Source organism: Homo sapiens, chromosome 2, assembly GCF_000001405.40.
Source record: "Homo sapiens chromosome 2, GRCh38.p14 Primary Assembly".
NCBI classification, from domain to species: Eukaryota; Metazoa; Chordata; class Mammalia; order Primates; family Hominidae; genus Homo; species Homo sapiens.
The window spans coordinates 106030632-106318989 of NC_000002.12; the positions used below are offsets into that span (position 1 = coordinate 106030632).

At 43.8% G+C, this 288358-nt stretch overlaps 2 protein-coding genes and 4 pseudogenes across 20 annotated transcripts, besides 15 other annotated features; 3 read left to right on the forward strand and 3 right to left on the reverse strand.

Moving 5' to 3' along the window:
• Window positions 22223-23422: an enhancer, noted in NCBI's record as "CDK7 strongly-dependent group 2 enhancer chr2:106669310-106670509 (GRCh37/hg19 assembly coordinates)". NCBI's record gives its function as "activates an origin of replication core promoter dependent on BRD2, BRD4, P300/CBP, MED14 and CDK7 cofactors, with strong dependence on CDK7, by STARR-seq in HCT116 cells {active_cell/tissue: HCT116}" and the evidence as "EXISTENCE:reporter gene assay evidence [ECO:0000049][PMID:35650434]".
• Window positions 32610-47524, forward strand: ECRG4 (ECRG4 augurin precursor). Of its 5 annotated transcripts, XM_047446022.1 has the most exons (6): window positions 32610-32782; window positions 33650-33731; window positions 40159-40374; window positions 41213-41260; window positions 43255-43412; window positions 47134-47524. In XM_047446022.1, the coding sequence occupies exons 3-6, from the start codon at window positions 40290-40292 to the stop codon at window positions 47293-47295; spliced, it is 453 nt and encodes a 150-aa protein (XP_047301978.1). In that variant the 5' UTR covers window positions 32610-32782; window positions 33650-33731; window positions 40159-40289; the 3' UTR covers window positions 47296-47524. The 5 variants fall into 5 exon arrangements, with proteins under 5 accessions (XP_047301978.1, XP_006712862.1, XP_047301979.1 ...); XM_006712799.4 differs by lacking the exon at window positions 40159-40374; XM_047446023.1 differs by lacking the exon at window positions 33650-33731.
• Window positions 47525-62679: 15155 nt separating this feature from the next.
• On the reverse strand, window positions 62680-163670 carry UXS1 (UDP-glucuronate decarboxylase 1). 15 transcript variants are annotated; one of them, NR_165308.1, is made up of 15 exons: window positions 163517-163670; window positions 135425-135452; window positions 134105-134168; window positions 133036-133079; window positions 127427-127487; window positions 114559-114844; window positions 99043-99147; window positions 94989-95048; window positions 92339-92460; window positions 82015-82134; window positions 74163-74206; window positions 70427-70487; window positions 68085-68142; window positions 66087-66190; window positions 62680-63526 (listed from the first exon to the last, which is right to left on the reverse strand). NR_165308.1 is itself a non-coding variant. In NM_025076.5 (15 exons), exons 1-15 carry the CDS (start codon window positions 163608-163610, stop codon window positions 63395-63397), a joined length of 1263 nt encoding a protein of 420 aa, NP_079352.2. In that variant the 5' UTR covers window positions 163611-163670; the 3' UTR covers window positions 62680-63394. The 15 variants fall into 15 exon arrangements, 13 of the variants coding, with proteins under 13 accessions (NP_079352.2, NP_001240804.1, XP_011510205.2 ...); NM_025076.5 differs by having other exon boundaries at window positions 114559-114739; window positions 134105-134153; NM_001253875.2 differs by having other exon boundaries at window positions 114559-114739.
• Window positions 66061-66733: an enhancer, noted in NCBI's record as "H3K27ac-H3K4me1 hESC enhancer chr2:106713148-106713820 (GRCh37/hg19 assembly coordinates)". NCBI's record gives its function as "activates a minimal SCP1, AML or CMV promoter by ChIP-STARR-seq in primed H9 embryonic stem cells {active_cell/tissue: H9 hESC(primed)}" and the evidence as "EXISTENCE:reporter gene assay evidence [ECO:0000049][PMID:30033119]".
• Window positions 66734-67405: an enhancer, noted in NCBI's record as "H3K27ac-H3K4me1 hESC enhancer chr2:106713821-106714492 (GRCh37/hg19 assembly coordinates)". NCBI's record gives its function as "activates a minimal SCP1, AML or CMV promoter by ChIP-STARR-seq in naive and primed H9 embryonic stem cells {active_cell/tissue: H9 hESC(naive and primed)}" and the evidence as "EXISTENCE:reporter gene assay evidence [ECO:0000049][PMID:30033119]".
• Window positions 99833-100347: an enhancer, noted in NCBI's record as "H3K27ac-H3K4me1 hESC enhancer chr2:106746920-106747434 (GRCh37/hg19 assembly coordinates)". NCBI's record gives its function as "activates a minimal SCP1, AML or CMV promoter by ChIP-STARR-seq in primed H9 embryonic stem cells {active_cell/tissue: H9 hESC(primed)}" and the evidence as "EXISTENCE:reporter gene assay evidence [ECO:0000049][PMID:30033119]".
• Window positions 112942-113236: a silencer, noted in NCBI's record as "tiled region #936; K562 Repressive non-DNase unmatched - State 15:Elon". NCBI's record gives its function as "represses a minimal TATA promoter and a strong SV40 promoter by Sharpr-MPRA in K562 cells {active_cell/tissue: K562}" and the evidence as "EXISTENCE:reporter gene assay evidence [ECO:0000049][PMID:27701403]".
• Window positions 130547-130606: an enhancer, noted in NCBI's record as "active region_16337". NCBI's record gives its function as "activates an Ori minimal core promoter by ATAC-STARR-seq in GM12878 lymphoblastoid cells {active_cell/tissue: GM12878}" and the evidence as "EXISTENCE:reporter gene assay evidence [ECO:0000049][PMID:35858748]".
• Window positions 130617-130706: an enhancer, noted in NCBI's record as "active region_16338". NCBI's record gives its function as "activates an Ori minimal core promoter by ATAC-STARR-seq in GM12878 lymphoblastoid cells {active_cell/tissue: GM12878}" and the evidence as "EXISTENCE:reporter gene assay evidence [ECO:0000049][PMID:35858748]".
• Window positions 134440-134959: an enhancer, noted in NCBI's record as "NANOG-H3K27ac hESC enhancer chr2:106781527-106782046 (GRCh37/hg19 assembly coordinates)". NCBI's record gives its function as "activates a minimal SCP1, AML or CMV promoter by ChIP-STARR-seq in primed H9 embryonic stem cells {active_cell/tissue: H9 hESC(primed)}" and the evidence as "EXISTENCE:reporter gene assay evidence [ECO:0000049][PMID:30033119]".
• Window positions 144971-145080: a silencer, noted in NCBI's record as "silent region_11845". NCBI's record gives its function as "represses an Ori minimal core promoter by ATAC-STARR-seq in GM12878 lymphoblastoid cells {active_cell/tissue: GM12878}" and the evidence as "EXISTENCE:reporter gene assay evidence [ECO:0000049][PMID:35858748]".
• Window positions 162763-162812: an enhancer, noted in NCBI's record as "active region_16339". NCBI's record gives its function as "activates an Ori minimal core promoter by ATAC-STARR-seq in GM12878 lymphoblastoid cells {active_cell/tissue: GM12878}" and the evidence as "EXISTENCE:reporter gene assay evidence [ECO:0000049][PMID:35858748]".
• Window positions 163143-163752: a silencer, noted in NCBI's record as "silent region_11846". NCBI's record gives its function as "represses an Ori minimal core promoter by ATAC-STARR-seq in GM12878 lymphoblastoid cells {active_cell/tissue: GM12878}" and the evidence as "EXISTENCE:reporter gene assay evidence [ECO:0000049][PMID:35858748]".
• RPL22P10 (ribosomal protein L22 pseudogene 10) lies at window positions 216719-217311 on the forward strand (annotated as a pseudogene).
• A 5276-nt stretch (window positions 217312-222587) lies between these two features.
• Window positions 222588-223205, reverse strand: SRSF3P4 (SRSF3 pseudogene 4; annotated as a pseudogene).
• Window positions 223208-224820: a mobile genetic element, noted in NCBI's record as "direction; reverse".
• Window positions 223405-223801: a non allelic homologous recombination region, noted in NCBI's record as "2q12.2 recombination sub-region, recombines with the 2q12.3 proximal recombination sub-region". NCBI's record gives the evidence for it as "EXISTENCE:nucleotide sequencing assay evidence [ECO:0000219][PMID:23657883]".
• Window positions 241806-241865: a silencer, noted in NCBI's record as "silent region_11847". NCBI's record gives its function as "represses an Ori minimal core promoter by ATAC-STARR-seq in GM12878 lymphoblastoid cells {active_cell/tissue: GM12878}" and the evidence as "EXISTENCE:reporter gene assay evidence [ECO:0000049][PMID:35858748]".
• Window positions 252802-253096: an enhancer, noted in NCBI's record as "tiled region #2466; HepG2 Activating DNase matched - State 5:Enh". NCBI's record gives its function as "activates a minimal TATA promoter and a strong SV40 promoter by Sharpr-MPRA in HepG2 cells {active_cell/tissue: HepG2}" and the evidence as "EXISTENCE:reporter gene assay evidence [ECO:0000049][PMID:27701403]".
• RPS21P2 (ribosomal protein S21 pseudogene 2) lies at window positions 258118-258469 on the reverse strand (annotated as a pseudogene).
• On the forward strand, window positions 274124-274573 carry RPL27AP4 (ribosomal protein L27a pseudogene 4; annotated as a pseudogene).

A 288358-nucleotide genomic window follows, 5' to 3' on the forward strand; every position in this document is an offset into this window, starting at 1 on the left:
TTGCGCTTCCTTTTCTGGCATCTACTGTTCTCTCAGATCAAGTACAGTTGTGTAAACAGATCTGTGCCTGGAATGTAAGGAAGGAGGGAGGGGAGCCAAGTAAGTCAGAGACTGCTGGAAAACAGGAAGAACTTGCCTGAAATAGACTAGCTCGTGCCTTCAGGATGGGACTCCTGGAGAAGCCATCAGGCCTGTGAATCAGGCACAGCACAGTAGAAGCACTACCTGGCATTGTGCTGTCCAGGCCTGGGGTGGCACTGTCCCTGTCCGGGCCCCTGTACTAAGTAGTCGAGTATTAATGGGCTGGCAGAGCAACTAGCCAAGCAGAGGCCCCCGTGGCTTAGGGGCTCATCTTTACTCAGCGAGATGAGTGTGGGACTGGCGGGGACTGTCCCTTCCAGTCCCCACTCGTCTTCCCCTCCCACTCCACCCCCAGCCAGCTGCTCTCAGCATCAGGGTGTTGAAAACTTGCATCACACTACATGGAACGTTGTAATTGTGAAATAGTTCATGAGAGATGGAAGGTGGACTTTTACCTTTGAATCTTTGTTCATAAACAAATGGTGCTGTACCCAGTGGGAATTCCACACCATCTCCCAATGCATCCCATCAGTAACAGGTTTTTGCCTCTTTACCTGCGTTTCTCTTAACTGTGATTATTATTTTTTTGAGATAGGGTCTCACTCTGTCACCCAGGCTACAGTGCAATGGCATGATCTCAGCTCACTGTAACCTCTGCCTCCTGGGCTCAAGCAATACTCCTGCCTGAGCCTCCTAAGTAGCTAGGATGACAGGTATGTGCCAGCACGCCCCACTAATTTTTGTATTTTTTTTTGTAGAGACAGGGTTTCACCATGTTGTCCAGGGTGGTCTGAAACTCCTGGGCTCAAGCAATCCACCCGCCTCAGTCTCCCAAAGTGCTGGGATTACAGGCGTGAGTCACCATGCTTGGCCTAATTATTTTAATGAAGTATTAAAAAATTATTTTTTGCTCTGACGAAAGCTGATCTTGTATTCTCCCCCATTCTCTGTTCACTTTATTATTTCCTTACAGGCCTTAAGCAACTGGACACTTCTGTTTACATACTAACAAAGTCCATGGATTCAGGTACACTGAGGAATCAGTTGCTGCTGTTTCCATTAAGACTTTTGGCCTTGAAAAAATATCTTTTAAAAAAATAATTTAGACTTTTTTTTTTTTTTTTGAGACAGAGTCTCGCTCTGTCACCCTGGCTGGAGTGCAGTGGCCCAATCTCGGCTGGCTCACCACAACCTCTGCCTCTAGGTTCAAGCGATTCTCCTGCCCCAGCCTCCAGAGTAGCTGGGATTTCAGGCATCAGCCACCACGCCCACCTAATTTTTTGTGTGTATTTTAGTAGAGACGGGGTTTCACCATGTTGTCCAGGCTGGTCTCAAATTCCTGACCTCAAGTGATCTGCCCATCTCAGCCTCCCAAAGTGCTGGGATTACAGGCGTGAGTCACCACACTCGGCCGTAATTTAGACTTTTATTTTAGATTCAGGGGGCATATATGCAGGTTTGTTATATGAGTATACATGTGTGATGCTTAGACTTGGGGTACAATTGATCCCACCATCCAGGTACTGAGCATAGTACCCAATAGTTTTTCAACACTTGCTGCCTCAGTTTCTTCCCCAGTTTCTATTGTTGCCATTGTTTTGTCCATGAGTACCCAAAGTTTAGCTCCCACTTATGAGTGAGAACATGTGGTGTTTGGTTTTCTGTTCCTGTGTTAATTCACTGAGGATAATGGCTTCCAGCTGCATCCATGTCGCTGCAAAGGACACGTAAAATCTTATCTTTAAAAAAAAATGTCAGCTGGGCACGGTGGCTCATGCCTGTAATCCCAGCACTTTGGGAGGCAGAGGGGGGGTGGATCACCTGAGGTCAGGAGTTCGAGACCAGCCTGGCCAACATGCTGAAACCCCATCTCTACTAAAAATACAAAAAAATTAGCCAGGCATTGTGGCGGGCGCCTATAATCCCAGCTACTAAGGAGGCTGAGGCAGGAGAATTGCTTGAGCCCCGGAGGTGGAGGTTACAGTAAGCTGAGAACATGGGCCACTACACTCCAGCCTGGGCGTCAAGAGTGAAACTCCATCTCAAAGAAAAAAAAAAAGCAACATCAAATCCAGGGCCAGTGAAAAATTGTTTCCAAATTGGCCATGCTCCAATGTGGATTTTTAAAAGTGGAATGAACAACAATGGGACACAAGTATACATCTATTAGAATGGCGAAAATCCCAGAAGCTGACAATGGCAATTTCTGGTGAGGATATGGAGCAACAGGAAGTCTCATTCACTGCTGGTGGGAAAGAGAAATGGTACAGCCACTTTGGAAGACAGTCTGACAGTTTCTACAAAGCTAAGCATACTCTCACTATATAATGCAGCAATTGCACTCCAAAGTATTTACCCGACTGATGTGAAAACTTATATCTGCACAACAACTTGCACTCAAATGTTTATAGCAGCTTTATCGATGATTGCCAAAACATGGAAGTAACTGAGATGTCCTTTAACAGGTGAATGAATAAGCAATCTATGGTATATCCATACAATGGAATACTATTTAACAATTAAAAAGGAATGGACCCTCAGTCCAAACAACAATGTGGATGAATCTTGAATGCATATTGCTAAGTGAAAGGAGGCAGCATGAATAGACTGCATACTGTATGATTTCATTTTATGATATTCTAGTAAGGGAAGAGTTACAGAGATAGAAAACAGATTTATGTTCATCAGGGGATTGGGGAAGAAGAGGGGAGGAATAGGGAAAGCACCCAGAATTGTTTTACAGCCGTGAAATTATTTCATAAGGCACTGTAGTTGTGGAGACATGACACTATGAATTTATCAGTTGGGAGATTGGTAATCCCAGGATGGAATCCAGCCTGTGGCAAAACAATCTAACTGTATTACAATGTGGCATAACCTCACTGAAGGAGGCAGGAGAAAAGGTGATGATCTGAGTAACTTGGAAATGAGTGGAGCCTGCAGGACTAAAGACAAAAGAAACAATACAGAAGTACTATACTCCAGCTGATAAAGTTGTTTCTTATGTGCTTTGGGTTAACAATTTTGATACTTCTCTACATGTATACTTGGATTAAGACTATTAGTAAAAGATGATGGATGGTGGGAGGCAGGTTTCTCTCTATTGGAGTAAATGGTTACAGAAAGCCAAGGGAATGCCTAGAATGAACCATGTGGTTCTCTGTGTGAGACATTAGTCTAGACTCATGTTTAGCTTAACGTAGATACAGATCAATAATTATGGAAATAATTCTGGATATGTGTGCACACACAGGTAGACCCACCCTCATATATTTCCAAACTCTGTCTGCTGAAAGGGCCTAGAATCAATGAACCCTGGTAATGACAAGCTAACTCATCACCCTGATTTTGGTTTCTAATGCCATTAAAGGAACCAGAGCTCCTTGGAGAAATGGCTGAGTTTAAGACTGTGGTGGGAAATGCACCTGGAGATGAACTTGGAACCTCTTATAATCACAGAAGATAAGAAGGACCTCAGAAAACAAAAGCATGTGGCCGGGCGTGGTGGCTCAGGCCTGTAATCGCAGCACTTGGGAGGCCATGGCAGGTGGATCTCTTGAGGTCAGGAGTTCAAGACCAGCCTGACCAACATGGTGAAACTCTGTCTCTACTAAAAATACAAAAACATTAGCCGGGTATGGTGGGGGATGCCTGTAATCACAACTACTTGGGAGGCTGAGGTGGGAGAATCACCTGAACCCGGGAGGCAGAGGTTGCAGTGAGCTGAGGTTGCAGTGAGCTGAGATTGCGCCATTGCACTCCAGCCTGGAGTGGGTGACAGAGCAAGACTCCATCTCAAAACAAACAAACAAAACAAATAGAAAAACCCACAAAAGCCTGGGATTACATCAAAAGAACACAGGAGCCAACAGAAAGGGCTCCCAATGGCCAAACCCAGAACAATTTGAGCAACAAAGTAAATAATGTAATTTGGATTATAACCCAAAGTATAAAATAACAACAACAGTGTGTTTGTAGTTAGATAAATAAGGGATTGAATAGCTAAATACACAGGGTAGAATAGACAAAACTCCTATTCAGAATTTCAAATAATTTATGTAGATACTTGCTTCTCAAAGAGGTGGGACATAACTTCCCACAAGTAACTGTACGCTGAGCCTAGTGACTTCCTTCCAATGAGTACGGTGTGGAAAATGTCAGGGTTGAGACGGAGACTGCCTCAGCCAGGTCATGAAGACTAGCATCAACAGCGACAAGTCATGCTGATGTATGGACTCTTGATGTGATGCAGTGAGAATGGCATTTTACTTCTGAGATCTTCCTCCCAAAATCCTAACCCCAGTCTAATCATAAGAAACATGTCAGACAAAAGTAAATTGAAGGACCTTCTGCAAAATACCTGACCAGCACTCCTTAAAACTGGAGAGGTCACCAAAGACAAGCAAAGTCTAAGAAACTGTCAGAGCCAAGAGGAGCCAAAGGAGACACGACAACTTAATATAATATATCCTGGATGGGATCCTGGGACAGAAGACAGACATTATATAAAAACGAAGGGGGGGCTGGGCAAGTGGCTCATGCCTATAATCCCAGCACTTTGGGAGGCTGAGGCGGGCAGATCACTTGAGGTCAGGAGTTCGAGACTAGCCTGGCCAACATGGTGAAACCCCATCTCTACTAAAAATACAAAAATTAGCTGGGCATGGTGGCAGGCACCTGTAATCCCAGCTACTCAGGAGGCCGAGGCAGGAAAACTGCTTGAACCCAGGAGGCGAAGGTTGTAGTGAGCCAAGATCACACCATTGCACTCTAGGCTGGGCAACAGAGCGAGACTCCGTCTAAAAAACAAAACAAAACAAAAACGAAGGGAATCTGAGTAAAGCCTGGACTTAATTAATAATAACTACGCGTCAGTGTTAGTTCATTAATTGTGACAAATGTGCTATAGGAATGTAAGATATTAACAATAGGAGAAACTGGGTGTGGGGCTGTAAAAACTCTCTGTGTTTGCTTTGCAACTTCCTGTACATCTAAAACAATTTTAAAATATAAAGTTGATTTAAAGTGGAATGGATAAATATAGCTAACATTTATGCCAAGGTAAAGAAAAATTTTTTTCACCAGAAATTCTCTGAATTGTGTCAAAAATCTAACAATGAATTTGGAAGATGTGTTTGATGAGTGCTTCTGGAATCCAGGCTGAGCCTCCATGCTCCCTACTGCAAAAGGCGAAACCTCATCCCCTAGATATGAGATAAAAAGAAGGATATGTTTTGTACAGGATAAGTTTTGCTCATGAAAGGAATGCAAATAAGAATTGGGAGAGGGAAGGCCCAGGAAGTCAAGCGGAGAGTGGTAGGAAAATTGTGATGAGATGTGAGAAACCTTCCTTCTTCAGCAAAGCCTCCTTAATCAATCAAACTCTTGGTGGGTGTGAATTTTTAAAATTTTAATAGAAAACTGATGAAGAGGCTGAGTTTTGCATTGGGGTAAAGAAAGAGGAATTTAAGAAGTCAAAACTTTTAAGCCATTTTATTTAATAAAGACCTACAAGGATTGAAGTTTTTTGGGAATTAACAGAAATACTCAGTAGGGCAACTCAACCCTGGTCCTGGGATGGAGGATTTCAAGGCAATGGGACCTACCTGTCAAGGCGCAGAGAGGAACACCAGGTGACGTCTGGAGAGATGCTGATTTAAATTGTTGACTCAAACTGAAAATTATCTTAATAACAAAAAGTTGAGTGCTATCTCAGAACATTGGAGGGTTAGTTACTAAATCAAGAGCATCATGCTGAATCACTGCTACTGCTTCTCTCCCTCTTCCCCTACCCTCTGAAACCATGGTCAGACACTGGCAAAGTTGTGAAGCAGTCTAGGGTCATTTCTGGTTTTCTTTCCCCAGCCCACCTATTTTCAATGACCTTCTCCCTTCACTATCCTTTCAAACTCCATCTCTACAAGGTTTCTTGCATCTGTAAGTCATGAACACCATAATACCAACAGCTAAGTTCCAATGGCATTTGCCCTAAAAAACAAACTCAGGGGAAAGAAGCAAATCAAGTAATTTCTAAGGCTTTTAGGCTCTGTGGTTTTAACTTGCTCTGGGAAAGGTATTCTGAGTACGCTGTTGGTATTAAAATCATACATGATTTTCTCACTCATAAGTGGGAGCTGAACAGTGAGAACACATAGACACAGGGAGGGGAACATCACACACCAGGGCCTGTTGGGGGGTGGGGGCTAAGGGAGAGATAACATTAGGAGAAATACCTAATGTAGATAATGGGTTGATGGATGCAGCAAACCACCATGGCACGTGTGTATACCTATGTAACAAACCTGCACGTTCTGCATAATGTATCCCAGAACTTAAAGTATAATAATAATTTAAAAACTCATGCATGAATGCAACATTCCTCCAAGCGTGGCTCCTGGACCGAAAGCATCAACGTCACCCTGAAATGTGTTAGAAATGCCAAGTCTCAGGCCCTACCCCAGACTACATGAGTGACTTGAGGGCGGGCCTCGGAATCTGTGTCTTAGACTCTCCAGGTGATTCTGATGCTGTCCTAAGTTTCAGAAACACTGATTTTGTGAGTCCCAATTCTTCCCCACAAGGCCAAAGAGTGGGGTGGCTGTTGTGCACTGTGAGCAGCTCTGAAAGCTAATTGCAGGTAAGAATCACCTGGGAACTTAAAAAAAAAAAGCTTTCCTTGCTTGGGCCCCATCCCCAGAGGCTCTGATTTATGCACTACTTTTCAAAGGCCCCCCAGTGGTTAGAATCTGCAGCCAGCGCTGAGAACCCCTGCTCCAGGATCCAATCCCAGGCCTTATCTTTTCCTCCAAGGTCCCTTGCTCAAACTTGAGCTATGAAGGGCCAGCATCAGAATCCCCTGGAGGCCTTTTAAAACTACCTCAGGTCTCTGATCCAGGAGGTCTGGGGTAGAATCCAAAATTTGGCATTTCTAACAAGTTCCCAGGTGATGCAGAGGCTGTGGGTCCAGTGACTCCACTTTGAGAAGCATTGATGTAAGGTTCAGATCTGAGTGAACACTCAGATGTCTGCCTGTCAGCCCCACTGCCATCCGGCCTGCCCCCATGTATACATAGAGGGACTTTGAATGAGCAGCAGTTGGATTTGCTTGGAAATATGAAAAAGCTGGAAGGGCCTCCATGCACTTCCTCATGAACACGGGAGCCTGTCCCCTTCCAATCTCCACGTCGGCTCCTCCCCTCACCTCCTGCATAGCGGGGTCAGCTAAATAATGGTTCCCAGAGGTGCATGTTCTAATCCCTGGATCCTGTGAATGTGCCATTATATGGCAAAAGAGACTGCAGACGTGATTCAGGATCTTGAGATGGGGAGAGGAGCTTGGATTGTTTGACGGTCCCTAAATGCAATCACAAGGGTCCTTATAACAGGGAGGCAGAGGGAGGTCTGACACAGAAGGCGATGATGTCACCACTGATGCAGGATGCTCCACTGCTGGGTTAGCGGAGGGATGCTGAGCCATGGACCAAGAGGCCACGGAGCAGGCTCTCCCAGACAGCCTCCTGGGGGAGCACAGCTGTGCCCACACTTTGATTTGTGCTCAGGAAACTGACTTCGGACTCCTGACCTCCAGAACTGTGTAAAGAGATGTTTTATGCTACCAAGTCTGTGGTAATTTGTTAGCAGCCACAGGAAACTCTCTCTCCTCTCTCTCTGTCTCTCTCTCTCTCACACACACACATACGCATACACACACACACATATTCTCTCACACACACAGCAAAAGGAGCAAGAGGCCATGGGAGAAATCGGAAATCATATATGAGTTTGTCCAACATGTTTTCCTATAACTCACTTTCTCTCCACAATCCTGTTAAATAAGCGAGGAAGTAGTAGTAGCAATAGTGTACCCATTTTACAGGTGAGGAAGCAGTTTTGGCCACTGTCCATTGCTAGCAGATAGGCGATTTGGGACTCAAACGGAGAATCTGAGGCCCTGTGTCCTGTTTTGTCAAGCTCCGCCCCTCTGCTGTTTCAGCACATCCCCAGAGTCCATTTCCTTTGCTGAGAATAACGACTCACTCTCTGCTGGACACCTGCAAGGAATTACTCCAGTGCCTCCCTCGCTAACCTGTTGTTCATCACTCCCTCAGTTGGCAGGAATTAAATCACTGCTGCTCAGAAATTGCCAGGACATCTGCTTACCATCACTGTCCCCAGGGAACCAGGCTCTCTGACATTGCAGCCACCACTCTCCTTAGCCAGGGCCCTTGAATGCTTTTGGAGACATTTAGAAAAGGAGTTGGCACAGAAGCATAATGCTGGATGAAAACTGCCATTCAGAAGACTTCGCCATTCAAGACTGCTGAGCCTAAGGGTTTCAAACACGTCTCCCCACCCGCCAGTCATTGCTTGTCCTGATTCAAAGAGACTTGAATCCATCCAAGGAGCTGGATAGAGAGCAGCTTGTCGTTGGTCAGACGTGGTCTTTTTTGCAGTCCAGGCACTGGGACAGAAGCCAGCAAGCAAACTGATCTCAAAGGTAAAGTGGTAACATATGGGCTTCCTAGGGGGACGTGTGTCTCAAACACTGACAGAGTTGGCCACATTCTGCAAAGCAGAGGACAAAATCCATTTGCCACAACAGACTGTTAGAGGTGTTGGTTGAGTCACCTGGACTCACCCACCTTCCAGATCGGGGGCTTTTTACCTGATTGTGGGAACTTGGCCAGTTAAGAGTGTAACAAGATCTAGGTGATCAGAGAGCTATCTTAAGAGCAAGAAAGGGCCAGGCGCAGTGGCTCACGCCTGTAATCCCAGCACTTTGGGAGGCTGAGGCGGGTGGATCACAAGGTCGGGAGTGTGAGACCAGCCTGGCCAATATGGTAAAACCCTGTTTCCACTAAAAATACAAAAATTAGCTGTGTGTGGTGGCACACACCTGTAGTTCCAGCTGCTCGGGAGGCTGAGGCAGGAGAATTGCTTGAACCCGGGAGGCAGAGGTTGCAGTGAACCGAGATCACGCCACTGCACTCCAGCCTGGGCAACAGAACAACACTCCATCTCAAAAAAAAAAAAAAGAGAGCAAGAAAGGCAAAAACAGCTTCTTGAGGTGGGAGCAAGGGCAAGATTGCTTCATGGCACATCTTGGAGAATGTTTGCTTGTGGATGGCCCTGTGCCCAGCTCTGGTTTCTTTCTGAGGAGTACCAAGGGGAACAGCATTCGAAATTGTCTATTAAAAGCAAAACAGAAAAGTTCTTGCAGTTAAAGTTCATATTTAGGCAGCATTTCTGTTTAATAGCATGTGGTATTTTATAGGCTCTATGCTCTTCAATTGACATTTGAAACAGGTCTTAGAACATCAAGGCTCTTGTACCTGGGGAAGAAAAGTGTGACAGAGAAGGATGTGTGTCATATTCCAGTGCACTTTGAGACTGGATGAGCACAGCTGTGGTGTGTGCACCAGCCTTGCTTTGATCATAGAAAGCTCTGATCACAGGTCACCCTCACTAGCAGCAGACATAGTTGTGAAATTGATGTCACATCTGTCACTTCATGTGATCTCCCAGCAACTCCATGAGGAAGGCCAATTTCCCTCATTTTGTGGATGAGGAAACAGTTGTTTTTTTGGTTTTTTGTTTTTTGTGTTTTTTTGAGATAGAGTCTCACTCTGTCGCCCAGGCTGGAGTGCAGTGGCGTGATCTCGGCTCACTGCAACCTCCACCTCCTGGTTCAAGCAATTCTCCTGCCTCAGCCTCCCAAGTAGCTAGGACTACAGGTGCACGCTGCCATGCCCGGCTAATTTTTTGTATTTTTTTCGTAGAGACGGGGTTTCACCATGTTGCCCAGGCTGGTCATGACCTCCTAAGCTCGGGCAATCCGCCCGCCTCGGCCTCCCAAAGTGTTGGGATCACAGGCGTGAGCCACAGTACCCGGCCAACAGTTTTTAAGAAACTTGCCCAAGGTCAGCTGCTAGAAAATGGCAGGGCTGGGATTTGAACCCAAGAGCCTTGGCCAGAGCTCTGATCCACTCTAACGTACCATGTCCATAACAAGCACAGGCTTCCCTCTCGCTCTCCTCTGATCATTACTGTCTGCATTTGAGAGTTAGGTAAGAAATCTAGACTGTCTGCCCTCAGCCCCACCACTCACACTCCACTTTCTTTTCATCAGAGGCTATTTGACTCTGAGAAAAAGAGTGAAAGAAATGAGCCAATGAAAAGTTGAAGAACTCACCCAAAGCCATCCAACTACACAGACTCCAATGGTTTGGCTCCAAAGCCCAGACTCTTAACTGCTATGCTAAATTAGGGATAAAAATAGAGCCTACGATTTGGGTTATTTTTCACTTTTAATGAGGAAAATGTGTTCCAAGTTTAATGCCTGCCACAAAATAGGCTCTCAATAAACACCATCTATTATTATTGCTACCACTAAATATTAATTAACACAAGATTGCCGTGCTGAACACTACTGGGTTTTTCCTCTCTTCTATTTCTGCTATAACATGTCACTTTTTATTGCTTTCTCTGTCTTCCTACATTTTAAGATTTTACTTTATTTTACGCACAATTCAAAGGCCTCATAGAAGGGACACATCTTGACTTGTCTGTTGGGGGCCATGTTTGTACCTGGTAACCCAGTGTACTGGGACTAGGGGTTGACCCATGACTCATCATAAATCAGGTTGAGCTAATCAGATTCTCTCTCTCAGGAGTTTGGAATCAAGAATATGAGATACTGAGAGAAGATGGTTGCTTGACCTGAGGTCTCCTAGAATTGGATAAATCAAAGCCACCTTTACACCAGAGCTACGGTGGAACAGAGAAGCCACCACTTTGCCAGGAGAGATGCAGAAGAATGAAGCAGATGTGGGCAGAGAAGAGAGGTCATTCAAGGTGAGGGAGTAGCTTCAATCTTCAGAGTTCAGTTCCATGAAAAATAGGTGAATTCTAAGAGCTTGCCTGGAGTAAACTTCAGCTAACTTCCATTTCACTTGAGCTAGTTTGAGTTTGAGTGCGTCTCTCTTTCTTGCAATAAACCTAACATTAGCTCTGCCTCTCCTGCAGAGTAAACTCCTGGAGCCCCATGAGGGCTCTTTGACAGTGGCCCTCAAATAAAGATCTACAGCCCCCCACAGAGATGCACAGACACTTGGGGATCTGCAAAACTGAGCTATTCTTATAATAATAAGATGTTACTTATAATAATAAGATGTTATATTATTCTTATAATAATAAGATGTTACCATTCATGATGTTACCAAATCATAAATGGTAAAAGATCTATTCAAAGTGTGAGGTGGATTTATGGATTTAATGTGACATATGAAAAGTTATTGATACAATTTGAAATTTCTCATTCCAACCAACATTTAAGAAATTACCACTTTTAAGCTTTGGTGTAGTATCAAAGAATATCCACAATTATCTGGAAAGGAGCATCTAAAATACTCTTCCCTATACCAACTACATAGCTAGTACGGATGGATTTTTTCATGCACTTCAGCAAAAACAACAGATGGAATGCAGAAGGAGAGATGAGAATCCACTTGGCTTCTGTTGAACCAGATATTCAAGATATTTTATTGCTTTAAATGAATTCACAAATACTTTAATAGTATCTCAGTTTTGGGCCAGGCGCAGTGGCTCACACCTGTAATCCCAGCACTTTGGGAGGCCAAGGCGGGCGGATCACATAAGGCCAGGAGTTTAAGACCAGCCTGGCCAACATGGTGAAACTCTGTCTCTACTAAAAATACAAAAATTAGCCGGGCATGGTGGTGCAATCCCAGCTACTCAGGAGACTGAGGCATGAGAATCGCTTGAACCCAGGAGGCAGAGGTTGCAATGAGCCGAGATCACGCCCCTGCACTCCAGCCTGGGTGACAGAGTAAGTCTCTGTCTCAAAAAAAAAAAAATCAGTTTTAATTTTGAATATTATAAGTATAGATAGATAAAAGGCTCTTTGGGCTTCTCGATAATTAAGAGTGTAAAGAGGTCCCAAAACCAAAAAGTTTAAGAATGACTACTCTAGTCCAACCACTCTCATGACTCAGTAGAACCTTCTGCAGCATTCCTAACAGTGGTCACTTAGTCTCAGTGCAATCTTTTTCTGGAATAGGAAGTTTATTCTTTTTCCAGTGATCCCATTCTATACATTGACTTGAAGTCTGTGTCCTTGTAACCATCCCCTAGTAGTCCCACTTCTAGCCACAGAAATTGGGCACAGTGATGTCTTCCAGGCATCTTCACCTATTGGAAGGCAGCCATCTGGCCTTCCCGTTCTTAGAGAAAGCTGCCCAGCTCCTTCGGCCTCTCTCCTCTAACTTGGTTAGTGAACCCTTCATCATCCACTTGCCCATGTTTGTACTCATTTCAGGTTTCACTGTGCCAAGCGCCTTTCTTTTTTATTTCTTCCAAGGTTAAGTGTATTTTTCAGATAGCTGATGTTTTTACAAACCTGGCCTGAGAAGAGTTGAGAGCCCCTGCAGTAATGTTATGCATAGCAGATTCAGCTATGCAGTTCTGTGTTTTGTTACTTCTTGGTATATTTCCATGTGCATTTGTGAGCACCCTCTCCGTTTCCTGCAATGATACACTTGTGACCTCCTCCTTTGCCCTCCCTGATCTCTTGTCTTTACCCTCGCCTCTCCTGGGAAAGGGAAGACTTCTCCAGACCCACATGAGGCAGGCCTGTACTTGCCAATGAAGCCCATGACAGATAGGTGAACCCCACCCAGGGTTTCAGGATTAGCAGCCCACTGGTTGCCCCCAACCCCTCTTCTCCAACTTTGCATTTATTTGTAATGAGGATGATATTTTGATCATATGTCTGTCTCCTGTGTCTGTCTCCCGTGTCGTCTCATACACAGACAAGGAAAGGGATGTTACTTATTGGTTTCTCTGAAATTCTGATTTTTTTTCCTTAAATTATAGGCTTAAAAAGCTAATCTAATCTGGCTGGGCATGGTGGCTCATGCCTGTAATCCCGGCATTTTGGGAGGCTGAGGCGGGCGGATCACGAGGTCAGGAGTTCGAGACCAGCCTGGCCAACATAGTAAAACCCCATCTCTACTAAAAATACCAAAATTAGCAGGGTGCGGTGGTGCATGCCATAGTCCCAGTTACTTGGGAGGCTGAGGCAGGAGAATCGCTTGAACCCAGGAGGTAGAGGTTGCAGCGAGCGGAGATCGGGCCACTGCACTCCGGCCTGGGCAACAGTGTGAGACTTTGTCTCAAACAAACAAACAAACAAACAAAAAACCAAACTAATCTAATCTTTGAATTAGCAAACTTTAAATGATCATAAACTCACAAAGACACAGGCTCTGGTGTCAGCCTTGACCATTGATAGACTCCTTGGGACGGATGTTTAGGGAGTTAGTTCTCGTATGGAAATGAGAGCACTTTAAAAAGAAGATACATTTGGTAAGAGGAGAAACATAAACTGTCCTAGGAGTGGGGGAGACAGAGCTGGGGAGGCAGAGGACAAGGGCTCTCCCTGCCCGTTGAGAACAAGACCTGTGACACATGTCCACACAGAGACAGCCATCTGGAGGCAGCTGAAATAGAAGTGCTCTATTATTTGACATTCAGTCCTGCCTTCTTTACACTGAGAGACTGCCTTTTGACCTTCGAAAACTTCCATCCCTGATGTGCTGCAAGGGTGACTTTATGCATTCTTTTTTTTGTTGTTTTTTTAACTTTTATGATTCCTGAGATTGTAGCAGCCACTGAATTTCCTATGCTGAGGCCAAGCCATCAAAGCTTGATCCAAGATACTGACCTGAAAACAGCCTGGCCCTTGGATACAGAGATAGAGGGCAGATTTGTGAATATCGGGCACTTTAAAAAGCATGAATATGTAAAATCACAGGTTGTCATGTGAGAGTGAAAAGGAAGACTGAGAAGAGATGGCAGTCAGGACAAACCCTACTGTATAAAAATCAAGTGAGGTGGAAACGAGAAGATGAAAGTCGATTGTGGCAACAATAATCACAAATAAATAGGAAGGTAGAATATAAAGAGAATCTAGCCTATACCATGAAATCTCTTATTCCCATTTATCATCTGAGGAGATTACAGAGGCACCCATTTAATGACTTTTTGCAATTTGTGCTCTATCTTGATTTTAACTGATTTCCTAGAAACCCTTGGTAGACTCACATATCACTTGCTGTCAAATGAGTCTTCAAGAACAAATGCCGCTCTGGCCAATGTTCTGTACAATGTACTAAAGATAGTTGTGTGACTATTTGAGAGGCACACATTGGCTCTCTGGCAGTCTTGGGCATTCTCCGTGCAAAAACTGCAAAAATGATTTAGCGCAGTGTTAGCAGCAGCCTGACATTTTCCTCACCAGTGATTGTAATGTGACCTTTTGGGAGGCTGCATTTGCCTGAGGGAGGGAAGTCTCCTGGGACTTCACAGAGATTGCAATAGATTGATTATTGTTGGGGACAGTGATGCTCGCCTCATAATAACTTATTAGTCTCCCGCCATCTCCACTGTACTTCCCTGGTACAATTTCCTTCCAGGCTTCAGGAAGGTATTAAAAAGGTTTAACGTAATTCAGAGTAGGTTCAAAAGTATTTTAAAGTTCAAACGGAACTATCTGAAAGCAAAATTCCTTATGCAACAGTGGAAAAATGCAGGCTTGGTGTTGGAAGGCCTGGCGGCCATTTTTATATGTCCCCTACTGTGGGGCTCTGGGTCTCAGGCCCTTCTTGGGTCAAACAGAAATAATGGAGCCTGCTTCACATAATGACTGTAGACAGTAAACTAGAGAATACGGTTTTGCATGCCTGGGACAGGGTGGGCACTTAGAAGACCCTCCGTTCTTTTCGTTCCCCGTCTCTCATGCCTTCTCCCTCCCTCTGTCTCACTGATGATCCAATCAATTATGCAGCCAGATTAAGCTGACCCTTCATTTAATCAAACAAATGGTTGGTATCTCTGCTTTACATAAAGTATCATAATAGCAATAACTAATGTTTATATCCTGCCATGTGCTTTAGGTTATGCCTTCAAACACATGATCTACGATTGGGTATTTTGCCTACACCAAACAAGCTAAAGCTTAGTGCCATCGCATGCCACACCCCCTCTTAGGAACTCAGATATGCATAATGAAGCCATCCCTAATCTTGCCAGCTCATCTTGTCAATGTGATTTAGTGGGTGTGAATGCCAAAAGTGCCAATAAGTGAGGAGTGTGGCTTACCAGGGAGTCAGCCCTTTTGACAATGCGGTGTCTTCTTGGCACAGTGTTGAATTACAATTGCTGGTTCTGGCCAGACGATAGTGTGGTTGGAATCTGTCTCTGGGGTCCTCCTCACTCTACTCCTTCATGGATCTCTCCATTTTAGTAATTAAGGTGTTCATGCTTTTTCCTCTCAGGAAAAGAAAGAGGGATAAACACTTTCATACTGAAGAGTTAGTAAGTTAATGACTCATCCTTACCAGGACTAGAACCAAGCCCTCTTCATCTTCATCCTATTTCCAGGTTTCTGTAAATGTCAGTGTTTTTCTAAGTTCTCTTCTAGACACAAGACTTGCCACCGTCTCCCAGGGTGAACATCCTCATACCATCTCCCGGGGTGAACATCTCCACATCTGGAGTCGAAGATCTCCTAAGATCACCTCTGGCCAACTCTTTCTCCTGAGCTCCAGGCCTACCAGTAGATATCCAACTGCCCATTGGCGGCTCCTCTTGGGTGTCACTAGCCCTGCAAATTCAATGAGCTATCACATGTAGCTCCACTCCCGTCATCTTCTGCTGTATGAATGTGGCATCATCCACCCAGATGCTAAACCAGAAACCTAGAGACCATCTCACTCTGCCCTCTGTCTTATTTTCTACAACCAGTCACCAAGTCTTGTCCATTCTTCCTCCTAAGTGTCTTTTGAGCTCTGTTCACATCTCTCCATCCCTGCCAACACTGCCCTAGTCAAACTTTCGTCATCTCTCACCTGGAATATTACAGTGACTCCCAGTTAATCTCATTGCTTCCTGTCCAGGCAATTCAAAACATAATAGGAACCGGGCATGGTGGCTCACTCCTATAATGTCAGCATTTTGGCAGGCTGACACTGGGGGATCGCTTGAGCTCAGGAGTTGGAGACCAGCCTGAGCGAAATGGTAAAACCCAGTCTCTACAAAAAGTACAAAAATTAGCCAGGTGTAGTTATGCACACCTGTAGTCCCAGCTACTAGGGGCTGAAGTGGGAGGATTGCTTCAGCCCAGGATGTCACGGCTGCAGTGAGCCATGATTGCACCACTGCACTCCAGCCTCAGGGACAGAGCGAGACCCTGTCTCAAATAATAATAATAATAATAGTAATAATGATAATAACCACAGTGATTCCCCTCCCCCCATACCTCCTTAGCCTGACCCTCTAGCACGTGAATTTGCTACTTAGCAGTTTATTTCCAATATATCTAATTAGTTCTTGTTTGAAACCTTCCTTTATTACTCTGAGGATATAAATTGTATTTATTTTAAAGCACTGTTCTATGTGTTCTATTAACTCAGTTTCCCTAGGTGTAAGATTTTCTGTTAAGTTTGTTGTCTCTCATGGTGACGGTCACTTTCAAATTGTTTATGATTCTTGGCTGTAGGCTCAACTTTACCCTTGGAAGTCCCTGCTAGGTTGGTCACCCCCTCTGTGCCCAGCATGGAGGGAAGGCAGAGGAATCTGCTGGGGTTTATGGCACACGCTGTCTTCAGGAACAGCAGAAGACAGCCAGGCCAGGTCACTGGGCTAGGGTGACCCATTCCTTGCAGTCTATGTCAGACACCAGGTGCGGCCCCGTCTCTCTGACCCAGGCACTGCTGGATGTGGTAACAAACACTCTTTGCCGAAGCCTAGCTCATGTCAGGGTGTGTGATGCTGGAGTGGACCCACCTTGGCAGTTCTGGCTGTGGAACCCCAGAGACTTTCCCAGGGCCTCCTCCTGGCTTCTACCCATCTAGACCATTGGTGTGGCTTCCACCTTCTGTGTTTGTACTTTTCTGTGGCAGCCAGTGCTGCCATTAATCCAATATCCTTTGCTCCTAATCTTGGAGCCTTTTCGATATCTTAATATCTTCTGAGGAAGAGACATTTTTATTTTAATGGAATTCAGTATGTCATTATTTTTTCTCTTATGGTTAATGCTTTTTGTTGCCTAAGCAGTATTTTCCCTGCCCAAAAGTCCTGAAGATTTTCTCCTACTTTTTTTTCTAAAAAATTTAATTTTTTTCTTTTTAATTTAAGACTCTTATCCAATTCAAGATAACTTTTGTGCTGATTGTTTTCCCATCTGAATAACCAGTTTTTGTAAAGCCGTTTGTTGAAAAAATGATTCATTCCCCCACTAAATTATCTTGGCACCTTTGTTGAAAATCTACATCTCTATGTTGGTTTATTTCTGGACACTCATTCTGTTCCACTGATCTACATGTGTATTCTTACAGCAGTACCACGCTGTCTTGCTTACATAGCTTTGTAATGCATCCTGAACTCAGCTAAGAGTTCCAACTTCCTTCTTCATTTTTTTTTTTTTTTTTGAGACAGAGTCTCACTCTGTTGCCCAGGCTAGAGTGCAGTGATGCTATCTCACCTCTCTGCATACCAGGTTCAAGTGATTCTCGGGCCTCACCCTCCTGAGTAGCTGGGACCACAGGCACGTACCACCACACCCAGCTAATTTTTGTATTTTTAGTAGAGACGGGGTTTCACCATGTTGGCCAGGTGGGTGTCGAACTCCTGACTTCAGGTGGTCCACCCCACTCAGCCTCGCAAAGTGCTGGAATTACAGGCATGAGCCACCACACCCGGCCCACCTTCTTTTTAAATTTTTTTTGGTTATTCTGGATTAGTTGCATTATGTTATCAGGTTTAGAATTATGCTGTCAATCTGTATATAAAAGCCTTATAGCGTTTTGATTGGGATGGTGTTGACTCTATTCACCACTTCACAAGGAGTGTGAGAATCTTTCCACAATACACTTTCATTTCCCCTCCCACTGTTTGCACTATGGTTGTCAAACATTTTATTTCTACATATAAGCCCCATGATATTGTTATTTTCATGTTAAACTGAACATTTTCTTGTGAGAAAGTTCTTTAAAGAGAGAAAATAAAGTCTTTACCCACATATCTACCATATCTGATGCTTTCCATTCCTTTTTCATGATCTGAGTTTCCCTCTACAATCAATTTTCTAAGAAGCCGGAAGAACTTCTTTTAATATTTCTTATAGTATTCTTACCTGCTGGGAAAGAATTATCTCCCTTTTTGTTTGTGTGTGTTGTGAGTGTCTGGGTTTTGTCATCTTCCTTTGAGGAGCATTGAGTTCTGCTTTGGCAATCAGCTAATTTACTTGCAGATCAGTTCGATAAAAGAATCCTCAAAACAAAGTCTTGTTTTTTAAGGATTGTTACTGTGGGTCCAGAGTGGCCTTTATGCCAGTTTAGTTTAGTTCTACCAACTGCCCTGATCAATCTGGGTCACTGTTGCCTGCTCCAAATACTCAGTGATCTCTCTCTATTTTGGCTGATCAGAGCAGATGTCTCTAAGCCTTGTGCAAAGTTGGGGTGTTTTTCAGCTTATAGCTCCCTGGTAGCTCTTCCCACAGCCCCAAGGAGGCTCACCTTCCATGTACGTTCTTAGTATTCAGCAACAGACTCAAGTGGACCCCTATGCAACATTCTTGAGCTCTTTCATTCTGTAGCTCCCTCTTCTCCAGTCCTTTGTTCTGGAAATCCTAACTACTTCATCCTCACCGAACTCTAAGCTCTGTCTCCTCGTGTCAGTGAGATTGCTGCCCTCTTTTTGGGTTCCCCTCCCTGGCCCACAGTCTCACAAATGGCTCCAAGCAGGAAATGAGAAGGTTGTGGGGCTCCCTCATTTATTTCCTTTCTGTCAGGGAGCAGTCCCATGCAGGTTGTTGTCCAGTGTCCAGGAACAATTATCTCCCATGTTAAGTCCAGTTTTCTAGTTCTTTATGACAGAAGAGCTTGTCTGGTAGCAGTTACTTATCATGCCTGGAAGCAGAGGTACCTGTAATATCTCAAATAAGCCTGTAATCCCAGCACTTTGGGAGGCTGAAGGAGGGGGGGGTGGATCATGATGTCAGGAGTTCAAGACCAGCCTGACCAACATGGTGAAACCCCATCTCTACTAAAAACAAAAAATACAAAAATTAGCCAGGCGTGGTGGTGCATACCTGTAATCTCAGCTACTCAGGAGGCCGAGGCAGGAGAATCGCTTGAATCCGGGAGGCGGAGGTTTCGGTGAGCTGAGACTGTGCCACTGCAGTCCAGCCTGGGCGACAAAGCAGGATTCCATCTCAAAAAAAATATATATATATATATATATCTCAATCTCACATAAGTGCCATATATATATATATATATTATATATATATATTTATATATATATAATATATATATATATAAAATATATATATATATAAAATATATATATATATATATATATCACATAGGTGCCATAGCTTGAGCAGTGTCTGCAGCTCCATGGTCTGATCCCTAAGGACAGACAAATGGTTGACATCCTACCCCATGCAAAGCACAATGCCAGGCTCCATGGGGCATTAAATATTGTGAATTAGTTGTGATGTATAAACACATAAATGTGCAAAGTAATTTCTTTGACTATTAGAATTTTGTTAAAATCTTTAACATACTATGGGTTGAGCATCTCTACATTATAGTTAGAGCTACTTCCCAACACTATAGTTTTAATTACCATCACATAAGGTTTTCTCATTAAGGTTTTGTTGCTGTTGTTCTGTGTGTTTGTGTGTGTGTGTGTGTGTGTGTGTGTGCTTATAATGGAATTTTGATTGTGTACCAGTGCAGTACATTTTCTACACAAAATCTGCACAATAATGGGTTGGGTGCGGTGGCTCACGCCTGTAATACCAGCACTTTGGGAGGCAGAGGCAGGCAGATCATTTGAGGTCAAGAGTTTGAGACCAGCCTGGCCAACATGGCTCAACCCTGTCTCTACTAAAAATACAATAATTAGCCAGGCATGGTGGCACACGCCTGTAGTCTCAGCTACTTGGGAGGCTGAGGCAGGAAAATTGCTTGAACCCAGGAAGTGGAGGTTGCAGCACACCATTGCACTCCAGCCTGGGTGACAGAGCAAGACTCTGTCAAAAAAAGAAAGAAAGGGAAGGGAAGGGAGGGAAGGAAGGAAGGAAGGAAGGAAGGAAGGAAGGAAGGAAGGAAGGAAGGAAGGAAGGAAGGAAGGAAGGAAAGAAAGAAAAGAAATCCGCACAATAACAAGATTCTGGCTAAAGCTGGCCACCCCGCCCTCACCACGCTGGGACCCGTGCCCATGGAGGGGATGTCAGCATGTTTGCCATCCAATTCTGGTTCATTTCATAACTGAGGCTTGGATGACCTGTCTCTTGCCACCTCGTGCTTATTTACTGTTTAAATTTCTGTCCCACATTTTCCTTCCATTGGGTTTCTGCTTTGGGTTTTTGTTTTGGGTTTTTTTCCTTGTTTGGCTGGTTGGATTTTTTGGTTTTGCCTTTTGGCTCCCAATACAACTTTGTTCCATTCCAATTTCTCTAGTTTAAAGCTGATGAGCGTTGGGGTTGGCTGTATTTACTTACTTGTTTTTCAAAATTAATTAATTTATTTATTTTAGAGGGAGGGTCTCACTCTGTCGTTCAGACTGGAGGGCAGTGGTGTAATCATAGCTCACTGCAGCCTCAGCCTCTTGAGTAGATGGGGCTACAGGAACGCACCACCATGCCCAGCTAATTAAAAAAAATTTGTAGAGACTGAGTCTTGCTATGTTGCTTAGGCTGGTCGCCATGTCCTGGCCTCAAGTGATCCTCCTGCCTCGGCCTCCTAAGGTGCTGGGATTGTAGGTGTGACGCACTGCACCTGTCCTGGTGTTTATTTATTCATTGATCTTCATCCGTGTCTTCTTGTGCTTCAGCTACATCTCACCAGGGCTGGTCCCAGAGAGAAGAGAAAGCAGGTGGCACCCTCCCCCACACTCATCTCAGCTTTCTTCCTCTGACAATCTTCTTTTTTCTCCATTCCCCTGTTATCAGAATCCAGCTCCCCAGTTGCACACAGAAGGTCAGACCTCCCAACACAGCTTGTAACTGAGCCTGGCAATGTCCTTTCTTTCCAACCTTTCTCATCTCCTCCTCAGCAAAGCTGAGCCATTCTCTATGCCAGTTATTCCCAGCTGCAGCCTCACCCTCAGAAAACTGGACTGATCTTAAGGATAATGACTGATAGTGGCCCCCAGCACACCTAGCTCCTCAGTGGAGGAGAAACCCAATGAAAGGGCTTCCTGTTGGCATTTCAGGCACAGGAATGAAGAAGCTAAAGGAGTCATTCTGGGGACTGCCCTTCATGGGAGCTTCTCTGTTCCCATCTCCATCTCTGCCCCTTTCAGCATAGTACCCAATTCAGATAACCTCTGAACCCACTGAGTTTACCAAAAAACACCCTCTATGAATGAAAGTGGCAACTCTAATAGTACATCTAAAGGCTCAATATCATAGTCCTGGAAACTCTATAGATTTTGCCATTCTTGTTTGATATGGAAGTTGATTATATCAATGAACTAGCTTTAAATTCACCCTTTTCTAGAGACACGGAGCTGGAGTGAGGTCCTTGTCTGCACAGCATAGCCTGGATAACTTTAATAATTGATGTTTAAATAATCTCCCAACTATTTGCATGTCTGATGTCTGTGGGGAAATTGAAAGGCCTTGTTTTGTTGGCAGTGATAATCATTGGATATGCAGCAACATGGTATGAATGACTAAAGTCTACTCTGGGCTCTGCATTTTTGCCATCATCAGGAATTTTGATGAAAAAAGCTGATCTGGAAAAACAATTTGTGCCAAAGCTTTATATAAATGATTGATTTCACTCAAATTCATAGTCAGTGGTATTTAATCAGTCCTTTTCATCGAGATGTTTGACAATTAGTCTTGGGCCAACTAAACATTCAATTGATTTAGATGTTAGACTTTCATGAAACTGAAGCTGATTGTTTTAAACTGAGCAAATTCTAGCCAATGTCTTCCTCTCTAAAATTCTCCCAAAGATATTTATTTTAAGTTTCTCAATACAGAGGGAGGAGTGACTAATTGAGGTACTTGGGCTTGTAAAGAAGCATTTATCCTGTGGAAATTTATTCTATTCTCACGGAGTATCTAAATGCTTATGGCTGTTTTTCATGCTGTGTAAAATATGACTTGCTCCATATAAAAAGCAACAAATATAAGGAACCAAAGGCTTGGTATAATCAACAGGAGCTGCTTTGATGTAAACTCTTAAAGGAGACAGGACTTCTCTTTGCATCCAAGTCTGATCTTGAGTTTGACAATGCAGGTCTAGGCGTGGAAGGGGTGGGAGGACAGTTGGTAGAAGGAGAGCTGCTTGATGTGGACAAAATGCCTTAATGTTAAGATTATCCAGAGGCCCTGGCCATTTAATAAGGAGGCTTGTTGCTTCTTATTAATGGAAATGAATGCTCTTCCTTCCCCCAGTCAGGTTCCAGCATTGCTGTCCATATGCTATTTGAAGTATCTGAACCCTCCCAGATGCCAGTCTCTGTGGGTGTAAGACAGGAAATGCAAAGTGGGTTTGGCCCAAGTACAAAAATGTGAACTGTAACAGAGAAAGCTCTGTGGGATGGCCCCTATTATTTTTATACTGTTTCGAGCTAGGTGTTGAATGATGAGTAGCCCGGCTCTGTGGAAATTTTGGAGCATCAGGCCACTTTGTGTCTTAAGTGACAAAGTGCTAATTTAAGGACTAAGATTGAACTTGAGCAACTGATTTAAGCAAGCAACTAATTTCATTCATTGGGAAGATTATGGGATATCTCACACAGGATCAAGAAAGTCACAAGCAGAGCCCAACCAGGTCCCTAGGATGCCCATTCTCATCTCTCTGCTTCCTCTGTGACTTCATCCTTTCCCTTCCTGCAGACTGCGTTCTCCACAAGATTCCACCAACAGGCCCTGGACTTTCCTTGCACAGCTTCAGCTACATTGAGCAATGCTGTCACTGGCATGGGTCTGAGTGTCTCCGGGAAGGGACTTGGATCAGCTGTGCATTCCTGGGTGGCTCCACGGAGGCTGAAGAGAAGGTCACCCAGGAGGGGGAAGCACAGGTTGGAAGAGAAGGGAGTCCCTGGTGGAAGCAGATAGGAAGAGGAGCACCAGCGGGCATGGGCAAGGCAGAAAAAACAGCCCTGCAATGCACGGGGCAAGATAGGCACTTAACTCACTCTGGGCCATTAATCCAATCGTGGTTGGCCACAGGATTTCTATGGTCTTTTAACCAATATAATTCTGACATGGTTGTCATTTAATGGTTTAAAACCAAAAAACAGCAAGCAGTGTCCTAACCTACCTATAACTTTCCATTATACAACCATGGAAAGAGAGACAGAATTTGGTGGGTTTGTTTATGTGGTTGTGAGTCACAGTCTGAAGCAAAGACATAGCAAAATGCATAATTAAAATAGACTATGCATTTGTTGAGAGCAGGGGGCATGTCTTGTTCATCTTGGATTCCCTAACAGTGCTTCGAACACATAAACACACTATAAATGCATACTAAATTAAATTTGGGGGGAAAATACTCCAGCAATATTGAGGCAGGAAATCAAAAGCAACGGCTACAGATGCAGTGTTCTTAGTAGAAATAGAAAGAAGCAGTTCAATGCTGGAATAAAGCCGGACTTAACAAAGCACCACCATAACGTCACAGCATGGAGTTCACCATGCAGAGGGACCAGCGTACCTCAGGCAGGCAGGGGCCTGATGACATCTCTTTTAGCGGCTGAGCATTGTGACTTTGCCAGGAGTCTGCAGCCACCGGCATGCCCAGAGGACCGGGCATCCTGTAGGAGGCTGGAATGTGTTTGAGGTTTGACTTGCTGTGCGGCTCCTGGAGTTTTATTGAGTTCCTTTGGTTTGAAGTCCTCATGACATTACATTAAACTACACATTATCACAAAAAAGTTTTAAAATACGCTAAGATTACTGTAAAGGTAAGATGATAAACTTATGGCAAAATTTTCCCTATCCGGGAAGCTAAAGGTGCCTGTTAACCTGTGTTGTCCAGTTTCACGTATTTTTAAAATACTGCCATCAGTACCAAAGCATAGATTTCTGCACTCAGCTGCAAGTCACAACTGAGGCTTCCCTCAGTGTGGCCACCCTGTTCTTGGTGCATTCCCGTCCATATGGCCCACACAAGCCCGAGGCCTTAATTCATTCAGCAAACACTTTTCCCTCCTGCTGTTTTCTTTCCCTGCTGCTTAGTACCCTCCTTTCTCACCAGGGTCTTCTCAGACTCACCCCTGCCTCTCCTCCCTGCTGGTCGTCTGTATGTCTGTTTCTCAGGACTCTGCCTCACAGATCCCCTGAGGGGGCCCCGAGCCCAGGCACTGCCTAGCCTTGTGGTGGCACTCAGATTAGAAAAGACTGCTGTTGGGCTACTTACAGCTGCATAACGAACCACCCAAACCAGTGGCTTGACAACAGCAACTCATTATTTCTCACAATTTCTGTGAGATGGGCAGCTCAGCTGGAGGACTGTGCAGCTGGTCTCTCCTGGACTCAGTCAAAACTAAGAAGGGGCTCTGAGGGTCACAGGCTGGGTGGAAAGGGTTAGGCTTACTCCAGACAGCACTGTCAGCTGAGAGTGACATCGGCCCCCCCAGGGAAGAGCTTCCTTACAGTCACAGAGCAGTGCCACAGTGGGGATGGCTTCCTGTGGCGTGGTGAGTCCCTGACGTCAGGATCGCACACGCAGGGGAGGGTTGGCTGTTGCTCCGAGAAGCCTGAATGACATGGGTTCTAAGAACCCATTCCATTCACTCTCTGTCTCCTCAGGAGCTGGCACTCTTTTCTGTGAAATGGCCTCCCCGCCAACTGTCAGCCCCTTGAATTGGCTTTGAGTTCCTCATGCCTTGCCTGGCACAAGTCGCTCAATGCGCACTTGGGCAATGAATTGGTGGCCTTGCACATCCTCATTATCTCGATGGAGGTTAAATAATGTAGATAAACACAAACTACCACATTGCTCAGCCATCGTCCTCCCATGGACCTACCAAAGAGACAAGAAAATGTGCCCACACAAAGACACAGATACAAATGTTTATTGCAGCTTTATTTGTAATGGCCCCCTAAAATGGACACAGCACACATATTCACAAATTGGTGAGTAGATACATCAATAAATGGCCTATGACGGGACGGGATAGTTCCCTTGACTCCCTTCACGGAGGAAATTGGAATGTCTCATTTCACTCGGCCCGCTGAGTGCAGGAACCGGAGCAAATGAACTCTGCAACGGGCCGGGCCGGTCTCTCCTCTCCAGGGGGAGCAGGCTCTGTGCAGGCTCCGCAACAGCATCCAGGCGTGTGACAACCAATGCTCTTTCAGCTCTGCCGTCCGGGGACAACCAAGTGCCAACCAGCTCAGTGGACGGTCAGTGTGGCAGCCCCTGCCCTCTTGGCATCCAGGTTCTTGTCTGGCATCCAGGAAGAATTGAGTCGCACGATCTCTTTGAAAGATGATAAATGCGGAAGACTTTATTGACCCATGGGTGGCTGTCAGCGGAAAGGGAGGCTGGAAAGGGGATGGGAAGGTCTTTCTCTGATGCCTAATCGGGCTCCTCTTGGAAGCCGCATCGTCTGAAGTTAGCCGCGTCTATCCTTAGTGTCGACTGTTAAGTTGCTTCCCTAGCTTGCGGCTCAGCCGCTCGATCCTCGACACTCAGCCGCTTGTGTTGCTCTGCCAGCTGAAGTCTTTCATGGGCAAAGGTTAGGGGTGGGGCAAGCCAAAAAGGCAACATTTGGGTACTGTTTTCACTTAGGGCCGCGGTTCCAGGCTTAAGGGTGGAGTTTAGCCAGGAGCCCAGCCCTTCTGTATCAATACAATGGAATCATCAATAAAACTCCTCAATAAAGGAAACCCTCCTGATACAGCAACGCGAATTTGAAAACACTGTTCTAAGTGAAAGAAGCCAGATATGAAAGACTTCATTCTTACGATTCCATCCATATGAAATTCTGGAAAAGGCAAAACTATAGTTGGTAGAGAAAGTAAGACAGCGGTTGCCAGAGCCTGAGGGGGTGGAGAAGGGAATCACTACAAAGGGAAGGGAGGAACATTTTGGGGTGATGGGAGAGCCATGCTTATGTGGTAGTTATGCAACTGCAGACATTTGTCAAAACTTGTTGAATGAAAGAATTTAAATATGAGTGATTTATTGTACTTAATTATACCTCAATAAAGTCACTAGAAAATGTGGATGTGATTAGACTCAGTTTTCAAGCTTGAGAAAGTTGGGAAAAGTCATACTTAAGTATGACTGCAGATGGGACTGCATAATGGGAAGTGGGGCCCCGATCAATTCTTTCTTTAGGGCTGGGGTCCCTGGACTGTGTTTCTGGCGACTGGTGCCCAGGGTCCATCAGATGGAAGGAAGAAGGATGACAGCACCCACCCACAATGGCTGCAGGGGGGACGACCTGTGGCTGTGCCTTGGCACCTGTCATTCCTGCCTCGAGGCAGGAGCTTCCCCATTCCTCGGATCCTTAAAGTGAGACAAGACTAATGGAAGGGCTCTGTGAGAGACACCTCTGTGACAAACCCCTCAACCAGTGCATGTGGCGCCTCTCCAGCAACCAAGGCTACTCCACCCCTTCCTGCACCACCAGGCAACTCTCAGAGGATGAAGCACACCAGTCAGGTGGTAAACAATGACTCAGGACTGTATACCCAAAGCCAGAGGCTCTAACTAATGCAGTATGAAAAATGACTTAAAAATACCTGCCCTGCAACACACTCAGGGGAAAACAGAGCAAAGACTAAATCTCACAAAGGAAATACCTCAATTATTTCAAACTAATATGCTAATATGATACAAATGGCTTTATGAGCACCAAAGGGGAAAGAAATCCTGGAGCAGAATCTCAAGCCAAAGAGGCACATTTTGGTAGAGGAATGACCTCACCCCAGAACCATGAGTTTGAGATAATGAACTCTCCATGTAAGGTATTTTGTAACCTGTCAATCACTTTTATGAATCTTTGTCATCTTGTTTCCAATAATACGAACCTTGATTGATTTTGGTCCTTAAAATACCAGTTCTGCATTGAGAACACACGGACACAGGGAAGGGAACATCACACACTGGGGCCTGTCGGCGGGTTGGGGGCTAGGGGAGGGATAGCATTAGGAGAGATACCTAATGTAGATGATGGGTTGATGGGTGCAGCAAACCACCGTGGCACGTGTATAGCTATGTAACAAACCTGCATGTTCTGCACATGTATCCCAGAGCTTAAAGTATAATAATAATAATAATAAATACCAGTTCTGAGACAGCTTTCAAACAGCTTGCAAATCGAACTACAGTCACCGCTGCTTGTCACATTAGAGTTTGTGTGCTGTTGCCCAACTAGACAGACAGCCTCCTGAGGGCTGGGATTCGTCCTCACACTCTCCCAAGCACAGCACCCAGCACAGCTTGTCCTCTGGAAGCCCTAAAGATGCAGACTGGGTGGCTGGAGCAGAGGGTAAGAGCCCGGGACTGAAAGTAAGAAAACCTAGATGCTGGTGCAAACTGCTGACTGGCAATAGCATCCCCCAGCCCTCGGGTTCCTTATCTGTAAATGGAGGCTCTATTCCTGCCCACTCTGCAGGACCCAGGGAGGTCAATCTGGAAATCATAAAGTACCATTTATACCAGAGGCTTTACATGAGCGGGGGCAGCCATCGTACCTCATGGGTGCCTAGACAAGTTTTGGATAAAATGCTTAATATAGATACGGTTACCTTTGCTGCTTTCTCCTTTCTGCAATGACTGGTGGCTGTTTTACTGTTACTATCTTATCAAACTTTCATTTAAACAAAGTGTCTTGGTGATATAATGCCTTAACAGAAGGACTGGATCTCTAATGCTGACGTGCGCTTGAGGGGAGCTGGTTTCAACTGCATGTTCACCAAAACCACAGGATCACTACATGGTCACACTTGCATATAAAGTTGCATTTACATTGGCAGCCTTAAAATCCTGTGCACAATAGACATAAATTTGTAAATAAACAACATAAACAAAACTAAATATGTAACAAAACAACACACAAAAAGAGAACATTTTTTAAAAGAATGAAAAACGAAAACTATCTGAGGGTGGCTCTGTGGCTTGTGGTGGGTGTAGTCTGCACTTAGTTGGAGAACTGGCTCTAATGACTTGGCCCTGCACAGAGCTGAGAAGGGCCCCAGCAATGATTCTCCAAGACTGTCAGGAGCAGTGTGTCTACAAGAACCCTTTCCCACTACTTGGGGGATTGAAGATACCTGTCAAAGCTGAAGGGACTGGTTTGGTCATTCAATAGGCAAGAAATCACTTAGGTGACCCCTATGGGGTCTTTTTTTCTCTGCCTGCTCCCCTGGTGCCAGGTTGCAGGCTGATCTTGCCCAGTTCCTGACTAACTAGACTGCAGGCTGGTGAATCATGGGACCCACCTTTGACAGCAGCCATCTGGCTATTGGCCTTGGGTGCCCGAAGGCTGATGCTCACCATCCATGGAGCTACAAGCTCCTGCTGTGAACCTATATGATTTGTGTCCAGTTGGTTGAGTGCTGCTCTGAGTTTTAGACGAAGGAGTCCACCGTGGGCCTCTACCCCATGAGGAAAAGGAAATCAGGAAATGTATGTGGGGAGTGTCTTAATGAGGGAATCCGTGCTTCAACCATGGCAGGCTGGATAAAGTCTTCCTATTCTCCTCAGATTTTCAGTACCTTTTTAGTTAAAATGCTGAAAATTAAAGTTTGAAAGAGACTAGAAACTGGCCTCATTCCATGTGTTAATCTGTTTGAATAATGTCATCTCATTTGACCAGAGAACCCTTACAGCTGCGATGGCCATTTATCTCACAACTTCTTTGGCTGTGTCCAGGTCCCCTGGCTGGCAATTTATGTTCATACTCACTCATGGGCCACCCCTCCCCATGAGGTCCTGGGCCCTGTGACTCAGGGGCCACATCTACCCGTGGGGTCCTGGGCACCTCTTTGCCAATCCCACTCACAGAACCCTTCTGTGAACTAGAGCCTTACATAATAAGAACTTTGTGCTTCTCAATATTTTTTTTAGACTGAAAGGAAATGTTCCCCCTTTCCCTGACTTTGGCTTCAGTTAGTTATTTCAAATGGCAAATGGCACAAGTTATTAAAATTCCAACATGGAAATTTGCTTAATAAACAGGAAAGGAGTTTTGAGGGCCCACCACTGAGCATGAATGTTAACCCTGTGGTTGCCGGCCCGTTGTTTAGGCAGTTTTCGGGCTGGCCTTGGGCAGGGTTCTCCCTCTGTAGTGGGCCTTCTTTGTCACTGTTCCTGGCTGCTGCTGTGAGCTGTTGTTGTATGTACCACATACTTTTCTAATATCAAACTTAAGAACACAAAATCAGGGTCATATGAAATGATCTCATTTATACATGATTTGTGTAATCATAGATCCACTTTTAGATGACATTTATTCCCTCATCAACTAAATACAGGGCGTTTGGTTCTATGAGGTAATTCAAAAAGAGAACAAAGAAATTAAGGAGCAAAAACATTAAAATCCAAGGGAGAAAAGAGAAATAAGGCACCAAATACATGTAAGATAGGAAAACACTCAGGGGAGCAGAAGATTTTTGGGCCAGGACCACACTTTCTTTTGAAAAAAAGAAAGAAAGAAAATGTGGTCCTGGCCCAAATGGAGAAGCAGGGAAAGCCCCTGGAGGAGGTAGCATCAGAGCTTGGTCTTGAAAGGTGGGTAAATGTGGCAGATGAAAGATGTGCACAAATCCTTTGACATCTTCCTCTTGAGAAATAGAATCTATACCCCTCCTCCTGAATGCCTGTAGGTTTTGTGAACTGCTTTGATCAATATAATACAATGGCATTGATTTGTGTCAGTTACCAGGCCAAGACCTAAAAATACTGGCAGCTTCCTCTTCTTGTCTTTTGGAGTATCTGATCTTGGAATACTCTCTCTGGGATCCTAAGCCATCATGCTGGAGAGGCCACATGTAGGCACTTCAGTTGACAATCTCAGCTGAGTCAAGCCTTCCAGCTATCCGTCCCAAGGTGCCACACAGGTGAGTGGAGCTGTCTGGGACTCTCAAGTCCAGCCCATCTGCCAGCTGAGTATCATTGATGATCTCTGTCAATACCACATGGAGCAGAAGAACCGCTCACTTGAGCCCTTCTTAAATTCCTGATCTCCAGGATTGTGATCATAATAAAATGGTGGTTGTTCTCTAAGCCTTTAAATCTGGGATCAGTTTTGAAGCAGTGATTGGTAACTGGAACGGTAGGGTTTTGAGTAGCAGAGATAAGGGCCCAAAGGCATCCCAGAGACTAGGAATGTTGTAGGTAAAGCCATGAACCTGTGAAGATGCAGAGAATTGATGCGTGAATTTTGAGTTTTGGGGAGATGAGGAAAACCATAGGAAGCATAAGAAAAAAATCACTGTTGTACATGTTTAAGGGCTAAATAGAGAGTCTGAAGGTCTCTGTGTATGTTATGTATTCTTACATATGTATAGCTAATGAAGTGCCACTAAGAGTCTATATTTTAAATTTTTATTATGAAAATGTATAAACATGTACAGAGAATAGCATAATAATCCCCTGTTGTCTCAGTCTGTTTGGGCTGCTATAACAAAATACCATGACCAGGTGACTTATAAACAACAGAAATGGATTTCCCACAATTATGGAGACTGGAAGTCCAAGATGGAGGCACCAGCAGATTTGGTGTCTGGTGGGGGCTCACTTCCTGGCTCATAGATTCACAGATGGCACCTTCTCACTGTGCTCTCACATGTCGGAAGGAAAGAGGGAGTTCACTAGAGGACGCTTTTTAAAGGATACTAATCCCATTCATGCAGGCTCTGCCCTCATGACCCTATCACCTCCTAAAGACCCCACCTCTAATACCATTACTTTGGGGGTTAGGATTTAAACAGATGAAATTTGGGAGGACAGAAACATTCAGACCATAGCTCCCAAACATATAATAACTGGGAGTCAAGGACAGCGTAAGTGGTTTCCTGGCAAAAAAATGATCTCTGTTTGCCAATCTTTTTCCTGAACTATTTTAAGTGAAATCCCATACATTGAATCACTTTACCCATAAAAATTCAGTATATAGTTCTAATAGACAGGGCTTTAAAATTGCAAATACAATACCATTTTCACACCTAAAATATTTAGCAATGTTAATTAAAATGAAGCCCTCTCGGCTGTCGAATCTCTCTTACTGCTGGCTCCTTGGAGGCAGAGTCAAGATGGACCTGGCCTTGCTGTGGTTGTTCTCTCTGAGGCCTCTCATAATCAAAGGCAGCTCCGTCTTAGACCCTGCCCCCTTTCCCCTGTGTGCATTCAGCTCACGGCACGCTCGCAGAGTGATGGCACTTCCTACAGTCCTCTATCTGCTATTGCCAGGTATCTGTGAATTGGAAGCCACAGAGGGAGGACCACTGAGGCCCCTGAGTCACGTGGAGGAAGGGAACACCATGTCTGGACTGTGTTTGAGAAGGTCAGTCTGACAATGTGTGACAATGGTATGTGGAGTGGATTGGAATCGTCTACAATGAGAGCTCCTGGCCAAAGGAAGGGAGGATCAGAGAGGTGTAAGAGCACTGGGTGGGGAGCTCAGAGGCCAGAGGGAGTTTGGTCTGAAAATAATTTCTAACATTTGTTGAGTGCTTACTGTACACCAGGCTCTGTGCATGTGATCTCTTACCCCAGTGTGATAGATAATATTGCCCCCATATTACCTCTGGCCTAGAGAGGACAGGTGATCTAATTACACAGTTTGTGCATAATGCAGAAGGAACTGGAACCCAAAGCCCACGTCCTTAGCTACTGTCACATGGCAGAAACGAAGGTCCTGGGGTTCATTTGGTATGGTATATCAAGGGAGAGAAACTGCATTATTAAACTGAGTGAGGCCAGGTAGAGACTTTAGGAAGCAGGTGCGTTTTGGTGGAGAGCTGAATGAGCTGAGTTACTCAAAGTGCAGTCTGAGGACTACAGCATCCTCTAGGAGCCAATAAAAACAAAATGGAGACAGCTGGGCCCCACCCAAGACCTACGTCATTCCAGGGGATTTGACTCAGAAATCTGCACTAACAAGCTCCTTGGGATTTTCAGACTAAGTTTGAGAAACACTGGAATGAAAAATCAGACCAGACTTAGCAGCGGGAGAAAGGAGGGTCTTGTACATTAAAGGGGTGAAAAATTTAAGCGACTAGTAAGAAAAGGACCTTTAATAGTGTCTCACATGTAGCTAGCATTTTATAAGTGCTACAGACTGAATTTTTGTGTCTCCCCTAAATTCATACATTAAATCCTAATTCCTGAAGTGAGGTGTTAGGAGGTGGGGCCTTTGGGAGATGATCAGGTACTGAGGATGGATCCCTCATGAGTGGGATTTGTGACCTCATAAAAGAGCCCCAGAGAGCTCCCTCACCCCTTCTACCGTATGAGGACACAGCAAGAAGGTGCCATCTAGGAAGCAGGAAGCAGGGCCTGACCAGACACCAAATCTGCTGGGGCCTTAGTCTTGAATTTCCAGCCTCCATAACTGTGCAAAATCCATTTCTGTTGCTTATAAGCTACCCAGCTTATGGGATTTTGTTTAGCAGCCCAAATGGACTAAGACAGTAAGTAAATACCGTTGAACAAATAGACAGATGAAAAGGAACTTAGATATCAGCATAAGAACTGACATAGTGTCTCCAGGCTGAACACATGAGTTTAGCGGCCCCTCTGAAGGCAGAGTGAGACGCTCCCTGCTACAGAACACTCTCTGGTCATATCCCGATTAAGTGAAGATAATTTATTTTTTTTTAGATAGTGTCTCGCTTTGTCACCCAGGCTGGAGTGCAGTGGCGCAATCTCGGCTCACTGCAACCTCCGCCTCCTGGATTCAAGTGATTCTCCTGCCTCAGCCTCCCAAGTAGCTGGAACTACAGGCACGCACCACCACGCCTGGCTAATTTTTGCATTTTTGTAGAGAGGGAGTTTCACCATGTTGGTCAGGCTGGTCTCAAACTCCTGACCTCAAGTGATCTGCCCTCCTCAGCCTCCCAAAGTGCTGGGATTACAGGCGTGAGCCACCATGATCCCCCTTAAGTGAAGAGAATTTGAATGTCATATTAGAAGTAGATATTGGTAGCAATTTGGGGTAAGGGGGATGATCTCCACAGGATAAATAAGATTACAGCCATTATGTTTAATGTATGTTCTAAACCAATCCAAACAGAATATTGGCTTTTTATGTGCTTTGATTTTTCTTTCTAATGATAAATTTCTTGTCCTCAGGCAAAAGTAAATATATGCCTGGTTACTTTTAAAACTCCTATCCCCTATTCTACAGTTTCCTCAAGGGTTTAGAAGCACTTCCCCAAGATAGCTAGATGTGTAACATTATCCTTCTGATTCTCTCTGACACCCTGGGCAGTATCATGATCTAACTCAGACCCACTTTGCACTTTTTTCTTTGGTTGGCCACCATCTGTCTTTACTAGCTCAATGTTAGAAGACTTCTTTCTCCTTCCTGCTGGAGAAATTCAACTGCATTGCATGGAGAGCTAATTATATGGAGAGACAGTAAGTGCTTACCACTGGAGGGTATAAAAATACTGGCCGGTGTGGTGGCTCACACCTGTAATCCTAACACTTTGGGAGGCCGATGCGGGTGAATCATTTGAGTTCAGGAGTTCAAGACCAGCCTGGCCAACATGGTAAAATCCCTTCTCTACTAAAAATACAAAATTAGCTGGGCCTCGTGGCACATGCCTTGTAATCCCAGCTACTCAGGAGGCTGAGGCAGGAGAATCGCTTGAACCCCGGAGTTGGAGGTTGCAGTGACTGAGATCCCATCACTGCACTCCAGCCTGGGCAACAAGAGTGAAACTCCGTCTCAGGGAGGGGAAAATAAGTGAGAACCTTGGTGAAGGAAAGAGGTAATCAGCTCAGTTCAGGGCAGATCTGAGATGGGAAGACAGGAAAGGTAATCTCACATCTCCATCCTTTTGTAGCCCAGGCCTGGAGAGAATAATTAGGTGACCCGCTCAGAGTCCGTTGGGATAAAGTTGTTCTAGTTTTTGTTCACTACGCCTCCTTTCACGTGTCCTCTACAGTTGAACAGGCCAGTTACTGGGATGCAGTTCTGCGTTTCCCTTGGGTCTCACCTTAACATCGCTCGCTGAAGTGTGCCCAGATTACAGAGCGGGCAAAGGGAAGCAGTGGTTTTGCTCACAGCTGCAGGGCACCAGGTTCCTGGTTTCTCAAAGGCTTTTCTATTGGAGAAGTTTGGGTGAGACGATTTCCCGGACTGCAGCTCTGAACCCAGACTGTGGAATCTTTCAAACTATCTCAAAAACAGCCCCGCCTAAGGCATCCTTAAGAGCAGCTCTGAACTAAGGAAATTCCAAAGCCCACTTTACAAACCAGGCAGAAGCAAGGCCCCCAAGCAGGGAGGGAGGGAGATAGGGAAGAAAGGGGTGAGGAGTAAGGGGAACAGTGGCGCGGCTGGGGCGGGCGGAGGAAGTGGGGGAGCCAAGGAGACACCCCAGCGCTGGGATCCGGCAAGTCCTCCCTCTGAGTGGCCAGGGGGCCTCGTCCCTTCTCCCGATGCCTTCTGCCCTTCCTTGGGTCTCCGGAACCCAGCTTGTCCTAACCGCTTTCGCTGCGGGCAGCGCTGGCCACGCGGCCCCCGCCGCCGGCGGTTCTCCGTGGCCAAGCATCCTTGGCCTTGGAGCCCAGGGGCTGCGTTCCCCTTGGGGCCGGGGCGGGAGAGAGGACCTCGGTGGTACTCGCCCGTGCGCTGGGCGCAGCCGCTTGGCCCTCAGCCCTCTGGCGCGGCGCCCACCCGCTGGGTCCCGCCCCGGCAGCGACGCAGGGATAACCCGCGGCCGCGCCTGCCCGCTCGCACCCCTCTCCCGCGCCCGGTTCTCCCTCGCAGCACCTCGAAGTGCGCCCCTCGCCCTCCTGCTCGCGCCCCGCCGCCATGGCTGCCTCCCCCGCGCGGCCTGCTGTCCTGGCCCTGACCGGGCTGGCGCTGCTCCTGCTCCTGTGCTGGGGCCCAGGTGAGCGGGGCGATGCCAGGCTGATTGATAGCGGCACCAGGGGTTGGCCCCATGTGGCGCTTCCATGGTGCCCGGGGAGAGCGATCGGTGATGGGGTGGCGGCGTAGGGACCCATCCTTAGCCTAGGCAGGGCCAAGGGGTGGTAGAGGACCGGGTCTGGGGTTTTGCACTCGCACAAGTGCGAAGTGGTGCCCTTGTGAGGGTGGAGAGAGTACCGGGGTCAAGGGGAGGGTCTCAGATCTCCCGGGCAACCTTGGGCAAGGAGGGCCAGGCGTCCGAAGGGTGGGCAAGTAGTGTTTCGTGGCTTAACGTAAGGGGCAAAAGGGTTGTGGGGGCTTTACGCAGCTGGTAACCCAGAGGAGGCAAATGGCACCATCACCGCCATTCCCTTCCAGGCAGTCGCTTAGCAACCAAGTTGACTTGCGCTTCCCAGCTGGGTCAAGTTGCAATTTGCAAAGCTGGGCACAGGCCTCACACCCCAGAGAGGGGAAAGGCTCTTAAAGGAGTAATGCTTAATCTTTCCTGCTTCGTGGAGCTCCCAGCGAATCGGTTGAAAACTCTGAAATTCTCTGCTCGCTCTCTGTAAAACGTGCATTCACACGCACACCCAGAATGATGGGTGCTCCGATATCTGATCGCTGGGCTCCACAGGCCCCACTTTAGGAACCATAATCTGAAGCCGTGGTTTGTCCTGAGTTACCACCTTCACTGGGTAGGAGGAACATTTATGGTTCACAAGTGGCCTCAAGGACACATGACTGCCTTTGAAGCTTACAACTAGGGGAGGCAGGGATTGTTACCTCAGAGTTACTGGTGTATGAAGTGACTTGCCCAAGAGCCTGAGACTGGCGCTGTCCCACTGCAAAGCAGCTGGGCACTGCCTAATGTAAAAGGGAGGCTCACTCGGTTGCTCAGTTTCTGTATTTTGCTCATTCGAAACAGGTATGGAAACTGAACTCGAGGTGAGAAGAGGCAGGGGACATTCAGTAGGAGCCCTGGGATGGAGCCCCGGGGTTGCTAAAACAGCAGGAGGCGTGGTGAGGTCTGTTCAGGTGGGGAGGATTATTGTTCCACCTTAGAATCACAGGCGAAGCTAATCAGTCATTTCCCGTTGTATGGTTTACCTGCCTCCCACTCTTTGTTCTTGCCACTTTAAGAAGCACATCTGGGCCGGCCTTGGTGGTTCATACCTGTAATCCCAGCACTTTGGGAGGCCGGGGGGGGGGGGGGGGCAGATCACCTGAGGTCGGGGGTTCGAGACCAGCCTGACCAACATGGAGAAACCCCGTCTCTACTAAAAATGCCAGACGTGATGGCACGTTCCTGTAATCCCAGCTACTCGGGAGGCTGAGGCAGGAGAATTGCTTGAATCTGGGAGGAGGAGATTGCGGCGAGCTGAGATCGTGCCATTGCACTCCAGCCTGGGTAACAAGAGTGAAACTCCGTCGCAAAATAAAAAAAGAAATAAATAAAAGAAGAAGAAGAAAAAAGCACATCTGAATAAGTCAAGTGAGCACTGGCTACAAGCCATTTATTTTCAGGACTTGTATTTTATTTAGTTTATACCAATAACTCAGTTAAAATATCATCACCGAGCTGGGATGTGAAAGTTCTTATACAGTGAAAATATTTTTTTTTTTTTTGAGATGGAGTTTTGCTCTTGTTGCCCAGGCTGGAGTGTAATGGCGTGACCTTGGCTCACTGCAACCTCCGCCTCCCAGGTTCAAGCGATTCTCCTACCTCAGCCTCCCGAGTAGCTGGAATTACAGGCATGTGTCACCACGCCCAGCTAAGGTTTTTGTTTTTGTTTTGTATTTTTAGTAGAGATGGGGTTTCTCCATGTTGGTCAGGCTGGTCTCAAACTGCCGACCTCAGGTGATCCACCAATCTTGGCCTCCCAAAGTGCTGGGATTACAAACATGAACCACCATGCCCAGCCTACAGTGAAAATCTTTATGTAATCCCAAAGGTGACTCTTTATGCCACCTCCAAACTTTTTTTTTTTTTTTGAGACAGGGTCTCACTTTGTTGCCTAGGCAGGAGTGCAGTGGTGTGATCATAGCTCACTGCAGCCTTGATCTCCCGGACTCAAGCAATCCTCCCACCTCAGCCTCCCGAGTAGCTGGGACTACAGGTGTGTTGACTCCACGCCTGGCAATTTTTTTTTTTTCTTTTAATTTTTAGTAGAGATGAGTCTCACTATGTAGCCCAGGCTGGTCTCGAACTCCTGGGCTCAAGTGATGCTTCTGCCTCGGCTTCCCAAAGTGCTAGGATTATAGGCTTGAACCACCACGCCCTTCCTCACTCACAAACATTTAATAAAGAAAATGACCGTGACCCCTTCTTGATCAATTTATTAATATTAAGCACCTTCAAAGGAGCATTTTGCAGCTCTGAATTTGCTGGGAGAGCTAATGCTAGGCAACTGGATTGGATAAATTAAGGAGTGCTTATTATTGCAGCCTTGAATGAACAACTGATGATATTGGGTGAAAAGTCCTTAATACAGAAAAAAATCACAGCTATTCTATTGTTCCTTATCCTTTTCCTCAAACAAATTTAGTGTAGTGTCCAGTTATATGTACTGATATGGAGTTCAGTGTATAGTACCTGGCACAGCAGCAACATTCATAATTCATAATTTGGGACTTATTTGTGCTTTTCCATCTATAGCTAAGGTTTGGCGAGGCTCTCATTTCTGGAGTAATAGTGACATACATTTGCTGCAAGAAATTGCAGCCTCATCGCAAATGCCTACACGCAGTGTCTATTTCAACATCAGACCACATTTCATTCATTAATTGTTAAGCACTTTCACAGAAGGCAAACAGATGGAGGGGCCATACTTAATTCTGTATGTACTACCCTGTGAGCTGTTAGAGACTGACAGATGTTAAGACATTAATGAATGCTATTATTAGTGCCAAGGAACATATCTGTCTCCCTTGGCAAATATTTTCATAGATTTCTTCATTGAATTTAAGTTTGGAAGGGAAGTAGAGCGTTAAACAGTAGTCCCACCCCCATCTAATTAGAAAATCCCCTCTACAGTAGCCTGGTCAAGTGCTCATCTATGTTTATTTATGCTCAGACGCCTCCAGCAACTCTTAATCTCAAACCCCCCAAGGCCATTTGTCCCATCTTGGGTGGCTGTCTATCTGGGCGTTAGAAACCTTACTTCATGCCCTAACCTATGGCCCAGTGGCCCCTCAAAGCATTGGCTCTCCTCCCACAAGTTTCCTTCCTCCCTTCCTTCCTTCCTTCCTTCTTTTTCTTTCTTCCTTTCTCTTTCTTTCTTTCTTTCTTTTCTTTCTTTCTTTCTTTCTTTTTTCTTTCTTTCTTTCTCTTTCTTCTTTCTTTTTTATTTTCTTTTCTTTCTTCTTTCCTTCTTTCTTTTCTTTCTTTCTTCTTTCTCTTTCCTTTTTCTTTCTTTCTTTTTCTCTTTCTTTCTTTCCTTCCTTCCTTCCTTCTTTCTTTCTCTCTCTCTTTCTTTCTTTTTTTTTTTTCTGAGATAGAGTCTCACTCTGTCACGCAGAATGGAGTGCAGTGACGCTACCTTGGTTCACTGCAACTTCTGTCTCCCAGGTTCAAGCGATTCTCCTGCCTCAGCCTCCTGAGTAGCTGGGACTACAGGCATGCACCACCACACTAGGCTAATTTTTTGTATTTTTAGTAGGGACGGGGTTTCACCAAGTTGACCAGGCTGGTCTCAAACTCCTGATCTCAGGCTATGCGCCTGCCTTGGCCTCCCAAAGTGCTGGGGTTACAGGTGTGAGCCACCACACCCAGCTCCACAAGTTTTATTTCTCTAGGTTAAACACCTAAATTCCTTTAATTTCTTCTCATATAACACATGTTTGGGCGCTAGTCCTCTCTGGACACTCTCCTTTGACCACAACTCCGGTTTTTCTATGACCTTCTTCAAGTGAGATGATGTGAACTGAACTAAATAGTAGAGGGGAGGTCTGTTCAGAGCTGTGATGGAACAGCGACAGGACAGTTACTTTCTTTTTTTAAGTATCCTTTATTAAACAGCCTAAGATTGCAATTGCTTTTTAAACAACTACATCACTATAGACCGACTTGAGCACAGACAACAAAAACCACTGCAGCTCTCCCACAGGCTGCTATGCACTACGCCGATATCTTAGCTGGCCACCCAGCAGACTCCCAGCTCTCATAGGGAAGGTGTGAGGGAAACCACCACCTCTCCTCCCTGGCCCTTCAGTGTGGTCCCTAGAGATCTTATGAAGCCATTTCCATGCCATTAAACCTCAAAAAATTGGGAGGCCATGTAATTTATCATCCAAGCTGAAACACTTTTGAGAGCAAAAGGAGGCACTATCATTAATTTACAAGGACAAGAGGTATATACCAGGGCTGTTCCTGGACAACCAGAAAGTGTGGCCACCCTACCCGTGAATTAGAAGGGAGGCACTTAGCAGGAAATAGACTTAATAAGTTCTAGCAGGTTCCCCGTCCCATCCCAGAGGGCAGGCCAGCAGGCTCCCTGGATGGCCCAATGACTCTGAAGGCAGCCAGGTAGCACTTTAATCCAAATGCTACAGGAGGCTAGTAGGTTAGGTGGCTGCTTACGGACCATGAGTGTGCCAAGTGACTTGGGCTGAGAGGCATTCAAATTCAAAATTTGTAGACACTGGGTATGCTAATAAAATGCAGCCTCAGGTGAGGCAGCCAGCTTGTGACTCTTGTTTATGGATATATTCTTCGCCCCAACTCCACAGTAAATTCTTTGTGCAGAGGTTCTCTTTTAAAACATTTATTTTTTCCCCCAGCTTTATTGATGTATAATTCACAAACAAAGCAGGCATTCTTAATTTTATTTGGGTCACAGACACTTTTAAGAGTCTGGCAAAAGCTATGGTTCCTATTCCCAGAAAACTGTGCCTTGGCAGATGCAAACGCAATTTTACATGCCTTTCTAGACCCCCTGGAGCCTGTCCATGGAAGGAGAGGCTAAGAACCCTGCTGAGAAAGTGGTCACCATTACCTCCATCCTGGGGCCTGACTCCAGTTCCTTACACCCGAAGTTGCTCTACTCACTACTTACGATGTCATGCAACAGTTAAGGGTCAGAGGCTCCTATAGGTCTGCAAGCCAGTTCGCTGGGTGGAGGCGTGTGTTCTATCAGGCCAGACAAGGTATTTTCTATTAAAAATGATTGAGCTGATCAGAAACACTTTTAAAAGTGAATACAAATAACAGCAAGTGGTACAAATCATACTTGATTTTAGGGTGATCTGGGCAAGCTACAAAACTGGGCTGCACTTTTAGAGAGCAAAGGCAAGTTCCCCAGTGTGTGGGAGCCTGACTCCCATTTCTGCCTGCCTCTGTCTTCACATGGGTGACCTCCGTGGATCCTCTCTTCTTCTTATAAAAACACCAGTCACTGGATTTCTGTCCATCTAAATCCCGTATGATAACATCTTGAGACCCTCTCAGTGATGGGTAAGGCTGTAAAAAAAAAAAAAAAAAAAAAAAAAAAAAAGAAAGAAAGAAAAGAAAAGAAAATAAAAAAAAAATAAAAATCTTGAGATCCTTAATGGATTATATCTGAAAAGACCCCATTTCCAAATAAGCTCACATTCAGGGGTTTCTGGTGGATAGGGGTTTCAGGAGGACACTATTCACTATTCAACGTATTACACCATGAAGTGAAAATTTGCAGGAAGATGCGCTTGACAGATGGCTGCGCCTCGTAGTAAGACACAGGGCTAAAAGAACAGCATCACTCTGACTAGCTCAAATAGTAATACCCTTGGTCGGCTGTGGTCATTATCACCAGTATTAGCCATGGGCAGCCTGAATTGTTTGTCCTGCAGGACAGGGAATACAGCAAGTGTTAAATACTGTGATGTTACCAAGTTGCCAAATCAAGGCAGGGGCCCGCAGTTCTTTTCTCCCACTCTGATTTTTGCCTTTGATAAATTGAAGGGAGCAGTATAACTCTGATATGGATTTCAATTTTCATTCCTTTAGGTGGCATAAGTGGAAATAAACTCAAGCTGATGCTTCAAAAACGAGAAGGTAAATATACCCCAAATGGATAAGGGATGCATTCTTAACTGGATGGAAATGAAATGGCAATATGGATTGTGCTCACTGGAGTCTTGTATTTGGAAAATCAAAAGTGTTTACTCCTTAAAAGGTTAGCAGATATGAAGGGCTTATTCTGTTGGTATGTGGTGTGGTATCTTATTAGATAAATATTATTGCCAGTAAATGTCTGAAGGTTATTTTTCTGAAACCTGTCAGTGTGGACTCAAAAATAAAAGAAACAGTAGTACAGTGTTAATTGCATGCTATTTATTTTAGGACCATGGAGCACTTTAGAGACTATCTTTGGAACACATAATCCTCAGTTGGTGGGGCAGGCGTGGAACAGCAGTGTTGCGGTAGTCCGTGTATCCAAAGAGCTCTTGGGGAAGGGTTTCAAACAGGAAAGCCTTTCTTGTTATTAGCCTCTGTTTTGAATAATGCATCTAAGATAAATGTGACAGCAACAAAATGTCATAGAAATTGAACAGTCTGGGGGTCACAACACACAGGTTCTGGACCTGCTGTAATCAGATCAGGTGGATCAATTGTGGGGTCTCGTGAATGTCATTTTCCCTCTCCCAACTTTCATCTCTATCTGTAAAATTAAGAATCCCTTAGAAATGAAAAAGTGTGACCACACTTCTGATGTGACCATTTAGTCAGTTATTCTTTCCCTCCTAGTTTGTGGGGGATTCTAGCAGGCTGAACTTCCTCCCTGAAGTGGGGTCCTCAGTCATTCTTCCCACACTCCCCAGTTGCTGCTCAGGGGCCCTCCCACAGGTGGCTGGAGAACAGGCTTGGGGCGGTCCCAGCATCTTTTCCTGGGGTTCCAGCCACCCAAGAAGCCCTGGCCCACCCCCAATCTCTGAGGCGGCTCAGAGGGCCCCCTCCCTGTGCTGTGTGGTGGCCAGAGCCTTACCTCACGGATGCCCAGGGATCAACAACGCCCTCACAGAGCCAGTTTGTCATAGGTGAGCAAGCTGCTGAGGCAGTCACAACTCCTTGGTGTGCATCCCGCAGCCTTGACTCAGTTCAAATCAAGAAACACATATTGAGCAACTACTGTGTACAAAACAGTGTTACAATCCCTCAAGGGATTGTAAACAAACAAACAAAAACCCCTGCTGGTATTTGTCCATACGACCAACGAATGCACCAGGCCTGCATTTCCATGATCCTGTGCATTTTTCCTAACGTCATCGAGAGGGACTGTCCACCCACTTTTATAGATACGGGGACAGAGGCTGAAAACGTGACAGCAGGAGAAAAACGCCTAATGGCACAGTGGCTTCCTCGAGCACATCCTGCGGAAGTGGTTCCATTTCAACAATTGAGACTGTGATGGAAAGACGTTAGCAGCAGCAGTGTGAGGGTGCGGGTCAGTATCCTGCATCAATGGTCAGACTGTGAGGCGCAGAGAGGCACTGGCTTAAGGGGATTCTGTGTCCCAGCAGCCTGGTGTGAGAATCAGCTGTACTGTTGGGCAGGGTCTGGTCCCTGCTCACCCGGGGCTCATCATTCCAGTTCCTTTTTCTTACATAATCTCCTGAGCCAAGCACAACCCTCTTGTGTTGGCATATGCAATGGACATGCCCGTATACCTGTGTGGCACTAGATATCCAGTCTGTTTCCTGAATGCGGAGCCTGAGGGGTGGGCCATTTGCCCCGGGAAAGGCCTGGGCCCTGGGTGCGAGTGGGCTGCAGGAGATGAGCTGAATTTCATTTCTACCCTGAGGACCTAGAGGTTGAAGTTTAGTCCATGCCCCTTTATAGGGTTGTACCAAATAACACTTACTAACAGGAAGCATGGTGACAGAATCTACGAGGCTGTGTCACATTGTCACATGCAAGTAAGAATGAAGTTGAGAGTCAAAACCCTCCTACACATGGTGGTGGGGGATGGGATGTATAACAGGGATTCACCGCAAGTGAGGAAGGAAGTCATTCTTTGTGCTTTGGGGATGGGGAATTGATGATTTCAGCACCTGTTCCAACTAAGACTAAAGTGGCCGTTGATGAGAATAAAGCCAAAGAATTCCTTGGCAGCCTGAAGCGCCAGAAGCGGCAGCTGTGGGACCGGACTCGGCCCGAGGTGCAGCAGTGGTACCAGCAGTTTCTCTACATGGGCTTTGACGAAGCGGTAGGTGTTGCCTCCGGCTGCAGGCCTGGCTTCCACAGGGAAGGGTGGCAGGGAGGAGGCCTGGCTCGGGGAAATAGGAAGCAGAAAATTCAGCTTTGCTGTTCATTCCTAGAGTAAGAGCCCCATCATATGCCAAGTGCTATCAGGCACTGGATCATGTTACCTATGGTGTAAGGGCGATGGCTGGAAGTTTCCACCAGGGTACATTCAGGAGGCAGAACCCACGGCAGTCATGAACCAAAACAGCGGGGACCTAGATTCATCGAGAATCTGACTTTCTCGGGAACCCTTTTAACTTGGCTGAACAGTTTTGCCAGGGTATTCTTAAAATAACTCACAATCCCCCAAAACCTATTAACTTTTAACTTGAAGACTGTCAGAAACAACAGGGATGCCGGGATCTATGATGATAATGAAAAGAGATGAAAAGGGACCTGTAAAGAGAGGATGGGTCTTTGTAGAGGTTTTGGGGAAAATTTGTCAATGCACTTATAGGAAAAGATGGTTTACAGTTCATGCGCCTAGATGGCATTGGTGGACGTATTCATTGAATGAAAGACAAAGAGTTTATGATCGTAGGCTCCCAGCTGGGGTGCACGTGGAGGTGAGACGGCAGCCCATGGAAGTCATAGATGCTGCCGCATGGGCATCCATCCATGGTGACTGAGGAGGCTGAGCTCCCTGTGTGAGACGTAAAGGGAGGACCTGTGGCCTGTGCTGCCCCACCAGGGAGCAGATGGGCTTTTCATAGGCAGGACCTCCAAATGGGCAGTTGGATGTGTTTTTCAAAATGGGCACATGATTCATTTAGACGGTGTATACACAATACTGCAGTAGGTGAAGAAAAAAACTAAACCCCTTAGACATATCATTTGTAATGGCTACATAAAGTGAAATCATGTGGCTATACCAAAATTTCCTTCACATTTCCAACCATTGGACATATTACTTGTTCCCTAAGTGTCTTTTTGCTTTTTTTTTTCTTTTTCTGTGCAAATAGGTAAACATGTATAGCCAAACTCTGAGCCAAGCATGATTCTAAGTACTTAGAGGTACGAACTTACTTCACATTCACAACAACCCAAAAGGCAGGTGCTGTTATTTGCATCTCTGTACAGTTTGCCTTTTACTTAGACCACATTCTTCCCAGTGAGGTTCCTGGGGCAAGGGTGGAATCACATTTAAGTATCTCTGAGTATTGTCAAACTGCACATTCCTGTGAGTCACATGTAAGAGCAACAGTTTTCTGGCGTCTTCAGCAGCATCTGGTGTTCTCATTGAAAATTAAAAGTATATGTTTGCTTACTTGATAGATGAAAATGCTATATCCTCCTTCAGTAATTTGCATTTCTTTGATGACCATCATTAAAATGGGCATTAGGAGTTTAACATGCAGGGACGGGCATGGTGGCTCATGCCTGTAATCCCAGCACTTTGGGAGGCCAAGGCAGGTGGATCACCTGAGGTCAGGAGTTCAAGACCAGCCTGGCCAACAGGGCAAAACCCCGTCTCTACTAAAAATACAAAAAATTAGCCAGGTGTGTGGCTCACGCCTGTAGTCTCAGCTACTCAGGGGACTGAGACAGGAGAATCCTTCGAACCCGGGAGGCGGAGTTTGCTGTGAGCTGAGATCGCACCACTGCACTCCAGCCTGGGCAACAGAATGAGACTCCGTCTCAAAAAAGAAAAAAAAAAGAGAGTTTAACATGCAGAAACTACTCAAATAATGTCAGGTGACAAAACCAGAATAAAGATGAGGATCAAATAAGATTACAGTAACTTAATATGCATTAAAAAGAGTACAATGACTACATCCAAGTGTCACTAGTGGTCTCTGGCAAAGGAATATGATCTTCTTTTTCTATGCTCTTCTCTCACATACAGATTTTAAAATCTTAATCTATATTATTTCTGTATTCATCAAAGATTTTAAAAAATTTTTGAAAATACATATTTAAGCTAAAACTGCAAGCAAACTTGTAAAATGAGAGGCTGGGCACAGTGGCTCACGCCTGTAATCCTAGCACTTTGGGAGGCCGAGATGGGTGGATCACCTGAGGTCAGGAGTTGGAGACCAGCCTGACCAACATGGCAAAACCCTGTCTCTACTAAAAATACAAAAAAATTAGCCAGGCGTGGTGGCAGATGGCTATAATCCCAGCTACTCGGGAGGCTGAGGCAGGAGAACCGCTTGAACCTGGTGGGGGGTGGAGCTTGCAGTGAGCTGAGATCATGCCACTTCACTCCAGCCTGGGTGAAAGAGTGAAACTCCCTCTTAAAAAATAAATAAATGAATAAAATAAAATGAGAAAACCCAAGAGGCAAGATTGTTTCACCATGGCCAAAAATGTTGTATTATGGGAAAGCAAAACTAGAGATGGAGCCAAAGAAGTCGGTGTCCTCCTTCCCAAGGCAGAGGCTGAGGTGGGCTCAGATGATTCAGACCCCAGGTATAGAGAATGGCAGTGAGAAATTGGAATCATGCTCTTTAGCCCAGCACTAGCTGGCCCAGTACCCACCAAGAGTGGATGACCACTGAGCCCCAGAGACCACAGACACGGGCTAGGCTGGGGATTCCAGCCTCACAAAGTTCTCAATATTAATTAATGTTCATTGGCAGTCTTGTTAAAATAACAACAGGTTGCTGAGTCCCAAACATCAGAAAGTTCCATGCAGGAGGCATGGAGTGGCTGGTGCCTGAGAACCTGCATTTGTGATTTGGATGTTGGGGTGCATGGGCCACGCTTGGAGAAAAACTGGCCCTGCACCCCAATGGCATGACCCGTTCACCCAGCCCATCTGTCATCTCCCTGCCTTTTTGCTCTCACACTAAATCTCTTGCGATGTCCTGAGCATCAGCACACGAGTCCTAGTCTAAATTAATCTTGCACCTTCACCACCACCAAAGAAAAATTAGTCTCTCCTTTAAAAAAAATGTATTAATAGCCAAGATCAGTTGCCCAAACCAAAACCTGACCATCATTCTACACTACTTACTCAGCTTTAGCTTCTCTATCCCTTTTATTATCTGCAACTGTCTCTTCTCATATCTGTCACTCAGGAACAGTAGGCTTCTTGAAGGCACAGACGACTGTTTTTGGCAGCCCTCCAGTGCCCAGCACAGGGCATGACACACAGTGCCCATCTCAAAGCATTTGCAGAATAAATAAATGCATCTGTGTACACTCTAACCAACAACACAGGTATAAGAGTCACCATCAAATGTACCCCCAGTTCTCTGCCCTGGCACTATAATAGGCCAATGCAGTGGTTGATCTAACTCAGGCAACATTTATTAAGCATCTACTACATGCAGTATAAAGGGCCAGGCACAGGAATGGGGTAGGAAGATAAGACAGTGTTTGCCACAGTGAGATGTGGTCTGAGGGTCAGGCCAAGTTGTTATGGTATTTGGGCACCTGTCCATTTGATTTACCAAGAGAGAGAAAAACATTTAAGTCTGGAATACACTTAGCAAATATTTTACAAAAGTTTGCAAAGGTATGGGCCTGCACTCCTTTGGGAAAAGATAGCTTTTATCAGAGTGAATACTGCTGACTGTTTTGGCCTCTGAGCACAAGAATACGGTAACAGGGAGTTACTAAGGGTTGTTAATCGTTGAAGAAAAACCACCATGAAGAAAAGCCATAGGTAAGATTAGGTCTTAGGGGACTGCATGACCTTAAATCCATTCTCTATCATTCTCTCTCTTTTCCTCCAGAAATTTGAAGATGACATCACCTATTGGCTTAACAGAGATCGAAATGGACATGAATACTATGGCGATTACTACCAACGTCACTATGATGAAGACTCTGCAATTGGTCCCCGGAGCCCCTACGGCTTTAGGCATGGAGCCAGCGTCAACTACGATGACTACTAACCATGACTTGCCACACGCTGTACAAGAAGCAAATAGCGATTCTCTTCATGTATCTCCTAATGCCTTACACTACTTGGTTTCTGATTTGCTCTATTTCAGCAGATCTTTTCTACCTACTTTGTGTGATCAAAAAAGAAGAGTTAAAACAACACATGTAAATGCCTTTTGATATTTCATGGGAATGCCTCTCATTTAAAAATAGAAATAAAGCATTTTGTTAAAAAGAAAAGTCTTAGAATTCATTTGGGTGCAAATTAAGCTGGTGACATTTCTCGTTCCCTTGATGTTTTGAAGTTGCGTCTGAGAGGCACCTCTCTGTTATCACCGTGAGATTCCTCACCACCACCCAGGCAGACCACAGGACTGAGTGAGAGGTCTTCAGTTTGTTAGAACACAGTCTACATGAAATGCAAGGCACACGATCAGCAAGAAAAGCTAGTTGAAAATAATCTGTGGTTACAGAACGTGGAGGATTCCAATCATTTGACAGAAAACCCTTCTGGTTCTGAGCTACAGCTGGACCTGTTTAATGTTACCATCCAGGAAATGAAGGGCAACAGAAAAAAACCTGAAATTTGGTTGATTTCAGAGCCACAGTTATCTAAAAAATAAAACCTTGTTCCATGAATTTAAGACATATTTAAGAATATTCTTTGCATTGTAAACAACCTGAGTGAATGAAAGAAAAGGTGGTATTTGGGTGAGGGAGAGGGAGGATAAGAAGACGGGGGAGGTGAGTGAAGAATCTGAGCCTTTGCTGATAGGAGGGGGTCTGGTCCCAGACTACGCAGAACTGCAGGGGGTGAGGTGGGGGAGGAGATTAACAGCATGAGGGGGGCAACTCAGAATGGGTCTCAGACTTTTGTATGTCACAGACTCCTCCGACAGTCTGAAAGCTTTTTGCTCTTTTCCTCAGAAAAATTACATGCAATTTTGCAGATAGCCTCTGAAACACACCCCCATTCACAAACCCTATGTAATCAATAACCCTAGGCCCAGTAGGAAGCACTGGATTCAGAGCAGCGGTGTTACGGACAATCATAAACAAAGGTCATTCTTTTCTTCTTGGGGATTCATATAAATTAAAATTGTAGTGAAATATACATGAAAGTTACCCTTTTAAGCATTTTCGGGTGTACAATTCGGTGGCTAAGTATATTCACATTGTTGTGCAACCGTCACTACCATCCGTCCATCTCTGGAACTTTTTCATCTTCCCAAACTGATACTGTATCCTTTAAACACTAACTCCCCATTTCTATCCCCAACCCCTGGCAACCCCCATTCTACTTTCAGTCTCTACGAATGTCCACTCTAGGGACTTCATATAAGTAGTGTAATACAGTATTTGTCTTTTTGTGTCTGGCTTATTTCACTTAGCTTAATGACCTCAAGGTTCATCCATGTTGCAGCATGTGTCAGAATTTCATTCCTTTTTAAGGCAGAATAATATTCCATTGTATGGATAGGCCACTTTTGCTTATCCATTCACCCATTCATGGATACTCGGGCTGCTTCTATCTCTTGGCTCTTGTGAATAATGCTGCTATGAACACGGGTGTGCAAGTATCTTTTTGTGTCCCTGCTTTCAATTCTCTTTGGAATTGCTGGATCATATATTCATTCCATGTTTAATTTTTTGAGGAACCAGGCCAGGCACAGTGGCTCATGCCTGTAATCCCAGCACTTTGGGAGGCCGAAGTGGACTGAAATACAAAAATTAGCTGGGCATGGTGGTGGGCGCCTCTAATCCCAGCTACCAGGGAGGCTGAAGCAGGAGAATCGCTTGAACCCAGGAGGCAGAGGTTGTAGTGAGCCAACATTGCGCCACTGCACTCCAGCCTGGGCAACAGAACAAGACTCCATCTCAAAAAAAAAAAAAAAAAAAAAAAATTTTGAGGAATCCTCCATGCTGTTTTCTACAGCAGCATACCATTTTACATTCCCACCCTTAACACTTTTGTTTATTTTTCTTGACTATACTGAGCTGGCTCAAATCCCAATGCAATCTTAAAGAGGAGTGAAGTGGGTGATGGAGGACATCTTTGCTTCATTCCTTATCTTAAAGGGACTGCTTTCTATGTTCCTCCTTAACTATACTTGCTAGATTTTTTTTTTCTAGATGTCCTTTTTCAAATTAAAAAAATTTCCTTCTAAAAATATGCTAAGACTTTTTAAATGTCATATGTTATATGGATGTTTAATTCTATTTTTTTCTTTACTAAGTTTTCCTTTTAAATCTGTTACTAAGGTGAATTTTATTAATAACAATTCTAATAGTCAAATTGCTGGAATAAACCCAACTTGATCATGATGTATCATCTTTTATTTTTCATTGCTGGATCTGGTTTGGTAATATTTGTTCAGAATTTTTGCATCCATGTTCATAAAGTGAGATTGAATTGGCCTGTAGTTGTCTGTCTGGTTGTGTTCTTGCAGTTTTGGTATCAAGGTTATATTGGCCTCATAAAATGAATTGAGAGTGTTTTGTTTTCTATTGTCTGTGTAAGAATGGTGAGAATGAAATTGTTGTTTCCTGAATGTTTAGTAGCATTCAGATTGAGCCATTTCGACTTGGTTTCTCTATGGAAAAAATTTTGACTGTTGGTTGTATTTCTCTTACAGGTAAAGGATGATTCTGATTTTGTGTTTCTCCTTGAGTTGGTTTTGCTAAGTTCTGTCTTTCTAGGAAGTCATCCACTATATTAAAGATCTGAAGTGTGTTGAGAGCAGTTCTTATTCCCTCTTGCATTTCTCTGTAGCATCTGCATTTATGTTCTTTTTTTCATTCCATTTGTGTGTTTTTAAAAAAATGAATCATGCCTTTTCAAATACATAGTTTTTGTGTTTTGTTGATCTCTTGTGTGTTTCTCTGTTTCATTTGTTTCTGTCCTTTTAATTTCTTTCTTTCTTCTTCTGTGGGTCTTTGATTCAATTAGATCTTAGCTCTATTTTGAGCCTTCTCTTTTTTTTTTTTAAGGCAAGCACTTAATGCTCTACGTTTCCTTCCAAGTATTGTATCCCATGTGTCTGATGTAAAAAACTACATGGTGAAATCTTTTAATTTCAATTACGATTTCTCCTTTGACCCATACATTGATGTGTTACTAAATTTCCAAGTGAGCGGACTTTTCTAATTATCTTACATGCTTTGTTTTCCAACTTAATTGCATTGCAGTAAGAAATGTGGTCAGGCGGATCTCAATCCTTTGAAGTGTATTGGTCGTGCCTTATGTTTGGGGTGTGTCAATCCCAGCATCTGTTCCATGTGTGCTTGAATGAAGTGTGTCTTTTCCAAATGTCAGATGCAGTAAAAGCCCATTAATTCAAGCTCCATAGTTTTACGTTCACATTTTCTACTTTCTTACTGATTGTTTTTGTCTGTTTGATCTACGTGTGTTAAAATCTTTTACTATGATGATGGATTTAAAATTTTTTCCTTTTAATTTTGTGAGTCTGGCCTTGTATATCATGAGGCTATACACTATTCATATACATACATACATAAATTTAGAATCAGTACCTTTTCCCAGTAAGTGGAATTATTATGTAAGAAATTTCCTTATTTTGAGTAATACTTTTTGCCTGAATTCTCCTTTGATATTAATATGAGTATACTTGCCTGCTTTGGGTTAATATTTTCCTGGTCTATCTTTTCCACGGTTTGACTTTTAATCTTTCTGTGCTTTAGGTGTTTCTGTTGTAATAAGCACATAGCTGAATTTTGTTTTGTTTCTAAAATATAACAAAATGTTAACTGGAGAATTTAGTCCACTTATGCTTATTGTGATTAGTGATTTGGTTTTATTTTTAACATCACATTTTGAACATTTGATCTGCTCCATTTTACTTGCTCCTTTCCCCTCTCTTCCTTCATTTGGACTCTTTTTTTCTCTACTTCTACTGAAGGTATACACTGATCTATTCTATTGGTGTTTGCCTTATTTCATACATATTAATAAGTTAAAGGGACTCAATAGCCATAGTGTTCTCCTGGACAATACATGGGCCTTGCATTCCCCCTTCCAACTTACATGTGACTGCAACTTGACATTTTAAATCTAGTCTGCTTTATTTTCCCTGCAAATTATCTTTGTTTCAAAATCAGTGGTTTGTTTAGATTGTTTCATAATTATCTTAGCTCTACTGTTTCTCCTTAAAACTCAGCCCATGCATCTGAGATCATTTTCCTTCAGTTTGAATCATATCCTTCAGAATCTATTTAGTGAGTGCATTGGGTGGTAAACTCTCAAATTTGGCACTTTCCCGTGTTTTACTTGGCATAAAATTCTTGGTTATTTAATCAATACTTTGAATTTATTTTACCGTCTCTGGTTTCCATTGCCGATGTTAAGAATTTCATTATTCATCTAATAGCCATTCCTCTGTAGGTGATACTGTCGTCTTAAATTGTTTTGATACCTACTTTTCTTCTTTGTTGTCTATATCCACATCTATGCCTATAAATATTAATATGTTTGAAGTTTGTTGGGCTTAATCTGAGGATTGGTGTCTTTCGAACAATTTGGAAAATTCTCCATTTTTTTTCTTTGAATGGTGTCTCTCCCTCATTCTAGTAGTTCTTTCTGGAATGTTTTATTCAAGTATGTAAATTTTAATTATATTTTTCCTTTCTTATTCAAATATGCTTGGTTATATCTCTTGTTCCCTGTTTAGATTTTCAAGTTTCTCTTTTCTTTCTTTAAATGTATAAAACACTTTTATATTTTTGTCATTTCCAGTATCTGGGGTCTTTGTGAATCTCTTTCTGCCTACCATCTACGGTTTCTCACTCATAGTGACTGTCTCCTTGATTTTATGTAATTTCTAACCATGAGCTGCTTATTCTTTTCGGAATGTTGTTTTTAAGACACACTTGAAAGCTGAGTTAAGTTGAAGTCCTCCAGACAGCACTTGCATTTTCTTTTGCTAGTGGCTTGGGGTGCAATGGAGTCTACCAAACTGGGACCACCTTAAATTCTGTGCTTGTGGATTTACAGACCAAATAGAGACACCTTGTACTTACTGTTCTCAGTCCACTCCCACCAAACTGAAATTTGGAAGAAAGCATCCTCACTGCCCCCTTTTGTGTGATGGATTTATTTCTCATTGGCCCGTACACCAAGGTAGAGCCTTTTGGGAGCTCAGTCTGATGCAGGGTAATCTGACCTAAACTTTATCTCCTGTCCTGAGCCCTTTGCAGCTTTCAAAGATTCTCAAGCTCTACATGATTCTGCAGACATTTTCATACAATAGCTGGTTTTCCCTTCTTTTTGGGACTCTGCAGATTCTTTATTTATCATCTAAGGAAAGTGTATATAAAATCACATCCAGCATTTCATTTGTTCCCATTGAGGGGTTTATTCACATTAATTTGTCATACTGCTGGAGACAGAACTCCTATTTGGTCATTTATTTCAAACCAAACATTCTTTACCTTTTTTGTCTCTGAAAATCTTTAAGAATAACATTTGTAAATGCATAAAACCAAGTACACAGGATTACAAAGGAAATCAATTATATTGAAAAAGTTTACAACCTTTTAAAAGACAAATTTACGAGATAGTAATAAATGTGTTTCTTCACGCTGTAAGTAACAAGACTTACTGGTAGGTCTACAGCTATTGTAATTTCAAAGTAGTGAAAGTAAATGACATTTTGAGACAATTGTAACAACTATAATGTGATAATATATCTGATTTCTATATGTGGCAGAATCCCGGCTAAGAGCTATTTCCATCACAGTTTGTTGTCTACATTTATCATTGAAGAAAAGGCTAAATTTGAGTTAGGGGTTAGTAGAAACAAAAAGGTTCATTTTTTTTCCCATTCAAGTTCATGAGACCCCTTATTTAAAGGGATTTCCATTCCAGTTCTTGTAATATATCCAGAGTGAAAGTTTCCAGTTATTCTTAGGATAAAGATGAAAACCCTTGATGTGTTTATGAGACCTGGCCCCCTCCCTACCTCTTAATATTCCTGTTTTCAATCTCCCTTGCTCTGCACTTCAGCAAACTCTGCTAGACTGTGAACCCCAGGAAAAGCTCACACCTGTTTCTGCTCACTATAAAACTTTCAGAGCATATTATAGAGTCTGTCAGAGTAAGTGAGCTTTAATACGTGTCGAATGGATCCTGACTACACAAAGGAAGGATCTAGTCTCATGTTTACATATGGATCTAGTCTCATTTTTACATATGAAGAAGATGATGGCCAGAGAGGTTGAATGCCAGTCAGCTCCTGGGATACAAGGTGAGTTAGGAACAGAGCAGGGATTACGACTCAGATGTGGACATCTTTCCCACACCACATTATTCCTCTCCCTTGTCCCCACCACCCGTTAGCTTATTTATGCCCCACCACAGCAGGGTCTCACCTTCTCCCTCCAAAGTATGCCTCTTGGGCCCGGAGTTTCTTGAGCCTATACTTGGTTTGGCAACAGCAAACTAACATTTTCTCCCACTCAACCACTGCCCTTGCAGCTAGCTGCCTGTGAACAGGAGTGCATTGTGACTACAGGTGCAATTTCAATCCTGTGAGGTGTGAAGCTTGTTTGTTTTCGGAGACAGGGTCTCATTCTGTCACACAGGCTGAAGTGCAGTGGTGCGATCATCGTTCACTGCTGGCTCCAACTCCTGGGCTCAAGCCATCCTCCCACCTCAGCCTCCTGAGCAGCTGAGACTACAGGTGTGTGCCACCATGCCCAGATAATTTATTTGTTTGTAGAGACAGGATCTCGCTATGTCGACCAGGCTGGTCTTGAACTCCTGGTCTCAAGCGATCCTCCTGCCTCAACCTCCAAAGTACTGGGATCACAGGTGTGAGCCATAGTGCCCGGCAGTAGTTCATTGAAGCTTGGCCAGAGACCCTTGGCCATGAGCTTTTCAAATCATATCACCTGCTCCCCTAAGGGCCCATTTTTAACAAGCAGCACTGTATTCTTCTGTGGATCAGAATTACTGACCAGCATTTTGTAAACCAGACATTTTATATAAAGCTGATTCTTCAACAGAGGACAAAAACCCCTACTGTAATATACTGACCAAGAGCCACAGATTAAAGACAGAAAGACGGCGTGTGAACAGGCATTGCTATCCCTACCGCCATCTTTTTAAAGAGAAGACTGAGTCCCGGGGAACCCATGCTGGGGACGTCAAGCCTAGAAGAGCAGAGTCCAAGGACTGGACTGACTGCTCGTCTTCAAACATCTGAAGGGCTGTCAAGAGGAAAGTCTTTGTCTTGTTCTTGGAGAGCCCCAAGGGCACAACCAGGCCCCATGAGTGGCTGCTCAGTGAAGCCAATTTTTGCTCAGAATTCTGATAATGGAATGGGAGCTTCACAAAGCTAAGTGCTTCCAGCAGGGCGAGTGAACAGTTGTAAAAACTGTTTATAGAAATTCCTGTGTTTGAAGATGAAAGTTTCTTAAAGTCTGAGCCATGGGATACCCAATGGTGATTTTCAAGTACAACAGCAACTCACTGCTCCATCCCTGCTGAGGCTTTAGGAAGAGATCTAGTCCTCGATTCTTCTGAAACTTTCACTAAAATAAAACTAGTGTACAAACGTAAGGAGTGGTGGCAAGGCTAGATACAGTACGATCCACCGCCCCCTTCAGGCTACAGACAAGTAAACGAAGGCTCTGGGAAGGCAGCTGACTTGCCTATAAACCAGGCCGATGCTTTTCTAGTAGTTTCCTGATCTACCCTGCTTCTCCTGTCAGGTTACTGCAGCAAACAGGGAAACAGGTAAGCACAGTTGGGAATTGGGATTTATAAAGAGTTGTGTCTTTCCAGTGAGGTACATTTTTTTTCTGCCTGTGCCTAACACACCTAACATAAGATGACCTGGAGAGAGAAAAGCACAATACTATGTCATTGCACCTCCCTCAGGGTTAAAATGGAACCAAGAAGCCCACGCAAGCAGCAGATGTAGCATCTATGAAGAAAGTGTGAGTCAGAATCCACTTAAAATGATGTGTCGTACCTTTGATGTGATTTGGCACTTTGCTGCTGCTTCTGTTGTTTTTAAATTGGGTTCTCTCACCTTACTCTTTTTTGATTTCGAGTTCCCTTTCTCTCCTCGCTGAGAAACAAATTTTGTGAAAATAAACTGGGACATGGGAAGCATCTATTACCGAAGACGCCCAAATGCAGAGAGGAACCCCATTGAGTGGGTCCTTCCTGCACTGACAACGGATGGATTTTGCCTCCTGCCATTTGATCATGGATTTGGAAATAAAGAGCGTGGTTAACTGTCCAGGGTGACCTCTCCAGCTGCCCAGCATGCTCAGACACAGTTGTTCTGGGAGGTAATGAAGAAACACCATATCACCATTTCTGCCTCACATTTGCATATTACATCACTGCAACCTATCACCTTTCAAAGGGGGAAAATAGGTGTTATCACCTTTACCCATATGTATTTTCATTTTCAATGACAAGCTTTTAACACTTAATGAACAAAATTCCATTTTTAGTGATTATTACCAATTCCTTAGTCCTTTTCAATGCCTTTTAAGTTTTCCTCCCTTTATTTAAACCTAATCTTTAAGATTCAAGCTTTGTCAGATAGACAACAGGCATAAAGCAGAGACCATAATACAGGTGATTTTTCAGCATTATTTGCTATGGTCATGAGATTTTTTTCTTTAGCCTATTAAAATGATGGATTATATAAAGATTTTCAAATATTGAGCTAGTCCTTGCATCCCTGGAATAACCCCCACTTGGTAATAATTCCTTTTATATACTCCTGTATTCAATTTGCTAACATTTTATTAAAAATTTTTGCATCTGTACGAATTTGGAATACTGGTCTGTATTCTCTTGTGCTCTTTGGTTTTAGTATCAGGGTAATATTGGCTTTATACAAAGAGCTGGGTAATGTTCCTTTCTCTTCTAGTTTCTGGGAGAGATTGTATAGGATTGGTGTGAATTCTTTAAATGTCTGGCAGAATTCTCCAGTCAATCTCAGAGCCTGGAGTTTTTTTTTTTTTCTTCAGATTTTAAACTATGAATTAAATCATTAAATAAGCTATTCAAATTACAAATGTCATACTGAGAATTTCCTAGGATACGTTTCCTAGGAATTTGCCCATTTCATCTGAGTTTTCAAATTTATGTATGTAGAGTTGTAGCTAGTATTCCCTAGTTATCCTTTCAATGTCTATTAAGTGACATCCCTTGTTTCATTCCCATTAATGGTGTTTTCTGTTTTGTCAGTCTTATTAGAGGTTTGTGGCTTTTATTATTTAAGGAGCCAGTAATTTGTTTCACTGATATTCTCTATTGCTTTTTGTTTTCAATACTGATTTCTGCGCTTCTTATTTCCTTCCTTCTGCTTGCTTTGGGCTTACTTGGCTCTTCATTTAAATTTCTTGAAGTACAAGCTCAAATTATTGAGATTTCTTTCTCCTCTACTGATATTAGAATTTTAGTGCCACAAAGTTTTTTCTCAGCACAACTTTAGCTGCATCTCACAAATTTTGACATTTTTATTCAGTTCAATATATTTTCAACAATTATTGAGACTCCCTCTTTGGCTCATGGCTTATTCAGAAGTGCGTTGCACTGTTTCCAAGTGTTAGGAGATTTTCCTGTTATTTTTCTGTCGCTGACTTCTAGTTTGACCCCATTGTGGTCTCTCAGTTTTATTCCAGTTCTTTTAAATGTGTTGAAGTTTGTTTTATGACCAGGATATAGTCTACCTTGGTATATGTTCAGTAGGCACTTGAAAAGAAGGTGTATTCTGCTACCGTTCTGTGAAGTGTCGTATAAATGCAAATTAGATCCTGTTGGTGGTTACTGAGTTCAATATCCTTGCTGATTTCCTGTCTAGTTACCCTATAAATTATTGAGAATGGTGCTTAACTCTCCAACTATAATTTTGGGTTACCTATTTCTCTTCTAAGGTCTACCAGTTTTTGCCTCACATTTTTTGCAGCTGTGTTACTTGTTGCATGCACCTTTATGATTGCTGGGGTCTTTTGGTTGGACTGATCCTTTTATTATAATGTCATGTTCCTCTCTGACCTTGGCAATTTTTTTTCTTTTTGCTCAGAAATTTATCTTATTTAATATTAATGTAGTCACTCCTGCTTTCCTCTGATTTTTGCATAGTATATATTTTTTTATCCTTTTACTTTCAACCCACATATATTGTTTTCACTGAAGTTTCTCATAGCATATAGTTGGGCCATTTAAAAATATACTCTGCCAATCTCTTAATTGGTGCTGAGACCATTTACATTTAATGCAATTATTGTTATGTTAAAGTTTAAATCTGCCGTTTTACTTTGTTTTATATTTTCATTTTCTCTTCCCTGCCTTCCTGCAGGTTGTACTTTTTTGGCATTCTATTTTATTTGTGCATTTGAGTACATTTCTTTGTATAGCTTTTTTTGCTGGTTGCTCTAGGTATTACATTAAACTTACCAAAAATCTACTAGTGTCAACTTTTGCCCATTTGGGTGAAGGATAGAAATGTTACCTCCCTTTACCTTCTGATATGTATAATATAGTTGACTATTTCCTCTACATAGACAGTCACATGAGAATGTTACAATTTTTGCTTCAAACTTCAAACATAATTTAGAAAACTTACAAGGAAAAGGAAAGCCTATTGCATTTATTGATATTTTCATTCTATGTTCTTTCTTCCTGCTTGATGCCACAAGATTCCTTTGTTTCCTGTTAACTGTCGTTAGAGGTCTGCTCATTTACATTTCTCATAATTTTCCTTCATCTGAGAATGTCTTGATTTCCACTTCATTCTTGAAGGACATTTTTGCTGGATATAGAATTCTGAATTAACAGTTTTCTTTCAGCATTTGTGTCACTTATTTCTGGCCTCGGTGGTTTCCACTGAGAAACCTGCTACCACTCTAATTGCTTTGGCCCTAGGGGTAAGGTGTCATTCTGCTCTGGCAGCCTCAGGGACCATGTCTTTGCCTTTAATTTTCAGTTTAACCATGATAAATCTTGGCATGTATTTCTTTGGGCTTATCTTCTTTGGTGGTTACTCAGCATTTTGATTTTTTTTTTTTTGGTCAAATTTGGGAAATTGTCAGCCCTTCTTCCTTAAATTTTCTTCAACTCCATCCTCTTTCTTCTTTCTATGACCCCAATGACATGACAGATGCTTTGTTCCACATATCTCCAAGGCTCTGTTCATTTTTGTCAGTCTGTTTTCTATTTGTTATTTAGACCGGGTAATTTTGATTGTTCTATCTTCTGTTCTCTCCACTCTGCTGTTGAACTTATCCACAGAGCTTTTTATCTGTTACTTTTTCAGTTCTAAAATTTCCATTTAGTTCTTCGTATCTTCTCTTTGCTGCAGTTTTCTATTCATGTTTCAACCATGTTTGTAATTGCTAATTGAAGCATTTTTACAATGGCTGTTTTAAAACAATTTGTCTGATAATTCTAATGTCTGTGTGATCTTGGTGCTGGTATCTGTTCATTATCTTTTCTAATTTACCTTGAGATCTTCTTGGTTTCTGGTGTGGTGAATAATTTTTGATTTAAACCTCATCAGTTCTGAGTGCTGTAAGACTCTGGGTCTGATTTAAATCTTGAATTTTAGCAGGCCTACTCTGACTGCTCCAGGGAGTGAAGTGGGGAACCTGCCTTTTTACTGCCAGGTAGCAGGTGGAAACCCAGGTTTCCCTCCAGGCCTCCACTGGTAACACTCAGGCTGTCAGGGGTGGGGAGCTTGTTACTGCTCCCCATGTGGCCTTCACTGAGGTTGCCTTATTATTGCTGATTATTGAAAGTGCTGAAAGCCCTGACTCTCCACTAGGCAGTTGATGCCATGGGGTTGGGGTCATTACTACCCAGTGGAGATGCAAATCTCAGCTCAGGCCTTCTAGTCCCAAGCCCCTACAGGCCTTTGCTGACAGCACCAGAGCAAAGAGTGGGGGTAGGGGCAGGTTGAGGCATCTTCTTAACGTTAGGTGAGGGTGGAGCTCCAGGTCCCACTTGGTCTTTGCTGGAAGGGATGGGGAGGGGCTGTAGTGTTTTTCATGTGGTGTTTGGCTACAGTAGAGCCATTTCTGTTTAAAAGTTTTCCTTTTTACTAGGTTGCCCTTTCCCTGGTATGCTGGCAGCAGTGAATAGGTTTCTGTTGGGGTTTTTGACTGTGTCTGTTGGCACTCTTTGGTTAGTAACTTATCCAGCTCCAAGGCTGGCATATAGAAGGCAAAAAGAAAACCCAGGGAACTCACTACTTGTATTAGTTTGCTAGGAGAGCCGTGACAAAATACCAGAGACTGGGTGGCTTAAACAACAGAAATTCATTTTTCTCACAGTTCTGGATGCTAGAAGTCCAAGATCAATAGGTGTAGACAGGTTTGGTTTCTCCAAAGGCCTCTCTCGTGGGCTGAGATGGCTGCTTTCTTGCTGTGTTCTCACGTGGCCTTCTCTCTGTGTATGCATATCTCTGTTGTCTAAATTTTCTCTTCTTACAAGGACACCATTCAGACTGGATTAGGGCTCACCCTAAAGACCTTATTCTACCATAATCACCTTCAGAGGCCTAATCTCTATAGTTACCTTCTGAGGTCCTATGGGTTAAGACTTCAACATAAATTTTAAGGCAACACGGTTTAGCCCATATCACCACTGCATTCTTCCTCAGGTCCTGAGGTCCCTGGCTGGTCTACCTTTTTCTATCTACTTTCAGCATATTATGCTTGTTTTACATATAATGTCCAGAATTTTAAATTGTACTTAGTAGGAAGATGAGGGAAAGTATGTCTACTCCATTTTGTAAAAACGGTAGAGTCTCTTCCTTGCATTTTCCTTTATCTTCATTTCTTTAAAAACTGACCTCCCCTCATTAGTACATGGTAGAGCCATCTACACTGACTCTTACATCCTGGAATTCTGTACCACATCACATTAGTTTTACTTCAAGTAAAATGTATATGAAATACAGAAACTTAAAATTCAGCAGCACCAAAATAGCAGGACTTTTTAAAAACATTGATGTTTTTGATAATAATATCTTTACTTTTTTCCTTCCCACAGTACAGTTTTAGGTAAAAGTGACTCTTGTTCTCCAAAGTGGCCAAGGTACAAGCAGGACACAATCAGGGCTTTTTAATACAGAGAAAACATGCGGGTTAATCATGGTGATTAGAACCAAGTCTTGCTGCTGTCTCTGAAGCTCAGTGCGTCACACCCCAGATACTATGGTATCAGTTCTCTGGGTAATATAACCTTTCAACTCCCTATCAAAGGTAACAACCAACCACTGAGAATATCTGGATAAAGTCAACAAACCACTTTAAACAGATGAACTGAAACATTAAAACTCACAACTCTTCTGCCCTAGCAAACTGCTGAGGATTTTCTAGATTTCCCAGTCTTAAGAGACCAAACTGTAGCTCAGTTATCACCAGACCAGCATTTCACTCAACACACCTTTCAGACTGAGAACAAGGTCAAGCTCATACATAACTAAGAACCATGAACCAGAATGGTGGCCCATGCAGCACCAGAGTTGTGATCAGAGATGCCGTCAGGGATGGAGCAGAGGCAATGCCACAAGAGTCACAAGAGTCCACCTGGGCCAGTGGGCTGCGCTCAGTATCTAAGAGGGTGTAGTGGAAATCCAGTGTGTTCACTCTCTAATCTGCACCTTGCTTAAGCCCACTATGACTGTCACTGAAGTTAATAAGAGCAGCTGTACCAGTGTTGTCCCTGTAAGCAATAGCAGTGATGCCTCAATCGGGAGCCAATCCTGAGATGCAGGAGCACCACTGTGTTAGTTGGTTCAGGGTACTAGAACAAAATACTTCAGATTGGGTAATTTATAAATAGAAATTTACTGCCGGTAGTTTTGGAAGCTGGGAAGTCCAGGATCTAGGTGCCGGCAGATTTAGTGTCTGGTGAGGGGCTGTTCTTCATAGATGGCACCTTCTTGCTGTGTCCTTAAAACATGGCAAAGATGCAAAAAAGCTCCCTTGGGCCCCTTTTGTAGGCACTAAAGGGCTCTGCCCTCATGGCCTAATCCTCTTAAGCACCCCAACTCTTAATGCTATTGCACTGGGGATTAGGTTTTAACTCATGCATTATAGGGGGACACAAACATTCAGACCACAGTAACCATGCTCTGTCTACCCATTCATCCCTTTCCAAGCCCCTCAACTCCACTTCCCTCTCTTCCCAGGACATTCATGGAAATTAACCTTACACTACATCCTTGATGCATTACTTCTTTCTTTAGGATGAATTAGATAGAACTCCTCTTTCCCTTCCTCCTCTCTCCCCTGAAAATATTTTATGAATATCACAGACAAGAAAACCAAAGAATGAATCCCATGGAAGAATTCCAGATACTAACTAGCAAGTAACTAGGAAAGAGAATTCTGGACCCTGGGGCCTTTATGTTCTCCCAAATTGCACTGCAGAACTTAGTCCCCGCAAATTCTCAGCTTTCCCTGTCTACACTCCTTTTTCAATGTCTTGGTTACCATTAGTAGTTCCCAAATGAGCTTGCAGCTCTGTTAATCCCATCTCGGTACATGGTATATCACTTACTTCTGGTCAAAATAATTAAAATTATAAATAAGAAACCATCTTTGATTCCTCTTTCTCTCTCACACCACAACCAATCTAGCATTGACCCTAGTTCCAGAATGTTCTGGAGAATTTAGCATGACAAAGAAACAAAACCACATCGTCCTCTGCCCTGCCCAAGACTGGGATTCCAAAAATATGTCCAATTAAGAAGAATCCCAAGGTGGTTGTACAAGCACAGGCAAGTCTAGCTTACACTGGTTAGGTATCTTAGGATCTCTCATTTTTAAATGCTTCTGATACATAGAAATCTTTATCCTCTCAGCGCCTGCTCAGGTTTGTGTTGTTGTCACGCGGAGCCAATCTTCAGCGCCTGCTCAGGTTTGTGTTGTCACGCGGAGCCAATCTACTTGGAAAATGTGGAGCTTTAACTTACCGCATTGTTCTTCCATTTATTAAGAGGAAAAACAAAATGCTAACACTAAACCTTGAAAGGGTTCTTATTGAAAACAAAAGCTCTCAGAGTTTTCACTCAATAAGCCTAGTTCACAGATCTCTCCAGAGGGGACAATTTGCACCTTTTTTTTCTCCATCTGGTCTGTGTTGCCAAGGAAGGGCACAAAACTGATTCTAACCCTGGCTAAGATCTGAAAACTTTACATGGCAGTGAAAATTATATGCATACACTCAGCCCAAGTAGCATATAAATGCTTTCAATAGCTACATATCAAATTATATAGTGCACAAACCTGAATGTTTTCAGAATTTTCTTTTAAAATAAATTCTCCAATATTTTCCTTAGCACTCCAACAAGTGCCATGCCGAAGCAGAAAGACAACCTTTAAAACTGGAAGTCCATGACTGGTGAGTTTCAATAATTTATTAAAATAGCATATTTAACCATGGTTAACCAAGAATATGTTAACTTTGTGCCCCCCAACCTGCCCCCGCCCCAGATACGCAGCAAAACACAGTAGTGATTTCAAATATCCTTGATCATGACCAACAGGAATATTTCAAAGTCAAGTTTGCAACTCAAAAGTAGACCTTGGAAAAACTCTGAATTAAAAGAGAAACATAAAGCTCTCACACAGAATTCTTTTATCTGCCCTAAAATCAATGCCGGCGCACCACCACCTGACAATACTGCTAGGATTTTTCTTTATGCATAGTATAACGACTCATTTATTAAGTACCCACTTTCATAAATAAAATCGGCATTTTTTGTCCCGCTTAATGTTCCTTTTCAGCTTCACAAAGAAACCAGTAAATAAAACTGTCAACGACAGTCACAACATATGCTCTCACAGCAAGATAAAAAAACTTGAAAATACGCAGAGATGCATCTACGCTATTTTACATAAAAAGAGAGATTCAAAAAGTGCAAGGCAAAATCTGCAGTTTTTTGAGGGGAGCTTTTAGGCACATCCATTTCATTAAAGCAAGCTTCAGAATGAAATTCCAGTTTGTTCTTCATGACACCTGTTAAAGTCTTTCTTTAAACGACAACAAAAAAAAGCCAAAAATACATCCCATCAAGTGTACAATGGTAGTCTTGTGTCCTAAAAGTGAGGAGTTCAGCTGTGGCGAGTCCGTCCTTTCTTTATTCTGGCAGGCTTTGGTTTGGGGATGTACTGATTATTTGCCTGGTACTCGAGTTCTTTACGGAAGTAGTGAATTGCTTTGTTTAAACCTTCCTCCAGCGGGACCTGTTTAAAGGGAAAGCAAGAAAGGGAGACAAGGTCACATTGACAGAAGGGCATCGCAGGAAGGAAGTGCCACCTTGCAGGAAGGAAGTGCCACCTTGCAGCCAGTCAGGCCTCCTTCAGAGGAACACTCACAGAACCATGCTTTGGTTGTGACAGCATCCAGCATCACGGCCCACCGAGAGAAGCCAGAAGTCCTTCAGGGCCGCTTTCAGAATGTACTGTGGAGCTGACAAGTGTCACTCTTACTGACGTAAAGTGAGCTCCACCTCACAAAAGACCCCGACTACCTCTTGCTGGTATAATGTCTACTCCAGTTTGAATCGGCTGGCAAGATTGTTTTTCAGATAATGCCCATGTGCCCCATTCTTTCAGAAGAAATCCACCTTGGAGTGGCGGGAAGATGCTTTGGGAAGGTGATCTGCATCTGATCAACACGCCTGATTCTCCCACGTGACATCAACCCTTTGCACTGCCTAGCGGATCATGGCCCACTTGCACCCCCACCATACTAAGAGGCTGAGTCTGAGAGGGGACCCACGGCAGCCCACACCACAGAAAGCAACCTTCATCTGAAGCTGCTTTGCAGCCAACAGGAAACCAGCCAGATCAACTGCTGATTAACAGCAGAAAGAGAAAAGGTGAAGGGAGGCACTGCTAAGGGGTGCTGGGGCACCACTGGGGGAGAAGGTCTGTCAGCTTGACTGCAGCGATGGTTTCACAGGTGTCAAAATAGATGAAAACTTATCAAATTGTATCTTCTAAATATGGGCAGTGTGCAGTTTGCCAATTATATCTCAACAAGCTGTTAAACACACACACTTGGGACAATTAAGATGGATAATGCCTGTAAGTTTCTTTGGATCATATCCCTCAAAAATTTATTATAAATTAAAACTACTACTAGAAGAGAAACCAGTGGTAGATGGCTCACATTCCAAGAATGTTAGAATATTATAGGTCTAAATTCCAGAAAGATAAAGATACTGAGCATACACACACCTCACATAAAAAGCAATAGTTAATACATAGTGAATGTATATTTAAATCTTCAAAAAATATTTTGTTTAAAAATATAGGCTCTCCTTACAAAGGGACCAATGGCCCCTTACAAAGCTTCAAAAAAACAAGAAACCTAGGCTGCTATAACCTGTTTTGCACAGCTTGGGATTATTCGATTTTGTGAAGTCTGGGTGTAATTGTATTTTTATTTCACTCAACAAATTTCTGCAGTTTTTAGCAGATTACGTAGACTTGTACATGACAGAATGAAATAAGGATCAGGCTGGAACTCTCATGTCCCTTTGAAGTTCAATATTCTAGGATTCTACTCACTCAGCTCTGACTATGCACATTTTAAAAAGGTAAACTGAGCTCTCAACTGCGTCCCTGACTCTCTGACTGCGCCACAACCCAAGGGCCATGCCAAGATGCTCCTACATTTGTTGAGCACCCAGTGTGTGTCAGGTCTGACAGGTGCCGGGCTCCTGCTGGACACAGGGCTACACTACACGCCTCTGCCCGAGGGGAGCCCGAATTTCAGTGGGGCACATGAGGGTGGGCAAAGAGGGAACAGCCAGGCAGAGGTGACAGTAAATGAGGTGGGCTTGCTTCTATAGATGGGGCCAACCCAGCCAACCTCCCTACACAGGTGGTCTCTGAAGGACACAGGCAGCCCTGAGGACGAGCGTTCTCTGGCGGGGAGGAGCCTGCAGTCACCCAAGGCAGGAAGGGCACAGCAGGCGGCAGAGCAGAAGCAGGCGGGGTTCAGGCTCAGCCCCAGGGAGGCAGCAGCCGCCCCACCCTGCCCCCTTCAGTAGACACACTGAAGACAACAGGAAGGCATGCAGTTCCCCTTCCTCCACACCCTTCAGTCTCGCACGCTTCCAACCAGGGGCTCCACTGCGGGGCTGATGGGGACCACTTGCCCCTGACCTGGCCCCGCACACTCAATAGGCAGGCAACTGGGGCTACGCAGGGCTCTGAGCGTGTGCTGCCAGCGCCCTTGGCACAGCGTTCACAGTCAGGGGTGTGTGTGTGTGTGTGTGTGTATGTATGTGGGAGAGGGAGTGTATGTGTGAATGTGAGTGTGGATCAGTGAGTGTGCGCATGTGAGTGAATGTGAGAATGTGTATGATAGTGTGAATGTATATGTATGTGTGAAAATGAGTGTGTGTGAGTATACTTGTATTAAGTGTGTTTGTATGACAGTGTATATATGACAGTGTGAGTGTGTGGGAGACAGTGTGAGTATATGTGTGTACAAGTGTTTGTATGGCAGTGTATGTGTATGAGAGAATGTAAGAATGTGTGTGTGCATGAGAGATTTTACGAAAACAGAGCCCAGAGCAGGGGCTTCCAGCCGCTTCCCAGGTAACATTCTCTGAGACTCCTGATACAGGAGAGGCTGTTTACCACTTGGAGAAAACCCTCTATCTGCCTGGATGCCGAGCCCACCTTGCTCCTCCGGGGGCTGTCTGACAAGGGTCAGTGCCTACAGGACAGCAGACACAGGACACGGGAGGCCCCTCCCCACAAGGCAGCATTAACTCCCTGCACTTACCACGGGCTCCCACCCCAGCATCAGCTTTGCTTTTTTGATGTCTGGTTTTCTTTTCTGTGGGTCATCCTGGGCTTCGGAGAGAAACTGAATTTCACTTCCGCTACCTGAGATGTTTAAAGAAAAAAAAGGTAGGAGAGAATCACAAAGCATGGGTAAGCACAGCCTTACCATCCACATCAAAGGCAAACCCCATATGTGGTGTGAATAGGGTGCAGGCGGTGGAAATGCAGTTCTCTGAGAAGCCCCGGAGCTCCCGAGGGACTGTTCTGCGTGGAAGTCCAGGGAGTGCTCCTGCAACTGCTGTGGCCAAGCTGACTGTGTGCAGGCGCCCAGCAAGAGCTCGGTGGGGGGCAGGTTATTCTGTCTCAACAGGCCTGAGTTACCGCCCACTACAAGAGGGTTGCTCCAAGGCAGACCACCCACACCAGGTAACAAGTGCAGACGTGCCCACCGAGCATGACCCCGGTGTGAGACCACAAACGTGGTGTGGGGCCATCCCTGAGGTGGATGCCCCAAGTGGGCCATACCTGGGTGCTCGGAGCCTAGACAGCCCTGAGACCCAAGATGTGCAGCCACCCAGCTGGAGGGACCTCTCGGAGGACGGCAAAGGCTGGCCTGTTCCACATCCTTGCTGGGCCCAGGCCCCACTGGCCAGCAGTACACAGCCCCACCAGTGACTGTGGGCCAGACCTGCAGAAGAAAGCCTGTGGAGGCTTTCCCTGCCTCCGTGTCATGGAGGCCACATTGCAGACTCTGCAGCGAATCACCACCACAGGTGGTTCAGGATGGTCTGTCACAAAGCTATATACAGAAGCACAGCAGGGAAGCTGCACGCCCCTCCCCCCAGCCTTAGGTTTCAAATAGTGTTTCTCAAGCGTCAGCACGCACGGATCACCTGAAGAGCCTGTCAACAGGCAGATCCTGATCTGGGGGCCTGGGCTAGGGCATGAGAGTCTGAATTTCTAACACACATCTGATGATGCTGCTGCTGCGTTGGCCCACGGGCCTCACTCTGTGCAGTGAGGGTGTGAAGGAGTGGATGGCACAGAGCTGTGATCTGAGCCTGCCCCTTCCTCACGCAGGAGGAACACACAGATTCAGGATGGAAAAGCTGGGAAGTGCATCGGAGCAGCTGTGGGAGCCACAGATGATGCAGGCTATGTCTGAGGAAGACCGCTGCTTCTACTGCCACGAGCAACGGGAGGATTCCAGCCATCCGGGTCGATTAGACCAATGCCGATGAATGGCAGCCTGATGCCAGGAAGGGCACACTGGAGGAATTAACCCAGCCAAGCGGGGTCTGAATGGTCACCTCAGGACACACTGTGGCATACTCCTCCTTGGCCTACCTGCCAGTCTAGTCTGGTTGTGACTTCACTCAAATTTCAGGATCAACCCCAGACAACAGACACCCTCCAAGAGTCTGACTCCTCAGAGCTCCAGGAAGTCTGAAGATGAGGCCAAGGGCTCATCCACTCTATGTCTGCAATCCAGGGCTGGTCTGGAAGACCTGACCTTCTCATGGCCTAAGAGTCCACCTTGATGGGGTGCTCCCAATGCTACACTGCCCCCAGTGGGTGGCAGCCAGGATAACCAGAATTGCAAACAGAATTTCAAACCTGCCTGAAGCACGCAGCTGGTGGTTGCTGTCTCTTGCTGTCTGAAATTCTATGCTTGACATGACCAGTTCGGAAATCCAATAGTTGTCACCCATGTAGGATGATCTAATACAATCGTGCCTCAAACACTGGGAGCAAATCTCCTCCTCCCTCCCACTTCATGCAAACCTGCAACGAAAACTGAGGAGAAACCAATCCTGCCCTCCTTTATCTTTCTATTCCTTAAAAATTAGAAAACACTTAAGTATTCCTGATAAAAAGTTCTGCTTTGATCCAATTCAATTAGCTTGTATTAATTACCCACTTTCTAGTCAAGGTGTTATTAACAGATAGGGCAGGCACAGTCGATTTTACTCAGGAAATGACTTATCCTACTTACCAACAAGGTTTTTAATTAACTGAGCAAATTCTAGGATTGTGTGTTCTTCTGGGTTCCCCTAAGAAAGAAACGGTTTCCAGTTATAAGCGTCATGACAACAGCAGCAATCCACCACCCAGACCACAGGCGTGTCTGCAGAGACGTCTACTGGCCGAGTCTGACCTCCCTGCGCTGCTTCAGCAGAGCTCCGTGTGCCAGAGGGTACTCCGCTTCCAAGATGACAGTTACTCACCTGGCAGTGCTAAACTGCACCATCTATACCTTCAGCCTCTAGGCTGCTGTGTACAAGGCTGGGCTTTGGATAGGTCAAGAGTTTCTGATGAAGGCACACACTCACTGAGTATCAGACAATTTCCATATCTAACATAACTTCAATGTCACTTTTATAAAAGCTTGGGTTTACAAAATTAGCTCTCCTAACACTATCTATTCCCGTCTGGGTGAGCTGTGTTAACCATGTCAGTGATGAAGGACTTGTAATCTCACACCCAAAAGCTAAGGCAGAAATGAGTAGGCTCACAGGCGAGTGTCCCCGGCAAGCCAGAGGACAAACTCCATGCATTTCATGAAGAGAGAATACTTGTGTGGGGGCTTTAAGGAAAACCATTTGCTCTTTTTCTCCCTCCCATCACACATCAGAGCACCTGTTACTCTTACTCTGCCACCACTGCCCTCATCATAAGAGACCACCATAAAGTCTGATAATTCTATACCCTAAAGCCTCTTCATGCCCAGGTCCTCGGTTAGCCTGAAGCTAGATGGTAAATGTGGAGGGAGAGACCCTGGGCCTCAATGGAGCACAGAGGGGATGACTAGCGAAGTGGAGTGACGGAAATTTGCAAGAAAGTGATTCTGCCTTTCTCCTGGCAGACACACGATTCCAATTTTAGGAATTGTCCCTGTGCAAAGGCCCTCCCCAAAGAGGGAAGGAGGAACATGGTATCTACAGAGAAGAGCCTGGCTGCCCAGGGAAGTCACTGACAACACCCTTGCTAAAGAACCTGCAACAAAAACGCAGAGCAGGGGCGCCTCGGGCCTCTCCAGTGTACACAGGCAAATGCTGCAAGCAAAATGAGGCTTACAGTGTGAGGCACGTTCTGGTCTGTTTTAAGTGAATTTTTTTCAAAAGTGGCACACTGTACCCATGAATCAGCAACAGTCCCAGAATGGAGTCAGCACTCCAGGGCAATTCTTTCCTACGTGATGAGAATTCCCTTTCACCTCAGGGAAAAATGCATGGTCTGCAATGTATTTGAGATGGCTGGTTACAAAGACATGCATAAGCAAAGGTGACATGGTTTGCAAGAAATAGGTCACATGGCCAACATTTTAGAGTTCCCTGAACTTTAGAGTGTTGTGTAGGAACCAGGAGAGGTAATTTGGGAGAAGCACCTGAAATGACCCCAAGGTAGGGTTAAGGGGGAGGTCTCTGTGAGCTAAGAGGTTCTTGTGTCCACTGCCATCAACAGAAGCAGAACATCTTGAATGCTGGACAGTCCACATTGGAAACCTTGCATTTTAAATGAGATGGAACAAAACTGCTCAGAAAATCACTCAGTGACAGAAAGGGTAAGAGGTCCTACCATGACCTTGGCTGATGCACCAAGGAGGAGGCAGCTTAGGGGGTAGGACCATCTCCTTCAAATCCTTGGAGAGTTACCACACTGTAGAGGCATCACACTAGCCATGAATGGCCCCAGGTGGAGAAGTGAGGTCAGTGGACAGGTGTGCAGAAAGTGAGATTTCTGGTCCAATATGAGGAAGAGCTTTCTGCCGGCCAGAACTGTCCAAAGACAGGGTGAATTTCTCTGAGCAGAAGCAAGTTCACCAGCACTGAAACTGCTCAAGGCTGGATGATCCCTCCAACAGGGAGGTTCTGGGGCTGTGGGCAGGCATGCAGGGAAGGCGAGAAGCCATGAAGGTGGTCTGTCCGGCTAAATGACAGACATCATCAGCAACCGGAAAATTTTCCCTCTGAACAACCTCCATCTTCTAAAAATGCAATCAGGCCTTATAATGATGACCCGCCTGTTAAATAGAGAACGAGATGCACACACACGTCCACCTACTACCACCAAAAGGCTTCACACAATCTTAGACCCAGGCCCTTCAGAAGGTGGAGGGACTGATTACATCACTCACCCGTGCCTTGCAGATGTTTTACTTCTTTGTATACTCTTACTTTGTGTTTGTTTGTTTTTCCTCTAGTATTTAGCAAGCAACAAACACAAATGTCCTAAGTGTGCCGATGGCAAATGAAGCAAAGCCTGGTGCTGCTCATGGTTTCACAAATGAACGAAAGTCTGAGCTGTCCTGCAGAGTGGAGGGAGAGGAGCACTCACCAGGTTGACCGGGCTGCTGACGTTGCTGTTCATGAGAGCCACGAGGCCATTCACTAGATCGCTGGAAAAAAAGGGGAGGCAGGTGAGGCTCTGCCTGCTGGAATATGCTAGTGCCACGCACCACATAGAAGCCCTCCCAGAAGAAAAATTACCACCCCCAGGAGAAAACAAAAACCCAAATGGAAAATTGAATGTCGAAACAAAATCCTACAAACTAAGATGGTGTTTACAATGCGAAAGTATTTATGGATGAAATGATATATTTGATGTCTGGGATTTGCTTTTTTTGGGTGTGGTGGAGATAGTTAAATAGGATGGAAGCTGAGTGATGGGGCTGAGTTCGCCACTGCATTTCTGAAGTCCTTTAACAATTAAAAACTAAGCATAAGTTAAAACAGGCATACACTCAAAAAAGATGGAGTTTACATAAGTTTCCAAAGAAAATTCATGTTTAATGTGAACCCAGTAGTTGACCTGTACGAAAGCACATGATTACTTTTAAAAACAAGATCCACGGAAATGAACGAACTCCAGTATGTGATCCCCATACTGGCAAATCACAGATAAAGGCAAACAATACTGAGGGTTGAAATAAACAGAAACGTCACTCCCTACTCCCCCAACCTTAAAGTCGCCACCCCCCAAAACACCTCGTATGAAACGGTCAGGGATATTTGGATGTTTCAAATGGATTGTGATCAACTAGGCCATGAAGGTGAAGATAAGTAAGCAAACTTTCGCTTACCAAGGTTTGGTTCTTATTTTCAGAAGCTTTAAAGTGTGGCTCTGTTAAAACAAAGTTACTTCGTAAAAATGACACCTCACTGCTAAGCACAAGCACTTTTTCTACGCCAATTTTCCATGAGCTACAATTCTTAGAAGACTTTTAAAGCTCTGACCCTTCTCCTTCTCCTCCTCCATCGTTACCAGTGAGGAGCAGGTCACTCTGGGTCAGGATAAACTTCCAAAAGAAAACCGCAGATAGGTTTTGCTTTCAATTGAAAAAACCTATTGGGGTATTTCGTAAATCAGATATTTCTGCGTTTTCCTTTACGACAAATGCGTATTTCATATGAACATGCTTAAAATGTTCTATTCTCAAGGATCAAGCACAAATGCAAATCCCTGCTAACCTTGGATGATTTCTCCTTTATAGAAACTAGCAAAAAGTCACTTCATCACTATGGCAGTATTGCTACATTACAATAGTGCACTCATGACATACATCTGTGCAGGTTTATAAAAAGACATTAAAAGCTGCCATTCCATTGCATCCACAATATGATTTAATATTGAAACTGGGGGGTGGGGTTTATCTGAGTTGGAAGAAGGGTGACTCTCAGGCAGTCATCCTCAGTGGGGCAGACGGGAGAGCCATGGGCCTTTTACATGACAAACTGGCAACTTTTAAGGTCAAAATTGCATAGATCACATTCTTTAACCTGAAGCTCTTTACAAGTGTCATTTTGACAAAGTGACTTTTAAAAAATATAGCATGCCTTTGTTATGTAAATGAGGACAAAACCGGCCATGAGAATATTAAACAGAGTCATGCCAAAATGCCGATGCGGATGGCCACCTAGACCTCAGACTCCCTGCACTGTTGTTTCGAGGCAATCATGGGTTTGGGGAATGGTTAATTTAGTACAGTAACTATATGGACCCAGACATCGTGCATTACTAAAAGACGCTCAGTTCCTAAAAAATTGCTTGTGAAAAACATCAAAACTTTGGTCAGTTAATGAACTCATCTGAGTCCTCAATAACTAAAAAGTTTAAGTCAGGAAACCCTTGCCCAAGTATGGCAAAGTCCCTGAAGCCTCATCATCTCAGACTCTGCTAATGTGAAACCAGAGAGGATCACCAGAGTGGGGAGTAAATAAATACTACTGAAGTGTTATGAAATGGGTTTTCTAAAAGGGTTAACAACCATGTGTCTAGGGAAACTGCTCATGCCCTCTTTTCAAGTAGTCAAGTGGTGTGGGAGAGGACGATGCATGTGATGGCAGCTAGGAGCATGAGCCACGACCATCAAAGCAGGCACAGGACAGTGACCAGGCCATCAGAGCGGGCCAGGGTGCATTTTGTCCTGAGCTGGGACAGCACATAGCACAGGCATCACTGAATGCTCAAAATATTTTAGTCCTAGCAAAAAGAAAAGTCTCTGAGGCTATTTTAAATGAATTTTGCACACAATGCCCTTGAGATAATGAGAGCAGAAAGAAGAATGGGTCCTGACTGGTTTCCTTTTACCGCACAACATCTCATTGATATTCCATGTGGTGTGGGGGCTGGAGAAGCCTGGGCGCCACTGGTGAGGCAGCCCGAGGCAGGCACACATAACCGAGGACAGCAAGACTCCCTCAGAAAAGGGCACAGCTGGGTGAGTGGAGGAGGATGGGATAAGAACGCGTCACTATGGAAAGACGGTACTCAATCCAAGGGAGGCCCACAATTTGGTCCCCATACAGAAGTGTGCCATGATAGTTTCCTCCAGGGACATAGTGCCTACGTTAAGTGCTTTGAAATGAACACAGTCCCAAAGCGGGGGCAGCTGCCATTTCCCTGTTAAATCGCTTTTTAGAATATGCATGCCTATTTGGGCCACAAAGTTGGTTATAGTACACTTCTGGGCTTTTGCCCCTTGAGGCAAGATATTAATGGGTGGGGAGGAAAAAACTACTGGCTGTGTAAATGTTTACTCACAGCTTTCTTTTGGAGTAAATGGAAATTCACAAATACTTTCAGCAAAAATCTACAGTGGTTATTTTGATTTCTTTTTAAAATTTTATTTTACTACCAGTTCCATTTCTCCACGGGACTCCTACCCAGGACCCCTACCTAAGGGTCCTGGGTAGGTACAATTTTATGTGGTTGCTTTGGCTGAGGTGGGACTTGGGGGCTGCCCCGACCTGCACAACAGCCACCATCTCACCCTAGTGCCCCTGGGATGGCCCTAAGACAGCAGGAATAACACTTCCTGATTGACAGGCATACTGGGGTATTTGCAATGAAGAGTGAAAATATGTGGGTTCAAAATATAGAACTGGGTTTTACAACAATTCAGGATACCAGAAACTTTCACAGAATTTACAATAGCCACATACTGGTGGATGCACTTTGGCATACACAACTGCTTCTATCCTAACTACTCTGAGAATCCACACTGCCTTCTAAAATTAATCACCAACGGAATGGAACAACAGAACAGTGGGTTTATAAGGGCTGCCAAGAAAGCAATAAAAATCACCACGTGAATCTATTCAAAAAATATATTTTTATCTGCATTTAGTTTCAGCGTGAAATTCAACATAAGAACACTATCTACCTTGTGCCCTCCACAAGGACTATCTCCTCCACCCCGCGAGCCATGTTTGCAATGGGTCAGATTCTGGCATTCACAGGTCTGCTGGATGCAAAAGGCCATCTCTTAACTCCACCTGCGCTGAAATCACCCAAGTCACCCTCAGAGCTGGGCAACTTCACCCACACACCGCTAGGTGGCAGTAAAAGATTAGCACATGAGTCACGATAGTCATGGAGATGAATGCAAATTTTAACTTTTAAACAGAGAACAGCAAGTTTTCCCATCATAAAATTAAAAATTTTTAATCAATATATAGTGTTAGCGTTGTGGAAATGGTTAACATATACAAGACACTGAACTGTCTGTCAAGTTGGCATGACCCCTGCTCCAAAGCACTGCTAAGGCTGGGGCAGGGCAGGACAGTCTTACCTGACGTACTGGAACGCCCTTGTCTGAGACCCGGATCCGTATACCTGGAAGGAAACCAACAGTTAGGCCTCCTGATAAAACCACACCCGTCCTGCGTAGGTGTCCTTGAAACTCCAGGGGACACAGTCCGACCTTGAAACTGATCCCAGGGGGCAGTGATGCTGACTCAAAGCATCTAGCACCACATCCCGCACTCTACTTCGAGACCATGCCTTGACAGTGAGATGGTGGCAGCAATACCTAAAGTGTGCACCTGGTATAGCTGTGTAAAGTTTTCCCTCAAAAGACAGTGCCTGAAGGAATTCGCTTCTGCTGGAGTCTTACGATGTGTCAGGCATCATGTGAGGCTCTGGGGGGCTGTGACCTCAGAGTCCAGCTAGGTGACAGATCTACACACAAACATTAATACATGCATTTAACTGGGGTTCCTCACACTGACTGCCCAACAGCAGAGCTGGGGATGCCGCCCAGGCTGGTTCACAGACTGTTTGGGATGAGGCCGGCATCTCCTGGTATTGTTACAGCTAGCTCCCCAGGAGATTCTAATATAAGGCCAAGGTGGAGAGGCATGCAGGAGACTCTGAAAGTGATGCGGAGGTGGCAGGAGGAGGGTCACATTCCCCTTTGTTTCCACTGCACATTTGCTCCACACTTCCATAGCTTGGCTTGTGTTCTTTGCTCTGCCAGCTGAGACCGTCTTGTCTACTTTCCACCTGGCAGAGTGCTACTCATCCTTTAGGGACAAGCTCTGATGCCACCTCCTGGAGAAGCTTCTCTGGCTCATTGCCCAGGGAAAGCCCTTTGCCAACTGCCCCCAACTGTGAACTCCCCAGAAGGACTGGTGTCCGAACCCCCTTTGCCCTGCTGGAGCCCAGCACGATGTGAGGTGCGATACCAGCATGGGATGAGCATCTGCTGAATGACCTGCGGAGCGCCACGGATCACGCCACTCACTGAGGCGGAGACGGCAACAGAGGTGCTTGGGGAGATCTCCTAAGCGCGGCATCACAGGAACAAGAGTGCCCTCGGGGGTTTTGTTTGCTTGTGTACCTCCCTGTGGTGGAAAGCAGGCAGCTGGGAAGAAGGGACTGCCTTTGGGAACAAGCTTGATTATAACAACCCTGGGGTCTCTTCCCGCCTGACAGCAAAAAAGAGCCCCTGCCAGCAGCTCTGTGAACAGCACCAGCCCCCTCAGCACCAGACACTCAGCCTGGCTTTCCCAGAGCTCCCCGCTCCAGCTCTGAGAAGGAAAAGGGGAAGGATCAGGTGGAGAAGAAAAGCACACGCATGGCCTGGCGCGGTGGCTCAAGCCTGTAATCCCAGCACCTTGGGAGGCCGAGATGGGCAGATCACCGGAGGTCGGGAGTTCGACACCAGCCTGACCAACATGGAGAAACCCTGTCTCTGCTAAAATTACAAAATTAGCTGGGTGTGGTGGTGGGCGCCTGTAATCCCAGCTACTAGGGAGGCTGAGGCAGGAGAATTGCTTGAACCTGGGAGGCGGAGGTTGCAGTGAGCCGAGATCGTGCCATTGCACTCCAGCCTGGGCAACAAGAGTGAAACTCCGTCTCAAAAAAAAAAAAAAAAAGCACATGCATCAAACCCCCTGAAAGCCTTATTTATTTATTTAAAAAGCAGGTTCAAAGGCTATCTCTGTTTTCTTAATAAACATTTATATGCCAATTCCACAGGTGTATCAGTTCTATCTATGTAGGTTCTGTTCTTGGGGGGAAGGCCTTACACTGAGAAAAGGCTGGGGATACTGAGGAATGGGGATTCCTGTCAACACAGAAACTACAGCTGCAACAAATCTCAGTAAAGGAACATTGAGGAAGGATGGGCATGGGCCTCTTGGAAGCAGAGGGGAATTCCTTGACAGTTCTGCCTGAACCTGATTCTCTGGCCTGGCTGATACTTCTGATACATGTGAGGAAGGTAGGAAGCAGTGGGCCTGAGTTGGTAGGACAGGAGGTCCACCCACTGCCAGCTCCCTCAGCCTGGAAACTCCCCTCTACACCAGTGCCGTAGGTGTAACTCTTTTTGTTTTTTACAACCTTATTTTGGAGATGAGGTAATGGAAGGTCAAAGCGCTGGAGTGACCTGCATTCAGCAGAGTGAAATTTATCTTGACTCCAAGTTCAGAATTCTTTTTCCTGCCCTATTGTGTTCATAATTTCAGAACTACCTGTAGATTTTTTTTTCTTTTTTCAAACTGTGGCTCTCAGGCTGGCACCAGGCCATTCTCCAACCTCACTGTAGTGAGTATCGGATTTAGGCAACTCCCGCGTCACAGGCTCCTCCACAGGTGGGTTTGGGGCTGTGCTGCTGTCCTGCCCATTGCCTCTGTCTGCATCCGGGGCTCTGCTCTCAAAGCTGAGCGCACAGATGCACCTCTGCTGCTTGTTTTGCACCTTCCCACCACACTCAGTCAGGGCCACTGTGATGGTGGGCTCACCAGTCTGCTAGTGCATTCCAGCCACATTCACAGAAAGCCCACCTTTGTCCAGAGCGGCAGTGGCCTTCAACAAGCCAGCCGAGGCCAGTCTTCAGTCTGATCTAAAGCCCAGGCTCACTCATCAGAGCAGCGGTGTCCACTCACACACCGTCTCTCAGAGAGGAGCCATGGAAGAGCACAGTGGCAGCTTTCCATTCCACCGAAACATGCTGACCCCAAGCCCTGGAGGAACACAATCCAGGGCAATACATGCTGGGTAAGCCCCCCGACCGGGATGGGTTAACTAGGCTGCCAGGGTCAGGATGTGAAGAACCACGCCAGGTACCTGCTCAACCAAACAAGGGACTTGTGGTGGAGACATTCAGCAGCTTGAATATCACTTAATCCCAAAGGGCTGCAGCCTGGGAAGTCCAAAAGGCTCCCAAAATAACCTGCAGTCTGCTGGGTATTTCCCACCGTTGACTCATTCATAAGTGCACTGGAAGGAGAGTTACGACTGTGGGTGCATTTCCCTGCGTGACTCGCCAGGGGCAGCTCCCCACCCAGCCAGCACCGACACAAGGTTCATCTGCAGGCACCACGGTCACCGGGTAAGCTATGCTGCCTTCAGGTACGGTGACAAAAGGTGCTCAGCAGCACTCCCTCTGAGGTCCCACCTGAGGCCCAACTGGGCCTCAAGGAAATAGTCCCTAGTACAAGAGGAGGCTGTTCTGCCTGGGCTGCAGTGGAAAGGCGTGGATCCCGTGGGACGCCCACTGCATACCCCCACAGACCTTGCTGACACAGTCCTGAAAGTTTGTATGCTCCAGTGTGTGCATTAGGCTAAGATGCAATGTCAGTGGCAGCCTGGAATACTTCCTTCCTCATGTCCTTAAGAGTCCTGCTGGATTTCAGTTTCTATAGCATATCACATCCATCATCTGTACTTTGGTTTAAATTAGCCTACCTATTTCACTAACACAGTACTTTGCAACATGAGGATTTGTAATTCATGTGTGAAATATTCACTGTGTGCGCTAATGTGAAAATGTAAAGTAAAAGAAAGGGGTGTGTGTGCAAGAGAGAAGATGCTATGCAATTATGCCCCATCCAAAATATCTGTCTTCCCTGGGCTCTAGAATGCAACTGCAGACCCTGTGTACAGCCCTCCCAGCATGGTCTGAGGCCTTCCATCTCCCCCACTTCAAGATAAGGCCTGCAGGGACTTGGCACAAATTGAGTGTGCAGCAAAATCCAGGGCATGAGTATCACAGGGATCTGGTGTGGACAGCTGATGGCAGCAGAGCTCCCTCAGCCTTCTCATTGTTCTTCTAACAGAAGACAGTGTGAGATTCGGTCCCTCTGGCTTCATTTCACAGAACAGGAGAGATGCCAGGAGATTCGTGCAAGAGTCAAGGCTGCTACTGGGGGCCGGGGAACGAAGGGCTGTGTGCAGGTCAAAGCAGCATGATGATCAAGGAGTAACCAACAGGGGAGAGGACCGGCCGGGGGTGAGGGGCAGCGAGGAGCTCTCATGATCACTTAGCAATGTCCCCAGCCGCTGTGCTTTATGTGTTTAAGATGTAACAAAGATTCTTTGCTTGGCCAAACTTCGTTCAGCCTCGAGTACCTTCTCCTAGGCCCATTTGTGCACTTCCTTGTAAAATGTAGTTTTGACAAGAACCCTGCTAAGTCAGTTTCACAAGAAACCCTTACCCTCGATATCTGATCACCCTCGACATCTGACATTCCTCACCCCCCATATCCCCTAGAGTGTGTCCGACCACCCTGGCCTGTTGTCAGCAAGAATCCTGTTAGGTTGGTTTAGCTAGAATCCGCCTTACCTCTGATGCTTCCTCTTAATAATTTTCCATCCACTCACCTCCTCCCTGCTCCTTGGCTGTAAATTCTGCTTGCCTGTGCTGTATTTGGAGTTGATCCCAGTCTTTCCCCCCCGAAAAATCCCACTGCAGTGATCCGTATTCCTGTCATGATGGTCCTGAATAAAGTCTTCCTCACCATACTTTAGTACCATTGAATAACTGTTTAACAAATCCTATGGCTTTCCGCCACAAACGAAGGCCCAATGTAAGAATCACTTAACATACCACAGTATCAATAAAAAGGCTAAACATCATACCAGCTTTGAATTGGTCTTAGAAGTATGATTTTTCCACAATTTCCCTTTGGAAGAATAGCAAGGCTTTTAAAATGATATAGCACTGGATTCAAACCCCAATTCTACCACATCTGACCTGTCCTGGGCAAATCCAAACCTGGGATAAATCACATAAGGTGGAAAGCAGAATGACCCCTCCTGTGAAGGTGAGTGCCATAACTGAACTGTGGACCAAAGCCTCTTCGAAAATAAACTTAGGACAATAGCTCTACCTGAACCATACTCATCTATTTTCTAATCTGAGATGCAAACTTTGCTGAACATGATTCCACTTAAAATATAGCTTTGATGTATGATGCACTTAACCCAGCGACATACTCCCTGAGTCCTCATCACAGGCATCTGGTACAGCAACGAGTGAGATGCTAAGACAGGCATGAGGAATCTGCTCAAAAACACGGCTGCAAGGTAAGCAATCATACCCATCCAGCTTGGAAAGGGAGAACGAGACGCTGAGCTGTTTCTGGCCACCCTCAAAGAGGTCTTCACCTCAGAAGTGACTTGTCGGAAATGTAGCAGAAAAGGAAATAGGTGGACACACCTCCTTATTTCCCTTCCTCAGTAAGCCGAGTGTTTCTAAAGACAGGCTGGCTCAGGCAGGCCTGCGAGTCTCTCCCTAGACTGCTCCACAGAGCCATCTGACAAGAGCAAGGCATGATATCTCAATTGGACAGAAAAGAATGAAGTCAGTGACTTCATCAAATTCTTGCTGGGAAATAGAATTCTGTGTGACAAAGGAAACAAAACACATTCTGAAAGGCCTCCCTCGGGACTTCTGCCTCCTGCCACCAGAAGCTGCCTACAGAGACTGAAGCCCACCACGTTCTCGATTAACTGCAGTCATGGACGGCTCCAGAGATCTTCTCCCTTTTGTCTCTGGCACAAAAGCTTGCTCGGTGTGAAGACAACACATGAGTTATCACCTCTGCCAACAATGCATGCATTCTTGGGGAGGCTAGGGGACACTGGGAGCCCTGGCTGTGGCCAAGGAGGCACTAAATCAAGCTGCTTCTTGGAGGCTTTCATGGTTTCCTCTAAACAAAGCAGCTCTCATCTCACAGCATGAAGGAGTTTCTGAACACAGTTGCTAAAAAGGCACCAGGCTGTCCTCGAGATGTGGAATTCTCAACTGAGCAGGTGGACTAAGGGGTTCGCAGGTCACGGCACGAGCTCCTAGGAACCCCAAGTAGCAGCAAGAGGGTTACATGAGATGATAGTAAGTTTCACCACTTTCACTTACCATAAAGGAAAGCGGCCACTACAAATCCAATAATTAGTCCACTCAACATTTCTCTCCTGCGCCCACGTACCTGGTGGTCTTCTGGAAGCTGGGGACGCAACCATGAATGAAACAAAGTCCCTGGTTTTGAAGAGCATACACTGTACTAACAGAGATTGGGGCTGAAAAATTCGTATTTCAGTTGGTTACAAGGGCACTGAAGACAACTAACATGGTTATGGTAACTAGCCTGGTGCCATAATGCAGAGAAGCATCAAGAAGGTTCCCTTAAGGAGAGGATGAATGAACAAGAATGCCTGGAAGAAAAGCAAGACGCTGCTGGGACAGGCAGGAGCAAGGGAGCAAGGAAGCCCGGCCTGAGGGAAGGTGCGGAGGCAACAGGGCTGTGTCCCGTGCTCTGCTGGAGCTGCAGAGCCACTTGAGCTTCCGACCCCTCTTTACAAGGCTCCCTCCAGCTGCGGGGTTGAGAGTACACAGGACAGGGAGAATGAGAGTGGCTCCAAGGCTACGGCAATAAATAGGGGTGGGGCGGCAGCAGTGTAGACCAGGGACTGGAGTCTGGATCTACCTAGGGAGGGCACGGCCATTAGGATGTGCTGGTGGATCTGTGCAGTGAAGGAAGGAGAAGAGCCATGTGTAGTCACAGAGCCTCCATTTAGGGGCACCAAGATACCACTTAGTGACAGGGGGAGGTGGGAGAGCTGGCATGGGCTGTTGGGAGCCTAAAGCTGAGTTTGGACTCACCTCTCCCCAGGAATGCACTCAGCGAAACTCAGCTATACAATGCAGTTGCCCTTGGAGAGTCATCCCACTGTGTAACAGGCTAGGCTTTTGGTTCTACGTTGGTAGCGGAGCAGCCAACACAGACAAGGAGACACACACCACGGAGAATGCTCATGAAGAGCGGGGGCTCTGGCTTCAAAACCCAGGCTACCACTGTGTGGCCACCTAAGCTTGGGCAACTCATATAACCTCTGCGCTCCAGCATCCTTGCCTGAAAAAGGAGGGGAATAATGTCACCTGCAGATCATAGGACAGAAGAGTGAGCTAACGTGATCAACCAATCAATGGGTAGATGCATATGTACTACACAGAAATACACAGAGCTATAATTCTTCCCCCTGGAATACACTCAATTGATAACAAACCATGCCACAGGATTTTCAGAGTAACAGGATGCAAATCGACTCGAGTCCCACAAAATGCCATGCTGGAAAGTGCTCTAGGAGGCTACAGATCAGAAGAGCAAAGCAGCCTGGGCAGACAACCACGAAGAGGAGTGACCGGGGAGCTGGGGGTGGGAGGGAGGATTAGCAAAACCAAAGATGCCGGCAGAGCCTCTCACCAGGCAGGCCTGGGGTGCTCCTCCCAAGGGAGGCCAGAGGGCTGTGGGAACAGGTGTGGAATCAGCAAACCCACCCTGACCCCAGATGGTATCTGAGGGTACCAAGCAGTCAGTGTCGGCACAGACATCTTTGCCACACACTTGGACCACCGACCACAGATCACTGGGACCTCTGCTGGCTCCAGAAGTCTCCCTGGGTTGAGGGTGGCCAGTGGAGGATGGTACCGAGGGCCTGCCGGCATTGTCAAGGTGACGGCCCAGCCTGACCAGATGTGGCTCACCTCCCCACCCTACCTGTCCAGGCTTCTCAGCCATCCGAGGACACCCAGTACAGGCACACCCCTGGCTACAGCCAGCAGGCCAAAAGTATGTCGGAGAAGGTCTTCACAGGCCGGCTGGTACAGGCAGGCAGACCTGGAGGCATGGGCAGGGACCCCAGTGGCCATGGAGGGCAAGGTGACTCTAGTTTCGTGGAGCAGCCATGCATCTGGGTTATGTCCCCGTGCCTGCCTTCCCCTTAGTGGAGGGTAGCGGGTATACATGGCAGCTTCAGAAGTGTCACTCCCTGAACCAAGATGCACTTATCCCTCATCCTTTGTGAGCTGACTTCGATTTGGGTTGCAAGGTGCTCCCTGAGCCGAGGCCAGCACCTACCGTGAGTGGCTCCCCCTGGAGCGCCTGCAGGATGAAGTTGCTGACTACTCGCCCATCGTTCATGTGCATGCGTGGCCCAAAGGTGTTGAAGATTCTGGCCACTCGCACTTCCACGCCTTCCTGGAACAGAGAGAAGAGGAGGTCAGGTGTGCTCCCCTGTGTGGTCCACGCATCCACTTTGCATTTCCAGTGCCCTGCATGCAATGCAGAATGGAAACGTTCTGCTTTCCATTCCAAAATGGAAATGGCTTTTTTGTTCTGATTCCATAATGTGCTCATTATAGACCAATCGGGAGACTACACAGGGCTATACCAAAGAGAGTCAAAGCTGTCCCAGATCTCGCCACTGAAAGGCCACCAGCATTAATATTTTGGTAGAAAACCAGCCAAACAGTACAAGGAGGAAAAACGTGTATTTATATAATTTTTTTTCCCAGTTAAATATATATTTTCCAAAATGGGATCATGTTATGAATATGCTTTTCTAATCTTTTTCACATAATATATTGTGCAAATTAATCACTCAATAGAGATTTAGATGTCAATGAATATTTAATAGCTAGGGAGAAATACAAGAAAGCTCTCTATCTTAGGAAAAGGGGACACAGAAACGTTCTTACTGAGTGAGCTTGCATCTACACTCCCAATCTATTTTACTAAAAAACATCTGTTTTAGTGAGAAACTAAATACAACTTAGTGCCCAGTATAGGTTATTAGCTAATGGCCTGGAAAGAGAAACATACTGACACTGTTTAAATAGTCATCCCTCCTGTTCATTTTCACCTCTATGTTCATTTTCAAGTATTTTTAATGCTTCTATTTTTACTACAATGAACATGTATTACTTTTGTAATCCAGAAAAGCCTGTTTTCAAATATGCAATCATGGAAGTGCATACTTGAATAACAAAAGCCTGCTCTAAGTGATCGTGTTAATTATTAACTTCACAGACTGCTTTGCCATGGATGGAAAAATTAAATGTTTTTATCACAAACTCTGAATTAGTGGGCTTTTACAGTGTATACGTATCTAATGTTTGATCCACTGCAGAACAAACGTGCACTTTCTGGGCACCTGAGGGCAGGGAGCCTGGGGCGTGAGGACCTGGGCTCTGCTTCTCACTGCGCCCATGTGTCCGCCGTTCCCGCTCCACCGCTCACTGCCCAGGCCTGCCACTGACTCGGTCGCAGCAAGACTGGGAAAGAAGCAGTACTCACCTGACCGCCTCAGTGTTCTAAGACTGAAGCACAGGCCCAGTGGCTGTATTTGGTGCCAGTTATCACTACCAGCTGAAACAGTTCTTTTTTCAATTTCGGCCAACACCTTAGGCTGGCATGGGTTGGGAATGGGAATCCAATGAACCCTTAGCTAACAAGGCTTACTTAGCACAGAATTTCTCCACCAGTATAGCGAGTTAAAGGGCATGAACCACGAGCCCCAGAGGCCCCATCAGCCCTCTCAGTGGCTGGAGTGACACGGCCGCCACCTCGGCCCACAGCAGGCTTGTCAATTTCCCTAGGGTGTTCCACAAACCCAGGCGGGTTTTTAAGTGTGCTGTGATATGAAAAAGGGTGAGAGGCATGGAAGCACACAGTTAACTTTTAGAAGCCAGAGTGCTTTATTTGTGCTAATTCTTCCTAGTAATACACTGTAATACTTCACGTGAGCCACTCAGATACTCAGGACAAAGATATGAGCTAAGTCCAAGAATAAATCAACCCTTTTCTCCACCGAACTAATGAGTGTATTAAAAAGGGTGGGGAGCAGAGATGCTGCTCTCAACAGAAAATGACTCAGAAGTACCCACTTGCATTTAATTGATAAGATGAGGAAAGAAAGTGAATGGATGTGGCTTTATTCTAGGAAAAGACTGGAAAAACCTCAGCAAATTTACAATAATCAACGCAATGTGCCTGGCAGGGGAAAAGCTCAATGGGTTAGGCAAAATTTGCAGCAAATCAAATGCTTTTATCTTCTTGACGTTCCCTTTCCACAAAACAATATTCCGGAACATGGCCTCATTAGGATCAGCAGACATTAAGTGTCCAACCCATAAACAGGCTTGCTTGCTGTGGCTTTTCTATTTGGGCCTGTAATGGTTCAGCAACAGAGGGCAGCCCTTCTATACAGGTGCAACAGCCGTTGAGTGCAACAACACTTCCAAGAACACGAGCTCTCAAGGCTGGTCTACACCAATAAGACAAGCTACTCATGAAGCCTAAACTCCTTACATGAAATAGACAGGAACCCGAGGCTCACTCCAGTTAAGCCCTGCTCTCCTCTGGGATGATGGTGTCTTCTGGAGTTTGTATGCCCATCTATCCCTTTCTAGGTAGCATCAGGGAACCCTTGGCCTTCACACAAAGGCGACCCCCAGTCAATATGTATAGTCCACTTGCTGCTGAATCCTCATTCTCACTGGTCCTCACGGTGGGACCATGTGGGCAGGCAGGGGGACAGTCGATGGATGCTGACACCACTGTTGATGGTGGCAGTTCAGTTGCCACCCACATGCATGGATTGGAGAAAGGTATTCCTCATCTCAGATCTGAGGCAAGGTCCAGGGTCTGACCCAAAGCCACCTTCCTAAGAAGGGAAGAACCAGGCTGAAAACCCAGGAAGTACACACCAGGCAACGCTGTCTCATTTAAGGAAGAGCCCACCTCTGAAGGACCAAGAAGCAAACACATTCATGAACCCCTGACTCCCACACAATGTTCTGCCTGCGAGTGGTCAGGCCCTGCTGACACTGAGCTGGTGCCTTTGAGCATAGACAAAGCTGTCAGTCAGAAAGCTAACTGCTGATTCATCCTAGGCATGGCTGGATTTCACTTTATGCTCTGTGGTTTTGTCCCCTATGGTGGCCCATGAGTCATGGACAGCTCCAAGCATCAGGAAGGTCAAGACAACTCCTACAAGCCTGAGCTGCACCAACATAGAACCAATGGAAACTTAGGATGGATGCTGAGGGACCTGCAAAGGGTGGAGGCTGGAATGCCTGGATGGCCTCGTCTCATCCTGGGATTCATTATCCCAAGGAAGTCACTTCAGTTTCTAAGACTTAAGATCCTAATCTTTGAGATGAGGACAATAATATCCATTCCACCTACAACACAGGGGTTAAAACACTGAAACTATTTTGAAAACTGCCATCATTATTATCTACCTCCAAGGGATGGTTCTCAACCCAGTAATTGCCCTTGACCTCTGTCCCCAGTTTTCTGATGACACTAATTTACTTTGAAGTGACAGTGACCACGTGTGGAATAGCTCACAAACATTGCCACAAGGACACTAGGATTGCAAGGAACAGGCTGAGGCTCCCAAAGGCCCTTTGGAAACACGAACTAGGCTGGAACAGTGTAACTGGCATCAAACGCCTCCTTGCCTCATTCGTAGCAGCTGAGAGAGGGGTGAGGGCTTGGGTATGCAGGTCCTGAGACGTGGAGCCAACTAACAGCAGGCCTGACAGGCAAGAGGTGACCCAAGAGGAGTAATGAAGGTACAGGGATTCCTCCCTCCCCAGATATCTCCCAAGGACAGAAATGTTACCAGCAGGGATTACACGGTGTACAGAGCACCTCTGACAGAAGTGATTTTATCTTAGAAAATGACTCCATTTCACATTTCAAAAGGCATCCAGCCAACACGGTCCAGATATTTGCATAATCAACAGAGACAACACCCAACCAGATTAAGGGCATAACCCTTTACTGTCAGTCCTCACCAAAGGACTCAAGGGCGGTAATGAGCAGGACTTCTACAACTCGAGATGGCCATCTTGACAGACTCCATCTTGCTGTCACTCATGATCAGCACCCAGCATCTGCCGCCAAAGACTGCCCAAATCAAGGGCTCTTCCATGCAAGATGATGCTGCCTGTCCAGATAAGCCCAGGACCCTCTCTTTGTCCATGTCACTGTCCTTGGACTAGTTCATTAACCCCTTTTCCTCTCCCCGTGTCTCTTGATGTTAAATGTTACTCTGTTTGATGTGGACTGCTTAATCTAAACATTTATATATTAAGTACACTACTAGGTATGGTTTGCAGTACTGACTGAGCTGTGGAGTGGCTTGAGCCTGTGTGACCACAGCTCTGATTACCGAGTGAATGGAAAACACTAAGAAGTTCCTTCTGGGAAACTGCATGGAGCACATGGATTTTATGATGGAAATAGTATCAATAAAAGCCTGACCTTGTGGAAAGACACAAACGTTCATGGACCTGGTTATGTCTGACCTTGCCCTGCTCACGACACATGGGTTCTCCCTCAAAATTTCTTTTAAAATGCAACCATTCAGTGGAGAGTACAACAGGTCCCCAAATAATATCATTTCATGATAATACTGATGAGAAAAAAAATCACCTCCTGGCTGGGGCTACTGTCTGCACGCAGCTGGCATGTTCTCCTCTCCCCACGTCTGTGTGGGTTTTCTCCAGGTATTCTGGTCTCCTCTCACATCCCAAAGCTGTGCATGTCAGACAAGTGGGCTGTTCCAGTGGTCCCAGTGTGAGTGAGTACGCCCTGTGAGAGGTTGGCATACTGTCCAGGGCAGGCTGCTGCCTGGAACCTGGAGCTGCTGCGATAGGCTCTGGCCACCTGAGAGCCTGTCAATAATTATCTTGCTTTTATTAATCTTCCTTAGGTGGATAGCTCACATTTATTTCAAATCCTTAATATTAGAAGTGTTTTAGTCTTTATTTAGAATTTTGGTGATGTTTTTGTGACCAGAAATATGCCTGGGAACTTAACTCTTGTTATAGCAATTAGCCTGTGGTACTGCTGATTTTGTTCTATGTCCTTCTGCTTAAAGTAGCAGTTTCCAAGAACCTGCTGATGGTGTTAAGTGATGACTTACTGTGCTATATCAAGCCACCGAACACTGTAACGTGATCACTATATTCGCTGACGGAAGGTTCTATTGATAGAAGGTGGAACAGAGCCCTGCATAGTGGGAGCAGGTCCTGAAGGAGGTGCCTGGGCATATTCACCTGTAGGGAATGGAATGGAGAAATGCCAGGAAGTGCACCAAGGTACAGCAGCCCAGGCTCTCTCTGACGCTTCTCTCAGAGAAGTATATGCACATCCCTAAAGCAACGGAGTCAGGCTGTGAGGGCTGAACCCCCTAACTCCCCTAGGGCCTGTCATGCATACATCTCGATGGGTTCTGCTCCCTACCTGTGGATAAAACTAAGGCGACTGCAGAATGCACAGCTCACTGTGCTGAAGCACGATTCTCAAAGGTGCTAAAAGGTTCAAGTTGACTCGAGGGGTTGGCTGAGGAAGGGGGTCCAGGAGGGGTGTGTCTGCATCTGTTTGGCCATCTTCCTCAGCACTCCTGCTTCAGCATCAACAATCAGCTGACCTTCCTGAGGTTTGCTCTGCAGCAGGCCAGGAGGGGTGGATATCACTCTGCCAGTGTCTAGGTGGGACACCTGGGATGTGGCCAGCAGGCACCCAGTGAGTCACAGGGCCAGGAAGCCAAGCTGCTACTGGGCAGGTCCAGAGGACAGGACGGGCCTCCTGGGGTGTGAGTCCTAGCCATGGAACACTGCACCTGGTTTGGCTGCTTACTTTTTTTTTTTTTTTCCAACTCAGGTAGAATATATATACCAACTCCGACTTTTTCAAAAGTACTTTGATGCCAGGAACTAAAACAAAACCATACCTTCAGGGCCATTAGACTAGGTGATTTCTGAGTTTGCTTTCTTTCCACTCTGCCATTTGCTGGTTTTATGAATGGAGGCTTGTTTTGCAGATCCAGCCCAGTGGGTGGGCCACAGACCTCAGAGTCAGACTCATGAGGGGGCGAACTCAAATGCACACTAAGCACTGACCGCAGCCTACGGGAGAGGCCCCCACATTTATCAAGCCACTGAGTCCAAATGCACACAGAGGCGGCAATTTAATTCCTCCCTGGCAAGTTCTAACTATTCGGGAAAGGCTCTGCCCTTTGATCTCAACCTCCATCTCACTCCATCCCACGAAAAAAAATTCCAGGGAGCTTCTCTTTTTCTAAGGGGTGTGTGGTAGATTTTTCTGGAAAGTAAAATTCTATTTTGACTACATTAGGACATTTCATTCATTAAAGAAACTCAGAAGAGAATCCTTAGGAAAAGAGAAATTTTTCTATAAAAAAATTATTCCTACATCTATCTTGTTTATATTTTCAATCTTTACATATTATTCAGAGTAAGACATATCCACATACTATATAGGATCTTGACAATAAAATCACAATTTATACTTAAGGGGGATATGTTATTATGTATAAGGAATTAATTAAAGTTGTTAAAATAATGAATTAAAAATATGCCAGACGTACTATTCCACCTGGTTCATCCTCCTTGATTTTATTTGTCTCCAGATAGCATAAATCCTAACACACAAAGTTTTAAATTTTCTCCCCAAACTATCTCAAAAGATCACACATTTAGAACTATAAACTGACAAGGTCACAGTGCAGCTCCTGTTGCTGAATCTCCCAGCTGAGAGGTGCAGGGGTGATGCTACTGCAGGCGCATGAACCACTCATTCTGGGCACTGTCCCACAACTGTGCGAGCTGCAAAGGAGCCTTGGCGCCTTTGGACTTGGAGCTGCATGGTCTCCTCTTGCTCACTCACGCTTCTTTACCTGCTTCAGCCTGCAGGGACAGCCAGGGAGTGTGGGGAGGAGCAGGCCCCACAGGTAGCCAGCTGAAGGTTCCAACCCCACTTATGGGCTAGGGACCTGGAAACCAGTTTTGGAGCCCATCCTCCCATCTGTGAGATGGGCTGACCACTCCCACCTGAGGGGGCTGCGGGGAATTAACTGAGATTAAACGGACTGAGCCCTAACAGAGGCTGAGCACGCAGCAGGCATTCCAGCCCCCAGTTCCTGCTCTCTCGCAACACCCACAGCAGGCACGCAGAGCATCCTCAAACAATGTCACCTCCAGACAGTGACACATCCAGAAAGGCACAACATCCTGCAGGCCGCTGTGCTCAGAACACAGTCATAGTCCCAGAAAATAACAATCACTTTGGAGTTGTTGCCCCAAAGAGGTCCAGTGATTTGCCCCAGATCAAGCCACAGGTAGAGGGCAGACCCAATGTGGCAGGAGGTGCTTGGACCCACCCTTGCTGCCAGCTGTCACAAAATCCTGGGTTAAAGAATCATCTCAACGTCTTCATTTCAACGTTTTATATCTCTCACAATCTTTATATAGTGGTGTTTGTTTTATTTTATTTTTCCCCCTTATGTTTGTCTCTAGATGGGATTATGCATAGCAATTTTTCTTTTTTCTTGCTTAATCAGTATTGTCTTATTTTTCTATACCTGGCAAAATATCCTGCCATAGCAGGAACTGAAACCTGTCTCAGCTGTGAGGTGTCTGCTCCTTTGCGCAGAGAGGAAAGGCACCATTTTCCTCCCTCCTCAGCACCCATTCAGAAAAAAGTGGGAATGAGTATTCAGGTACCAATTTTAGGGCCCAGAGGGGCTTGTGGCCTTGGACCCATGGCTCTTCCTACAAGGGAGCACAATATTTACAACATGAATAACGGGACGGAAGGTGGGAAGAACACACTGCACCTTCTTCACAGGCCTCCTGGAGCTCAGGCAATACCACAGTGACCCTCACAGGCTCACTGCTCTTAGTCACGTCATTCCTTCCTCATCAGGAAACTACAACCTCCTCCTGTCTGCCTCGCAGCCACCAGAATTGGACAGGGCCCCAGGACCCCTAGGGTCAAGGGCACGGTCCTCCCTGACATAATGACTGCACAGTGGGAACGGGTAGGGTCCGTGGGAAAGGGTGGCAATATCACACCTGCTTACATGCCTCCCTCAACGTGCCCCCAGAGGTGGGCCTTCCTCGGTGCCATTTCTCACCTGGGCAGATGCAAACCCTCAGCACATGTGCTAAGTAGAGTGTGAGCCCCAATGAAACTACAGTTTACTGACCTGTTGGCCAAGAGCCCAAGTTCCACACTCTCCTTCCTAGAAAGTGCTGCACCTGTCTTCCATGGGCCAATTCTCAAGCCTCCCAGTGTGACGGAAAGCAGCAAGCGTGGTTCCCACATGAAGAACCCACGACACCCCTGTGTGAAGTACACTGTGAACCTGGCCACAGAAGTGACTCTTGCAGCCATTCTGCAACTGTCTGTTAGGGACTCCAGGGTGGAAGGCACATGCCTGGTGACTCCATAGAAGGCGTATCATGCCAACGGAGTGACAGGGACACCTTCCCGACAGGGTTCACGTCAGGGATGCTACCTTGAGCAGGAGGAACCAGCTGACCACACGGGGGGCTTCTAACAGGTATATTACTCACAGTTTTCAGGGCAACGCTGCCCACGCCATTAAGCTCCCGAGACCTATGTGAGCAGGAATTTAAATGCTGATGTTCCAGAGTTACTAGGTGCTACCTTCCGGAACCCCCAGGCACAGATGACACGAACGGGTCCAATGTTAGCATTTGTGTGAAATGCAGATCCTGGCTGGAGCCCAGGCCCCTAGAACAGTACCTAGCATACAGTCGGTGCTCAAGAAGTGCTGCTTCTATTATTGCCAAATACCTAGAACAGTACCTAGCATACAGTCGGTGCTCAAGAAGTGCTGCTTCTATTATTGCCAAATACCATAATTATCGCAAGCTTATACTTAAGGCAATAGGTATACCCATAAAGTTATCAACTACATTAGCCGAATAATCATTTAATGAAAACTAAAAGCTCAATCAAAATGTCCCATTTGTCCACCAGCTTTACCTATATAAAAATTCACTAGGTAAGAAATACAATCATAGGACTGAAAGCAAAAGAAAACAGTTGAGAATCATATCACTCCTGGAACACATTCTAGAATAAAATGCAATGATGTACCCCTGACACTCTAGTCAGTACTCCTAAGTACCCATGCACACAGAGTGGTCCTGTGTGTCTGGAAGATCATCTGAAACTTTTGAGTCAAGATATTCTGGGCCCCAAAATGATGAAAGTATGTTCCTACTAAAACTGATCGGCATTTCATAGAGGAAGTGGATAATGTAAGCCAACAGACTAAAGTCGCTTAGAAGGCAATTAGTTCTGCTTCTGGCCAAGAAATAAAGCAGAAAAGTTTAAATATAAACAATAGCATAAGGTTAATTTATGCATCTTTAATGCTGGCATTTCATTAAACACATGATGAGAAAGAGAGTCCTCGACATTCTCTCCTACCCCTCAGAGAGCCTACCTGGCTTTACATTGCCCTGTCCTCTGTGGTACCACGGGAAGGGAAGTCGATTAAACTCTCATCCCAAGGTCAGGAACAGGAGACCTGGCCCTTGGCACATGCTTGACTGGGGCTCTGCCGGGGCCTGAGACAGACAGTCAGGAAAACTCCTGGATGCTGGCCATGCTGATGACACTTGCCCCTCCTACAGAGCACATAGCCGACAGTTCCCCAGGCTCACCTGCAGACTGGGCCCTGGGCCTGACAGCATTGCTCCCAGAAACAGACACTGCATCTACCAACAGCCTGTCCTGGACCAACGTTCCACAGCCATGTTGATTTACCTGCATGTCCCACTATACCAGAGGGCATTTTCATGAGGATGTGAAAATTCAGACCCAAGCCCAAGGACACACTCAGTGAGAACATGAATGGGATATCCTGTGCCCAGGCCTCCACCTTCTCTGCACAGTTCATTGGCTCCTGCACCACCCTGAGATGGGCAGGGCAGGCTTCACAAACCCTGTGTCAGAGATAAGAACTGAGAGAATGACGGCTTAAATCTTGGAGTCACACAGCAGCACAGCCAGTGTGGCAACCTCGGCCTCTTGGTCTGTGAGCAATTTCTGCTATAACATGCAGGTGACCAAATCTGTCACATAAAATATCATCAGCACAACAATGACTAATGAAGAAAGCATGAAATAACAGTAAATAAATATCAATAACAATAAAGAGGTTCAAATTACAGCAATAACGCATCCATTTTTTTACTTAATTGATAGAAAAGTAAAAAAAGAAGATCCATTGATTTGGAGGCTTCAGGAAAAGAGGTACTTCTTAGCTGCTGGTGAGCAACTGGCAATGAAGAAGCATTCTGTTCATAGCCATAAAATAGTATTCCAAACCCAAGAATTGATCTCTAGGAAATCATTTTTAAAATAAGGAGATACATGGAAAAAGCTGTTGATAATACCATTAATTTATAATACTGGGAAACTGAGCTTCCCAAACACCTATCCCCAGACAAAATCAGTCATGGCATTCATTCCTTTACAACACTTTACATCTGAGGTCAGGGTGCTCAGCACGCCTAAACCGCAAGCCTAGACCCTGGTGAAATACCTGCTTCATGTAGGCATAGCACATGGTCTCTGCAACACGTTTGCCTTCATCGTAGCAGGCCCGAGGTCCTATTGGATTCACGTGGCCCCAGTAATCCTCACTTTGAGGGTGGACTTCAGGATCTACGATGGGAGAAAAGTGAGACTGTTTTCATCTTTCCTTTTTCCAGTTCATATCAATAATGCATATTTATGATGCAAAAGGGAACTTCGGAAAGACCCATTTAGAGATGGAGAGATGTATTAAAGAGGCAACCTCAGGTTTCCAGTCCATTCTCTTGAGTTCCAGTAGGATATGATATTAAGCAATGACAATATTTTACTTACAGGGGAAAAAAAAAAAGAAAAAGATCAGGTCTCCCAATTTTAAGTCTTCCCTCTCTTCCGTAAATTGTTCTTAACTTTCAGAGTGCTACACAAATTACAATTAAATAGAATCTATGTGAAGAGATATGTGGTTTTGTTTTATATTTATAAAGTTGATAACTGGAGCAAATCATGTATTTATTGAAAAAAAATGAAAAACGCAGCATCTCTGGAACATGATGACTTTGACATGTGCCATCAGCAGAACAAATCTGGGACCCGTGACAAGTCAACGTGGAGGCTCCTGTAGGGCAGGTGGAGGGACGGGGTGCCCCTGGCAAATGGGTGCCTGTTCTTCTAGCCCTCATTTTACACTCCCAATTCCTGTTTCTCTAGCGTATAAATCAATCACACTTTAAGACATACCAGGGGAAGAGACTATTGGAAGAAAACACGTAACAAATTCTTTTATTCACACAAGTATATTTCTGGAATATGAATATACACCTAATTTATTTAGTACACCAAGAATTTTATACATACTTGAGTACAACTATGATATAAAATGTATAAGTCTTTGCCACGAAATCTGGACAAAAAGATGCATTGTTATAAATTCCCATCTTGTTTATCTTACCCCTGAAGTCTGACTTGGGACTCAGTGGGCCTGAGCAGGTGCAGGGAGGTAAACAGACAGGTATCCTGCCACTTGTCTGCTCAGCCGATCCCTCTGGGTCAGCACAGCCTCCGCAGCAATGCAGAAGTGTGCTGCAAAGAAAGGTCTATGTATCTGCTGCTGTGGTTTAAAATTCCCTTTCAAAGAGCAAACTTCTCACTACTCAGTGAGAGAAAAGTTCTAAGGAAAATACTTCCTGAGAGAAAGGAACCATTGACTTAAATTCACAGAATGTACCAGATGATTGATCCCAGACCTTTTTCTGGGGATCTTTAACAAGAGCTGGGCAAGCTACCCTCCAAAAAAGATGGTCATAAATTTGACAAAGGACAAGAAAGAAAAGGCTGGGTACGCCCATCTGTCCCTGGACTGGCACCGTCTGGACTGAAATGCCCAGGATGCCAAGCTTCTAAATAAGTCCCCTCACAAAATCACCGTGGAATAAAACAGGGACAGCTTACATTGTTAATACAAAAGTAAAGACCTAGAGTCAAAAATAATTTCCAATCATCTCCCCTTTCCAGCATTCTGTGAGGCTAAGACACTAAGCAAATACTCCACAAAAGTTTACTTTGGTTATTCAAGGTCAGAGGAGAGCACCTGGTGACTTCCATAAATTACACTCTCCAATTATTTAGGAAGCCTAAGGAACACAGGCTCCTGTCAGACATGCAGATAATAAATGAGATGAGTAGGGGAAGCAGGATGGCTGTGGGAAAGATGTCACTGTTCCCCTCTGGACAGATACCATACCCCATAGGTAGGGAGGGACACACTCTGCTCTTTTATTAATAACTGCCCAGGACTTCAAAAAAGTAGACAATGAACTACCTTTTCATAGAGATTACAAAGAATATCACTGCATTTAGAAGAATTTCTCTGTTGCTATGATTTTTTTCATTTGGTTTCCTTAATTAAAAAAAAGTCTCTTCTGATTTTACCCTCTTACTTCCTTCTCTTGTCCACAATAATAATGTAAAATAGAAAAATTACATCATACTAAAACCTGGCTTCCGCTGTATCAGCTAAGCAGTTCTCCTGAACCTTGCACACCCAGCTGGTTTGGGGCTGAAGAGAAATCAACACACATTGAAAACACAGCTCCTGGTCCCCACTCCTCAACTCCTTCTCAGGCAGTGAAGGAGAGGAAGGCTGTAGCTTGGTAAAACAAGCTCGTGGGTGTTCTGACACTACCTGCTTAAGGTTCTTCCAGAACTCGTTATACAACAGGGGAGGCAGTCAGCGCATGTCTCTTCTCCCAGCAAGCTTTAAAGGCCAGCCCATGAGCTCTTGGGAGGTCAGGCATGCAGCATGCATGACTCACATAGAAGAATGACATGTGCTAGACAAACAGGTAAAAAGATAGTGTGATTTGTGGGGTGTTTTCAGAGCAGAATGGCAGAAACACTTCTGTGGAATCATAAATGGTGGGTCTTTACTGGCCAGGTGACAGGGTGCAGACCTCCAGTGATGTGTGATCAAACAAGAGAGGCTGTCCCACAAGGAAGAGGAGCTTGGCGACCCGGGAGGCCGACAGGTAGCCTCCTGTGCACAAGAGGAGCATGGGCAGGCTGGGCCTCCTCAGAAAAGAACACTGGACTCTTCTGAGACAGGATGAAAACAGTCCAAGGGCTGGAGTGAACATCTCCTGAGAGAGCCTCCTACTCACCTCCATACACCTCCGATGTGGAGGCCAGGAGCAGACGGGCACCGACTCGTTTTGCCAGCCCTACAGAAAGCAATGACATGATAAAAGAGACTGAATTTACATGTGCAGGCACATTTTTTGCTGGCCAATTTAAGCAATGTTTTAGTATTAAAGACATTTAATTATCTATCCAATTATCTACCCTTACTGCGTCTGCTTTGGCACCAAAATAAACAAAACAAATACAGTAAGAAAAACATAAATGGATTCTCAGAAGGCCAGTATTTTGTTGAATACTTGTCATAAGCAGGGCCAAACGCAGAATCTGTTAGTTTGATAAAGTGTGATTTGAGGAGTTTCGTGAAGACTCCTCTGCCCCCAAATATTACCCCATATTTTACTGGGTAACTTTCCCTTGGTTGGCAGAAGGCAAGGCCCTTTTCTCCTTAACTTCCACAATGGTCAGCTTGCCACTTCCTGAACATCTCCTGGGCTCTTCTAACTGCCCATGCCACCCTGTCTGGGTAACTCTCCACTCATTCTTCTTCCTCCTATGCGGTTCAGCTTACACAGCACCTTTTCCAAAGCAACTGTCACATTCCTCAATTCTGCTCTGAACCCCTTTCCTGGACTGACCACTCACATGTAACTGACCAGAACATCATTATCTATGGTGGTCAAGTAAGTATGGAAAGTCTTCCAAACTCATTCACAGAGTCCCAGTGTACAGTGGTTCACTACAGGATCCAAGAACCCCCCTGACCGTCACTAACCCTGTACTTAAGACAGGCGACATACCCCACCCCCAATCGCCACTACACTAGAGGGGGGCTGTGCTGGACACCCCTCAGCTCTGCCCCCCCACCAACAGCAGGGGCCAACACATGCCCACGAAGCACTGCTAGGAGGGTGAGACGAGCCAGGCACATGCAACCTATGTGCGCTTCTGGGTGAGGCTGGGTGGGGTGGTAGGATTCTAGCGTGCAGCAGCCAGGGGTATCAGTGTGTCAGACAATGTAGTAGCTTCAAAATGAAGGACTCTGAGATCTTTTTCTTCCTGATTAAATTTTTTGAGATATTTGTACATTCAAATTCAATTGTACAAAGTAGTATAGGGACCTTATGTATCTTTTACCCAGATTCCCCCAATGCTAAAATTTGCAAAACTAGATTGTGCCACAATCAGGACATTGACATTGATATGATCAGTGACTATTTCCACTGAAACGGACATTCCATTGATAAAAGTGATAGAGCATTTCCATCTCCACCAGGATCCCTCACAGGGCCCTTCTACAGCCTCTCCTCGCTCCCTCCCACCTGCTGACCCCTGGCAACCACTAACCAATTCTCCATGTCTATAATTGTGTCATTTCAAGGATGATACACAAATGGAACACGGCCTCTTAGGACTGAATTTTTTCATGGAGCATATTTCCCTCAAAATCTATCCAAGCTGCAGTGTGTATCAAAGTTCCTTCCTAATCTATTGCTGTGTAGAATTCCCGGGGATATATGTATGCACTGCCGTTAATCATTCACCTATGATAGGACATTCTGGTTGCTTCTCATTTTTGACCTCTACAAGTAAAGCTGCTATGAACATTCACACAGGTTTTCATGTGAACATAAATTTTCATTTCTCTGGGAGAAATGCCCAAGAATACAATTACTGAGTCTTACAGTAGATGCATACTTAGTTTTTTAAGAAAGCGTCAAACTGTTTTCCAGAGTAACTATACATTTTATATTCCCCCCTACCTGAGTTCTTTCTAGTTTATAGTTTTCTCTGAACTTTGGTCACAAACACACATCACAAATGCAATGTGTTATATTTCAAAAACAACTGAGTTTAAAGATTTTGAAACTAAGACTATTTCTGTAGCACTTTCATGGAATGACTCACGCAGGATCTACAGAGACAACTGTCAGGGAGTGAAGCCAAGGGAGCTATCCTGCTGCTGTAGTGTCTGGGGGTTACGAAAAACTTTCATCAGAGAAAGAACTCTAGCACAGGGTCTGGGAGGTGGGCAAGTTACATAGAGGAAAGGGCCTCACCAGGAAAAAGCCAGGCAAAGTTCATGGCATCTTGTCTCAAGTGCAAGATGGCTAATGACAGCGCCTCTCGGTTCAGAATACAAAGTCCAATTTGGGTTTCTTTCCAGCCTACCAATGGTCTCCCTTTGCCTTTTGTATCTCTCCTGGAAGACTCTTTACCATTCCTGCAAGGCCTCCACATTCAATCTCAGTCATAGCTCAAGCCCTAGCTCGAGTCATTTTTGCCTTTAACTCTAACAGCACTTTGCTGAGGCCTCTCTTTGGGAGACTTTCCTTTCCTACTAGGTATCATCGACGCTTGTGCCCGTTCAGCAGCCCCCAACCCCCATAGGGCACCAAGTGCAGAAGAGCCTGAGGGTAACCCCATCTGAATCTGCCCCAGTGACAGGACCCACGGGCACAGTGACTGCATCCCCCGAGTAGGAAGAATAAACGGAATCTCCCTAAACACCAAGTGCATGATCTTTTCCTCTATGGTCTAGTTCTGGTATGATGGAGGGGGGCGGGACAGAGAGAGTGTAGGAGGGGTAGGCGCTTGTGATGGCAAGAAGAGGGCATCACGCACACCTCTAAGCAGAAGCAGCAGCACCCTGTTCTGTCTGGTGACCAGAGCAGGAGACGGTAACAAAGAAGATAAAGCTCTTTCCAGATAGGAAGAATGAATCATCTTACTCCAAACAACCTGTCCCCTGTGATGGTTCATTTTATGTGTCAACTTAGGCCACAGGATGCCCAGGTATCTGGTTGAACATTATGTCCGGGGGTATCTGTGAAGGTGTTTCCGGAAGAGAGGATAATTTGAATGTGTAGACTGCGTAGAACACATGGCCCTCCCCAACGTGGATGTATCATCCAGTCCCTTACAGGCTTGACTAGAACACAAAGATGGAGGAAGGTCAACTGCTTACACAGAACATCGATCTGCCCTCGGCTCTCTGGTTCTCAGGCCTTGGAACTACACCCCTGGCTTTCTTGGTTCTCTTTCTTGCTTGCAGAAGGCAGACGGTGGGACTTCTTGACCTCCATAATCATGTGAGCCAATCTCTCGTAACAAATCTCTTTCTCTAAATCTCTACACATCCTATTGGTTCTGTTCTTCTGTAGAACCTTGACTAGTACCACCCCCTAAAATATTGCATCTAAGAGATAAACCAATCTCTGGCTGTCCTTTCATTCTCGACTCCACGCTTTGTTCAAATTAAAATTTAGTGCTGTATGTCCCAAGTCTATTTGCAGAACCTGTATTAAATGTTCCTATACTTAAATCCATCATTTACTTGCCATTTTTAAAAGTGGTTCCTTTCTTCCACTTTGCAAATAATCAAAACCCCTGGAGTTTTTTGAAAAAACTGTGCCAAATTTAAGCATGCCTCTAATTTTAAACATTAATATGTGCACATTACCCACTGCTATAAATCTAAGGCATGTCATTTGTGAATATACACATATGACCACCATTAACAATGCTCTCTCGTCCATCTTTTACTAATGCGAACCCTGAAGTCCAATCTAGGGCAGGTACTCAGTCTTGATAACACCCCATACAGATGTCTCCATCCATTCCTTCAAGGAGTGCTACTGAATCACCCCCGTGTGTAAGGCCATGTCAACCCAACCTGGGGATCAGAGCCACCACTGCCTCTTTCCAGCATGAGGCATGCCACTTATCCTCAGCATTCATCAACTGGTTTCAGAGGAGGGGAGGGGGGCAGGCTGGGTGGTTGGTCACATGAAGCGCCTGTGGTCACTCCCAGGGGATCTGCACCAGGGTGCTGCAGCCTGATTACTACAATGCATGAAAAGTTAAGTTAGACCATCTCCTCCATGACATACTCTGATGACAAATAAAAGTCACACTGAAATAACACTGCAAAACTGCCAAATACCACAAGCAGGGCAATAAGGGACGAGGGAACACACTCAGATCAAACTCTAGTAGAAGATTCAATGACCTATGCTTGTAATCATCTAAAATATTCCCAGCAACAGCCAAAAAAACAAGAAAATGACAACTTACCCAACATGTTTAATGTCCCAATCGTATTGGTCTTTAATGTCTTGATAGGATTATACATGTAGTTTGGAGGGGAGGCTGGAGATGCCAGATGGTATATCTGGTCAACTAAAGGAGACAAAACAGAAGCCTATTACTTCAAAAAAGCACCAAAAAAATACTGACCTCCTAGGATATATACTGTATAATAAACGTATTAGTATATCTTTCACTGAAATCAAGTTATTTTATTCTTCATATAAACTAATTTACATTTGTAATTAGGAAAATGTTAAACAAAAATAGAAAGTCTAATTATTTGGAAACAAAAACATGTGCTGGGTCAGCTGAGTCTGTTCTCGTGTAACCAGAGTCAATTCGATTACTGAGTTGATTGTTTTCTGAAATATTTGTCCCAGATAGAGCATTCAAATCAGAAGGAAGACTGATTTTTTTCAGACACAGAATTAATCATGAATTTTTTTTTTTTTTAGTTTGTGAGGCAAATATGACTTAAACCAAAGACACAGAACTATGGGAGAAAGTAGCCTCTCGTTTGTTTTTATGCATCCTGTATACATAAAACCAGACCCTGAGACCATGGCGAGGGAGGGAGGGAGGTTTTTAAAGCCATGAATGGCAAAGCAATTCAGATTCCATGCAACCCCTGCCCCTCCTGGAAAGGCATTCACTTTAACGTCACTACCCACAGCGTTCCAGCACAGAACCAAGTCAGGTAACATCTGCACATAGCAGAGAAGTCCTCGGGGACCAACCTCTCCCTGTGGAATGGCAGCAACAGACACACACACACAGGAGGAATGCCATCCTTCCAGACAAAGTCCATGTCATGCCATTCTACTTTTAGCCAATGGTGAGGAAACACATCCACCATCCACAGGAGTGAAGAACAGGGATCTGAAAGCTCTGCTGCCAAAATGAGTCCTCCCTTGCACATGGATGTGTAAGAATACTTGCAGGGGCCCCTCTGCCCGGGCCTTCCGGGCTCCCCTGACCAGGGAACTGCTGCTGTCTTTCCTTTCCCAGTGCCGGGAATGGAAGAGCTGAAGATCAAGCCTTGAGCCACAGCAGGTCAGTCTGGAGGTTCTCAATCAATCCTGACTGTGCACTAGTCACCCAGTGAGGTGATGCCTGGGTCCCCAACACCCTGAAGCAGGCTGGGAGACTCTAGACCTTCATTCATATATATATATTTTTTTTAACATTTGAAAGCCAAGTCTGGGGGGGAGGAGCCAAGATGGCCGAATAGGAACAGCTCCAGTCTACAGCTCCCAGCGTGAGCGACGCAGAAGACGGGTGATTTCTGCATTTCCATCTGAGGTTCCGGGTTCATCTCACTAGGGAGTGCCAGACAGTGGGCGCAGGCCAGTGTGTGCGCGCACCGTGCGCGAGCCGAAGCAGGGCGAGGCATTGCCTCACCTGGGAAGCGCAAGGGGTCAGGGAGTTCCCTTTCCGAGTCAAAGAAAGGGGTGACGGACGCACCTGGAAAATCGGGTCACTCCCACCCGAATATTGCGCTTTTCAGACCGGCTTAAAAAACGGCGCACCACGAGACTATATCCCACACCTGGCTGAGAGGGTCCTACGCCCATGGAATCTCGCTGATTGCTAGCACAGCAGTCTGAGATCAAACTGCAAGGCGGCAACGAGGCTGGGGGAGGGGCGGCCGCCATTGCCCAGGCTTGCTTAGGTAAACAAAGCAGCCGGGAAGCTCGAACTGGGTGGAGCCCACCACAGCTCAAGGAGGCCTGCCTGCCTCTGTAGGCTCCACCTCTGGGGGCAGGGCACAGACAAACAAAAAGACAGCAGTAACCTCTGCAGACTTAAGTGTCCCTGTCTGACAGCTTTGAAGAGAGCAGTGGTTCTCCCAGCACGCAGCTGGAGATCTGAGAACGGGCAGACTGCCTCCTCAAGTGGGTCCCTGACCCCTGACCCCCGAGCAGCCTAACTGGGAGGCACCCCCCAGCAGGGGCACACTGACACCTCACACGGCAGGGTATTCCAACAGACCTGCAGCTGAGGGTCCTGTCTGTTAGAAGGAAAACTAACAACCAGAAAGGACATCTACACCGAAAACCCATCTGTACATCACCATCATCAAAGACCAAAAGTAGATAAAACCACAAAGATGGGGAAAAAACAGAACAGAAAAACTGGAAACTCTAAAACGCAGAGCGCCTCTCCTCCTCCAAAGGAACGCAGTTCCTCACCAGCAACGGAACAAAGCTGGATGGAGAATGATTTTGACGAGCTGAGAGAAGAAGGCTTCAGACGATCAAATTACTCTGAGCTACGGGAGGACATTCAAACCAAAGGCAAAGAAGTTGAAAACTTTGAAAAAAATTTAGAAGAATGTATAACTAGAATAACCAATACAGAGAAGTGCTTAAAGGAGCTGATGGAGCTGAAAACCAAGGCTCGAGAACTACGTGAAGAATGCAGAAGCCTCAGGAGCCGATGCGATCAACTGGAAGAAAGGGTATCAGCAATGGAAGATGAAATGAATGAAATGAAGCGAGAAGGGAAGTTTAGAGAAAAAAGAATAAAAAGAAATGAGCAAAGCCTCCAAGAAATATGGGACTATGTGAAAAGACCAAATCTACGTCTGATTGGTGTACCTGAAAGTGATGTGGAGAATGGAACCAAGTTGGAAAACACTCTGCAGGATATTATCCAGGAGAACTTCCCCAATCTAGCAAGGCAGGCCAACGTTCAGATTCAGGAAATACAGAGAACGCCACAAAGATTCTCCTCGAGAAGAGCAACTCCAAGACACATAATTGTCAGATTCACCAAAGTTGAAATGAAGGAAAAAATATTAAGGGCAGCCAGAGAGAAAGGTCGGGTTACCCTCAAAGGAAAGCCCATCAGACTAACAGCGGATCTCTCGGCAGAAACCCTACAAGCCAGAAGAGAGTGGGGGCCAATATTCAACATTCTTAAAGAAAAGAATTTTCAACCCAGAATTTCATATCCAGCCAAACTAAGCTTCATAAGTGAAGGAGAAATAAAATACTTTATAGACAAGCAAATGCTGAGAGATTTTGTCACCACCAGGCCTGCCCTAAAAGAGCTCCTGAAGGAAGTGCTAAACATGGAAAGGAACAACCGGTACCAGCCGCTGCAAAATCATGCCAAAATGTAAAGACCATCGAGACTAGGAAGAAACTGCATCAACTAACGAGCAAAATCACCAGCTAACATCATAATGACAGGATCAAATTCACACATAACAATATTAACTTTAAATATAAATGGACTAAATGCTCCAATTAAAAGACACAGACTGGCAAGTTGGATAAAGAGTCAAGACCCATCAGTGTGCTGTATTCAGGAAACCCATCTCACGTGCAGAGACACACATAGGCTCAAAATAAAAGGATGGAGGAAGATCTACCAAGCCAATGGAAAACAAAAAAAGGCAGGGGTTGCAATCCTAGTCTCTGATAAAACAGACTTTAAACCAACAAAGATCAAAAGAGACAAAGAAGGCCATTACATAATGGTAAAGGGATCAATTCAACAAGAGGAGCTAACTATCCTAAATATTTATGCACCCAATACAGGAGCACCCAGATTCATAAAGCAAGTCCTGAGTGACCTACAAAGAGACTTAGACTCCCACACATTAATAATGGGAGACTTTAACACCCCACTGTCAACATTAGACAGATCAACGAGACAGAAAGTCAACAAGGATACCCAGGAATTGAACTCAGCTCTGCACCAAGCGGACCTAATAGACATCTACAGAACTCTCCACCCCAAATCAACAGAATATACATTTTTTTCAGCACCACACCACACCTATTCCAAAATTGACCACATAGTTGGAAGTAAAGCTCTCCTCAGCAAATGTAAAAGAACAGAAATTATAACAAACTATCTCTCAGACCACAGTGCAATCAAACTAGAACTCAGGATTAAGAATCTCACTCAAAGCCGCTCAACTACATGGAAACTGAACAACCTGCTCCTGAATGACTACTGGGTACATAACGAAATGAAGGCAGAAATAAAGATGTTCTTTGAAACCAACGAGAACAAAGACACCACATACCAGAATCTCTGGGACGCATTCAAAGCAGTGTGTAGAGGGAAATTTATAGCACTAAATGCCTACAAGAGAAAGCAGGAAAGATCCAAAATTGACACCCTAACATCACAATTAAAAGAACTAGAAAAGCAAGAGCAAACATATTCAAAAGCTAGCAGAAGGCAAGAAATAACTAAAATCAGAGCAGAACTGAAGGAAATAGAGACACAAAAAACCCTTCAAAAAATCAATGAATCCAGGAGCTGGTTTTTTTGAAAGGATCAACAAAATTGATAGACCGCTAGCAAGACTAATAAAGAAAAAAAGAGAGAAGAATCAAATAGACACAATAAAAAATGATAAAGGGGATATCACCACCGATCCCACAGAAATACAAACTACCATCAGAGAATACTACAAACACCTCTACGCAAATAAACTAGAAAATCTAGAAGAAATGGATACATTCCTCGACACATACACTCTCCCAAGACTAAACCAGGAAGAAGTTGAATCTCTGAATAGACCAATAACAGGTTCTGAAATTGTGGCAATAATCAATAGTTTACCAACCAAAAAGAGTCCAGGACCAGATGGATTCACAGCTGAATTCTACCAGAGGTACAAGGAGGAACTGGTACCATTCCTTCTGAAACTATTCCAATCAATAGAAAAAGAGGGAATCCTCCCTAACTCATTTTATGAGGCCAGCATCATTCTGATACCAAAGCCGGGCAGAGACACAACCAAAAAAGAGAATTTTAGACCAATATCCTTGATGAACATTGATGCAAAAATCCTCAATAAAATACTGGCAAACCGAATCCAGCAGCACATCAAAAAGCTTATCCACCATGATCAAGTGGGCTTCATCCCTGCGATGCAAGGCTGGTTCAATATACGCAAATCAATAAATGTAATCCAGCATATAAACAGAGCCAAAGACAAAAACCACATGATTATCTCAATAGATGCAGAAAAAGCCTTTGACAAAATTCAACAACCCTTCATGCTAAAAACTCTCATTAAATTAGGTATTGATGGGACGTATTTCAAAATAATAAGAGCTATCTATGACAAACCCACAGCCAATATCATACTGAATGGGCAAAAACTGGAAGCATTCCCTTTGAAAACTGGCACAAGACAGGGATGCCCTCTCTCACCGCTCCTATTCAACATAGTGTTGGAAGTTCTGGCCAGGGCAATCAGGCAGGAGAAGGAAATAAAGGGTATTCAATTAGGAAAAGAGGAAGTCAAATTGTCCCTGTTTGCAGACGACATGATTGTTTATCTAGAAAACCCCATCGTCTCAGCCCAAAATCTCCTTAAGCTGATAAGCAACTTCAGCAAAGTCTCAGGATACAAAATCAATGTACAAAAATCACAAGCATTCTTATACACCAACAACAGACAAACAGAGAGCCAAATCATGAGTGAACTCCCATTCACAATTGCTTCAAAGAGAATAAAATACCTAGGAATCCAACTTACAAGGGATGTGAAGGACCTCTTCAAGGAGAACTACAAACCACTGCTCAAGGAAATAAAAGAGGACACAAACAAATGGAAGAACATTCCATGCTCATGGGTAGGAAGAATCAATATCGTGAAAATGGCCATACTGCCCAAGGTAATTTACAGATTCAATGCCATCCCCATCAAGCTACCAATGACTTTCTTCACAGAATTGGAAAAAACTACTTTAAAGTTCATATGGAACCAAAAAAGAGCCCACATCGCCAAGTCAATCCTAAGCCAAAAGAACAAAGCTGGAGGCATCACACTACCTGACTTCAAACTATACTACAAGGCTACAGTAACCAAAACAGCATGGTACTGGTACCAAAACAGAGATATAGATCAATGGAACAGAACAGAGCCCTCAGAAATAATGCCGCATATCTACAACTATCTGATCTTTGACAAACCTGAGAAAAACAAGCAATGGGGAAAGGATTCCCTATTTAATAAATGGTGCTGGGAAAACTGGCTAGCCATATGTAGAAAGCTGAAACTGGATCCCTTCCTTACACCTTATACAAAAATCAATTCAAGATGGATTAAAGATTTAAACGTTAGACCTAAAACCATAAAAACCCTAGAAGAAAACCTAGGCATTACCATTCAGGACATAGGCGTGGGCAAGGACTTCATGTCCAAAACACCAAAAGCAATGGCAACAAAAGCCAAAATTGACAAATGGGATCTAATTAAACTAAAGAGCTTCTGCACAGCAAAAGAAACTACCATCAGAGTGAACAGGCAACTTACAACATGGGAGAAAATTTTCGCAACCTACTCATCTGACAAAGGGCTAATATCCAGAATCTACAGTGAACTCAAACAAATTTACAAGAAAAAAACAAACAACCCCATCAAAAAGTGGGCGAAGGACATGAACAGACACTTCTCAAAAGAAGACATTTATGCAGCCAAAAAACACATGAAAAAATGCTCATCATCACTGGCCATCAGAGAAATGCAAATCAAAACCACTATGAGATATCATCTCACACCAGTTAGAATGGCAATCATTAAAAAGTCAGGAAACAACAGGTGCTGGAGAGGATGTGGAGAAATAGGAACACTTTTACACTGTTGGTGGGACTGTAAACTAGTTCAACCATGGTGGAAGTCAGTGTGGCGATTCCTCAGGGATCTAGAACTAGAAACACCATTTGACCCAGCCATCCCATTACTGGGTATATACCCAAATGACTATAAATCATGCTGCTATAAAGACACATGCACACGTATGTTTATTGCGGCATTATTCACAATAGCAAAGACTTGGAACCAACCCAAATGTCCAACAATGATAGACTGGATTAAGAAAATGTGGCACATATACACCATGGAATACTATGCAGCCATAAAAAATGATGAGTTCATGTCCTTTGTAGGGACATGGATGAAATTGGAAACCATCATTCTCAGTAAACTATCGCAAGAACAAAAAACCAAACACCGCATATTCTCACTCATAGGTGGGAATTGAACAATGAGATCACATGGACACAGGAAGGGGAATATCACACTCTGGGGACTGTGGTGGGGTCGGGGGAGGGGGGAGGGATAGCATTGGGAGATATACCTAATGCTAGATGACACGTTAGTGGGTGCAGCGCACCAGCATGGCACATGTATACATATGTAACTAACCTGCACAATGTGCACATGTACCCTAAAACTTAAAGTATAATAATAATAATAAAAAAAGAAAAAAAAAAAGAATGGAGAAGTCAAGAACACACACAAAAAAAAAAAAAAAAAAAAAGAAAGCCAAGTCTGAAAACCAGTGAGTTAATTTAGAAATAGAACCAATGCTTATGGGAAGAATAATCTTTTTGTAAAGAGAACTAACAAAACACAAAATCTTTAAAATTATTGATGGTCTGTCAAAATGCAAGTTCGCTGAGAGGATCTGTCCAAGTAAAAGGAAATCCTGCGACTGCTGTTCCCACCCCCACAAGTTATTCTGAGCTGAAAAACAGCTAAAAATAAAAGACAAACTAATATTGTATTATACAAATTGTAATTTAACAAGATACCTTTTAAAAATCAGTTCTCACAAAGTCCCATAATTCTAAGGCCAAGCTATCTTTTGCAGTTTCCAGCTAGGATCAGCACAGACCGGGTCAGTTCCTGCTACACCTACTTCCAAGCTCCAGGGCTGCAGGTAGAAGCAGCAGACCATTAGCCCCAGAAACAGGCACTGTGCTGCCTCCTCTGAAGATTCCTCCTCATACCCACTGCCACTTTGGAGCAGGACTGTGCCAAGTTGAAAACCAAATGAGGGCCAGGCACAATGGCTCACACCTGTAATCCTAGCACTTTGGGAGGCCGAGGTGGGTGGATCACCTGAGGTCAGGAGTTCGAATCCAGCCTGGCCAACATGGTGAAACCCGTCTCTACTAAAAATATAAAAAAAAAAAAATAGCTAGGTGTGGTGGCAGGCACCTGTAATCCCAGCTACTTGGGAAGGTGAGGCAGGAGAATCACTTGAACCTGGGAGGCAGAGGTTGCAGTGAACCAAGATGGCACCATTGCACCGCAGCATGGACAACAAGAGCAAAACTCCGTCTCAAAAAAATAAATAAAATTTAAAAATTAAAATTAAAATTTTAAAAAATGAACCTGGCCAGACCTTCAGAGCCGAGTACGACACCACAGAGCCCGCTCAGGTGTGCTAGACCTGGAGCCTGCTGCCACCTGACTTATACTCACGGGCATTTCTGCTTACACAGACAGGGTCACCCTACATTCCTCAAAGAGAGTATAAACAACTCTGTATGGGCTGTGATCTTACACAACAAATTATTCATCATTATCTTTACTCTTGAGGTGACAAGGTATGCAGGGAAAGACAGGAAACTGCATTAAAGGCTAAGAGGGAAGAAGTGTGCCTTGAGAGTACAGGAAGCCTCTCCGACATCAAACAGAAAGCCACTATCATTAACCTCACACTCTTCCCTCCTCGTCGTCTGCTCCAGTCCTGGCTTTCTTCTTCAAAGCTCAATCCAGACGTCAGTCTGTATGGGAAACCTTCTCACCATCCTTGGTCAGAAATAATCCCTTGCCTGCACCACTAGTCCACAACAGCTCAGCGCTGCCTTGTCCAGAGATTCACACATGCCTTCCTCACTAGACGATGAGCTCACTGAGCACAAGATGCAGGCCTTTCCCTTCCTGATGCTCTCCACAGTGTGGACTCTAGAGGGAGGGGAGGCCCCCTCGGTCACCCACAAATGCAGACTCCTGAGCCCACTGCAGGTCTCACCCTTCAGGATTTCCAGGCGGGCCTGGAAACCTTCCATTTACAACAAATACCCCTCCACGGTGCTCTGGCCCAGGCCAGTTTGGGAACAGGGCTCCACAAAAGTTAGCTGAGAGAAGAGATGAGCGTAAACTGGGGTTTTTCCATCCCCAAAGGCCATTCCATCTGGTTCAGTGTTTCTTCCTCACTGGACAGGTCAGTCCCACTGCTGCTCCGGAAGGCTGAGGGCCGCCCCATCAGACTGTCGAGACGTTCAGTTAAGTAGCGGCACTGCTGCATCCTCCCATTTGAGAGGAAACTGAAAACCCTATGAAAATCAAAGTTTCCCACCACCCCCCTCTCCTTTGAGAATGTGTTCTTCCTGTAACATTAACAATAACTCCAGTTCCTATCCTAAAAAGGGCACTGCAGCAGAGTCTGTTGGTTAAATAATCTGGTGAGAAATTCTGAAGGGGAGAGAAGAGGGGAAATTCAGAGCAGGGACAAATAACCAGCAATGAGAGGTGCTAGGTAAACAGTAAGTAACATTAATAACAACCGGCTTCGGAATATAAATAAAGCAGCAAGGTTAACCCTCACAGCCCAGGACAAAGGCCCTGGGAACATGTCAACTGCACAGTTCAGAGTACACCAAGCATGAGCCTGACGTTCCAAAATCCAAGCTGAGGTGGGGAGAGGAAGTCAAAGGGGGACAGAAAGGCAGCCCATTCATGGGTGCCCACAGTTGCTCCAGAGACCGCTAGAGACCCTGCCACGACCTTTCACATTTACAAGGCCACGTGCTGGGAGCTCAGCTAGAAAAATAGAAGTCTCAAGAAATGAGCCTAAAAGAGCTCCAATTAATGATCAGCAGCATTCCTACCAGAGAGCATGCAGGGTAATCTTATGTTGGGAAGTGGCTGGGTGAGGGCACAGCTGCGACTTACTCGGCCCTTCTATGAATCCTGACTGGGGAAACTCAACCAGTCAAACCACAAATGAACTCCCTAAAGGGTCTTAGGTTGAATTTCACTGTGCCCAAAACCCACATAAATGACACATACATAGGGAAGAAAAAAATCACCATAGGAGGAGAACAACTCGGGATAACCTGAAACCACTGTTCAGAACACATCGGAGAAATCGACATTTTCTTCTACCAAAGGGGAAATCCACATAAAAACTGACTGTAGCTTCCACTCCTTTGTTGATTTTCTTTTTTAATTTTGTCTTAAGTTAGTGACATAGTCTGTGTCAAGCCTCATTCTGTGCCACACCCATGCTGTATGAAACTGCCAAGGACCAGTTCAGGATTTGTACCATGAAACTAAAGACTATAGAAACACTAAAACGCAAAACAGTGGGTTAGTTCTTTCTGTGATAACTCACGCGATTATTTAGCACATACTAAATTCCCATCATAAAAGATACTTACAGTAGAATTCTCTTTTTCTACACTTGAGTCAGAGGTCTTACAGAAATACTCCCCAACGAGATGTCCCTCTCTGCAATGTGAAGTCTCACAGCATGGCCCTAGTCTTTGTCTCTAGAACCAGTATTTAGGATGGAAAACAGGAATGAAGAAGATACAGAACTTCTCAAAGTATAAAGACCAAATTTCTCTCGGCACAAAGAAGCAGAACAGCAAGATTTTCCCTTCATTTCATGTCAAATGTATTTACTTAGGGCAAAGGCTGCACACACTAGAGACTGGCTCAGCCCCCGGGAGCTGGGGTTGCCCGCCAGTGCTGTCGACTGTTCTGAGCGAGGGGCTCACCTTCCCTGTGAAGCCACCGCAGGGGAAAGAATTTTCAGTGTCCTAGGCTGCTCCATAGGAAGCCTCCAACAGCTCCAAATTAAACAGAGGGCGATCTCTAAGAGCCACCACTGCAGTTTTATTTACATTTGCAATATAAACTGAAAGCTGAGAAAAAAATTTCTAAATGATACTTCAACAAAAATATTCTAATCAGAGCTGCATGCTTTAAATGTCTACATAAACATGGACTCAATCCCCTTGGCAAACACTGTTTCCACCCCTCCTCTTTAGGGTGGGTGCCCAGGGTTGATGGCTTGGCTCTCCCATCTTCCCTCTCCTGGTGCCCCCACCCCCGGCCCTCCATAGCAACTGAGCATCCAGGTAAAAGGCAGGTAATGGAAAGGGCTCCATGCCTTGGTTTCCTCACCTATAAAATGAAGAAAATAGCTGCCTACTTCGCACGGGTATTGACATAATTAAACTTGCCAACCATAAACAGCGATTAGAATAGCATTTGGAATATAGTTAAGTGTTAGCTATGGTCACTTTCTTCTTTTATTTTCCTGGACCTCTTCAACAGAGATACTACAAGTTCCCGGTACTGGTCTTCCCACGACACAATGCACATTTCTGCCTTTTCCTGTTCCCCATGGAAAAGCTGGTCTCAAGATCCCTGTTTATACAGACGGTGGAAAAGTAAATTGGGACAGCATTTCAGGGAAGCACAGGTGCTCTGTAGCAGGACCCTGGGAAAGCCAGTGTACCATGAAAATGATGACAGAGACACAGATGTGTGGCTTTCTGAAGCATGGTTTATGATGGCCCCAAACTGCAATCAACCTAAAGATCCAACAACACAGGACTAAGGAAATTACAACATATTCATAAGAAGACGACTTGCTAACAAGTAATGCTGAAGGGAAAACCCGTGTCTTGGTAAAGAGATCTAGCTAGTATAGCCACAAAATGGAACACTAAGCAGCTGCCAAAAAAGGTCTCTATATATGATATAGAAAGATCACCAGGACACAGTAAGTGGAAGAAAATAAGATTCAGGACAATACATAATAGGTTATATAAAAAGGGAGAACTATAAATACCTATTTGTGTTAGCTGGGTCACATACAAACACTGCAGATGAATACAAAGAAAGGATCAACAGCTGTTTCCTGAGGAGAGCTGAGAACTGGCAAGAGGAAGACTTTAACTTTACAGTTTTATCTTTTCCATTTTTATGTTTATTTATTTATTTTTGAGACAGGGTCTTACTCTGTCACCCAGGCTGGAGTGCGGTGCAGTCATGGCTCACTGCAGCCTCAACTTCCTGGGCTCAAGTAATCCTCCCACCTCAGCCTCCTGGGTAGCTGGGACCACAGGTGCATGCCACCATGCCTGGGTAATTTTTGTAGAGACAGGGTTTCGCCATGTTGCCCAGGCTGGTCTGGAACTCCTAGGCTCAAGCGATCTGCCTGCCTCAGCCTCCCAAAGTACTGGGATTACAGACATGATCCACTGTGCCCGGCCATCTTTTCCATTTATTTTTTAAAATAATTGAACCATATAACCATATTACCTATTAAGCATGTTTTTAATTGGAAAAAAAATCACATTTAGGAAAACAACTGGATGTTAGCTTCAGTGTTTTTTTTTTGGTTTTTTTTTTTGAGATGAGGTCTTATTCTGTCACCCAGGCTGGAGTGCAACGGCACTATCTTGGCTCACTGCAACCTCCACATTCTGGGTTCTAGCGATTCTCATGCCTCAGCCTCCTGAATAGCTGCGACCACAGACATGCACAAGCATGCCCAGCTAACTTTTTGTATTTTTGGTAGAGACTGGGTTTCACCGCGTTGCCCAGGCTGGACTGAAACTCCTGAGCTCAAATGATCCACCCTCCTTGGCCTCCCAAAGTGCTGGGATTATAGGTGTGAGCCACCATGCCCAGCCAACTTCCTCAACAGTTTATAGAAAGATTAAAAATAATTTTCTATTTGCTTTGTAAAATACCTTTCTATATTTTCTTTAACATGTATGTATTATTTTCATCATCAGGAAAAAAGTTTCTTTTGAAAAGAGAAAAATATTTCAGATTCTCTTCCATCTCATTCTTTATCAAATATATAAACAAGAAACCTAATTCTTTCATTTAGTTCAAAGTATGTTTAATCTCTCTTGAGATTTTTCCTTTGTCTCATATCTTATGTAGAAGTTTGTTGTTTCATCACTAAATATTTTTGTAATTTTCCAGATATCTTTCTGTTACTAATTTCTAGTGTAATTCCACTCTGGTCTGAGAGGACACTTTATAGCACTCTATTCTTTCAGGTTGGCTGAGGTGTCTTTTATGGCTGAGAATATGATCAGTCTTGGAGAATGTTCCATGTGGGCTTCAAAGGAAGGTGCATTCTGGCATTGTTGGATGAAGTGGGCATTGTGAGGGCAGAAAGAGTGAAGAGATGGAGGGCAGCAAGGGGGAAATTATCAAGGGCACAGAAGACCTGATGCCAAGGTTGAGGACCCGCTGAAGGAGAAAGTGAAAAACAGGCTTCAAACCACAGAGGCAGAGAAGCATCTTATGCTCTCCCAACATAAATGCCAACTGAGGGAACGCAATACTCTGAGCAAAGGACAAAGCACCAGTCATTTATTGTATGACTTCATTCAATGTGTGGGTGTGTGGGTGTGTGTGTTTGCATGTATGTGTGTGTGTGTGTGTGTGTGTCCTACACACAGTCACAGAATTGGCAGAAATGGCCTAGAGCAGCTTTGGTATCAAAGCTCGCAGTTAAAGAAGATAATTTACTTATTAAAACACCATTTTTACTAAGTTCTGGCTTCTCAGTGGTACTGAAATTATATAAACAATAGTGTCATAAAATAAATGTTTCTTGCCATGTGCTAAAAAAGAGAAGAGAGTAGTAATATTAATAGGTATCATTTGGGGGAGGTCAAGGTGGGCGGATCATGAGGGCAGGAGATGGAGACCATCCTGGCTAACAGGGTGAAACCCCGTCTCTACTAAAAAATACAAAAAATCAGCCCAGCATGGTGGCAAGTGCCTGTAGTCCCAGCTACTCAGGAGGCTGAGGCAGGAGAATGGCGTGAACCCGGGAGGCAGAGCTTGCAATGAGCTGAGATCGTGCCACTGCACTCCAGCCTGGGCAACAGAGAGAGACTCCGTCTCAAAAAAAAAAAAAAAAAAAAAAAAAAAAAAGGTATAATTTGGGCAGCACTTAGTGAAATGAGGGCCCAGTGCTGTGCTAAGTCCTCACAGTAGTTTTCTATTGCTGCCTAATCAAATTTAGAGGCTCAAAAAATATCCATTCACGATCCGATCTGACAGGTCTACAGGACCGGGCACAGTATGGCTCAGCTGGTTCTCAGCTCTGCCTGCCCCCAGGCAGAAATCAAGGTGTCAGCAGGGCTGTGTTCCTTTCTTCAGAGGATGATTCAGGATGACAGCAAAATTCAGTTCCCTGAGGCTGCAGGACTGAGGTCTCCTTACAGGCTCTCAGCAGGGAGCCATTCTCAGCTTCCAGAGGCTGCCAACACTCTCCCGCACATGGCTCCTTCAAAGCCAGCCAGGGTAGGTCAGGTCCCTTGCACACTGCAAACCTCTCCAGCTTCCCTTCTGCCTGGTCTCCCCGCGGTATCTCTTCTACCCAGTCTCTCTACCTGACTCTTCCATTCTCTGTTGCTGCCTTTGACGGTTCATGTGACTATGTGGGGGCACACCCAGATAATCCAGGATCATCCTCATTTTAAAGCCAGCTGGTTCATAACCTTGATTCTATCAGCAAAGTCCTGTGACAGCACCACCTAGCATCTTGGGTTGAACAATGGGAAAGGGCATCTTAGCAGGGAACTGTGAGAATCTGCTTGCCAGGCCCTGTCACATGTATGACCTCAGTTAACCCCACAGCAATCCCAGGAGGAAATCCAAGAGGAAAGTGAGCCCACTGAGCTATAATCTACATAGCCTGTTATACTTTACAAAAACTACAGCTTCACTCCAAAATGAATCCTAAACAGATTACATAATTAAACGTTTAAAAATGAAGCAAAAAACCAACCAACAAAATTAACACCATGGCTGCTTTCTAAATATTAGATTAAATATTCATCTCATCTTGGAACGGTTAGAGCAGAAAGAGAACAGAAGAAACAGCAAGAAGAATATGAACAGATGAAACTATGTTATAAAATGTCACTCAAACGAAAAGGCAAAAACTTTTTGCCTTTGTGGGAAAAATGCTAAATACAAGCCCAACAGTTAACATTCCTATTACAAAGAACTCATACTAAAAGAATATTTTTAAAATGGACTAACAAAACCATTGGTATTTCTCTGGTGAATTAACATGTTAAATTCTAACCATATTTAGTAACCAAAGAAATGTACATTGAACCAATGGTTTTCTATCAAATTAGCAAGATCAAGGGGTTGGCAGATTGGGTGCTGGTGAGGACCTGCTTCCTGGTTCATATATGCATCTTCTCGCCACGTCCTCACACGGTGGAAAGGCCAACGGGGTTTTCCCAGGCCTCTTTTATAAAAACACTAATCTCATTTGTGACGACTCTGTCTCCATGAACTCATCACCTCCAAAGGCCCCACCTCCTAATACCATCACTGTGGGGCTTGGGATGCCAACATATGAATTTGGGGTGACACCAACATTCAGACCACAGCAGATGTGTACTACAGGAAAGTTACTTCAACAGGTCCATGAAGTTCAGGACCAGGGGTGCCACGTAGGAGAGAAGACGGCTATTCACACTGTTATAACCACTCGTTATCACACAGACTAGGACGGCACCTCATACATATTGAGACATTTCAAAAATAAAACCCAACATAGCTTTCAATGTGCTGAGTCAAACAGCTTACCCTCAGGAATCCCGCAGCTCTGGCAAGGCCACCTGCGGAGCTCTGAATAATAACAATGTGCAGTTTTCACTCACCCTCGATGTAGAGGGGCTCCACCACGTCGTGGTTAATCAACTCGAAGTTCTCATGTCCGATCCAGTGCTCCACGTTTCTCTTCCTGCCCGTGAAGAAATTGTCCACCACGGTCACCTCGTGGCCGTCCATCATGAGTTTGTCAGTTAGATGGGAGCCCACGAACCCTGCGCCTCCTGTTATCTGCATCCGGACAGCGTGTGCAGAGCATTCCCAGAAAAAGCACATGAGAACACAGTGAGGACCAGCTCCACGGAGAGACATCTCTGGTGCAGCCACGACTTAAAACTCAGGAGCAAGGCGGGGAAGGAAGACAGCAAAGGTTTTAAGGTAGCATCTTGACTCTTACTGCAGAACAAAGAGGTCATACTATCTGTAAACTCCTAAGCAGCCTAAAATTTCAAACTACCAGTCTTGGAAGAATACAGAAAAATCATAGTTACAAATTTCAAAATGTCTTTGCTGACTGAGAATTTCCCATTAGTCAAAGGTTCTTGTTTTATAACAAATGGGATGCTGGACATAGCTCACGTGGCTTTAATATTACTGCTGAGAACTTTAAAAATTACTTTATAGAAAAAACGATTAGCAAAATGCAGAGATTTGGTGAACTACCAAGAAAAAAAAACTTAATATTTAAGTTAGATTCAAAAACTGCAGGAAAAACAAATATCTTTTAAATTGTTTATGAGAACAAATTAATAAGCAATACATGCTGTTTGTAGACTAAAGCCCTAAACGCCTAAGTCCACTGTGTGGTTAATTTCTGAATGGTGATGTGAACCCAGTGTGGTATACACTCCCAGCCACAGAGCACGATGAGGCAGCTGTGAGGGGTCTTGACGGTAACTCAGTAATAACAAAACCTAGACCCCTGCAAAGGTGAAAAGTCAACTGCGCTTGAAAAATACTTTTAAGTTGAACACAGGTATTTTATTCAAATTAAATGGTGTAACTGGAGGAGGATAAAGGGAATTTCATCTGGGGGAAGGTTATAGGCGGTGGGAGTGAAAAGAATAGGCTCAGAAAACAGACGTGCCATGCACAACTCAATTCTCTAGCCTGCTGTATCCTGTTCTCCACTCTGCCTTCTCTTCACCAAAATTCTCATTCATTTCACCCTTCTGTTTCAAACGGAAAGTATTAATAGGAAGACAGCAATCCTTTCTACCTAAAATAAAAGGTATACAAACTCCTAGGTCTATGGTTTTAAAACATGTAATTCTCCATGAAACTCCTGTTTAAAATAAATGAAATCTCACACACGATGAAGTATTCACCACGGTGAGAGAGTAAAGCCACCTGGATTTGAGTGGAGTGGTAGCTCATGCCTGTAATCCCAGCACTTTGGGAGGCCGAGACAGGTGGATCACTTGAGATCAGGAGTTCAAGACCAGTCGGGCCAACATGGTGAAACCCTGTCTCTACTAAAAATACAAAAAATTAGCTGGGCGTGGTGGCACACTCCTGTAATCCCAGCTAGTTGGGAGGCTAAGGCAGAAGACTCACTTGAACCCAGGAGGCGGAAGTTGCAGTGGATCGTACCACTGCACTCCAGCCTGGGTGACAGAGAAGACTCCATCTCAAAAAAAAAAAAAAAAAAAAAAAAGAAGCCATCTGGATGAAAAAGATCAAAAATGGCAGAGGAGAAGTAAGGGGAGGCTATAAACTAAAAATGAAATTTGGGTTGGGTGCAGTGGCTCATGCCTGTACCCAACACTTTGGGAAGCCAAGGTGGCTGGATCATTTGACGCCAGGCGTTCAAGACTAGCCTGCGCAGCATGGTGAAACCCCGTCTCTACTAAAAATACAAAAATTAGCTACACGCCTGTAATCCCAGCTACTATGGTGGCTGAAGCACAAGAATCACTTGAACCTAGGAGGTGGAGGTTACAGTGAGTTGAGATCACACCACTGCACTCCAGCCTGGGTGACAGAGCGAGACTCTGTCTCATAAATAAATAAATATCCTAAGTCCCCCAACTGAGTGGGCCCCCTCTTGGCCAAACGGAACCCCAGAGAAACCTGAAAAGCTGAGTTCCCAGCAGTGATGTGAAAGGAGATTGGACATGCCTCACTATACTTTCTCTTTTGGAATTTAGACACAACTGACCAACGTTAATATTAAAACAGAGATCATAAACAGGACCTAGGGTCGTGCCAGACAGGAGCTAAGTCACATCCCTCCAAGTCATTCTGACCCAGTGTATTGGTGAACAGACTTCCTTGTCATAACTTAGATTCCTTTCTGCTGACTCCAAAGTTTTACACAAAGATTTACTCCTTTAACCAATTACAAAGTAAAAAATCTCTAAAGCCAGGGAGGTCAAGGCTGCAGTGAGTGGCAATTGTGCCACTGCACTCCAGCCTGTGTGACAGAGAGAGACCCTGTCTCAAAATAAATAAAATAAAATACAGAATCTCTTAACCCGCCTATACCTGTGAGCCCCCACTTCAAAATAGCCTGTCTTTTTGGGCCAAACCAATGTAAAAGCCCTATATATTGATTTATACCTCCTTGTAACTTCTGCCTCTCTAAAATGTATAAAACTAAACTAATCCGCCTGCCTCGGGCACACTTACTCAAGGCTTCTTGGTTTTGTGTTTCCTGGGGCTGCAGTTACTCATACTGGATCATAATACACCTCTAAAATATTTTAGAGTTTGGTTTTTCAGTTAACAAGGCCAACCTCAAGAATAACCATCCCTTAACCACCACATAGATATTACATATGCTCTGATGAAATGCAAATCAAATGGTTAAGACAGGATGGGTGAGACCAGGCATCCTCATGCTCGATAGCTTTCATTTGGCTTTACCAACAGCACCATTTTCCAAATCCCCTTTGCCTTCAAGATAAGAAACTGACACCCAGAGAAGTTACGTCTTTGACTAAAATCCTCAGAGATCACTAGCTGGGACACACTAAAGCTACAGTCTTTCTAATTACACGCTCTCTACTGCCTGTCAATTTGTCTGGTTCGTGTTTCATCTTAAGAGCTCCCACATTCTACTGCTATACCTGAACAATGACTATGAAAAACGATTTTCCAGAAAAATAATTGAAATTCAAAGTTGACTCACCACTAGAGCTTAACTCACGGGATGAGATTTCATTTTATCTTCACGTTATTGCATTTTTTCCAAGTTTTCCATGATTTTTACATTTAAAAACTTGCAACTTTTAAAAAGAAATGTAACCCCTTTTAACATAACTGTTTCTCTATATGCAAATATTTCTGAAAACAAAATGTTCAGTGGCACTCTAACATTATCTCTGCACCCAAAATACCTGGCAGACAGTTCTGAGATATCAGAGATGCAGCGTATTAAATTACACATGATCATCTCCAACATCTCACTAGTCTTAGTACTGACGTAAAATTGTTGGAAGCACCTTAGCTTGACTAAAATGCACTGGAATTTTTTTTTCTGAAGTAATTTCCTTCTACCTAAAATACTTAAGATTTATATAATATAGCTGGATGGTTATGCAATTTTTTATCCTAATCAATGTTAGCCCATTAGGCAAGTGTTTCAAATAGAAACAAATTTGGTGAAAGCTTAGCACTTACAAAGCTCTATCAGGAACACTAATCACCAAACCCAAGGATATTCTTTGAATAACAAGGAGCTAATACCCAAAAGAGAACAGGAGAAAAGAAGTAAGACCTCTTACACTGAGATGGATTAGAACTTACACGGCTTTGCATGGCTTTCCAGTATAGGGGTTTGTCTCAGTGTGCTTTCTTGCTCGCTCTTGTGGGTGCCAATAGGCAGCTAAAGTGGTCTAGTTCAAGGTCAGCAGTCAAACTCATGATGCTTAGCAAATTAGCAAAAAATCAAAAAATGTATTTCAAAGCAAGTCTCCTCTTTCTGTTGAAGCTGTCCTAAGGCTTACCAATTTACTGAAAAGGCTTTAAGTTATAGCAACAATATACCAGACTCACATGCCAAATGCCTCAGAAATGTGCTTAACCTATGAGATGGCAGATGAGGGGAAAAAAAAAACTAAGTCTGTTTGCTGTGGTGATGTGTAAAGCAAAATAAATTCTATAATACTCAGCATCGACAGGAAGATCATTCCATGTGCACATAATAAAATTCATGGCAAGATTTTGCAGCATTCCTGTAACAGTGCTGCTGTGCTTTTAACGTGTCCACCAAAAGCACATTTTGGTAATTTAATCCCCAGTGCAACAGTGTTAAAAGGTGGGGTGATTAGGCCATGAGGTGAAGTAAATGGATTAATGCCATTATCAGAGGAGTGAGTGTGTTATCGTGGAAGTGTGTTCCACATAGAAGCACGAGTTCAGTCCCTTTGGTCTCTCTCTTGCTCTCTCTTTACCCATCCACTACGTGATGACATAGCAAGAAGACCCTCACCAGGTCACAACCCCTTGATCTTGGACTCCCCAGCCTCCAGAACCATGAGCCAATAAATTTGTTATAAATTACCCAGTCTTAGGTACTCTGTCATAGCAGCACAAAAAGGACTAGGACAGAAAATGGGTACCAGAGAAGTGGGATGATGCTTATACAAACACCTGAAAATGTGGAAAAAGCTTTGGAACTAGGTAATGAGTAGAGGCTGGAAGAATCTGGAGGTGCATGCTAGAAAAAGCCTAGACTTCTGTGAATGGAGTGTTAAAGAAACAGTGGTGAGGCCTCAGAAGAGAAGAGCTGTGGGGGAAGTCTAGAACTTCTTAGAGATTACCTGTAACATGGTTGTGATCAGAACAATTGTGGAAATATGGACAGTAAAGGCCATTCTGATGAGGTCTCAGATGGAAATGAGGAACATACCACTGGAAACTGGAGTGAAGGCTATCCTTGTTACAAAGTGGCAAAGAACTTGGCTGAAATGTGTCTGTGTCCTCTGGCTTTATGAAGGCAAAATTTACAAGCCATGAGCTAGGACATCTGGTGGAAGAAATTTCTAAGCAAAATATTAAAAGAATTGCATGGCTTCTTTTAACTACATAGAGTAAAACAAGGGAAGAGAAAAATGATTTAAAGACAGATTGTATAACTAAAAGGGAAACAGAACAAAAAAAATTTTTTAAGTCCCCAGCCTTACCATATAAAGAATGAAAAAGTGTGCAAGAGTGCAGACAATTGACCCTTTGATACACAGAGTAGTATGGTTAGAAGGAAGCCAGGTTCTGTCCCTTAAGACAATGGGAGAATGACCCTGAAGGCATTTCAGAAATCCTCCAGGCAAGCTGAGACCTTGAGGCCAACGTTTCCAGAGAGGTGCTCGAGGTCACCATTCATTGCCCTGTGCTGCCACAAGTCTCTGCTCCCCTTAGCATTCCTCAGCCAGCACAGCTGTGGCTCCGGCCAGTCCAGGTGCAGCTCAAGCTACCGCTCCGGAAGATATAGGCTGTAAACCTTGGTGGTGTCCACGTGGTGCTCTAATTCTGCAAGTGTGCAGAATGCAAGAGCCATGAGAACATGGCTTCTTCCAACTAGATTTCAAAGGATGTCACAAATAGCCCGGGACAGGGTGGGAGGTGGCGGGGGGTAGGCAGAGACTCATTGCGGTGATACAGCTGCCACAAAGACTCCGGAACTGTAAAGCTACCAGCATGTAACACCAGCCTAAGGAAGTTACAGGCACAGAACTCCAACTCGCGAGAGCAGCCAGGTGGACTGAGACCAACAAAGCCACAAGGCTGGGGCTCCCAGAGGCCTTGGAGGTCCAACCCCCACCCCAGCGTACCCAGGACTCAGGCCATGGAGTCAAGAAAGATTATCTGGAGCATTACGATTTGATCTTGTTTGCCCTGTTGGGTTTTGGACTTACTTGGGACCAGTTACCCTGTTCTTTCCTATTTCTCTCTTTTGGAATGGGAATGTTTATCCCACGCCTGTTCCACCATTGTATTTTACAAGTAGATAACTTGTTTTGATTTCACAGGCCCATAGCTGAAGGGGAATTTGCCTTAGGATGAATCGTGTCTTGAATTTTTCCCAAATGATGTTTAGATGAGACTTTGGACTTTCGAGTTGGTGCTGGAACAAGTTAAAATGCTGGGCTATTGGGATGAAATAAATACATTTTGCATGTAAGAAGGACATAAATTCTAGAGACGGCAGCCAGAATGCTATGGGTTTGAATGTGTACCCCCAAAATCATGTGCTGGAAACTTAATTCCCAATGCAACAGTATTGGGAGGTGAGGCCTAATGAGAAGTTATTGGGCTATGAGGGCCCCACCCTCATGAATGAATTTACGTCATTATTGCGGCAGTGGGTTATGTGTAAAAGAATGAGTTAGGTCCCCTTTGTCTCTCTCATCCACTCTCTGCCCTTCTGCCACGGGATGACGCAGCAAGAATGCCCCTTGATATTGCACTTGCCAGCCTCCAGATCATAAGCCAATACCTTTCTACTTATAAATTACCCAGTCTGTGGTAATCTGTTACAGCGGCACAAAACAAACTAAGAAAAGTAGACTATCAGATTTGTGATCAATCTGACAACATGGCAACAAAACATTAAAAAAATTAACTTTTCTATGCTACTTGAGACACTTATTTCCAAATTCATGCTCAAATGCATATACCTTTTTGATGCAATAGAAATAACCTCAAAAGAGGGACATACAAGTATTAACAGACTTCAGAGTCTGCTCACAGCGAGAGTTATGTAAGCCATCTCAAAAAGGCAAGAGACTTCTATAACTTCCAGAAGAACAGAGAGATTATATGGGGTAACAGTCTAATATCGATTCAGGAGTGACAATAATATTTTAGGGATGCACAGTACTACAGCCTAGGTGATGGGTAAAAGAACAAAACAACCTGTGTACTAGTCATTTCAACATCAAGGTCATATATAAATCATTTCTTGTAGAATTGCAGTGTAAAGTGCTCCACAGACCTGTTCCCCAAGGAAACAACCATAAGTGGTCCAAATTATTTTTTTAAATAACCATTAAAAGTCTCTGGAAATTGTGCTAAGCACGTACAGCAAATGAAGTAACATGTATTCAAGAAAATATAAAATTCACTTTGGGAGGCTGAGGTGGACAGATAGCCTGAGGTCAGGAGTTCAAGACCAGCCTGGCCAACATGGTGAAACCCCACCTCTACTAAAAATACAAAAATTAGCTGGGCATGGTGGAGCACACCTGTAATCCCAGCTACTTGGGAGGGTGAGACAGGAGAATCGCTTGAAATCAGGAGGTGGAGGTTGCAGTGACCCAAGATCATGCCACTGCACTCCAGCCTGGGTGACAAAGTGAGGAAAGAAAAGAAAGAAAAGAAAGAAAAGAAAGGAAGGAAGGAAGGGAGGGAGAGAGGGAGGGAGGGAGGGAGGGAGGGAAAAGAAAAGAAAGAAAAGAGAGAGAGAAAGGGAGAAAGAAAGGAAGGAAAGGAAGGAAAGGAAAGAAAGAAAAGAAAAGAAAAAAGAAGAGAAAAGAGGAAAGAAAGAAAATATAAAATTAAGTAAGAACAGCAAGAGTCTGCAACACTTGAGTCCATCCCCACAGTTTAGAGTGGGGAATGTGCTGGGTGTGGCCAAGAAAATGAGAACCCCACTCAAAAGATATGGTATCTCAACAGGAAGGGCCACTTAGCAGTACTTCCTAGACAGGGAAGGCTGAGAATAATAGGATTCCAGTCACGGTTGCCCCAACTTGCTTAGAAGGGAGAAGTTCCATGCCAAGAGGGGCAAGGAAAAAAAATCAGGGGCTACAGCACCCTGATTATAAAACAGAGGTGTTGCTCCCACCCCAGCACCAGGGCAGTGGTTCAGAGGTTTTCCTGGGGGACAGAGGTACTGAAAACAGTGCACTCAAAAGCTCTCCCTAAAGGGAGTTGACTTTATTTGAAAGAGAAAGTCAAATATAAGGGTGCTCTCAAGAACAAGGGAGATGCAGATGGTAAGCAATAAATAGAAGGCAATAGATCTATGAGAATAAAAAGCTAAATCCGAGGCCAGCTTGTTTAACAGAGAGAACCAAGGAGAGGACACTTAAGAAACCTCCTGGGGTCAGAACAAATCTCAAAGACTGGTCTCAAAATCTACCCCTGCCAAGGGGATAGAATTTAACTGGATCAGGCTGAAGAGCAATTTAAAACCCACAGCATTGTTGAAAAATAAAGCAATTAGCTAGCAACCACTGCAGCCTAACAGCTGGGTGAGATACTGCACAGGCTTAATAGAGAAATCAGGGAAAGAGACTGTCAGCATGAGCCTGTTAGACCCACCATCATCCCAGGGGGTTTGGCCAAGGCTACATCCTCCAAGGAACAACAGTTAAAGCTTCACACTGGAGTGGCGGGGACGGAATAGGAAACACTTCACTAAAGTAGACCAGAGAAGTCACTAAACAAATAAATAAATAAATAAAATAAAACAAGTTGGGGAAGGTGGGGGTTGGGATGAGGGCACAGTATCCAGAAGTGCTACAATATACTACCTAAAATGCCCAGTTTTCTACAACAAATTACAAGACATGCAAAGAAACAGAAATGGGTGACCCATAAACAGAAAAAACAACAAAGCAATAAAAACTGTCTGTGTGAAGTCCCAGGTGTTGGATATAACAAAGACACCAAAGCAACCACTGTAAATATTAGGTTGGTGCAAAAGCAATTGCAGTTTTTGCCATTAAAAGTTATGGCAAGTGTTCAAAGAACGAAAGGAAACCATGCTTAAAGAAGTACATAGATAATAAAGAGAGATTACAAAATAGAAACAAATTGAATTCTGGAGTTGAAAAATACCACAGTTGAAACTAAAAATTCAACAAAGGGATTCAACAGTCAATTGGAACTAGGCTAAAGAATCAGCAAACTTGGACTGAAAGGGCTTATGCAACCCAAAGATCAGAGGAAATGCAGGAAACTAAACAGAGCCTCAGACAAATACAGGACACCAATAAGTGCATCAACATGCATGCTGCACTGGGAGTATCAGAAAAGAGAAAGGAATACAAAATATATTCAAAGAAATAATGGCTGAAAACTCCCCAGAATTGATGAACATATAAATGTATATATTCAAGAAGTTCAATGAACTGCAATTAGGATAAACACAAACAAAAATAGATGCACACAGACACATCATTCTAGAAATCCCGCAAACCAAAGACAAGATAAGATTTTGAAAACAGATGTACTAGGTTGGATACTGTCCTACAAAGTTTATGTCTGTCCCAGAGCTTCAGAATGTGACCTTATTTGAAAATAGAGCCCCTACAGACATATTTAGTTAAGATAAGGTTATACTGGATTAGGGTGGGACTTTAATCCAATACTAAAGGCATGCAAAGACCCATGTGCTGCTGGAGGCAGAGACTAGAGTGATGCCTCTACCAGCCAAAGAACACCAAGGATTGCTGGCAATACGAGAAGCTGGGAGAAAAGCATGGAAAAAACTCCCCTCAGAGCCTTCAGAGGGGCATAGGCATGGCCCTGCTGACATCTTGATTTCAGACTTCTAGCTTCTAGAACTGTGAGGGATTAAATTTATGTTGTTTTAAACCACTCAGATGGTGGTAACTGCAAGTCCTAGGAAATTCATATGGCAGAAAAAGAAAAATGACTTGTCACATGTAAGGGAACCCCAGTATGATTAACTGCTGGCTCATTACAACAAACAATGGAGAAAGCAGTGGATGGCACATGTATTAGTTCATTTTGTGCTGCCATAAAGGAATACCTGAAGCTGGGTGATTTATAAAGCAAAGAGGTTTATTTGGCACACGGTCCTGCAGGCTGTACATGAAGCATGGCTCCAGCATCTGCTTCTGCTGAGGGCTTCGGAGAGCTTTCAATCATAGTAGAAGGCTAAGGGGGAGCAGGCATGTCACGTGGCAAGACAGGGAGAAGAAGGGGGTCCCATACTCTTTTTTAACAATCAGGTCTTGTGTGAACTCATTACAGTGGGGTGTGCACCAAGCCATTCATGATGGATCTGTCCCCATGACCCAAATAATTCCCACTAGGCCCCACCTCCAACACTGGAGATCAAATTTCAACATGGGATTGGGAGGCTGGAACAAACATCCGAACTCTATCAACATATTTAAAGTGTAAAAATAAACTGGCAGTCAAGAATCTTATATACGACCAAAAATAAGATATCCCTAGATAAACAAAAAATGAGAGAGTTCATTGCTAGCAGACCTACCACACAAGAAATACTAAAGGATGTTCTTTAGGCTGAAAGCAAGTGACCCCAAATAGTAAATGGATTCCAGAAGGAAAAAGAAGGGAAAGGTACCAAATAGGAAATTAGTTAATTACAAGGCATTCGCTCAATGACTCACCTAGAGCAAATTCTAGTCCTGCAAGCTCCATTTGTGGTAAGTGGCCTACACAGATGAACACAAATACTTATCTTTGTTATAACTACCTACAGTATTCAGTATAGCAACATGCTGTACAGATTTGTAGCATATGAGCAATAGGTCATACCATGTAGCCTAAGTGTGTAGCAGGCTGTACCATCGAGGTTTGTGTAAGTCCACTCTATGATGCTCACAGAACAACAACAAAAACACTTAATAATGCATTTCTCAGAATGTATCCCCACTGTTAAGTGATGCTTGACTGTACATTTACGGTAAAATTATTTTCAACAAGGGTGCCAGGAAAATTCAATGGGCAATGAATAGTCTTTTCAACAAATTGTGCTGGACAACCGGACAGCCATATCCAAAAGAATGATGACCTAATACCCTATTCAAAAATTAGCTCAAAATGGATCACAGGCCTAAATTTAAGAACAAAATCTATAAAACTCTTAGGAAAAAAACATGGTAAATCTTTGTGCCCTTAGTTTAGGCAAGATTTCCTAAATATGACATCCAAGTACAAGCAGCAAGAGAAAAAAACAGACTTTATCCATATTTAAAGCATTTGTGCTTCAAAGAATGTCATCAAGAAAGTAAAAAGAGAACCCACAGAATGAGATAAAATATTTACAAATAATATACCTGATAAGAAACTTGAATTAAGAATATATAAAGAACTTAATTCAATGATGAAAAGAAAAATAACCCAATTAAAGAATAGGATAATATCTAATAGAAATTTCTCCAAAGAAGATACAGAAATGACCAATAAGCACACAAAAAGATGCTCAACACCATGAGCTATCAGAGAAATGCAAATCCAAACCACAAAAAGATATCACTTCACACCCAGTAGAAAGGCTACAATCAAAAAGACAGACAATAAGAAGTGGCGTTGAGGATGTAGAGAAACTGGAACACTCATATGCTGCTGGTGGAAATGTACAATGGCGCAGCTGCTCTGGCAAACAGCAGTTCCTCAAAAGGTTAAAGAGAGTCACCCTATGACACATATAACAAACGTACAGTCATCCCTCAGTATCCACAAGGAATTGGTTCCAGGACCGCACCCCACCCCCATACCTAAACGCAAAGATGCTCAGGTTCCGCATATAAAATAGTGTAGTATTTGCATATAACCCACACACATCCGCCTGTATACTTTAAATCATCTCTAGATAATTATAATACCTAATACAATGTAAATGTTATGTAAAAATGTTATACTGTATTGTTTAGGGAATAATAACCTGAAAAAAAGTCTGCACATGTTCAGTACAGCCATAACCATTGTGCACCTAACTACATTTTCGATTCGTGGTTAGCTGAATCCACGGATAAGGAAACCACAGATATGGAGGGCCTACTGTATAAATAAACTGTGGTATATTCATATAACAGATTATTTGGTAATAAAAATATATGAAATACTGATACAAGCTACAACATGAACAAAACCTGAAAACATACTAAGTGAGAAAAGCTAGTCACAAAAGGTCAAATGTTGCATTATCCCACCTATATAAAATACCCAGAATTGGCAAATCTACATGGACAAAAAACAGATTAGTGGTTGCCTAGAGATTGGGGTGTGGAAGGCCTAAGGGGAAAATGGAGAGTGACTGCTAATGGGTATAGGCTTTCCTTGGGGGGGGCCTACAATTGGATGTGGTAATGGTTGCACAACTCTGTGAATACATTAAAAACTACTGAATTATACATTTTAAGGGTGAACTGTATGGTATGTGAATTATATCCCAATAAAGCTGTTACTTTAAAAAAAATGCAACATGAAATCTTTTTGGACATAATTTGTTACCTAATAGTTAAAAGGGTTTCTTTCATTGGTGAGTTTATACTGATGTTTAACAAGAGCACTATTAGCCAAGGATACCCCTGGGTATTCTTCAAAGTGGTCTGTGAGCTAGAAAAGGTTAAAAACCACTGCTCTCAAATTTCATACTTCCTCAAAAAGTTAAACACAGGGTTTCCATACAATCCAGTAATTCCACTCCAAAGTATACCTAAAAGAATGAAAATCCTGTGTCCACACGAAAACTTACACACATGCATTCATAGCAGCATTATTCACGATAGCCTCAAGGTGGAAACAACTCCAAATACCCATCAATTGAGAAACAGGGAAACAGTATGTGGTACACCCATACAATGGAGCATTGTTTAGCCATGAAAAGGAATGAAGTGTACTGATTGATGCTACAGCTGAGTCTTGAAGACAGATCAAATATCACATTATTTCTTTCAGACGAAATGTTCAAAAAAGGCAGATTCATAGAGATAGAGAGTAGTTTTAGTGGTTTCCCAGAGCTGGCGGGAGGGGACTGGGAAATGGAAGTGACTACTAATGAGTACAGGACTCTTTTTTGGGGTGATGAAGAAACTGTGGAATCAGAATGCGGTGCTAACTCTGTGGACATACTATAAGCCACTGAATCGTATCTTTGAGAAGCGTGAATTCTATGATATGTGAATTATCTCTCAACGAAAAAAGAAAGTTTCTTAATATTACAAATACTATTCAGGTGTGCAAACTTACCAAAATTCTTTTCCGATCCTTTTCTGATAAAAACTTTACTGGTGGGTATTTCTGGGTAAAGCTGTATAATATAAAGAGATTCAAAAGGAAAAAGTCAAACATCTCATTTGAATATTTTCTCTGTCTACCATCAAAGCATGTGCCAGGTTTTGGGACTGTTATTGTTTGCTCTTCTCTCCACTCTTGAATGAGTGCTGGAGAAACCAAGGAGTCACTAGTTAACTTGAGGTCAAGAGCTATATAACCTGCTCCTTGTTTAGAATCAAGCTAAAGACGTGACTTGAGATTCTATCTCTGAGAAGCAAAAGCGCAAGGAGCTACCGGCTTCCAGCAGCTGCTAAAGCAGGGCAGGCACTACCTCTATTAGTCCAGATAAAACCACACCATGAGGGAGATGGCCGTGAAACTGCCTTTGCAGAATTGTAATAATGAGAGAAATCTAATATGACTGGCTCCATCTAACCTCACAGGCTCAATTTTTGTTTTTATTGTTTTTGCTTATTTTAGTGCAGAGGCCAATATAACTAGGAGAGGAATTTATAGTTAAACGATGAGGCAAGGAAAACTGACCCCCCTCCTTGTTTCGAGATTGAAGCCACATTCCTAAGCCGAGGTTAGAGTTATGGTAGGGTCTGAACTTTGCTAAAGAATAAGCATAAACAATGACCTGCCAACTGCTTAGCTTAGCTGGCTTTTCTATATGTTGCTTCCTGCCCCAGGGTCACTCAAACAGAGGTCGCAAGATTTGTAACTTCTCCAACAACTTCTACAGATAACATCACTATTGTGAATCCTAAGGAAACGGTATTTGAGGTATCTTTCAGATTTAGCATTTTGGCAGACAGACTAAGAGATGTCACCCGGTCCTCAGACTTGGCTTCCATGAATTGATTCAGCTGCCTGAAGACAGTTTAGACACCCCCATGATTTCACACCCAGCCAATCGTTTCAGCTCCCCAGGCCCCCACCCACCAAACTACCCTTAAAAACTCAAGCCGCCGAGTTCTCAGGGAGGCAGATTTGAGAAACCTCGCCCATTCTCACACGTGGCTGGCCCTGTGATTAAACTCTCTCTTCGCTGTAACACCTGTTGTTCTCAGTGCCTTGGTTTTCTCAGGGCAGTCGGCAAGAAGAGCCCACCGGGCTATAATCATGGCATTCTCTGGGTACTGTATCAGGGTCCAGGTGGAAGAAAGCAGCTTCGTGAAGTCACAGGCCCAACGCATGAGGACCGCTCCACAAGAGCGAGAAGAGATATTAATGAAACTTTGTCTCCTGCTCCAGGAATTTTCACAATCACGGCATCCTCTTCCTGACCAGCGTCCCTGGTAAAACGACTGAGCATCAGCATCTTCTGTCTCTGTGGATCTGCTCTGACCCTAAGTCTCACTTATCTTTTGATACCCTCTTGCTGCCCTAAGGTGCCACTGGTCCCCAGCCCACACTGATGTCCCAGGAGCAGGGCAGTGTGATCTGAATATAAAACGTCCAGTGAGAGGTAATAAACACAGAACTGAAATATTCATTTTAAAAGTTATTCAGTTAGGAACAAAAGTGCTTTAAATAAAATCTGAGACATCAGCTTTATGGTCATTATACTAATTGGAAAGGTGTTGTGCCAGGTGGCACCGTCTCCATCCCTGCCCTGTCCCCAGCACAGACACAGCACTAGGATACAGAATGCACTTCCTTAATGGTCGCTGAACTGAAGGGAATATGAAGGGTCATTAGACAGAAGCCCCTGAAGCAGGGGTTTCTCATCTCCAGAAAGCCCTGAGCGTGCTTAAATTGGAGTGAAAGGGCTTTCTATTACAATGCAGACGAATTCCCCCATTAAGAACTTCCAGGGTCTCAAAAGCTCAAGTTCCCCTTGCAGACTACAAAATCAGATGGGAGAGTCTGAGGGCAAGGGTGGGAACCCTGGGGCTCCCCCTTGTGAGCTCACCGACCGTCTTTAGTACTTGCCGCCCATAGGAAGTGCCTCAGGAAAGTCATCCATGCAGCTGGGGAGCAGGAGCAAGTTCTGCCTTCAGTCAGGAGCGATGCTGTTAGACTGGCGGGAGCGGCACAGATGTCTTGTTTGCCAAGTAACACTTCTTGTCATTCCGCCTCTTCTTCCCTCACCAACTCAGCTAGGGGACGGCACTGTAAATCTCAGAGTTATTTGTGTGCACCTCTCACACCGCTCCAATTGTCCTCATTTCTCTGAGCTCACGATATCCATGTCTTCAGCCTCAGTCCCCAAGTGGCACACCCAGTGCCGTGGCACAGCTGAGACTCTTTCCTTCCCACGACTGCTCATAAGCACCGTGGCTCCTCCGAACTGTCTGTCGTGAAAACGCTGGAGCCGTCTCTGACTCATGACTTCCCCTCACTCACCTTCAGGGCTCCTTCTCTACCGTGTATATGATTTTAGAGTCAAGACCGCTCGGGAATGGGAATATAGCTACATATGGGAAAACGCGGTGCAGGGAGAAAACCAATTCAGTGAGGAGCGGAGGCGCAGGACTGTGGAGTGTGCATCCGGGGCCATGGAAACAAATGTTAATCCAAGCTGTCAGCTTAGAATAGTCCCTATCTGAAAGCTTAAAATGAAATGTGGTGTGCTACTTATACCAAGAGGAAACGGCCAAACCGTTTTATTACAGGAAATGTACTTCAAAGAAATTGAACTGAAGCAAAGGCATGGTTGCCCGACATACGCAGTGACGGGCATAAGATGGACTAAAAAATACTTCAAATGCAGCGTGCTGAAACCTTTAATTTAAAAAACGAAAAATAGGTTGAGTTTCTTGCTTTGTTCTTCTTCAATATGTAGCAGCCAAGTTTTAGATTTCATATGTATACGCTCAAGTAATTAAACTTTTAAAAAACTATCTTATACTCCTCACTTCTTCGAGAAGCCACACATACAAAGCTGAAAAACAGGAAGGGGAGAGTGCCTGTGGGGTCCTCCTCAGTATGCATGTCATCCTGTTTTCCTCCTTGCAGTAATGGGTGACAGAGCACAGTGACTGATAGAGTGCAGTGACCATGTGGGTGCCGTTGGCTGGGCCACATGCTGAGCCAGCTGCCTGGGTGCTCCCAAGCACCTGCTGGACTGACTCAGGGCTGGGCAGGAGCACAAGGCCTTTTTTTTTTTTCCTTTTTTGAGACAAGGTCTTACACTCTGTCACCCCAGATGGAGTGTAGCGGCATAATCACAGCTCACTGCAGCCTTGTATTTCTTGTAGAGATGAGGTTTCATTATGTTGCCCAGGCTGGGCTCGAACTCCTGGGCTCAAGCCATCAGCCTGCCGAGGCTTCCCAAAGTGCTGGTATTACACCGTGCCTGGCCCACAAGGCTTCTTAAAGACCTGTAGCAGGTGAAAATCCTACCCAGTGTACTGGCTCATCCACTTATTCAGGAACTTTCCATTAAGCTCCGTTCTACACTAGGCACTGGGGGTTAAGCAGCAAAATGCAGCAGAGGCATGAGGCCTGCATTCCTAAGCGAGAGAGAAACCAGCAAGCAGAGGCAGAATGAGGTAACAAATCTTTCCTTACAACCCCAAATTAGTCCTTTACTAATCATTAATATTTTATGCCATTCCAGATTAAACTTACTGTTTAGCCAGTAAGCAGTATTCTTACTTAGAATTTAAATTATCATTTGCCATCTATTCAAAGAACATTTAAAGATACAGAGTTAAAATTAAACAAATGGCATATAATCAAAGTATTAAGCAATGGGAGTGTGGTAAAAGAGAAAAAGCCCACATACAATCCATTTACTCAGGATTCTAGAATGACACTGTCTTCTTTCTTTCCCTGTACAAATATAACCTGTAACTTCCAAAAATATCTTTAGTTCTTGGGGGCCACTTTGCTCAAAGTGACAAGCACGTCAAGTAAACCTATTTCCAGTTACATTCTTATCTTGTCAGTGTCAAGATGGTTGTTTGATCATCTTTATCACACACTGAGTCAGGAAAAGTAAGCTAGACGGAGTTCCATCAATTTCCACCGTCACGCTTTTTTAGCCAGGCCTACGCTTGACCTTCTGACACAGTAATGCAGGCACGCGGATCACCTGACTTGCTGACCAACCTGAAGGACGGAACCATTCCAGAATGAGTCACCTGCAAGCAGCCCGAGAGGCAAATGTTTGCCCTTTGCCACTATTTTCAAGGCGGTTTCACAGGTTGACAAGAATAAATTATTAGTAAATTCTTAGGATTGAATTCTTATTTGTGCTTCTCCATCCAGTTTAAAAGCACACACTCAAAGATATCACAAAAGTATCAAAGAGATTGCATAATTCTCACATGTTGAGAGCTCTTGTTTGTAAGCTATTGCCTTAGGGAAGTTATCGAATTGAGACATTTTTCTTTTCATAAATAAATTCTATTGTCTAAAGAAAATAATCACTGGTGGACAAGTTTTTAGACCAATATAGAAAATGTGTGGTGGGTTATTTCTTATTGTTCCAATTTTTCTAAAAAGAAAAAAAAAGCTTCAATTAAGATCTCTCAATTCTGCTGTCTTATCAAAGGCAGATTTTCTGGCTCCCATCCAAGGAAATATTACAAGCTGCATAACTAAAGCACAGAATCATGGCAAAAAAAATTTAAAGCACAAGTAACAACCTTATATTACTAAGGAATCTGTTAAAAATTACTGACAACTTTTGTTCTGATAAGTGCTGAAATTAACAGTTTGCTTGACTGCTCAGTTGAGGATAAGAATCAAGTGAATGACACATTTTGTTTAATGACTCTTCTCCAGTCGTATTTCCCTTCGATCATTTAATGAAAATCAAAGGAAAACTGCTCTTCATTTTTTCATTTTTGTTCTGGACTTGATAAAAGGCTCATTCAATGCTGACACACATCGTCCAAACTCATCCCAATAAGGGGAAAAAATCACATCAACTTTAATAAATGCTGTCATTTTTCTTTCTAAAATTTCTGAAGATTCAACTGCTACTCTAGATAGTTTTCCACATACAGTACGTGCAAGAGGAAAGTCCTGGAGGCTGAGGCTCAGCGGCCTCGGGAGTGCCTGAGAGAGAACCTGAGGGCAATAGTGTCCCAAAGGGTGAGGAGGGGTTCTCTCCGAAATCTGACTCAAATAAACATTTCTATCATATTACATAATTCTTCTGCCCTCTCACTTCACCTGGACTAAATTCTGGAAACCTCCTCATGAACTCTGGTGACAAAAGCAGCTAAATGACTACACATGACACACCATAGGCTCCACATCCTTATTTTGTGGTGTTTGCATATGGTACATTTCAGGCCCACTGGATTGTCCTCCTATTTTGGAATTCTATCCCACTGATCAATATATGCAGAAGTTCAAGGAAAATGTGAGGCCTGGCCTCAACTTCTATGTAATAAATTTGCAGAAATTCAGACGTTCAGAGTTTGAAGAAGGAAGATCTTAACACATCTAGATTGATTCTTCTCCCCATGTTCTATCTGGGTATTACACTCAAAGTGGGGGAAATGCGTATACAGACATTTATTTAGGTTGGCAGAGTTTGGAGCAAACAAACAGAATTAATTACTCAATTGAGACAAACTTATTTTAACTATTGACTTTAAGACAAAAAGTACACATACCTTTTTTCTAAATCTCTGATTTTCTCTCTTAGTGGTTCAACCATCTAGAACAATAATAACAAAAATCAGTTTTAAAGCAAAAACACAGTTCTCAACCCCTTTCACCCCATTCTGATGTTTCAGATAAGGCAAAACAGGTTTTAATTTCTTCTACAAATTAACTTCCAGTTTGAAATTAAGATACACCACTTGCATCACAATGCTAGAATTGAACAGATAAACTGTCCATTTGAACTCTTACTCCATAAATGCCTCGGTTTCTGAGACAATTAATGTTTTTGCTCACCCATCCTACTAGGAAGAATGTAAAAGGTGTTTCAGGCTCATAAAAACAGATCAACACTATCCATCTCTTTTTAGGAACAATCCCCTAAGCATGGCCCACAAAAGCTTAACATCTTGTTTCTGCAATTACTGTGTATACTCATGTTATCAGCTGCAGCACATAAATTGCAGGCTGTGAGTCAACCTACATCCACGTCTGTAGACACTGTGGACTCAGGCAGAAAGACAGCAACTCAAGGGCTTCCCAGGACTCCCTAAGTTGGCTTCAAATCCAAAGTAAGTAACCTCCCATCCCCTCCCCCACAGCCCATGTTACAACGGTCTGGCTGTATCTACATGTATTTAAATAGGAGGTGCATAACTGAGCATAGGTGCTAGCCTTCAGCTGGGTGGGTGTGCAACGTCTCCATCTGTGCACGTGGCCTAGCATCCGATTGGTGGCCATTGTTCTTTTCAGCACCTGTGCCAGTGAGAGGATGTTTGTACTCATCTCTATCTCCCAAAGGCAATCACTTCCCTTTCTCTAAAAAACGCTTACCTGAAAAGTCATGTAAAAGTCTAAATCCATTTTGCCTTTGAGGTAGAATTTGTTTTAATACATCAAAAATGGACCAACAGTAACAGACTGCATGTCCTCTTAAATAAGGGAGTAATTTTTTGAGACACGGTTGCAAAATCACAGAACAGCATCAAGCTGCCACAATAAGAATGACAGCACGAGCAAAGGAAGTAAAATTGACAAGTATACAGATGAAATAGATACAAAAATAGAAAAAAGACTAACCTCTTCAATCTTGCTTTCAATTTTTAGTTCACCATTTTCCTGGATAGACCTGTTGAGTAGAAAGCTATAAAACTGAGATCAACTGAAAGGCTTTGTGACTTTAAGACTGTTTCTGAATAAATTACCCTAACATAACCCAACGGATGCAGACCACCTCTGTCTCCTGCTCAAGTATCAGTCATGTGTACAATTCCCTCCAGAAGGGATGCACCAGAGGAAAAGAAGACAACCAAAGGGAAGGACTCCCCTTAAATCCATCTGTGAACATGCTCAGTATTACCTAATGGATTATTTCCACTAAACTAAAATAATCTCACTGCTATGCTACATCCAACACAGGATTTTAAATTTGAAGCAGGAAGTGCGTCTGTAGGAGTATGTGTTTGTGCCTGCTGGGCTTTCCTGGGGATTTAATGTAAAAATGGAGTCTTTTAAGTAAAACCACAGAGCTCCTTTAAAAGGGATCTGAGCACCCCACCTAGTCATACACAGCAGCCTTTGTCAGGAGACACACACATGCCCTGGTGGTAGGAATCAAATCGACACCATCCCACCCACCTTGCAAAACCCAACTCCACATGAAAAGCCTCCTGAGGGCATAGTAACCTTTTACCCTGGTAGACATGTGCAGCCGCATTACATTACAATACCAACCTAATCATCACAATAGTGATTCTCACAACATAACCAAGTGGAGCAAATTTTCCTTTACATGGAAAACTATTAACAGTACCAAATGGTTTTTACAATAAGTGCTTATTTCTTTTTGCTGATTTTTTTAAAGGCTATTTTTTTTTATTTGGTAAAGAGATAACACGAGTTTTATTTTTACAAGAGTGCCTCCTGCCCTATGAAGAAGCACACACGATGCATACAGGCCTAACGCTGGACTAAATAGGTGGTCTCTGCATCGATACCCACTAGCTGGCCCCCTGAGGTCATGGGCCTGCCATGGCTTCCCGAAGACAGCTCCCTTCTCAGAAGGCTTTGCAAAAGCCCCTCAGTGTTCTTGCTCAATCCACCCAGAAATACAATTTACATAAGCTAGGGTCAACCCTTTATTATCTACACAAGGAGGGAAGCGGGGGTGGCCGACCATTGTTTTACTTGTGGGCCTTACTTGGTAATTGTTAAAATCAGCTGCATTCCTTGAGAATACCCATAGGAGAAAAGAAACAGCTCAGATATGTGAATAGCAAGAACCCACTTTTGTTTTAAAAATATTTTTCAATTAACCCATGACATCCATGGTATATATGTACCAACTGAAATGTGTCTATAAAATCCAACCACAGTACCCAAGTAATTAAAAACAATTACCTCATATTAACGAAGTTGCCCCAAACAGCTGTAAGAGAAAGAAAAAAGGAAGTCAATGTTTAAGTCCACAACTTTCAGGGATTCCAATGGATGGAATCTTAAATTTTAACCAATATTTTAAATTTTACAAAGAAAATTAACTTACGAAGACAACAAAATGCATACTTTGTTTTCAAAACAATTAAATCTTACTACAAAATAAGTAAAAACAGGATCGTAGAGTTTATTCAGGCCAAGTTTGAGAACTGCAACCCAGGAACATCAATTCAAGTTGCCCTGAATATATGCTCCCATCAGCAGCAGTGACAAGTGGGCTTTTAAAGGAAAAGGCAGTTTCTAAGTTATCAAGAATTTACATTAAAATAACATAAGCTACTGATTGGCCATATATTGTTTTTTGTATCAAAAATCCCAGGAAAAAGATAATTGGTTGAGGCAGCTGGGCAGAAACAAAATACCTTTAAAGAACCGGCCCTGGGCATGGCAGGGCATGACTTTAGTTCCGTGCTCATGACTCTCCAGCCTGATAAATTTTGCAAACCTCACATGGCTCACACTGCTCTGAGCTGTTTTTCTTTTCTATCTATCCCTGCAGTTTTGGAATACCTCTTTTGGGGTCTAGAGTTGGACAGTGCAGGTGAAGCTTTTTTTTTTTTTTTTTTCCAAGTGACAGATCTCCCTTTATTACCCAGTCTGGTCTCTAGTGATCCTCTCGCCTCCGCCTCCTGAGTAAGTGGGACTGCAGGCGTACGCCATCACACCTAGCTAAGGATGCATGTGTTTTGATAAACAGTATGTTCTCAACCTTTGTTTGAGGAAGAGCTAGTCACAAAAATCAAATAATCACATGTCTGAAAGAAGTCCTAAGGTTCAGTCTAACCTCTCCCTTGTAATGATGATGAAAGCAAACCCAGAGAGGTTAAACAGTGGCCTGCAGTGCGGCTTAACTCCAACGGGAGTGCCATCCTTTCTCAGCACTTACCACATCTCCCTTCTATACTCTAGGCACCTGGTGGGCAGGCTCTCCTTTGCCTGTATACAGCTGGCCTTCAGTAAATGTGTATAAGTCAGCCCTGAATCAACAGCAGATGACTTTAAAATGTAATACTGGACCATGAGCACTCACTTTAAGTTACTGAGCAGGATTCTTTCTACGGAAGCCTTTCCTGAGCATAGGCGGTCCTAATATTTTGTACACACTCCTATTTGGCCCTCATGTGGCCACTCAGCAGATACTGAAGGCCTTCTAAGTGCCAGGTGCATTTAGGTGCTTCCAGGTGCCGAGGAAGAACAGAGAGATTAAACACAAACGTCCTCCCTGTCCCGGGCTGTTAAATTTGTGAGCTTGGGAAGGCCCTGAGGTTAGGATCTCATAACCCCAGGCATCTTCCCATTGCCATCCTCTTGTGTGTAGTAGGAGTTTAATAGCTACTCATCAAATAGGATTCAGTATCCAAACTACACCCCCACATGAAATTCCCACTCTCAAGAAGGGGAATGTTGCTAATTCCATAGAAGCACATCTCTCTTCAAACAGAGGAGAAAACTTGGTTTAAAAAAAAGACAGCAATATATGACCAAATAAATAAAAGTGGCAAGAAAGCAGGGAAATGGGAGAAATTAAAATAAAGCTATTAACTAGATTCATTATTCATTAAAAAAAATAAAAACTGCTTATGTCAGAGGCACTGGAACCAGAGTAACTCCATCTTGAACAGTAGCTGGGTAAAGTGAGGCTGAGACCTACTGGGCTACATTCCCAGACTGTTAAGGCATTATAAGTCACAGGATGAGATAGGAAGTCACCATAAGATACAGGTCATGGGCCGGGCACTGTGGCTCACACCTGTAATCCCAGCACTTTGGGAGGCAGAGGTAGGCAGATCACCTGAGGTCAAGAGTTCAAGACCAGCCTAACCAACATGGTGAAACCCCATCTCTACTAAAAATACAAAATTAGCTGGGCATGGTGGCGCATGCCTGTAATCCCAGCTACTTGGGAGGCTGAGGCAGGAGAATCACTTGAGCCCTGGAAATGGAGGTTACAGTGGGCTGAGACCACACCATTGCACTCCAGCCTGGGCAACAAGAACAAAACTCCGTCTCAAGAACAAAAAAGATACAGGTCATAAAGACCTTGCTGATAAAATAGGTTGCAGTAAAGAAGCTGACTAAAACCCACCAAAACCAAGATGGCCACAAGAGTGACCTCTGGCCGTCCTCGCTGCTACACTCTTACCAGCGCCATGACAGTTTACAAATGCCATGGCAACGTCAGGAAGTTACCTATATGGTCTAAAAAGAGGAGGTGTGAATAATCCACCCCTTGCTTAGCATATCATCAAGAAATAACCATAAAAATGGGCAATCAGCAGCCCTCAGAACTGACCTCTCTATAGAGTAGCCATTCTTTTAATCCTTCATTTTCTTAATAAACTTGCTTTCACTTTAAGGACTCGCCTTGAATTCTTTCTTGTGGAAGATCCAAGAACCCTCTCTTGGGGTCCGGATCGGGACCCCTTTCCTGTAACACTTATACCTTTGAACCATGTGATTTTGCTTTTATCTTACTCTCAGGAAATCAGTAAACATACAGGAAAAGTGCCCTCACCAATGTCATGGCCTTATTTATAATCACACACACAAAAAAGGAATAAGCCAAAATATCCCATAATTAGAGAATTGCTGTATAAATTGTCATACAGCCATTTGATGAAATCAGAAAGCCATTAAATATGACCACGGAACTACACTGTAACATGATGCAGTTATGACAGTACCAGACGAAAAAGTATATATACAGTGTGACTCTCACTTCTGTAAAATGCATTGGGAAAAAAAGACTGTGAAATTTCCAAAATACTGAGTTTAAATGGTGACATGAGTAACTGTTTAATTTTCCTTGTGGTTAAGTGTTTACTTACTTTTAAAAAAGTTTAGTTACTTTTAAAAAAGGAGGGAAGAGATTTTAACCCTTACTAAACTCTATGTCCTTGTTGTCCTGTTCTTGCCTTTTTCTAGACACCTGGTGAACACCTGGGTCAGTCCTCAGCTCGGACACCACGCACTGCTGCCACCAGAGTCCACAAAGATCACCTGTGAGCCACCAGTTGCCCAACCCATGTGCGCTTTTCTTTACTGTGCTATATATCTCAAATAAGTATACTGTCTCATTTTGGCTACAGGATTAAGCTGCTTTACTGAGAATAAGTATTCCATGCTATGGAAGCATCCATTCTCTTATTGCCTTCTGGGTGGGTAGCACCTTTTGGCAGACTTTTCAAATCATTCCATCGTTATTTGCTTTTTCAGTTTTTTCTTTCAAACCTTTTTTCAACTCACTTTAAAATGTTGATTTCAGGTTGGTGCGGTGGCTTGTGCCTGTAATCCTAATACTTTGGGAGGCCAAGGTAGGCAAATCACTTGAGCTCTGGAGTTTGAGGCCGGCCTGCGCAAACTGGTGAAAACCCCATCTCAAAAAATTAGCCAGGGGTGGTGGCCTGTGCCTTCAGTCCCAGCTACATGGCGGGGGCAGAAGCAGAAAGATCGCTTGAGCCCAGGAGGTTGAGGCTGCAGTGAGCTGAGAAAGCGCCACTACTCCAGCCTGGGTGACAAAAGTGAGACCCTGTCTCAGAAAAAAGAAAAAAAGTTGATTTCACAAAAATCTCTCAATCCTTCTATCCTCAGTCCATTTCACAGCAGTGAAGGCTGCCACCCATCCCAGACACCTTCTGTTTCCTTGACCATGATGTCCTGAGCCCTTTCCCCTTGCCCACTGCTTCTCCTTAATCATCTCTTCCTGGGGAAGCAGGTGACGCCCATGCTTCCCAGGATCAGCCCTGGGGAATGATGTCCAAGCCACAGCCAAAGCTTTACCACCCTTCATAAATGGATAAGAATGGATGTAAGCAGATATGGACCAGATCCACTTCTGTGTCTCAGACCTCTTCCACTGCCCCTGGAGGCTGGAGATGCACCTGGAGACGTGCCCTCTCCTCCCCAGCTGCACCTCCTGATTCATGCTGCAAAGGAGGCTTCATGAATCCCTTCCTTCCCCACTCAGACCTCCACGCTTCGCCACTCAGACCTCCAGAGCAGGCCCCTGCAAGCAGCCCCCTGCATGTGACTCTCCACCTTCCCTAAACCACTTGCTGTCCCCAACCCTTCAGCTCGTCTACAGGTAGTGTCCTGGGCACCTGCACCTCCAAGACTCATCTGAGCATCTGATTCTCCAGAAAGCACCTTCAACCTTCCCTCCTGCTCCAGGAGACACTGGTGGCCCTCCTGTGTGGCCAAGGTCTGCTGCATGTTTTGTTCTAATTGGTACCTTACAGGTGGGTCTCACTGCAAGATGAGGCGTTTTCATATTTACATTTGTTACACCAGGCATACATGGTCCAAGCACTAAAATTCGTTGAATGCATGCCAAGTAATTTTTCCCTTTTCTTACATTTATCTCTTGCTTATTACTTTTTATCTTCAGACGCGCTATAACCAATTAATCTTTACAATGTTTTCATGTCAAGTGTTGTGGCCTCCTTTCAAATTATCAAAAGCTCTACCTGCTTTGCTTGAGAGATAATTCAATACCCAGCCCAGACCAAAGAACAGACACACACACACAGCAAAGCAGGACAAACCCCCACGTTGCTGCACAGATTCCAAAGGGAAAGACACAAGCAATTTCCAACAATTATGAAGCTTTAGTTTTGTGTAGAGTAGCCTGGAAGGTTGCAGGGCATAGACCTTAAAAGTTAAACATTACTTTAAATTAATATTGCTTTTAAGTTTTTGCAACCTGCTTGAGTTATTTTGACCCACCTTACGGTGCTTCAAACAGATAGCTGGGCATTACTAACAGATGCACTCTACAAATATTTGAACTGAATTAAACCCATTTATATAGTACCAGGAATCAATATTAAGTAAAGTAAGTATTTTAAGAAAGATAATTATTCAGTTATTGACAAAGGGCTTATAACTGAATGCTCTTACACAGCTTTCAAGATATTTTAATTTTTAATATAAATTTAAAAAATACTTTGTATGTAAACTGAGGCATATCAGCTTCATAGTTCTCATTATGTTGGTATCCAGACTTCAAGCTATGCAGGGAACCCAGTTCAAGAAAATCTAACTCATAAAAATTTTCATTTAGAGTGAAAAATTGAGTTTTTTAAAGGATATGATTAAAATGAGTGTCCTTTTCCAACAAAGAAAAAATTCAAATGCTAACCCAACACTTTCATAATCTCTGAGTCTAACTTGATTTCTTAAATAGTCATCAGCTATCATGAGATCAATCCTTTTAGAATACAGTCTTCCAATCTGAAGTCTGTGGATCTCCATGGATCCCTGAATGGGTTTCAGGGAGACTAGAGGGGAGTCTCATGTGAAAGCACATGTGAAATTGTGTGTTCACAGGTCTCAAGGTCCTCCAATGAATTCAAGACCCCGAACAAATGAAAAACCATCAATTCAGAATCCATAAAAGCCCGGGATTTTAAGAGGCACATTTGTTTTAGAATAGGGATATAGCCTGAGTCCCTGAATGCCAGGCCACACAGAAAGTACAGATTCTTCACCAGGAATCCAGATCTGGGTAGCAATTTCAATGGCCCTATTTCAAGTAATGTTACAAGGCTGGATCAGGCAAAATCACCATTTCCGTTTTATACCTGTCCATTTTAAATGGCTACAGTATGCTTTAGCATGTTTTTCTCAGTCATTCCGATCACTATTTCAAACTGGAAAGCATATGTACTTTTACACTAAGTCACAGGAAGAAAGTGTGATTTAGGGAGACTGCTCTCCTACCCTACGTTATCTATGTAACACTGTATGTAAGGCACGCCCTTCTTTATAGTATGACATCCTATAAAGCAGCCTGCTGGATGCTCAGTGAAATCAGGCAGCCCCTGGCTGCGGGGTCCTCATGCAGGCTTTGCCTTCTTTCCAATGTTTCCTAAAATCCTTCCTTGCTCCTCCATCCCCCATTCATTCAACAAACTCAGCGCTTGCGGATGCACAAGTTAAGACCCTGCACACATTGCTTTACTGTCCAGAGGCGACATGGGGTCTGTGATGGAAATGCAGCATGTATGGGGAGGACCCCCTGAGAGGGCGTGGAGAACCCTTCCCAAAGGCCTGGCTGGGTGACAAGCAGTGGGGGGCGGGGTGGATCCACCTCAGACTACGGGAAACAGTGTGCCCCCATTCCTGCAATAAAAGGTGGAGCAGCCACCACTGGCTAGATGCTGGAGGACTTACCCCTTTATTGAGACCTAGGCCTCTAGACGGAACCATGCACAGAGAAAGAAAAGGCATGCCCCAAAATAACAGTAACAGAGGCCATCAGTCACAGGGCAAATGCAGGTCTCTTTTTAAAAATTATTTAAACATTTATTTGAGTATCTTCTAGGAGCCAAGCAATGTGTGAGGTCCGGTAGCCAAGGTTCCTAATCCACACTGCCTTTTAGCATTGCAAGGGCTCTGCAGGCCCCAACACTGACAGAGATGGGGCTGGGGGTGGAGCAGTGTGGATCTGATTCTCCCATCTCAACCGATAAAATCTAGGACCTTCCAGGCCACAGGTCTGTACTTCAGACCTGCTGAATCAGAATCTCTACAGAGGCCTCCCAGCAGCTGTATTTTTTAAGTACCCCAGGTGACTGTGACCCCTGGCGAGGGAGGAGGACCTCTACCCTAAGGGATCTGGGGACCTGCTGCCACCACCTATTGCCCATCTCTCTGAATGTTCAGAGTCCAGGCTCAGGCCATCTGCCTCGTCATTCCTCAGACTTGCCACACCTGCCTGCCTCAGGGCCTTTGCACTTACACTTCTCCCAACTGCCTCTTCACCTTTCCCCCTCCCTCAGTTCATCCAAGGTCTCAGCTCAAAAGTTACCTTATAAAAGAGGTCTTCTGACCAATCTATCTGTGAGAGCACCCACCCCCCAACAGCCCACTTAGCCTTTCTTTTTCTTCACAGCACTTATCACCAGCTAATATACCTATTTATATCTGTTTATTGCCTGTTTGTGCCCAATAAAAAAATGTAAGCTCCACAGCAGCAACAATTTTGTTTTGTTCAGTGCTGTTATCTAGGGTACTGAGACAGACGAACATAGTATGTGCTCCCTAAATATTTGCTGAAAGCCTGACTAAAAAGCTCCCCCAAATGACTGGGAATTGCTACTCTAGGGCAGAAGTCAGAAAACTGTAGGCTGGGTGTGGTGGCTGATGCCTGTAATCCCAGCACTTTGGGAGTGTGGACTGCTTTAGCCCAGGAGTTTGAGACCAGCATGAGTAACATGGTGAAATCCTGTCTCTACAAAAAAATACAAAAATTAGCTGGGCATGGTGGCACACACCTGTGGTCCCTGCTACTCAGGAAGCTGAGGTGGGAGAATCGCTTGAGCCCAGGAGGTTGAGGCTGCAGTGAGCCATAATCACACTGCTGCACCCCAGCCCAGGCAACAAAGTGAGACTCTGTCTCAAAAAAAAAATTAAAAACCCACAAAACTCTATTAAAAGAGCCAGAATAGCAAATATTGCAGTTTTGTGGGACATCTCTGTCCCAGCTATTCAACTCTACCACTGGAGAGTGAACACAGCTGAAGATAATTTGTAAAAGCATGGCTGTGCTCCCACACAACTTTATTGAAGGACACAGAAATGTGCATTTTATACAATTTTCAGGTGCTGTGAACTAGTATTCTTTTTGACTTTTTTCAACCATTTAAGAATTGTTAAAACTTTCTAGCTCTTGGATCTTACAAAAACTAGCACTGGGCTGGATATGGCCCATGGGCCACAGTTTGCTGACCTCTGCTCTAAGGGATACCAGAATGACTAAGGTGATTCCAGTCCAAGGAGTTCTTGTCCTTGAAGGAAAATGGTCAGCAGCCACCTATATATAATGCACCCTGGAGAAGTAAAGGCTGCAGTCACCTGAGTCCTGGGGAGTAGCGTGAAGATGGCTGTGGGATGACTTACGGACGGAGAAGGAGATTCTGGTGGAGGAAGAGGATTGGGGGGGGCGGGGGCGGGATGGCAATGCCAGCAGAGGCCCCTGGGGAGGGGAAGATGCAGCAGCAAGGTCAAGATGGGCAGGATGGTTGTTTTCATAACAAGCCCCAGGAGATTCTGTTCATGAACCAAATATGGGCACCACTGTGTTCCCTTTTATATTATTCCAAGAAAGCTGGGCTCCGGACAGCAGGCAATGAACAGCTGTTCAGAGCATGAAGAGACAGTGAGGTGCTGTAGTCTGAGCAAATCTGGAAGCAGCGGTGTGAGAGACAAATGGACGAGGGAGGAGGTGAACAGAGAGTAAATAATGCAGAGGGCAGAGCCCACCGGTCCTGAGGGTGAGGACAGTAATGTCACAAGATAAGAGCACCAGAGGCAGATAGTTGGGGCAGAGGAGGATGGTCTGAGATAAGTACATGCTTAGCTCAGGGCATCCTGTAGCAACCCACATGAAGATGTCTCACAGGCAAATAGAACCTGAGGGCTGGGGCTTGAAGGCCCGCATCAGCCAGAGGTGCAACCCAGGGCCTGTGTGGGGCGCACGTAGTGAGAGGCCACAGCCCTGGGGAGGGCCTAGTAACAGAACCAAGGCACGTGCCCAGTAAGAGTGGCAATGCCAGCATCACTGCTGCTTACTGAGCACCTACTCCACGTGGGCCTTTTATGTTGGTTCTAATCACAGCGTCATGGTATCACCACCATCCCACAGCGGAAGACAGGCCCCAAGAGGTAGCCGGTGACTTGCTTGAGGACACACAGCTAGCGCCCACCCATCCCTGGGCCACCCTTCCAAAAGTTAGGCCTCAGTCCAAGGCCTGCATGACCTGTCAAGGGCTCCAGATTCCTTCCCATCTGCATGGAAGAAACGCATCTTGTTCATTTCCAAACACATCCTCTAAGCTAATCCCCCATCCTCAATGCCACGTGGCACATGCTCAAACAAAAACTGAGTGACATCAACCTCCATGAAATCCTCAGTGGGGCAGCGAAGCCTCCTGGAATGTGAAAGATGCCCCCCATTTCAGGAGAATGAATAGCGATTTCCAACCTTCCAGTGCTCAGAGCAGGAACACTTTAATTTAGAGAGACATTCAAAATGGAAATCTTGTACAAACAGAGGGCACCTTGAGCACACTGAAAGTATTATTGGCAGAGAAAGTTCCAGAATGCTGCTGCTGCATGCATTCCAATGCTGGACTGTTTGCTGTTCCTCTCAAGCTTTTCTGAACATGTGAGCTGTATCGAAAAGCTTCATCTAAGTTGAAAAACAGTTTCTCTGCCAAGTGCTTGCAGCAAAGCTACATGGAGCCTTTATACCCAAAGGGATACTCCAAAGTGACACTTTTAAAACCTATCCAAAAATTATCTGGCACACCTTGCATGGGGGGACAGAAGTGTCTCTGTGTCCTTCTTTTAAGTCTGGGGGTCTTGAGCTGCTTGGACCACAGTGAAGAGCAAAAGATACACTATATGATGCCTTTAGATGGTCACAGATGGCCGCCAGTGCTTCTGCCACATTTGCTGAGACACTTGGTCTCAGAGCCCTGAACCACCATGCGTGAAGTCTGACCACGTGAGGCCAGACAGGTTGCCTGTGGGCACTCTAACAGCCAAGCCTGAGTCTGTCCTCAAGGTCCAGACCTGCCAGTGAAGAAGCCCCCTGCAAGTGGATGCTCTAACCTGGGTGTGGTCCCAGGCATCACGAAACAAAGAAGAGCCATCCCCGTCTCAAATTCCTGATCCACCAAGCCCATGGGTATAAATACAACGGTAACTGTTTTCTGCCACTATGTTTTAAAGTGGTTGGTTAAGCAGTGAAACATAACCACAACCAAAACAGTGCCAGACCTGTCACCACCTTTAATCTATTGATGCTCATACGCCCAGGTCACAGCCCTCAAATCAAGCCAAATATAGGGCTAAATCCCTCCTCACCCACAGCTTGCCCTACCAAGTGTATCTGTGCCCTCCTCCAGTCAAAGGCACTGCTTTGCATAGAGACTGGCCCGCCTGGGTAGAAGGCAAGGGCCAAGTCTGAAGTCCTCAGAAAATTCTGATCCCTATCCCCCCACCCCTGGCTGCTCCCCACCTGGCTGCAGTCCTCCCACCTCCCATCTGAAGAAAACAAGTGTACATAGGAAAGATGCATCCTTACTCACCTCTGAAGAACCCCAATCATCCTAGCACTCTGGAAAAGGGCAAATCTTCGACTTTCCTTGGATAAACCCTGAGGTGGCACAACTGAAATGTTTGCTTAAAGCAGATAAGAATATGCATCATTCTTCTAAGAAGAAAAGCATTCAAAGTTTTGCTTAAGCTGACCAGAAGGTTCGAATTAGAAGATACTGCTCTGTGTTTAATTCTCCAAATAAGAAAGGGGGATGTGTCCCTGCGGTGAGGGGGCTTCGCAGTTGCTAGTTCCCACCAAAAGAATGAGGTGCTCAAAGGTCAGGCATCATGATAGACCAAAGAGTGGCAGCTGCTGAACGGGAAGCCGTGCCTACTCCTGAACCTGAAGGAGCCTTAGCCCTAAACCTTGGAGCATGCCCAGACTAGAGAAGCACTCTGCAGCCGCCCTCAGCCTTCCAGGCCTGTGCTCATTCTAAGCGGTTACACAGGATGAAAAGTGGCCCAAATAAAAAGTCAATCTGGGGTGCCTGAGCAGGCTCTAGCAACCGGCATGCTCCAAGCCTAAAGCAAAGGGCGCTTGCTTATCAGACCTCCCTGTGGTCCTCGCCCTGCTCTGAGCCCTCCAGGAAGCCAGAACTCCAATTTGTTGTCTCCAGAAGCAGGCAAAAGAGCAGCTCTCTGCAACCCCAGCTGGCAGGCTCTGAAATCCAGCTATAAAACCCTTGTGATGCACACCTTCCCATAGGCTTACCCAATAAAATCCTACCAATATGCCCAGGGGAAAAAATTTTGCCCCAAGATGTCACCTTTTTTAAAGGGTGGTTAAAAGTATGGGTTTTGTAGATGATATCTGCACCTTTTACAACTTTTTGCACATAAAATGCCAACGTTAAGTAAAAAGGACAACTTAGAGGATAATACATACAGCAGGGTCAATGTTTTTGCTTTTTAAAGCTACATGCATTTTTTTTTTCTTTTTTCTTTTTTTTTTTTTGAGATGGAGTCTTGCTCTGTCACCCAGGCTGGAATGAAGTGGCATGATCTTGGCTCACTGTAACCTTTGCCGCCCGGGTTCAAGCGATTCTCCTGTCTCAGCCTCCTGAGTAGCTAGGATTACAGTTGCGTGCTACCACACCTGGCTAATTTTTGTATTTTTAGTAGAGATGGGGTTTCGCCATGTTGGCCAGGCTGGTCTTGAATTCCAGACCTCAGGTGAACCACCTTTTTCGGCCTCCCAAAGTGATGGGATTATAGGCGTGAGCCACCAAGCCCGGCCTAGCTACATGCATTTTTAAAGCTATTCATGTATTTGTTTATTTTAGAAGTCTGGGGACACCAGGTAATACGACCTTCCTATACTTTTGTATTACTTTAATTTCCGCAAATCACAAGAAGAAACTTTTGAACACCTTTTTTAAGTCTGTACAGGATGCTGCCATGTGAGGACACTGCGAGAAGGCGCCATCTATGAACAGGAATTGGGCCCTCACCAGATACTGAATCTGCTGGGGCCTTCATCTTGGACTTCCCAGCCTCCAGAACTGTGGGAAATAAATTTCTGTTGCTCATAAGCCACCCTGTCTGTGGTATTTTGTTACTGCAGCCTGGGGTAGGACAGCTCCCAAAGCAGAAACTCTGGGGTGTGGTCTGGCCATCTGGCCTTAGCAAGGTTCCAGGTGTTGCTGACGTGACCCAAATCTGAGACCCTCTGCTCTGGGCACCCACCTGTGTTCTCACTTGCTCAGTTCCTCTGAAGACATTCCACATTTTAGTAAGACAAAGAACAGAGTCAAATGCCAGAAGAACTCCTCTGTACAAACCTCTTCCATCGCAGGCGCTACTAAATTCTAGACGCCCCTTCTCCCTCTTCACTGCTCTTCCATTGTGGTTGGCAGATGCTGACAATGTGTTCTTCCATGTGTCCCCCATCTCTGTGCCCGCCGCGTGGGGGCCCTGGCCACTGCATCACCATGCCACCTCCTTCCGGGCCCTTCTGTCTATGCCATCCCCACGTGGCACTTCTCCCGTCTTTACACGGTTTGTCCAAAAAGTCTTTGTCCTTTTCCTGTTCAAGATTTCTGAGTTCTCCAGAACAATCTGGTCACCCGCTTCCAATTATCAGTGTTGAGCATGCACCCCACATATATGTATATGTACCACTATATTATGTTCTTTATAACAACAGAAATAATGTAAAAGGACAAGGCAAAAAGTATGTGTATGTATATATGTATGTGTGTGTATATACATACAAGTGTGTGTATATATATATAAGTATGTGTATGTATACATATACAAGTCTATGTATATGTATGTGTCTGTAAATATATACAAGTGGGTGTGTGTGTGTATATATATATGTGTATATGTACATGTATGTGTGTGTATATATGTGTGTGTGTATATATGTTAGAGTGTGTGTGTGTATATATAGCAGCTCCACAAATCTCTTTTACAACATTCCACATGGAGTAGGGCCCATGGGGCACACCCTGCCCCACCCTAGTGGATGCCTGGCACTGGCCCCCACCCCCAGCCCCCTTTCCCCCGCCCTATGTCTACTCCTCCATCACCTGCGGCAAGCTGGGCAGTGTAGTTCTGAGCACACCCAGTGCCCCCCAGCCTTCCTGAACCACAGAATGCCTTCCAGCTTCTTCTATCACATTCGTACTTCCTGACCAAGAAATAATCAGCGTCTGATCATTAATGGGCCTTTTCTCTAACGGACAGCAGGGCGGTGTTGATAAAGCTTGCTCAGCACCAGGTCCCTGTGGGCTGGACGGGGCACAGCTTGGGAGCAGGGCTTCATGTTACCTTTGCTCTGTGCAGCAAAGCCCTGCATGGTCACTGGTGTCTGGCTCTCTCCTCCTCCTGAGGGTGCCCAGTCTCCCTCTGTGGCTCCATCATGCATCAGGCACAGGTGAGGCACCCTCTCCAAATCAAGGCCAATCCCAAGGCTCCCTGCTCATGTTCCTGGACAGGATGCCCAAAGGATCCTTTGTGATGAAGCCTCCATGGTCTCCCCCACCCCACCCTGAACCCCCGCTCTTGCTCTGACTTCAAACCCTGGCTCTTCCCCTGACCCTCTCCACAAAGGCCCTGCCCTGCACTTCTCCTGCTCTCCGCTCTCTGGCTCTGTCATCTTTCCCAACCCTGTGCGGCCTCACCCCCTCTCAGATGCCCGCCCAGACCCTTTCTTTGTATCACCATGGAGTCTTCCGCCTGCTCCTGTCTCCACCTTCACGATGAGGACAAGGTCCCTGTTTGATTCATTCTCTACTTTACTCTGCAAGTTCAACATTACAGAGGAAATGGAAGATTACAATGAGAACTTTAATATGACTGACCTTCAAATCCCAAGACAGGCTTGAAGGTAAAGCTTTAAAGTTCTAAATATTGCATTCTATCCTTAAGGGGTTTCACTCTTATTCAAGAAGGCTGTAAGAACAACAGTTTGAAGGAACAGGATTTTCCACTAGAAGTCCCCACTCATACAAAGCCTTCTTTTTGTTTACATGAGAAGACACTATGATATAAATCTACCAATGAGTTCTGTGCAACCATAGATTCATGAGGTAGATCTCTGTGTTGAAAGATTTCCTCCACGGCCAGGTGTGGTGGCTCATGCCTGTAATCCCAGCACTTTGGGAGGCTGAGGCAGGCAGATCACAAGGTCAGGAGTTCCAGACCAGCCTGGCCAACATGGTGAAACCCCATCTCTACTAAAAAAAATAACAAAATTAGCCGGGCATGGTGGTGTGCACCTGTAATCCCAGCTACTCCAGAGGCTGAGGCAGGAGAATCACTTGAACCCAGGAGGCAGAGATTGCAGTGAGCCGAGATCACACCACTGCACTCCAGCCTAGGCGACAGAGCGAGACTCCGTCTCAAAAAAGAAAGATTTCCTCCACATATAAAGTAAAAAAGCAAAGCACAGAAAAATCAAGGGCATAAAACCATTTACATTTTAAAAGCACCTAAGACATTCTACAAATGGTACAATGCAAAGGAAACAACCAGTAACCCACGGGAAGGTGAACAGGATTAGCTGGAAGGGAGCGATGCTTTCCATATACTTCCAGACTGTTTGACTGTTAAAATTATGAATTAAAACTAAGCCCCAGAAAGATATGTAAAATATCAATGACCCTTGCATGTCACTATCCAAATTATAAACCACCCTTAACCACCAAGTACCTTCCCAGGTTCTCCACCTCAACTTAGGATTTGGCTGCAAAAATACTACAGAGAGAAAGCTCTGCAATAAGTATTTCAGTAACAATTATGTGACTAATTCTTAGAGCTGGAAATAAGATACACTATCTGCACATCTCCACCTGAGAAAATCAAGTACTTTCTGTCATTGGAAGCAGGACACCAATAAACTTGGAAACACGTTGCACTCACACATTTCACTCGAGGTTCTAGTCCAGCGTCACCATTTAACAAGCACAAAACATCTCTTCATCTGAAATACCAGAGGATACCATCAAATTTGGGGAGAATAGGGAGAAAGAAATAGAAAAATTCCAGACCACTTCTGAACTCCAGAAAGCAAAAATGGACTTTGATCCTGCAAATTACTACAGACAACAAAGAAGTGGACTCTCCTTCCTCCTCTCCTCCCAACTTCGCAAATATCAATGATGCCTGGTGTGGCATGGTAGAAAATGTTACCATGCTATTTCTTTTGCCTTTTTCTACTTAAAGAGATGTAGGCTCCACCTAAGGATATGTGACAATATTTTACCTCAAACGATAACAATGGAAAATGAAATATACTTTCCCTAAGGTTACCAAATGAATGAATCTCCTTAGTTTTCTGATGGAACGAACAGATACATTAAAGAAAAAGAGGGAAACCAAGGGGAGGGAATCCCTCCTAGTTCATGGGGGCATCCCACAGGGTGGGCTGCGGAGAGGTCACTGGAGTTTCATCCCTCCCACACCTGTCACCAGTGAGGCTAAGCATCAGGGCCCTCATCCTTACAGGCACATCCCTCAGCAGCCCTGTACTCTTCTTCCCCGCTGCCAATCACGTCCCTGGCTCAGGGCGGGGCTCTGGAACCTCATCTCTCTCTGAAAACTGCTAACAGGCCCCAGCTCCCGGCACATGCTCCCTTCTCAGCAGGCTCCAGCGAGCACCACCGATTAGGTTTGAGAATAACCGTTAATGAATCTATTTTTAGAATGCCTAAGGCAAAGAAAGCTGGGGCAAGCGGGGCGTGGTGGCTCACACCTGTAATCCCAGCACTTTGGGAGGTCAAGACGGGCAGATCACCTGAGCTCAGGAGTTCGAGACGACCCTGGGCAACATGGTGAAACCCTGTCTCAACTAAAATACAAAAAACTAGCCGGGCATGGTGGCGTGCGCCTGTAGTCTCCTACTCAGGAGACTGAGGCACCAGAATCACTTGAGCTTAGGAGGGCAGGTTGCAGTGAGCCAATCTGGCGCCACTGCACTCCAGCTTGGGCTACAGAGTGAGACTCCATCTCAAAAAAAATAAATAAATTTTTTTAAAAATCCATACTAGTTAAGAAGAAAAAGTAAATTCAGACTTCTCACCACGACTTTTAGGAGGAACTACTATGATCTAAGAAACCTAGGAGTGCTAACGCTGGGATCCAACGTAACATGTAAAGCTCTATTATTTCTTTCTGAAAGTAGGGCACTTTCTAAAAGTTAAGAAGAAGATGGGAACAAAGTATACAACTTAAGGATTAATGCAAAAGGCAAAGGAGAAATTTTTTTAAAAGATGGATTATGACTTCAGGGCTCATTTTATTGCTTACTGTTAAGAAGTTTTGTTAGTAATATATTTGATACTTGATCTTGATGTAGAATGAATGCGAAAGAGAAATTTGATGGAAATACACTTCACAAAAGAAAGAAATTACAAAACTTTGCTGAGGGCCAAAAGAAAGGTCTATCTAAAGTATGGGTGTCCAATCTTTTGGAATCCCTGGGCCACAGTGGAAAAATAATTGTCTTGGGCCACATATAACGCTAACAATAGCTGAAGAGCAAAAAAAGCAAAACAAAACTCATAATGTTTTAAGAAAGTTTATGAATTTGTCCTGGGCCACATGCAGCCCGCGGGCAGTGGCTTGAACAAGTTTGGTAAAGAAAAGCTAGGCGCTATTTCTGGATGGGAAGGCAATTTAATATGCAGAAATTATGAGGTCTGGGATTTTTCTCTTCTTTGCACTTCATTCTCTAGCTTTTCCACATTGAGCACCTTGTTTTCTCATTTCTCCTGTATTTTGTAATTTTCAAATGGGAGCTTAAAAAATTTTAATAATGGTTTTAAGCTAGCCTTTTCATTTTGTGTTCAAAAAGGGCAGAGAGGGAAAGAAGGTGAGAGAGGGATCTAGGAGGACCATCTCCAAACCACAGCACCCACGGGCATGATCCTCAGCCACCACAGCTGTGCCCCAACCCAGAGGGCTGTCAGTGCTCTGGGCTCATTCTCCATGCCTCAGTTTCCCCACCTATGAAATGGAGAGAACATCTCCCCTCTTCACGCCTCACTGCAGGATAGTTGGGTGCTGCTTCTCCTGCCCAAAATGAGGGCTGCATTTCAGCATCTACACTGGTGGGTGGGGGTGGGGTGGGAACGCAGGCAAGGTGAAGCCTAAGGAGGGCAGAGAGCGCTTCCGTTGGGATAGTGGGGTCCTCTCATTGAATTAAGAACCTAGGATAGAAATTCTGTTTTTTAAATAATTAGGATGCACTGGGGTAAGGGAGCAGGGAATCAGAATTAAATTCCACAGAACAGCAAAAGAAACCAAAAGAAAAAAAGAAAAAGATCCTGATTTGGCAATGTATGAGTTTTGCTGAGAAGCCCTGTTTACGAGGATCCATTATTCACAGCTAATGGCCATTTCCACCAGAGCCATCACTAGCCCCTTTGATGAGTGTCAGAATAACTTGGTTCTTTCCCTTGGTTACAACCAAGCCATCCTACACCACCAATGTTCTGTTGCTGATAAAACCCAGCTGCCTGCTCAAGTCTTTTTTAAAAAAAAAAAAAAAAAAAAGCAAGGTCACCCCCAGTATATATGTCAACCAAATTCTAACTTAGAACCAGCAGGCTTTGCTTTCAATTTCTAAAAATACTATAAAAATATTCAAAGATACTAAGAATAACATTCCAAGATCTCACCACCCTAACAAAATTGTTTTCCTTTTCTAGCACATCCAGACTCCCTCTGAAAAAGACTGCTTTGAAGTTCAAACGTTTTCTGCTGTTGCTTTACTTCACTTATTTATTTTGGTTACAGCAACTCTAAAAAGCTTAACCAAAAAGAAACTGATGGATTAACTCCAAATTCACTCTTGGCCCTTCTAAATGCAGGGCGATGAGGAAACCCTCAGCCCCCCTCAGAGGAGAAGTTCCCACTTGCTGGCCGTCACTGCCCTTCCTGCCTGGAAGGAGTCCCTCCATGTTGCAGGTTACTTTACAACACACACCCACACCTTTTTTCCCTTGAAGCTCATCAAGTGAAGTTATCAGCTCTTTAGAGAAATCCCTTCAATTCCTCACAGTATTTAAAACAAATTATTTTTACCTGCAAGGCAAAGGAGTATTTTCATTTTACAAATGGAAAAAAAAAATTGAAACAGAAGGTTAGAAAGCTTGCACCACGTGATAGGGTGAGACCGCTTTATTCAGAAAAGGGATGATCTGGCCAGGCACTGTGGCTCATGCCTCTAATCCCAGCACTTTGGGAGGCCGAGGTGGGTGGATCACCTGAGGTCGGGAGTTCGAGACCAGCCTGGCCAACATGGTAAAACCTCATCTCTACTAAAAATACAAAAATTAGCCGGGCGTGGTGGCGCACGCTTGTGATCCCAGCTACTCAGGAGGCTGAGGCAGGAGAAACGCTGGAACCTGGGAGGCAGAAGTCACAGTGAGGCAAAATCGCACCACTGCATTCCAGCCTGGGCAACAGAGCAAAACTCCATCTCAGAAAAAAATAAAAGTATAAAAAGAAAAAGAAAAGGGCTGACCCTGAATTAATCCTCCCCACATTTACCCTTCAGGTAATTCCTAGGACTTGTCATATTTGTAAGACAAAAAGCAAGACAAGAAATTTGCAGTAGACATTAATGTGGGTTCAGTACACATGAAGAATCTGGTAACTGGCCTCACCTATTCAACATATCTATTTGTGAAAGCTCTCCAACTTCACATCAGACATGTTCTTGACTTCTCAGCTGTCTTAGTCCATGTTCAGGCTGCTATCACAAATATACTACACAGTGGGTGGCTAATAAACAGGAATTTGTTTCTCACAGTTATGAAGGTTGGGAAGTGCAAGATCAAGACACTGGCGGTGAGGGCTCACTTCCTATTCACAGACGGTGCCTTCTTGCTGTATCCTCACATGGTGGAAGGGAGGAATGAACTCCCTTGGGCCTCTGTTACAAAGACACTATCCCATGCATGAGGGCTCTGCCTCCTGACCTAATCACCTCCCAAATACCCCACCTCTTAATGCCATCACTTCAAGGATTAGGTTCCAACATGTGAATTCCAGGGGACACAAACATTCAGATCACAGCACTGGCCTGTACAGAAGTACCATACATATCATATACCAGGACTAGAATCCAGTCACATATCTACAAAAGGTAGGCAGCTCAGGAGACATGCACACCACAAAGCACATTTCAGGCCACACGGGCCAACCCCAAAATGCAAAACTGATTATACTTTGCCCTGCCCTAATGTCTGAACACTTCAGGCATGTTCATCAAAATCTCTCTCATGCTGCACAAATTCTTATGGAGGGCTTACTCATGTCATTAAATCAAGTTTATGTCAGGTCAGACTTCCACATTCTGCCTTTATGGGCCACAAAGACTCCTGCTCCTGGCATTGTGTCACTCCAGCCTCTGCTCATTCCATCACTTTCACCTTCAACTCCACTGCCCAAATTGTATCCTTCTGCTAAATGCCAACTCAATGCCCCAGGTCTTAAGGGCATCCCATTCTCTCCAAGTCCCAGATCTCATTTCTCTCATGGTACTCAGCACTTTACCTTGACTACTTTACCTTGTCCATTTTCTTAGGAACTATGGTGGAAAATGGGAAAATTGTTGAAAATAAAGATGCCCAAGTCTTAAACCCTGTTTCTACCTACAGAACACTTCTGATACCACGTGTGTGTGCTTTTCCCATACTACCAACCAATTCTCCCACTCTCTAGACACCAAGCAAGTGGCCAATGATTCCATTCAATTCTGGCTCCTTGGAGAGAAGGCTGATTCCAGGTTTGGGGTAGAAAAAGAAAATGAGCCTGAAACATCTAGACATTAAGGAAGTGCTCAAAGACTAAAAGAAGCTACGGGTCCACAGTGATTAAAGAAAGATCACCATGAGTTTAACGGTGCCCCCTAAAATATGTCCACATTCCAATTCCTAGAATTTGTGATTGTTATCTTACTTGGAAAAAAGGTCTTTTTAGCTGTAATTAAAGATCTCAAGACAAAAAGATCATCCCGGATTATCCAGTTGGGCTCTAAATCTAGTGACAAATGTTCTTATAAGAAACACCCAGGAGAGATTTAGCAGACAGAAAAGGAGGAGGCCATGTCACCGCAGAGGCTGGAGCAGTGCAGGCAAAAGACAAGAAACCCTGGAGCCACAGAGGAGCATTCCGAGGGAGCTCAGCCCTGCCAACACCTTGGTTTCAGACTTCTGGCCACCAGATTTAGAAATAATAAATATCTCTTGTTTCAAAGGCACCTAATTTGGAGTAATTTGTTACAGCAGCCACGGGAAACTAATACAGTGAGAGAAGAAAAAGGGAGGGAAAGTTCTTTTCAAAACACCACCAGTTAATAACTATCAAAAGATTTACAAAATTAGAAAATCACTAACTGCAATCCCCAACAGAAAAATCGGTCCAGGCAAGGATCGTCAATGGACATGAAATGCACTGGCTGGAGAACAAGATATTCGCACAGGTGGCAAGAATCACTCCACAGATTGCATACTGCAAAAATGTACCTTCAAAATGAAGCAGCATAGAGGCCATTCCTTCCAGGGGTCACACTGAACAGTGTCAAGTGGGACCAGCCCAGACACTACATGTTCCCAACGACACCAATTAGCAAGCATTGTTATAAAAATGTTTAACTGAACTTAATCATAAGGAAACAATCAGACAAATCCAGAATGTGGGACATTTATAGGAAAACTGCTCTGGGCTTTTATATATATATATATACACACACACACACACACATATACATGAATATACGTAAATATGTATATACACACACACACATATATAGGTAAATGTTATGAGAAACAATCAAACAAACAAAAAAAAATCAGGCTACTATGGCTCCAGAAATTTAGAGGCATAAAACCAAATGCAACATGTAAATCTTGACTGGGTCCTAGATTTTAAACTAAACAAAAAAAAATTTTTTAATTAGCTGGCTGTGGTGGCACACACCTGTAGTCCCAGCTACTCAGGAGCCTGAGGCAGGAGGATCACCTGAGTCCAGGATTTTGAGGCTGCAGTGAACTAAGATCATGCCACTGCATTCCAGCATGGACAACAGATTGAAACCCTGTCTCAAAAAAACAGAAGCAAAAAAAAAATCTCAGAAAGGCTATCACAGTCATTTATGGTACAATGGGGGGAAATTTAAATATAGACTATATCTTAGATATTATTTTGTTAATTTTTAGGGAGTGATAATGGTAATGAGATTATATAGAAGAATACCTTTATTCTTAGGAGATATATGTAAAGTACTTGAAGGTGAAGTACTGTTACGTCTGCACCTTTCAAATATTTCAACAAAAAAAGTATATATAAAATATATACAAAAAAAGTAAGAAAAAGAAAAATGTGGAAAAAAATGTAGGCATCTGGTGAATCTGGGCAGAGAGTATTTGGGTGTTCACTAAAATATTCTTTTAGTAGAAAAGATAGAAAATCTGAAAGGAAATTTTGAAAATGTTGAAAATTCACAATTTCCAGCTTGTGCCTCCAACCCTCAGGCTCCTACAGGCCTAGGAGGATCCTAGGAACCTGCATTTGACAAGCCCAAGCTGATCTCACGCTCGGGTCAGCCTGGGAATGCCACCGGTACTAGGTTGTTGGATTTTAGCTGTCTGCTGTCCCCCAGGGTCCTCTGGCGTCACAGTGATATCTAACTTGCTGCACATCCTCCAAGGCAGAGGCTAACAATTGTGTCCCGAATGAATTTATGAGGGCAATTGCCGATCATGTGGGAGCTGATTATATTAAGGGCAAAACTGTACCGTAACCAAAGTCCCAACCTCAGGGAAGTTTGAAGTCTATTACCATAAACACAAAACTAAGACACATAAAACACTCTTTCATATGGTTTTCAGGTTTTATCTCTTTTCTTGTTAAGTAACACTGACAGGAAAGAAAGGTACCACAACTAAAATGTCACTACAACAAAATCCACAATACACCAAAAATTACATAAATGTTACTAGATGTCACAATGTCACAACTGTAATTTCCTTTTTTTTTTTTTTTTGAGATGGAGTTTCGCTTTTGTTGCCCAGGCTGGAGTGCAATGGCACGATCTTGGCCCACTGCAATTTCCGCCTCCGGGTTCACGAGATTCTCCTGCCTCAGCCTCCTGAGTTGCTGGGATTACAGGCGCCCGCCACCATGCCCAGCTAATTTTTTGTATTTTTACTAGAGACGGGGTTTCACCATGTTGGCCAGGCTGGTCTCAAACTCCCGATCTCAGGTGATCCACCTGCCTTGGCCTCCCAAAATGCTGGGATTACAGGCATGAGCCACCGCGACCAGCCTTAACTCTAACTTTCAAAGGCTAAAGGTGAAAAGATAATGGCTCCTAAACCCGACTAAAACATCAGAAAATGTCTTTTGTCTTTGATTTCTTTTCTTTTTTTGAATATAGGCAATCTATTTTCCTCCCTGCCCCTCTCTCCATATCCCTCCTCCCTGACTTCTTTTTTGTTCTTGTTTAAGGAATCAATCCACGTGGACAGGGAGAAGGGGAAGGGAGAACAGGCACCAAAATGCTACTGGATAGGAAAAAGAAGATAGGTGAATATGGGGACATGGAGAGGGCACGGACGTGGGCGGGCAGTGGAATGGCCCATTTATACTTAGGGTCAAGAACTGGGCCAGGCCTGGAGCATCTGCAATGGGTGTGGAGGCAGCAGAGACAGGAAGTCTGATTTTCAAAGACATCTAAGAAGCAGGACAAGTTCCAGCTCCTGTCCCACCCTGGCAGAAGACAGGTGGCTCCATCTCTGGAGAGGGTGGAATCAGGGTCTCTGACAGAGGAGCCCAGATCCCCCTGGGACAATCAGGTTACTGATTAGGCTACAGCCCTCGCTCACTGGGCTCCAGGATGCAGGCAGCCAAGCCTCCCCTTCCTGCAGGGACCAGGGAGAGTCTTGTGACAATAGCCCGGGAGGACCAACCCGCAGCACTAAGGTCAGAAGGCCCCAACAAGGAAAGGTTCAGCTCACAGAAGGCAGTGCCCATCCCTACAGAGTCCCCCACTCTTAAACATGGGCAGGCCATCTGAGGAGAGCCTCACACAGAAACGGGAAGGCAGCCTAGAGGAAAGAGATCCTTCAGTAAAGAGAAAAGAAAACAAATTTTTTAAAAATCCAGAGAATATACCATGAAATGAAGACCATGTTTTAGTTTTTTAAAAAAGTTCACAGAACAAAAAAGAACTCTTATACATGAAAAAGTATGGCAAAAATAAAATGTAAAAAAATCACTAGAAGAGTCTAAATACAAAAATGAGGAGACGTCCCAAAAGTGCAACAACCTTAAAATGGTAGAAAATAGGAAATAAGAGGATTGGTCCAGCAATCCTATATCAGAATAGTAGTAGTCCCAGAAAGAGATGAAATAGAAAATGGGAGGGGAGAAAATCACCAAAGAATAATTCAAGAAAATTCCCATAACTGAAGAATAAGTGTTTCTGGATTGCCAGGGCACAAAAAATGCCCAACATGCTGGATAAAATACACCAAGGCCTAGCACTGTGGATCTTGGAACACCACGGATGTATCAGTCAGGGCAGGCATTGTTAAACTACAGCAATGAGCAGCCCAAAAGCCCTCAGAGGCCTACAACAACCAAGATTTATTCTTCAAGTTTATTTCAATCGAACAGGGTCATAGCATGGGTGGGAGGGGGTTCTGCAAGCTGAGTATCATCATTGTCAAGCTGAGTTCAGAACCTAACTAGAGGGAAGGAAAACTCTGGCAGCAACTTACACTCGCAGCGAAGTGCAGGCCCAGAAGTGGAAGTAGCACTTCCGCTCAGCTCCTGGGCAGGCCACTGGCACAACAACCATGTGAGGCCATCAAGCTCAGGGAGTGAGGAAGGGAGGGCAATCCTACCAAGAGCCTGGGGGACAGGGGGCTGGACATGTGTGGCGAGCACTGACAACTAGACCCGAAAGGAAGATGCTACAATCTTCAGAAAGAGAAGGACTGGCTTGAAATTCTTCAACAATACTGGAGGCCAAAAAGGATTGGACCAATGCTTCAAAAATTCTAAAGGAACTTTTTTTCTATAATTCTACACTATCAATCTATCAGACATGAAGGCAGAAAATATACTTATGGGTAAAGTCTCAGAATTCACTTCCCATCACATCCAAACCAGGGAGTGAAACAAGAGGGAGTCAGGAAGAGGAAGTCAGGAAACAGAAGTCCTGCAGTGGGTAGGTCCAGGCTGATGTGGGTGCAGGTGGTGAGGCTGGCAGCTGACCCTCAGATGTATCCACAAGTTGCAGTAGAAGGCCCCGGGGCCCTTCTTCAGGAAGGGGTGCTGACCAAGGGGCATCCTGATGCTCATGAACATCATGGGGGAAGACGCGACAGACAACTGGCAAAGAGTTTGGAGTTGGATCTGTCATACTACATAGAAAGCAAGCAAATTAGAACACCAGCCAATTATTCGCTGGAGAAAACAAAAAGTAACCTACAACATGACTCACTAGGAACAGCATTTACATAGTCATGCTTGTAAACACTGCATGATGAGCTCCGTGAGATTATACCACATCTATATAGGAGGGTGGAGAGCATGTACAGGGGCAAAGAGAAGAAAAAAATCATCTCCCAAAGAACAAAGTCACTAGGTAATATCTACAACTGAAAAATCAGGAAGCCAGGTGATTCAATGGCACAATGATAAATACCAAAATAATCAACTAAAAGAAGTGAAATGCCTAGGGGTTGGGTGCGGTGGCTCACGCCTGCAATCCTAGCACTTTGGGAGGCTGAGGTAGGCAGATCACCTGAGGTCAGGAGTTTGAGACCAGCCTGACCAACATGGAGAAACCGTCTCTACTAAAAATACAAAATTAGCCGGGCGTGGTGGCGCATGCCTGTAATCCCAGCTACTCAGGAGGCTGAGGCAGGAGAATCGCTTGAACCCAAGAGGCCAAGGTTGCAGTGAGCCGAAATCACGCCACTGCACTCCAGCCTGGGCAACAAAAGCGAAACTCTGTATCAAAAAAAAAAAAAAAAGAAATGAAGTGCCTGCTTCTGGGGAGAGGGAAATGGTGGCAGGGGATACTGTTTGGCCCTGCAGAAGCTATTTAACTTTTTACACTATATGCATGTTAAAAAAAAATACGTTAAAGGTAATTCAAGCAGTCTGCCCAGGAGCTACCTAGTAGGTTGGCCTGATTTTTGATTCAGCACAAAGGGCAGAAACTGAGTTCTTTCAATGAGCCATTAGCACTGCTATAAATGTTTCAAGGGCTGAAACACATAAGACACAATCCCTGTCCTCAGAATCGGGATTTCATTGAGAAAAAAAAGCCAACATATGAATGGGAAAGAACTCAAGTACAATGCAAGTTAGCAGGTGGTCAACCCTAAGACATGAAGAAGAGTTATGTGGTATCAAGGAGGAGACTCAGGGCCAGAGTAGGTAACAAAGACTTTGGGAAAGATGTAAGGAGGAGAAGGAGAAAGGCTAACAGAACTTGAGTTCTGTTCCCGAAACAGGGAGGGCATTTCTGCAACGGAGGCTGGCTAACAGTGAGGGTGTATATAATTGGGAAGTATGGACAGTTTTTTCAAACAGTGGTGAGATTTTACTTGTAACAGGGAGGGCAAGATTACTAATTAGGAAAAGCAGAGATTAGAAAACACAGACATCACGGTTGAGGGACTACATTTTCAGTGTCCTTCGGTGTTATCAATCACAAGCCCTGTAACATTTTTCCCTGCAGAGTGGCTCAGACTTAGCATACCTGCTCCTTATTAACACTGCCTCCACCCTGTGTTAAACCCCTCATAGCTAAAATCAACCATGTCGTGGGCTGCACCCCAGGCCTGCCTGCCTGCTTGCCTGCTCTGGCCCCTGTCTGCCTGGGCAGCCTCATGGCTGTAATTTTGTTTTCACACTCCAACAATACCATCCTTCTTTGCATTCCTAGAATACTGCCTGCTCTTGGCTGCCGCAGGACCTCTGCACACACTGCTCCTCCTAGAACACGCTCTCTCCTATGACTTCCCTGTTAACTCCTACATAAGCCGTCCATTCTCAGCTCACTTTTGATTCCTCAACAAAACAAACGTACCTGATTGCTCTCACTCAGGAGTTCCTGGCATAGTTCTCATGCATTCCTTTTCCTCACACCAGTTTGTAATTTAACCTTCATTTCCAATTCATGCCCACCTCACCATCTTGGCCAGTGGGTCTCAAAGTGGTGTCAGGTCACAGCAACAGCATACAGAACAACCTATTAGTGATGCAGATTCTCAGGCCACATCCCAGACCAACTGAATCAGAAACTTGAGGTGGGAGACAAGCAGTCTGTGTTTTTTAAAAAAAACCCTACTGATTCTGATGCATGCTTAAGTCTGAGAATCAACGTGCTACACTATGTGGTATAGGGTCTGTACCATCACAGCACAGACCAGTTAAGTTTTAGCACCCCATGGTGTCTCCTAGTGCCAAATTCAGGGACAACAGTAAGGACTTGGTAAGATTTCCTGGTCAGATGAATGATTGGTTAAAAAACTTTCCTGCTGGGAGCGGTGGCTTACGCCTGTAATCCCAGCACTTTGGGAGGCCGAGGCAGGCGGATCACGAGGTCAGGAGATCGAGACCATCCTGGCTAACATGGTGAAACCCCGTCTCTACTAAAAATACAAAAAATTAGCCGGGCGTGGTGGCGGGTGCCTGTAGTCCCAGTTACTTGGGAGGCTGAGGCAGGAGAATGGCGTGAACCCGGGAGGTGGAGCGTGCAGTGAGCCGAGATCGCGCCCCTGCACTCCAGCCTGGGCTGAACAGAGCGAGACTCCGTCTCAAAAAAAAAAAAAAAACTTCCCATGGCTCCATAAATCCCCTACTTTATTAATTCTAAACCCTTGCAGCGACTATAGAATACCCCCAAAATAAACATTGAAACTGCTGTTCGAAGACCTGGGTTCTAGCTCCTGCTCCCAGGCCTTTCTGGGTTCAAATTTTGGCCCTCCTTCTCTTACTATCTGTGTGATCATCCATAAATTTCCTAATCTCTCTTGGCCTTAACTTCCTCACCTCTAAAATAGGAATCATTATAGTACCGATTTCCCAGGGTTGCTCAATGATTGAGACAATGGCACTAAGAATCATGACTCACACAGTTAAGCACTCAACAAATGTAGGTAGTATTACTGCCATAATAATAGTTATTCAACTTTAAATGGTCTTTCCTCTTGGGTCTCAGCTTTCTTACTCAAGATTGACCACACACACACTTTAGACTAGTTCTTCCTCCCTTGCAAAACTACACACATCTAACACCCATCCGACGCCTGAAACCTCCCCTAGCAACCCGGAGTCCTGCTGGGGTTTTCCAGCTCCACCTCCTGAACAGCTGGGCTGTAGCACACAGGCTGGATCTACTCATACTTGCCTTCCTAGAGCTCAACTGAAGTCACTTCAGACAAGTGAAGTACCCACTCACCTCTGGAATCAGATCTTGGTAACGCCAACAGGTTAGCAGGTGATTTCATTTCAGTGTGTGTCTGGGTGGCTAGCATTCAAACGCAGCTCACACTGGGAGCTATTTCTAGTCCAATTTTGCTACTTGGTAACGTATTAATAGCATCAATTAAAACATTCCCAACGAATAGATCTTTAAAAGGACGGTTTCTGACTTCCCTAACAAGCAGAGGGCCGACCACCTGCCTGCGAAGTGCCCCTCCTGCCCTGTCTCCAGGCAGCATGCTGTGAGCGATGACAGAAACTGGACCCGCGCACAGAGAAGCTGCAGGCACGCCCTGCCCGGCCACCCAGCTGCCTGCCTGCTTCGCCCGGCCGCCGAGCCCCGGGGGAAAACCTAGAATGGGGATGCCGGTGCGCCCCGACACCTGGGCACGGCCGCGGGCCGGGGAGCCGCCCACACTTGGCTCCCCAAGAGTTAAACGCTGAGTAATTTTCCTGAGGAGCAAACAGTCGGAGCGGGGGCTCTGCCAATGGCCACAGTATTTTTATCCGACTTAACCGACACCGCGGCGCGACCTCGGCTGTCCCCAAGGGTATCCCCACGCGGCACGCTCCGGAGTCCCCGACCGGGACCCTCGCCGGCTCCCAGCGCGACATGGACGACAGCGCCGCCGCCGAGTCCCCCGCGCCCGGGCAGGAGGCAGAGACCTGGGGCCGCCCGAGGACTGCTAGGGGCCCCTCCGCCCGGGGTCCGCGCCCGGGCCTAAGCGGTAGGGGGTGTGCGCCCAAGTTGGCCCGCTTTGCTGCAAGAGTGGAAAGGGGTGGGAGCAGAAAGCGCCGGCCCCGCCCGGGGCGGGGAGCAACGCGGGGCTGCAGGGCCGCCTCGGGGCCCCGAACCACCGCCGCCCGGCCCACCGCGGCGCCGGGGAATGAATGGGGCTCCCCAGCTGGCAGCGGGCGCGCACTCACAGGCGACGTAGGCCAGCAAGGCGATGCCCAGCAGCAGCTTCATCCTCCTGCGGTTGACGGCAGACACGAGGCGCAGCAGCGCCTTGCTCACCATCCCCGGGAGCCGCGCGGGTCCAGGGCCCTACCGCGCGGGGGCCCGCCTGCTGCACAATGCGCGGCGGCGGCGGCGGCAGCGGCCCCGAGAGCCCCGCCTCCTGCCGCCGCGCGCCCCCGCCCCCGCGCGCCTGCTTCCTGCTGGCGGGATCACCGCGCAGGCGCGCCTCCACCCCCTTCCTCCGGCTCCGCCCCCGCCCCTCCGGCTTCTCTACCCGCAGGCGCAGTTGCCGCCTTTCTTGCCTTGGTTTTCGAAGAATGTGACCTGGAGGGCTGGTGGGCGGTGCGGCGCGCCGCGGCGCATGCGCGTTCCGGTCTGTTTTCCCTGAGTTAAAGCGCGCGGGTGCCAGCCGGGAGGTGCGGCTGGATTCGTTTCGCTGAGGTGCGTCCCCAACCCAAGGGCACGACTGCAGTGGCCAGTTTCCGAGCCCCGCCCGGAGGGGGGCACGCGGTGGGCATTCCGGTGTTGCAGTGAAACGAAACTTATTTGCTAAACTTGGCCGAGCCTTAGAAGTTGAATGCCTGCCTCAGAAAGTTGCCTCGTTCTCTGGGCTGTTTAGTTGGCTTTTTTTAGTTAGAATATCGGCAGCGAAAATGATAAATCCCCTAAACCTTGCCGAAGTAAAAACTGGCTGCGTTTTTTTTCCTTGGCTATGATCAACTGGGGTGCCTTTGTTTTAATAATAGTCTTTTATTATTATTTTAAAAAGCAGTGCTAAGTATATTAATTTAGGATAGACTTGGAAAAGAAAAGATGAAATTGCGCTGTCTCTGCCTAGAGAAAAACCCTGACCATGTTGTCGTGTGTGTTTCATTCAATCTTTTTGTTGAGTATATCTGTTTTATGAGTGCTGTACTGATTGCATAGGAGGTACCTGTGTTTAAAAAGCATTTACTGAATGATGATTACAAGCAAGGAGATGTATCAGAAGATCCACAGATAATCGGAAGCTTGTCATTGGATCTGGAGAGAGCTGGTCCCATGGAGGAAAAAAAGACAGGTACACACAGATGTGTGTGATGCCACATTAAGAGAGATCCCGGATTTGGGATCTGCAGGCTTCAAGAGGTCATCTTCAGCTATACGGAGAAGTTGAAGTCAGCAGCGGCTCTCCTACCTCTTGGAACCTCAGGCCATTTTGCAAAACTTAATAGATCACCCTCCTTTAGATTTATTAGAAACCTCCAAGAAAAGGAAATATGGCAGCTGGTACTAAAGCAGCAGCTTTATGTTACATCTTTCAAACTATAGTGCAAATGATGTGATTCTGATAAAACCTACCTCCATCCTACCCCTCCCCTAAACCTGTTGAGAATCCCTGACTAGGAGGAAACACTGAGCGGTTTGCTAAGGCGGATTGCCCCTGCTATGCATGCTGCCCATAGATGGAGTGGACTTCTTTCGAGAAGCCCAGCTCCCTGACTCTGACGTGTCCAAGGAGGCTGCCAAGTGACAAAACACCTGGCATGGGAGCCTGAGTCCTGGGTTCCCAGAGGGGCCAGGCCCCCAGAGCACACCAGTTTGGAACAAATCGATTTTGTTTGTAAGTCTGCATTTCCTCGTGGCTTTCTGGCTATGGTTTTTGAAAAGAGAACTAGAGCAAGTGGAGCTCTAGGCCTTTCCCATTCCATGACTCCGTGGTTTTTAGATTAAAGATGAGGAGCAGAAATGGAAGAAAATAATAGTTCATTAACATTTGACCTATGGGCAAAATCAGACTGAAGCTTCTAGGCGGATTTCAAGCATTTTAGGTTTTAGGTAGGGTTTAGTTGATAGGTATCCTATTAGACGACAAAGGTCAGAAATTGTGGGGTATTTGCCATTTCTGTACTAAACTCCTTAAGCCCAGCATTCCCAGTTAGCATTTTTTTCTGCTGCTGGACACTACTGCCAACTTCTGCCCTGTGGGATTAAGTATATGGAAATACCGTTAGCAGCTGCAGTTGAAATAGCTGCTGCTGTCATTATTGCCACCCAGAAGGCGGTTGGTGTCCCAGGACACTGGTGTCTTGCTCAGCCGCAGCCAGAATTAAAAAGTAAGCAATAGTAAGTGTGCACCCAGTGGAGGTAAGAAGGCCTGAGGGAGGGAGATGCCAAAGAGACCCTCCAAGCTCCTCCGGGGATCTTGGGCGTAGGCAGCACCATTTCCCTGTGCTCCTTGCCTCTCTTGTTTCTTCCCAGACCCCCTTGTTTCTTCCCAGCCCATCCCCACTTCCCCCGCAGGTTCTGGGCTCATCCCTCCCTGCTCCCTCCCCTTACTGTCAACCCCCTCATATTTCCAGTGGATAGGTTAACAACAATATTTTTGAGCGATTACATATTTTTGAACAAGTTACAAAGGTAGTGTTTTTGACACTCAGGGTAATTAAAAAATGAATTGTAATATGACTTCTAAAGTGTTTAAAGCCTAAGGAGTGGAGAAAATTAACATTTATAAACCTCTACAATGTGCCAGGGACTGTTATGCAATGCACTTTCATTGTTACCTCATTGATATGGTTTGGCTCTATGTCCCCACCCAAATTGTAATCCCCACATGTCAAGGGAAGGACCTGATGAGAGGTGATTGGATCATGGAGGTGGTTTTCCCTATGCTGTTCTCATGATGGTAAGGGAGTTCTCATGACAGCCAATGGCATTTTTTTTTTTGAGACGGGGTCTCACTCTGTTGCCCAGGCTGGAGTGCAATGGCACAATCTCAGCTTACTGCAACCTCTGCCTCCCGGGTTCAAGTGATCATCCTGCCTCAGCCTCCCAAGTAGCTGGGATTACAGGCGCCCGCCACCACGCCTGGCTAATTTTTGTATTTTTAGTAGAGATGGGGTTTCACCATGTTGGTCAGGCTGGTCTTGAACTCCTGACCTCAGGTAATCCACCCGCCTTGGCCTCCCAATGTGCTGGGATTACAGGTGTGAGCCACCACACCCGGCCGGTTTTAAAAGTGTTTGGAAGTTTCTCCTTCACGGCATTTCTCTCCTCTCCCCTGCCGCCATATGAGGAAGGTCCTTGCTTCCCCTTCACCCTCTGCCATGATTGTAAGTTTCCTGAGGCCTCCCCAGCCATGCGGAACTGTGAGTCCATTAAACCTCTTTCCTTTATAAATTAGCTAGTCTCCAGCAGTTCTTTATAGCAGTGTGAAAACTACTAACACACTCATTTAATTCTTGCAACAGCCCTGTGGGGCAGGGTTGCCATTGTTGCTGCTCTTTAAAAAAAAAAAAAAAAAAAAAAATTTTAAATTAATTTTTAAATCAACAAAAATTGTATATATTTATGATGTATCATATGAGGTTTTAATATATGTATAGATGGTGGAATAGCTAAAACTAGTTTGCTTCCACCTTTTGGGTATTGTGAATAATGCTGCTGTGAACACAGGTGTACAAATATCTCTTTAAGACCCCACTTTCAGTTCTTTTGGGTACATTACCCAGAAGTGGAATTTTTGGCTCATAAGGTAGTTGTGTGTTTAATTTTTTTGGGAACTTCTATACGGTCTTCCTTAAGGGCTGTACTGATTTACATTGCTGCTGTCATTAATAGATGAGGAAACTGAGGCTCTGAACATTTGATAAGTGTCCCAACACTTGGTAGGTGGCAGGGTTACCAGTTACTTGGCTTGGTAAGTAACAGGGTTACCAGTCACAGAGCTGGGAGTGTAGGGCTGGAATTTTAAGCCATGATTTTCCCTGTGTGAGGATGCTTTTCTGGAGTTGAGTGCAGACTTGCACAGAAATGACTATCACTCATAGCAAAATGTGGTGAGTGGTCACTGTGGGACAGGGTCGCATGAATGGCTAAGGAATTTCACAACAGGAAGGTATGCTTCCAGGTCATGGACTGTGGTTTGCCATGCCGGGACCAGCTGACAGGCTCACAAGAGCTGACAGTTAGCAACTGTTCCTCTGGGATTATTTGCACCATGGAAATAACGCAATTGCTACATACCAGGGATTCTTTTTTTTTTTTTTTCTTTTAACTAGCATACTTCTGCTTGCAGATGAGAACAGTGAGAGAGAGAAAGCTTTGCAGAGCAGGACCTACGTGAGCTGAATTTGAAAGGATGTAGTATAGGATTTGGACTCATACATCTTGGGCAGGGGCATCCCTAAGGAAATAGCAAAGGCAAGGATGCTGGGGAGTGAAAGGTTGCCATAGGAAATAGTGGGGATCTCTGGCAGGAGGAGCAGAGAACAAGAAACGAAGGTATATTGGCCAGGCGTGGTGGCTCACACCTGCAATCCCAACACTTTGGGAGGCTGAGGCAGGTGGATCATCTGAGGTCAGGAGTTCGAGACCAGCCTGGCCAACATGGTGAAACCCCATCTCTACTAAAAATACAAAAATTAGCTGGGCATGGTGGTGGGCACCTGTAATCCCAGTTGCTAGGGAGGCTGAGGCAGGAGAATCACTTGAATCTGGGAGGCAGAGGTTGCAGTGAGCCGAGATCGCATCACTGCACTCCAGCCATGTTGGTAGAGTGAGACTCCATCACAAAAAAAAAAAAAAAAAAAAAAAAAAGAAGTGAAGGTGTAAATAATGTTGGAAAGGAAGGCCATAAGGGTTAGTATAAACTAGGCATCAATCACACCCTCATCAAGGGTTACTTTCTTTCCTGGCTACTCACTAGCAGTGTCAGCCTCCATCTTCATCTTTGCACTCTACTCTGAACACTGCTGGGCCTAGCTTGTGTCACTGCATCTTCCAGGCTTCGCATTATGCTCTGCCAAGAAAGGGCCCCGGAGGAAGATCAATGGGGAGAGGAGAGATGCTTCTGTGTCAGTTCTTCTAGCGTGGCCATGGCTAGTGGCTGCTGATAGTTGCTGGCACTTGCTGCAGTGAGGATGGGGTGATTCTGGACTCAGCAGCCCCAGGGAGGCAACATCTTTTCAGAAGTTGACCCCTGTTATCAAGGCCCCTCTTCTCAGCTGATCTGCAGCTGACAGCTTCTGATCTCTGGGCATCACTTCTTTCATTTTTGCTTCTTCAGAATCTCTCTTCTCCCTTTGGTGCTTCTTAACCCTGCCAGCATCTTTGGAACCAAACCCCTATATTAAATTTTTCCTGTTTGAAATACTTAACAATAGTTTTCCTGACTAGATCTCAATTGATACATCCTCACATCCTCCTCTGATGAAGGTGAGAAAGAAGGCTTGGTCTCAGACCTCCTCCTGAGGTGCCTGCCATGAAGCTGCTCCTCCCTGCCATGCCAGCTGTGCCATGGCCACATAAGTTTTCCTGTTGGTAGTGACAACCCTGCGTGTATTGGAGTCCCTTTCTGGAGCATATGTTTCTCTTTCCTAGGGTCTCAGGAGAAGGATAGATGCAAGGCCTTGCTGCCCTGTTGCTTTATTTCCCAACATACCATCACCCCAGGATGAGTGAGTATGCTAGATCTTCTTACTGGTTTAGGCAGACAGATGGGTTTAATATAGCATCATAAATAACTTAAAATTGCTTATCTAACATTCCCATTCTTGAGTCTTTTTTAAAAATATACTTTATTTTTTAGAAGGCTTTATATTATGGAAAAATTGAGAAGATGGTGCAAAGAGTTCCCACATACCCCATACCATTTTTCCCCTATTATTAATATCTTGCATCTGTATGGGACTTTTATCACTTCATACCAACAGTTCACACTATCAACATGATTTGTGACTGCTGATGTGGACCTTGATCAGATCAATGCCAACTGAGGTAGTATTTATCAAGTTTCTCCACTGGAAAATTATTCTTTAACCCCTTTCCATACTGTACTCTTTGGAAGGAATTCACTATATGCAGCCCACAATCAGGGAGTGGGGCATCATGCTTTCCTTCCTTGAGGGTGGAGAATCTGCATAAATTCTTTGGAATTCTACTGCACAGGAGTTTGTCTCTTCTCTCCCTTTGTTAATTTGTTCCGTCATTTATTTATATCAGTATAGACTCATGGATATTTATTTTATACTTGGAGTTATAATACAGTACTACTTTATTAATTTTATCACTCAAATTCTGCCAGTGTATGTTATAGGAAGCTCTTTTGTTTGGCTTCTGTGCCCCTTTGACATACTCCCATCATTGTGGAGTTTCTAGGTTATTGTTTTTGTCTTAGCATTTTCTTACTTTCTGGCACTCACAAGAAACTCCAGACTCATCTTGTATATTTCCTGCCCCAGTCCTAGAATCGGCCATTTCTCCAAGATCCCTGTTTTCTTTTATTGGAGAATAGTATTGGAAACCAAGATTTGGGTACTAGGTGTGCTAGTGCTACTGGAGTGTTGTTGCTTCTAGGTGTTCTTAGCTCATAGAGCAAAGAAATATGTGTATGTGCACTAACCTTTTTATATACACATAGCAACAAATATATCTATAGATAATCTATATCTATAAACAGGAGTTCCTACTGAGGTCTCCAACTCTAATACATTGCCACATGGATCATTTTAGGATCATCTCCCTAAACCTGGCTCCCACCATCTGCCATCCGTTTACTAAATCATTCGATTCCAGTACACACGTATAGCAGTGTCATTTGTTTCTTTGACCACGGGATGGCATCTATGCAGATTTCTATCCTTTCCCTTCACACACACACACACACACACACACACACACACACACCCCTTTCCTCTCCTCTGCTCTCCCCACAACCTTGCATCCCACCCCAACTCTGGAACTCCTATTCATTCCTGTGCTGTGCAGTTTGTCTTCCCTTGTTTTGTCCATACCCATGAAGGACTTACCTTCCTCATCTATACCTGCTAATAAAAGTGTTTTCTAACAAAATCCAGTTCCCTCCCTAAGACGCACCAAAGACCCTTAAAATATTTTCTTAAACCTGACCAGGATAAGAGACTGGCCTTTTGTCTACAGACAGTGGGGTGTGACTGTCTGTCTCAAGCAGTAGCTCCCATCATCCAGGCAGGTTTTCCAGCAGCATCGGCTGGAGTGGGAGCGGTCTCAGGAGAAGCTCATGCATAGAAGGCTGCTGCAGCAATTCAAGTGGACAAGAGCGAGAAAAGCTAGTAGTTGTGGTGGAAAGGGCATAGGAATAACTTTGAGGGTTATTTTAGAAGTTGAATGACAGATATTCTGGTTGATTGTATAGATCAACAGGGAGAAAGAGTAATCAAATGAGACTCTCATGTCATATGCTGGGGTGACAGGTCCTCCTGAGGTGTTAGTGAAGACTGAAAGTTTTTTTCCTCCCAGGTGTTTGTATTTTAATGATTCTCCTGGACTAGAATTCAAAGTTGACAAATAGGTCTTATATGCCTGCCCACTCCAGGAGAAACGTGGGGTTGCCTGAAGCTCTGAATTAGGAAGGGCATCCAGACACAACAGGAAAGTGCTGTGATATTGGTAATGCCTGTGTGGTTTCAACAGGGTGGGACAGGGACTGGGGGGGAACCTATGATTCATGGTTTTCATGGTTCTATCGGCAAGTTCCCTCCAGTTCAATAATTTCATCATGAATTTTTATGTACTAAAACTGCCAATGGAGGAGATAGTTTTGAACAAAAGCCTCCATATCATATAATGTAGGCAATTCCTTCCTTGTCTAGTCTAAGGCTGGTCTTGTATTCTAGACTAAAATAACCAATGAGCTGTGTGAGAGCCCAGTCATAATGAGTTCCTCAAAACTGACCTAGGGCTTTGCGCAATCCACTGTATGATAAGGCAATAGTGAATTAACCAGTTAATTGTGAATTAGGTATCAGCCACTACTAAGTCATACTTTTCAGACCTTATGATATCTTAAGGTATGCAAGCATGGGATCTTGAAAGGCAGAGCTACTGCTAGGCCATTATGATATTTTGATAGGGAGCAGGAAAAGGCTCCCTTTCCTCAATGTACCTTCTTTACTTCTTTCTGGAAATTGTTATGATATAGATCTGTATATATACACATGCATGTATGTGTGTGCATATATTTTATATATATATATATATATATATATATATATATATATATTTCTGTGATATTGTGCCTTCAGTCAGTGCACAACCTGCACAACTAAACATGGTGTATGTAGTCAGCAGTGAAGGTAGGATGTAGTGATGTAATGAGAAGGTAGGGGAAAAGATAGAAAGAAATGGCTTCCCTATATGCATCTGGGGCTATGGAGTTACAGCAATTAGATTTGGGGTTTCTGGTGCACAATCAATTCTAACTTAACCAATTCTAATTTAAAGTTCTAACTGCTCAAAGGTACTTTGAGCAGACAAGCAGCTGGTACATGAAAAAAACTGACATGAAATAGTCCTCTTCTTCATGTCCTCCACCTCCACTTCACTGTCTGGTCCTACAGTCAAGGACAGCATCAGGGAAGGTGGAAGGTGCCCAAATTGAGTCAAAAAGCAGAGGAGGTAATCAACCATGAAGGCACCCTGAGTCTGTAAAGTAATAAAACTCATAAAGTAGATGGGAAGACAATTCCACTGACATTATAAGAAGGTGATCATTCTGAAGGACAACATTCATTTAGATATATGTGCAAAAGTCAGTTCCTTTACTATCATACTTCATATGCAGCCTTATAATTGCTTTTACATTACCAAGATAAGGGAAAAGCAGAGCTCTTGTGATGGTAGCAAATTTCCATCATAAGGTAATGTGCAGGTGTCAAGGCTGAGATGGGAAAAATTTTAAATGTTAATAGGACAAAACTAAAGCATTTTATCAGAATAAAACATACAGTGGGGAGGGAGAAAGGACAGAAGACACAGTGTTAAGTGGATGTCAATTTGTTCATTTTAAAGTCAGGTAAGCCTAGTTTAATATACAGGTTCAAGGGGACAAGAAACACTGATAAAACAGCAGGTCAAAAAGCCAAAGGCCTTTCTCCCTTCACAAGCCAGAAGAAGTTAGTCCCCAATGCTGAATTTGCTAGAGGGAAATCTGCACTGGAAAAAAAAAGAATTTCAAAAGAGATATCCCTAGGTGGATTTCTAAATAAAATAAAGTAGCATTACTCAAGTGTCCTTCAATGGTTGAATGGATAAACAAAATGTAGTATAAACATACAATGGAATATTATTTGGCCTTAAAATTCTGGCACATAGTACAATTGGATGAGCCTTGAGGACATTATACTAAGTGAAATAAGCCAGTCACCAAATGACAAATATTGTGTGATTCTACTTATATGAGGTACCTGGAGTTGTCAAATTCATAGCAACAGAAAGTAGAATGGTGGCTTTTAGGGGGTGGGGAGAGGGGGAAATAGAGAGCTGTTGTTTAATGGGCATGGTGTTTCAATTTGGAAAAAGCACAGGTCACAGATCCTATTGTAACTTGCATTTCTTTTTCCTGGGTACATCCTCAATCTGGGCAAAATAAACCTCTAATCAACGAAGATCTGTCTCAGGCACTTTTTGGTTTACAGTAAAAATGAGAAGACCTGGAAGCTGATGTTTGGGGCATGGAGTAGAACCTGGGTATGGGGTAGGGTAGTGACTGTGTGTACACACTGAAAAGACAAGGCTGTGATAACAAGGAAAAGCCTCTCCTCGCTGGTCAGACAGGAGACATATCCCAGTAAAACCTGGCTCTGGTGTCCACCTCTCTCAAGACAAACACATGTAGAAATTTGAGACAGAGATAGGCAGAGCTTGGTTTAAATTCTAGCTCTGTCATTTTGTAGCATGTGACTTGGTCACATTCATTAAGCTTTTAGAACTTAACTTCACATCACTTGTTATACGGACAGCTGATCCATAAATAGCACAATTATTGTGAGGATTAAATAAGCAAATGCAAGTAAGTGATTCGCAGACTCTCAGCTCATGCTATGGGAATTTTTTTCTCTTTTGGGGACCTCACTCAAGGAGTTGTCTTCTTACCCTGTTCATTACTCATTATCACTATCCATCCATGCAATACATCCAATTATTAACATTGTTCTAGAAAATAGTCTACTATTGACAAATGCTTTCAAATACATAAATTATGAAATGCTGAGGTGTTCCTGCCAATGCTAATTACTAAGGCAAAACTCCAGCTACCATTTCACTAAGATTTCCAAAGGAGTCAATTGTCCCCCAAAACTAAGCTCCTTCCTTCTGTGTTCTATGAGATCCACTGCCTTAGGGTGACTGTGAGACACAGCAGTAGCATTAGAAAGGGCTCACGCCCGCTTCTTTTTGGTAAAAGAGATTTTGTTGCTAAACATGGTGAGCCACTGAACCCTCCAATAGGGGATGAGGCTTTGAACAGGGGATGAGTTTTGTCCACTGTTAAACAGATTCCAAAGGTGCTTGGCTGCATGTTCAGGCCTTGGGGCATGGAGCTAGGATTGAGGCTCTGGTGCTGCCTGAACCCAGACATTGCAGACTCAAGATGATTGAGGGCAAGTGCATTGGAGGGTGGGGGCAGGGGGAGCGTGGGGGTGGGGGACAGGGCAGGATGGAGAGGAAGGGGGTAGGGTGGGACAGGACAGGGAGGATGAGGGCAGGGCACAGCAGGGAGGTTGTTGTTCTGCAGGGCTGGGTGAGTGTTAGGGAAAGAATGCTAATGCACCTAACCAAGAAGTATTAAGTCACAAAGTTTTGTTCTTGGTTGTGCAAAGAAGAATCACCATGTGACATGAGTCAGGTCCTCCTAGGAGTTGCCATCAGGGAGGGAATTATATGATATCCCTGAAAACCAGGTCTAAGCAAAGCATACAACACTATAATTGTCCTCTTATTTTTCTATAAAATGAGGATTTTCACATGTTCCTTATGAGTTGCTGTAGCCAAAGCCTTCTTCCTTGTGATCTGGGAAAAAAGGGTTCCTCCTGTTTGTCTTAGATCACCCTGCAGGTACATGTGGGTTGGAGCTGGTGTCACTCACTCCCAGATGAAGGCTTGGAGGTCCATGAAGGGGTGAATAAGACCAGGGTCTCATGGTTTCTTTATCCTTCTTCAGCTTTGTCTGCTTAGTTTTCAGACTATCCTGAGGGAGAATGTGGAGGAAGACAGGTGGCAGCCGAGTTCCTGACAAGGAACCCACGGGTGCGTGGGGACTTGCTTTTTCTCCTGAGTTGATTACCCTTTGCCAGCAGACGAGCACATTTCTCCTCTTGGCCTGGATCTTATATTAGTAAGGGCGTCCGGGAAGTGTTCATGCAAGTTCTGTTTTTCCAGAACTCTGGAATCCTCATAGCAGGTGAAGAACTGATCATGAGATCATGTCCTTCCCAACATGTACATTAATTTTTTCATTCTCCATTGAGGATGTCCTTTCAGGGAACATAAGTGAAGGGTTGTCATTTTCTCATCCATCCATTGCCGTGATAGGGAAATGAGTCACTCAGTTAACCATGTCAGTGGCTGCAGGGGTCTTAGGTGTGTGGTGACCACAGGTGACAGGGATGTGTGACAGCAGGTGCTGAAGGTCGGGTATGGAGGTAGGGTTTCACCAGGTGCTCAGCCTGTCAGGCCAGGCAGCTTCCACGTACGCTACTTTGTCTCTATCCTCATCTGTTTTCTTTCACAGCACTTACAACTGCCTGAACATTGTTTGTTTACTTAAATCTAGTTTATCAACCACTAGAACACGTCTTCCTGACCACAGTTTTGTGTCTTTATTACTACTCCATCTCCAATATTGAGAACAGTGCTGGGACCTCAATGACTATTTTTTTGAATAAATAAATGGATTAAATTTTTTACTAAGTGACAATACTGTTTTAAGCACTAAGCTAGGGTTTGAGACCATAGTAATAAAAATATAGCCATTTTCTTTTCCAAATAGAACCTAGATTGTTCCAATGGATCTTAATTTTATTGCATTAATTATGAGAATAAATTCCACAACCCACTGTGGAAACATTTAAATCTTCACTGCTGCTGAGACTCAGGGGCTTGGTGTCAGGGGTTTTCCTTCCTGCTCCAGGGAAGGGCCCTCAATGTCCTTGGTGTTCAAGGTGCTCTTCCCCGGGTGCCCTTCCATGCTCGCCTTGTCTTGTTGGGAGCCTGCCTTAGATCTGAAGATCACGCACAGTTCTCACACAGAATTCAAAATCCATGCAACTTTGCCCAGAGAGCATCAGCTCTGCAAGTCATTCATGATTTCCCAGTTGAAACAAGGAGCAGTGCTGTGGAGGGAAGGAAGGATTTCCCCAGAGCCCAAATCCAGGTGAGCTGCAGACAGATAGGCTCAGTGCAGGAGGTGACTGGTCAGTGAGGGACAGAACTTTGATAATGTCGAATGCAGATGACCTTGAATGAATAATATTTTTAGAAAACTATGAGAAGCCATTGGGAGAAAAATTCCATATATAATGTTATTATTTCTCATATATGTACCAGTTTCATTCACATATATTCATGTCTTCTTAGAGGTAAATTTTCACATTGTGACCTTTGCCCTGGTCCTTTCCCTTTGATGATTTTCCTTTTCATGACCTCTCCAATATTACATCTTTATTTTTTCTCTTCATTCTTGAAAATACTTTAAAATTTTTAATTTCCCCAAATGTCTTCCTAGTCACTGGTGTATTCCTCCATTTCACGTCTCTCCCATGTGAGAGCCAGTATTTGAAACCTACCCACGTGAGCCTTGTATCCTTTTCAGTGTGTTCATTCTCCTAATGCCAGTCTAGCAATTTAATTTTTTCAATTATTTTAGGCAGGCAGGGTGGCCTTTAAAAACAAGAAATGGTATCCATACACTTTCTCTGGAGGAAGGAGTCCCTCTACCTGCTTGTCAATGATAAGCTTCATGGGGGTGAACCCTGTTCCTCCAGATTAGAGACCTGGGGATGGGCTGAGTTAGGAACACACCACAGTCACATGGCTTTAATTAGAGCTGGGAGTGTGTCCCTTCATATGGTTTTGGATATTTGAATTTAGGAAAGAAATTAACCTGAGCTCAAAATTATAACCTGAATTCTTTATAAAAGGACAATTGCATAGACATGGCTGATACCTCATCTTTGAAAAATAATGAAGCCTTGAAAATACATCAGATAGTTATACCGTTGAGATGCTACAAAAGAGAAAATATCTGTGCAAGCAAGAGAGTCTGTGTGTAACTAACATACATTTGCATATAGCAATATGGAAGTGATTTTGACTGGAGACTATCACGAAATGATCATTCCAGAATCTATCTGTAGAGAAATTAATGAAAGTATGAGGGTAATCAGTCCTTCAGCAGCCTGTCACCTTCCCAACAACAGAGAACTCACACTGGAGAGGAGCCCTTGAATACAGTGAGTGTGGGAAAATCTCCATCCCAGCTCCACATTGACTCAGCATGTGATAGCCCACATGGAAAAACCCCATGCCTGTAATCAATGTGGAAAGATTCTCAGTGACTGCTAGTCCTTTCGTTGACATAAATCAACTCACATTGGAGTTAAACCTTATAAATGTCATCTATGCAGGAAAGTCTTTAATCATTGATCTTACATTAGACAACAGGAGCCCACTCACACTGGAGAGAAATTATATGAATGTCATCTATGTAGAAAAGTCTTTAGTACATACTCTGGCCTTAGACAACACAAGAAGATCCACACTGGAGATAAACCATCTAAATGGAATTACTGTGAGAAACACTTTGGTCAGAACACCAAATTTATTCACACCATGGAACTCACACAGAAGAGAAACCTTATAAATGCAATAAATTTGGGAGGCATCTCAGACAAAGTGTAACCTTTATTCACACCAAAGAACTTGCATGACAGAGAAACTCTGTAAATATAGTAAATGTGGGAAAGAATTCCACCTGAGCATTCAGCTTTATTCACACCACATAATTCACACTGCAGAGAAATCCTGTAAGTGTAATGACGGTGGAAGAGCCATCAGTTATCCTTTATCCCTCAGTCAACACAAGCAAATTCACACTGGAGAGAAATGATATGAATGTCATTTATGTGGAAGAGTGTGGTCAAATTTCTGGTTAGTAAACATAAGAGAATTTGCACTAAAGAAATAAAGTAACTGTGACCAGGATTTTAGATCACAGTGAAGTGGCCTTGTTGTCTGGGGGGAGGTTCTTGGTCTCATGGCCACGGAGATTAAGGACCCGGACACACACAAGGGTGAGGTCTAGAGCAGAACTGTAATAGGTGAAAGAAAGAGGATAGCTCTCTCCTACAGAGAGGGGTCCCAGGAAAATGGGTTGCCAATCTCTGGTGAAATGCAGGGGGTTTTTATAGATGAGCTAATGGGAAGATGGTGTCTGATCTACATAGGGCATGAAAATCTGGTTAGGACCAATTGTGCCATTTGCACAGGGCATGAATCTCTGGCAGCCCCCACCCCAATCTTTTATTATGCAGGTGGGTAGCTACTCCATGTTGCTTATTTCTTTCGGACTGTATACATGGTAACAAAAAAAGGGAAGGTGGAGCCCCATGGTGGACATGCCTGGCCCCAGGTAGCCCTTTTCTGTGGGTGTAGCTATAGGCCTCCCCCAGTGCAAGCTTCCAGCTTCCTTATCAATGCTTGCAGCTCAATCTTTCAGGCTTCTCTTTGTTAAAAAAGGAATGATTTCTTGGGCTGCTTTTTGTTAGAAGGGAAGTTCTGTCAAGGACTCTTTTGCCCTCACTATCTGCCTAAATAATTTCTTTCTATCTCCTGTATCAAGAGCTCTCACTTGATTTACACACACACCAAAAATAAGAATTATAGGGGAGAAAAATCATATGAATGTCAGATATGTGGGAAAGCCTTCAGTCAATTCTCTGACTATGGACAACCTGGGAGAACCTACATTAGAAATGTAATAAATGCATAAGAGCCTTCAGCAGTAGCTGTAAACTTTATAAACACCAGAGAACTTACATGGAGGAGAAACTTTATGCCTGTCATCAATGTGGAAATGCCTTCATATCTAACTTATCCTTCAAACAACAGGAGTGAACTGTACTGTAGATAAGCCCTTGGTCTGTAATCAGCTTTAACAAGCATTCGGCAGAGGTCCAGCTCCAGTGTGCACAAGAAAACCCAGAGGAGGAATAGCCTCTTAACAAGAAATTCGGGGCAACCCCCTTTGGGTCCATTTTATGGGAGCTCTGTTTTCACTCTATTAAATCTTGCAAGTGCACACTCTTCTGGTCCGTGTTTGTTATGGCTCGAGCTGAGCTTTCACTTGCCATCCACCACTGCTGTTTGCTGCCATCGCAGACCTGCTACTGACTTCCACCCCTCCGGATCCAGCAGGGTGTCCGTTGCAATCCTGATCCAGTGAGGTGCCCATTGCTGCTCCTGATCAGGCTAAAGGCTCGCCATTGTTCCTGCATGGCTAAGTGCCCGGGTTCATCCTAATCGAGCTGAACACTAGTTGCTGGGTTCCACGGTTCTCTTCCATTACTCATGGCTTCTAATAGAGCTATAACACTCACCGCATGGCCCAAGATTCCATTCCTTGGAATCCATGAGGCCAAGAACCCCAGGTCAGAGAACAAGAGGCTTGCTGCCATCTTGGAAGCAGCCTGCCACCATCTTGGGAACTCTAAGAACAAGGACCCCCCCAGTAACATTTTGGCAACCACGAAGGGACCCCCCAAAGTGGTGAGTAATACTGGACCACTTTCACTTGCTATTCTGTCCTATCCTTCCTTAGAATTGGAGGAAAATACTGGGCACCTGTCAGCCGGTTAAAAACCATTAGTGTGGCCGTTGGACTTAAGACTCAGGTGTGAGACTCTCTGGGAAAGGGCTAACAACCCCAACCCTTCTGGGTTGGGAGCGTTAGTCTGCCTGGAACCAGCTTCTGCTTTCAATTTTCCTGGGGAAGCCGAGGGCCGACTAGAGGCAGAGAGCTGTTGTCCCAAACTACGGCATTAGCTGGTTGAGATCATGGCACAGCCAGAAGTCTCTACTCAACAGTTGCCCATGCGTGTGCCCCTACCTTTCCTTCTGACCCATACCTCCTGGGTCCTGACCATGACTTTCTTGAAAGTGTAGCCCTAAAATTCTCCTTGCCTCTGAATCTACATCCTCCAATCCGTGCCTCCTAGATTCTAATGCTTCAGACTTTCACTTCCTCTCCCAAGTATTAGAACAGGTTGTATCTCCAAAGGGATCTAAGGAAGCTCTATGCTGCATCCTTAGGCCCCTAGGCTATGAACCCAGGGAGTCTTTTCCCTGGTGTCCCTCCCAATTTAGGCATACAGCTCTCGACATGAGCAGTTATGTGGGACCCATTCCCCACCACCCTTACCAGGGCCTTAGAACTGATAACCCAGTACTTTAACAACAGGAACTAGGTCTACAACAACGTAATAGATCAGGATGAAAGCAAATTGAGTAAACAAAAGGGAGGCACATACTCCTATAGTGGCAAATGGGGGCAACAAGTGAACATCCTTCCACTGTGTTTCCAAAATCCATCTACAAAGACAGCAAGGAAAAAGAAAAAGAAAGAGAAAGAAGTAGTAAAGAAAAAAGTGTGCCCTATGTCTTTAAAAGCCAGGGTAAATTTAAAACCTATAATTGATAATTGAAGCTTGTCTCCATGACTCTGTAACACTCCAGTACCCCTTTGTTGTCAGTGTAAACAAGGGCGTAGCCCGAAAGCACTGAGGCCACTGACAACCAGTAGCCTTCCTATAAAAAATCCTTAACCCAGGAACCTGCAGATGGCCCAAGTGCATTCAATCTGTAGTGGCAACTGCTTTGCTAACAGAAGAAAGTAGAAAATTAGCCTTTAGAGGAAACCTCATTGTGAGCACACCTCTCCAGTTCAGAACTATCCCAAGTCAAAAAAGCAAAAAGGGTAGCTTACTAACTCAAAAATCTTAAAGTATGGGGCTATTCTGTTAGAAAAAGATAATTTAACATTAAATTCCCTTAACCCAGCAGATTTCCTAACAGGCAATTTAAATCTTAATTACCATACAAAAGTCCGACCAGACCTAGGAGGAACTCCCTCCAGGACAGGACAGTAGATGGTTCCTCCCAGGGCATTGAGAAAAAAACACAATGGGGAGTCAATAACTGAGGGAAACTCTTGTAGAAGATAGACCTAGGTAAATTCTCAGATAACCCTGATGGCTATATTCATGTTTTACAAGGGTTAGGACAATCCTTTGATCTGACTTGGAGAGATATAATGTTACTGCTAGATCAGACACTAACCCCAAATGAGAGAAGTGCTCCGTAACTGCAGCCTGAGAGTTTGGCAGTCTCTGGTATCTCAGTCAGGTCAATGATAGGATGACAACAAAGGAAAGAGAATAATTCCCCACAGGCCAGCAGGCAGTTCCCAGTGTAGACTCACACTGGGACACAGAATCAGAATGGAGATTGGTGCTGCAGACATTTGCTAACTTGCATGCTAGAAGGACTAAGGAAAACTAGGAAGAAGCCTATAAATTATTCAATGATGTCCACTATAACACAGGAAAAGGAAGAAAATCCTACTGCCTTTCTGGAGAGACTAAGGGACGCATTGAGGAAGCATACTTCTCTGTCACCTGACTCTATTGAAGGCCAACTAATCTTAAATGATAAGTTTATCACTCCATAAGCTGCAGACATTAGAAAAAAACTTTAAAAGTCTGCCTTAGGCCTGGAACAAAACTTAGATACCCTATTGAACTTGGCAACCTCGGTTTTTTATAATAAAGATCAGAAGGAGCAGGCGGAACGGGACAAATGAGATAAGAAAAAGGCCACCACTTTAGTGATGGCCCTTAGGCAAGCAGACTTTGGAGGCTCTGGAACATGGAAAGGCTGGGCAAATGAAATGCCTAATAAGGGCTTGCTTCCAGTGTGGTCTACAAGGACACTTTAAAAAACATTGTCCAAATAGAAATAAGCCACCCCCTCGTCCATGCCCCTTATGTCAAGGGAATCACTGGAAGGCCCACTGGCCCAGGGAATGAAGGTCCTCTGAGTCAGAAGCCACTAACCAGATGATCCAGCAGCAGGACTGAGGGTGCCCAGGGCAAGTGCCAGCCCATGCCATCACCCTCACAGAGCCCCGGGTATGCTTGACCATTGAGGGCCAGGAGGTTAACTGTCTCCTGGACACTCGCTTGGCCTTCTCAGTCTTACTCTCCTGTCCCAGACAACTGTCCTCCAGATCTGTCACTATCCGAGGAGTCCTAGGACAGCCAGTCACTAGATACTTCTCCCAGCCACTAAGTTGTGACTGGGGAACTTTACTCTTTTCACATGCTTTTCCAATTACGCCTGAAAGCCCCACTCCCTTGTTAGGGAGAGACATTCTAGCAAAAGCAGGGGTGATTATACACGTGAACATAGAAGAAGGAATACCTATTTGTTGTCCCCTGCTTGAGGAATAAATTAATCCTGAAGTCTGGGCAACAGAAGGACAGTATGGATGAGCAAAGAATGCCCATCCTGTTCAAGTTAAACTAAAGGATTCCGCCTCCTTTCCCTACCAGAGGCAGTACCCCCTTAGACCCAAGGCCCAACAAGGACTCCAAAAGATTAAGGACCTAAAAGCCCAAGGCCTAGTAAAACCATGCAATAGCCCCTGCAATACTCCAACTTTAGGAGTACAGAAACCCAACGGACAGTGGAGGTTAGTGCAAGATCTCAGGATTATCAATGAGGCCATTGTCCCTCTATACCCAGCTGTACCTAACCCTTATACTCTGCTTTCCCAAATACCAGAGGAAGCAGAGTGGTTTAAAGTCCTGGACCTTAAGGATGCCTTTTTCTGCATCCCTGTACATCCTGACTCTCAATTCTTGTTTGCCTTTGAAGATCCTTCGAACCCAGCGTCTCAACTCACCTGAACTGTTTTACCCTAAGGGTTCAGGGATAGCCTCCATCTATTTGGCCAGGCATTAGCCCAAGACTTGAGCCAGTTCTCATACCTGGACACTCTTGTCCTTCAGTACATGGAGATTTACTTTTAGCCGCCCGTTCAGAAACCTTGTGCCATCAAGCCACCCAGGCACTCTTAAATTTCCTCGCCACCTGTGGCTAAAGGTTTCCAAACCAAAGGCTCAGCTCTGCTCACAGCAGGTTAAATACTTAGGGCTAAAATTATCCAAAGGCACCAGAGCCCTCAGTGAGGAATATATCCAGCCTATACTGGCTTATTCTCATCCCAAAACCCTAAAGCAACTAAGAGGGTTCTTGGCATAACAGGCTTCTGCCAAATGTGGATTCCCAGGTACGGTGAAATAGCCAGGCCGTTATATACACTAATTAAGGAAACTCAGAAGCCAATACCCATTTAGTAAGATGGACACCTGAAGCAGAAGAGGCTGTCCAGGCCCTAAAGAAGGCCCAAACCCAAGCTCCAGTGTTAAGCTTGCCGATGGTGCAAGACTTTTCTTTATATGTCACAGAAAAAACAGGAATAGCTCTAGGAGTCCTTACACAGGTCCAAGGGACCAGCTTGCAACCGTGGCATACCTGAGTAAGGAAATTGATGTAGTGGCAAAGGGTTGGCCTCATTGTTTATGGGTAGTGGCAGCAGTAGCAGTCTTAGTACCTGAAGCAGTTAAAATGATATAGGGAAGAGATCTTACTGTGTGGACATCTCATGATGTGAACAGCATACTTATTGCTAAAGAAGACTTGTGGCTGTCAGACAACTGTTTGCTTAAATATCAGGCTCTATTACTTGAAGGGCCAGTGCTGCGACTGTGCACTTGTGCAACTCAATCCCGCCACATTTCTTCCAGACAATGAAGAAAAAATAGAACATAACTGTCAACAAGTAATTGCTCAAACCTACACCACTCAAGGGGACCTTCTACAGGTTCCCTTGACTGATCCCGACCTCAACTTGTATACTGATGGAAGTTCCTTTGTAGAAAAAGGACTTCGAAAAGCAGGGTATGCAGTGGTCAGTGATAATGGAATATTTGAAAGCAATCCCCTCACTCCAGGAACTAGTGCTCAGCTGGCAGAACTAATAGCCCTCACTTGGGGACTAGAGTTAGGAAAAGAAAAAAGGGTAAATATATATACAGACTCTATGTATGCTTAACTAGTCCTCCATGCCCACACAGCAATATGGAGAGAAAGGGAATTCCTAACTTCCAAGGAAACACCTATCAAACATCAGGAAGCCATTAGGAGATTATTATTGGCTATACAGAAATCTAAAGAGGTGGCAGTCTTACACTGCTGGGGTCATCAGAAAGGAAAGGAAAGGGAAATAGAAAGGAACTGCCAAGCGGATATTGAAGACAAAAGAGCTGCAAGGCAGGACCCTTCACTAGAAATGCTTATAGAGGCTGGGCGTGGTGGCTCATACCTGTAATCCCAGCACTTTGGGAGGCCGAGAGGTGGATCGTGAGATCAGGAGATCAAGACCATCCTGGCTAACACGATGAAACCCTGTCTCTACTAAAAATACAAAAAATTTAGCCGGGCATGGTGGCGGGTGCCTGTAGTCCCAACTACTTGGGAGGCTGAGGCAGGAGAATGGTGTGAACCCGGGAGGTGGAGCTTGCAGTGAGCCGAGATCGCGCCACTGCACTCCAGCCTGGGCGACAGTGTGAGACTCCGTCTCAAAACAACAACAACAACAAAAATAAATGCTTATAGAAGGACACCTAGTATGGGGTAATCCCCTCCAGGAAACCAAGCCCCAGTACTCAGCAGGAGAAATAGAACGAGGAACCTCACAGGGACATAGTTTCCTCCCCTCAGGATGGCTAGCCACTGAAGAAGGAAAAATACTTTTACCTGCAGCTAACCAATGGAAATTACTTAAAACCCTTCACCAAACCTTTCACTTAGTCATTGATAGCAACCATCAGATGGCCAAATTATTATTTACTGGACCAGGCCTTTTCAAAACTATCAAGCAGATAGTCAGAGCCTGTGGAGTGTGTCAAAGAAATAATCCCCTGCACTGCAGGCCATACATTTCAATTCCTGTATCTTTAACCTCCTTGTTAAGTTTGTCTCTTCCAGAATCGAAGCTGTAAAACTACAAATCATTCTTCAAATGGAGCCCCAGAGGCAGTCCATGACTAAGATCTACTGCAGACCCCTGGACCTGCCTGCTAGCCCATGCTCTGATGTTAATGACATCGAAGGTACCCCTCCTGAGGAAATCTCAACTGCACGACCCCTTCTATGCCCAATTCAGCAGGAAACAGAGCGGTTGTCAGCCAACCTCCCCAACAGCACTTCAGTTTTGCTGTTGAGAGGGGGACTGAGAGACAGGACTAGCTGGATTTCCTAGGCTGACTAAGAATCCCTAAGCCTAGCTGGAAGGTGACCTCCCTAAGCCTAGCTGGAAGGTGACTGCATCCACCTTTAAACACGGGGCTTGCAACTTAGCTCACACCCGACCAATCAGGTAGTAAAGAGAACTCACTAAAATGCTAATTAGGCTAAAACAGGAGGTAAAGAAATAGCCAATCATCTATCGCACAGGGGGAGGGACAATGATCGGGATATAAACCCAGGTATTCAAGCTGGCAACAGCAACCCCCTTTGGGTCCCCTCCCATTTTATGGGAGCTCTGTTTTCACTCTATTAAATCTTGCAACTGCAAAAACAAAACAAAAAAAAAAAACACAAGAAATTGGATAGAAATTCTGAATCAGGAAGAGGAAGCTTCCTGTGTGTTTTAGGGGAGTACTGGAGGACGTGGTATAGTAAAGAATACATCTGACATTGTCTTTAGTTCTTAGCACAGAGCTTCAAAAATTTAATCAACCAAGCCTACATAATGAAACTGCAGTAAGATCTCTAGACACTGAGGCTCAGGGGAGCTTCTAGGTTGGTGAACACCTTGCTGATCAGGAGGGTAACCAGCAGCGACTCCATGGGGAGAGGGCACACAGCTCTACATTCCCTCCAGACCTCACCCTATACATCCCTTCATTTAGTTGTTACCAAGTTGTATGTTTTATAATAAACCTGTAATCATAATTATTGCTTACTTTTGAGCTCTGTGAGTCATTTTAGTGAATTATTGAATCTGAGGGGAAATGAAAACCTCTGATTTTATAGCCAGTTGTGTAGAAGTGCAAGTGGCTTGGGGCCCCCCAAAGTGTGCCTGGTATTTGAAATCTTAAGAGAAGCTCAATGGGAATGAGGCTTTAAACATGTGAAGTCTGATGCTAACTCTGGATAGTGTCAGAATTGAATATCCATATACCCCTAGTGTAGTTAAAATGGAATAGGGGAATATCAGATAATTTATGCTGGAGAAGGAAGTGAAATAAACATAGGAAACCCTTTATTCATACAGCAACTCTTGTAGGACATGCAAGGATTCACATGGTATAGAATAATTTCAGTGTAACCAATGAGGGACGGGCCCAGTGATCACTCATTCCTCAGTCAGTATTACAGTTCTCACAGCAGGGCGATACTAATCCTAAAGTCAGAGTAGAAAAACCATCTTCAGGAATTCATCAGAAAACTCAAACCAGGAAAAAACTCTATCAAGAATCCTTTAGGAAGTCCTAGCTATAGCAATCAGACAAGAGAAAGAAATAAAGGTCATCCAAATTGGAAAAGAAGAAGTCAAATTATTCTTATACTTGACATGATCTTAAATTTGGAAAAAACTAAAGACTCCAACAAAAAACTATTAGAACTGATAAATTCAGTAAAGTTGCAGAATACAAAATCAACACAAAAATCAGTAGCATTTCTATATGCCAACAGTAAACAATCTGAAAAAGAAATCAAGGAAGTAATCCCATTTACAGTATAGCTACAAATAAAATAAAATACCTAGAAATAAACTTAACCAAAGAAATGAATGATCTCTACAATGAAAACTGTGAAACACTGATGAACGAATTGAAGAGGACACAAAAAAATGAAAAGATATTCCGTGTTCATGGATTGGAAGAATCAATATTGTTAAAATGTCCATACTACTCAAAGCAATCTACAGGTTCAATGCAATCCCTATCAAAATACCAAAGACATTCTTCACAGAAATAGAAAAAAAATCCTAAAATTTTCATGGAACCACACAAGACCCAGAATAGCCAAAGCTATCCTAAACAAAAGGAACAAAACTGGAAGAATCACATTACCTGACTTCAAATTATACTACAGAGCTATAGTAATCAAAACAGCATTGTACTGGCATAAAAACAGACACATAGACCAACGGAACAGAACAGAGGATCCAGAAACAAACCCATACTCCTGCAGTGAACTCAGTTTTAACAAAGTGCCGAGAACAGACATTGGGGAAAGGATGGGCTCTTCAATAAATGGTGCTGGGAAAACTGGGTATGCAAAGGCAGAAGAATGAAACTAGACCCCTGTCTCTTGCCACATACAAAAATCAAATCAAAATGGGTTAAAGACTTAAATCCAAGTCCTCAAACTATGAAACTACTCCACAAAAACATTGGGGAAACCCTCCAGGACATTGACCTAGATAAAGATTTTTTGAGTAATACCCCACAGGCATGGGCAACCAAAGCAAAAATGGACAAATGGGTCACTTGTTTAAAAGCTTATACACAGCAAAGGAAACAATCAACAAGTAAAGAGTCAACACACAGAATGGGAGAAAGTATTTGCAAACTGCTTATCTGACAATGGATTAATAACTAGAATATATAAGGAGCTCAAACAACTCTATAGGAAAAAAATCGAATAATGTGATTAAAAAATGGGCAAAAATTCTGAGTAGACATTTCTCCAAAGAAGACATATAAATGGCAAACAGCCATATAAAAAGGTGCTCAACATCATCAGTCAGCAGAGAAATGCAAATCAAAACTACAATGAGATATCATCCCACCTTAGTTGGAATGGCTTTTATGCAAAAGACAAGCAATTAACAAATACTGGCAACAATATGGAGAAAAGAGAATCCATGTTCACTGTTGGTGGGAATGTAAATTAGTTCAACCACTATGGAGAACAGTTTGGGGGGTTTCTCAGAAAATGAAAAATAGAACTACCAAATGATCCAGCAACCCCACTGCTAGGTATATACCTAAAAGAAAGAAAATCAGTGTATTGAAGGGGTATCTGCACTCCCATGTTTATTGCAGCAGTATTCACAATAGCCAAGATTTGGAAGCAGCCCAAGTATCCATCAACAGACAAATGCATCAAGAAAATGTGGTGCATATACCCAATGGAATACTATTCAGCTGTAAAAAAAGAATAGGATCCTGTCATTTGTAACAACATGGATGGAACTGGAGGCCATAGTGTTAAGTTAAATAAGCCAGGCACAGAAAAACAAATTTCCCATGTTCTCACTTATTTGTGGGAGCTAAAAATCAAAACAATTGAATTCATGGAGAAAGAAGGATGGTGACCAGAGGCTGGGAAGGGTAGTGGAGGGTGAGGGAAAGTAGGGATGATTAATGGGTACAAAAATATACTTAGGTAGAATGAATAATATCTAATATTGGATAGCACAACAGGGTGACTACAGTCAACAATGATGTATTGTACATTTTAAAATAACTAAAAAAGTGTAATTGGGTTGTTTGTAATGTAAATAAAGTATAAATGCTTGAGGGGACGGATACCCCGTTTACTCTGATGTGATTATTATGCATTGCATGCCTGAATCAAAACATCTCATGTACTCCATGAATATGTACCTACTGTGTACCCACAAAAATCAAAATAAAAAAAATTATAAAAAGAACCCTTTAGCCCACAATTCATTTAGGAACTCAGAATTTTGCCATGTGACTCAATTTTTAAAAGTAAGATAAAAATACGATTGTGATACGATTTGGGTTGTTGAATGCAAAATTTTGTGACAAGTAATAAGTGATGAGGTTAAAGGTTAAATACTTTTCAATAGATTAATACTTTTCAATACACACGCAGCCAAAGTTGCTGAAAAAACACCATATGTTGGTCAGTTTCTAGCTTTTTATGCAGCTCTTAACATAATTTTATTAGTAGAAATTTGGGTCCATCAGAAAATAACTTTGAATATGAGCTGAGAAACAGGACACAAAATTATGCATCTTAACCATTATATTAGTATTACGTGTACATACACATGGCAAATATTTATATGAACATGGATAAATAACACATAATTTATGACTGAAGTCTGATGTTAATATAATTCTTCCTTTAAAATGTCAAATCTGTCCATATTTTCCCACCTACACTGCCATGGTTATTCCTCACCTTGACGGGCAGGAGGAGAGGGCAGGGAGAGGAGGCTAGGAGGGAGGAAACAGGCAGAAGGAGACGCCGCAGGAGCATGCAGTATGCGGGTGAGTGTCCCCAGCCGTACTGGGGCAAGGATGGACTGGTGGCGGGGGATGAAGGGCAGTAGGAGCAGAAAGAAGGAAGAGGGCTGCACAGGCAAGGCACTGATGGGGCAAATGAGGCGGTGAGGTTTAGTATTGAGAGCATCACAGCCACAGAGGAGAGGAAATGCAATGAAGATGTGGGTGCGTTGTCCTGGGAAGCTCACGCTTCCTCATGAGGGTGCTACCAGTTCTTGCGAGAATCAGATCAGCTGAAGCACACAGAGCACTCTCTCTGCTGAACAGCGGGAGCTCAGTTCCTGTTGTTTCACTCTCATCTCTCCCAGTTCTTTCTGATAAACCTTGAGCTGCTCCTCCTTGTAAATTAGAACTTCCAACTTTCCAAGTTGGAAGCGGACTGAAAGGCTATTTTGGTAGACACAATTCTAAGATGGCTCCTGAAATTCTGTCTCCTGGAGTCCACCCTGTATAATCTCTTCCCATTGAGCGGGGCCTGGACTTCTGAATATATTGGGATGCCATTTCCCTAATTAGATGACCTTACATGGCAATGCTGGGGGGCAGGGTTTGCAGATGTATTTAAGGTGCATAGTATTCTGACAGTGATATAATCAAGAGCTAGTTTTATCTAATTAGAAGAGTCCTTTTGAAGAGAGTCTATGGGTCAGAAATGAAGGAAGTCTGAGAGACGTTCCTAACATTCAACATAAATCAATTGGTAATTTGGTAATTTGAGGTTTCCGGCAATTTGTTTCACATAAATAGAACTAACAGAGGTATCTAGACTCATCTCCTCTGCTCCCTGGATCCTAGTCCTAGTTCTAACCAGTTACTAAATCCTTGTCAGCAAAGGATCATCCAGCTTGTTGCTAAACAGCCCTAGTGTAGGGACCTGACTGACACCTAAGGTAGAATAATTTGGTTTTATAAACAGGGTTAATAATTATAGTAGTGATTCCTGTTACCTGTTCAGCAGTAAGTAGATGCCAGCTACCATGCAAAGTCCTTGACCTTATCAAATTTTTACGATAGCCTCGTGAGGACAAGAGAGAAGGGCAGTGTAGCTAGGTGAGATTCAACCAGTCATTTAGTTCAACCTCATTCAGTTGTGAGGAATCTCAGGCCCAGCTCTGTTAAGCTCGGGGGTTACAAAGCCCCCTGCTGCTGTTTACAACCATTAGCATAATCCAGAACACCTAGATGTTTCCTCTATTTTCTGTGAATTCAGCAAAAGTATCCTTTACCCACACAATCTCCTGTGGTTGTGTTTATATGCACTACTCTTGTGCTATGACCAGAATTAGTTCACAGCGGCTTTTCATGTTGTCACAATGTTAACTTAGCACGTCTTCAACACCACCAGCCTGTGATGTACTTTAGAGAATTGTACATTTCTGGCTATATATGATTTAAACACAGTCAAACATCTATCATACTGAAAATTCAAAATTCATAAACAAATCTATAAAATGCTTTAGAGGCTCAGAAAAGAAGTGAGTTGGCAGCCCAGTACTTTGGGAGGCCGAGGTGGGTGGATCACGAGGTCAGGAGATCGAGACCATCCTGGCTAATACGGTGACACTCCATCTCCACTAAAAATACAAAACATTAGCCGGGCCTGGTGGCGGGCGCCTGTAGTCCTAGCTGCTCGGGAGGCTGAGGCAGGAGAATGGCATGAACCCGGGAGGCAGAGATTGCAGTGAGCCAAGATCGCGCCACTGCACTCCAGCATGGGCGACAGAGCGAGACTCCGTCTCAAAAAGAGAAAAGAAGTGAGCTGGCATTGAGAAAATCTCTTGATATATTTGAATGTTTCATTTTAGTTAAGTTTTGAATGACTGTAATGCTCCTTATTATCCAAATAGGTTTTAAATTCTGGAGATAAGCTAACAAATGGTGTGACATGCTATGAAACAGGTTTTATTGTGGATAAGGGAAGAAATATATATTCAACGAAGCGTAAGTATTGTCCGTAAAACATATCACATTATGTGACCTTGTCAGTGGTTAAAAATCAATTCAAGTTCCAGCCAACCCTAACATTCATTAGGCTAAATTTCTTTAAAATAATTGTATCATATTAAATAATAATTTTAATTATTACTCAAACTTTCCAATATTGCACTGTTCTTTTTTTTTTTTTTTTTTTTTGGAGACAGAGTCTCACTCTCTCACCCAGGCTGGAGTGTAGTGGCGTGATCTCAGCTCACTGTAACCTCTGTCTCCTGGGTTCAAACAATTCTCCTGCCTCAGCCTCCCAAGTAGCTGGGATTACAGGCACCTGCCACCACACCCAGCTAATTTTTTGTATTTTTAGTAGAGATGGGGTTTCGCCATATTTCACCAAGCCTGACAAGGCCAGACTGGTCTTGAACTCCTGACCGCAGGTGATCCACCCACCTCAGCCTCCCAGAGTGCTGGGATTACAGGCATGAGCCACTCTTCTGGGCCTACGCTAGTTGTTTTTTTGTTTTTGTCTTTTTTTTTTTGAATGGAGTCTCACTCTGTCGCTCAGGCTGGGGTGCATCACTGCAATCTCGGCTCACTACAACTTCCGCCTCCTGGGTTCAAGGGATTCTCCTGCCTCAGCCTCCCGGGTAGCTGGGACTACAGGTGCGTGCTATGACGCTCAGCTAATTTTTGTATTTTGAGTAGAGGCAGGGTTTCACCGTGTTAGCCAGGATGGTCTTGATCTCCTGACCTCGTGATCTGCCTGCCTCGGCCTCCCAAAGTTCTGGGATTACAGGCATGAGCCACCACGCCCGGCAAGGTAGTCTTTTAAATGGGGAATATAGAATTCGAATTGTGTCTCATTCTCTGTTGTACAGAAAATTGAAGAGTTATGCAATAGTACTGGGGGTTACAATATAATTACTCCTTTAAAGATAATGCAGCCTAAGCAATTTTTACACCTAGAAAATGAAAAACCAAAATGTTTTCCTTTCCATGGAATGGTAACTTGTAATTAGTCCATTGAAAGTATGTTGGTTAGTGTTGTTTATTTGCCCTAGACTTAGAGGATAAGAATTTGTGAGACAGATCCTCTTAAAGAGGTGTAAATGTTAAAAAATTTAAAATTCCTTTAGCCTAATATTTTTTTCCTACAATTTCCTTCAACTTAAGTTTAATGGAAATTTAGGACCCTGTAAGAAGTAGTTTGATAGAAATGCAAGACCATGGCATTCTACCTTGATATTAAACAATTAGTTCAAGAATGACAGGAACAAAAATTAGTTTACCTTAAATAGTAAATTCAAATTACTACTAAACCAAAAGTTTAGCATGTAGGTATTGTTACTAATCTTTTTTTTTTTTTTTTTTTTTTTTTGAGACGGAGTTTCGGTCTTTTTGCCCAGGCTGGAGTGCAATGGCGCGACCTCGGCTCAGTGCAACCTCTGTCTCCCAGTTTCAATCGATTCTCCTGCCTCAGCCTCCCAAGTAACTGGAATTACAAGCACCCACCATCACGCCTGGCTAATTTTATATTTTTAGTAGAAACGGGATTTCACCATGTTGGCCAGGCTGGTCTCAAACTCCTGACCTCAAGTGATCCACCTGCCTCAGCCTCCCAAAATGCTGGGATTACAGGCATGAGCCATAGTGCCCGGCCTATTAATGATCTTACAGGGCAGAGTAGTCCTTGAACACCAGGCATATTTTTAAAAAAAATTCTTTTAGAGTGGTTGATTTGAATCATTTTGAAAGGAAAACTAATTTTATACCTCAAAATGAATTTAGATTATGTCTAGTCATAATTATGTTATAGTCATAAATGTCTATTTTCTAAATTTGGGGGTCTTGCTCAGTGTAATAAAATATTCATTTTTGTACCTTATTAGATTCACTTAACCACGAAAGCTGGTTTTTTTTATTACCTCATATGCTGATAAGATAATTAGTATTTTATTAATGAATTTTTAGTAATATTATTGGGAAGATCATGATGCTATATGAATCATGTTTCATATATAAAGAAATCAAGGATTAGAAAGGCGTATAACCATATTATTTGTGGTATGTTACTAAGAATGGATATCATCTGTCTTAGCCCATCTGTGTTGCTAGAAAGGAATACCTGAGACTGGATAGCATATAAAGAAAAACAGCCACAATTCTGTTGGCTGAAAGATTGGGCATGTGGGGAGGGCCTCTGGCTGCCTCCGCTCTTGAAGAAAGATAAAGGGGAGCCGGTTTGCAGAGACTGCATGGCGAGAGAGGAAGCAAGAGAAAGAGGAGGAGGGGCCAGGCTCCTTTAACAACCAGTTCTCACAGGAACTAATAGAGCAAGAACTCACTCACCACCCACCCGCCAGGGAGGGCATTAATCCACTCATGAAGGAGCCACCCCCATGATCCAAACACCTCCCATTAGGCCCCACCTCCAACACTGGGTATTAAATTTTAACATGAGGCTTGGGGGCCAACATCCAAACCATAGCATCATCTGTTGTGAATAATAATAAAAATACTGAAGAATATTTATGGAAACATCGCTTGAGTCCATGCAAGATTTCACAAATACCTTGTCATTCTTAGAAATCAAAATGACCTTTTTGTAATTTTGGATTGGCACATTTATAAACATTTTCCAAATACAGTGTCACCATCTAGAGCAGTGGTTTGATTTAGTATCTCTTTAGATCTTTCTACATGTTCACAGGAGAGTTTTGGAAAATTAGTTCAGGTGTTCTAATTCTTTATGCATTTATTGGAATTTAATAGAAACTAAGGTATGTTTAATGTAGATTTCAGAATTGTCAATCAAATGTGCTGTGCTCATTACTCAACTATTGAAGCCATGACTTTTTCTCAATATCTTTACCTTTTTTTCAAGCATTTCATTACCTTTTTAAAAACGAATAGACTGTGTTTAGAGCTTGGTTTTACAGAAAAACCAAGCAGAAAATACAATGTTTCCTATATTTCCTTCCCTAATTTCTCCTCATCTCCCCTCTTCTAGTTTCCTCTGTCATTAACTTTCTTTACTGTGGTACATTTGTTACAACTGATTAACCAATAATGATGCATTATTATTCACTGAATCCATAATTTAAATTAGGGCTATATCTCTTTTTTTTTTTTTTCTTGTGACAGAGTCTAGCTCTGTCACCCAGGCTGGAGTACAATGGCACCATCTTGGCTCACTGAAATTTCTGCCTCCCGGGTCCAAGTGATTCTGCCGCCTCAGCCTCCCAAGTAGCTGGGATTACAGGCACACACCACTACACCCGGCTAATTTTTGTATTTTTAGTAGAGACAGGGTTTCATCATGTTGGCCAGGCTGGTCTTGAACTCCTGACCTCAGGTGATCCACCTGCCTCGGCCTCCCAAAGTGCTGGGATTACAGGCATGAGCTACCGCACCCGGCCGGGCTATGCCTTTATGTTTTGTACTTCTAGGGCTTTTGACAAATGCACAATGGCATATGTCCATCATCACGGAATAATACAAAATAGTTTTACTTCCCTAAAAATCCTCTGTGCTCCAGCTGTTTATTCCTTGCTCCCATCCCCCACCAACTACTGATCATTTTACTGTCTTTATAGTTTTGCCTTTTTCAGAATGTCAAATGGTTAGAATCTTACAGAGTATAGCCTTTTCTGACAGGCTTCTTTCACCTTGCAACATACGTTTAAAGTTTCTCCATGATTTTGCATGGCTTAATAGTTCATGTCCTGGACTGCATGGTGGCTCATGCCTATAATTTCAGCACTTCGGGAGGCTGAGGTGAGCAGACCGCTTGAGCTCACAAGTTCAAGACTAACCTGGGCAACATGGCAAAATACTCTCTCTACAAAAAATAAAAAATTACCTGGGCATAATAGTGCACGTCTGTAGTCCCAGCTACTCAGGAGGCTGAGGTGGGAGGAGGGCTTCAGCCTGGGAGGCAGAGATTGCAGTGAGCCAAGATTGCACCACTGCACTCCAGCCTGGGCAATAGAACCAGACCTTGTCTCAAAACAAAACAAAACAAAACAAAAAAACAGAAAAAATATATGTAGTTCATATTCTTTTATTGCTGAATAATATTCCATGATATAGATATATCACAGTTTGTTTATTCATTCACCTATTGCTTCCAGTTTGGGACAATTGTGAATAAAGCTGCTATAAGCACTCATGTGCATTTTTGCTGGGGATGTAAATTTACAACTTCTTTGGATAAATATCAAGGAGCTTGGTTACTAGATTGTATAGTAAGAGTATGCTTAGTTTTGTAAGAAACAGCCAAACTCTTCCAAAGTAATGGTGTTGTTTTGCTTTTCCACCAGCAATGAGTGAGAATTCCTGTTGCTCCACATTCTCACCAGCATTTGATGTTGTCAGTGTTCTGGATTTTAGCCATTCTAATTGGTGTTTAGTGATATGTAATTGTTGTTTTAATTTCCAATTCCCTGGTGACATATGATGTTGAGCATCTTTTCATACAATTATTTGCCATTCGTATATCTACTTTGGTGAGATATCTATTCAGATCTCTTGCTTGTTAATTAGATCATTAATTTTATTATTATTGACTGTTAAGAATTCTTTATATAATTTGGAGTAAACAGCCTACAGAATGGGAGAAACTATTCACAAACTACACATCTGACAAAGGTCTACCATCCAGAATCTATAAGGAATGTAAACAAATCAACAAGCGAAAAAGACATTTCTCAAAAGAAGACATATAAGTGCCCAAGAAACATGAAAAGATGCTCAACATACTAATTCATCAGAGAAATGCCAATCAAAACCACAATGAAAAATCATCTCACACTAGTAAGAATGGCTATTATTACAAAGTCAAAAAACAACAGATGCCAGCAAGACTGGAGAAAAGAGAATGCTTATATACTGTTGGTGGGAATGTAAATTAGCTCAGCCACTGTGGAAAGCAATTTGGAGATTTCTCAAATAACTTAAAACAGAACTAGCATTCAACCCAGAAATCCCATTATTAGGTATATATCCAAAAGAAAAATTGTTCTACCAAAAAGACACATGGACTCACATGTTCATCACAGCACTATTCACAATAGCAAAGACATAGAATCAACTTAGGTGCCCATCAATGGTGGATTTGATAAAGAATACATGGTACAGATATACCATGGAATACTATGCAGCCATAAAAAGGAACAAAATCCTATGCTCTGCAACAGCATGGATGCAGCTGCAGTCCATCATCCTAAGTGAATAAACCCAGGAACAGAAAATCAGATGCCACATGTTCTCACTTGTAAGTGGGAGCTAAACACTGGGTACTCATGGACATAAAGATGGCAACAATAGACACTGGGGACTAGTAAAGGGGGGAGGATGGGAGGTGGCAAGGGTTGAAAAACTATTGGGTACTATGCTTGACACCTGAGTGACAGGATCATTCATACCCCAAACCTGAGCATCACACAATATACCCAGGTAGCAAACCTGCACAAATATCCCCTGAATCAAAACTAAAAGTTGCAAAAAAAAAGAAAAGAAAAAAGAGTTATTTGTATATTTCGGATAACAGTCCTTTATCATATATATCTTTGTAAATATTTTCTCTCAGCCTGTGGCTTGTCTTCTCATTCTCTTAATAATGTCTTTCACAGAACACGAATTGTTATTTTTAGCGAAGTCCCACTATTGATTTTTCTTTTACGGATATTGCTTTTGGTTTCATATCTAAAAAGTCACAGCCAAACCCATGATTACCTAGATTTTCTTCTATGTTATATTTTTAAAGTTTTATGGTTTTTCATTTTACGTGAAGTCAATGATTCATTTTGAGTTAATTTTTGTAAAAGGTTTAAGGTCTATGTCTAGATTTTTATTACTATATATATATATATATATATTTTTTTTTTTTTTTTTTTTTGAGACAGAGTCCCACTCTGTCACCCAGGCTGGAGTGCAATGGTGCAATCTTGGCTCACTGCAACCTCCGCCGTCTGGATTCGAGCAATTCTCCTGCCTCAGCCTCCCTAGTAGCTGGGATTACAGGTGTCCACCACTATGCCCAGCTAATTTTTTATAGTTTTAGTAAAGACAGGGTTTCACCATGTTGGCCAGGATGGTCTGGAACTCCTGACCTCATGATCCACCTGCCTCGGCCTCCCAAAGTGCTGGAATTACAGGCATGAGGATTTTTATTATTCTTTGAGATGGGGTCTTGCTCTGCCACCCAAGCTGTAGTGCAGTGATGCAATCATGGCTTATTGCAGCCTCGGCCTCCCAGGTTCAAGCCATCCTCCCACTTCAGCTTCCCAAGTAGCTGAGACTACAGGCACTTGCGGCCACACCCAGCCAATTTTTTAATTTTTTGTAGAGAGGGGGGTCTCTCTATGTTGTACAGGCTGGTCTTGACCTCCTGAGTTCAAGTGATTCTCCCATCTCCGCCTCCCAAAGCATTGGGATTACAGGTGTGAGCCACCATGCCTGGCTAGATTTTTTTAAATGTAGGTGTCCAATCATTCCAGCATCATTTGTTTCTGTATTAAATTGTCTTTGCTCCTTTGCAAATATCAGTTGACTATACCTGTGGGCATCTGTTTTTAGGCTTTCAATTCTATTCGATTGGCCTATTCATCTAATCTTCTGCTAATACCACATTGTCCTGATTGTTCTAGCGTTATGTTCTCACTTATAAGTGAGTAAGTCTTGAAATCAGATGGTGTCAGTACTCTGACTTCATTCTCCTTTAATACCGTGTTGGCTATTCTGGGTATTTTGCCTCTTTATATAAACTTTAGAATCAATTTGTTAATATCCACAAAACAACTTGCTGAGATTTTTATTAGGATTGCATTTGATCTACAGATTAAGTTGGGAATAACTGACATCCTAACGATATTGGATCTACCTATTTATGAACATGGAATACTTCTCTATTCAAATCTTTTTTTTTTTTATCAGTTTTGTAGTTTTCCCCATATATATCTTGTATTTTTTCAAGATTTATTTTTAAGTACTTCTTTTTTGTGGAATTGTGTTTTACATTTTAAATTTTAATTGTTCATTGGTGTTATATAGAAAGCAATTGACTTTTGTATATATCTTTTGTATATAACCTTGTAATCTGCATCCTTACTGTAATCACTTAACAGTTCCAGAAGTACTTTTGTCAGTACTCTGGGATTTTCTACATAGACAATCATGTCATCTGTGAAGAAACAGGTTTTTTGTTCTTCTTAATCAATACACCTTTATTTCCTCTTTTTATCTTATTTTTCTAGCTAAAACTTCCAGTACAGTGCTGAATAGGAGTGGGGAGAGGGGATACATTTCCTTTGTTCTAATCTTAGGGTGAAAGCATCTGGTTTCTCATCAAGTATGATGATAGCTTTAGGGTTTTTTATTTTTTAGTTTTTTGAGACAGAGTTTTGCTCTGTCGCCCAGGCTGGAGTGCAGTGACACAATCTCAGCTCACTGCAACCTCTGCCTCCTGGGTTCAAGTGATTCTCCAGCCTCAGCCTCCCAAGTAGCTGGGATTACAGGCGCCTACCACCACTCCCAGCTAATTATTTGTAGTTTTAGTAGACACGGGGTTTTGCCATGTTGGCCAGGCTGGTCTCGAACTCCTGATCTCAAGTGATCTGCCTGCCTTGGCCTCCCGAAGTGCTGGAATTACAGGTGTGGGCCATTGCGCCAGGCCATCTTTAGGGTTTTTATAGTTGCTTTTTACCAAGTTGACCATGTTCCCCCCATTCCTGATTTGCTGACAGCTATCATAAATGGGTATTGGATTTTGTCAAATATCTTTTCTGCATCTATTGATATAATCATGACTTTCATTGTTATTCTGTTGATGTAATTAGTTAGATTAACTGATTTCCAAATGTTAACACAGGCTTGTATATCTGGAATAAGTCCCACTTGGTCATGGTGTATATATCTTTTTTCAAACTTTGTTAGGTTTGTTACTACCATTTTGTTGAGGATTTTTTCTTCTGTGTTCATGAAAGACATTAGTTTGTAGTTTTCTTTTTATGTAATGTGTTTATCTGTTTTTGGCATTAGGGTAATGTTGGCCTCATAGAATGAGTTAAGAGGTGTTTCTTCTGCTTCTATTTTCTGGAAGAGATTATAGAGAACTGGTACAATTTTTTACTTAAATGTTTGATAAAATGTAACAGTGACACCAGCTGCACCTGGTACTTTCTGTTCTAGAAGATTATTAATTAGTGATTCAATTTTTAAAATAAATGTAGACTTTTCAGATCATCCTTGGATGATTCTTTCAAGAAATTAGTCTATTTTACCTAGGTTATCCAATTTATAGGCATAGAGTTGTTCAAAATATTCCTTTATTATTCTTTAAAAGTCATTTAAACATTCATGAGGTCAGTAGTGATCACTCCTCTTTTATTCTGATATTAGTCATTTGTGTCTTTATTCTTTTTTCTTGATTAGCCTGACTAAAGATTTATCAATTTTATTAATATCTTTAATGAAAATGTTTCATACATTGTATGATTTCTATTTTATTCTATTCTTTTATATTTGTGGAAGTGTGTTTTATGGCCCAGAATATGGTCTACCTTGGGGAATATTTCATGTGAGCTGGAGGAGAATATGTAACCTGCTCTTGGATGAAGAAGTCTCTAGATGTCAATTAGATTCATTTAATTGATGGTGCTGCTCAGTTGAACTATATCCTTACTGATTTTATGCCTGCTGGATCTGTCCATTTCTGAGAGGGATGGGGAAGCCTCCACCTGTTATAACGGATTCATCTACTTCCCCTTGCAGTTATATTTTGATGCTTTGTTGTTACTCAAATACACATTAAAGACTGTTGTGTCTTCTAAGTGAAGTGATCACTTTATCATTATCTAAGGTCCCTCTTTAAATAGTTTTTCTTTTTCTGAAATCTTTTTGTCCAAAATTAATGTATCTGCTCCAGCTTTCTTTTTATTTGTATTAGCATGGTATATTTTTGCTTTTACTTTTTAAATAATAAAGCATGTGACCTTATTTTATTAGGAAAATTTACAAATGTAAAGTTGACCGAAAAGCATGAGGAGCACACATGTACCCGTCACCCAGCTTTAACAATTATGAACTGTGACCAATCATTTCCTCTGACTATTCCCACCCACTTTCTTCCCTCTCCTATTATTTTGAAGCTAATCTCATATATATCATTTCATTTGTAAATACTTTTGTATCTTTAAATAAGGATTCTCAATAACCATGACAACTAAAAATATCAATAATAATTCTTTAATATTATAAACTATTTTCACCAGGATCAAATTTTTAATTGTTTCATTAATATCATAATTTTTATATTTTATTTTTCTATTTTTACTGTGGTAAAATATATATAACCTATTATCTTTTTATTTTTTTATTTTTTTTTTATTTTTTGAGATGGAGTCTCACTCTGTCACCCAGGCTGGAGTGCAATGGCACAATCTCTGTTCACTGCAACCTCTGCTTCCCAGGTTCTAGAGAGTCTCCTGCCTCCGCCTCCCGAGTAGTTGGGATTACAGGCATCCACCACCACGCCAGTTAATTTTTGTATTTTTAGTAGAGACGGGGTTTCACCATGTTGGCCAGGCTGATGTCAAACTCCTGACCTCAAATGATGGGCCTGCCTTGGCCTCCCAAAGTGCTGGCATTACAGGCATGAGCCACCACACCCAGGCAATTGTTTATTTTAACCATTTGTAATTGAATAGCATTAAACACAATCACAATATGGTATAACTATCGCCATTGTCTATACTTGAAACTTTTTCATAGTCCCTAAACTTTGTGCCCATTAGCTAATAATCCCCTCCTCTTCCCTCTTCCCAGCCCCTAACATCTAGTTTACTCTCTGTGTCTAAATTTGCCCACTTAAAATACCTCATCTAAGAAGAATCATACAAGATTTGTCCTGTGTCTGGTTTATTTTACAAAGCATAATGTTTTCAAAAGTTCATTCAGTATATAGCATATGTCAAACTTCAATTCCTCTTTATGGCTGAATAGTGTAACTGCATGTATATACCACATTTTGCTCAAACATTCATCTGTCGATGGATACTTTGATTGTTTCCAACTTCTGGCTATTGTAAACAATGTTTCTATCAACATTAGTGTACAGATACCTTTTTTTTCCTTTTTTTTTTTGTTTTTTTTGAGACAGAGTCTACCTCTGTCACGCAGGCTGGAGTGCAGTAGTGCAATCTTGGCTTACTGCAACCCCCACCTCCCCAGTCCAAGTGACTCTCCTGCTTCAGCCTCCTGAGTAGCTGGGACTACAGCTACTGCACCACCATGCCCAGCTAATTTTTATATTTTAGTAGAGAAGGTGTTTTGCCATGTTGGCCAGGCTGGTCCCAAATTCCTGGCCTCAAGCGATATGCCTGCCTTGGCCTCCCAAAGTGCTGGGATTACAGGTGTGAGCCACCACACCCAGCCAGTGCACAGATATCTACTCTCAGACCTGTTTTTAGTTCTTTTGGATATCTACCTAGAGTGGAATATGGTAGTTCTATATCTATCTATTTGATAAACCAACAAATATTTTCACAGCAGCTTCACCATTTTACATTCCCACCAGCAATAGATGACAGTTCCAATTTCTCCACATCCTTTCCAAAACACAAATTTTCTTTATTTTTTAAATTATATCTATCTTCGTGCAGGTGAAGTGGCATCTCACAGAGCATTAGAGTTGCATTTCCCTAATGACTGATGATGTTAAGCATCTTTTCCTGTGTGTCCTCCCTGCTGGAACACAAATTTTTTTTTTTTTTTTTTTTTTTGAGACTGAGTTTCTCTCTTGTTGCCCAGGTTGGAGTGCAATGGCTCCATCTCAGCTCACTGCAACCTCTGCCTCCTGGGTTCAAGTGATTCTCCTGCCTCAGCCTGCCAAGTAGCTGGGATTACAGGCATGCGCTACCACGCCTAGCTAATTTTGTATTTTTAATTAGAGATGGGGTTTCTCCATGTTGGTCAGGCTGGCCTTGAACTCCCGACCTCAGGTGATCCACCCACCTAGGCCCCCCAAAGTGCTGGGATTACAGGCATGAGCCACCGTGCCCAGCCTTAGAACACAAAATTTTAACAGCTATCTGTACACAGAAAAGCACAATCACAAGAACCAAATATCAGGTGAGCAATCATGGAAAGAGGCATCGAGGAAGGCAGGAGAGTTATTCTCGACTCGCTGACACCACCCCACCCCACCCCTAGCAGCAGCTGTGCAGAGGCAGAGTGAGAGAGAGAATCTGTGCACATTGGGGAGGGAGAGCACAGCAACTGGAGGACTTTACATTGAACTCAGTGCCCTCCTGTCATGGTGGAAAATAAAGCCTTGCCAGGCTCAGCCAGTGCCTGTGCACAGAGGGAGCATGTGGACCAGCCATAGCCAGAGAGGAGTCATCCATCCCAGCAGTTAGAGCTTGCGTTTGTCAGCAAGCCTTGCCACCATGTGCTGGCTTGAAAGGCAGACTAGGACACAAGGACTACAATCCCTAGGCAACTCCTAGTGCTAGGCTGGGCTTAGAGCCAGTGAACTAGGGTGGCATGTGGCCTAGAGAGACACCAGCTGACATGGCTAAGGGAGGACCTGCACCATCCCTCCCCCAACCCTAGGCAGTGCAGCTTATAGCAATAAAAGTGACCCTTTCCTTCTGCTTAAAGAAAGGGGAGCAAAAAGTAAAGAGGACTTTGTCTTGCATCCTGAATACCAGCTCAGCCACAGTAGGATAGGGCACCAGGCACAATTGTGAGGACCCCTTTCCAGGTCCTAGCTCCCAGATAACATTTGTAGACACACCCTGGGCCAAAAGGAAACCTACTTCCTTGAAGGGAAGAACCTATTCCTGGCAGGATTCATCACTTGCTGAATAAAGAGCCCTTGGGCCCTGAATAACCATTAGTGATACAGGGAAGTACACTGTGCATCTTGGGCTCTGAGTTGCACTAGCTTCAGGGGAGAGCCAGCATTTTCCAAGCTGTGGTGGCTATGGTGAAAGACTCCTTCAGTTTGAGAAAAACAGAGGGAAAAGTAAAGGGGAGTTTGTCTTGCACCCTAGGTACCAGCTTGGCCATACTGGAGTAGAGCAACAAGCAGGCTCTTGGGATCCCTAAGTCCAGGCCTAAGTTCTTGTACAGCATTGCTAGAGTGGGCCTGGGACAGAGGGGAGCACACCGACCTGATGGGTGAGTCCCAGGTCTGGCAGCATGCATCGTGTGCTGATGGAAGAGCCTTGGGCTTTAAGCAAACATTGATGATTTGCTTAACCAGTGGTGGTGGTGGCTACAGGGAGGGGCTTCTCTGCCTATGAAATGAGGAGACTAAAGTGGGAAGGACTTTGTATTGTGGCTTGAATGCCAGCTTAACCTCAGTAGAATAGAACATCAGGTAAATTGCTAAGATTTTTTACTCCAATCCCTGGCTCCCAGATAGCATCTCTGGACATGCCCAGGGTTTGGGGGAACTTGCCACCCTGAAGGGAAGGGTCTTAGGCAAGGTCCAGTGCTGCAATGGCTTCATGTCTGACCCGGTGCAGTCTCAGTAGTGGTGATCACAGGAGTGCTTGCATCACCACACCTTCAGTTCTAGGTGGCTCAGCACAGAGAGACTCTGCATGTTTGGGACAAAAAAAAGGAAAAAGAATGAGTCTCTGCCTGATAATCCAGATAATTCTGGATCTCATCCAAGACCACCAACGCAATACTTCTATTCTACTAGTCTACAAAAACAACAGCATCATAGGGCTGGAGGCCCAAGGCCCTTCAAATAGCTAGAAAGCCTTCCCAAGAAGGATAGGCACAAACAAGCCCAGACTGTGAAGACTACAATAAATACCCAACTCTTCAATGCCCAGACAGCAAAGAACATCTACAAGCCTCAACACCATCCAGAAACATGACCCTACTAAATGAACTACATAAGGCACCAGGGACCAATCTGGAGAAATAGAGATATATGACCTTTGAGATAGAGAATTCAAAACAGCCATTTTGAGAAAACTAAAACAAATTCAAGATAACAAAGAGAAAGAATTCAGAATTCTATGATATAAATTTAACAAAGAGATTCAAATAATTTAAAATAAGCATAAACTCTAGAGTAGAAAAATATAATTGGCATTCTAAAGGATGCATCAGAGTTTCTTAAAAGCAGAATTGATGAATCAGAAGATAGAATTAGTGAGCTTGAAGACAGGAAGACAGGCTATTTGAAAATACACAGTCAGAGGAGACACAAGAAAAAAGTAAAAAAACACAATGAAGCACATCTATAAGATCTAGAAAAGAGCCTCAAAAGGACAAATCTAAGAGTTGTTGGCCTTAAAGAGGAGGCAGAGATAAAGATAAGGTTAGTTTATTCAAAAGGATAATATCAGAGAACTTCCCAAACCTAGAGAAATATCTCAATATTCAAGTACAATAAGGTTATAGAACACCAAGCTGATGTAACCCAAAGAAGACTACCTCAAGACATTTAATAATCAAACTCCCAAAGGTCAAAGATAAAGAATCCTAAAAACAGCAAGAGAAGGCCGGGTGCAGTGGCTCATGCCTGTAATCCCAGCACTTTGGCAGGCAAAGGCGGGTGGATCACGAGGTCAGGAGATCGAGATCATCCTGGCTAACACGGTGAAACCCTGTCTCTACTAAAAATACAAAAAATTAGCCAGGCATGGTGGTGGGTAGCTGTAGTCCCAGCTACTCGGGTATCAGGGGAACCCACCCCCAATATTTCAATGTAGGTTCTTTCTATTTTCCATAAGTGTTGGCTGGCTAAGAAATAAAGAGAAAGAATACAAAGAGAGGAATTTTACAGCTGGGCCTCTGGGGGTGACATTACATATTGGTAGGACCATGATACCCTCCTGAGCCGCAAAACCAGAGGGTTTTTATTAAGGGTTTCAAAAGGGGAGGGGGTGCAAGAACAGGGAGCAAGTCGCAAGATCACATGCTTCAAAGGGCAAAAAGGAGAACAAAGATCACATCCTTCTGAGGAAACAGGACAAGGGCAAAATCAGAAACTCCTGATAACAGTCCAACAAAGATCACAAGGCAAAGGGCAAAAAAAAAAAGATCACAAGGCAAAGGGCAAAAGCAGAATTACCGATAAGGGTCTATGTTCAGCGGTGCACATATTGTCTTGATAACCATCTTAAACAACAGAAAACAGGATTCGAGAGCAGAGAGCCAGTCTGACCTCAAATTTACTAGGGCAGGGTTTTTCCCCACCCTAGTAAGCCTGAGGGTACTGCAGGAGACCAGAGTGTATTTCAGTCCTTATCTCAACCACATAAGACAGACACTCCCAGAGCAGCCGTTTATAGACCTCCCCCCAGGAATATATTCCTTCCCCAGGGTATTAATTATTAATATTCCTTGCTAGGAAAAGAATTTAGTGATATCTTCCCTACTTGGACATCTGTTTATAGGCTCTCTGCAAGAAGAAAAATATGGCTCTATTTTGCTTGACCCCACAGGCACTCAGACCTTATGGTTGTCTTCCCTTCTTCCCTGAAAATAGCTGTTATTCTGTTCTTTTTCAAGGTGCACTGATTTCATATTGTTCAAACACACATGTTTTACAATCAATTTGTACAGTCAACACAATTATCACAGTGGCCCTGAGGTGATGTACATCCTCAGCTTATGAAGACAATAGGATTAAGAGATTAAAGTAAGACAGGCATAAGAAATTATGAAAGCATTATTTTGGAACTGGTAAATGTCCATGAAATCTTCACAATTTATGTTCCTCTGCCGCGGCTCCAGCCGGTCCCTCCGTTCAGGGTCCCTGACTTCCCGCAACACTCGGGAGACTGAGGCTGGAGAATGGCGTGAACCTGGGAGGTGGAGCTTGCATTGAGCTGAGATTGCGCCACTGCACTCCAGCCTGGGCAACAGAGTGAGACTCTGTCTCAAAAAAAGAAAAAAAAAAAAACAGCAAGAGAAAAGAAACAAATAACATAAAATGGACCTCTAATATGTCTGACCGCAGACTTTTCCGTGGAAAACTTAAAGGCCAGGAGAGAGTGGCATAACATATTTAAAGTGCTGAAGGAAAAATCCTTTCCTCTAGAAGAGTATATCTTGCAAAAATATCCTTTAGACATGAAAAAGAAATAAAGGCCTCCCCAGAACAAACAAAAGCTGAAGGATTTCATCAACACCAGACCTGTCCTACAAGAAATGCTAAAGGGAGTTCTTCAGTCTGAAAGAAAAGGATGTCACTGAGCAAGAAGAAGACATGTGAAGGTGCAAAACTTACTGGTAATAGTAAGCATATGGAAAAACACAGAGGAGTATAACACTGTAATTCTAGTGTGTAAATTTCTCTTGACTTAAGTAGAAAGACTAAATAATGAACAAATCAAAAATAATAACTACAACATTTCAAGACATGGACAATACAATAAGACATAAGAGAAACAACAAAAAGTTAAAAAGTAGGAGGATGAAGTTATAGTGTAGCATTTTTATTCATTTTCTTTGCATGTGTTTGTTAGTTGGTTTATACAATCAGTGTCAAGTTGTCACCAGTTAAAAATAATGGATTGGCCAGACACAGTGGCTCATGCCCATAATCACAGCACTTTGGAAGGCTGAGGTGGGCAGACTGCTTGAGCCTAGGGTTCAAAACTAGCCTGAGCAACATGGCAAAACACCATTTCTAAAAAAAAGAAAAAAAATACAAAAATTACCCAGGCATGGTGGCATGCACCTGTAGTCCCAGCTACTTGGGAGGCTGAGGTGGGAGAATCAACTGAGCCCAGGAAGTCAAGGTTTCACTGAGCTATGAACAAGCCACTGCACTATAGCCTGGGTGACAGAGTGAGACCTTGTCTCCAAGAAATTAATTAATTAATTAATTAATCAGTTATAAGATAGTATTTGCAAGCCTCATAGTAACTCAAATCGAAAAACATGCAGCAGCTGCACAAAAAATAAAAAGCAAGAAATTAAAGCATACCACCAGAGAAAATCACCTTCACAAAACAGAAGACTGGAAGAAAGGAAAAAAGGAAGAGAAGACCACAAAACGACCAGAAAACAATAACAAAATGGAGGAGTAAGTCCCTACTTATCAAAAATATCATTGAATGTAAATGGACTAAGCTCACCAATCAAAAGACTCAAAGAATGGTTGAATGGATGAAAAAACAAGACCCAATGATCTGTTGCCTATAAGAAACACACTTGACCTACAAAGATACACATAGACTGATGGTATGGTAAAATCATAAGGTGATAGTAAAATAAAGGGATGATAAAAGATATTTCATGCCAATGGGAACCAAAAAAGAGCAGGAGTAGCTATAGGTATTTCAGACAAAATAGATTTCAAGATAAAACTGAAAGAAGAGAACAAGAAGATCATTATATAAATGATACAGGGGTCAAATCAAGAAGATATAATAATTGTAAATATAGATGCACCCAACACTGGAGCACCCAGGTATATAAAGCAAATATTATTGTAGCTAAAGAGAGAGATAGACCCCCAATACAATAATAGCTGGCGACTTCAACACCCCCCTTTCAGCATTGGACAGATCTCCCAGACAGAAAATCAACAAAGAAACATCAAACTTAATCTGCCCTATAGAAAAATGGACCTAATAGATATTTGCAGAACATTTCACCCAATGGCTGCAGAATACACATTTTTCTCCTCAGCACATGGATCATTCTCAAGGATAGATCATATTTTAGGTCACAAAATGAGCCTTAAAACATTCAAAAAAGTGAAATAATATCAAGCATCTTCTCTGACCACAATGAAAGGAAACAATAACAAGAAGAATTTTGCAAAACTATACAAGCATATGGAAATTTAAAAATACACTCCTGAAGGACTAGTGGATCAGTGAAGAAACCAAGAAAGAAACTGAAAAATTTTTTTTTGAAACAAATGATAATGAAAACACAACATACCAAAACCTACAGTGAAAGCAGTTATAAGAGGGAAATTTATAGCTGTAAGTGCCTACTTCAAAAAATACGAACAACTTCACATAAATAACCTAATGATACATCTTAAAGAATTAGAAAAGCAAGAGAAAACTGATCCCAAAATTAGTAGAAGAAAGGAAATAATAAAGATCAGAGCAGAAATAAATGAATTTGAAATGAAGAAAACAATACAAGGCCGGGCACAGTGGCTCATGCCTGTAATCCTAGCACTTTGAGAGGTTGAGGCAGGTGGATCACCTGAGGTTGGGAGTTCAAGACCAGCTTGACCAACATAGAGAAACCCCATCTCTACTAAAAATACAAAATTAGCTGGGCGTGGTGGCACATGCCTGTAATCCCAGCTACTCAGGAGGCTGAGGCAGGAGCATCACTTGAACTCGGGAGATGGAGGTTGCAGTGATCTGAGATCACGCCATTGCACTCCAGCCTGGGCAACAAGAGTGAAACTCCGTCTCAAAAACAAACAAACAAAGAAACAAACAAACAAACCAAAAGGAAACAATACAAAAAATCAATAAAACAAAGAGTTGTTTTTTGCAAAGATAAATACAATTGACAAACATTTAGGCAGACTAAGAAAAAAAGAGAAAACACGCATAAATAAAATCAGAGATGAAAAATAAGCCATTATAACTCTGAAATTCAAAGGATCATTAGTGGCTACTATAAGCAACTATGTGCCAATATATTGGAAAATCTAGAAGAAACAGATAAATTCCTAGACACATACAACTTACTGATATTGAACCATGAAGAAACCCAAAACCTGAACAGATCAATAACAAGTAACAAGAGCAAAGCCATAATAATAAGTCTCCCAGTAAAGAAAAGCCTGGGACTTAATGACTTAACTGCTGAATTCTACCAAAAATTTAAAGAAGAATTAATACTAATCCTACTCAACTATTCCAAAAAATAGAGGAAGAGGGAATACTTCCAAACTCATTCTTTGAGGCCAATATTACCCTGATAAAAAAACTAGACATAGACACATCAAAAAAAGGCAACTACAGGCCAATATCTCTTATGGATATTGGTACAAAAATCCTCAACAGAATTCTACATTAAAAAGATCGTTCATCAGCCAGGCATGGTGGCTCATGCCTGTAATCCCAGCACGTTGGGAGGCCAAGGCAGGAGGATCACCTGAGGTCAGGAGTTCAAGACCAGCCTGGCCAACATGGCAAAACCCCGTCTCTACTAAAAATACAAAAATTAACCAGGCATGATGGTGGGTGCCTGTAATCCCAGCTACTCTGGAGGCTCAAGCAGGAGAATCGTTTGAACCCAGGAGGTGGAGGTTGCAGTAAGCCAAGATTGTGCCACTGCACTCCAGCCTGGGCAACAAAAGCAAAACTCTGTCTCAAAAAATAAAATAAAATAAAATAAAATAAATAAAATAAAATAAAATAAAATAAATAAAATAAAATAAAATAATAAAATAAAATAAAATAGATTCTGACCAGGCCCAGTAGCTCATGCCTGTAATCCCAGCATGAGGCTGAGGCAGGTGGATCACCTGAGGTCAGGAGTTCAAGACCAGCCTGGCCAACATGGCGAAACCTCATCTCTACTAAAAATATAAAAATTAGCTGGATGCTGTGGCACATGCCTGTAGTCCCAGCTACTCAGGAGGCTGAGGCTGGAGAGTTGCTTAAACCTGGGAGGCAGAAGTTTCAGTGAGCTGAGATCACGCCACTGCACTCCAGCCCGGGCGACAGAGCGAGACTCTGTCTCAAAAAATAAAATAAAATAAAATAAGATTCTATCATTTGATGTTCATGGAACTGGAAGTCATTATGTTAAGTGAAATAAGCCAGGCAGAGAAAGACAAACATTGCATGTTCTCACTTAACTGTGGGATCTAAAAATCAAAACAATTGAACTCATGAAGATAGAGAATACAAGGATTGTTCCCAGAACCTAGGAAGGGAAGTGGGTGGGCAGAGGGGAGGTAGGCATGGTTAGTGGATACTAAAAAAATGTTAGAAAGAATGAATAAGACCTACTATCTGATGGCACAGCAGGGGAACTGTAGTCAATTATAACTAAACTGTACATGTTAACATAACTAAAAAAGATATAACTGGATTGTTTGTAACACAAAGGATAAATGCTTGAGGGGATAGATGCCTACAGCAAAATGTCTCATGTAAACCATAAACATATACACCTACTATGTACCCACAAAACTTGTTTTTAATTATTTTATTTTATTTTTGAGACGGAGTCTTGCACTGTCGCCGGGGCTGGAATGCAATGGCGCGATCTCAGCTCACTGCAACCTCTGCCTCCCGGATTCAAGCAATTCTCCTGCCTCAGCCTCCCAAGTAGCTGAGATTACAGGTGCCCACCACCACACCCAGCTAATTTTTTGTATTTTTAGTAGAGAGAGGGTTTCACTATGTTGGCCATGCTGGTCTTGAACTTCTGACCTTGTGATTTGCCTGCCTCAGCCTTCCAAAGTGCTGGGATTACAGGCGTGAGCTATTTTTTTTTTTAAAGACACACACACAGACTGAAAGTAAAGAGATGGAAAAAGATATTCCAGGAAAACACAAACCTACAGAAAACATGGTTGGGTATACTTAGATAATGTAGACTTTAATTTAAAAACTATAAAAAGAGTCAAAGAAGATCATTACATAATGATAAAGGGCACAGTTTAGCAAAAGGATATAATAAGTATAAATATATTTGCACCCAACACTGGAGAAATCAGATATATAAAGCAAATATTATTAGACCTAAAGGGAGAGATAGATCCCAGTACAGTAATAGTAGAGGACTTCAACACACCACGTCAGCATTGGACAGATCATCTAGACAGTAAATCAACATAGAAACATCAGATTTAAACTGCACTTTAGACCAAATAGACCTAACAGACACAGAGCATTTCATCCAGCAGCTGTAGAACACATATTCTTTTCATCAGCACATGGAACACTCTTCAGGATAGACCATATGTGCAGACACAAAACAAGTCTCAACAATTTTTTCAAAATTGAAACTATATCAAGTATCTTTCCTGATCACAGTGAAATAAAACTATAAATCAATAACAAAAGGAACTTTGGAAACTGTATGAATACATGGAAATTAAACAACATGATTCTGAAGGACCAATGAGTCAATGAATTAAGAATAAAATTTAAAAATTTCTTGAAACAAATGAAATTAGAAACACAACATACCGGCAGGGTGCGGTGGCTCACACCTGTAATCCCAGCACTTTGGGAGGCCAAGGTGGGCAGATCACAAGATCAGGAAATCAAGACCATCCTGGCCAACATGGTAAAACCACATCTCTACTAAAAATACAAAAAAATTAGCTGGGTGTGTGTTGGGGTGATCAGATCCAACACCAGGCCATGGGGGCTACAAAGTCCTGTGGAGCCAAAGGAACAAGACAAGACAAGCGTACATAAAGTGGGACCAGGGGGCCAATGCTGGTATGGAGGCTGCAAAGGTCCTGAGCTCTGGAAGCCTGCGGTATTTATTGGTGATCAAACAAAGAAGCAGGTAGTGAGGATGTGGGGGTTGAAAGAAAGCAGTGCATCAAGTGCATAATCTACAGCTGTGACAGTTTAGCATTTTCTTTGAAGCATATGGAACATGTTCTGCTACTTGAGATAATGGGAAACATGTTCTTCTAGTTTAAGATACAATCGATCTATGAGCCTGGGAATGCTAGAAGCAAGAAGCCAGCAAGCCTAGACACATTCCAGAGACCACGAGGGGTTTTATACCCTGAGCCCTGGATTCCATCCAAGCCACGAGGGGTTTTATGCCCTGGGCTTAGATTATGGTGTGACAGGGCAGCCTTCCACCCTTTAGCACAGAGCTTGGTGTTCCAAAGGCCACGAGGGGTTTTAGACCCTGGACCTCGGACATACTCCAAGACTCTTTTACATTATATCAGTCATGCAAGCCCTGACTCAGCTTTTTTCCCAACACTCAGCTTTTCCCCAACAGGTGTGGTGGCGCGCACCTGTAATCCCAGCTACCCGGGAGGCTGAGGCAGAATTGCTTGAATCCTCAAGGCAGAGATTGCAGTGAGCCAAGATCACGCCACTGTACTCCAGCCTGGTGACAGAGCTAGACTCCATCTAAAAAAAAAAGAAAAAAAGAAACACAGCATACCAAAAGCTATGGGATAAAGCAAAAGCAGTACTAAGAGGGAAATTTATAGCAATAAATGCTGACATCAAAAACAAAAGAAAGATTTTAAATAAACAACCTAATGATGCACTTCAAGGAACTAGAAAAGATAGAACAAACCAAATTAGCAGAAGGAAATTAGTAGAAGGAAAAAAATAATAAAGATCAGAGCAAAAACAAAACAAAATAGAGACTAAAATATATATATGAAAGATCAATAAGGCCGGGTGCAGTGGCTTACACCTGTAATCCCAGCACTTTGGGAGGCCGAGGCAGGCAGATCACCTGAGGTCAGGAGTTCAAGACCAGCCTGAGCAGCATGGAGAAACCCCATCTCTACTAAAAATACAAAATTAGCTGGGCATGGTGGTACATGCCTGTAACCCCAGCTACTCGGGAGGCTGAGGCAGGAGAACTGCTTGAACCCAGGAGGCAAAGGTTGTGGTGAGCTGAGATTGCGCCAGCCTGGGCAACAAGAGTGAAACTCCATCTCAAAAAAAAAAAAAAAAAATCAATAAAAAGAAAAGTTGGTTTTTTGAAAAGATAAACTAAATTACCAAACCATTAGCTAGGCTAATTTAAAAAAGGACAGAAAACCCAAATAAATAAATCAGAAGTGAAAAGGGAGACATTACAACTGATACCACAGAAATACAATGAATCATTAGAGATTATGAAGAACTGTATGCCAAGAAATTGACAAACCTAAAATAAATGGACATATTTCTAGACACATATAACCCACCAGAATTATACCGAAAGAAATAAAAAGCATGACCAGACCAATAATAGGCAATTAAATTAAATCAGTAATAAATAAAAGTCTCACAAAAAGAAAAGCTCAGGGCCAGATAGTTTCACCGCTGAATTCTACCAAACTTTTAAAGAACTCGCTCCAATTCTTCTTAAACTCTTCCCAAAAATTGAAAGACAGGGAATTCCAAATTCATTTCACAAAGCCAGTATAAACCAAAAAAGTGTCTGAGACAGGCCTCAATCGATTTAGAAGTTTATTTTGCTAAGGTCGAGGATATACCCAGGAAAAAGAGACACAGTCACAGTAGAATTTGGGGCCTACACTTTTTCCAAAGTGGGTTTTGAGGGCTTCAATATTTAAAGTGGAAAAACTAGGCAGGAGGAAAAAGATGAAAGAAAAAGAAGAGGGAGGATATACGGTGAAGTAAGTGGTCACATTCTTATGAGGCTTTGACCAGCACTCACTGAATCCACATGTTGCACATAATAGGAGGGAGTAAAGGAACAGTCAATTATGTATTTGTCTTGTGCTCAGTAAATCTTCATTTTACGTAAGATAAAGTAAACATAGAGAAAGAAGTCAAATATGCATTTATCTCAGAGTAGGTAGGGGGATGATTTCTAGCCTTGCCTTATCCTATACTCATAAAGATAAGCTGTTAATTTACATTATCAGGGTGAGGGAGGCCACCTGAGGAGATGCATGCCCTTCTATCTTTCAGCTGTTGCTTTAAGAACAAGAAGAAAGGCAGTTTTTTGCTTGACTCAGTTTCCAAGCTTAACTCTTCCCTTTGGCATAGTGAGTTTGAGGTCTCAAGATTTTATTTTCTTGTCACACCAGCATTACCCTGACACCAAAACCAGAAAAAGACACAGCAAAAAAGAAAAGTACAGGCAACCCTCAATAAAATACTAGCATATCAAATCCAACAGAACATCAAAAAGATTATACACCATGGCCTACAGGGATTTATTCTAAGGATGCAAGAATATTTCAAGACATACCAGTCAATAAATGTGACATATCACATCAATAGAAACAATAACATAACAAAGACGATAACTTGGCTGGGCATGGTGGCTCACGCCTGTAAACCCCGCACTTTGGGAGGCCAAGGCAGGTGGATTGCTTGAGCTCAAGAGTTGGAGACCAGCCTGGCAATAGGGTAAAAACCCATTTCTAAAAAAAAAAAAAATACAAGAATTGGCCAGGTGTGGTGGTGCATGCCTGTAGTCCCAGCTGTTTGGGAGGCTGAGGAGGGAGGATCACTTAAGCCTTCAGTGAGCCGAGAATGCACCACTGCACTCCAGCCTGGACGACAGAGCCAGAACCTGACTCAAAAAAACAAAGTAACAAAAAAAAGGTAATTCAATATTCAATATATGCAGTAAAAGCATGTGATAAAATTCAATATCCCTTCAAGATAAAAACTCTCAACAAATTACTATAGAAGAAACATACCTCAACATAATAAAAGCCATAGATGACAAACCCCCACAGCCAATGTCATACCGAAGAGCAAAAAGCTGAAAACCTCTCCTCTAAGAACTGGAACAAGACAAGGATGCCCACTTTTACCACTCTTACTCAGATAGCACCGTAAGTCTTAGCCAGAGCAATTAGACAAGAGAAAGAAATCAATGCATCCAAGTTGGAAAAGAGGAAGTCAAATTGTCCCTGTTTGGTTTTCATCCACTGTTTCTGGATCATAATTCCCATACTCCTTGATACAGTCTTTTGTTATAAGGTTGGGGGCATTAGGCCTCAAGGACAGGCCTCTGACATTCTCCTGCCCTCCTTTCACTCTAATGTTCCCCTGCCTTTCTGATTGTGAGTCTCCAGGGGGTCTCACCCTATACCTCTGGGGGAAGAATGCTGCTGCCTTGAAACTTCCATAAAAATCCAAGAGGACAGGGTTCAGTGAGCTTCCTGATAGCCGAACACATGGAAGCCGACAGGAAGGTGAAGAAAAACTCGCCCACGTGCTGGGAGGGTGGCGCACTCCAGCTCCACAGGATCAGAAGCTCCTGCATTTGGGACCCTTGCAGATCTCATCCTATATATCTCTTCATCTGGTTATCTGCATCCTTTAAAATATACTTCTTAGTATAACAGTAAATGTAAGCGTTTGAGTTCTGGGAGCCACTCTAACAAATTAATTAAATCCAAAGAGGGTGTTGTGGGAACCCCAACTTGAAGGCAATCAGTCAGAAGTTCCAGAGGCCTGGACTTGGGACCGGTGGGTGAGGGGAAGGAGAGAATAGGCTTGGGGACTGAGTCCTTAACCTGTGGGATCTGGCACTCTCTCCATGTAAATAGTGTTAGAATGGAATTGAAGAACATTCAGCTGGTGTCTGCTGCTTGGTTGCGGGGAAAGATCCCCATACATCTGGTCATAGAAGTTTTCTTCTGTGTAGATGATTGTTGAGATGGGAGAGTAGAGGAAAACATGATTTGAGGAGAGATTTTTCCCCATGCATATGAAGAAAAACTTTCTCTGCTGAATTCTACCAAATTTTCAAAGAACTCACTCCGATTCTTCTCAAACTCCTCCAAAAAATTGAAAGAGAAGGAATTCTAAATTCATTTCACAAAGCAAGCATACACCAAAAAAGTGTCTGAGACAGGTCTCAATCAATTTAGAAGTTTATTTTGCCAAGGTCGAAGATGTACCTAGGAAAAAGAGACGCAGTCATGGTAGGATTTGGAGCCTACACTACTTTTTGGTAGTGTTAGAACTGATAAACAAATTCAGTAAAGTTGAGAATGTAAAATCAGCATACAAAAATTAGTAGCATTTCTATGCACCAATAACAAACTTTCTGAAAATGAAATCAAGAAAGCAATTGTATTTTAAAAGGCGACCAAAAAAAAAAAATGCCTAGGAATAAATTTAACCAAGGAGGTGAAAGACCTTTACAATGAAAACAATAAAAGACTGATGAAAAAAATTGAAGAGGACCTAAAAATGAAAAGACATTCCATGTTCATGGGTTGGAAGAATTAATATTGTTAAAATGACCACACTATTCCAAATGATCTACAGATTAAGTGCAATCTCTATCAAAATATCAATGATATTCTTTGCAGAAATAAAAACAATCCTAAAATTCATATGGAACCACAAAAGACTTGGACTAGCCAAAGCAAACCTGAGAAAAAGAACCAAGCTGGAGGCATCACACTACCTGACCTCAAAATATAGTACAAGATAGTAACCAGAAAAGCACAGTACTGGCATAAAAACAGGTACATAGACTACTGAAACAGAATAGAGAACCCAGAAATAAATACATGTATCTACAGCCAACTGATTTTCAACAAAGACATCAAGAATATACATTGGCAAAAGGACAGCCTCTTCAATAAGTGGTAATGAGAAAACTGGATATCCATATGCAGAAGAATAAAACTAGACCCCTATCTCTCACCATATACAAAAATAAACTCAAATGGATTACAGACTTAAATGCAAGACCCAAAACTATAAAACTACCAGAAGAAAACATAAGGAAAATGCTTAGGTCATTGATCTAGGCAAATATTTTATGGATGAGAACACAAAAGCACAGGCAACAACGAAAAAATAGACAAATGGGATTATATCAAACTCAAAAGCCTCTGCACAGCAAAGGAAACAATCAACAGAGTAAAGAGTCAACTTGCAGAATGGAAGAAACTATTTACAAACTACTCATTTGACAAGGGATTAACATCCAGAATAAACAAAGAACTCAAATAACTCAACAGCAAATAAAACACAACAAAAAATAACCCTGTTTTTTTTAAATGGGCAAATGATCTAAGTAGGCATTTTTCAAAAGATCTACAAATGGCCAACAAGTATAAGAAAAAAATGCTTAATATCACTAACCATCAGGGAAATGAAAATCTAAACTGCAATGAGATTTCATTTCATCCCAATCAGAATAGCTATTATCAAAAAGACAAAAAATAACAAATACTGGAGAGGATGCAGATTAAAGGGAATTCTTACACACTGTTGGTGGATATGTAAATTAGTACAGCCGCTATGGAAAACAGTATGGAGGTTCCTCAAAAAACTAAAAATTAAGCTACCATATGATCCAGCAATCCCACTACTCGATATACATCCAAAGGAAAGAAAATCAGTATGTTAAAGAGATATCTGGCTTTCTGCCTCCACTACTGCCATGGTGCCCGTGAGAAAGCTTGTGGAGAAGGTGGGCAAAAAAAAAGCAGGTTCTGAAGTTCACTCTTGATTGCACCCACCCCATAGAAGATGGAATCGTAGATGCTGCCAATTTTGAGCAGTTTTTGCAAGAAAGGATCAAAGTGAACGGAAAAGTTGGGAACCTTGGTGGAGGGGTGGTGACCATCGAGAAGAGCAAGAGCAAGATCACCGTGACATCCAAGGTACCTTTTTCCAAAAGGTATTTGAAATATCTCACTAAAAAATATTTGAAGAAGAATAATCTTCATGATTGGTTGTGCATAGTTGCTAACAGTAAAGAGAGTTACAAATTATGTTACTTCCAAATTAACCAGGATGAAGAAGAGGATTAAATTTCATTTATCTGAAATATTTTGTATGAGTTCTTGAATAAAACTTGGGAACCAAATTGGTGGTTTATCATTGTGTCTCTGCAGTGTAGATTGAACAGAGAATTGGAAATCATAGTCAAAGGGCTTCCCTTGGGCCGCCACTCGCTTATTTGTAACATGATTTTTTTTATTTTTTATTTTTTTCTGCTTGAAATTTTCAGTTCTTGTGGTAATACTAGAGTAGAAGGAGAGGGTAACTTTACGGAACTGACAGACATTGGGCAGACAGATGAGGGCGTGGAGGTATGGACTGAAGGGAGTGACTGTTTTATTTTAAAAAGTGTGACTGTCAATTGTTTCTGTTGCTTTTCCCAAAGAATGATTCAGGGATACACGTGGGCTCCTCTCATTCATTAAAAGAAAAGGTGGCCAGGTGCCGTGGCTCACACCTGTAATCCCAGCACTTTGGGAGGCTAAGGCTGGAGGATCATGAGGTCAGGAGTTTGAGACCAGCCTGGCTAACATGGTAAAAGCCCGTCTCTACTAAAAATACAAAAATTAGCCAGGCGTGGTGGCAGGTGCCTGTAATCCCAGCTATTCGGGAGGCTGAGGCAGGAGAACTACTTGAACATGGGAGGTGGATGTTGCAGTGAGTCGAGATTGCACCACTGCAGACTCCGTCGCAAAAAGAAAAAAAAAAAGTGACATCTTTCTAAGATTCTCTGTCTGCAAAAATGACAGTGTCAATTGTCAATAAAATGCAGGTTTCTGGGCCATTAATCTTACTTTGATTTTTTTATTACAAATTTCTCTTCATGCACACAATTATGTCTACTAATCCTCTTCTTCCTAGAGAGAGAAACTGTGCTCCTTCAGCATTGCTGCGTAGTCTGTCACTCTCCATAAAGGGGTTTGGGGAATCTATTGTAAAAGTCCCAGGTTCTAAATTAACTAAATGTGTACAAAAATGAATGTGTAAGTAATCTGTTTCTACACGTCTTTGCAACAATCTGTCACTTTGGTCTCCAGCAGAGGGAGCTGGAGGAATAGTGCTTCCAGATGTGGCCTCCTGTGTGGGGCCTGAAGTGGTTGGGAAGCCTCCCATGCCAAGGAGAAGGGAGGTGCCTGGGAAATAGCTGCCTCATGCGACTTAGGCCATGACTGGATTTAATGTCAGAAGTCATTCTACAGTGGTGAGGCGCAGTGTGTGCAGAGGCTAGAGAACTGTGGAAGGGGGCTACCAAGGCTGGAATAAAAAGACAGAATTGTTGCCGTGAGTGACTTTGAAAGACCCTGGTGACTTGTGGTGCCCTTCTGAAATTTGAACAATAATGCAGAAGTGTGTGTTTTAGAATTTACGGTGTATAAAATTCATGTTTTTAAAAGAACTTGCCTACAGATGGTTTCCACACCTGAAATTGTGCTCTGTGAGTTGCATAGCTGGAAATTCAATGTTCAATCCTACTTTGGCTCCAATTTAACATTTGGTGCTCTGTGGATTGAGCTGAACGTGTTGAGGCTTTGCAATTTCACTTGTCTTAAAGGCTTTAGCATTTTCCATTCCTAGCAGATTTCTTTGAAGCAGAATTGCCTGCATATTTCTTCTCTGCCTTCACAGAAGGCAGAGTTTCTTTCAAACTTCACTGAGGCATCAGTTGCTCTGTGGCAATGTCCCTTACCATGATTATTAACTGTAAGTTTGTGGCTTGAGTTTACAAATTTTACTTGTTTGTTGCATTGATGTTCCCACGTAGTAAGTAATTTTTAGTTTGGTTGTGAAAAAACCCGGAGCTGAAGTTAGCATTTAAGTTAAAAAACAAAACAAAACAAAAACAAAAAAACTAGTTCCAGATTTAAAAACTTGTAATGAAATTGAAACTCACTGGTTTTTCTCTGAACTCTTGTAGTCAGGTTTTGATCACATTTTCTATTAAAGTGACTAACACATGGCTACAAAAAAAAAAAAAGATCTGCATTCCTGTGTTTATTGCAGCACTATTCATGATGGCCAAGATATGATATCAACCTAAGTGCTCACCAACAAATTAATGGATAAATAAAATGTGGTCTATAACCACAATGAAAAATAAAAATAAAAAATAAAATTCTGTCATTTACAGCAACATGAATGAACCTAGAGGATTTTGTGTTAACTGAAATAAGCCAGGCACAGAAAGATAAATACCACATGTTCTCACTTATAAGTGGAAGAATAAAAAGTTGAGCTCATAGAAGCAAAGAGTAGAATAGTGGTTACTAAAGGCTGGGAAAGGCAGGGAGGTGGGGAGAATAGGGGGAGGTTAGCTAATGGACAAAAAATTGCAGCTGGATAGGAGGAAAAAGTTCTAATGTTCTGTAGCATTGTAGGGTGACTATAGTTAACAATAATTTATTATGTATTTTTAATAGCTAGAACAGAGGATTTTGAATGTTCCTACCACAAGGAAATTATAAATGTTTGAGGTGATTGATATGTTAATTATCCTGATTTGAGCATCACACTTTGTATACATGTATCAAAATATCATACTGTGCCCCAAAAATCTGTGAAATTATTATGTGTCAGTTAAAAACAAAAAAAGAAAAAATCCATTCACCATATATATGAGACCTTTTTCTGACTCTCGATTCTATTTCATTGGATATGTCTGTCCTTATGCCAGTGCCTTCTGTTTTAATTACTGTAGCTTTGTAGTAAGTTTTGAAATCAGAAAGTGTGAGTCTTCCAACTCTATTCTTCCTTATCAAGATTGTTTTGGCTATTCAGGGTCACTTTCAATTCTATGTAAATTTGAGGATCAGCTTCCTCATTTGTGGAAAAGAAAAGGCTGTTGGAATTTTAGAAGAGATTGTGTTGAATTTGCTGATCATTTTCAGTAGTATTGACATCTTAACAGTGGTAAGTCTTCCTATCCACAGACACAGAATGTATTTTCAATTACTTTGATCTTTTTAATTTTTTGTAGTTTTTATCTTTTATAGTTTTCAGTGTATCAATCTTTCACCTCTTCAGTTAGATTTATTTCTAAGTATTTAATTTTTTAGATGCTATTGTAAATGGAATTTCTTCTTAATTTCCTTCTAGTGTATAGAAAACAATTTGTTTTTGTGTGCTGATTTTGTACACTGCAACTTTGCTGAATTCATTCATTAGCTCTGAGTTTTCTTGTGGATTCTGTGGGGTTTTGTATACAAAGAATTATGTCATCTACACACAGAAATAGTTTCACCTATTCCTTTAGATTTGGATGACTTTTTTTTTTTGAGATGGAGTCTCACTCTGTTGCCCTGACTGGAGTGTAATGGCATGATCTTGGCTTACTGCAACCTCCACCTTCTAGGTTCAAGCAATTCTCCCACCTCAGTCTCCCAAGTAGCTGGGATTACAGGCACCCGACATCATGGGGGGCTAATTTTTGCATTTTTGTAGAGACAGGGTTTTGCCATATTGGCCAGGCTGGTCTTGAACTCCTGATCTCAGGTGATTCAGCTGCCTCAGCCTCTCAAAGTGCTGGGATTACAGGTGTGAGCCATCGCGCCCGGCCACTTTGTTTTTTGTATTTTTTGTAGAGACAGGGTGTCACTATGTTGCTGAGGCTGGGCTCAAACTCCTGCGCTCAAAGGACCTGCCCACCTCGGCCTCCCAAAGTGCTGGGATTACAGGCGTGAGCCACCACACCCGGTCTATTTGCTTTTCTTGTCTAGCTAGAACTTTCAATTCAGTGTCAAACAGCACTGGGAAACTTTTTCTTGTGCCTTGTCTTAAGGGGAACTTATTCAGTTTTTTTTACCATTGAATATAATGTTAGCTGTAAGTTTTCCAGAAACACACTCTATCATGTTGAGAAATTTTCCCTCTGTTCCTAATTTGCTGAGAGTTTTGTTTGTTTGTTTGTTTGCTTGTTTTTGTTTTTTGTTTTTTGAGATGGAGTCTCACTCTGTTGCCGAGGCTGGAGTGCAGTGGCACCATCTCAGCTCACTGCAACCTCTGCCTCCCTGGTTCAAGCAATTCTCCCTGCCTCAGCCTCCCAAGAAGCTGGGATTACAGGTGCCCACCACCATGCACGGCTAATTTTTGTATTATTTAGTAGAGACGGGGTTTCACCGTGTTGGCCAGGCTGGTCTTGAACTCCTGACTTCAGCTGATTCACCCATCTAGGCCTCCCAAAGTGCTGGCATTACTGGTGTGAGCCGCTGCACCCAGCCGAGAGTTTTTATTATGAAAGGATGTTAAAATTCCTCAAATGCTTTTTCCATGTCAATTGAGATGATAATGTGATTTTTTTTCCTTTGTTCAAATAATGTGATGTACTACATTGATTAATTTTCTTCTGTTGAAACGTCCTTGCATTCATGGTAAAATCCCATTCAATTGTGAATAATCCTTATAGTATACTGATGGAGTCAATTTGCTAATTTTTTTTTTTTTTTTTTTTTTTTTGAGCTGGATTCTCACTCTGTCACCCAGGCTGGAGTGCAGTGGCATGATCTCAGCTCACTGCAACCTCCGCCTCCTGGGTTCAAGCAATTCTCCTGCCTCAGCCTCCAAGTAGCTGGGATTACAGGCACCTACCACCATGCCAGGCTAATTTTTGTATTTTTAGTAGAGGCAGGAGTTCACCATGTTGGCCAGGCTGGTCTTGAACCCCTGACCTCAGGTGATCTGCCTGCCTCGGCCTCCCAAAGTGCTGGGATTACAGGCGTGAGCCACCATGCCCAGCCTTGCTAATATTTGTTAAGGATTTTCCATCTATATTTATAAGCAATGTTAGTCTGCAATTTTCTTTTCTTGCAATATCATCTGGCTTTAATAGCAAGGTAATGCTGGTTTCACAGAATGCATAGCAAGTGTTCCTTGCTATCCCCAAAACTTCAATTTTTTGGATTATCTGAGAAATAATTTGTGTCAATTTCTCTTTCTTTAGTAGAATTCACCTGTGAAGCCATCTGATTCAGGACTTTTCTTTTGGGGAAGTTTTTTCTTAATTATGTTTACAATCACTTTGTTATAGAACTGTTGAGATTTTCTATTTCTTCTGTCAACCTACATAATTTCTATGTTTCAATAAATTTCTTCATTTCATCTAGGTTGTCTATTTTTTCATCTATTTTTCTATTCTCTTTTAATCCATTATTTCTGTAAAATCAGTGGTAATGTCTCCATTTTTACTTTTATTATTATTTTTTGCATGTTTAGAGCTTTATCATCAGTCTATGCATAACTAAAGTTCAAGGCAAATTTAATTTTGCTTAAGGGAACATTGTAAAGTAACAATTCTTGGTATTACATGCCTCACATGATCCATTTCAAACCATAGAGAATTATACCTTTGTGTCACTGTTTCAAGAGACAAACACATTTGAACAGCTAAAACATCTTAAAAATGCACCAAGCTTATGAAGTCTCAAACAAAACTTGAATTTTCTGTACATACTCCTGTCAAATGAAGTAATTTCTTGTACACCAATTCTCTTGCCAACTAGTCTTCTTTTTATTTATTTATTTATTTTTTTATTTGACCTAGATCGGCTACGAGACCTAGAGAAGGATCTGGACGGCTTGTGATTTCCCTCCCAAGACAGAGATCTCTCTCTTCTCCTATCTCTAGAAAGGGACCTGCTCCGGCTGCGAGAGAGGCTTCTTCTTGGAGATCTACGACGAGGTGGAAGACTCCTCCTATGATAATCATCTCAAGGACGATGACCCCAAGAGGGAGGTGGGCTACGATTTCTACTTCTTTTATCACCATTCGACAGTTCCACTCTTACACAGCGGCCACATAGTGTTCTTCCATCTAGTTCTCAGACCACATCAGCTGCATCTCGGGGATCTTCAAATTCAACAAAAGCAAAGCCGCGAGGGTTTCTAGCAACCCACACACTTTGGAGTGGTCCATACTAGCCAAAAGCCCGTTCCAGTTCGGTCTTGTTGCCATTGTTTCCAAGATTGCCTACATAAACCTTACAGTCCAATGGACAGGAATCACGATGCATTTCGACATCTAGGATAAAAAATGCGGAGGCTCAAATCCATACGCTCCGATGGGTCTTCCCGCTTTCCTCCGGCCCAGTACCCAGCGATGCTCTCGCTCACCCGGCGTCCACGAAATGGCAGTCCATTTTTATTTTTATTTAAGTCATTTGCATCTTTTCTCTTTTGTTTTTTGTCAGTCTAGATAGAAGTTTGTCAATTTTGTTTCTCTTTCCCAATCAATTATTTATTGATTTTTTTCTATCGTTTATTGTCTCTACTTTTTAAAAATCTCTGCTCTAATCTTTATTACTGTCTTATTTCTGCTATCTTTGGGTTTCGTTTGCTCTTCATTTTCTAGTTCCTTACGATATAAAGTTGAGTTATTGATTTGAGATCTTTTGTAATATAGACATTTACAGCTGTCAACTTCCCTCTTAGCCCTGCTTTTTTGTTGCATCTCATAAGTTTTGATATGTTGTGTTTTTATTTTCATTTATCTCAAGATACAAATATTCTTTGTGGTTTCTTCTTTGATGCATTAGTTTTGTGAGAGTGCATTGTTTAATTTCCACGTATTTGTGAATTTTCTGGTGTTTCTTCAGTTATTGATTTCTGACTTCATACCATTGTGGTTAGAGAGGATACTTTGTGTGATATCTATACTTTTTAATCTATTAAAACATGTTTATGGTGGTCTATCCTAGAGAACATCCCGTGTGTGCTTCAGAACAATGTGCATTCTATTGTTATTGGGCTGAGTGTTCTGTATATGTCTGTTAGGGCTAGTTGGTTTATTTTGTCGTTCAAGTCCTCTAATTTCTTATCTTCTCTCTGGTTGTTTTATCCATTATTGAAAGTGGAATATTGAATTCTCAAACTATTACTCTAGGATTGCCTGTTACAATTCTGTCGTTTTTGCTTCATATATTTTTGTTATTAGGTATGTAAATATTTATACTTGCTATATTTTTTTTCTGTTTTAAACCTCTTATTAATGTCCTTCTTTGTCTCTTGTAACCTTTGTGGATTTAGAATCTATTTTATCTGATATTACTATAGCCACCTCAGCTCTCTTTTGGTTACTATTTGCATGAAATATTTTTTACCATCCTTTCACTTTCAACCTATTAGTGTCTTTTGTCCTAAAGTGAGTCTCCTGTAGATAATAATTAGATCCTGTTTTTCTGTATCCATTTTCCGCATCTCTGTCTTTCAATTAGAGAACTTAATCCATTTATACTTAAAGTATTTACTGATAAGGAGTAAATATTATTGCCATTTTGTTATTTTTTTTCTATTTGCCATTTCTTTATTGTCCCCTTTTTCTTCCATCATTGCCTGTTTTGTGTTTAGCTGACTTTTTTCAGGGAAAAATTTTTATTTTCTTCTTATTTCCTTTTGAGTATATTGTATAGATATTTTCTTTCTAGTTACCATGAGGATTATATTTAACTTATTAAAGCTACAACATTCTATTTTGAATCTACACCAACTTAACTTCAGTAGCATACAAAAACTCTGCTGCATGCATCTTTGTCTTCTGCTTTTTGTTATTGATGTCCCAAATTACATCGCTATATATTGTGTGCCCAATAAATAGGTTAATACTTGTTTTTTGCATTTGTCTTTTTAAAGTGCAGAAAATTATTAATAAAAATGGAATTATAAGTGAAAATTACAATAATACTACCTTATAATTGCCCATGTATTTATCTTTACCAGAGATCTTCATTTTTTTCATATGGCTTCGAGTTAATTCAAATATAGATGTATTTATTTAAGGCATGTTTCCTACCACCAGCACTGGGCACATGTTCAGATTGGCAATCAGATCCATAAGTCTCAATGGCTTTAATTTAGCACTGCATTTACTTAGCTGTACAGAGAATGAAGAACAGAAAATACAGTATACCCAACATCTTACAGCTCACTGGGAGGCCCAGCAGTACCCATGCACATAGTTTCTCATCCCTTCACTCACCCACATGCAGAGCGTGCACAGTGACTAGAGATGAGACGAAGAGCCAGGCGTGGTGGCTCACACCTTTAATCCCAGCTCTTTGGGAGGTCAAGGAGGGCAGATCATGAGGCCAGGAGTTTGAGACCAGCCTGGCCAACATGACGAAACCTCGTCTCTACTAAAAACCAAAAATTAGCCGGGTGCAGTAGCACGCACCTGTAGTCCCAGCTACTTAGGAGGCTGAGACAGGATAATCACTTGAAACCAGGAGGCGGAGGTTGCAGTGAACGGAGACCACACCATTGCACTTCAGCCTGGGCTACAGAGCAAGACTCCATCTCAAAAACAAAAACAAAAACAAAAACAAAAGAGGTGAAGGTGTATGTGGTTCATATTGACAGAGGGAAGTCCCCGCCTTGGTTTCCCATGAGTCTTTTATATTCTCCTTGTGATGAAGGCTCCAGGCTTGTGTGCATTCCCAGGGCAGGAACAGTTACAGACCAAGGGCTTCACAGTAAACAAAGTAGGTGACCAGTTCCCAACATACATTATTCCACATTGAACTTGATACATTTCCAAGGAAACAGTGTTGTGAGAAGGCGGCCTAGGTCTGTCCAGGATCTAGGCCCACAATTAATTAATACTTTACTCACAGCATTCAAAAGGGAAAAAAGAATAATATATACACGTATGGCCAGGCATGCTGGTTCACGCCTGTAATCCCAACACTTTGGGAGGCTGAGGCGGGTAAATCTCTTAAGCCCAGGAGTTTGAGACCAGCCTGGGCAACGTGGCAAAACCCTGTCTCTACAACAAATAAATACATAAATAAAATTAGCTGGGCATGGTGGTGTGAGCCTGTGGTCCCAGCTACTCAGGAAGCCAAGGTGGGAGGATCACCTGAGCCCTGGGAGATGGAGGCTGTGGTGAGTCATGATGGTGCCAGTGCACTCCAGCCTGGGTGACAGAGCGAGACCCTGCCCTCCCCCAAAAAAACAAAAGAAAGAAAGAAGAATACTTAAGTATCAAATCCTCCAGCTTAAGAAATGAAACAGGCCAGACATGGTGGCTCATGCCTGTAATCCCAATACTTTGGGAGGCCAAGGCTGGGGGATCACCTGAGGCCAGGAGTTCAAGACCAGCCTGGTGGCCGTGCATGGTGGTTCACGCCTGTAATCCCAACACTTTGAGAGGCCAAAGGGGGCGGATCACAAGGTCAGGAGTTCGAGATCAGCCTGGCCAATATGGTGAAACCCCACCTCTAGTAAAAATGCAAAAATTAGCCGGGCGTGGTGGCGGGCACGTGTAGTCCCATCTACTTCCGAGGCTGAGGCAGGAGAATCGCTTGAACCTGGGAGGCAGAGGTTGCGGTGAGCCGAGATCATACCACTGTACTCCAGCCTGGGTGACAGAGTGAGACTCTATTAAAAAAAAAAAAAAAAAAAAGACCAGCCTGGCCAACATGGCGAAACTCCATCTCTACTAACAATACAAAAATTAGCTGGGTGCAGTGGCATGCCCTGTAATCCCAGCTACTCAGGAGGCTGAAGCTGGAGAATCTCTTGAACCTGTGAGGCAGAAGTTGCGGTGAATGGAGATCATGCCACTGCACTCCAGCCTGGGCGATAGAGCGAGACTCTGTCTCAAAAAAATAAAATAAAATAAAACAAAATAAAATAAAATAAAATAAAATAAATAAAAATAAAGAAAATAAAATAAATGAAACAATAGCAATTCCTCTGTGCATCCTTCCCCTCTTCACCCCTCCAGGTCTGCCTTCGATTTGAAATTTATCTTCTGCTGCATTATTTTAGTGTTAAACAAGTTTACATCACTGACAATATACTTTAATGTAAGCAAAATATATGTAGCGATAAACAGATGACAATTTAGTGACCTCTACATGTGTAACAGATAAAAAAAAAAACTGCAACAACAAGCAGTCCTCTCTTCTACACTTCCCACATCCATCTGCCAGCCAGAAAATCTTCAGATATCCATATATATTCTGACAGTTTAAAAATAAATAAATAGTTATCAATACCAGTACTACGCTTTCAGCTTTTTCATCATATGTCATACAGGGTACCTGTCACCTAGAAAATTGAGCTATTTGGGCAGGGCGTAGTGGCGGGCACCTGTAATCTCAGCTACTTGGGAGGCTGAGGCAGGAGAATCACTTGAATCTGGGAGGCAGAGGTTGCAGTGAGCCGAAATCGCTCCAGCCTGGGCAACAGAGTGAGACTCCATCTCCAAAAAAAAAAAAAAAAGAAAAGAAAAGAAAAATATGAGTCATTAATAAACACACCACCTGTTTTAACACACAGTCAACTTAACTATCAGATTGGCAAAAATACTTACAAATCCCAGAACTCGCCATTGGCACAAGAGTAAGGAAAATAGCCTCTTGGTGAAGGCTTTCTGGAAGGTAGACTGTGTGTGTGTGTGTGTGTGTGTGTACACACATATATAATTATATAGAGTTATATAATTACATCTGTTAATATTTAATGTATGTATTCATTTGAGCCAACAATGCCACAGTTAGGAATTTCTCCTCTGGAAATATCCAAACAAGTGTCAATGCCTGACGCTCACGGCAGGACCGTTAATCTAGTAGTAAATGGGACCCAGCCTACATGTCCCTCAGTTGGGGTTAATTAAACATATTGTAGTTCATCCATTCAATAAACTCTCATTCGGTCATTAAAAATGTCTGTGTCGGCCGGGCACCGTGGTTCATGCCTGTAATCTCAGCACTTTGGGAGGCTAAGGCGGGCGGATCACGAGGTCAGGAGATCGAGACCATCCTGGCTAACACAGAGAAACCCCGTCATTACTAAAAATACAAAAAATTAGCCGGGCGTGGTGGCGGGCACCTGTAGTCCCAGCTACTCGGGAGACTGAGGCAGGAGAATGGCGTGAATCCGGGAGGCTGAGCTTCCAATGAGCCGAGATCGCGCCACTGCACTCTAGCCTGGACGACAAAGCGAGACTCCGTCTCAAAAAAAAAAAAAAAAAAAATGCCTGTGTCAAACTGTATATACTGACATGAATAGAAAGGTTATGTTGTATTGTTAAATTTTATTTGTTTTGTTTGTTTGTTTGTTTTGAAATGGAGTCTCACTTTGTCACCCAGGCTGGAGTGCATTGGCACGATCTCGGCTCATTGCAACCTCTGCCTCCCAGGTTCAAATGATTCTCCTGGCTCAGCCTCCTGAGTAGCTGGGATTACAGGCGCGTGCCACCATGACCGGGTATTTTTTTTTTTTTTGTATTTTTAGTAGAGACGGGGTTTCGCCATGTTGGCCAGACTGGTCTTGAACTCCTGACCTCAGGTGATCCACTCACTTCAGCCTCCCAAAGTGCTGGGATTATAGGCATGAGCCATTGCGCCCGGCCTGTATTGTTAAATTTTAAAAAGCAAGTTACAAAACAGTATGTGGAACATGACCCTGTCTCTGGATTAAAAAAAAAAAAAAAAGTCTATGTACATATGCAGAGAAAAAGCCTGAAAATCAGGACAGCCAAATGCCAGCAGCATTTTTGAGTGGCTGGGTAATAAGTGATTTTTTTCTGTATTTTCTGAAATGTTTACAGTGAACATGGATTATCGTTATTAAAATAAAGCCACAGAACAAAGAAATAAATAATATTACAATAAGTATTTGATTAAGGATACTTCCTTTTAAAGATATGAGATATATATTTCTTAGAACTTCACAGGTACTTATTTTTGTGATATATTATATACAATATTAACCAGTACTTTGACGAGGGGTATAGAAGTTATTTTGACTAGGCCGGGCATGGTGGCTCATGCCTGTATTCCCAGCACTTTGGGAGGCCGAGGCGGGCGGATCACAAGGTCAGGAGATCGAGACCATCCTGGCTAACACGGTGAAACCCCGTCTCTACTAAAAATACAGAAAAATTAGCTGGGCGTAGTGGCGGCCACCTGTAGTCCCAACTACTTGGGAGGCTGAGGCAGGAGAATGGCGTGAACCTGGGAGGCAGAGCTTGTAGGGAGCCGAGATCCCGCCACTGCACTCCAGCCGGGGCAACAGAGCGAGAAGTTACTTTGACTAAATTTAGTGTTACTGACTGAAATTTGGACATAATCCACTACTACATCTTTTATTCAATAGCAACCATATCCATGAATCTTAAAGCCCTTCACTGCCATAATAAATAAATCTCCACATTATTCCCTCACAGGGAAGATAAAGAAATGCTGTCGTGATTTGGGGAGCGTTCAGTCTGAGAGGCGGGATGACTAGACCTGGCTGGTGGGAGGGTCCTGGCCCTTCTCCTCCATCATCGACACATCCAGGGTTTGCGGGCAAGACCCCTGGGCTTGGATTTTAATTCTTTGTTCATAAAATAATGGAAATAATCCTTCCCATTCCTTTCCTCACAAAGGTGTTGAAGGGGTCTTAGTGGCTTGAATGAAGGTGCCATTTCAACGTATTCAACACTGGGCTTTGTCATTGGAAGTACATCAAGGTTAGTACTGGCAATTGGCTCCAACTGTGAAACTCACAAAGTGGGCCTTTTCCCTCACATCACTTCACCATTTTTGTCCCTGAATCCGATCATAATTCTACCTGAAACCTCAGTGCTGAATGAGGGGCTTTCCAAAATACACAGTGAACAACTCAAATCTCCATATTCTTGCCTGTTTCTTGGAGACAGCCCTGATAATTAGCTGATCTCTGTCTGAGGTGCTAAAAACCTTCAGCCTGAAACACATTTTTTTTTTTTTTGAGACAGAGTCTTGCTCTTGTTGCCCCAGCTGGAGTGCAACAGCACAATCTCAGCTCACTGCAACCTCCCACCTCCCAGGGTCAAGCGATTCTCCTGCCTTAGCCTCCTGAGTAGCTGGGATTACAGGCACCCGCCACCACGCCCAGCTAATTTTTTGTATTTTTAGTAGATACGTGGTTTCATCATGTTGGCCAAGATGGTCTTGAACTCCTGACCTCAGGTGATCCACCCACCTCAGCCTCCCAAGGTGCAGGGATTATAGGTGTGAGCCACCGTGCCCAGTCACCTGAAACACACTTGGAACTTCTTGCCAAGAAATAACAATTTTGGGTTGTGAATTATGACCAGAACATCCACAGTGAAAATGCATGTTTCTTGGCAGTGAGCATATTGGAAGTGTAGATTAAGGAGAGAGGGGAGACACAGTAGCCAAGAGCAGGCCCAGGTGGAAGAAGGGGAGAAGGGAGGATGAGGGAACAGAAGACAGGGAAAGGAGGGCTGTGTCACACTGAGTGGGCTCCTTCTGCCAGAGCCTGCCACACTTTGTGTACACCTCCTGCAGCCTGCGTCCTCCCTGCATTCTGTACAGGGCTTTGGTATCTATTTAGGTACCTAAAATGAAATAAAAAAGAGTCTTTTTAAAGAGTTGGCCCAATGTATGTACTGAGGGACAAGTAGGAGAATTTTTCTGTAGCCAGCTTGGGGAACACTTCTCTCTCTCCTTTCCTGGGGTTCACCAGCAACAGGCCAAGTAGCCCAAGAACAGAGAGGCTGCCCTGAATTTCTTTTTTTGAAATGGAGTCTTGCTCTGTCACCCAGGCTGGAGGGCAGTGGTGTGATCTTGGCTCACTGCAACCTCCATCTCCCAGGTTTAAGCAATTCTCATGCCTCATCCTCCCTAGTAGCTGGGACTACAGGCGCACGCCACCATGCCTGGCTAAGTTTTGTATTTTTAGTGGAGATGAGGTTGCACCATGTTGGCCAGGCTGGTCTCAAATTCCTGCCCTCAAGTGATCCGGCATCCTTGCCCTCCCAAAGTGTTGGGATTACAGGTGTTGAGCCACCGCACCTGGCCTGAATTTCCCTGGAGTCTTCGCTTGCCTCAAGCCAGCACTTCACCTGTTTCTGTGTTCTGGGATCTTGGTATTGTACTCCCTCTTGGGGTTTTCTGAGTGTAACCAGTTATCCTATTTTCTAACTACAACAATCATAAACCAGGGAAGCATTTCCTAAATGAAATAGTGTCAGAATATTCACTCTTTGGCCTCAGTCTATTACCACTCGATCCAACTACGTCCACCCATTTTCCTCTGGAAAGTTAACTATCAAAGGCAGAACAATGCTTCCCCAGCAGGATGGGTCATGTTCCTGGATTATAAGACCTGGGCAGGGCAGGACACTGGTTTCCAATATCTCAGGCATCCTCTTGCTAAGGCCCTGTCTAATCTTTGCAGTGCCTGCTTGGAGAAAGCCCCAGTCCCAAGCCCAGCCCAGCTGTCCTCAGCAGAGGGACACAGCTCCACCTCCATCCCAGCCCTCTGCCTCTGCAAGGCTTCCCCTGGCATGAAGTGACAGGAATAGGACAGGACGTGCTTGAACTTGAGAAAATTCCTCGTGTGTCTAAAGACTAGTGATGCTGAGTGCTGCAGGCCAGGAGGTCAGAGGATAAGACCCATGGGAGCCCAGATGAGCAGCACCTTCTCCCCATCAGGTGTGGGTGCAGGAGTCCTCGAGTAAATGACAAGCCTGAGCTGGGTCCCGAAGGATGGAAGGCAGTGGGCTGAACCAGGAGGGAGGAACAGAATGTTCCAGGCAGCAGCAGGAGCTAAGAAGTGTGGGCGCTCATTGAGAGGCTTGTAACCAATGCAGGCCAGTGGGCACCCGGCACAGGAAGGGGAGCAAGCAAGGCTGGGTCGGGAGGGCTTAAATACCACGTCAGGGACTCAGACTGCCCGTACTGGGGAGCCATCAGGAGCTTTTAAGTCAGGGAGGGTCTGATTGTTCCTTTTCTTTTCTTTTTTTTTTCTTTTTTCTTTTTCTTTTTCTTTTTTTTTTTTTTTTGAGACAGAGTCTTGCTCTGTCACCCAGGCTGGAGTGCAGTGGTGCGATCTCAGCTCACTGCATCCTCTGCTTCCCGGTTCAAGCAATTCTCCTGCCTCAGCCTCCCAAGTAGCTGGGATTACAGGCGCCTGAGGCCGTGCCCAGCTAATTTTTTGTATTTTTAATAGAGACAGGGTTTCGTCATGTTGGCCAGGCTAGTCTTGAACTCCTGACCTCAGGTGATCCACCCGGCTTGGCCTCCCAAAGTGCTGGGATTACAGGCGTGAGTCACCATACTCGGCCTTGATTGTTCCTTTTCAAACTTTCTGTCCATTAATTATTGACAGAGGTTGTATCCAAATGTACGGGAAGAATCCCCCTTTCTGTTAGCAGCCATTGATCTACAGGAGCAAAATCAAAAAACAATCAGAGCAACCCAACGTCTGTTATTTCATTTTTTAAATGACAACTACCAAATATTTTACTTTTTTCTTTCTTCTTTTTCTTTCTTTCTTTCTTTTTTTTTTTTTTTTTTTTTTTTTTTGAGACAGAGTCTCATTCTGTCTCCCAGGCTAGAGTGCAGTGGTGCAGTCTTGGCTCACTGCAACCTCTGCCTCCCAGGTTCAAGCGATTCTCCCACCTCAGCCTCCCAAGTAGCTGGAATTACAGGCACGTGCCACCACGTCCAGCTAATTTTTGTATTTCTTTCCTTTTTTTTTTTTTAGTAGAGATGGGGTTTCACTATGTTGGCCAGGCTGGTCTCGAACCCCTAACCTCAAATGATTCACCTGTCTCAGCCTCCCAAAGTGCTGGGATTACAGGCATGAACCACTGCGCCAAGCCTATTTTACTTTTTTTGTTTTGTTTTGTTTTGTTTTTGAGACAGAGTCTCACTTTGTCACTCAGGCTGGAGTGCAATGGCATGGTCTCGGCTCACTGCAACCTCCGCCTTCCAGGTTCAAGCCATTCTCCCGCCTCAGCCTCCCCAGTAGTTAGCATGTGCCACCAAGTCCGGCAAATTTTTGTATTTTTAGTAGAGACGGGGTTTCACTATGTTGGCCAGGCTGCTTTCAAACTCCTTACCTTGTGATCCGCCAGCCTTGGCATCCCAAAGTGTTGGGATTACAGGCATGAGCCACTGCGCCTGGCCCTATTTTACTTTTAAAAGTAGGATTTCGGCCAGGCACGGTGGCTCACGCCTGTAATCCCAGCACTTTGGGAGGCCAAGGCAGGTGGATCACGAGGTCAGGAGTTTGAGATCAGCCTGACCAGCATGGTGAAACCCCATCTCTACTAAAAATACAAAAATTAGCCAGGCTTGGTGGCGTGCACCTGTAATCCCAGCTACTCAGGAGGCTGAGGCAGGAGAATCGGGTGAACCTGGGAGGCGGAGGTTGCAGTGAGCCGAAATTGTGCCACTGCACTCCAGCCTGGGTGACAGAGCTAGACTCCGTGTCGGAAAAAAAAAAAAAAAATAGGCAGTGTTTATGAGTTAAGTGTAGATAATCCAACCCACATGGATGAAATTTCCCTTTAAGTGCTTGACTTTGCTTTTAGAAATTGAGCTTAGATGAGGGGGGAAGGGAGGAAAAGAGCGTTTGGCGGAAGGAATTTTAGAGTTTGTGGAACCAGAATGTAGCAGGGAAAAAAATCTCAAAGGCCTGGCTGGATTTTGTCATTGCTAATGAGAAACAGGTATTGAAAATATGCTACAGCTCCTTGCAAGGAATTGTTGCCTGCTGACCCCTCTGCTCTTCTATGCCTGCTGACCCCAGATGCTAGCACAAGATAAAGCTGCCCAGTTTAAATGTAAATTCTATGCTGTTATTTGCCCTCAGTGGATTTGAAAAAAAAATGTTAGAATTCAGGCTGCAAAGGTCAGTCTAGGAGGCCTATGGAATGTCACATGTTCCCCAACCCATGTGCACCTATTTGGCAAGCTTGCCCTTTCTCTGCTGCCCAGGCATGCTGTTTGGGTCTTTCCAAAAGCCTGTCTGCAGCTCCCAGGGCTGTCGTAACTGCCTACCAGATTTTCAGGCAGAGGTAACAGGTTCCTAGAAAATGTCTTCCAGGCTGGGCATGATGGCTCACGCCCCCAGCACTTTAGGAGGCCGAGGAAAGGGGATCATCTGAAGTCAGGAGTTCAAGACCAGCCTGGCCAACATGGTGAAACCCCGTCTCTACTAAAAATACAAAAATTAGCTGGGCATGGTCTTGGGTGTCTGTAATCCCACCCACTGGGGAGGCTGAGGTAGGAGAATTGCTTGAACCCAGGAGACAGAGGTTGCAGTGAGCCGAGATCGCACCATTGCACTCCAGCCTGGGCGACAAGAGCGAAACTCCATCTCAAAAAAGAAAAAAAGAAGGGAAGAAGAAAGAAAATGGCCAGGAAAGGAAGCTGTGGACAGTGTTTAGGTAGAGGAAACAATTTTACATTGATTTTAAAGGAAAAGTAGGGCTCCAACGGAGTCTCTTTTCAGCTCACAGGAGGCTGCCCCTGTCAGGGGACTGCAGGGGTGGCGCTCCTGAGAGTGTGCCCAGGAAGGACAAGTGTTCACTGGAGAGCCTTCACAGAGCCAAAGCCATCAGAGGGTGTCCTCTGAGGAACGAGGTCCAGTCTATACAGCAGTTTGTCCCAGGGAGGGGTTGCTAAGGCCTGGACCCCAAGATCTCATTCACAGGGCACCATGGGCCTCAGGAGGGCCTTTCCTGCTGTTGCCCTGAGAAATAGGCAACTCTGTGACTCCTCGGGACTGAAAACCAAACAGAACGTACACTCCAACAAGACAGGTCACAGCCACACATGCGGAGCAGTTTCCCAGTCAAGCATTGCTGGTCCCAAGACCCTGGGGTGTCATTTTCCTTCTGTCTTACCACCCTCTCCCACCCAGGCTCTCCTTTCCTATCACTATTTTTGTTTTCTGGTTTGTTCATGTCATCATTAAAATCTCCTGACCCAGCCTGAGCAACATGGTGAAAACCCCATCTCTCTTAAAAATACAGAAAAATTAACTGGACATGGTGGTGCACGTGTGTAGTCCCAGCTACTCAGGAGCCTGAGGTGGAAGGATCACCTGAGCCCGGGAGGTCTGAGGCTGCAGTGAGCCATGATCGTACCACTGCACTCCATCCTCAGCAACAGAGTCAGCCCCTGTTTTTTTTTTTTTTTTTTTTTTTTTTTTTTTTTTTTTAAAAAAAACAACCCTGACCTAAGTGCAAGGCTCTTGTATCGGTTGGAACCCGGAGAGTGCACCAACAAACAACACAAGGCGCCATGGAGCAACACGCTGTTTTAATGAGCACCTGGGTGCAGGCGAGATGAGGTCTAAAATGGCGTCAGCCCCAAGTAAGGATAGGGCAGGGGTTTTTTTGTTTTGTTTTTGTTTTTGAGACAGAGTCTCGTTCTGTCGCCCAGGCTGGAGTGCGGTGGCGCCATCTCGGCTCACTGCAAGCTCCGCCTCCCGGGTTCACGCCATTCTCCTGCCTCAGCCTCCCGAGTAGCTGGGACTACAGGCGCCCGCCACCGCGCCCGGCTAATTTTTTGTATTTTTAGTAGACACGGGGTTTCACCGTGTTAGCCAGGATGGTCTCATCTCCTGACCTCGTGATCCGCCCGCCTCAGCCTCCCAAAGTGCTGGGATTACAGGCGTGAGCCACCGCGCCTGGCCCGAGGCAGGGGTTTTATAGTCTTCCGTAAACAGGAAGTGTCCCACTCTGACGTGACTTCTACATAGTACCCAGAAGGCTTCCCTGTCGCTCTTCAGGGGATATGTGTCTTCCGACCAGCTCTCTTCCTGCTTCTGCTGTCTTGCTGAGGCACGCTGCTGGCCCAAGTGGTCTTGTGCCTTGGGACTGGGCCTGAGAAGGGAGGAGTTATTCATTCCCTTAAGCTTTCAGGCCCTGGGGGAGAATCTTTCACTAAGGAACTTTGGAAGGCAGTTCTGTGGCTGGATCTCATCAGGCCAGGACCATAAGAATGGCACAAAGATGCTACAGTGCAGGTGTGGATTTTCACCTCACAGGGGCAGGTGTACACTCGGGTTGAAGACAGTAAATGTACTATGGTCAAGGAGAGCCAGGTTTCTCACAGCTGGAGAAATAAGTTACAAATGAGGCTAGGTTGAACTTGTGGTGTGAGATCGGCCTCACAGGTGTGGATATGAATTCATGGAGGTTTAAATAGATATACACGGACCAGGTTCAGTGGCTCACACATGTAATCTCAGCACTTTGGGAGGCCGAGGGGGGAGGATTGCTTGAAGCCAGGAGTTCAAAACCAGCCTGGGCAACGTAGCAAGACCCTGTCTCTGTATTAATCCTAAAAAACAGACATACATAGATAGAAATGACAGAAGTGCATACAGATGTGTGAGCATGAGTCACTGTAGATACAGGCCTTGCTAGGTCTGTTGACTGAGAAAATCTAGCAGTGACACCTTAGTAACATGAGCATGCCCTGCTCCCAGATATTGTTTCTAGAGCCCATTCTCCAAGAAGAGAAACCAGGGCTCCTCAGAGAGGAGTTGGTTCTAGGGATGGGGCAGGGAAAATACAAGATGGGCCTGAAGGTCTTATGGAGCCAAAATATAAGAAGTGCTCAAAAATCAAATGGGGACTATTAAAAGGATACAGGGCTCAGCATGCAGGAGCTCATGATGTTCTTAATTATAACCCCCAAATAAAAGTATTTGTTGATACAAATAAATAACTGAATGAGCCACTTGAGTGCATTGAGCCCTATAACACTTTGGGAGGCAGATTGCTTGAGCTCAGGAGTTCAAGACCAGGCTGGACAACATGGTGAAACCCCGTCTCTACAAAAAATACGAAAAGTTATCCGGGCGTGGTGGCACACATCTCTGGTCTGAGCAACTCGGGAGGCTGAGACAGGAGGATCACTTGAGACCAGAACGTGGAGGTTACTGTGAGCCGAGATCATGTCACTGCACTCCAGCCTGTATAATAGAGTGAGACTCTGTCTCAAAAAAATAGCAAGAAAAAAAAAAGTACTGAAACCAATTGATTTAAACATGATTTGAGCTTGATGCTCCAGTTCCACCTAAGAAATGTCCAGCCTCCTGTAGAACTTCCAGTGGCCACTGGCTCAAGGTTTCACTTGCTTCAACACAAACCCAGGGCCCTCCCTGACCTCCTCCCAGCTCCCCAACAACACTGCCAGTGGTCCCCAAGATACCGATGTCCAATCACCATGTGACTGAGCAAAAATGGCGAAACCACCTAAAAACTAAGAATAAAAAGGTATTGAGATATGAAAGCCAGAGGCTGGGAGACAAGGAAATTCTATAATTTATGAAATTAACTACAACCCCCCCACCCAAAAAAAAAATAACTGTTGTGTGAAATTTTCCAGGCATTTTTAAACACCCATATCTTCTCTCATGGTTTAGATTTTGTATTTTGGGTTTTTTTTTTTACCCAAAACTCTGTCTCCTCCCTGTGTTCCATGCTCTTCTCCACTCTCCAGCACCTGATGACTCCAGAAACCATTCATCTACTCTACCCTTGTCCTCACTCTGTCCTTGTCCCTCCCTTGCCCTCTGAATCTGAACCATTTCCTCCTTTGTTTTGTGACCTTCATATAACCCTTCCCACAAACTGACAGCCATTTAAAATAAACCATAACCACAGCAAACCAGCAACCCCAATCCACACGCCCTCTGTGAACCTCACTGACTTGAACATTGCTGCTGATCTCATGGGGCTGCTCTGCCCAGCAGGGGAGGACCACCAGGCCGCCCCGGGGGCAAGTGCTGCTCCTATCACAGCCTTCCACATGCTGGCAGCACCCAGCAGAATGCTGTGCACAGGACGAGTGTTCAGCAAACAGCTTTTGCCTCAAGATCAAACCACATGCTAGATTTCTGAGGGTGTGAGAAGCATGACACTTCTTATATTGCTTGTGAGTATGTAAATTGGTACAACCTCTACAAAGGCAATTTGACAATATTGGCCAAAATTTGAAATATACATACATACCCTTAGATCCAGGGATTCTATTCTTCAGTAATTATCCTAGATATACTGGTGTAAGCGCGAACCTATGTAATCATGAGCATATTCATTGCGACATTGCTTGTCCCACATGTTCATCAATGGTGGCCTGGCTAAATGATCATGTGCACATCTGCACCATGGAATAGTATGCAGCTATTAAAAAAGAAAGAGGGTAGCTGGGCACGGTGGCTCACGCCTATAATCCCAACACTTTGGGAGAGTATGAGACCAGCCTGGCCAACATAGTGAAACCCTGCCTCTACTAAAAATACAAAAATTAGACTGGGGTGGTGGCACACACCTGTAGTCCCAGCTACTTGGAAGGCTAAGGCACGAGAATCACTTGAACTCGGGAAGGTGGGGTTGCAGTGAGTGGAAATCGTACCACTGCACTCCAGCCTGGGCAACAGAGAGAGTCTGCCTCCAAAGGAAAGAAAGAAAGAGGAAGGACTATGTATACTGATACAGACGATGCTGCAAGATATAATGTGAGTGACAAAGGCAACATGCAGAATAGTGAATATAACATATTACCATTTATGTGAAAAAATATATATATTCACAAATGTTCATAAGCATATAAGATATTTATCATAGGATAACCAAGAAACCTAGGAGTGATTGCATTGGGGGTAATTAAATGAAATGAAAGGCAGAGGAGAGAGGAAAACTTACTTTTCCCTTTAGGACCTTCAAAAGTTTGTTCATGTGTGTATTTACCAGTAGAAAATATGGTCGGGTGCGGTGGCTCACGCCTATAATCCCAGCATTTTGAGAGGCTGAGGCGGGCAGGTCACGAGGTCAGGAGTTTGAGACCAGCCTGGCCAACAAGGTAAAACCCCGTTTCTACTGAAAAACAAAAATTAGCAGGGCGGTAGTGGTGCGGACCTGTAACCCCAGCTACTGGGGAGGCTGAGGCAGGAGAATCGCTTGAGCTTGGGAGGCGGAGGTTGCAGTGAGTCGAGATCGCACCAGTGCACTCCAGCCTGGGCGAGAGAGTGAGACTGTCTTGGAAAAAAAAAAAGTATAAGTTTTTGCTTCCAATAACATTTGGGGGAAACTAAAAGCGTTATTAAACTTTAAACCACATGAAAGAAGAATATGAAATAGTCTCCGCTCAGAGTGAAAATGATGAGTAACTGTTGGTAGACAATACCAGTAAAGACACAGTGAATTGGCAAAAACGGACCCCTAAGCGACGGTGCCCTGAGGAGTCACGGAAGTTCGGGTGAAGAGTGCGGGGCCTGGGCAGGAAGTTCCTGGGAGTGGTTTGAACAAACGGTCCTGCAAGGTCAGCCAGACGGGGAGCGTGCTTCAGGGAGACAGCGAGTTCAGCGCTCGGTGGAGCAGCACCGTCGGCCAGGTGCATGGTCACTGAACAGAGGAGCCCAGGCCCACAGCCAACAGGAACACGGGAAGTGACTGGCCCATGTACTAGAAGTCGTATTTACTCTGTGTCCGTCAACCCGCGCCAGCTGTCAGCTCACGGCTCTCGGCCGCCTTTGGGTGGAGGGAGGGCGTTGCCAGAGCAGCATCATAAAGTACATAGGTCTGCCCACGTCGGGACGCGTGGGTCCGCGTCTGCAGGTTCCTATCGCTCCCCGTTTTCTGAATATTGGGAGATATTCCACACCCTGGTCACACTCCCTAACCCAGCTCGCTCCAGGCGTCCCACGCTCAGCGTTCAGGGTCACCTCCCTGCACCCTGGCCGGCCCCGCCCCACCAAACCACGCCCACCTACCGAACCCACCCCCCACCGAACCAAGCCTGGCGGATCCTGCTTCATCAAACCACGTCCACTCGGTGGCTCCTAACTGGGCCAAAGCCCGCTGCCCCTCCGCACCAGCTGGGGTCCTACTTCTCCATCAGGCTCATTACGCACTTCAGTTTTCTTTCCCTAACATGTTATAAGCACTTTAAGGGCGGAGCCAGTGCCTGTGGGATACTTTCAATATCCCTTGAAGAAATGAATGACATAATTGCCCCTTCCCAATCCTGATCACCCCAAAGATGGGGCCAGCTGTCCTCACTGAGGCCAGGAGACTCTCAGGAATGTGAGTCCTGCTAACCCTTAAAGGGACACTTACAGAGCAAGAGTAGCAACAGTGAGAAGAGGGTGGGGTGTCCCGTCACAGCCCTTAGCACATGTCCGCAGAGCAAAGCTAGGTGGCTCCCAGCCCTCGGGGCAGCAACACAGGCCCGCACCTCCACTGCCACAGCTATGCTCTCAGCTGTTGGTGAAAACTTCCCTGGCACCACTCGGGACCTGGGCCCCTCCGCAAGCACTGCGTTGTAGTGACCATGGTTTTTCCTGTGCCTGTGGTTCCTGTGTGTGTCCCTGTCACTCTCGGTCTCTGCAGCCACCCACACCCTTTGCAGCCTTTAAGTCTCTGCGAGTTGGGGAGCAGAGCCCATCTCCTTTCCTGGGTGGGGAGACCTCAGTGCACACAGCACACACCCAAGTCTGTCGGGGATCAGGGCTGGCACAGACTCACCGGTGGTCAGGCCTTCCCACCTTCCCTCCTTATCCTGGGAAACCTGTACTTCTATCCATTCCAAATCAAAGTGCAACGCTTCTACCTCCCCGCAACACACATAACATACACCACACACCAGCTCCTCTTGTTGACGAGGAAGTGAGACCACTTTTGTATGAGGAAATGTGGTCATTTTTATCCAGATGCCAGGTGTACCCCTGGTCCTAGGTAGAAACTGAGCTCCTTCCAGCCTTAGAGGCTTCTGTGAACTGCCCACACACTTGCACAGCTGGCCTTGCCCTGCCCTGGCAGACAGAGGGACCTTGCCCACCTTCTCCTAAAGCCACCCTTGCCCAGCTCTGACTGGAAGGGGCTCTGAGGCAGCGTCTGTGTTCCCTCACATATCCCGATGTTACAGCAGAGGCTCTCAACCCCATGCCAGCTTTAAAAATCCCCAATGCATTTCTGAAAAGAAAACAAACTGCTTTTCTTTACTCTCACACAATACTGCTGATGCCAAATGTGTATTTTTCCCCTCACATTAAGCAATTCTGACACTAAATATCCGGGGTTAGTGCAGACCCCACAAGCTAAGGGCTCAGTCCTACAAGACTGCCCTCACTTCAGACACCAGTCACAATCCTAAGAGCTACCCACAATCCTAACCAACTGACTGTCAATCACAACCCTCTCCTTGGGTTCCATAATTTGCTAGGATGACTTATAGAACTCAAGAAATCACTTTACTTACTATTGGTGGTTCATTACAAGGAATACAACTGAGGAACAGCCGAATGGAAGAGATGGACACGGCAAGGGTGAGGGGTGGGCACTGCAAAGCTTCCAGGCCCTCTCTGGGTACAACAACCTCCCAGCACCTCAATGTGGTCATCAACCTGGAAATTCCCAAACACCCTTTGTTTGTGGTTTTTTATGGCAGCTTCATTACATAGGGACGATTGATTAGATCATTGACCACAGGTGATTAAGTCAGTCTCCAATCCTCCTCCCCTCCTTGGAGGACCAGGGGATAGGGCTGAAAGTTCCCAACCTCTCATCACCAGCGGGATGCTGGGGCAACCAGCCCCCATCCTCCAAGAGTCAGCTCATTAGCATTAGCAGCTCCAGATGTTTGAAAGAGGCTTATTATGAATAATAAAAGATATTCCTCTAAACTTTATCACTCAGGAAATTCCATTCTAAGGGTTTTAGGAGCTCTGTTCCTGGAAATGGGGACAAAGACCAAATACATATTTCTTATTATATCACAATATCAACCTTTCATTCACCAAACATCAATTAAATCAGTGTAAGGAATGGAGAAGTTCTTCAAAGTTTCTTAAAACCATAAAGAGCTTGTCATTTCTTTGCACTATGCATATCTATATATGTTCCAATGCAACTGCTCTGACTTGACCTGGCGTGCCTGGGCAGGGTTAAGTGAGCCCCAGACCATAGTACATGCCATTCCTTATTTGGAAACCCTCCTGACCCTCTCATGACTAGCTTCCTCTTTTCTTTGTCCTCTTTCCCCTTTGCCTATTTAGAAAAGTTTCAAGCTGTTAGCCAATTGGGTCAAGCTTAGAATGTGAGGTCCTGTTCCAGCCAATGCAAACGGGCACAGCCATAGGATGATTGCATCAGGTTACAAAGATTATAAGTGTCCCCCTCTCCTTTGTTCAGGTGTGCTCTCGTGGTAAGGCTGTTAGCGAGCAGCACGCTTTCTGCAGAAAGTAAACTAGCCTTGCTGAGAGATCCTTTGTCTCAGTGTTGATTGTGCGACACTGAGCACCTGTTTCCCACAATTAGAATTTCGGGATGTGGAACCCAGAAATCAGTGGTTGTTTTATTTATTAATTTATTAATTTATTAATCTATTTATTTGCTCAGCCAAATAGATCCCATTTGTAGTCAAAGTTGGGAGCCACAGCCTTGGAGTAATGGGCTGTTTTCATTTACGATGCTTTCCGCTTGGAGAAATGGAAAACCTCAGGTGAACAGTTTAAACAATAATTTCCAGCCAGGTGCGGTGGCTCATGCCTGTAATCCCAGCACTTTGGGAGGCCAAGGTGGGTGTATTATGAGGACAGGAGTTCAAGACCAGCCTGGCCAAGATGGTGAAACCCCATCTCTACTGAAACTACAAAAATTAGCCAGGTGCGGTGGCAGGCACCTGTAATCCCAGCTACTTGGGAAGCTGAGGCAGGAGAATTGCTTGAACCTGGGCAGCAGAGATTGCAGTGAGCTGAGATCGCGCCACTGTACTCCAGCCCAGGCAACAGAGTAAGACTTTGTCTCAACAAAAAAAAAAAAAAAAAGAATTTCCTTGCCTTCTATAACAAATAGTCCAGAGATGGAGCAGTTGCAGGGGTTGCTTACCTCTAGGATGCGACAGTGTCACTGAGGACCCAGGCTCCCCCATCTCTGCCGAGGCATCTTCCCATCACCGGTGCCTCCTCAGGCTGTGCCCCCAGCTCCTGGTATCACATCCTTGCACAGCCAGGTCCCCAGGCAGAAAAGGCATCCCCCGGAGGACAGAGCTAGGCTCTCAGAGCAAGGGGAGAGAACAGTGGCTGCCATACCACCCCAGGCCTCCTCACCACCTTCTGGGAGTCTCTTTCTGTACTCGTCACCTGGCCTAGCTCTTTTCAGTGATATCATTAGTTTATCTGAAACTCATTTTGATATTTTGATCCTTTTCGCCTCAGATTATTCTAAGATCATAGCAAGACTCGCTGAGCTCCGTGAAGACTGAACTACAAACTGGGATGGCATGAAACAATGGGATTCATGAGAGAGCTAGTGGGTTGGAAGAAAGGTGTGGTTTCTTTTTTATTATACACTTTTATTTATTTATATATATATTTTTTGAGATGGAGTCTAGCTCTGCCACTCAGGCTACAGTGCAGTGGTGTAATCTTGGCTCATTGCAACCTCCGCCTCCCAGGTTCAAGCAATTCTTCTTTCTCAGCCTCCCGAGTAGCTGGGATTACCGGCGCCCACCACCACACTCGGCTTTTTTTTTTTTTTTTTTTTTTTTTGAGACGGAGTTTTGCTCTTGTTGCCCAGGTTGGAGTGCAATGGCACGATCTTGGCTCACTGCAACCTCCGCCTCCAGGGTTCAAGCAATTCTCCTGCCTCAGCATCCTGAGTAGCTGGGATGACAGGCATGTGCCACCATACCTGGCTAATTTTATATTTTTAGTAGAGATGGGATTTCTCCATGTTGGTCAGGCTGGTCTCAAACTCCCCACCTCAGGTGATCTGTCCACCTCGGCCTCCCAAAGTGTTGGAATTACAGGCGTGAGCCACCGGACCCAGCTAATTTTTTGTATTTTTAGTAGAGATGGGGTTTCGCCATGTTGACCAGGCTGGTCTTGAACTCCTGATCTCAGGTGATTCACCTGCCTTGGCCTCCCAAAGTGTTGGGATTACAGGCATGAGCCACCGCGCCTGGTCTTTTTTATTATATACTTATTTGTACTATTATAAACAGAGGAAGCTCCTGCTGCTGTCTACAGACCCTTTGATTTCAGTGACCAAGCCGAACTAGCTCCCTCCCAGCACTGCTGTGGGTGTTTGAGTTGTGAGTTGGGGAGCCTGCCTACCTCTTGGTGTCCCTCTCCTACTTCCTGGTTATCCTTTTATCTGGCATTCCTCGGCCTTGGGTGCACGCCGGAATCTTTCCATGTCATTGTGTACTGACCTAGCTCCTTCTTTGTCATAGCTATATGGAATTCACTTTTACAAAGTAATTGCAGCCTATTTATCCCTCACTGATGCACGTTTACGTTTATGGTTTTCTGGCTTTTTTACCATCACCCGCAGTGCTGCAGTAAATTTCCTTCCACAGATATTTTGGGTTGTATTGCATGGTGAATTCCCCTACAGGGGAATTGCTGAGTCAAAGCATATGTGTATGTTTTGTAGATATTTCCAAACTGCCCTCCAAAAAGTGTGTTCCGATTTTCCCTCTCCCCACAGCAGCACATGGGAACGCCTGTCTTTGCACTCCTCCACCACCATCGCAGACTGGCACTCTGGAAGACACTTGCCAGCCTGAGATGTGAAAAACACCACACAGTTTTTATTTGCATTTTCTTCGTTATGATCCTGGTGATAATAATGTTTTAAAACAAGAACAAGCTGCCTTAAATTGCTGCCTTGGGTGGGGGCAGAGTGAGGGTGGATGGAGAATGAACCATTTCCTATAAAAGCAGAGAGAGGCACAGCAGGCTGCCCTGGCGAAACTCGCCAGGTGTCTTTTTATTTTTATTTTTATTTTTTTATTTTTATTATTTTTTATTTTTTGAGACGAAGTCTCTCGCTGTCGCCCAGGCTGGAGTGCAGCGGCGCGATCTCGGCTCACTGCAAGCTCCACCTCCCAGGTTCACACCATTCTCCTGCCTCAGCCTGGCGAGTAGCTGGGACTACAAGGCGCCTGCCACCACGCCCGGCTAAATTTTTGTATTTTTGGTAGAGGCAGGGTTTCACCATGTTAGTCAGGATGGCCTCGATCTCCTGACCTCGTGATCTATATGCCTCGGCCTCCCAAAGTGCTGGGATTACAGGCGTGAGCCACCGCGCCCGGCCTATTTTTATTTATTTATTTTTTTTGAGACGGGATCTCGCTCTGTGGCCTAGGCTGGAGTGCAGGGGCTGGGTCACGGCTCACTGCAGCCTGGACCTCCTGGGCTCAAGCGATCCGCCCCGCTCAGCCTCCCAGAGTGCCAGGATCACAGGCATGAGCCACCGCTGGGCCAACGTCTTTTGATGGAGCCTTGGTTAGACCCTCAGCGTGAGGAAGGCCTGGCTTAGACTGGAATGCCTGTCTCAGGTGAACAGAAAGGTGGGACATGCACCCAGGGACGGGCCTCGTTCTCAGAGACGCGCCACAGTCCTCCCGCCTCTGTCTGGGACTGACGCCCCCTGTGAGGTCTTGTCAAATTCCAGCTGGCCCACCTCCACCCCAAGGTGGAGTAGGCGGGTCTAGCGGCCCTTGCTGGAGTGCGCAGGTCCCTGCTACCAACAGTCACTGAACAGCCGGGGAGTAGCCGGGCAGGGCAGCTCCCGGCCGGATTCAGAAGATCCTGTGCGGGTGAGGAGCCCGCCTGAGTTGCATCTTCCACTGGGGGAGAGGAAGTAGGGGCAGAGTTGAGAACCTGAGGGAAATTCTGGACACGTCCCCTTTCCACTCCCCCTATCCCTGATCTTGAGCCCCACAAAGCAGGCCAGCTCACCATCACACCCCCAAAAGCCCTAGGCAGGTGCGGGGGCACAGAGTAGGCACACAGTAGGTCTTTATTGGATATATTAATGAACTCAGTGTTGGGGGCGGGGACCATTCACAGGCCCCATCCCCAGTTTAACAGCCCTGCACTAGAGAAACCCCCCTTCTCCCCGAGGCGACAACCGGGCTGGTGGCCTCCCCAGGGGCGCAGGACCAGACTGCTTGGGAAGAGTCCGGTTCTTCCATTCCACTTATCTACCTGCCCCCGTGTCCAAAATCTTTTAAAGGAGGCTAAGGACGCTATCTAGCTTAGTGTAGGTGTAAATGTGTTAGTGTGAAGTACTTAAGATCGTTCCAGGCCGGGCGCGGTAGCTCACACCTGTAATCCCAGCACTTTGGAAGGCTGAGGCGGGTGGATCACGAGGTCAGGAGTTCAAGACCAGCCTGGCCAAGATGGTGAAACCCCATCCCTGGTAAAAATACAAAAAATTAGTCGGGCCTGGTGGTGGGCGCCTGTAGTCCCCGCCACTCAGGAGGCTGAGGCAGAGAATTGCTTGAACCCGGGAGGCAGAGGTTGCAGTGAGCCAAGATTGCACCACTGCACTCCAGCCTGGGTGACAGAGTGAGACTCCATCTCAAAAAACGCAAAACAAAACAAAACAAACAAACAAAAAAAACCTGTTCCTGGCTCTATTGATAGTCAGTAAATGTTCCTATCATTATCCTGGCCTCCTGACAGTCTACCTAAGACCCTCTTCCCAACCTGCCCATGGCCATTACAGCTGGGAAGCTTCCCCTTCACCCTCAGAAGGTTTGCTGAAAAATCAACTCACAAAGAGGCAGATTAATAAGAGAAAAGGCACGCAAATGTATCACCACCGTGCACACTGGATATGCACACTGGATAATCACAGTGACAGCCTGACATCCTAGTGAGTACAGATGCTTATACATCCTAATTCTAGGCTGGATGCAGTGGCTCACACTTGTAATCCCAGCACTTTGGGAGGCCGAGGCAGGCGGACCACCTGAAGTCAGGAGTTCGAGACCAGCCTGGCCAATATGGTGAAACCCCGTCTTTCCTAAAAAATACAAAAATTAGTCAGGCCTAGTGGTGGGCACCTGTAATCCCAGCTACTCCGGAGGCTGAGGCTGGAGAATCACTTGAATTTAGGAGGCAGAGGTTGCAATGAGCCAACATTGTAGCACTGCACTCCAGCCTGGGCGACAGAGCAAGACTCCGTCTCCAAAAAAAGAAAAGTATACACACTACTTCTTAGGGAAAAGGTAGATGAGGAAGTGTGGATGATTTGCAGGGTTGGTAAATGATTTGTAAGGGAATTCAGGGGCTTGAAGAACATACAATGATCTGTAACAAAGTTGGGCCCGGGGAACAAACAGTGGTTTGTAACAAAGTTGGGCCCGGGGAACAGACAGTGGTTTGTAACAAAATGTCCAGGCTTGTTGACAGTCTTCAGTCTTCCTTCCTGTGATATGGGTTGGGTTTTTTGATACATATAAGTAAATAATAGAGATGGGAGCTGCCATGTTGCCCAGGTTGGTCTGGAAATCCTGGCCTCAAGCAGTCTTCCTGTCTCAACCTCCCAAACAGTTAAGATTACAGATATGAGCCATCACGCCTTACTATGAGTTCAGTTAATGAAAACAAAGGGACGGGGCCAGAGATACTTGGGGAACAATTTTTCTCCTTGGCAAGTCTGTCTGGTCTTCATACAGGTAGGGAAAAAGTGTCTTCTTCCATCTGCTGATCCTTAAGGGCCTTTAATACAAAATACCATACCAGGGAGCCATATTTCAGGTGAAGTTCCCTGTGGCCCTTCACCACTCACAGACAGCTGGAGCAAGTTTCCAAAGCCTTTTCAGCTCTTCCTGGAGAGGCAGCCCCATCTAGCAAATACAAATACAGAGTACCCAGCTACGTCTGAATTTCAGATAAACAAGAAATTTAGTATAAGTACATCTGGTGCCATATTTAGGAGATACTTATACTAAAACATTATTCATCGTGTATCTGAGATTCATATTTAACTGGGCATCCTGTGTTTCTATCCAGCAACTTTACTGTCAGGCTCACTGTCAGAGTCCCTCCCCCTTTTCCTTTTTCCCAACAGGAAATTATATTTTGACAATATTTTGGATTACTTTCAAAGCATTATCTCACTATTTACAGTAATGCGTTTAATCTTTTTAAAAGAATATCCCCTTGCATGAGAGCACTGTTTCCTCAACTAGTCTGGTTGGAAGAAGATCCTGGGGTCCTGGACCCCACCTCAGACCAACCAGATCAGAACCTCCAGGTAACAGGCTTGGGAACCCGTGTTTACGGCAAGTGCCTCAGTGATGCCATCACACAGGCAAGTCTGGGAAATGCTGGAAGAGAGGCCACCTCTCTGCTCCAGAGAACACAGTAGATCAGTCCCACAAGGAGTTTGGTCTCTGCTGGGTGGGAGGAGTCTCTTGGCCCATGATAAGTGCTCCATGAAGCTCTGTGGGCTGAATGCCGGGCAAGAGCACACACACAGCTCAGGCTGTGGGGGCATGTTGGGGCTGGTTGCCCTCCCAGGGGATGCCAGGACCCCACAAATGACCTCTACTGGCCTCACTGCTGTCTCCTGAGACCACCCAGGGCCCTGCCTCCCCCTTATGCTTCTCCAGTCTTGGTGCTGTGGGACTCCTTGCCACTTTTCTTTGAATCCTTGGGTTTTCTGTTCTTAGTCTTTCAAAATCATTAAAGGTAAAAGTTTCTTTTAAACTCCTCTAAAAGTTTCCTTCTCTATTTTTCAATGCTACTTCATTGTTCTCCATCTTTTTTTTTTTTTGAGACGGATTCTCACTCTGTTGCCCAGGCTGGAGTGCAGTGGCGCGATCTCTGGCAACCTCTGCCTCTGCCTCCTGGGTTCAAGCGATTCTCCTGCCTCGGCCTCCTGAGTAGCTGGGATTACAGGCACGCGCCACCATGCCTGGCTAATTTTTGTATTTTCAGTAGAGACAAGTTTCACCATTTTGGTCAGGCTGGTCTCGAACTTTTGACCTTGTGATCCACCCGCCTCAGCCTCCCAAAGTGTTGGGATTACAGGCGTGAGCCACTGCACCTGGTGTGTTCTCCATCTTAAACATCTATCCCCACCTCCAACCAAAGACATCTTCATAATTCTGCCTTTTTTTTTTTTTTTTTCTGAGATGGAGTTTCACTCTCGTCGCCCAGGCTGGATCGCAATGGCATGACCTCGGCTCACTGCAACCTTCGCCTCCTGGGTTCAAGCAATACTCCTGCTTTGGCCTCCTGAGTAGCTGGGATTACAGGCGAGCGCTACCATGCCCATCTAATTTTTGTGTTATTAGTAGAGAGAGTTTCACCATGTTGGCCAGGCTGGTCTCAAACTCCTGACCTCAGGTGATCCACCCGCCTCAGCCTCCCAAAGTGCTGGGATTACAGGCGTGAGCCACCGTGTCTGTTCCTGCCTTTCTTTTTTAATGTGAACTTTTACTGAAATATAATGTAAATTTAGCAAAGTGCTTGAAAAAGTGTACAAATAAAAAGAATTTTCACAAGGTACAGACATGCGTATAAGCAGCACATTGCTGAGCACAACCTGGAAACCCTCAGTACCCCCTTTCCAGTCTCGAGTGCCCCTTCTGAGAAACCCTCCTCTGGAGTCCTAACTTCATACATTAGTAGTTTTACCTCTTTTTGAACTTCACATAAATTGAACCACCCAGTATGCATTCTTTAGTGTCTCCTCCCACCTAACCGTGTGTTCATGGGATTCCTCCGCACCGAGAAGACTGCAGTTAGTCCACGCTAGCTGCTTACTGTCCACCATTGTGGGGATACAAGTTCTGCTGTTGATAAACTTTTAGTTTGCTTCTAATTTTTTATTATTACAAATCACATTCTTGTCATGTCTTTCAGTGACTGTATCTATGAATTTAGGAGAATTGCTGGGTCACAGTGTGTGTGTATGTTTAACTTTCATAGATAATGTCAAAAAGTTTGACAAAGTGAAATTTATATTTCCAGCAGCAAAGCCCCCACTTGCTCTGTGTCCTTGCCAACACTGGGTTCTTGCCGTCCAGGTGGGTGCACAGTCCTACTTTTCTATTAAGTACATACTTTTGCAAAGTAATCATTTGAAAAAGAAACATCCAGACTGAAACAGGAAAGGTCTGAAAAAAGGTGAGATTCCGGTGGCTGAGAAAGTGAGCAGGAGGAAAGAGCATACTCCGGGGGTCAGCTCAGGTCCAGGGAACAACAGCTGATGGTGATGATAATAAGTGGTTGTTAACTGTTCCCACATGGGAAGTGCTGCTCAACACACATTTTTAACATCTTTGACAGCCTTAAGAGAGAACTACTATTACATTCACTTTAAACATGACACACAGGGATGTTACATAACCTTCCCTGGGTTCCCAGCTTAATTATTTTTTTCCTCTCATTAAGCACACACAATTCTTTTATTTTATTTTTATTTATTTATTTTTTTCTCCCCAGGTTATACAGCTTTAAACGAAACTGCCTGTGGTCTTTCACGAAGCATACAACACTTTTGACTGATTTCGTCTGCTCGCAAGAGGGGCAGGGTGGCCTACACTGGCGATTTGCCTCTTGTCCCAGGGTCCAAACAGTGTCAGCTGCTGATTTCTCCAGCTGCCTGGCAACCTATTCACAGTGATTCTCAAACTTGAATTGTGAGCTTTGTAAATGGTGTCAAGTACACATTCACATTCCAAGGCTCCAGCCTTTCCTCCCTTGGATTCTGTTTGAGTAGGTCAGGAATGGAATTAGGATCCATTTGTAACAAGGGCCCCTGGCAATTGCTACATAAGCAAGGATGGTCTGATTGAGGCAGTGCGGGGTTTGGAAATTTCTACTCCAAGGAGTCTTGAAGCCAAGTAACCAGAGATTGCTGCAGGCAGCTGGAAAAGGCAGCACTGAGGGGAGCCTTGGGGTCATGCCTCCTCATCCATCCTGGAGCGTGTGGGTGTAAATGCATTTAAGTTTTACTTTTTAAATACATGCATATGCACAGAAATGTGTGTGTGTACATGTTAAACTTTCATAGACAATGCCATATATGTACACACATACATACATACATATAGTCTATCCACATTAGTCATGAAATCCACATTTGCAAAGTCACCTACTCTCTTTTTTTTTTTTTTCGAAACGGAGTTTTGCTCTGTCTCTCAGGCTGAAGTGCAGTGCCACCATCTCGGCTCACTGCAACCTCCGCCTCCCGGGTTCAAGCAATTCTCTGCCTCAGCCTTCTGAGTATCTGGGATTACAGGCACCTGCAACCACGCCCAGCTAATTTTTTGTATTTTTAGTCGAGACTGGGTTTCACCATTTTGGCCAGGCTGGTCTTGAACTCCTGACCTTGTGATCCACCCACCTCAGCCTCCCAAAGTGCTGGGATTACAGTCGTGAGCCATCGTGCTCAGCCACAAAGTCACCTACTCTCTGAAACGCATTTGAAACCTCAAAACTGAGTACTCGTGGTGCTTCTGTGGTCATTTGCAGACATGTGCAAAGCTGTGAAAAATGTGAGTTGCTTGACACGCAGTTCCCTACTGAGGTCAAACAAAGCAAGGCTCTGCGTCTTGTTCTCTACACACAGGGTCTTTTCTTGGTCCATTTAGTGCCATATCTTTTGCATTTTGTGCTTTTGGGTGGTGATTTTGCTGTTTAATGTGGTCCCCAGGCATAGTGCTGAAGCGTTGTCTAATTGTTCGTAAGTGCAGGAAGGCTGTGATGTGCCTTCCGGAGGAAACACACTTGTTAGAGAATCTTCATTCAAGCATGAGCTACAGTGTTGTCCAGTGTTCGAGGTGCCTTTATAGGACACAGCTACTGCCGGCTTCCCAGCCAGACTGAGAGCTCAGGGTGTAGGCAGCGCCTCCTTCCTGCATTCCTAGCTCCAGTGCTGTTCAGCTTCAGTGGAACCTGGTGAGCACCGCTCTCAGCAGGCTGAGCTTCCAAGGGATCTACGGCCACATAGGGCCTTCCCTGTACTCACAGAGACTAGCAGGGAGCTCTTCTTCAGCCACTCGTGCAGCCTGGACACCCCACCCCCTGTGAACCCTCTCCCATGTGGAAGCTAGTAGTTACCAGAAGGAAAGGAAAAACAGTCACAGAGCATGCACTGCGCATTCTAGGGCACAGTTCAGGGAAATTGGGCCCATTTATGACTCTTAAATTCATACGTGCCTATTTCAGTGCAAATATCTCAAGGAACTTAAGTTCATACGAAGGTTCTCTGCGTTACAGATGGGAAATGAATCCAAATGTTCTTTCTGGGCTAAGCTGGTTAGAAAAACATCAGCCACGTCGAGAGAGCACCTCTGTCCTTGGTGACCAGCTGGGCTTTGCGATCCCTGGTAGGGCCAAGCCAGCATGCAGGAGGGGTGTGGGAAGCACTCCAAGCCCAGTGGATAGCTGGCTACAGCTAAGTGAAGGGTCCCTGCAGGGAGGCTTCCCAGCGTCCCCAGAAGGCAGGCTGTGAGCTCTTGGCAATCCTCCTAATGTCCCTCTGATACACAGTTAACCTGCTAACAAAGTAGTTCTTGGGTGTGAATATTGGGGATCCTCCATATTTTTTGCTCTTGTGGTCCTTTAAAAAATTATGTAATCTGAGCTGAGACAGAAAGATCTTTCCTGCTTTTGGCTGAAATAGATCAAAAGACTCTTGCTGTAAGAATTGCTTGGTGCTGTCCATTCTGAGTGATGGAACAGTGGGGAGGTGTTGCTAAGCAACACTGCACATCCTTCCGAAGTCCATCATCTCCTAGCAACAGGCGGTGGGGTGCGACCCCCCTGCTGCGGGAGCCACCACGGGTGCGCTGCCTGATGCCCATTTCACTCCCCTCTGGTCACAGGCATTCACTCTTGCGACAGCTGGACTTCTTGAGTGCCTACAAATCCCCTTACCAGGAACCAGGGATACAGAAATCCAAAGTTGAGGTCTCTGCCTTCAGTGGGAGTTCAGCCTGGTTTAGAGCAAGATATAGAAACAAACAAAAAACTGTATCATCTCAACAGTTGACCTCAGAGTACTTCCTCAGGAAGGCCTTGGCTTTATTTAGGAAAGATCTGGATAAACTTCTGGAGCACGACAATTTGGTTCACGAGGGCACAGCTGTTGTCAGAGACAGGAATTGGTGGTTGGAGTTACTGAAAGAGAGGGGAAGAGAAGGCAGGACGTGCACAGGTGGCCCAGCTGTGAGAAAACCTGGCTGGAGGACCACTTTCAAGAGTGATATGGATTTTTAAGTGCTTTGCTTTTAAAAGTACCTCCGGTGACCCATAAATCTTCAGTAAACATTCTGTGGCTCCCAGCAGAATTCTGTTCACTGTTACCACGGAAGAAGTGATCAAAGAGAAGGGGCTCTGTTGGGTGCATGCCAGGGCAGAGGTCAAGGAAAAGCCACGGATAGGGACAAAGAACAGCTTGACAAAGGCTGAAAGTTGACACAAAGGCGACCTTGAGAACAAAAGCCCCCTGCCCCCAAAATTCAGAGAAACGTTGGGCAGGACACTGACTCCAGTCTGAGAAGCTGGGTGGTGGGATCTGAATGGGTCCTATCCAGATCTGAAGGGTGGGGAGCACCCACTGACTCCTGGCTGTCTGGTGGCAAAAGTGAGGGGAGGAGCTTCCAGTTCTACCTGGGAGGCAGGGAAAGGTGCCCAGAGGAGGTGATGCCAAGCAAACTCCCACAGGAGGAGACAGGAGGAGGTGCTCATGAGAGGGCTCCAGCCAAGCAAAGGGAGCAAGGGCCCATCTGCCCATCGGGTGTCAAACCTCTGAACATGGAGAAGTTGTCATTTAGTGAGGTGTGGGGCAAAGGTGGAAAACCTCAGACATGACACCCCAGCTTCAGTAAAAGACTACATTTTTTTCTCAGATTCAAATCTCACACCAGGATGGCCCTGTCTACCTTCGAAAGTGGTGCCGTATCCAGAAATAGATGATGGCTGGATGGATAAACAGACACCAAAGAGAAACCCATTACCCTCTCTCAAGAAGATTGTCTAAGAGCGTATTCTCAGAGCAGCCTCTGATGCTGGGCATGGCAGAGCTCACAGAAGGACTGAACTTTTTAAAATTCACACTGTGCTATCTGGCTTGCTGAGTCAGTTTGCAAAGCACTTGCGTTGTTAGTATCTGGCTTACCTCCTTATTTCAGGGAGAAAGTTTCCCGGCCTGTGGTGGCTGCCCTGAGGCAGTCTGCCAGCTTCCCTGTGTCTGCTCTGCCTCAGTCATCTCAGGGTGCAGGCAAAGCCGGCCCTTCTACCTGGCAGTGCTGAACTAGGAAAAAGTTTGCTCAAAAACACTGAACAGCCTGCCCCGGGGATGGGTGCATTCAATGTGTCTGCGCTGTCAGATACATCTGGCTTCTGCATTCAGGACAATTACAGGGCACTTTGCAAAATTACTTACTGAGACGGAGGGCCCGAGAGCACTTCTGTTGTGACAGTGGAGACGGCCACTCAGAAAGGCTGCTCTTTAAAGGACGATGGAGGTGCTAACGGAGAGCCTGGTTCCCAGGCTCACCCACACCTTCCAGGGCATGTGGGTGGACGTGGAAGTCAGTAAAAAGCAAGGGCTTCTCCCAGTGCAGGGCCTGGAAGAAGGAAGGGCATGGGGGCGGTCTGGCTCTGGTCCTAACAGCTGGTCGGGAAAGGCTTCTCATGAGCACTTCACACACAAAGTGAGACTGATGGATGTTCTGAGGAGCCACCTTGCATGCCGGTGTCTGTTGAAGGAATGAACGTGTGGACAGCGCAGGTGCATAGATCCAGTCTTCCTCACTGGCTGTGGTGATCTCACTGGTCCACATGCCCCCTCTGTTCTTATAGGAACCAAACAGTCCATTTCGAGGTGGAACCTCACAACAGCTCTCCGGGCCCTCCCAGACACACCCCGGGACGGGGAGGGGAGTATGCTGTAGGGCCAGGGTCACCTGGGGTTATTTTGTTCCACGGTTGTCAAACAGACCGACCCTCAGCAGAGAGGCAGGGCGAGGAAGGCAAAAAAAGAGGGAGACCTGGGCTGCAACTGAGGTTGCCACGGTTTCCATCTCTGCTCAGGGTCTTGCCTCTGCAGATTTGATTCAGAAAGTGGAGCTGTTAGTATACCAAGAAGGAAGGTGTCTGTGGGAAATTAATTCACACTCACAGGGCTTGTAAGCCAGAAGGCTGGCTTCCTTGTTGATTGTTGGAGGCATAAAGATGACCTTGCCTGTGAGCCTGGCCTGAGCACTTTGCCAAGCTGTCCTTCAAGTATAAAGGTGACAGACAAACATTCTCCAAGATCAGAGGGAGACAGCACCCAGGGCCCTTTAAAAATGTAGTTGAACATAGTGAGATCACGTCTCTACAAAAAGTAAAAATAAAAAATTAGCTGGGCATGGTGGCACATGCCTGTGGTCCCAGCTTACTGGGAGGCTGAGGTGGGAGGATCCTGTGAGCCCAGAAGTTCAAGGCTGCAGTGAGCTGTGATTGCACCATTGCACTCCAGCCTCTGCGACAGAGACAGACCCTGTCTCTAAAAGAAAAAAAGTAGCTGAAAATGAAGTCTGGCCAACCAAGAGATGAAGCAAAATGAGAAATGAAGTCAGGGAGAAGCCATGGGGAAAAGATTGGTAAGAGAGATGACTCCATGTAAGCAAATAGTTAAAGCTAGACTATGGAAGAAATTGTGGCTTCAGAATAAAATGTAAATCTTGACAGGAGAAAGCTAGCAAACTCAGGGGGCTGAGGAGAGGAGGGAAGAGGAAATGTAAGAATGTCAATTTCCTTATTCATAACAAGGAGTTAGTAGATACCGTCTGTAATTAAAACTAAAACACATTTTAAAATAATTGCTACTTATTAATATTTTTCATAAACCCTTTCCTCAATTTTAGCAGGTTATTTTATAAACCATTATTTTTTTTTCTTTTTTCTTGTTTTAGTTGTTTTGACAGGGGGCCTCATTCTGTTGCCAAGGCTGGAGTGCAGCAGCACAATCATAATTCACTACAGCCTCACAACCTTTTGGGCTCAAGCAATCTTCCCACCTCAGCCTCCCAAGTAGCTGGGACTACAGATAGGTGCCATCATGCTTGGTTAATTTTTGTTTTTTTTTTTTGTAGAGACAAGGTCTTGCCATGTTGCCCAGGCTGGTCTCAAACTACTGAGCTCAAGCGATCTTCATGCCTCATCCTCCCAAGTTCCTGGGACCACTAGTATTTTTCGTAATGAGGAAATATTTCTCTGAAATTCAGCAATTTCTTTCATTTTACTTCAGTTTCTTTTGTGTGGCCAGGGCCGGGGGTGGGAGTTGTTAAATTTAAGCACAATTATCCTCAATATTTATTGTTTAAAATAGAACGTAGGCACTAATAATAAAATAAGAAGCTATCATCAAGAAACAACATTAAAGGAGTTCAGGGAGAAGCCAATAGGATGTGAAAGGTATTTGCAACATAATCTTAACAAATCAGTGAGAAAAAGGCAAACCTACCCAGTAGAAATAAATTGTGTGAAAGATTTGAACAGGCACTTCACAAAACAGATAGTAGCTGAATTGGCCAATAAATACAAGGAAAGGTGCTCAACCTCATTAGTCGTCAAAGAAATGCATATTAAAACCACAAGAAGCTATGGCATCATACTCAGAATAGCCAAAATGAAGGGGAAAAAACCCCTGAAATATCAAGTGTAGACAGTGGACATCCCTGGAGCTCTCATGCATTGTTGGTAACAGGGTAAATGGGTACAGCTATCTGGGAAAACAGGCCCTGACCTCCCCTTCCCCTTCCCTTTCCCTTTCCCCCCTCCCCTTCCTCTCTCTTTACTCTTCCTTCCTTCCTTCCTTCCTTCCTTCCTTCCTTCCTTCCTTCCTTCCTTCCTTCCTTCCTTCCTTTTGTCCTTTCTTTCTTTAGGATCTCACAATGTTGTCCAGGCTAATCTGGGCTCAAGCTATCCTCTTGCCTCAGCCTCCCAAGTGACTGGAACTACAGGCATATGGCATCACACCAGGCTGTTTGGCCTTTTCTGATTAAAGTTGAGTGTATACATTCTTCATGACCCAAAAATTCTACTCCTGGGTAACAATTCTATTAGAGTAATATCTAACAAATATATACATATGTATACCAAAACATGGACAGGAATATGCATAGCAGCATTATTTAGAAAAGCCCCAAACTGAAATAATCCAAATACTCACTGGCAGTTGAATGCATAAACTGTGGCGAAAATGGAATAGTCATAGCAACCAAAATGAATGGGTATGTGAAATGTTATCAATAATTCTCACAAAGACAATTTTGAGCCAAAGAAGCCAGACAGAATAATACTTAATTCCTTTTATAAAAAGTGAAAATGAAAATATGAAAGGAATCTATGCTTTTAGAAGTCTGGGGCTGGGCGCAGTGGCTCATGCCTGTAATCCCAGCATTTTGGGAGGCTAAGGCAGGCAGATCACAAGGTCATGAGTTTAAGACCAGCCTGGACAACACGGTGAAACCCCGTCTCTACTAAAAATACAAAAAAAAAAAAAAAAGTTAGCTGGGTGTGATGGTGGGCACCTCTAATCCCAGCTACTTGGGAGGATGAGGCAGGAGAATTGCTTGAACCTGGGAGGCAGAGGTTGCAGTGAGCTGAGATGATGCCACTGCACTCCAGCCTGGGCAACAGAGAAAGATTCTATCTCAAAAAAAAAAACAAAAAAAAAACAAAACAAAACAAAAAAAAAGTCTGGACAGCGATACTTAGGGGAAGAAGGAGGGAATCATGATTATGAGAACTTTTGCCTTGTCAAGGACAGAAGGGAGGCTTTTGGGATGCAGGTAATGTTCTATTGACCCAAGTGAAGGTTGCACAAATGTATTTATTTTGCAATAATTGTTTTTTTAGTTTTTTTTTTTTTTTTGGAGACAGAGTCTTACTCTGTCGCCCAGGCTGGAGTGCAGTGGTGCGATCTCGGCTCACTGCAAGCTCTGTCCCCCGGGTTCACACCATTCTGCTGCCTCAGCCTCCCGAGTAGCTGGGACTACAGGTGCCCGCCACCACGCCCGGCTAATTTTTTTGTATTTTTAGTAGACACAGGGTTTCACCGTGTTAGCCAAGATGGTCTCGATCTCCTGACCTCGTGATTCGCCTGCCTCCACCTCCCAAAGTGCTGGGATTACAGGTGTGAGCCACTGCGCCTGGCCTTTTTTTTTGTTTTTGTTTGTTTGTTTGTTTGTTTGTTTGTTTGTTTTTTGAGATGGAGTCTCTGTTGCCCAGGCTGGAATGCAAGGGAGACATCTTGGCTCACTGCAACCTCCACCTCCTGGGTTCAAGTGATTCCCTTGCCTCAGCCTCCTGAGTAGCTGGGGTCACAGGCATCTGCCACAATGTCAGGCTAATTTTTGTATTTTTAGTAGAGATGGGGTTTTGCCATGTTTTGGCCAGGCTGGTCTCGAACTCCTGACCTCAGGTGACCCACCTGCCTTGGCCTCCAAAGTGCTGGGATTACAGGCATGAGCCACCGCACCCGGCCTTTTTTAGGTTTTTACTATTTATTTATGACAAATATTCCACATCCATGATTCTCTTCAGTCAAAAGTTCTTTAATACAATCCGTCGGTCTTGGCCAATTGGAGAATGCAGTCATGTGACTTACCCATCCTGCGAATGGCCCTGCAGATAGCATAGGTTTTAAACTGGTGGTTAAACCTGCCTGCTACCTTGTCAACCTTGGCCCCGTTCATCTGGATGGATTTGTGGTCCTTGGCATCGATGATGCAGTTGCTATTGGACCATTTCCATGGCATGTACAGGCCTATGAACTCACCAGTGTCATTCTGCATCTCAAAGCCGCACCTGCTGCCGCCACACTGCGCGCGAGCAGAGAAAGCCATTTTGTGATAATTATTGCATTTGCAATTTTAATTTGTTCCCAAGCTGGTAGTATATATGTATGCTGTACTTCCATAAAAGTTTTTTGATAATAAGGTTAAAATTAAAATTTAAAAGTAGAATTGTGATATCTCATTTTGGTATAATTATTCTTTCTACGTGTGGGTAAGCATTGAGAGTTTTTTTTTGTTTGTTTTTGTTTTTGTTTTTGTTTTTGTTTTTGTTTTTGAGATGGAGTTTTGCTCTTGTTGCCCAGGCTGGAGTGCAATAGCATGATCTCGGCTCACTGCAACCTCTGCCTCCCGGGTTCAAGCAATTCTCATGTCTCAGCTTCCCAAGTAGCTGGGATTACAGGCATCTGCCACCACATCCAGCTAATTTTTGTGGTTTTAGTAGAGGCGGGGTTTCACCATGTTGGCCAGGCTGGTCTTGAACTCCTGACCTCAGGTGATCTGCCTGCCTCAGCTTTCCAAAGTGCTAGGATTACAGGTGTGAGCCAGTGCGCCTGGTCTGCATTGAGAGATTTTTATTTATTTATTTATTTTTGAGACGGAGTCTCACTCTGTCACCCAGGCTGGAGTGCAATGGCGTGGTCTCAGCTCACTGCAACCTCTGCCTCCTGAGTTCAAGCTATTCTTCTGCCTCACCCTCCTTAGTAGCTGGGACTACAGGCACGTGCCTCCACACCTGGCTAATTTTTGTATTTTTATTTTTTTTAATTTAATTTATTAATTTATTTATTTATTTGAGACAGAGTCTCACACTGTCGCCCAGGCTGGAGTGCAGTGGCACAATCTCGGCTCACTGCAACCTCCACCTCCCGTCCACGGCCAGCTAATTTTTTTGTATTTTTAGTAGAGACAGGGTTTCATTATGTTGGTCAGGCTGGTCTCAAACTCCTGACCTCGTGATCTACCTGCCTCGGCCTCCCAAAGTGCTGGGACTACAGGCGTGAGCCACTGCACCCGGCCGAGAGATTTTTATAAGGATCTTTGCTAAATATTCATAAAGGTTTTTTCTGGATGGTAACATTTAAGGTGAGTTAAAATTCATATTACTGTTTGAATTTCTTTTTTCTTTCTTTCTTTTTTGAGATGGAGTCTCACTCTGTCTCCCAGGCTGGAGTGCAATGGCGCAATCTCGGCTCATTGCAACCTCTGCCTCTCGGGTTCAAGCGATTCTCCTGCCTCAGCCTCCCGAGTAGCTGGGACTGCAGGCGCCCGCCACCATGCCTGGCTAATTTTTGTATTTTTTTTTTCAGTAGAGATGGGGTTTCACCATATTGGCCACGTTGGTCTTGAACTTCTGACCTTGTGATCTGCCCGCCTCGGCCTCCCAAAGTGCTGGGATTACAGGCGTGAGCCACCACGCCCGGCCTATTATTTGAATTTCTATAATGTATGCATCATTTCTACAGAAATCGAGCGATGACATTTTGCTACAAAGTAAAAAGACCTTGTTCAATGGCAAGGATGGGTGAAAACCAAGAGGGCATTAGAAGAGGAATAAATGTAATTAGGACTGCCCAGCAACAGGGCGGAGCAGTGTGCTTTACAAAGGAGTGATCCTCTGGCTTTGGAAGTATCCCGGCAGAAGAGGATGAAGGGCTGTCTCTGCAGAGATTTCACCCTGTGCCTCCAGCCCTGATTCCATGCGTCTGATGCCATGACCGTGCTGCAGTTGGCTACTGTTCAGCGACATTTGGGAGGCATTGGTCTCATTAGAGCCTTTTGCTCAAAGCCAACTGGAGGAGGGGTTATTTCAGGAAATGATTCCTAGACACATCTGTTCTCTTTGCTGATGTGTGGATTCTTGTTAGCCTCAAACACAGAGGCTGTTGCCTTTAATTTGGGTTTTCTATCATCCTTTGTGGCCTATCCCCATTATTCCTTGAGCACTTTTTACTTTCTGGTACAAGATGCTCCAAGCTTATATTTTCTGTGCTTCAGGCCTGGAATCAGCCATTTTTCTTAGAAAACCTGATTTCTTTTGAGGAGAGAATAATATCTAAAAACCAAGGTCTTGGGTGCTCACTGTGATAGGTGAGTGTATGGCTGCAGGGGTTTTCATTGCTCACAGGCTTCCTCAGTGAACAGAGCAGGGCAATACATGGGTAAACATAAACACGCATACCTGCATGCATACATTCATCTATATTTCCATATTAAAATATGTTGAAAACCATGGGTTCTCACCAATATTTTCAATTCTAATCCATTTTCACAGTTTTTATTCTAGTTGTTCCCTTTAGTACAGTTGATCCTTAATGCAGGGACTAGGGGCGCTATCTCCACAGCTGATAATCCACATAAAATTTTGTAGCCACTTCCTGTTGCTGTTGCAGTGAGCTCAAGTGTCATATCACCTAAAGTGCTATGTGATGTGTATCCAGGGTCTATGCTACCTGCTTTATAGGGATTATCTCATTTTGGAAATACTTCCATTCAAAACGGGTTTAACTAAAAGTATTTTGATATTTGAAGCTGCAGTTGGCTGAAAAACCCATTTATATGGAAAAACTAATTCACTACGACGGATTCAGTTAAATGATGACTTTTATGTACTCTGTCTTCTTACTCTCTCCATAATTGTGTGTGTGTGTGTAAGTATATATGTATATAAAGGAAAACTTCTTTTATATATAAATATTCTATATATATGATACAAATATGTTCTCTATATTTTTTAATATGTAATTGACCTTTTAACAACTTGGGGGTTAAGAGTGGCAACTGCCACTCTGACCCACCCCCTGCACAGTTGAAAATTCACATATAACTTTTGAATCCCCAAAAACTTAACTACTGCTAACCTACTGTTGACCGGAAGCCTTGATAACATAAACAATTGACTAACACATATTTTTGTTGTTGTTGCTATTGTTGTTGTTGTTTTGAGATTGTGTCTCGCTCTGTTGCCCAGGCTGCAGTGCAATGGTGCAGTCTCGGCTCACTGCAACCTCTGCCTCACAGGTTCAAGAGATTCGCCTGCCTCAGCCTCCCAAGTAGCTGGGACTACAGATGTCTGCCACCACGCCTGGCTAATTTTTTTTATTTTTAGTAGAGACGGGGTTTCACCATGTTGGCCAGGCTGGTCTCGATCTCCTGACCTCAAGTGATCCTCCAGCCTCGGCCTTCCAGAGTGCTGGGATTATAGGCGTGAGCTACCGCGCCTGGCCCAATTAACACATATTTTGTATATTGTGCGTATTATATACTGTGTTCTTACAATAAAGTAAACTAGAGAAGAGAAAATGATATTAAGAAAATCATAAGGAAGAGAAAATATATTTACTAGTCATTAAATGGAAGTGGATCATGATAAAGGTCTTCCTCCTCATTGTCTTCATGTTGAGTAGGTTGAGGAGGAGGAGGAATGTATATATACACAAGCTAGACAGCTGAGGCTAATTCTTCTTCTGAACCAGTCTCTGTCAATTCCCCATTCCCCATTCTCTTTAGTCTTGCAGTTGGTTTATGTCTTGTATATACTTCAAGGGCCACTGGAGCCGAGCCTCCTTGGGGTCACCTTCCTCAACTGCCCTGGTTCCTAGTCTTCCCCTTCTCTGAGCTCCTGGAGCTCTCTATTCCTTTGCAGTTCATTCAGTACACATCAGTGCAACCTGGTTTTGCCATTCATCATTTCATGTGTATAGAGGCAGCCACTGATGCTAGTGCCAGATCCTTTGAACGATCAGCACTTAGTGCTCTGAATCCCTCCCAGCTCCTGGGATGCTTGCTACTGTTGAAGATAATTACTCAAGTCACTGTATGTCATTCATTCTTCCATCCTCTGAGAGCTGCAATTTTCTCATGTGTTATGTTATATGTTATATGTTATATGTTATGTTATAATCATAACAGAGATTATATCATCTACCTCATCGGTGGTGTTTTAGCCATTAACGAGAATAAGTTGTGAAAAAAGTTTTTTAATTTCAGCATCGCTGTATCAGTGTTATTTATTTGTGATGCATTTTAAACAGGACTCAATGTACTCAAATGTGGTTTTCACACAGCTTTTTGGGAACATTCCTCCAGTGGATGGTTAGGAGGGAATCTGTCCAGCTTGGGCCTTGGGCAGGGCCCCACCTGCTGCCGCTGGACTTGTAGAACTAACACTAGAGACAGCCCTTTCTGGGTACACTTGCTTGATTGTCTGACTCAAGCTGGGGTACTCAGATTTTCTCCCTTAAATTTAGGATTGAGCTACTGAAATGTTAATTATTCTTTGCTGTAGGTGGAATGTTTGTGTCTTCCCAAAATACATAAGTTGAAACCAAATCCCCAATGTGATGGTATTAGGAGGTGGGACATTTGGGAGATGATTAGGTCATGAGGGTGGAGCCCTCATGAATGGGATTAGTTTCTTTACAAAAGAGACCTCAGACAGCTCCCTTGTCCTGTCTGCCTTGAGGACACTGTGAGAAGATGGTTGTCTATCTATCAGGAGCTGTTTATGAACCTCACAGGACACCTGATCAGCTGGCACCTGGATTTTGGACTTCCAGTCTCCAGAGTCATGAGAAATACATTTCTATTTGTTTCTGAGCCGCCCAGTCTGTGGTATTCTGGTATAGCAGCCTGAATGGACTAAAAAATTCTCTATTAGGTGCTTGAAGTGGAAAGCAATGTAAACTTTAAGCCATCTTTGGACAAATCTATACCGTAGTAGAGACAGCAGCTTTGAGAGAGTGAGAGTGAGGTGGATGTTAAATGAACAGCTGGGAGAAGACCCTTCCATAACCCTGTAGAGACGGAGATAACATCCTCAGTCCCAACTTTCTGTTTCTGGTTCTTGCTTTGCCGGAGCCCCAGCAGTTCATCCTGCTACTAGATTCCAGCAGATGCTATTATTCTATGTGTTACCAAAATTTTGCCTAAGCTATTTTGCGTATTTTCTACATATATATGTATTTTTTAACCAAAAGAGCCTCAATGAAGGCAACCGATAATGTTAGGTGCAACTGTTCTGTATTTTCTGATCAAGCCAGTTATTCTAAACTTGAAAACAATAATAAATTTCAGAGCAGTAGTGTAAGACTATTTTATGAGACAAATACCTTTTTATTACCAAAATGCCCTAAAGGACCAAAAAAAAAAAAAAAAGTGTCACAATATGTTTTCCCAGAAATTTCTTTTCTGAGTTTGAAATGTCAAGGGAGTGTATTTTGTTTTTCAAAACATACTTCTGCATTTTATAAGCACTAGGGATTAGTGCTTATAAAATACAGCAATGCAAGCCTGTTCCAAGAAGTGGCTGGGGCCTACGGCAAGTCACACTCTGCTTTTCCATGTCAAAGTCCAAAATCTGCTTTTAGTTTTCATGCTCTTGACCTTTCTATAATCCTTGCCACTATCTATTAATTGCTTTCATTCATTTACTTATTCATTCATTCATTTATTCATTCATTCATATGGGCTACCCTCACATGAAAATCTTTTCATTCAAACCAAAGGTCTTTTTTTCCATTACCAGACTTTTTTCTTCCTTTTTATATTGACCCATAATATTGTACATATTTATTGAGCGCCTGTGATATTTTGATACATGCATATAATATGTAATTATACATGCATATACTATGTAATTTGTAATGACCAAATCAGGATCTTCATCACGTCAATCATTTATCAAATGTATTGTGAATATTTCACATTTTCTCTTCTAGCTATTTTGAAATATACAATAAATTATTGTTAACTATAGTCACATTAAAGTGATTATAGTTGTAGTAAATTAGTTCTATTATTCTACCAAACAATATAACTTATTTTTCTATCTAAATGTGTGTATCTTTTAACCAACCTGTCTTTGTCCCCACTCCCCCACCTGCCCAGCCTCTGGTAACCACCATTCCACTGTCTACCTCCATGAGACCCGCTGTTTTAGTGCCCACCTATGAATGAAAACATGTGATATTTGTCTTTCTGTGCCTGGCTTATTTCACTTAACATAATGCTAAATGGTCTTTTTATCTCAATGGATTCTCCTTTGCTGAATTCTTAAATGTAGGTTTTCTTCCTTTTTTTAAATTCTCTTTTTCTCCCTGGTCCTCTCCTAGGAGAAGGGAACAAATCACGTTGTTCTCATGCTCAGGAATTTTAAAATGACTCATTGTAGCCTACAAGTAGAAATCTAAACTGTTTGCCATGGAATTCAAGGCCCCTCAAGGTCTTCAGCATGGGGTTTTCTACTTTCCAACCACATTTTCTACTCCACATACCCTCTGCCCCTCCACGTTGGGTTGCGTGCCTGCCCGGAGCCTGCCCCTATTGTCATTTCACACCTTCTCTTGTCCTCTCTTGTCTTCCTGGATTGGCTTTCCCCTTCTCTTTGCTCATGACAATACTCTGGGAAACCTGGTCCTCTCTGTTGGATTGAATGGTATTCCTTGTGGCCTTCCCCAATTCCATGCTTGCACTACAAACGTGGTCTTTGTTTCTGTCTGCCTCATATTAGAGCTGCTTGTCACTGCCACCTTCCTTGTTAGGTTGTTAGTTCTTACTTGGGAAAAGGGGTACCTCTTATTTTTATCCTCCCCTCATCTGCCCATTGCTTTGTAAGTAACAGGTGTTCAATACACAGTTACTGAATGTTGAGGATGTTGAGTGTAGTGGTTAAGAGAACTGGACCCTGAAATCAGACTACGAAGGATTGAAAGCCAGCTCTATTCTGCACTCAGTGTGCTATCTCAAAAGCTATGCATCTGTGAGATGAGAATAATAATAAATCAATAACTGATGTCCTAGGCTGTTGGGGGATTAAATGAGATAATAGAAGATGTGGTACAGCGCCTGACACATAAACAATGCTCTGTGTTTGCTCTTATTATAAATTAACCTAAGTGCTTAGAGCGTCCTTAAAAACTAAGTTCCGGCCGGGCGTGGTGGCTCATGCCTGTAATCCCAACACTTTTGGAGGCTGAGGCCAGCAGATCATGAGGTCAGGAGATTGGGAACAGCCTGGCCAACATTTTGAAACCCCGTCTCTACTAAAAATACAAAAAAAAAAAAAAATTAGCGGGGCGTGGTGGTACGCACCTGTAGTCCTGGCTACTCGTGAGGCTGAGGCAGGGGAATCGCTTGAACCTGGGAGGTGGAGATTGGGAGGCGAAGATTGCAGTGAGCCAAAATCACGCCACTGCACTCCAGCCTGGTGACAAAGCGAGACTCCATCTAAAACCAAAACCAAAACCAAAACCAAAACAAAAACAAAAACCAAACCAAACCAAAACAAAACAAACGACAAACAAAAGAGCAAAAAAACCACTAAGTCACAAGGTATTTGTCCCCAGGGGAGTTTACATAGAGGGGAAGGGTATTTTCTATTTCTTTTACCTTGCAGAGGGCTTGGGTGCTTATAGACTGATTTCCACCTGTCATATATGCAGTTTTATTTTTTCAGGATCTGTCTATACCAGCTATTTCTGTCCTGCTCATTTCCTCCTTGAGTCAGAGCCCATCCATTATTAGTTACAGATGTTCTTAAACTTGAATGAGCAGCAGGATTCCTTGAGGGTGCGAGGACTGCTAAAGCACAGATGGCTGGGTCCTTCCCCAGAGTTTCTGACTCTATAGGTCTGGGCGGGCACTTGAGAATTTGCATTTTGAACAGGTTCCCAATGATACTGGTGCTGCTGATCCAGCGACCCCACTTTGAGAACCACTGCACTCTCAGGACCCAGCTCCCCAAACCAACAGCCTTTTTTGTGGTCTTTTAGGGTAGAGTACCCAGTAGAGGAAAGGTCAGCAGATCCTTTGATCCCCAGACTTGACTAAATGATTCTGTTAGTAATTTGTAGGTTTTTAACTTGCCAATCTCTAAACTTCTTTAAATTATTCAAGTTGACATCTCAGGTGGAAATATTTCAACGTCACATTAGATAGGTGCTGAGTTGAGGATTCTCAGGTAACCATCCTCATTAGCTTGATGCCTGATGTTGCCTCTGTCGGCCAGGTTAGCATAGCCAAAGCTGTGTCCTCCTGGTGTAGATGTTGGCTGTCCCTACTAGAGTGTGGTCCTTGCTTGGTCGCTGATGTCAGCTCCTCTGCCAGGAAGGAGCTGTCTCTTTTGCCAGGCAGATTGGCAGGAGAGATGGAACATGAGTCAGGAGAGGCTGGAAGCACAACCCTACACTCTATAAAAAACACGCTCCCAGCTGGGCGTGGTGGCTCACGCCTGTAATCCCAGCACTTTGGGAGGCCAAGGCTGGCAGATCACGAGGTCAGGAGATTGAGACCATTCTGGCTATCACGGTGAAACTCCGTCTCTACTAAAAATACAAAAAATTAGCCAGGCGTGGTGGCGGGCGCCTGTAGTCCCAGCTACTCGGGAGGCTGAGGCAGGAGAATGGCGTGAACCCGGGAGGTGGATCTTGCAGTGAGCCAGATCGTGCCACTGCACTCCAGCCTGGGCGACAGAGCAAGACTTTGTCTCAAAAAAAAAAAAAAAACACGCTCCCAGAGATCGCGCCATTGTATTCCAGCCTGGGTGACACAGTGAGACCCCATCTCAAAAAATAAATTAAATAAATAAATAAATAAATAAATATATAAATAAATAAATAAAAATAAAACATTCCCTCTGGGATGGACACAGCACCCCTGAACATTGCCAGTCTTTTGGTATACAGGTGCCTGCCTTTTGGGGTACAGGACTTCTTAAACCTGAGATTATTTTCATAGTATGTGCATGGGGTGTGAGAGGGAGCTGGGAGCAGACATTAGCTTGTTCAATCATCACAACAACTTCTGTGAAAGTATTTACTACTGTCTTCATCGCATAGATGAGGAAACTGGGGCCTGTTGAGAAGATGTTCACTAACATCTCCAGGATCTCACAGTGTGTTGGTGTCGGCCTGTGTGTGAGTCCGTTCTCACATTGCTACAAAGAAACACCTGAGACTGAGTAATTTATAACAACAAAAAAAGGAGGTTTCATTGGCTCACAATTCTGCAGGCTGCACAGGAAGCTCAGATTCTGGGGATGTCTCAGGAAACCTACAATCATGACGGAAGGTGAAGGGGGAGCAGGCACGTCACATGGCGAAAGCGGGAACAAGACAGAGAGAGTGAGATGCCACAGTTTTTTTTTTTTTTTTTTTTTTTTTTTTTTTTTTTTTGAGACGGAGTCTCACTCTGTCGCCCAGGCTGGAGTGCGGTGGCGGGATCTCGGCTCACTGCAAGCTCCGCCTCCCGGGTTCACGCCATTCTCCTGCCTCAGCCTCCCAAGTAGCTGGGACTACAGGCGCCTGCCACTACGCCCGGCTAATTTTTTGTATTTTTAGTAGAGACGGGGTTTCACTGTTTTAGCCGGGATGGTGTCGATCTCCTGACCTCTTGATCCGCCCGCCTCGGCCTCCCAAAGTGCTGGGATTACAGGCGTGAGCCACCGCGCCCGGCCGCCACAGTTTTAAACAGCAAGATCTTGCAAGAAGACACTCACTATCACGAAGACAGCACTCAGGGGATGGGGCTAAGTCATTCATAAGAAATCCACTCCCACGGTCCAATCACCTCCTACCAGGCCCCACATCCAATACTGGGGATTACAACTCAACATGAGATTTGGGTGGGAACATACTTCCAAACTGTATCAGCTGGGTTATAATTATAACTAAGTGGGCCCCAGCTAATGGGTGATGGAGCTACAGAAGTAATAGCCTTGTGTCTTTATGGCCGAGGCTCTGTATCAGACAGCTTGTGGCTTCCTTCATTCATTTATACATTTATTAAGTACCTACTATATGCACGTCATCATGTAAAGCATTCTGGGAAACAAGAACATGAATCAGCCAAAAATATTACCTTAAGAAATTAGTCTAGTTTTTTTCAAACAAAACATCTTGCATATTTATTACTAAACTGACCTATTAATGGAGAACCATAAAACAAGAAAAATCAATATTTTCTCCGTAAAACATGTCCAACTATTCATAGTAGTGACTTTTTCAGTTTGATATGGTGAGAACGTAGTGACCTCAATGCAGTGTAAATATATGAACCACCACATATGTGATTCCATATAACTCAGCTTGGTTCTTTCCCAATGTCTCCTCTTGGAGTTAAACCCGATTTTATTACCAGTTTTCATTTAAACCCATTAATGATGAATTCCAGTTAGCAATGAATCATAACATGACAGAATGGAAATATTGGCTATCACTCTTATTTGATAGACGAACAAAGAATAAGGAAGTAACGAGGTTGGAGTAATGGCAAATCCAGGATTTAGTATAGCATAATGCTCCTACCATCATTAAATTTCATTACAAAGGGTCATAATTGAGAAATTCTAGTAAAAACAGGTGTAAGGTAAGATGATTTTGGATGTAAATAATCCCAAATCAATTGACGTAAAACAAGGGACACTGAGCGTCAAAAGTCCCTGGACATCCAGAGAAAGGGCATGGCTCAGTAGTGGCTCTGTGATTTGGTCAGTTGCCAGGTTCCTATGTCCTCTCCCTGTGCACCCCTTAGGTTGGGCTTCGTCCCAAGGTTGCTTCCCAGCCAGGATTCAAGATGACAACAAGTGACAACAAGTAACAACAAACATCACATCCGGATGTGACAAGGTCTGGTTGGGAAGAGGAGCTGTTTTCCCCTGTGGCCCTTTCCATGAGCAGAGAAAACTTTTCCAAGAAGTTCCACAGCAGACGCTCCCTCAAGGCTCAGCTGGCCACTCCTAAACCACTTCCTGATAAGGGCTTCCCAGGTTTGGCTTAGATCAATCATAATTTTCCTGAGTCTCAGAGCAAAACTGGGGCTCTGACAACATGAAACGGGCAAGAGGCTGTTGCAGGCAATAAATGTGCCTGCCTGAGTGTCATAAAATATAGGCTGCCCCAAAGAGGTATATTGTAAAATGACATGTACAGTAAATGGCCCTGAGGGTAAGCCCTTTGTGCATTTCTTACTTTGAATGAAAATAGCAAGTGAAGTATATTGCCTTTCTCTGCCTTGTAAATCACTATGATAGGCATGTACAATCTTCTGCATGTAGCTGACAGTAGGCTTTCACTGATCCATTTGAATATATGCCCACCAATTTGTTGGAATTCATTTCTGTTCAAATGAAAATTTAAAAGATGTTGGCTGGGCGCAGTGGCTCACACCTGTAATCCCAGCACTTTGGGAGGCTGAGGCGGGTGGATCACGAGGTCAGGAGATGGAGACCATCCTCACTAACACAGTGAAACTCCATCTCTACTAAAAATACAAAACATTACCTGGGCCTGGCAGCGGGCGCCTGTAGTCCCAGCTACTCGGGAGGCTGAGGCAGGAGAATGGCGTGAACCCGGGAGGCGGAGCTTGCAGTGAGCCAAGATTGTGCCACTGCACTCCAGCCTGGGTGACAGAGCGAGACTCCGTCTCAAAAGAAAAAAAAAAAATTTAAAAGATGTTAACAGGATCTGTGGTCATATTTTCAGTAATTGTGTCAAAACCTATTTCTCTCAGGTGGATTTTCAACATGGGGGATTGTATGAACTCTGGGAATTATATATGTGATAATATGATTCAGTAGAAGGTGCAATGTCCCCACATTCAAACCATAACAGTACCTATATGGTTAAAAAAAAGCACTAGTCTCTGGCTGCATTGCTTGTGGTTAATGTGGCATCATCATTCCTATCCCATCTGAGTTCGGGGATCATTTCCCTACTTGGGTTAGAACTGGCCAGTGAGAAAACTCATGAGATTTGGACGGTAAAGCGCATCAGAGGCCATCACCCTTGGGAAGTGGTAAGGGTCAAACATGTAGGTTCTCAGATCTTTTCAAAAGCTCCAACTCTATGGACACAACAGTTGTGCCACCCTTTCCAGGAAGCTTTGTAGATGTAGTGGAACTCCATTGCCCACTGCTGTCGACTACTCTGAGTTTTGGTGGCAGCTTTCCCGGCATCCCCTCCTGCTGTTCTTGCAGTAGGCATGAAGACCTCAATTCTGTCTTAAATGCTTCATACCCAGAATGCAGACAGTGGCTACTGCTTTCCGCATCAAACCCTGGCAGGTCAGAGCCTCTTGCATTTCTCTTTTCAAATCCATCCCTCAGTATGTGGGGTGGGGGTGGTGGTCGGGGGTTGGAGGGTAAGGGGAGTTGGGTGGGGGAGGCACACACACACACACGCACACAGACACACATTTCGTTAACTCAACTTCCTTTCCCAGAGTTAATTACTATTCAGAATTTGGTGTGTATCATTCCATTTATAAACACACAAATATCCTGCATACATAGTATTTAACAAAAATAACACAAATGAGATGGTACAATATGTATCATTTAGCAGTATTTTTTACTTTTATAGATCTTAAATTTATTTTTATGACATAGATATTGTCTTTATTATTTTTAAGAATTTCATAGTATTCTTTTATATGGCCATAATACAATTGGTTTAACCATTCTCATATTGATTAGCAGGTAGGTTGTTTCCAGTATTTTGCTACCATTAATAGTGCTGCAATGAACATGGTTGGAAGGTTATCTATGTGTTTGTGGGGGGTGTTTCTGTAGGACACACCCTAGAGGTGCAATTGCTGTTACTGAGGGCATGCACATTCAATATTTTGATACATATTGCAAATTTCCCTCTAAAAGCTGTGGCAGTTTTTATCTCATCAACATTATATCTTGATTAGTAATTCCTTATTTGCTGTGTAAAATGTCAAAATAAAAGGTCCCTTATCACTTCTCATAACTACATAACCTTTTCCGATTTACATTTTGTATCACTTTATCTCTACAACTTTCAGGATAGATGTGAATTTAAGGGTCAAAAATGTTGGGACAAAGAGTTATGAGGGGTAAATAGACAATGAAAATTTGGTTACCTAATTTCCAGTCTTTGGTACTAAATATGTCATTTTAATTCAGCACTTTGCCTAGAATTCTTTCAATAAGGGATTTAGAAATAATTATTAGGAGCTTAGTATTAGGGTGAGCCACATAAAATTATTGTTTTTGCAAATTAAAGATGGTCCTATATTCACAATTTTATATGGTTCATCCCAATACATACACAATACAGGAAACGCTGTACACATCAATGTAGCAAACATTTTTTTTTTTTTTTTTTTTGAGACGGAGTCTCGCTCTGTCGCCCAGGCTGGAGTGCAGTGGCGGGATCTCGGCTCACTGCAAGCTCCGCCTCCCGGGTTTACGCCATTCTCCTGCCTCAGCCTCCCAAGTAGCTGGGACTACACGCGCCCGCCACTACGCCCGGCTAATTTTTTGTATTTTTAGTAGAGACGGGGTTTCACCGTTTTAGCCGGGATGGTCTCGATCTCCTGACCTCGTGATCCGCCCGCCTCGGCCTCCCAAAGTGCTGGGATTACAGGCGTGAGCCACCGCGCCCGGCCCAGCAAACATTTATTGCTGGAATTATTGTATGTCTATTACGTACAAGGCAATGCATAGGATTCAAAAAAATATTGGGGATAATATTGAGCTTAAGGAATTCATGATAATGAAAGTGAATGACTGGGTCTTTATGGTTTGAGATGTGTTTCTCCTTTCTTTCTCACAAAATCATAGCACTCTGAGGCAGACATCCAATCTGTCACTTCTTTTGTCTCATCTAGTAGAACATATTGCACATAGTAGGTCTCACAGATTTAAGCACTTTTGTGGTTTATATTCTGGTAGAAGAAAGACAACATAAAAGTAAACAAAATAATACATACCTGTCACGAAGAGCTATACCCCACAGAGGGTGGCTGGAATTAACCTGCCACTACTCACAGGTGCCAAAAGTAGACACAGAGTTGCACCAATCCCCCAAACCCCAAGTGCATGAAGTGAGGCCACATGGGCCTAGCTGGATAGTACACATGCAGTGGGTTGCACCCAACCAGTGGAGTGCAGGGCCAAAGGTTTTGTGCCTTGGGAGGTGAGCAGCCAACGAGAGAGCTCCCCTCTTCTGAGTAAGCAAGCAGTTACACAGTAGCCACTGCGTGGTTGTGGTCATCTTGACCTGTTGAGCTTCATGCCTTTGACAAACTTATCAGTAGATTCAACACAGCCAAAGAAAGAATCAGAGAACGTAAAGAGAGATAATTAGAAATTACATTGATTAAAAGACAAATGAAAAAAGAGTTAAAAGAACAAGACAGAGAACCCAAGAGCTATGGGACGATATCAACTGATGTAATGCACATGTATTGGAATTCCAGAAGGAAAAAATAGAGAGAAAGGGGCAAAGAAATATTTGAAGAAGCAATTGCTGATAATTTTTCAAAATTAATGACAGATACCAAACCACATAACCAAGAAAATCAGAGAATGCCAAGCAAGATAAATACAACATGAAATAAAATAAAACAAAAAACAAACCAACCAAAATAACAACAACAAAAACCTACTAAAAACCTATGCATCTACGCATGTCGTATTTAAATTTCTCACAGGACAAAAAGAAGATTCTGAAGGCAAGAAGAGAAAAAAAGACACGTTACATACGAGGAAACAAATATAAGAATTACATTTGTTTATATATTGTTATTGAATTATACTATCAGAAGTTATGTAAGCCAGAAGACATCTTTGACATGGTTAAAGAAAAAAAAATCTGTCAACCCAGAATTGTACATATACATAAAATATCTTTCAAAAATGAAGAAGAGGCTGGGCACGGTGGCTCGCGCCTGTAATTCCAGCACTTCGGGAGGCTGAGGTGGGCAGATCACTTGAGGTCAGGAGTTCGAGACCAGCCTGGCCAACATGGTGAAACCCCATCTCTACTAAAAATACAAAAATCAGCCAGGCGTGTTTGCGCGTGTCTGTATTTTCAGCTACCTGGGAGGCTGAGGCATGAGAATTACTTGAACCCAGGTGGCAGAAGTTGCAGTGAGCCAAGATTGCGCCATGGCATTCCAGCCCCCTGCAAAAAAGAGAAGAAGAATAAAGTCTTTTTTTTGGGCAAATAAAAATTGAGAATGGATTGTCAACAGATCTACACTAAAAGAAATGTTAAAGAAAGTCTTGAGGCAAGAAAAAATGTGGTGCAAGACAGAAACTTGGATCTTCACAAAAATTAAGGAAAACTGGAAATAGAATAAATGAAGTTAAAATAATTTTTCCTATTTTTAATTTTTCTAAAAGAGAACTATCTAGAGCAAAAATAGTAACAATAAATTATATGTTTATAGAATGTATACAAGCAAAATATATGACAAAAATAGCACAAAAGATGAGAGGGAAAAATTGTATAGATTCCACCTTCCGTATCCTTAGAAAATTGGTTCCAAGACCCTTGGGGATACCAAAATCAACTGATGTTCATGTCTCTTATATAAAACGGCATAGTATTTGCATATAACCTATGCATATCTTTCTATATGCTTTAAATTATCTGTGGATTATTATAATGAATACATTGTAAATGCTGTGTAACTTGTTCTACTGTATTTTTTGAATCATTTTTATTGTTATATTGCTATTTTTTATTATTATCAGTTTAAATATTTTCCATTTGTAGTTGGTTGAATCCAGGGCTGACTGTGTAATTGTAAGATCTTTATATTACAAGCAAAGTAACATCATATTATTCAAAGATAAACTGTGATTATTAAAGGTGTACACTGTAAACACTAGGGCAACCACCAAAATTTTGGAAAAACTGTTATGTCCTTTCATCTTGGCCACTGACATGCCATCCAGACGGAGGAAGATTTGGAATCTTTGGGGCCACATGAGTCTCTTGCTGCATCGACAAACACTGAAATTACCTGGGGGGCCAGGATCCTGCTGGGATCATGCATCACCACAAGATCAACTTCCACAAATAACACCCAGGTTCCTTTGGGAAAGTTGGTATGCGGCATTACCACTTGAAGTGGAACCAGAGCTTTGCCCGAACGACTGCCCTACTGTAAACTTTGATAAATTGTGGACCTTGGTCAGTGAGCAGACATGGGTAAATGCTGCCAAAACCAAGACAGGAATTGGTCCCATCATTGATGTGGTGTGGCCAGGCTTCTACAAAGTTCCAGGTAAGGGAAAACTGCTAAAGCAGCCTGTCATCATGAAGGTCAAATGCTTCAGCAGAATTGCTGAGGAGAAGATTAGGGGTGTGAGTGTGGTGGGCCTTGTAGCTTGAAGCCACATGGAAGGAGAGTCATTAAATGCTAACAAATGCTTTTCAAATAAAAAAACAGATATGAATAATGACTCCATAGTGAAGATAAAATGGATAATAAAAAATCCCCAATTAATCTGAGACAGCAGGAAATGAGAAAAAAACCAAAGAATAAATAGAAAACAAGTAGAAACATGATCATTGTAATCCAAGCATATCAATAATCACATAACATGTGAATAGTTCAAATGCACAAATTTAAAGACAGTGAGTATCAGATTGGATGAAAATGCAAGACTGAAGTTTATGCTGCTTAAAAGAGACCCATTTCAAATACTAAGGTATGATGGGTTAAATGTAAAAGGTTGAAAATATATATGGTGCAAATATTAACAAAAAAAGCTGGAATATCAGAAAAAGTAGAATTTGAACAAAAATATTGTCAGAAAGAAAGAGAGACATTACTTAGTGATGAAAGGGTCAAGTCTCCAAGAACACATTGACAACCCTAGAGGTGTAGGCACTGAACTAGAGAGCTTCAAAATACATGGAACAAAAATTGCTAGAAATGAAAAGAAAAATAGACAAATCTACAATTATGGTTGGAGACTTAAAAATCCTCCATCAGGAACTGACAGAACAAGTAGGCAGAAAATCAGTACAGATAATGAAGACCTCCACAACACTTTAAACTGCCTTGACCTAGCTGACGTTTATAGATCACTCCACCTGATAGCAGAATACATATTTTTTTCCACGTGCACATTGACATTTACCAGGATAGATCACATTTTGGGCTTTAAGAAAACCTTAACACATTAAAAAAATAGAAATCATACAAAGAGTATGTTCATGTTATAATTAAAGTAGAATTCAATAATAGAAAATATTCTTGAAAATTCTGAAATATTTAGAAACTAAACATCATATTTCTAAATAACTCATGAGCCAAAGACGACATCTCAAAGGAAGTTTTTAAATGTTTTAAACTGAATTAAAATAAAAGGATATTTTTCTCAAACGTGTATGATGCAGTTTGGCAATGCTTATTGAGAGTTTTATAGCATGAAATGCTTATATTGGAAAATAAATGTCTCAGATTGATCATCAAACCTCCATACTTAGAAACTACAGAAAGAAGAGCAAGTTAAAGCCTAAAACAAGCAGAAGTAGGAAAATAATAGTTATAAGTTAAAATCAATAAAATTGAAAACAGAAAAACAATAGAGAAAACAAAACACAAAAGCTGGTGATATGGCTTGGCTCTGTGTTCCCACCCAAATCTCATGTTGAATTGTAATCTTCAGTGTTGGAAGAGGAGCCTGGTGGGAGGTGACTGAATCATGGGGGCAAACTTCCCCCTTGCTATCCTCGTGATGGGGTTCTCATGAGATCTGGTTTTTTGAAAGTGTGTAGCACTTCCCTCTTTGCTCTCTCTCTCTTCTGCCAGCAATGCGAAGATGTGCTCGCTTCCTACTTTGCCTTCTGCCATGATTGTAAGTTTCCTGAGGTCTCCCCAGCCATGCTTTCTCTACAGCCTGTGGAACTGTGAGTCAATTAAACCTCTTTTCTTTATAAACTACCCAGTCTCAGGTTGTTCTTTATAATGGACTAATACAGCTGGTTCTTTGAAAAGATAAATAGCACTGATTCTGAGATGCAGAGAAAACAGAAATTATCAACATCAGGAATGAAAGAGGGCACATTACTATAGACATTAAAAGGTACTAACACTATATGAACAACACTGTGTCTATAACCTCTACAAGTTAGATGAAGAGGAGTAATTTCTTGAAAGACACAAACCTCAGGAAGAAATACATAATCGAGTGAAAAAGAAATATAATTTGAATTATATTTCACTATCTCTTAAAAGATTGAATTTGTATTTAAAAACCTTCCAACAAATACAATCCCAGGCCCAGATGGTTTCCCTGGTGAATTCTACCACCCTTTAAGGAAAAAAATACTGTCAGTTCTAACACAACCCTTTCCAGAAAATAGAAGTATACTTCCCAACTAGTTTTATGAGACCAGTATTTACCCTAATTACAAAACCAGGCAAAAACATTATAGGAAAACTAGGGACAAATATCCCTCATTATCATAGATGCAACAATCCTTCACAAAATATTAGCAATTTGAATCCAGCAATATAGAGAAATACTACATCACGGTCAAAGCAGGGTTTATCCCAGGAATACAAGGCTGATTCAGCCATTCAAAATTGATCAATATTATTCACCATGTTAACAGACTAAAAGAAATGCATTAATCATCTCAATGAATGCAGGAAAAGGATTTGATGAAATTCAACTCAATTCAGTTCAAAATTCAATTAATGAGTGAATTCAATTTATTCATTCATGATAAAAATAAAACTCTGCAAAAGCTAAAAATAGAAGATAATTCCCTTAACCTGAGAAAGGATATCTATGAAGCACAAACATGTAGCTAACCCTATGCTAAACAGTGAAAGGTTGAATGACTTATTTCTCCACCTCCCAGAATTTGATCACAATCTGTCATTGTTTGATGTATTATAGTTTATCTATTCATAGATTGAAGGACATCTGGATTACTTCAGAGATTGGTAATTATGAATAAAACTGTTATGACAATTCATATATTGCAGGTTTTTGTGTAAACATACATTTTTGTTTTTCCTAGGTAAATACCTAGAAATGGGATTGCTGGGTCACATGGTAAGTATGTGTTTAATCTCATAAAAAACTGATAATATATTTTCTACAATGATTTAACTATTTTGCATTATATCAGCAAGATAAGAGAGCACCAGTTTCAGTTCCTATATCTTTGCCAACTCTTCAGATTGTTGGTGAATTTCTCTAATAGATAGATATGTTTCTGTCTAGTAGACATGTCTGGTATCTTATTGTGGTTTAAATTTGCACTTCCCAAATGACTAATACTGTTGAGGATGTTTTCATATGCTTGTCACCTGTATATCTTCTTCGTTAAAGAGTCTATTCACATTTTTTGCCCAATTTTTAAAAACTGAATTATTTTATTTCTTATTGCTGAATTTTAGGAACTCTTTATATAGTCTTAGTGGATGAAAGTCCTCTGTCAGAAATGTGATTTGAAAATATTTTCTTTTAGTTTGTGTCTTGTTTCATTCTCTATTGTATCTTTCGCAGAGCAAAAGTTTCACATTTTAATAAAGTCTAATTTATCAGTGTTTTCTTTTATGAGTCATAGTTTGAAGTTGCATATAAAAACTCTTCACCTAAATCAAGGTCATGAAAATTTTCTACTATGCTTTCTTATAGAAGGTTTATAGTTTTAGCATTTTTTTTCCAGTCTGTTTTGAGTTAATTTATGCATAAGGTGTGAAGTATGGATTGAGATTTATGTTTTTGTATAGGATTGTTCAATTATTCCAGTGTCATTTATTGAAAAGACTGTCATTTCTCCATGGAATTGCCTTTTCCAGCCTTGTCACAAATCATTTGTCTACTTTTGTGTGCACCTCTGTTGTGTTCTGTTGATTTGTCTGTCCTTTCACCAATGCCACACTGTCTTGACTGCTGAAGCTTTACAGCAAACTTGTCCAACCCACAGCCCGCAGGCCACATGCGGCCCAAGATGGCTTTGAATTCAGCCCAGTACAAATCCATAAACTCTCTTAAAATATGAGAATGAGATTTTTGCATGAACTTTTTTTCTTTTTAGCTCATCAGCTATCATTAGTGTTAGTGTATTTTCTGTGTGGCCCAAGACAGTTCTTCTTCTTCCAATATGGCCCAGGGAAACCAAAAGATTCGATACCCCTGCTTTAGAGTAAATCTTGGAATCGTGTAGGGTGAGTCCTCTGATCATTTGTTTCTCCTTTTCAAAAAATTGTTTCTGGCTATTTTATTTGCCTTATGTATATTTTAGAATCAGGTTATTTATATCTGTAAAACAGCCTGCTGGAAGATTGACTGGGACTGTGTTGAACCTATAGACTAATTTGGGAAGAATTGACATTTTAATAATATTGAATCTTCCAATCCATGAACACAATGTATTTCTTTTTGGACAGTATTAGTAGCCTCTGTAGCATCTGTTGGTTAAAACATAGGTGAGCGACATAGCTTTCTCCTTTTTAACCTCTCTATCCTGTTTATGCTACAATGTCATCAAGTCTCAGAACAAATTTTACTACATGAACAATAATTATCAAGTAGGCCCAAGAACACACTAACACGGTTTTTGAGTCTACTGTGGTAGGCTCTCTAATATATATTACAACTTTCTCTGCTGGTTTAAGATGAAGATAATTGAAGGTTCCTGGTAGCCTCCAGGATGAGGGTTTTGATTTGACTCTTTCAGCTGCTAATTAACCATCCCTTTTGAAGGGTGTAGGCCTGATTAGGGTGGTGATCCACATACAGCATCTTCCAGCATACATGAATGATTGTTTAGATGGCAGAGTTGTAAAGCAGAGGTTTGGCATTGATGAGAATGCTTCTGGCTGAGGACGGACCCCATGGAGCACACCTGACCAAGGGCCTGGCTACTGCACTTGAAACCCATAAGTGCTCTTCCTTTGAGGCCACACTTGCCCCGGGCTGCTTAGAGCCAGTGACCGAGTGCGGCAGGGATACCAAAGCAGATGTGATCCTGAGAGGCATGGGGTCCCTTTACTGGCTGACTTTAGCTCAAGGACTCCCCAACATGTCCTGCAAGTTCCCTGTGCAGCAGCCTAAGGTGCTTGCACCCAGTCTTCCCTCCTTTTCTTCTTTAGGCGAGGTCACACTTGCACTGTGCTGAAATGGCTCTCCCCCTCCCTCCCCACTTCTTTTGTACCCAAGCACTTTTCCTAATGAAGTCCTCGCTCATTTAACCCCATCTTGACGCCTGCTTTTTAGAATATGCCCACTAACAAAACATCACAGGCAGGTTTTTTGTTTGTTTTGTTTTGTTTTTTTTGAGGCAGAGTCTTGCTCTGTCGCCCAGGCTGGAGTGCAGTGGGGCGATCTCGGCTCACTGCAACCTCCACCTCCTGGGTTCAAGCGATTCTCGTGCAGCCTCCCGAATAGCTGGGATTACAGGCGCACGCCACCACGCCCGGCTAATTTTTGTATTTTTAGTAGAGACGCGGTTTCACCACGTTGGCCAGGCTGGTCTCAAACCCCTGACCTCAAGTGATCTGCCCACCTCGGCCTCCCAAAGTGCTGGGATTACAGGTGTGAGCCACCGCCTGGCCAAAACTATTTTGTAAAGGCGGGGTGTGGGCCTGGTGATGATTTCAAAGGGGCATGTGCGAAGATTTTCACAAAAGTTTTTAATTTTATTTTTAGAAGACCATCCTTCCAATCACAATCCTGATTCAGCAAAATGGTCAGACGACGACAGAGGTGTGAGTGGACCTTCTCCAGGCGACCCAAACTCACTCTGCGTGCCACGTTCAGGTCATGCCACGACAATTTCGCAGTAAGCCCCAGGACCTGGGGCGCGTTTTGAAGCCAATGGCCGTGAAGGGGAAGGAGCGACTCCATTTGGGAAGAAGAGTCTCAAAAGCGCCCTGGTGATGCCTCTGGGAGGCAGGGGCGGTCCTGGCAGGGTGGTTGATGTGGTCTGCGCAGCCTGCATCCCCGGCCTCCCTTTCCCTGACTTCCCGGTGGGTGCGACCAACGTGAGGCGCGGGTCCTGGGTGGGCGCAGAGAGTGCCCGGGAGTTTGTTTCCCTTCCTCCCTGCTCCCTGCTTGGCTCGCGCGGTCCTGCTGCTCTTCCTAGCTCAGGGCAGCTGGCCTCTCCCACGCAAGGCACCGGAGGAGAGCTTTGTCTGCACTGCAGTACCGCATTCTTGCCTCTTTCAGGCCTGGCAAGGTCACCGCTTCCTACAGTTCCTAGCCCCTGGGTGCTTTCTGCTGAGTTCCCTCCTTCTGCCCAGCTCCCACCTCTGCCGATAGCCCCTTTAGTAAACTCCTTTCAGCAAAACTCCTTGAAGGTTATTAAGAAGATGGAATAGGAAAAGGATTGCAAAGTCACCTGGGCGGTGTGGAGCCCCATGTGGGTATGGCATTGCTTTATGATCTGTTTACTGAATTACAGTTCCTAGTCTGTGAGGGGCCTCCAGGTAACTCTTGAAAAACCTAAAGTTCCCGAAGGGCTCTATTAATCTCCAGCCCCACACCCCACCCCATTTTTTAAATTACTCCGCATTCGGTGCTATTTTAATCACCTCACGCTACTTTAGGTGGTATAAAATCAGAATATTAACCAAATTGAAATGTCTGAGAATAGAAATAAGGGATGTAATTCCAAATTTCTCCCTGGTAATGGCCTCTCATTGATATTTCTCCTACTGCAGGCTTCCTTTTAAGACTCATGGCTTCAACTCCCAGCCTCCTGTAGTTTTTCTTTTATCCTGTTTTAAAATACAAGATAAATGTTGCCTGAGGTCTCGTGTTTTCTTGCAGGGTCATATTTGATCTACTGTACATAGTTGTATATTCTTACTAATGGAACACTGAAATATTTGTATCAGCAGGGTCCTGCCAGGTGACTTCTCTTAGAAAATGCTGCCTTTGTTGTTTTTGATAAAAATGATTGGCCTGTCTGCACCGAATTCATTGGGACTGCACTTTTTCTACAGCTAACCATTTCAAAGAAAAAGAAATGATAAATTCATACTTGTAACAGTTAAGTCAAGGCTACCAGTATTGCTTGTAAACCAAATAAATCAAGTCACTTTAAAAGAGCACTTCATGGCCGGGCACGGTGGCTCACGCCTGTAATCCCAGCACTTTGGGAGGCCGAGACAGGCAGATCACGAAGTCAAGAAATCCAGACCATCCTGGCCAACATGGTGAAACCCCATCTCTACTAAAAATACAAAAATTAGCCGGGCGTGGTGGTGGTGTGCACCTGTAGTCTCAGCTACTCGGGAGGCTGAGGCAGGAGAATTGCTTGAACCTGGGAGGCAGAGGTTGCAGTGAGCCAAGAATGCACCACTGCACTCCAGCCTGGCAACAGATCGAGACTCCGAAAAAAAAAAAGCACTTCATGATGGATTACTTATTTATTTAAATAACTTCCAACAATCAAAACATTAAAATGCAAAGAAATTTGAGTAAAATGCAAAGAAATTTGAGTGCAATCTCGGCTCACTGCAACCTCTGCTTCCCAGGTTCAAGCAGTTCTCTGCCCCTCCCAAGTAGCTGGGACTACAGGCATGCGCCACCACGCCCAGCTAATTTTTGTATTTTTAGTAGAGATGGGTTTTCACCATGTTGGCCAGGATGGTCTCGATCTCTTGACCTTGTGGTCTGCCTGCCTTGGCCTCCCAAAGTGCTGGGATTACAGGCGTGAGCCACCACACTCAGCCAAGTTTACCTTTTAACATGGACACAGGGAGGGGAACATCACACACCACACTGGGGCCTGTCGGGGGCGGGGGGCGAGGGGAGGGATAGCATTAGAAGAAATACCTAATGTAGATGACGGGTTGATGGGTGCAGCAAACCACCATGGCACGTGTATACCTATGTAACAAACCTGCACCTTCTGCATATGTATCCCACAACTTAAAGTATAATAAAAAAAAAAAGAAAAAGAAAATAACTGGAAATCTCTAATTTAGTTGTCAACAGGTAATTGTTATTAACGGTAACATTATCATGTGTGTCAATTTGTTCAGTTAATCACTAAGCCACCCTATAATCCTAATGCATTTTTAAGGACAAAGCGATTCATCTTAAAATTGATTACTAGTTAATGACATCTATAATTAGGGGCTGGGGTGAGAAGAAACATTCTTATTCTCTAAAGCCTCAGGCAGTAAAACAAGAGCCTTAGCTTGAAAGGCCTTTAGTTTTCTGGGGAAAAGGTGTTCAAGGCTGCTGCTTTTTGAATGGGTGTGCAGTTTTCTGCTATTGAACCCATGAGTCTTTTTACTGTGGGGGCCTCTTGAGTTTCGTTGGATTCTGGTTCATTCCATATGAAACAATAGCATTCTTGGTAACATTTGGCAATAACCAAGTCTTGGGAGAAATTTAGTTTAAAAAACGCTTCAGGGTGGGTTTTACAGGACAGTGGCTCTCTACCAGGGACAATGTTGCCCCTCCCCAGGGGATATTTGGCAAGAACTAGACATGTTTTTGATCACCAGGATGCAAAAGGGGGTGCTCCTGGCTCGTGGGTAGACACCAGGGATGCCACTCAACATTCTACAATGTATAGGACACCCCCCACAACAAAGAACAATCTGGTCCAAAATGTCAATAGTGCTGCCGCAGAGAAACTCTGGTAGAGGATGCTGAGAATGATGGGGGCTCTTTGCTTTCCTCAAAGATGGCGTGGGCCTCATGGATCAATTCTGTGGTAGAAAGGGAACTACAAATGAACGACAGCTGACGTGTGGGAGCATCGGATCTTATTGGCCTCTCAGGGTCTCTCCTCAAAGCAGGCCGCACTCAGAGATTCTTACTGACTGGATTCCCGTTTTTGTTTTTTTATTGTGGTTGCTGTTTGTTTTGAGACGGAGTTTTGCTCTTGTTGCCCAGGCTGGAGTGCAATGGCGCAATCTCAGCTCACCGCAACATCCACTTCCCGGGTTCAAGCGATTCTCCTGCCTCAGCCTCCCGAGTAGCTGGGATCACAGGCATGCGCCACAACGTCCAGCTAATTTTGTATTTTTAGTAGAGATGGGGTTTCTCCATATTGGTCAGGCTGGTCTTGTACTCCCAACCTCAGGTGATCCACCCGCTTGGGCCTCCCAAAGTGTTGGGATTACAGGTGTGAGCCACCATGCCCGGCCTAGATTCCTGTTTTAGTAAAACTCAATTGTTTAGGCTTTTTCTTTTAACTTGTTTGAAAAGGTCAATATATATATGTACTTTGTTTAACTTTTCAAACAAGTTAAAAGAAAAAGATTTTTTATATATATATATATGTATGTATATATATATATATGTATGTATGTGTGTGTGTATATATATATATATATATATATATATATATATATATATATATATATATATATATATATATATTTAAGCTGACTAAAGCCAAGGAAGTATTTCCTTTGGGATTTCTACAAATTTTCCTTTCTTCCCTCTTTTTTAAAAAAAATTCCACATGGACCATCAATGTTCACCATTGTCCATTGTGTTATAGATACAAAGAAAACAGGCTGATAGGTGGGAAACCTTTCCAAATGCAACCACAATAACCCTCCAAAGGAAAATGGCCCTTCAGCCATTTAAAATGTTTCTGAGAACTGAACAAAGTGAACTGCACTGTATAATGAATTTGAGCTTCTAATTGGCTAAACCTCTTTTTGTTTAGGAGAGAGAAATGAAGAGGGCTATGTCATGCCCAGGGTGGAGCCAAGCTTGAGTCAAGCAAAGGGAGGTTTGATTTCGAATTATCTTGGTTGCACCACTTCCCTCTGGGGCTTTCAAAGCACTGCATCAGAGAGATGAAAATCGATAAGAGAACATTTCTATAGCACTTTTGGTTTTTTGGAGGAAGTGTCATGGAGATGGAAGCAGTATCATTGTTCACATTAGACTCAGTACAGTCATATAACAGAGAGGAACACACTGAGCAGAGTGCTTTGTGATGACTTCATCTTTTTCTGATCTAATAGCCGTTAGCAGCTAACATAGGTCCATATGGAGAGCCTGCCACATAGCTCATATTACCAGCCTAATGATTTTGTTGGGTTCCTTTTATTTATTTTTTGTCATTGTCAGTATTCAATATAACTTACTTTTGAAAGTCTAACCAAAAATATAGGCAAGTGAATTTTAAAAATGTATATAATGAGCCCTCAATAAAATCCTAGTAAATTGTCAATTTTATTTTCAGGATATGTTTCACTGGTAATATAGGTATATATATTTTTTGAGATGGAGTTTCGCTCTTGTTGTCCAGGCTGAAGTACAATGGTGCAATCTCTGCTCACTGCAACCTCCGCCTCCCAGGTTCAGGCGACTCTCCTGCCTCAGACTCCTGAGTAGCTGGGATCACAGGCATGCACCACCATGCCCAGCTAATTTTGTATTTTTAGTAGAGACGGAGTTTCTCCATGTTGGTCAGGCTGGTCTCAAACACCCAACCTCAGGTGATCCGCCTGTCTTGGCCTCCCAAAGTGCTGGGATTACAGGCATGAGCCACTGTGCCCAGCCTCACTGGTAATATCTTAAAACAAGTTATTGGCATGTAAAAATGTTTGAAAGTGCAAAGATAGATATAAACTCAAAATAGTAGAATATTTCTATGAAATCTTTTAACATTTCATCTTATTTAGCGCTTAACATATTAATTATTGAGCATTTGTTAAACACTGTGTTTTATATGGAAGTGATCAAAACAGACCATCAGATTGAAACACAGTTGAAACCTAACAAAGATAAGAAAAGTATATATTGATCAGAGATAAGAGAAGATAGAGAAATATTTATATGGAGAAATTTTATAGCAAGTGATATATCTATTTGGAATACAGCAATTGTATTGGTGGGATTCTCCTCTGAATAAAAAGATTTCAATGTGAAGAGAAAAGAAATTGTATAGATTGCCTCCAAAGGGCACTGGGGCTTTGGTCAAAAATAACAACTTCACAACAGAGGAGCAAAGTAAAAAGCTCATGTTCTACCAGGCAGGAGATGGGGGCTGTACATTGGGTCGCAGGTGATGTTAGGCCAAAGAAGATGGTGTTCTGCCCTGGCTCCTGCTGAGGTCAGGGTCATAGGCATGCATCAGCAGGGCCACTTAGGAAGCAGGTCTTTGTACAAGCCACAGGAGCCAGGAACAAAGTCAGGGGAAGGCAACACTTTCCTCAAGAAACTATGGATATTCATCACACTGTTCAAGGAATGGGTATGAGCAAGTTTATAAATGCATCAACAGAGACTCTCGTGATCCTAGCTAAGGTCAGGGTGAAATTTCTGTTTTTTTTTTTTTTTTTTTTTTTTTTTGAGATGGGGTCTCGCACTGTTGCCCAGGTTGGAGTGCAGTGGCGCAATCTCCGCTCATTGCAAGCTCCACTTCAGGTCAGGGTGAAATTTCTTTCGAGACTAGAAGTTTGGATATTAGGGATGTATCCTTTGATATAATTCTTTCTTTTTTTGTCCGTCAAGGGACCTATTGTATCAGGTCTCTGATCTTCCCTCACTTAATTAAGCATTTCTTACTTCTACATACATATTGACCTGAAAGTTAATATAAGTTGAACTCTGCAGTCCTTCAACATCGAGCTGCAGGGCCAAAGCACAGGCTTCCTATGAAGGGAGGATTGCATCTGAATTCTGAATTTGCCACTTGATCGTTGTGTGTCCTCGGGCAAATTACTTGCCATTCCCAAGCCTTACTAATTTTCTCATTTTTGTTACAATATTGTTAGGATTAGAGGACATGGATTTTTTTTTTTTTTTTTTTAAGACAGGGTCTCACTGCGATGCCTAGGCTGGAGTGCAATGGTGCGATCTTGGCTCACTGCAACTTCCGCCCCGGGTTCAAGTGATTCTCCTGCCTCAGCCTCCTGAGTAGCTGGGATTACAGGCACCTGCCACCATGTCCAGCTAACTTTTATATTTTTAGTAGAGATAGGGTTTCACCATGTTGGTCAAGCTGGTCTCGAACTCCTGACCTTGGGTGATCCACCTGCCTCAGCCTCACAAAGTGCTGGGATTACAGGCGTGAGCCACCGCGCCCAGCTGGGGACATGGATTTTTAATATGACGAACAGGGTGCCTGGAATATAGTAGGAGCTTACAAGATGTTAGCGCTAACTAATTTGGGACACACTGGTCACCTATCAGGTTAAAAGAATCAAACACATTTTGGAGTGTCTAACCCATCCAGGACTCCAAGAAGGACTTGGCATCAGGGATGAAACTTAGCAGTGAAAGCAGCAGAATGTTTTCAAGAAACCTCACCATCAAGCTCCCAGGCACCTCAGTGTTTGCTGAATTGATTCCAAATGCTTATTTAGGGGAGGTAGCCAAAAGAACTCTAGAGTCTTAAACAAACACAGGCAGAATTATAAACACCATTCATGCTGCAGATCACAAACATCAGATTCTCAATTTTTTTTTTTTTTTTTTTTTTTGTGGAGACAGAGTCTTGCTCTGTCCCCCAGGCTGGAGTGCAGTGGCACAATCTCGGCTCACTGCAACCTCCTCCTCCCAGGTTCAAACGATTCTCTTGCCACAGCCTCCCAAGCAGCTGGGATTACAGGCCATCGTGTCCAGCTAATTTTTTGTATTTTTAGTAGAGACAGGGTTTTGCCATGTTGATGAGGCTTGTCTCCAACTCCTGAACTCAGGTGATCTGCCCTCTTTGGCCTCCCGAAATGTTGGGATTACAGGCGTAAGCCACCGCGCCTGGCCCGCAAATTCATTTAATGTGTAAGAAGAAGCAACAAGAGCAGAGGCCTAATTCTCCCCCAGGCCACTTTGTATTGATCTCATTTCCTCTCAGGATGTTTAGTTAAACTAGACATCATGGTCATACTTGATAGGAGAGGGGTCTGTCATAGTAATATTAGGGCCCGCCTTCTAGATACAGGGAAGGGCAGTGGTCAGATGTTCTCTACGAATAAGAACTCTCTTGGTCATTAATTATTTGGCAGATAAAGAGCTTTGTTAGAATCAGAAAGTGTCTCCTATGGTCTGATTGTTTTTCCTACCCAGAAGAATTGATGTTAAGTTATCCCACCCTTACATTTGCAGGTACTTCAGAGTGCCCCTCTAACAGATGAGGACTTATTTATTTAAAAATGTAATCCCAATGCCAGGATCACACCTAAAAACAATTCCTTCCTACAATCTAGTCAGAGCCCAGATTTCCCCAATTGTCTCACAAATATTATTTTACTATTAGGCTTTTTTGAATCAAGAAGACCCAGAGAAAAACCACAACCTAAATTTGATTGACATATTCCTTCTTATTTCTTCCTTGTCATTTTTTTATTGTTGTTGAAGAAATTGGGCCAATTATCTCATTTGTTAGATATAGCTGGACAATGGCAGGTATGAAATGGGTACTTTTATGGCTTTGAATGAGTTTCTGAATATGCTGCTTAATTAATGATGTTTTTTTCTTATCTCTGATTGCCAAGCCCCTCAAACCCTGCTGCTTCCCTCTGGCTCTGTCTCCTACCTGGTGTTTGAGCATCATGCTGGGTCCTGCTGTTCCTGCTGCTTTCTCTTTCTCACTCATCACCTATGTCGTCTCCTAGGTCTCAACTCCAGGTGTGTGTCCTGTCCACACAGTAGCTCTCTCCAGCTCCCTTGACTAGGTAAAGCCCCCTAGTATATACATCCTCATTGTTTCATGTGCCTTCACTTTGTATCATTCATCAGGGTCATTGCCTTACTTTTATTTGTGTGAGTCATTGTTTGATGTCTATTTTTCCTTCTACTCTACTCATATCCCATTGTATTTCGACAGTGTCTTCTTTTCGTCATTGTGTTCCCAGTACTTAGCACCATGCTTGCCATATGGTAAATGCTCAAGGAATATTTGTGGAATGAAGATATACACTGTCTATGGACTTTAAAAAGTATCTACACAATCCTGCATATATAAGGTATGGAAATAATTGTACATTCCACCCTCTGCCTCTGTGACTTCCTCCACAATTAGATGTCTGCATTTATATAACTCTCACAATGGCCTTGGATAATGTGTCTGTGTTGAACCATAATTACTGCTGTTTTGTAATTTTCAATCTATCTAAGTGTGTTCAGTGCTCACCATCTGTCCTTCTCCATGCTAATTGTAGTTATCTCTTAGTTGCTGGCTTTAGTCCCTAAGATGGTTCTTCAAGGAGGGCTCATGAGT

Excerpts from the sequence above, each read along its gene's own strand:
- ECRG4 (XM_047446022.1), top strand. The coding sequence starts at position 40,290 with ATGCAACAGTTAAGGGTCAGAGGCTCCTATAGGTCTGCAAGCCAGTTC. Across the intron at positions 40,375-41,212 it reads GTTCTATCAGGCCAGACAAG|GTGGCATAAGTGGAAATAAA; the intron begins GTATTTTCTATT and ends TCATTCCTTTAG. Across the intron at positions 41,261-43,254 it reads GATGCTTCAAAAACGAGAAG|CACCTGTTCCAACTAAGACT; the intron begins GTAAATATACCC and ends TGATGATTTCAG.
- UXS1 (NM_001253875.2), bottom strand. The coding sequence starts at position 163,610 with ATGGTGAGCAAGGCGCTGCTGCGCCTCGTGTCTGCCGTCAACCGCAGG. Across the intron at positions 99,148-114,558 it reads GGAGCCCCTCTACATCGAGG|TTGACCAGATATACCATCTG; the intron begins GTGAGTGAAAAC and ends TGTCTCCTTTAG. Across the intron at positions 68,143-70,426 it reads TCAGCAGCCCGGTCAACCTG|GGGAACCCAGAAGAACACAC; the intron begins GTGAGTGCTCCT and ends TTTCTTTCTTAG.